The 242,816-nt window shown below is 41.9% G+C and overlaps 2 protein-coding genes and 1 pseudogene across 2 annotated transcripts; 2 read left to right on the top strand and 1 right to left on the bottom strand.

The window, feature by feature from the left end:
- The first annotated feature begins 34,726 nt into the window (after positions 1-34,726).
- Positions 34,727-232,357, top strand: Ccdc171 (coiled-coil domain containing 171). The gene is made up of 21 exons (XM_032902286.1): positions 34,727-34,923; positions 43,847-43,990; positions 48,688-48,823; positions 51,714-51,888; positions 56,274-56,464; positions 79,365-79,511; positions 91,017-91,109; positions 93,454-93,614; positions 118,858-118,996; positions 133,651-133,753; positions 144,664-144,770; positions 146,418-146,507; positions 147,380-147,580; positions 150,753-150,920; positions 152,445-152,633; positions 167,639-168,143; positions 168,950-169,066; positions 181,386-181,612; positions 181,885-182,067; positions 184,460-184,645; positions 232,305-232,357. The coding sequence occupies exons 2-21, from the start codon at positions 43,944-43,946 to the stop codon at positions 232,323-232,325; spliced, it is 3,186 nt and encodes a 1,061-aa protein (XP_032758177.1). The 5' UTR covers positions 34,727-34,923; positions 43,847-43,943; the 3' UTR covers positions 232,326-232,357.
- LOC116900581 lies at positions 89,397-89,862 on the top strand (annotated as a pseudogene).
- Positions 219,333-220,801, bottom strand: LOC116900569 (phosphatidylinositol 5-phosphate 4-kinase type-2 gamma-like). The gene is given in 3 exon segments (XM_032902295.1): positions 219,333-219,966; positions 219,969-220,591; positions 220,593-220,801. Coding segments are annotated over 3 exon segments (1,248 nt in total). The 3' UTR covers positions 219,333-219,550.
- Positions 232,358-242,816: the final 10,459 nt, after the last annotated feature.

The raw sequence follows: 242,816 nt of genomic DNA, 5'->3' as shown, positions 1-242,816 counted from the left end.
AATAAAAAATAAATCTGTTGTTTCATCTCTCATTGAATCTCTCCATAACCCTTTGTAGAATGGAGCACTGTTGAGTATATAGCCAGGAATAAGATTAGGTATTTCAAATATAAAACAAGCTAAAAACATTAAAGATACTAAGAATATTAAAATATGTAAGTATAAATATCTAATACTGCTTTTAAAGACAGCTGAGAAGCAGGAAGAGCTTTGTTTGAATAGGCAGACATTGAGGGTTTTATAAAAAGGGAATAGTGCATGCCTTTAAAAGGAAGTGTGGCACCCCCAATGTTAAATGCCCTGCAAGGGGGGTTCACAGTAGAGCTGCATTGTGCAGGAGGTTCCACGTGGAGCTAAAAGAAGTAAAGGGAATTATTAGTGATATGTCTTCAAGCTTCTCACTGTGAATTTGAGGTGGTATGCTTTGGGGGCTATCCAAGGTTGCATGGTAAAAAGGGGGGGGGAGGGTAAACCTGACTACTTAAAACTGGATTCTTGCTATTTCAATGCAGACATGAGCAGAAGGAGCCCTTTGTTTGTGTGATGTTGAGTTCTTAAGAAGAGAAGAAAACAGGTGGAGGAGCACAACTTAAGTAATTACAGAAACAGTGGTCAGCTACATCATGGACCCGAAAGAGCAGAAAAAGGTCAGAAAGGGAAGTTTTTAATCCCAAGTAAAAAATGTCAAAGCAGCACCCGGCTGTCATTGTGTGTGTGTGTGTGTGTGTGTCCCTCCCATTGTTCTCAACTCTGTTAAATAAGGCCTTGGAACTCCAGTCGTGGTCAGACACCATAGCATCGGCTTCACCTGAGGCCTTGTGAGCATCTCAGCCCCTCCCCCATCTACTAATCCGCATTTTTAAAAAGATACCCCAGGTTGACTTGCGGGGGGAGGGGGGGGACACACGGACTGCCTATGGAGATCAGGAGACAACACCTGGATCTCTTTCCACCATGTGGGCCCCACAATTAAACTCAGGTCACCAGTAAAACTCAGCCTAGAGGATAGAAAACTAGAGAGCAACCTGTAGTCAGAGCCTTCTTTGAAAGAGAGAGACAGGCATAGAGAGGGAGAGCTATCACACGAAGGTGTATATTACTATGAAAAGATACCTTGTGTTAGTGCTAAGTGGCCATGCCAACAACTGAAAGAGATGGGTACTGTGAGTGGGAATAATTGGGAAATCATTTTTCTTAAAAAGGAAAGTGGAAATGCACTTGATGTATTAGTGGTGAGGCAATGTGATATACTCACTAGCTCACAATTTCAATTAGAAATCATCAGAAACAACTGGCAACACCTTTTACATCAAGGCAAAACAGGTAGTGGTTTAAGCCTCCAGAGAACAAAGGGCCAGGGTCCCAGGGAACAACAATCCTGAATCTAAGTGGGAGGAGAGAAAGGGGGAGAGGGAGAAGGGGGTGGAAATGGCTGGGTGTGTTTAAGTCACTGGGAAAGCTTTGCTCCTCCCCCACAGAAGAAGGAATACACTTTCTAGAACTGTAACCAGCTAGCCAGAGAGGACAGGCAGGCTTCAATGTTTGCCCCAAGCTACACTCTTCCCATTCTACAGATGAGAAAGCAGGCTCAGAGGCGGTAAGCTCTGAGACACAGGCACTTGGAGTAAAGAGGCCCAGGCCAACTTCCAGCCCTCTGCACTACACCCTTGTGTGATTTTCACAAGCCCTAGGTTGCACAGGAAGGTTGGAGGCTGCAGAAGAATGAGAACGGCCCGTAATTAGAAAAAGATGCCGGAAGTAGATACTGCCTAGTTCTCTTATTCCAGCTTCAAATCCCTACCAATCTCCGTAGACCCACCCCACTCCCAACATGCTGGTCCTCTCCACCAGCCAGCCCTCTGTTTAACTCTTCATGGGCCTAAATGACCTGACCCAGAAAAGCACACCTAGTATTTACAATCTTCTAGTCTTTAAACTACTTAGAACAAACACTGTCTTCCTCACCAGTGCAGGTACTCAACAACTTTTTTTCCAAGATGGAGTTACTGAGTGAATAACAGAGTAGACAGGGACTGGAGAGATGGCTCAGTGATTAAGAGCACTGACTGCTCTTCTAGAGGTCCTCAGTTCAAATCCCAGAAACCACATGGTGACTCACAACCATCTGTAATGAGATCTGATGCCCTCTTCTGGTGTGTCTGAAGACAGCTACAGTGTACTCATATATAATAAATATATCTTTACCAAAAAAAAGAAAAATAGGCAGATGATGAACCCTGACAATGCTCTAATTCCTTACAAGTCAGGGGCTGGAGAGATAGTTCTGTAGTTAAGAGCACTGGTTGCTCTTCCAGAGTTCAATTTCCAGCAACCACATGTTGGCTTACAACCATTTATAATGGGATCTGATATTCTCTTCTGTCATGCAGGCATAAATGCAAATTAAGCACTCATACGTAAATAAATTTTAAAAAAGAAAAGGAAACAGGTTATAGGACACATGAGGCTGTGGTATGTGCTTCTCAAATAGGTTGAGGCCTCAGCAGTTCTCAACCTGTGGGTTTGGTGCATGTACAGGGATAGCATATCAGATATCCTGCATATAAGAAACAGCAGCCGGAAAATAATTTTATGATTGGGGATCATCACAAAATGAGGAACTGTATCAAAGGGTCCCAGCATTAGAAGGTGGAGAATTATTGGGCTGAAGGATCAGAAGTTAGAAGGCAGCCTTAGCAGGCAAGAGGCCTGGGATTCAACCCTCATGGCAGAAACAAGAAAACCAAATGAAGATGTTCATATTTGATTTTATATTTTCGTCATATACTTAAAAGTTGACCTTTAAAAACACTTTTTTGGGGGTTGGGGATTTAACTCAGTGGTAGAGCGTTTGCCTAGCAAGCACAAGGGCCCTGGGTTTGGTCCTCAGCTCCAGAAAAAACAAAACAAAACACTTTTTTTCCTCTACAAATCATTTAATAGAAATAGATATGGCACAGTGATTAAAAGTACTTGCTGCTCTCCCAGAGGACCTGAGTCCAGGCACCTACATGCACATGTACATGCACATGCACATAAGCACACACAGACATATACATACATACATACATACATACATACATACATACATACATACATACTATTCTAAAAATAAAGTAGGGCTGAAGAGATGGCTCAGCATTTAAGAGCACTGAGTTCCAGTGCTTAGGACTTCCAGAGGTCCTGAGTTCAATTCCCAGCAACCACATGTTGGCTCACAACCATCTGTAATGGGATCTGATGCCCTCTTCTGGTGTGTCTGAGAACAGCTACAGGGTACTCATATACATAAAATAAATAAATCTTTAAAAAATAAATAAATCTTAAAATGTATGTCAGGGTCACAGAAGCAGAACACAGTAAGGTAGTCATAACAATGCATGGTTATAATAACTTTTTGAAACAAAGGTAGGGTTGTAAGATGGTCATAACAATGTTTTAGGGCTGAAGAGATGGCTTAATGGTTAAGAGCACTGACTGCTCTTCCAGAGGTCCTGATTCAAATCCCAGCAACCACATGGTAGCTCACAACCATCTGTAATGAGATCTGATGCCCTCTTCTGGTGTGTCTGAAGACAACTACAGTGTACTTACATATAATAAATAAATAAATAAAAATGTTTTAAAACCACGGCTGCGGTTTCCTGGAGCAGGCAGTACAGAACCACTCGTAGTTGAGGTCACAGGTGGGACCTATCACAATCCTTGAGAAACAGGTTTAATCATAATCATACATCCTAAGGTTTAATCACGTTAGGAATGAACGTAAGCTGTCTCTCCTATAAGATGGCTTTAAAGTCTAAGACAGATGCAGGCTGGGTCATCATTATGCATGGTGTGTCGATCTCGTGTCAAGACTGTAATGGGAAGTTAGCAAATACAGTATTAGTTTAATGCCCTTTATTTTAAACAACCAGCTAAGTAGTTAGTCAGAGATGCCCTAGATGTAGGAGAGGCTTTTCTCCCTCTTAAGGACAAATTTGGAAGTTCACCCTTGGGTAGAGAAAAACTAAAATGGATTAGCTTGTAGGCAATGCCTACGACTGACACTGAGCTGATGGGCCAATAATGATCAGAAGACAGATGCCTGTAGATGGATGGCTAAGAGACGGTGGGAAGGGGTCTAGATGCTCAGTGATAGGGCTGAAAAGAAGCTAGACTGAACAGGCGTTACCAGGTCACCTGTGGGAGCTACTACGAAGGCCGTGTAAGCTCTGCAGCTGACCCAGTGGGGTTTTTTTTAATAACCTGGGCCAGGTATAAATGGCACTTGTCTTTTAATTCCAGCACTGTAGAGGCAAACGCAGGAGATCTTTGTGAGTTCAAGGTCAGCCTGGTCTACAAATGGAGTTTCAGGTCACCCCAGGTTGCATAGCGAGACCATACCTCAAAATTAATTAATCGGAACACTCTCGTCTCAGACTTTGGGTTTGTTCCCTTGCTTCTCCATGTCCAACTTCACTTAACGATTTCTTGCCCTCACCTCCACCCACAGCTGCAAGTAATGATTCCCTCTGGTCTTTTCCCCCCTTGGTTCCTGCAGCCTTTCTCCTGTCCTCACTGGCTTCCTAATGTTGATACTTGAGAATTCGCTTTAGAAGTAGAGTCTTTTTCCAGTCTGCTCCATAGTCTGCTAGCCCGATGACATCTCTCATTAAGTTCTTGTTCCAAAGTCTCCTAAGTCCGTGTGTTTTCCGATAACACAAATTAAAAATGTGTGAATTGAGTAAGGTGAATCTGAAAAATGGTGAGTTGAAGTTACACAACTATTTTAACCATAGGAAACCTTTAAAAAGCTATTAAGATAGTGTTTTTTTCAGGGAAGATTGTGGTCATCCATCCAGTGATTTTATATTTGTTTTAGAGACAAAGTCTGCATGTCCCAAGGTAGCCTTAGACTTACGATGCAGCTAGGGATAACTTGGTAGTTCTGATCTTCCTGCCTTCACCTCCTGAGTGCTAGCATGGCAGGCACGCACCACTGTGCCTGGTCTAGTTCTTAGTCCCTTAATAATAGACCTCTGCTGTTTTCCTGGGAACTTTCCTGTAGGACCACTGAGGGTAGAGCACATTGTCACCCCTCACTGCAGGAACAGCACATTGTCACCCTCACTGAGGGTAGAGGATATTGTAGTACATTTTGGTGATATGCCTTCTTAGCCTGGTGATACATAGGACACAGACCTCTGAGCTTCTGTAGCTGAACACAAAGAGCTTTACATAATTTTTAGATCTTTAATGTTTTTTCAGGGTGTGGTGGCACACGCCAGCACTCACAGCATTTAGGAGGCAGAGTCAGATGGATCTCTATGGGTTCAGGGCCAGCCTGGTTACAGAGTAAGTTCCAGGACAGCCAGCTAAGTAGAGAGACCCTGTTCCCTTTAGGTAAATTCATTAGGTGACCAGATTAATAAACTGTGTTGTGTCCACATGAGGGAATGCCGTTTAATGCTGAAAAGAAATGAGCTATTGATCTGTGAAAAGACAGAGAAAACCAACATCAGTTACGAAGTGAAAGAAGGCAGCATCTTTGACCCTTCTTTAATTAGAACAAAACCCAGGGACTAGGAATACTAGGCCAATGAACTCTATCATCATCCCAATAAACCTATCTTAAGGGCTGTATACCATGACTTCAGCTATGTGATGTTCTGGGGGGGGGGGTGTTAAAAAGAACAACCCTGGAGACAGTAAAGAAAGATCCATGATGGTCCACAGCTATAGAAATAAAGGATGAGCAGGGAATGCAGGATTTTTAGGGCAGTGACAGTTTTTGTGGTATTGCAATGGTGTCTAGGAGTCATTATAAATGTTCAGCACCCAGGGAGAGTCATAAGTAGTGTGTGAGCGTCGGGTCAGCAATCATAATTAGTAAACACTCTGGTGGGAATGTAGGTGGGAGGGTGCTTATGTGCATAGAAAATTTTGGTGAGAATGAAAATGTATTCGCAAAGAAGTGAAGTTGTAGGACCAGTGAGTGATATGGCTCCAGGTAAAGGCACTGCCCACTGAGCCCGATGAGTGACGAGGATCTGATGAGTCATTGTTTGGGGGGTAGTTTGGGGCAAAAGAAGAAAGGAAGGAAGGAGGGAGGGAAAGAAGGAAGGTTTTTTTTTTTTTTTTTGGTTCTTTTTTTTCGGAGCTGGGGACCGAACCCAGGGCCTTATGCGCTTCCTAGGCAAGCGCTCTACCACTGAGCTAAATCCCCAACCCCCCCCGCCCCCTGGAAGGTTTTATTTTTATTGTTATCGTTTGTTTTATGACAAGCTCTCAAATAAACCAGGCTAGCCTTATGCCCAGAGGCAAGATGAGCTTGAATTCCTGATTCTTCAGCCTCTACCTCCCAAAACCAGGATTATAGGCACGTTATCACCATACACAGCAACGGATTTTTAAGAGATTATCTGTTTTTATTTATTACTTTTAAATTGTCCTTGTGTGTGTGCACGCACGTGTGCTTTCAAATGAGTGGAGAAAAGAGGCCAACTTTCAGGAGTGGGTGGGGTCTCTCCTTCCATAAGGCGAGGCTAGGGATCAGATACTCATCCGTGGGCAGCGCCTTCACCTGGAGCCATATCACTGGTCCTACAACTTCACCTGGAGCCATATCACTGGTCCTACAACTTCACCTGGAGCCATATCACTGGTCCTACAACTTCACCTGGAGCCATATCACTGGTCCTACAACTTCACTTCTTTCTGAATGACATTTTCATTCTCGGGCTGGAGAGACGGCTCAGTGGTTTTTTGTTTTTTTTTTAATAAGAAGAATTTTTTTGTCTTTTTTTTTTTTTCCAAGGCAGGATTTCAACTGCCCTGGAACTCACTCTGTAGACCAAGCAGATCTTGAATTTGAAGAGATTGTTTACCTCTGCCTCCTGAGTGCTGGGATCAAAGGCATGTGCCAGCTTATAAAAAAAAATTTAAAATAAAAATATTAAGTGAAACTCATTTAGGTGCTCTATAATTTCTTACCTAATTTGGGTGTTTTGCAATTTATAATCAGACAGGTGGGCATTTCTGTTTTATTTAAATATTTATTTTCTAATGTGTATGAGTTTTGCTGCATGTATGTGTACTACATGTGTGCTTGGTCCATGGAGGTTAGAAAGGGTTTCAGGTGTCAGGAACTGGTGTTGTAGACGGTTGTAATCTACCATATGACCGCTAGGATCAAACTCCAGTTCTCTCTAAGAGTGGCACATGCTTATAACCACGGAGCTGTCTACATAGCCCAGTAGATGGGTTCTTAAACCTACATTTGTGTGTGTGTGTGTGTGTGTGTGTGTGTTTTAAAGTATCAGTGACAGGTTCTATCCTCCAGGACCACAATTAAATATAGTATTGGTACCTCTTGAGTGCCTGTGTAGTTTTGCATATTTTTGTTATTGTAACAATACATATTATATTGTGATAATAAAGCGTAGGTTTTCCTCGTTATTTTGAAATTAGCATGCTCTTCTCTGTACACAAAAGTGAATTTCACTGTGCCGTGTTCATGTGTCTATACACACTGGTCCCGTTTTATCCCATACCCCTTTCTCACCTTTCCCCTGCCTCTTCTAACTCCTCTACTTTCAGATGGGTTTTGTGTATGAGCATATGGGTACTATATGCAAATGTACATACATGTTCATGAGGGAGGGTTGGTACATGTGGCTTATGAAGGCCAGAGGTCAACTTCAGGTGTCTTTCTATATTGTTCTCCGTGTGTGTGTGTGTGTGTGTGTGTGTGTGTGTGTGTGTGTGTGTGTGTGTGTGTGTGTCTGCGTCTGCGAGCACCGGCATATTGCAGTCAGAAGACAACTGTGAAAGTCATTGGGTCCCAGGATTCAAACTCAGGCTGTCCGGCTTGGCAGCAAGTGCCTTTCCCACTGAGACAATGGAAGACTGTGCCTTCCACTGGAGTTTCTGAGACAGGATTTCTCACTGAATGTGGAGCTCATGAACTAGGCTAGCTAGCCGATAACCTGCAGGGCTTCTCTGGTTTGGTCTGCCCAGCACTGGGATTCCAGATGCACTTTACCCACCTTCGTTTTGTTTTGCATGTGTGTTAGGGGTCTGAGTTCAAATCCTTGTGTCTGTGTGGCAGGAATGTCACCCCACTGAGCCATTCCCCCAGTCCTTCAGGTGGGTCCTCAATAACACCTAGCCATATACGACTAATCAAGTAGTGTGGTATATACAACTCATCAAGTAGTGTGGTGTATACAACTCATCAAGTAGTGTGGTGTATACAACTCATCAAGTAGTGTGGTGGTTTGAATGAGTGGCCTCCATAGCCTCCTGTATTTGAATGTTTCAGGGATTGGAACTCTGGGCGGACTACAAGGTAGGAGGTGTGGCCTTGACAGAGGAAGTGTGTCACTGGAGGTGGTTTTCCAGGTTTCAAAAGCCCACGTCGGGCTCAGTTCTGTCTGTCTGCCTGTCTGTCTCTGTCTCTCCCGTCTGCTGTCTCTGTGTCTCTGTCTCTGTCTCTGTCTCTGTCTCTCTCTCTCTCTCTCTCTCTGTCTCTCTCTCTCTCTGTCTCTCTCTCTCTCTGCCTGCGGATCAGGATGTAGCTCTCAGTGACTCTGTAGTACATACAGCGTTCCCTGCCATGGTGATGATGGACTAACCCTCTGACACTGTAAGCAAGCCCTAAGTTCAATGCTTTTTTTTTTTTTTTTTTTTTTATAAGAGTTGCCATTGTCAGACTGAGGAGATGGTTCAGCGGTTTAGAGCCCCGACTGCTCTTCCAGAGGTCCTGAGTTCAATTCCCAGCAAACGCATGGTGGCTCACAACCATCTGTAATGAGATCTGATGCCCTCTTCTGGTTTGTCTGAAGACAGCTACAATGTACTTATATACATAAAATAAATAAAGATATATTTTTAAAAATTGCCATTGTCACGGTGTCTCTTCATAGCAATAGAACAGCGACTAAGAGAAATAACATATGTAATAGACTTTGATAAAGCCATTGAAACTGCTTCCGTTCAATAGCTGTGTTGGAACCAGTGAATAATATTAAGAAACTGAATCAAAATACAGTGTTTCATCTGTACCAGTCATTTGCTAAAGAGTGTGGGAAGCTGGAGCGATGGCTAAGCAGTTAAGAGCAGTTGCTCTTTTCCAGAGAACCCAGTTTAATTCACAGCATCAACGTTGGCAGCTTACAAGTGTCTATAACTCCAGCTCCAGAGAATCCGATACCTTCTGGCCTCTACAGGCACTGCACACATATGACAGACACATACATATGAAGACACATAGACACATACATAAACTTTAAACAAAAGTTCTAAAAATATAAATTTCATATTGTCCATATATTTAATTAAAGGCGAAGTGTGTGTGTGTGTGTTTCAGCCTAGCAGTTAGCATATATTTCAATTTTTTACCACATATTAGAAGTGTTTTAACATGTTGCAAGATAAAAGTAATCTAAAGGCTAGCTAGAATATGTTATAAGTTTGAAATATATTATTATTTTACAATACATTTCATCTGACAGAATCACATTTTTACCCTGATTTGAACGGACATATTTGGAAATAGTAATCCTGGAAACTTCCCAAATATATGTTAGAGTCACAGTTTGCTAAGTGAGAAATCAAAGCGCTGAGAACACGGAGGGCTGGTGAGCGCCCAAGTTCAGTTCCCAGCTCCCACGTGGCAGCCCACAGCTGTCTGCAGCTCCAGTTCCAGGGGTCTGATGCCGTCTTCTGACCCCTGAAGGCTCCAGGCATGCATGTGCAAAATGACCATAACACCTAAAATAGGATCATGAGAAGAATTCTTTGTTTAAAAGGAACGAGGAAACACTCTAATAGTCTGGATTTCTTGTCCGTGCCGTGTCTATTTTGCTCTACTCCTCTTACAGAATTTGAGAGATGGAAGAGACTACTGGGCCATGATCTGCTGTCCTGTCAGGCCGTAAGTGCTGATAAAGAGATAAAAATCACAAGTAAAAGTCCAATTCATACTGTCAGCCTAGATTTCACAAACTATTTTTTGAGACTAGGTCTCATGTAACCCAGGGTGACTTGTTCACACTTGATATGTCACCAGGGATGACCTTGAACATCTTCCGTCTTCTCTCCACTTCCCGAATGCTGGGATTACAGGCATAAGGCAACACAGGCATTTTTTTCATGCTGTGGTAGAAAAGGAACCCAGGGCTTCATTTGCCTTCCCTACAGGAACTCTACTGACCCAGCTACATTCCCAGTTCTACAAACTTTAATAACATAATGTCTGGAGCCAGATATGTTGTGGCCTCTGTCCACCATCCCAGCACTGAGGATGGTGGTAGGATCACGAACTGTAGGCCAGCCTGCGATATAAGGGAGAGACTGTATTTTAAAACAAATAGAGAATAAACCCACATAAAACAAGTTACTCTGACTCCAACAATACTGACTGCAGGAAATTCAGTCATACTGTGAGGTTCCCTTCTTCCTTCTAGAAGTTCATGAGAAGCCAGTAGGCTATGTGTGCACGAATACATGCAGAAGCCTTCTCACCTTCAGGTCAAAGTACAGGCAGTTGGGGGGGGGGATTTACCTCTAATCTCAGCACTCTGGAGGCAGAGGCAAACAGATCTCTGAGTTTGAGGCCAGCCTGGTCTACAGAGAGAATTCTAGGACAGCCAGGGCTACACACAAACACCCTGTCTCAAACAAACCAAACAAAGCAACAACAAAAGTATAGACAATTCAAACTCAATAAAACATCCTATTGCTTTCCCACTGAGCTCTGCTTATACTCAACGAACCATTCCTTCTTTTATTTTATTTAATTGTTTGTTTTTGTACATGTGTGTCTATGTGCACATGAAGGTAGGTGTCTGTTAAGGCCAGAGCTTGGAGCTGCAGTTATAGGCCATTGTGAGCTGCTTGATGTGGGGGCTGGGAACTGATTTTGAATCCTCTGCAGGAGCAGTACTCTTTCCTAACTCCTGAGCCATCTCTCCAGGCATCACTTTGATCTTAGTTTAATGACAAAAGGATGTTTTCCCAGAACCAAGACTTTCCCCATACCACTCCATCTGATGTCAGCTAAAAGATAACATTGGCAACTTTTTTTTCCTTAAGGCTCAATGTGCACTTTGTATACACACACACACCCCACGGGGCGGGGAGGAAGGGAGAGAGAGAGAGAGAGAGAGAGAGAGAGAGAGAGAGAGAGAGAGAGAAATGGAAAAATGAAAGAATAAAAAGGACTGTACTCCGGTTTGTGAGAAACCAAGTTGCTACTTTCTAGCTGAGAAGGATTCTTGATCAGCAACGAAATTCTGGAATAAAGTAGCAGTCTCCACTTTCAGGAAACAGCCCCTGTCCTCTGCAGGAACTTGTCAGTTGTGTCTTCATCCTCCGCTTCAACTGAGTGGGCGTGTCTGTTTCATTGATTGGCTGTCCATCAAACGGGAACCTGAGAGGCCGAGTTCACTAACCTTGTAGTTCTCAATAGGCTTTCATTGCTTTACTAAGTGGTTCAAGCTTCTTGGATCTTAAATTGCACCACAGAACCATCCTGTCCCACTACCTTCAAAATAATATGATCGTTGTTCTCAGTCTCCGCTCCTCCCATAGGGTTCTTGTACAGCTGAGAGTATCCTCAGCTGCGGCTTCACAAAAGAGGTTGGAGGTCCTCACTGAGGGAGCACCGCAGCACTGAGGGGGAAGGGGGAGCGGCGGCGGCGGCGGCGGCGGCGGGGGGTGGGGGGGCGGGCAGCGGAGCGTCAGGCAGAGGGAGCTGCGATTCCTCCCTCCGCCCTGCGCGCATGAGCATTCTTTCCATTTAAAAAATTTTTTTATACATTTTAAAATCTTATTAGGAAAAGCGATGAAAATAAGAAGCACCACACACTGACATTTGGAATTTTTTTAAGGGAATGATTTAATTAAGTGAAATATTCAACAATTACAATTTCTGGTTGATAGTATCAGATTCATGGGAAGGGGGTGCAGGGTTGTTTTGTTTTTGAGACAGTTCACACCCTAGCCCTGGCTGTCTTACCGTGTGTGTGTGTGTGTGTGTGTGTGTGTGTGTGTGTGTGTGTGTGTGCGCGCGCGCGCGCGCGCGTGTGCGCGTGTGCTTTGTCCTTATTGTTGTTGTGTTTCACTGTTGTTTTTCCCCTTTGAGACCTGCCTTGTCTAGTAATTTGGCTGTTTTGCTCACTGTATATGTTTGTGTGTGTGGTGCTTGGAAGTAAATCTAGTGCCTTGCGTGTGCTAATCAAGCATTCTACCACTGAGCTGCATCCTCAGCCCTTTTGTCTACGTTTTTATTTTGAGACAGTCTCAGTAAATTGCCCAGGCTGGTCTTGAACCTGCTCTTCCACCCCAGACAGGCCTGTGGTCCTTCTGCCTCAATCCACTGTGCGGCTTGGGTAGCAGGCTTTGGCACTGACTCCAGCTTTCTGATTACGTTTTTTGTTTTTTCCTTTGTTTGTTTGGGTGTTGTTGTTGTTGTTTTGAGAGGTAGCATTTCTCTGTGTAGTCCTGGCTGTCCTAGAATTACCTCTGTAGACTAGGCTGGCTTCAAGCTCAGAGGACTGCCTGCCTCTGCCTACAGAGTGCTGAGATTAAAGGCACATGCCATCGTGCCTGGCCTTCCTGCTTATTTCTGGTAAACACTTGCATGATAGGACTTTTCTAGTTGTTTATTTTTTAATTTGCTTAATGTGTGTGTATGTAGGGGTGTGTGTGTGTGTGTGTGTGTGTGTGTGTGTGTGTGTGTGTGTGTGTTTTAGAGAGAGAGAAAGAGAGAGAGCTTAACCATATTCCTTACCCCCACTATCCCTTATCCCTCTTATTAAATTAACTTGTTTATACATTTGAGGTGTCTCTTAGAACCACACTGTATAATTGGGTCATGTTTTTATGTACAATGCTCCCCTCTGTCCTTTAGTTCATGTATTTAAATGGATTATATCTAATGTCGTCATTGATGACTTAGGACTTTATTTTGGAATACTGCCTTTTCTTCTCTGTTCTTTCTCTTGTCTCCATTATTTGCTTTTGTCCTACCTTCCTGCATGTCATTTCTCTGTCAGTATTCCATTTCAGTCTGTCCTTGAGCTGTAAGTCTCTTTGTTTAGTTTGTGAGCCTGACCGCACTGCGGTACCAAAGGAGGCAGTAGAATGTGTTCCTTCCTCTCTACCCTACACTAGAGTTATGCTTCACACACGTTAGTCATGATAGCCTATTTGGTTGACGTTGACCGGTCCAAGTGAAGTACAGAATACTTGCCCATTGTAAGTCTCTTTACCATTCCCACTATGGCAGTCAGCTTTCAGTCACTCTGACAAAATGACTGAGACAATCAACTTATTTTTTTTTAAAGATTTATTTATTTATTTTATGCATATAAGTAACTGTAGCTGTCTTCAGACACACCAGAAGAGGACATCAGATCTCATTACAGATGGTTGTGAGCCACCATGTGTTTGCTGGGAATTGAACTCAGGTCCTCTGGAAGAACAGTCAGTGCTCTTAACCGCTGAGCCATCTCTCCAGCCCAACAATCAACTTACAAGGAGAAAAGGTTTATTTTGGCTCTTGATTTCAGAGATTCCAGCCCATGATCACTTGGTCATCTTGCTTTGGCCAGTGAAAACACAAAGTAGCACGACAGGAATGCATGTTGGAGTACTGATCACCTCATGGTGGCCAAGAAGCAAAACAAACAAACAAACAGAGATACAGAGCCAAGCAGCATGGCCACTCTCATCCCAGTACTTGGGATGCTAAGCAAAAGGATTTCTATGAGTTTGAGGCCAGATAAGTGGCTATATAATAAGACCGTATCTCAAAGCAGAGAAGAAGAAGAAGAAGAAGAAGAAGAAGAAGAAGAAGAAGAAGAAGAAGAAGAAGAAGAAGAAGAAGAAGAAGAAGAAGAAGAAAGAGAGAGAGGCAAGAGCTTTGGAGAGTCGTTCGGACCCACGGGAAGGTCAAGCTGCCCATCTGCTACATGTGTGGGGGGAGGCCTAGCTCCAGCCTCTGTATGTTCTTTGGTTGGTGGTTTAGACTCTGTGACCCTCAAAGGTCCAGGTGAGTTGATTCTGTTGGTCTTCCTGTGCGGTTCCTGTCCCCTCCGGGACCCACAACACTTCCTATTCTTCCATAAGAATCCCCAAGCACCGTCCTCTGTTTGGCTGTGGGTGTCTGCATCTGTCTGAGTCAGCTGCTAAGTGGAGCCTCTCAGAGGACAACTTCCTCCTGTCTGCAAGCATAGCAGAGCACCATTGATAGTGTTAGGGGTTGGTCCTTGCCCATGGGAAGGGTCTCAAGTTGGGCAGGTTATTGGGTGGCCATTCCCCCAGTTTCTGCTTCCTCTCCCTTGCCTGCATTTATCCTTGTAAACAGGGCTGAAAGTTTTGAGTGTGGGTTGGTGTCTCTATTGCTCCACTGGGGTTCTTGTCTGGATACAGGAGATGGCCTCTTCAGGTTCCATATTCCCAATGTAGTGAGTCACAGCTAAGGTCAAACCATTGATTCTTGGGAGCCTCCCTTGTCCCAGGTCATGTCTCATCCTGGAGATGCCCCTTACCTCCCCACCCTGTCAACTGCAGATTTCCATTTATTCTCAGGGCATCTGGCCATCTCTCCTTCCTTCCCTAAAACTGATCCTGCATCCTCTATTCCCCTCCCTGCCCCCTTCCTCCTTCTTCCCTCTCTCCATTTGCCTCTTATGACTATGCTATTCCCCCTTCTAAATGAGATTCAGTTGTGCCTTCCTGCTTGTTTAGCTTCTTTGGGTCCATGGAGTGTAGCATGGTGCCTGTATTTTATAGCTAATATCCCTTAGAAGGGCATACATACCATGCATGTCCTTTTGGGACTGGGTTACCTCACTCTGGACAATATTCTCAAGTTCCATCTATTTGCCTGCAAAATTCATCATATCTTGGTTTTTGACTGAATAGTACTCCATTGAGTAGATGTACCACATTTTCTGTTTCCATTCTTCATTGAGGGACATCTAGGTTGTTTCTAGCTTCTGGCTATTATAAATAAAACCAACCAGTCGAGCGAGTGTCTTTGTGAGATACTGGAGCATCTTTTGAGTATATGCCCAGGAGTAGTATAACTGGGTCTTGAGGTAGAACTATTCTGTTTCCTGAAAAAATGCCATATAGATTTCCAGAGTTGTTGTACTCCCACCAGCAATGGAGGAGTGGTCCCCTTGTTATCCACCAGCAATGGAGGAGTGGTCCCCTTGTTATCCACCAGCAATGGAGGAGTGGTTCCCTTGCTCCACATCCTTGCCAGCATCTGCTATGTTATCTCTTAAGTGTTTGATCTTAGCCATTCTGGGTGTAAGAAAGAACCTCAGAGGGCTGGAGAGATGGCTCAGCGGTTAAGAGCACCCGACTGCTCTTCCAGAGGTCATGAGTTCAATTCCCAGCAACCACATGGTGGCTCACAGCCATCTGTAAAGAAATCCGATGCCCTCTTCTGGTGTATCTGAAGACAGCTACAGTGTACTTAAATATAATAAATAAATTAAAAAAAAAAAAAAAAAGAAAGAACCTCAGAGTTGTTTTGATTTGCATTTCCCTGATGACTAAGGACTTTGAATATTTCATTAAGTGCTTCTTGGGGGGTGGGGGGCAATCTTATTTAAACCACCACATTCCACTCCTTTGCTCCCATAGTCTTATAGCCAGAACATAATGCAAAATGTGTCCAGTCCAACTTCAAAAATCTCATAGTCTGTAACAGTCTCAACAGTTTAAAAGTCCAAAGTCTCTTCTGAGACTCAGGGCAGTCTCTTAACTGTAAACTCTATGTAAAATAAAAATTAAAAAGCAGATCACTGTAAAAACCCAGTTGTGTTGTGTGACTATGTTTCTGTTTTAATCCCAGGTGTGGAATACAGGGCTGATTTAGAAGATCTATAACCTCTAACTATGATTGTTCATGCTCTAGAAGGGATGCGATGTTTGCCAGCTGCAGATAGTTTAGAATTCCGGGAACTCTTGAGAGGGTATAAACTGGAGAGCCTCAAGAGGGACTGTGGCAGCTACTGCTTCCCCTGCTGCTGGTGGTCCTGGCTTCTGCTGCTGGTGCTGCTGCTGCTTCGGGTCCCTGCCACTGCTGCTGGTCTCTGCTGCTGTTCCATATGACTGAATTGCTGGATTGCTTTGTTGGTTTGCTGGTCGGAGATATTCTGATGATGAAGATTGGACTTGCCCAAGGGAGCTTGATGCCCCTAGTCAGCAGGAAATAGTCTAAAAAGATCCATTCTGATCTAATCTTCTCTCTCTCCTACCTAGTGTTGGCGGTTTGGAAGGGATTAGGGTGGAATAAAGGTTGAAAGGGTGGTAGATATAAGAACCCAAATAAGGAGCCTGAAAAGTACGACTATGGTTCACATACTTCTAACATACAAATGGCACAGTATATACATTACCATTCTGAAAAGGAAGAAAGGAAGCATAGTGAGTGTCCCTGCCAGCGGGGACCCAGTTATTCAGGGTCCCGAAGAGGCTTTCTACCTGTGGGTCAAAATGGGGGTGAAGAGAAGAAGGAGACCAAGCAAAAGTTCTGTTGTCAAGGTCTCGTTTATTGGAGTGAACGTTACAGCTTTTAAGGCTTTCAGGTAGGGGGAGTGACCTTTGTGAAACATGAAGGAGGGGAAGATGAAGATATAGACAGTGATAGCTGGAGGCAAAGAGGTCAGGCGGTAGACAATGATGAGGTCAGGCGATGGAGACACCGGGTGTTGACTCAGGAGATAACTGGTATCTGCTCGAGCTGAGGCATCCCTTGAATGTTATCTTCCTGTGCCGTAAATTCATGGGAGAGGCTTTGTCCAACAATCTTAAGACTTATGGCAGTCATCTTAGGGGTGAATATCTGTGGCCAAACAGCCCAGAGTCACCTAGCCACTTTGAGCCATGCAGTCAAAAAGCGTCTAGGCCCAAAACCAATATGGCTCCGTACAAGTGAGGAAGGAAATATTGGACCAAAGCAAGACTGAAAACGAGCTGGGCAAACTCTGTGTTGCGCATCTCCACGGCTGATATTAAAGCGCTCTTCAGATCTCTAGCTCCTTTCAGCTTTGTTGACTGCAACACATGTCTCCCTCTTGAGCTGGTACCACACCCAGTCTGCAGCTTTACCGGACAGAATCCCGTGAATCTGGCATCTCCAATATCTTTGTGTCTCCAAGGCTTCGCCTTCACAGCTTTACATAATGGTCTCTCTGGGCCTTCGTGAAAGGACACATTTCTGGCCTCAGCGGCTTTCCTTCACCATAGAGGGAGATTTCTCAGCCCCTTTCTTGTATCCCTTGCATCTAAAGCCAGAACCACATGTAGTTGAAGTTGCCAGGTTCTCCTGCTTCCTGAGGCCGGAACTTGCCCCCTCCCTCCGCCCTCAGATAGGGCAAAACCCAGGATGGCATAGGAGAAGAGCTGCTGCTTGACAGATGGGTTCCTGGCATAGCCAATAATCAAGCTACCAAATACTGTGCCAGTGCCAGCCCCTGACAGCTACACCAACTGGGGCAGCCCCAGGACCAATAAACTCAGCTGCTATGTCGTTGTCCCAGGAAATAGCACAGGTCTGGAATTCCTGTCTGGCCACCTGGAGGGGGCTGAGGCAGGAAGAGCTTTTAGATAGGGGCCTCTGGTCTACCCAGGAGGGAGGCAAACACCGGGCTGATTAGACCCCTTGTACAGGACCGGATCAGAACTGGAGAACAGAGCAGTGCCTTGGCGGTCTGCATTTTTCAATGTTGCAGCTTTAGCCCTTGGTCTCTTGGCCCCTCTTTCAATGACATCTGCTCCAGCTGTCTGTGGCTGATGGTTCCCTCAATGCTTCCAGTTTCCCTTAATTCCTTTGTCCTAGTTGGAAGCTTAGCTGATGCGGTCTTGCCCTGAGGCCACCACTCCTTTTATTCCACTTAGCATCAGGCTTTTCTTATATTTTTGGTTGTGAGCCTAGCCTTCAACGGCTGAGCTATCTCTCCAGCCCGCATCAGGCTTCTCATTAACCTTCATCTCCACCACTGGTCTTGACTCCAGCACTAGTTTTCCCTGCACTCCTTTTCTCCTGAGCTCTACGTTCTGTATTTCTCCTGGCTCCATTTGCCCCTTTCCGTTGTAGATCTGCATAAGAGTGACTACCAATACCCAAGGAACACAGCCAATACTAGACTGTCTTGAAATCTCTGCTAATGCTATAAATTCAAAACTCTTCAATTCAATCTCAGACAAAATTTTAGGGTCAAAAAACAGCCATAGTCTTTGCCAAAATATCACACGAGTGATCTCTAGGCCATACAAAATTTCTAAAATACTAAATTTTAATTAGTGCTGGAATACTAAAAGTATTCCCTTCTGAAACCTTTTGAGCTGGGCCACATAAGCCTCAATACCACTGTCTTCCATACTCCTAGTAGGATGGCCAAGTAAGCCCCTCTTCAACTGTTCAACTGTTCTTCTGTCCAGAGTCCCAAAGTCTACATTCCTCCAAACAACAACATGATCCGGCCTATCACAGAGGACACCTGGTGAAGTTAAACGTATTTCGTGTGTATACACATATTTCATCTTTTGAGGACTAGTAGCCCATTTACTATCTAGGCTGTTTGAATCTTTCTTTGTTTTGGTTTTCCTACATAGTGTATCTCTATGTATTCTCAGTTGTCCTGGAACTCACCCCATACATCAGGCTGGTCTTGAACTCAGAGATCTGCCTGTCTCTACTGGGATTAAAGGCATGTGCCACCACCCCTGGTGATTGTTTGCTTCTTGGTTTTGTTTGTTTTGTTTTGTTTTTAAAGTATATTTAGCCAGGTAGTAGTGGTGTCCACCTTTAATCCCAGCATTCAGGAGGCAGAGGCAGGAGGATGTCTGAGTCTAGACTACAGAGAGAGCTCCAAGTGCAGCTTGAACTCCACAAAACCCTGTCTCAAAAAACCAGGCCAAAAGCCTGGTATGGCGGCATATGCCTTTTAGTCCCAGCTCTGTGGAAGCACTGGCAGAGGATCTCTGAGTTCAAGGCCATCCTGGTCTACAGAGTGAGTTCCAGGATGGCCAGGGCTACACAGAGAGACCTTGTCTCAAAGAAACAAAGCAAAACAACAAATGCTGTTTTTTCTCCAATATGTATATTTGGAATCTTCCCTCCCACCCCACCTCCAGCCATAGATACCGCTGAGATTCACCCTCAGACAAGACAAACTGCAAAAAATGACTCAAAAAAGCCAACCTGACAAGAACACTCTGAGATCAGCCCAGCCCGTGCTGCCTGGAAAAGGTTTAAGACCAGAGTTATTTCAAAAGCACACTGGCCGATGTGTTCAGTTGCCTCAGGCGTGCAGTGTGTTCCAGGCGCCCAGGTTTTGTGAACTGCCACCCGTACTGGGCTGGGTTTTTGTGATGCAGCTGTCTTTGAGTCATTTCTGCTTCAGTAAGTCAACCCTTACCCATATTCCTGTAAATAACCTTGATAAGACTCACTAAGTCACCAAGCTGGACTTGGGTGGTATCGTACTTCGATCCGTCATGGGCTCCCTACTATAGTGTGTGTGTGTGTGTGTGTGTGTGTGTGTGTGTGTGTGTGTGTGTGTAGCATCTCCTCAGGAAAAGTTTGGTCACATAATAGCTCCTGCAGAACTGGAGTTACAGGCAGTTGTGAGTACTGTGAGTGGAACTGAAAAGACTGCAAACATAGCAAGGGCTCTTGACCTCCCCAGCCCCAAGTTACAGACGTGGGGCAAAGAATACAAAAAGCCTTATGAAAAATAGATACTTATATAGAATAGATATGAATATCAGAATTAATTCAAAAGCCTTTCAAAGCAACCAATCAGAAAGGAAATATCTTGAAAAATAAAAAATAAAAGCATGCAGCCCAAATCATCAGGTCTCTGGGGCCAAGCACAGAGATCTGGTTTCACAAGTCTTGGATGAGGTCATCATCCAGACATCTTGATCTGACCAGTGTAAGTAGGACCTGTTTACTCCTTATTTTGTAGTTTCCGGTCAGTAAGATTTTCCAGTAATTTAAGGCTGACTACACCTCTAAACAGCAGGATTTGGAAACATTTCTGGAGCATTAGCGTTTAAAGTAGCTGGCATGGGCTTTCCCTCTGAGAGCCACACGCCATTTACCTAGGCCATCTCCTCTCTAACATGAAACACTTCAGAACGTTATCAGAATAGAAGACAGCGTTTCAGCACTTATTTTTAGATGTATTTATTTGCATGAGTGTTTTGCCTGCGTGCATATGTGCACCTGGTACTGTTCCCTGAAGCGAGAGTTCCATTACAGATGGTCTTAAGCCAGCACGTGGATGGATGCTGGGAACCAAATTTGGGCTCTGTGAGAACAACGGGCGCTCTTAACTACGAGCCATCCCTCCAGCCTTAGAATCTTGAAGTTAAAAATAAGTCGGTTGGTAAGGCTACACTCAGTAATTATCCTGGGAATGTCTATGAACAGAGAGGAGACTGAAGCTTTAATGACTGTACTAGGTGTATTACAATGGTCCTAGATGGAGAAAGGCATGGCAACTTAGCCAAGATATAACATTCTCCTAAAGAAAGCTCTGTTCTAGTCGTTTGTACATGGACAAAGGTATATTTCTACAGCATGACATTCAGGCATCACTTAGATTCTTTTTTTTCCCCTTTTGGACCATGTCTCACTATGCTGCTCAGAATGGCTCCTACACTCAAGCAAACCCTGTGCCTTAGCTTTCAGAAGTAGCTGGACCTATAGGAATAACACTGGGCTTGTCTTTCTCCACCCACCCACCCACACCCCTTTTTGAGACGTAGTCTCACTGTGTAGCTCTGGTTATTATGTAGACCAGGCTGGTCTGAAGCACACAAGAGATCCTCCAGCCTCACCCTCTCCCACGTGCTCGGCTGTACGTGTGCACTATCACGCCAGACGCACATCCCCTTCGGAACAGAGGAATTGTACTGTGAAGGATTCTTAGTTAAGTTAGAGGTAGATAAAAACTAATAGAGGTTTATGGGGATGCTGAATGACACAAGAGCAGCTAGTGTGGAAAAACAATGACTTCCTCTCAGGGATCAGGCAACTAAGGAAGAAGAAAGGAGCTATGGCATACCCTCAACTGAGATTGAGACTCCGTGAACGAGAACACGTCTACTCCTAACACAGCCGCACACCCAGCCAGTGGTAAGGAAACTCATTAGAGGCGACTGCAAAAGTGGGTCACCACAGCTGGAGAGAAGAAACAGGCAGAAGTAATCTGTAGAAATGTCGGTCATATGTAAATGAACGGATCTGACAGAAAGCAGCCTGGAGGAGTGGGAGGTCAGCCTAAGGGTACACGTGGGGCTCCTGAGTCAGTTTCCTGTGCTGAAGAATAAAAATAGGCCCAGGAGGAGTGTACATGCCTCCAATCCCTGTACCGGGCCTCAGAGAGAGGCCAGCCTGGTCTAAGCAGGACAGCCAGAGCTACATAGTGAGACCCTGTTCCAAAAAAAAAAAAAAAAAAAAAAAAAAAAGAATGGGGCTGGAGAGATGGCTAAGCAGTTAAGAGCATGCATTATGTATCCATAAGGATCCAGGTTCAATTCCTGCCACCCACACCAGGCCACTTACAACTGCTTGTAATTCCAGCCGCACAGACTTTCTTATTCTGATCCCTTTGGTCTTCGTGGGTAGCCACACATTGGTGGCATACACACATACATCTATTCACAATTAAAAATAAAATAAATAAAAATATATAGGTCTAAAAAGAGGTGGAGTACGTTAACAGATGACACTGACGTCAGCCTCCACCTTGGATGTGCACATGAGCCTGCATATACACTTGCACAAACAGGCACACACCTGGACCGCACATTCACTAAAGGAAAAGCTGAAGCCCATTCGGTTTTCCTGCTGTTGCGTCATGCAGTGTCACTCCAGTGCCCTCTGCTGATGAACAATAACATTTCGTCCAGGAGAGAAAAAGGATCCTCAGGTTCAGTGCTAGACTCACGAATCAAAAGGGGTAGATTTATAACAACAGTATTAAATTAGTTACTGGCATAGAAGTTCAGGATTACAGAAAGATGCACATGCTTTTATTTTTCTCCTAAATTTGTTCCCACCACAGTTCTAAGTTAATTAGAAGTTGGAGAGTGTAGAAAGGCCCTAATCGGGGGTTGGAGAGATGGCTCAGTGGTTAGGAACACTGCTTGCTCTTCCAGAGACCCTGGGTTCAATTCCCAGCACCCATGAGGCAGTTCACAACCGTCTGTAATTCAAGTTCCAGGGGATCCAACATTGTCACACACACATACATGCAAGAAAAAAAAACCAATCTACATAAAATAAAATGAATTATAAAAAAAGAAAGGACTTATCAAGTCTGGCTGAACTTGTGGCTATCTTAATAAATTCAAAGAAAGTTTTGATTTGTAAATAGTAATCTCAACCATCTGACTACTTAGACTTCGGTGCTCACATTTGGGAGATAACTGAGAAGAGCTCTCTGGAGGCTGTTTCTTTCAAAGGCAAGAGACACTCACAAAAGAGTCTGAAGTACATCCCAGATAGAATACCAGCTTAGCATGTGTGAGAGCCTTGGCTTAATCTCCAGTTCCCAGCCCCCCCCGGTTTTTCAACTCTTTAAAAAAAAATCTTGCCAAATGATTTAAAAGTCTACCAAAGGTCTAGAGAGTAACTCGTTTGGTTGCAGGAAGAGAACTACAAATTCCAGTTTTTCAAATGGCAAATTGGGGGCTGTAGAGATGACTCAGCAGTTAGAGACCCTGGGGTTCAATTTCCAGCACTCGTGCATGCACACACATGCACACGTGCACACACACGCACACACACACACACACACGCACACACAGAACAGCTCACAAACATTTGTAACTCCAGGTTCAGGGGATCTGACATCCTCTTCTGGCCTCCATGGGCACTACATAAGCATGGTGCACAGGCCTACATGTAGGAAAAACACCCATACACACGAAATGGAAACAAGGGAAACACATGGTAAATTACATGTGAGCTGAGCAAACATAAGAACTCAAAGCTAAACCAACCCATCGAGTCATTGAGAAGAGTACAGAACTCCTCGATACTAGATTATTTAAAAAGAGCGTGTTTCTGCACGTGGGTGTGTGTGTGCGTGTGCGAATGCCAGGCCCCACGTGTAGAGAACAGGAACACTTCGAGGAGGTGGTTCTTTGCTCCTATCTTATGTGTTCTGAGGATTGAACTCAGCCTGTCAGGCTCAGAGGCAAGAGTCTTTACTGGTTGAGCCATTTCACTGGCTCAGACCCTTCAAAGGCACCACAGCTCATGCCGACATCTCTGAGGAGAGCTGCTGTTCATTGTTTGAAGCGTTGTGTGTGTGCACGGGTGTGAGCAGAAGCATAAGCTACATGCGTGTGGACATCCCCACCCCCACCTCGTTTGCGAGTCTCTTGCCCACTGCAGCACACACTAAGCGCTCCGGCTTGCGCACCTCCAGAGACTCTTCTGTCTCCGGCTTCTGCTGCTGTTACAGATGCCCACTTTAATGTGGGTTCTGGGGAGCCGAACTTTGGTCTTCACACTTGTCCAGCAAATACTTTACCCACGGTATTAGTAATTGTTCAGTTGCCGTGAAGAGACACCATGACCATGGCAACTCTATGAACAAAAGCATTTAACTGGGGTGGGAGGGGGTGTTGTTTATAGTTTCCGAGGTTTAGTCCGTTATCATCATGGTGTGGAACATGGCAGCATGCAGGTGGGTGCTGGAGGAGCTGAGAACTATATTCTGATACATAGGCAGAGAGAGAGAGAGAGAGAGAGAGAGAGAGAGAGAGAGAGAGAGAGAGATTGATTTAAAGACTGGACTTGGCACAGGCTTTTGAAACATCAAAGCCCACCCCACACCTCCTAATCCTTGTAATCCTTTCAAAGAGTTGCATTTCCCGAAGACTAAGCATTCATATATTTGTGCCCATGGGGGCCTTTCTTATTGTAACTGTTATTTGTAAGACTGAAGGGAAAGGTTTTCCCACTGGAAGTGTTACAGCTCTGAATGGAAAGATACTCTGGCGTTCAGGAGCAATGGATTACCACAAAGTCCCACTATACAACAAGCCTCACACAGATTTTCTGGGAGAGACAATAAAGTGCCACCTGTTCTCTGGAAGAGAACTGCAGAGCCGTGCAGGAGGCAGTCTCTTGGGAGCAGGGTTTCCCAGGGTACAGATTGGTAGGATTTCAAGCCCTGATCTTGGGGTGAGCCCAGGGATAGGGTTTGGGTGGGATTCAAATCCCAAAGTGAGCTCGGGCCTTTTACGCTACATTATTAAAACTAACACACTCACTGAGCCATCTCTGTAGCATAGCTTTTCCTCTAGTTAACAAAACTACTCTCTAAACTGATTTCAATAGTGTCCCCAAATAAGAAAGTTAGGGAGAGCTCTTTCACACGGTGATCTTTAAGCTCAGTTCTGTTAGCAAGGGACTTGGGGTGGTTAATCGTTGGATATAGAATAGAATTTGGGATGGAGAGATGGCTCAGTTGTTAAAAGCACTTACTCCTCGTCTAGAGGTCCTGTGTTCAAATCCCATCAACCACATGGTGGCTCACAGCCATCTGTAATGGGATCCAATGCCCTCTTCTGGTATGTCTGAAGACAGCTACAGTGTAACTTATATATAATAAATAAATAAATCTTAAAAGAAAATAAAAAGGGGTTGGGGATTTAGCTCAGTGGTAAAAGCGCTTGCCTAGGAAGCGCAAAGGCCCTGGGTTGGTCCCCAGCTCGAAAAAAAAAAAGAAAAAAAAAAAAAAAAAAAAATAAAAGAATAGAGTAATTCTCAAGGCAAGTGTTTTTTGTTATATTTTTTGTTTGCTTGTGTTCTAGATAAGGTCTCACTATGTAGCCCTTTCTGTCCTGAAACTCACTATGTAGACCAGACTGATCTCAGACTCACAGACATCCCCCTGCCTTTGCCTCTTGAGTGCTGGGATTAAAATCATGAGCTGCTATGTCTGGCTTCGAGGCCAGTCTAAAGACTGTTAGAGCCAAGGGTGCAGCTGAGTAGGTAGAGTGCCTACCTAACACTGCATAGAGCATAGTAATAACCATGCCTGTAACCACAGCTCTGGGGAGGTAGAGTCAGGAGGATCAGAAATTCAAGGTCATCCTCTCCTTTATAGAAAGTTAGAAGGTCTGGAGAGATGGCTCAGCAGTTAAGAGCACCCGACTGCTCTTCCAGAGGTCCTGAGTTCAATTCCCAGCAACCACATGGTGACTCACAACCATCTGTAAAGAGATCCGATGTCCTCTTCTGGTGTGTCTGAAGACAGCTACACTGTACTTATATGTATAATAAATGAATAAATCTTTAAAAAAAAAAGGAAAAGAAAGTTAGAGGTCAGCTTTGGCTACATGAGACATTGTCTTAAAGAAAAGAAAACTTTAAAAAGGTGGTGTTACTTCATAAATGAGTTGCTAAGTCAGTTGTTTACAACCTTACCTCCAAGAATAGGTATCTCCTGGAGCGAACAGGGTATTGGTTTTGGTTGGTGTCAGTATTCTTTAGCATAAGGGTAAGAAAACAGTTGGTCTCCCAACTGGGTAATGTGCAGATGGGGGCTGTGTTGGTTTCGGCTCTCCCTGGAGACCGCCGCTAAAATGCTCCATAGAAGCAGAGATCTGTGTCTGGTGTTACTTTCCTATGCCCCAAACTTCCATAATCAAGCAAAAAATAGTTGTTTGATAAACTTTTTAAAAGAAAAAAATTTTTTGAGACAGGATCTCACTCTGTAGAACAGGCTGGCCTTGAACATAGCCTTCCTCTGCGTCCCGAGTGCTGGGATTAAAGTTGTGAGCCACTAAGTCTTGCTCAGTAAATACTTTATGACTTATATTCAATCATGCATTATCATAATATATATGTTATAATGTAATCATATATATCATAATGAATACATTATCAGACACAAGAGAAATTGAAGTGAGGAGATATTAGCAGTAAAGAATCACACTATAGCTTCTCTTCTCTTGCTCTCTTACCCTCTTCTCCCTCTGTCCCTTCTCCCCTCCCCCTCTCTCCATGTGCTCATGGCTGGCCTCTATTCCTCTATTCATTCTCTCTCTCTCTCTCTCTCTCTCTCTCTCTCCCTCTCTCTCTCTCTCTCTCTCTCTCTCTTCTAATAAAACACCACACCAGCTACTTCTTAGCAACAGTCTGTCAAAGATTAGTCTGATTGCTTCAGATGTCCTTTCAGACTGTGATTGCTCAGGGCTTTACTCCACAGTACCCACCTGACGGCTTGCAGCAGTCATACTATTAGATGCTTGCCAGACTGAAGCCCCTGGCCTGCTGGCCATTTCCTATAAGGGCTGGTCCGGCTGAGAGCTTGGAGCTTACCCTCCTGTTCTGCCGCATTAGAGACAGTGGTGCTGCCCAAGCTCGGGCTTGTGTAAAGCATTGAGTCAGCTCCTTGGTGGCCTCAATCAAAAAGAAGAGGCAGAAGAAAAAAAATAAAGGCATAACATAAAAAAAATCACAGTATAAAAGTGCAAAATGAAAGTGCCCTTAACCACTGAGCCAACTTTCTAGCCCCTCAATTATATTTTTAAAGAGAAATTTTTTTCCTCTTGGAGTTGTCTGTAAATTGACTACTGCTTTTCTGTTTCTGAACCCCTCAGTATTCTTCTCTCTTCTGGTAGTACTAGTAACAACCAAGAGGTACTGCATTCTCTAGTGGCAATGTTGATGTCTTCACAGTCTACAGAAGACCAAAAGGGGTCTTATACCATGGGCCTGGTATAAAGTTCACTGTCAACTTTAACTACAAAGCTGTTAGTTTCTCTAACAGGAGTTATGGTAGTTAAACCCATCTTAGTTACTTTTCTGTTATTGTTAGATACCATGACTAAGGCAACTTATAAAAGAAAGTGTTTAATTTGGGCTTATGGTTTCAGAGGGTTAGAGTCCATGATGGTGGAGTAAAGGCATGGTGGCGGGAACAGCTGGGAACTTACCTCTTGATCCACAAGTAGGATGCAAAGAGGGTGAGACACACTGGGAATGGCAGGGATCTTTGGAAACCTCAAACCCCACTCCCAATGATACACCCTTCTAACAAGGCCACATCTCCTAGTCCTTCCCAAACAGTTCCACCAACTGGGGACCAGGTATTCAAACATAGGGGCCATTCTCATTCAAACCACAAAGGACATACACTGAAATGTAACTTTTCCTAAGGTTGGAAACAAACATGGTTGAAAGTAGACTTACATGATTCCCAAGTTTCCCTCACTGCTGAGGACTATCTTGTTATGCACCATTGTTTCCTTTGTCCTTTGGGAAATCCTGCCTTCTGAGCACCAGAAAAGGTCTTTCCATGGCAGACAATTTTCCTTCCTGGAAGAATTTTTCTATACATTTGAGCCTTAACCAGAAAGACTGCAGTGAGTTTTGGTTGAGTAGGACCATATCTGCATATTTTCAGATCTTTATAGCAGAATAATCATTTGTTGGAGAAGCTGAAATGTCTAGATCTCTCTCTCTCTCTCTCTCTCTCTCTCTCTCTCTCTCTCTTCTCTCTCTCTCTTTCTCACACACACACACACACATACACACATACACACACACATTTGGTTTTTCAAGTCAGGGTTTCCCTTTGTCACCCTGGCTGTACTGGAACTTGCTCTGTAGACTAGACTGATCTCAAACTGAGAAATCCTCCTGCCTCTGTCTCCTAAGTGATGGGATTAAAGGCATGTGCCACCACTGCCTGGCTGACATATACATTTTTATATCACTTAGGAATATATGTGTAGAGCTAAGGATGTAGCTCACTTCTTGCCTGGCTTGTGTGTGTGTGTGTGTGTGTGTGTGTGTGTGTGTGTGTGTGTGTGTGTGTGTGTGAGAGAGAGAGAGAGAGAGAGAGAGAGAGAGAGAGAGAGAGAATCAAACAGAGATACACAGGGAGAATGCATATATTTAAACTTAGAGGAAGAAAGGCTAGACCTGTAGCTCACTAGTACAGAATTTATATAGTATGTACAAGGTCCTAGGTTCAATCCCCAGCTCTGGAACAAATAAAACAAAGTCATTACTACTCATACTGTACAAGAGTATCATCACTATGCACGCATCAATCTAATTTCTTTCTTTTCTCATTGCCTTCACTCTCACCCTTTCTCTCTCCCCCGTCTCTCTCCGTCTCTCTGTCTCTGTTTCTCTCTGTTTCTCTCTGTCTCTGTCTGTCTCTCTGTCTCTGTCTCTCTCTGTCTCTGTCTCTGTCTCTGTCTCTCTGTGTGTGTGTGTGTGTGTGTGTGTGTGTGTGTGTGTGCGCGCGCGCGGGCGCACGTGAACCAAGGATCAACCGCAGTATCATTCCTCAGGAGTCTTCCAGTTGGTTTTTCTGAGGCTAGGTCCCTGTGATCTGTCTGTGGCTTGCCGGCTGGCTAGGCTAGACTTGTCAGGGATACTCCTGACTCTGCTTCTTCAGGGCTGTGATGTAAGCATGTGCCACCACACCCAGATGTCAGAGACGAACTCAGGTCCTCGTGGTGTATATGGCAAGCAGTTTATTGATCAGTTTACTGAGCCTCTTCCTAAATGTCTACTTTTTTCTTTTGGTTTTAAATTTGTGCTTTCTATAGAATGCAAAGAATAATGATAAACGGGTCAAATAATTAACAAAACATTTATTTAAAGGACACCACTACCTTACCAAGAACATTTTATTATTCTCTCTCTCTCTCTCTCTCTCTTTCTTTCTTTCTTTCTTTCTTTCTTTCTTTCTTTCTTTCTTTCTTTCTTTCTTTCTTTCTGAGTCTATGTCTCTCAACTTAACCCTGGCTGCCCTGGAATTATGTAGACTAGCTTGTCATTGCACTCACAGAGATCCCCTTACCTCTGCTTCCGAAGTGATGAAATTAACAAATTGTAATTGTTAGTGTCATAAAATGTCTAGTGTTGTTTAAAGTAGCAGGAAATAGACATTTTCATACTATTGCATGCCAGTGCACTCTCCCTGGGAGGCAGTCTGGTCTGTGTAAGTAATTGCCATCAAATCCTTCTCAAGATTCTCAACATCTCATCCCAGAAATGGTTGATCAAATGTAAGTGCCTTACTTTTGCTGCTTTAACAAAGACTGTCACAGCGAGTGTCTCAAGTAGAAAATTAGAGCCACTGACTCTATGGTTTTAAAGTTTGAGGTGAGTAATGTTAGGGAAGGCCCTAAAAGCCAGAGAAGCAGCTAGGACTGGTAGGACATAGCAGCAGGTTTTTTGTGGTCACAGCAGGCAGTTTCCTGCAGGGTACAATTCCTCCATTTCTCTCTTCCCTCCATCTCTGAGATATGCTCTTGCCACATAGCCAAGGCTATACCGGGAACACACTTTGTAACCTAGAGTGGCCTTCAACTTGCTGTTCTGCTGCTGTGACCTCTGGAATGCTGGGGCATTAGGCCCAGGGCACCACGCCTTGCTCTTTCCTTGGTTGGAAAGCTCATTCCTTTTTTATTTGAATACCATCGGTTCACCTCTCCACTTCCCCAGGGAGGGTATCTTAGTTGCTTCCAAGTTTTGTGTCTTGAAGGGAGCTGCTAGGAACATTTGTGTGCTGTACTCTGTGTGGATATGTTTCCCAAAGCCCAGGATTGTTTGATTACATAATAAGGGTATGTCTAGTCTTATGAAGCAAATGAAGTAAAAGTAAAACTGAGTAAAGTGTCTTTCAAAGTAGCTGTAGCTTCCTGTTTCCTACCAGGCTACCATAATGTAGCCTCGGTTGTCTTGGAACTTGAGAGTCTGCTTGCCTCTGCCTCCCAAGCGCTGGGTTGGTAGTATTCCAGATTTTTGTCATCCCCATAGGTGTGTAGTGATTTCCTTCTCATCTGACACAGGATGTAGAATGCTTTTCATATAATTGTTTCTACATATCTTCTTAGGTGAGGTCTCCATTAAAATTTTTGTTACAAATATATTTTTTAATTTTATATTTTTATCAACTTTGTATATATTTATACCACATGCCTGTGGAGGCCAGAAGAGGGTGTGACATTCAGAGCTGGAGTTACGGATGTTTCTGAGCTGCCGTGTGGGTGCTGGGAACTGCTTCCCAGGTCCTCTGCAGCAGCACATGTGGCTGTCACCACTGAGCAGTACCTCCAGCTCCCTTAGCTCCATGCCTAATCATTTTCTTCAAACTTTATTATTTTTTTTTTAAAATTTTTGTTTCTTTTGAGGCAGGGTTTCTTTCTGTAGTTTTGGCTGGCCTTGAACTCACAGAGATCCACCTGCCTCTGTCTCCTGAGTGGTGGGATTGAAGGCACGTGACACCATTCCCCTGCCCAAACTTTCTTATTACTGAGTTGTTAAGTGTTCTTCTTATATTTTGGGATACTAGAGATTTGCTTGGTTTTCTATAGTTAGCCTCATTTTTAAAAAATCACTAGCTATTATCAAAACAAATGGTAAAGATGTATTTGCATTCGTAGGAGTTACTTATCAGTGGCTGTGAAAAAAATACATGTCCAAAGGAAGCTTATGGGAGAAAGAGTTTACTTTGGCAACATGTGGTAGGCACGGTGGAAGGAAGTCACATCATTCTCAAGGGCAAGCACAGCAAAGCTCTCAAGGGCAGAGAGCAAAGTGGAAGGTGGAAGGTGAGGCTTTAAGCCCGTAGCCTTCTCACAGTGGGGCACTCCCTCCAGCAACGCCTCACCACCTAAGCACCAAGTGTGTATGAAACTTTAGAGAGGACATGTCTCGTTTAAGATGCCACAGCACTGTTCAAAAAAGTGGAATAAGCCAGGCGTGGTGACACAGGCCTTTAATCTTAACCACAGCACTCAGGAGGCAGAGGCAGGTGCAGCTCTGTGAGTTCCAGTCCAGCCTGGTCTACATAGTGAGCTCCAGGAGAGCCAGGGCTCTGTAGAGAAAGCCTGTCTCAAAATAACAACAAAAACAAAAAGGAAAGAAAATCGGAATAAATGCGAAGTTACTTAGCACCCAAGTAGGCACACAGTGCTTGCTTTCTAATGTTACTTGCTTTTAAAGCCTTCCTACTGAACTGTGTATGTTAAGACTTCATCTAAGCCTATGCGGACATCTTTTGATAGCTATGTCCCCAGTTGTATGCTTTCCGTTCCCAGTATGAATGAGAAGGAAGGTTTACTGTGAACCCGGAGGAAGCATTGCTGGAAAGGTAACAAGAAGCTGATAAGTGGCCTTTGATTGTCACAGGAGAAGTTTGAGTTTTATCATGGTGCCGTTAGACTTAATCAAGACAGCTACATGGATGAGCTATGCTTCAGAAAGGAAGTTCTGTTACAGCATATGGAGGGAACAAAGGGCCAGAGCCACCCAGAGCAACAATTATGCCAAGGCTTTTGATTCTAAGACCTGATACCAAACACCCTCTAATGAAGCACCTGGCGCCTGAGCCTTCTGCGGAGGTTATGGAGGGGTCAAGGGGAGTGAATCAGGGCTTAGCCCTCGAGGCACAAGGAAATCTTCCTGACACTCTGCTGTGGCACACACACACACATGTGCCTCTAGGCCTCCTTTTGATTGCTTTATGTTTTTCCATCCTTTCACCTAGAGTTGTCATTTTAAAAATGCCCCCAGGTGTTCATTGCTAAGTGCCCAGGAGAAGGGAATGAGTGACCGACTACAAGTGTCTGGGTAGGAAGGAACAGGCACCAGACCCAGCGTTTGGCAGCAGGCACAGAGAGAAGATGGAAGGCAGAGAGGGAAGGCAGGATCTCGAGTGTAGGAACTGAAATCTTTTTTTTTTTTCTTTTTTTCGGAGCTGGGGACTGAACCCAGGGCCTTGCGCTTGCTAGGCAAGCACTCTACCACTGAGCTAAATCCCCAACCCCAGAGACTGAAATCTTAAAGGCAAAGAAAAAAAAAAAGATATTCTGTATGCTTTTTTTTTTCTCTGAGAGTTTAAGCTCTATGAACAGGCAGAAGAATAGTTTGGGCAACACATGATAAACTGAGAAAGTTAGGTATAAGATATTTTGATGTCAATACTACCAGCTAAGAGCAGCATCATGGCACAAACCTTAAGTTCAGCACTGGGAGGCTAAGGCACAATGATCACCAGGCCAACTTGGGCTGTGTAGCAAGACCCTATTACCAAAACACCACTATTACCAAAGCAAAATACTGCCTCGCATTAAAGCAGAATTGTTGAAATAAGAATTAAAAATTCAGGGGCTGGTGATATGGCTCAGTGGTTAAGAGCACTGACTGCTCTTCCAGAGGTCCTGAGTTCAATTCCCAGCAAACGCACGGTGGCTTACAACTTATCTGTAACAGGATCTGATGCCCTTTTCTGGTGTGTCTGAAGAAAGTGACAGTGTACTCATATAATAAATAATCTTGAGGGGGGGGATGAATCTAAGATTTCAAATTCAGATATAAATACTCAAAGTTCAGGACTTAGCATTCACTTCTGCAGGACAGAACAAGCTTACCAGGTACCAAGTGAAGGCTGAGGGCACGTTCACGGCAGTATGACAGTAAGAGGCAAGAAAGTGAGTTCTGTACACTTTCTTTCTTTCTTTCTTTTTTTTTCGGAGCTGGGGACCGAACCCAGGGCCTTGCACTCGCTAGGCAAGCGCTCTACCACTGAGCTAAATCCCCAACCCCAAGAAAGTGAGTTCTGATCCTCACACGTGTGGGAGAGAAATCCGAGGAAGGCTAGGAAAGCCAAGGGGTCTTGGACTTGGTACTGAGGTAATTACCAGGTCATAAGCTGCTTTGAGGGAGTGGTGAGGGTGGATCTAATTGTCTTTCGAAAGGGTGGGAGAAACAGAACTAGATGAAGTCGTAAGGCCTTTACCCAAACAGGAGACAACAGATAATGGACCTGTAACCACCAGGGAAATACAGAAACCCTCAAAATACTCCAAGGTGATCGGATTTATTGTGTAATTACTATAATTTTCGTTTTGTTGTTAATATGACATGAAAGGCCCTCTGTGATCCAAGTTGAGCATATTTCTCTAGTAGATATTTTATCTTTTTCTCCCCTGTACACAAGGTTACTATTTTTTCTGTCCCAATTTGCTGTTATTTGGTGAACCTATTACTCTACCTTTTACACTAGACTTTACATTCTCCCTAAACTACTTCCATGTACTCAAGGTTGACTTTAGCAGTTCCTCTCTCTGAAACCCATTTCACTTTATATCTTGTAGTTCTATTACCTCACGCCATGCACTGTATTCTATAAACGCTAAAGACCAAGTAAATGACGTTTGTAAGGATTCATGTCACCCAGGTTTTCTTTAAAAAGTGTACAATGTAACATTCTCTTCTGTGATGCTGCAAGACATGATGTGTGATGTGTGGCCCATGTTTTGTAACTGCTCAGGAGGATAAGGTAGGGGATAAGAATTTGGGGTCTGATTGGGCTACAAAAGGAATTAAAAATATCTATCCAAACCAAACCAAGAAAACAAAACAACAAAAATCATCCCCCAACAAAAACCTTTCAAATAACAAAATTAAACTACATATAATCTTTAAAAAGCTCTAATCTTCCAGGACCATCAGGACTTGGTGCTAGTGGTTGTAATCTTATTTATTGTAGTTCGTCGTCTGATTCCTAAGTAGAGAGGGCTATTTTTGTTTCCTTCAGATTGTTTTCTAAGCAGTTACCTTTTCTGGCTAAAGCCTTAAGAAGCAAGGAAGGTCTTTTAAAAACCAAACGACTGACCTCGAACCAATTAAAGTTTCTCAGCAGTGCAAAAATCAGAGTTTTAATCTATTTGCTTTTAGGACTGTTGGCTTCCAGAGGCAGAGCGGGCGAGAACCCTAACACCTGGTTCAGGCTGATTACAACTAACCCGGGACAAGTTTAGCATAAAAGGCTCATTTTGTATGAACATTGGTGGAAAGAAGGTAGTGGTGGTAAGGATAAAAACCTTTCATCAAAATCCCGCCATTTTGCATTGTTCTTTAGGGAATAGGCTTTCAAAAGCTAAGGAACAAAAGAGGATTTGCTTTTCCAATCCTCTGAAGCGGCTACAGGGAGAACCAAAGCGCTTTATAAATTGTGGGCGAGGAAGGGGGAGGGGCTGAAATCTAGCAGAGATGGAGCACAAGCGAAGGCTTCAAGGCCTTATTTGCCAATGAATCCGGTTCTGCAATATTTGTAATCAAAGACGCTCAGCTGTTACAAGATGACCGACCTACATTCTTCCCACCCAAGCCGAAATACAAAAGAAATCGATGGGAGGAGGAGACGTTGTGCAGGCGGAGGACGCTGAGAGTCTGCCACCTGTGCTGAAGCCCGGGCAGCCTCTCCCTGGGGTCCCTGGCCCTGGCCTGGGTCCTAGGAGGTTTCCCGTGCCCTGAGAGCCAGCTAGGAAGCCGATTTACAGAGCAGGAATGGTTGTCACCCTTTGTTAGCAGGGAAGGGTCCAAGGCTGGAAATTTGCACGTCAATCGGTTACGGTTGTTAGGAGACAAGGAGTAGGCAGAGAAAACAGGCTCTGGAGCGCGCACTGGGCAAAACCCTCACCCGAACACGCGCACCCCACCCCTGGCGCATGCGCACGCCTGGCGCGGGAGCGCGCACGCGATTTCGGGCCGGCCCTTCTAGCGCGAGCCCGCGTTCTCTGAGTACGCGGGTATCCTGGAGCTGGGGCTCGGGCGGCGGGCGGGAGGGGAGGCGGGACGCCGGGGACTGGAGGCGAGAGGCGGGCCTGTCGGGGCGGGGCCAGGGAGGCGGAGAAAGTCGCGGCCGACCGGAGTCCGGTCGCGTGTTCCCAGCCCCCGGAAGTGGCCGTTGTAAACTTCACCTTGTAGTCTTTCTCCATCCTGGCTCTAGAGTCCATCGGCTTTCCTCAGTTGTCACTCTTTCTCCCGAGGGTTGCCTGGCCTCCCACCCCGAGACCTGAAGCTGCGTGGGGGTCGTGGGGGTGCAGGCTGGACCACGCGAGTCCGAGGTAACCGCGGGCTGTGGGTGCCTGGAGACTAGCGCCCGGGACCGGGAGGTGCTGAGAGGAGACTGGGCTTTGCAGGGAGAACCGGGTTTAGGGCTGCTAACTGGTGCGGACCCGCCTCCAGCGCAGTCGCCTAGGCTCTCCGCCCACCTTGAGGAACACGAGCATCCTTGCTCTACTACCCTGAGGACCGGTGGGGACTAGAGTCCTCTGAGCTCTATGGGATCAGTACCCAAGGATCACGCCTTTTTTTCGTGTTTTACCTCCCTTTCATGAAAATGCTACCCACGCATTAGGCACCCTACAAACGTTTGATAAGCAAAACAACTTCTGCCTACCCACCTTGACGCTTAGGAAAGTCAGCTGTGAGTTTTTAAAGCTGAAATTTGCGTACAAGTACCCTTTTCTTTTTGACTGTTTAATTTTTTACGATATTCATCTTAGGCAAATACATAACTTATCAAAAGTCGATATCAAACAGCTTCTAAGACTTTATACGTTGATGTTTTATACTTCTCATGGTATTGGAGAAAAGAAACTACCGTTTTGTTATTTGTGTTTAACAGTGCTTAGTAACGACCAAACAGTGATAGAGCCAGAAATGAAATACCTTACAGTTAAAGGCAGGGGAATGAAGCCAGTGCAACGGGATACTAGGAAAAGTGAAGGCAGTTGTCTTAGCCTGGAGCTTTCTGTGTAAATCCCGGCTCAGCCGTTTATTAGCTGTGACAGGACCTTTGTTTGCTTCTTTATGTCGGATAAGCAGAATGGGTTTAGTCTTTCAGGTTCCTTTTACTTTTTGTTTGTTCGAGTTTCTTTGTCTTACTTAGTCTTGTTTTATGGAAAGAATCAGGTATCTCCTTCACACTCACTCTCTCTCTCTCTCTCTCTCTCTCTCTCTCTCTCTCTCTCTCTCTCTCTCTTCAGAGATGGGATGAAGGGTGGTTGAGGTTGAACAAGAATGATAGACACAAAAATGTTGTGCTATTGAGCTGCGCTCAGCTCTTAAGTGCCCCCTTGCCAAGTGAAACGTGTAACCGCAGACACTCCCACACAGGTGTCGCGACTAATGAACGCAAAACTGCGTAGAAAAAGAAAGGAGATGGATTTAGTATTAGGGATTCCAAGCCCTTTCCTCTCGGCTTGAGAGCAAGTAGATAGTTAAAGAAAACAATATTATTTGGTTAGACACCCAGACTAAGAAGGTAATGGAACAGTGTCATGAACACAGGTTGTAAGTTCCTTTCATCAAGAGAGAAAAGGGTGGAGGGGCTGACATAAATACTTGATAGAATGATGGAACCTGTTGCTTGTTGGTGAGTTGCTGTGTATCTGTCTAAAGGGGGAGGAAGGAGAGCTAGGCTGTGGGAGTCCAGGGAGGCATAGGCTTTTCCAGATGAACATAAGAAAGCTTGGAGGCTGCGGGGCTGTTTTCTTGGTATAGAATCATTAGAAGTCATCAAGATAGGAGTGTGACTTTTAATTCTTCCAGTGACTATTTTGGTACAAATCATTCAACCTCTGGGAAACCCAGTTTTCTCCTTTGTGAAATGGGCAAACAGTCTGTGGAGATTAAGGGGAGGATGAGAGCGAGCATGGTCAGCTGCGTGTATGGCTCACAGTAAGTGCTCCATCCGGGGCTCTGACGCTTCACCCACCCCCTTTCCCTCTGAGCCTGACTGAGGTGAGCATGCTGCGGAGGACAAGAGGGGGCCTTGAACAGGACGTAGGAAACCCTGTGCCAAGATGGCCAACGAGTCGGGAAAGGCTGTGTTGATGTTCTTAGGCACCCGCTTTGCTTTTGCAAAGTGTGGGGTAAATTTTTTTCTTCTTTAAGGAAAATTTTCTTGTAGTGCGGTTTAATTGTTTTGTTACCTTGCTTGAGGTTTTTTTTTTTTTTTTTTTTTTTTGTGGTGCTGAGAAAAGAACTTAGATTTCCCTATTCAGGGACTTGTATTATCCCTAACTGATCTATTTTTCATTCCTTTTCTTGTTTCTTTCACTTTATCCTTAATTGATTATTCTTTTCTTTCAGATTTATTTTTATTCTGTGTACATGAGTGTTTTGCCTACCTATATGTCTGTACACCAGGTGTATGCAGTGCAGGCCAGAAGAGGGCTTTGGATCTCCGGAACTGGATTTACAGATGATTGTAAGCTGCCATGTGGATGCTGGGAACTGAACAGGGTGCTCCTTAATGGCTGAACCATCTCTCCAGCCTCCTCTTAAAAAAAAAAATATATATATATATATATATTATACATGTATAATATATATATATGTATAATTTTACGTTTTATCAGGTGTGAGTGTATGCACATATACAGTGGGAGGAATGCTTCTGCTACTGAGTGCATGTGTAGATCAGAGGTCAGCTTTGTGGAGGTGGGGTCCTCCTCCTTCATGTGGGTTCCAGGGCTAGAACTCACATCAGTAGGCTTGTGTAGCAATCACCTTTATCGGATGAGCCGTCCTGTAAGCCCTCTACTTGGTTATTCTTAAAAAGAAAACCTGTTTCATCATCATTATTAATAATTTATTATTATTAAAATTATGTGTATATTTGTGTTTATTGTGTATATATCCATGCATATGAGTGCAGTCAGAAGAGAGTGTGGGGCCCTCTAAAACTGAAGTTACAGGCAGTTGTGAACTGCTGTGGGTGCTGGAAATCAAACTTGCATCCTAGATGAGAACTTCACGCTCTTTACTGAGCTATCTCTCTCTCCAGCCCTTGGTTAGTCTTTGCTTGTATTCGTTACATCCTTTTGAATCCTTTTGCTTGCTTCCTTCACCTTGAAGTTTAATGCTTTTTCAATAGTGTTTGCATGTATATTTGTGCGGGAGTATGTGCATGTGCTTGCATGTTCCCTCAGTGGTACCTCAGTGGAATGGCAGGTGGTTGTGAGCTGTGAGCTGCCTGATATGGTGTGGTTGCTGGAACCAACCCAGTCTTTTGTAAGAACAGTGTGTGCTCTTAACCACTGAACCATCCTTCCAGAACTCATTTCCCCTGTTTTTTATTTCTCTTTTGGGGCATTTTTTCCCCATTAGCTTTTATGTTCCCCTCAATTTAATTTTCATGACTTAAGTGATGTTTTCTTTTATTCCTAGTTCTTTCTGATTCTTGTCACTGTACCATTTAAAATATTTTTTCTTTGTCCTCAGAGACAGTGTGTCGCTATATAGCTCTGGGTGGCCTGGAACTTGCTGTGTAGACCAGGTTGGCCTAAAATTTATAGAGATCCACTTGTCTTTTCCTTTCAGGTACTGGGATTAAAGCCTGTGCCATGTCCGTCCGTCCATCTGTCCTTCCTTCCTTCCTTCTTTCCTTCCTTCCCTCCCTCCCTCCTTCCTTCCTTCCTTTCTTCCTTCCTTCCTTCCCTCACTCTCTCCCTCCCTTCTTTCCTTCTTTCCTCCCTTTCGTTTTCTGACAGGTTCTCACTGTGTATTTCTGGCTGCCTGGAACTTGCTAGGTAGACCAGGATGGTCTAGAACTCACAGAGATCCCTATACATCCACCTGTCTCTGCCTCCAGATTCTGGAACTAAAGGTATGTGCCACCTTATCTGGTACTTTTGTCAGTTTCTTTCTTCCTCTCCCTCCCTTTTTCCCCAAGGCAAGGTCCCCCTGTGTAGCCCTGGCTGTCTGGAACTCTCTGTAGACCTTGCTGGACTTGAACTTGGAGATCTGCTTGCTTCTGCCTGCCGTCTCCTCAGAGCTAGGACTAAAGGTATGCACCACCATAACCCTTGCCTCTTTTTTGTCTTTGCCTTTTCCTGACTTTTTTTTTAAAGTTATTTCGAAGTAGTTATACTTTCATCAGTCTTGTGGATATATCTTTCATATATACATAGGGTATAGTTTTGTTTTTTAACTCTGTGACCACACTCTATTTATTTTCGTTTTTTAAAGATAAGTTTCTCCCTGTAGCTGTTCTGGAACTCATTCTGTAGACAAGGCTAGCCTCGAACTCAGAGATCTGCCTGCCTCCGCCTCCCAAGTGCTAGGATGAAAGGCTATACCACCACTGCCTGGCTCTTTTGCTTGTTTTTATGGGAGATAGGTGGGCCTACAGCTTGAGAGTGAGGCAGTGCTCAGGTAAACTTCTCTAAGTTGATAGAACAACTCCACACAGCCACTTCTCTCTGTATAGTAATGCTACGGGGCCTTACCTTTGAGATCTTTCCTACTGTTTCCTCCTCAGTTTGGTTGGAAGATCCCTCCTCCCTCCCTCTCTCCCTCCCCCTCCCTCCCTCCTTCCCCTCCCTCCCTCCTTCCCTTAGATTCCAGACACAGAAGTTTCTCTTCAGTGCAGGAAGGATCTTACTTAGCAGGCCACTCTGAGAGTTCACCAGGCTGAGCCAGCTCTTTCATGGCTGTTTTACGATGTGCATTTCAAGGGCCCACTGTTAGAATGGGCACAGCTCTCCCACTTTGATCTACTGTTCTCAGATAGTCTGCAATAAATATTGGTTTCCTCCCCAGGGTTCTGTCAGATGCAACCTTGTTCCTTTGTTCTCTAAGGATTCCCACTGCTTCTCTGTGACTTTCTTGGCTGATGGTGTCTTGCTTAGTGTTATTCAAGGTTGATTGCATTCTCTAACTGGTTGCCTTCATTTTTCAGACTCCCTTCTTTACATTAATAAGGTAATTATGCTATAGAAAAAGAAGCCAAGCATGGGACTCACACCTGCAAACCAGCCCTCGGGAGGTAGGGGTAGGAAGATAGGAGTTAAGGCCAGTCTTGATTATATAACAGATTTGAGGGCAGTGAGCTTCATGAGACTTTATCTCAAACAAACAAACAAACACCGAGGAGTGGTGGCTTATGCTTTTAATCCTAGTGCACAGAGGCAGACAGATCTCTGAGTTCAAGGCCAGCATGGCCTACATATTGAGACTAGCTAGGGCTACTCAGTAAGGACCTGTCTCAAACAAAACAAAACAAGCAAAGCAAAATCAACCAACCAGCCAAATCTCCCCAAACTGAAACCAAAACCAAAAACAAAAACCAATGAAAAATAAACCAAGAGCCTTAAATCAAGATACATAGGTGGTTTGAGAACACATTCTTCTACTGTTCTCTTGTCTTAATGCTGTTCACCTTGAAACACTTCTACCCTTGTCTGAATATTTTCAGACTGTCAGTGTTAGCTTTATACTGTTGTATAACAAGTTTCCACAATGTCAGTGTTTTAAAACCATGCACACTTGCTCATGGGGGTGGGTGAAGATGTGCAGGCCTTCTGCTTACCACACTATCTGTGTGAATGATCTGATCTGGATACTGGGGTAACTCTCTGTGGGACTCTGTAGAAGCCTATGTCTAGAAGACTTTAGACTGGAAGATGTTTGGTGACTAAAGACACAGAAAAAATGAGTTCTTTCAATTTTCTTTTATTGAAACAAACTCAATAAATTTCATAAATTGTTTCTTTCCCCACTTTTCTTCCCAAGACAAAGAAGAATAAAAAAAATATTTTTAAGGTTGTTAGTTTCTAGAGTCTGGATAGATGGCTCAGGGGATAAGAGCATTGAATGGTCTTCCAAAGGATCTGAGTTCAATTCCCAGCCCCCAAATGATGGTTCACAACTCAGGTTCCAGGGGATTTGACTTCCTCTACTGACCTTGGAGGAAACCAGGCACACATGTGGTATACAGACATATATGCAAGCAAACACTTATAAAAATAAAAATTTTAAAAATTAAAGTCATTTTTGTTATTTGTGTGTGTGTGTGTGTGTGTGCGCGTGTGTTTATGAAGAAATTTAGGCCCCTGTACTTGTTAAGCAGGTGCCCTACCATTGTCTCGAATCCCTTGTTCCTCTCAAATTCCTTCCCCATAGGGTAAAACAGAGGTCTTTTTATGCTGTTGGACTACATAAGTACACCTGCACGTGTGGAGATTGTGTGTGTATGTATTGTGGTTTTTTTTTTTCCCACTCACAAAAATGAAAGCCCATGCTGGATTGGAGAGATGGCTTAGAGCACTTGTTGCTCTTGGAGAGAACCCAACTTAGAGTCCCAGTGTCTGCTTGATGACCACAACTGTCTGTAACTCCAGTCCTAAGAAATCTCACAGCCTCTTTTAATATCCACAGGATGTACACAGTGCACACACATAATAACTCTCAGACAAAACATTCATACACATACAGTAAGATTATTTTTAAATAGTCCTTTGATCCCTGGATGTTACTGAGTACAGAAGAGTCTGTTTACTAGATTCCAACTCCTCTCTTCAATGTTCTGAAGATGGCTTGTTTGGGAGTCTAATCGTTGGGAATATCCTGGTAGTGTGAAAAGGTTTTGGGGGGCTGGAGAGATAGCTCAGCAGTTGAGAGCACTGGTGGTTGTTCTGGAGGACCAAGGTTCAATTCCCAGCACCTACATGGCAACTCACAACTGTCTATGACTCCTGTCCCAGGGATCCAACACACCTCACACAGACATACATGCTGTCAAATCATCAATGTACAGAAAATAATAAATTATTAAAAAATTTTTGGACTTTTGGATCTGGGGTAGGGAGATACAAAAACAAAACAGAGTAAAAAGCCAGAATAAAAACAAACCAAAGCCCTAAAATGTGGCTAACTGCTGGTGTCTTTTTCTTACATTCCCTTATTGGGTGACTGGTCTTGGGCAAGCCGTTTAGCTTTTCTGCCCCAACTTAGGTTCTTTAATGGAAGCAAGGGATACAAAGGCAGGGTAAGGTCATGCGGTATGTCACTTTCTGAACCATCTGAACCTTGCAGGAAGTGCTGGGGCTTTGGAATCTGAGTTATGATTGGGGGTTTGTTCCTTTATCTCTGTTCCTTTCTTCAGGCTATTTCTATTCAACCGTGTGTCTTCATTTTGTCCTTGCAGTGCTGTAGGGAGCAGAGCTCTAGGTGCAATTGTGGATGTTTGAAGTGCAGTCCTGGATGCTGCCATGGGTGCTTGGTAGATGAATGACAACAACCCTTGTCACAGCTCTGCTCAAACTCACTTATTCCACATCTGGAGAGATTAGATTTGTCTTTTATGAACTTGGCTAAAATTCCATCCTGTTTTCCCAGAACTGAATTATTCCTTCAGCCGCATAAGTCACTGTTTGCTGGGTCAGTATTTCTCAGCACTAGGATTTTGCTTTGGTCTTCATCTACTTGAATAGCTTTCTTTCATGGTTTCTTCCGGGCCTTGGTTAGTGGGGGGAGAGGCAGAATGTGTTGACACCTTTCTTGTCTTGTTTTTCTCTCTTGGGTTCCTTTCTATACTCACATATCACTAAATGATTATTTTATTATATCCTTTCCCAAACCAAATGACTCAGCCATTCCCCTTTATTGGGGATCATTAAGCTTTTCAGAGTTCCATGACAGTAATAAAAAGGAGTAGTGGCTGAGCCTTGGATTTGTTGTTTTTCAGAAGGCAGAGCTTGCTGTAAACTCTTTTGGGCAGAGGAAGGATGTTCAAAGATTCAAGTGTTGCCTGAGGCCATATACTTAGGAGGTGCTGGTTGGATCTTGCTTCAGGCCTCCCAGTTTAAAGTTCAGTCTTTCTTAGTTAGGACACTGGGTTTTAGGTACTGTAAGGAGGTATTTGTGGGACATTGATAGTTGCCTATCAAATATTCAAAACATCAAGTATTCAGAGGGAATTAAGGGAACGTAGGGAAAGTGGCACCAATACTCGGCTGTGTTTACCCCCACTCCAATTTTTTGGTTTTTTTTTTTTTTTTTTTTCGAGTTGGGGACCGAACCCAGGGCCTTAAGCTTCCTAGGCAAGCGCTCTGCCACTGAGCTAAATCCCCAACCCCCCCCACTCCAATTTTTAAAAAATAATTTTCTGTACATTGTTGATTTGACTGTCTATCTGTGTGAGGGGTGTTGGATCCCCTCACACAGATATAAACAGTTATAACTGTCTATAACCGAAAAGTAACATGACTTACATGCTTGGAGCCGTATAATGTGGAATATCTCCTATAAGAGGTTTCAGAAATTTGCCCTGAGTTAAGGGATTCTTGCTCCCTCTTCGGAGGAAATGGGTTAAATTATTACATTAATTTATGAATGAAGTCCTTTTGTACAGATATGTAAGAAATGTTTTCATAGTGATGTTGATGTGGTTTGATCTCTGGCTTAATTTTTGTTCTGCTTATAGCACCACAGATTTGCTAGTGGTAACTTACTGCTCTGGTTGAAGAAAGCGGTGTAGTTTCTCTTTCCTAGGAAACACCAAAGCCATTTCTGAATCGTATGTTTGATTGGGTTATTACCTATTCTGTTTTACGTATTTTGAGTCTTTGACTAAAAATGTCTGGAATTAAGAAACAAATGATTACGGCAGCTTTTGTTGGGAGCACGTTCGCATGTTCAGTGACCACACTGCACTACAGTGAATATCCTCTTTATTTTACCTGAACTGTGTTCCAAGCATTGGTACTATATCTTCCTTTCCAAGTGCAAGAATATAATTTGTCAAAGGTTGCTGCTGTGACGCATGCCTTTAATCCCAACAGGGAGGCAGAGGCATGCAGATTCATGAGGTCTACAAGTGAGTAACAGGACAGCCAGGGCTACACTGAGAAATTCTGTCTTGAAAAAACAAAACACAAGCAAACAAAGGATAAAAAGCCCTATAGTTTTATTATCATTGCTAGTGTCTGAGACTGAGTGCCGCGTGTCCCAGGCTGGCCTCCACCTTACTAGTAGCTAGTAGAGAGTGATCTTGGGCTGGATCCCACCTCCCTCAGGAGCTGGGTTTATAGCTGTATGAACCACACCCAGATGTATACTATAGAGTTTTGGAATTATCTGTGTTCTAGTCTATATAATAATTACAAAATTAGCAAACAAGTTTATAGATCAACATAAAGCTCATCTCCAGATTCAAATATAAAACTGCTGTTGTATTGTTTATTATTATGTTCACAGACTTTAGTCCATCTAACCCGGAAGCCACAGACATCACCATAAGGAAGTATATTTTTAAGAAGCAGTGAGGTGTTTTGAAAAGGGTTGAAGACTTACCATGAGTTTAAGCACGTCAAGTAATGCCACTGCTGGGGACACCCAAAGGTAAGCTCCAGTATCTTCCTTTGCTTGGGCAATGTTCTGGATTGCAAGAACCAGGGAAAATTAAGTGGGTGATGAAGCTAATTGCAAGGATTCTCGATGGGATGGTTAGGGAAGTAGGTTTCTTGGACTGAAAGAGCAGCGGCACCTTCTAAGTATAGAATTGGCTCTCGGGACCCCTTGTGTTCCGTTGTTAACTTGGATCATAAAGATCGGTATGTCCAAACATTTCCTCTCGCCAGAGACTTGCTTAGTCTGCATAATTCCCATTTCCGCCCCCGTGTTTCCATGTTTCTATTTGTGCTGGCCATTACTCTCCTTGCCATAGCCTCTGTGCTCTGCCTCAGTGCAGCAGCTCTGACTTGACCGCCTGCACGCTCCGTTAGTGCCGACTGCTGCTCTCCGGAAGGCACCTCACTGGCACTGTTCCTCTTTTGTGTGTGTGCCGTGAGACCCGTCTGTCCTTGGGAAGATGCATTAGTACACTTACCTCTGACGCCGGAGTCCATAATACAAAGCAGACCATGCTGAAGGGTGCGATTTTTTTTCCTAAGTGTGTCTTTCAAGTAAATAAGTCCAGTAATTGAAGTAGGCTGGCCTGGTGTCTGGTGTGTGTGGTCTTAGCACTTGGGAAGCAGAGGTGAGAAGAATTGATGATTTCAGGCGGTCTACTAGAGCAAACTTCAGATTAGCCAAGGCGGCATGGTGGGACCCTGTCTCAAATAACCAAAGAACAAAATGGGAAACTAAATGTTTAGAACTTTTGTAGTCACAGAACAGAGTGACAGCTACAGAATGTAAAAATTGAACATTTGGCGTTGTCTGTCAGTTGCCTCCAGTAAACAATTTAAAATATTCTGCAACAGACTCACACAGGTTTGCTATGGATAATTTTTTTCTTTTTTTCGGAGCTGGGGACCGAACCCAGGGCCTTGCGGTTGCTAGGCAAGCGCTCTACCACTGAGCTAAATCCCCAACCCCTGGATAATTCTTATCTAATTTGTTATTTTTGTTTTTTTGAGACAGGGTTTCTCTGTGTAACCCTGGCTGTCTTGGAACTAGCTCTACAGTAGACCAGGCTGGCCTCAAATTCAGAGATCTCCCTTCTCTGCCTCCTTAGTTCTAAGATTACAGGTGTGTGCCACCTCCCACCAGCCAAAGCTACGGATAACTTCACAGTCTGAGCAGGATTGATAGAGATATGATAAGTAGAGGATATGATAGAGGATTGATATGTATGTATATGTAATCTTACCTCTTAGAGTTAACTATGGATAATTTTGTCCAGATGAAGTTGCAATATATTATATAAATATATACTTCAGAATTATAATAATACCCCACATTATTTATTATGCCTTTTCACTTATGGAGGAAATGTCAGTAGTCAGTAGACATCCATAATACATATGCTTAAACTTTTATTTATTACTTACACACCCCCGTGTGTGTGTGTGTGTGTGTGTGTGTGTGTGTGTGTGTGAGAGAGAGAGAGAGAGAGAGAGAGAGAGAGAGAGAGAGAGAGAGAAGAGGAGGAAGAGAAGAGAGAATGTGCGTGAGGGTAGCCAGGGAAGCCAGAAGAGGTCGTCACGCCATTGGACTGACATTATAGGCACTGAGTGCTACACAGTGTCAGTGCTGGGATTCAGACTCAGGTCTTCCAGAAGAGCAGCTTGTTCTCCCAACTGCTGAGCAGTCTCTTTGGGCTCCCTATATTTTTATTGGAGAAGTCTTTACTCAGAATTCTAGAATCTGAAGGAAGTTATTTACCTAACGTGCTCCCTATGTGTGTAGCTTTGTCCTTCTGGATTATTCATGTCAGTGGACTCATGCATCTTTTGTGTCTGGCTTCTTTGAGTTTATTCTTGAGATTTATTACATTGTAGCACATATGGCCTTTGTTTCTTTACAGATGACTAACATTCCATTCCTTTGGAAGGATTTACTACATTTACTTGCCCATCCACCCGTCAGTGGGAATTTGTGTTGGTTCTCTTCTTGGCTGTTATGAGGAATCCTGCTGTATGGAAGCATTACATTGTCATTGTTTCTGTTTCTCTTTGCTCAGGTTCTCAGGAGCAGCACTGTCCGATCATATAGCAAATTTATGCTAAAGTTTTTAAGAACTCTAAAAACTTGGTTTTGTTGGTTTCTTTTGTGGGGTGAGGGTGCTGGGAATGCAGTCCTGGGCCTTGCCTGTGAGGGGAGGTGCACTGCTCCTGGGGCGTGTGCCCCCCCTCATTCTCCTCAAGTGTGCTGGGAAGTTAAGAGCATTTGCACTTTATGAGGGTGGGACTGGAAAGAGAGGAGGGTTGTGATGGGGGTGTAAAGTGAATTAAAATAAAAACCAGACTTCCAGGGCTGGAGAGATGGCTCAGTGGTTTAGAGCACTGACTGCTCTTCCAGAGGTCATGAGTTCAATTCCCAGCAACCACATGGTGGCTCACAACCATCTGTAATGGGATCTGATGCCCTCTTCTGGTATATCTGAAGACAGCAACATTGTATGCATATACATAAAATAAATAAATCTTAAAAAAAAAAAAAAACCAGACTTCCAGTCCAATATGCATTTTTCCCCTCTCTTTTCCCCTCTCTTCCGTTCTTCCTCTTTTTACCATTTAAGACTTCCAAATAAAAGTTCTCATAGAGATAGACAGTGGTGGTACTTGCAGTCTTAGGGCCTCACATAGGCAAGGCAAGCACTCTACCACTAAGTACCACTAAGCTATAGCCAAAACTTCTTTTAACTTTTTGAGACCAGCCTCACCCTTACAAATCCCTCCACCCACCGCTCCCTTCCCTTCTCCTAAGAGAAAAGGACCCCCGCTTGGGCACACCCCACTCTTGAGGTATCTAGTCCCAGCAGGTCTAGGCACCTCCTCTCACACTGACGTCTAACCAGGAAGTCCAGGTAGGGGAAGGGGATCCATTGGTAGGGAACAGAGATGGAGATGTCATGTCAGAGCAGCTCTGGGGAGGCTGAGGCAAGTGGATCTCTGCGTTTGAGGCCAGCCTGGTCTACAGAGCAAGTTCCAGGACAGCCAGGGCTACAAAGAGAAACCCTGACTTAAACCCACCCCCACAAAAAAATCTTGAATAACATTGTGTTAATGGCCGTCATCTTTGCTCCATTCTCTTTGTTAGAGGAACCTTTCAGTCTTTGACTGTTATATATGCCAGGGGCATAGGCTGTCTGTAGATGTTCTTTATGAAGTGGATGCTTTGCTTGGTCTGGTGGTACAGGACTGTAATCTTAGCTGATGAGGAAGCTAAGGCAGGATGATCACATGATCAAGGCTTGCCTGGTCTACAGGGTGAAGTTAAGACTAGCCCGGGCAGCTTGGCGAGGCTTTTCTCAAAAAGTTAAAAGAAGGCTTGGCTCTAGCTTAATGGTAGAGTGCCTGCCTGGCCTGTGTGAGGCCCTGAGGTCAGTTCCTAATACTGCCGAGTTTCTTCTTCATTCTTCTTTGTTAATCTAGGAAAGGTCTATCAATCTCATCTTTTCAGAGAACTAACTATTGATTTCACTGGTTTCTATTTATTCTGTTTTAGTGATATTGAAAGAAATTAAAATTGTATATACATATTATTGAATCCACATCCCCCCCCCCCAGGTCTTATTGCTGTTGGAAAAACACTTAATTTCTTGGCGACCAGTCTCTCTCTTAATTCCTGGAAACCATCACGTTTAGCTCTCAGAGATAGTTTTCTTCTTTATTGGAGTGATTGGACATCTTTACAATGTTACTGTTTGGTTTCTCAGCTCCACCTCACATAGTCATAATCGAGTTTCCAGTCATGTCTGCTTCCTTCCTCTTTCCACCTGTGAAGACAGTCTTGCTTAAGTCTGTTACTCCACATTATATTGTTATAGTGAGGTCAAGCTTCAGCCGGGTCAGCAGCCGCAGGTGTAACAGGTCACCGTGCCGAGCAGCAGTGACCTGCAGTTCGTGCTCCGTATCAAGCTGGACAAGAAGATTACTTTTCCAGGACTGAGCTAAAACACCTTGCCAAGGCACCTCTGAGTAGAAAGGGTTTATTTCCACTTGCAGTCAGATCTCAAGTCCCACTCCATCACTGAGGGAAGTGAGGGTAGGAACTGAAGGCAGGAACTAAAGCAGTGCCCCTCTCCCCATAAATCATTAAGAAGCCATTTTCTCACAGACTTGCCTACAGGCAAATGTGACGGAGGGAGTTTCTTAATTGAGGTTCCTCTTCCAAGAGAACTCATACGTGTGTGAAGCTGACACACATTCAGCAGGGCAAAGGTAAACAACCGATACCCTCAGTGTTCTGTGCTTTAAACCTTCCCCACAGCCTGCTTTGAACTCTTAATCAGTTATCGGCCGCTTGCCACCTTCTGCTGTTCTAGCTGTGACTCCATCTTCACGTGCCCTGGTGCTCTACCTGGGAACATGTTCAACAGTAAGTCTCACTCTTCCAAAGCACCCAGCTATTGATAGGACTGACTGGTTTAAATACAAATCTTGAGCACTGTGATGTATTTTCAGTGGACAGTATTTTGTTTCTAGTAAAATATGATGGCGTTTCCCCCAAGTCTGGCGGTGGACACGTTTCTCTGGGTTGTGAATTTGTTATCCTAGGATCTTATATTCTGTTTTAACAATAAGCTATAAGAAGTATTAGAATTTTTTATTGCATTGAGAATTACATTTTATTATGAACTTACTTTGTAGGGTGAAAAGTGCCTCATTGGATGTAAAACAAATGCTTAAAAATGAAACAGAGTCAGATATCACTGCTGATCTCAGAAAGAAGCTCCACCGGGCTAAGAAGGAGAAGTTAGAGATGACAACAAAACACAATGCAGAGGTAGAATTTATTTTCCTCCCACAGAATATGAAAAGTTGAGTTTTCAGCTGTGTGTGTTGGCATGCACTCCGTCCCAGCTCTTGGGAGGCAGAGGCAGGGAATTTGTGAGTTCAAGGCTATCTTGATCTACAGAGCGAGTTCGAGGACAGCCAGGGATACATATGGAAACCCTGTCTTGAACCCTTCCCCTCCAAAAAAGTTGAATTTCAATTTTTGGTTTTTTTTTCATATTAAAAACCACATTTAATTTTGGTCACTATGTCGTTCTTGTGCTTCAAAGGAAATTGCAATAAAGAAAACACTTTTATACAGCAGAATTATATAGGGATATTAAAGTTGAACTTTAGCTAATTATGTTTATTTGTATGTTGTCTTAAATGTATTTTAATTAGTTAATTCAAACATTTTATTCTTTTTTTTTTGTATGTGGGAGTACATATGTCACAGCACTCATGCAGAGGTTAGAGGATAATTTGTGTGGTACCTTGTTTTGCTGAATAGTTTTATGTCAACTTGATACAAGCTAGAGTTATTTGACAGTTAGAAAATGCTTCCATAAGATTGGGCTGTAGGCAAGCTTGTGATTTTTTTAATTAGTGATTATGGGGGAGGCCCAGCCCATTGTGGGTGGGATTACCTCTGGGCTGGTGGTCCTGGGTTTCATAAGAAAGCAGGCTGAGTAAGCCATGGGGAACAAGCCAGTAAGCAGCATCCCTCCATGGCCTCTGCATCAGCTCCTGCCTCTAGGTTCTTGCCCTGTGTGAGTTCCTGTCCTGACTTCCTTCGATGATAAAGAGTGGTGTGGAAGTGTAAGCCAAATGAACCTTTCCTTCCCAACTTGCTTTTTGGGTATGGTGTTTCACTGCAGCAATAGAAACCCTGATTAAGACACTTGTGGTACCAGGGGCTGAAACGGAGATTGTCAGATATAGCAGCAGGCACTTTTACCAGTTGGAGCATCCTGACAGCGAGATGCATTTTATTTAACAAGCTCGACACGACCAGACACCTTATTTGATGGATGTGTTCAATGACAGAAGAATTTATACATTAGAAAAGTGTTTGTTAAGTAACCCAGACCTTCCTCAAACTCAATCCTGCCTCAGCTTCCCAAGTGCTGTGATCTTATGTGTTATTATTGTACATGGCTTGAACCAGTCACACTTTTTAAAATTATAATGTAGATTCCTTTAGGATGTGAGTTGTGGAACAGTCTTTTTCTTAAGTACATTTGTATATAAAGTTTTATTTAGTTTAATTCAGAAGTTATCTTTGTTTTTGTTCTGTTATAGCATATTAGTGTGTATGTATTTCATAGTATGTATATTTCATGTACAGTATGTTTATTCCCATTTTAAGAGAAGTCATAAATTATATGTGTATATCTCTGCTTTTTGTATACTTACTCTTCATTTCTATATTTAAATCTTAATATCCTTTTGTGTTTATATGCTAGTGAGCTACATTCTCAGGTCTTTTAAAAATTTTTTTTAAAGATTTATTTATTATATATAAGTACACTGTAACTGTCTTCAGACACACCAGAAGAGGGAATCAGATCTCATTACAGATGGTTGTGAGCCACCATGTGGTTGCTAGGAATTGAACTCAGGTCCTCTGGAAGAACAGTCATTGCTCTTAACCACTGAGCCATCTCTCCAGCCTAGCATTTTATTTTTTAATTGAAAAAAATTTCTACAATATATTTTGATCACTTTCCCCCCTCCCCAGCTTCTCCCAGCTCTTCCTGACCTTCCTTCCCACCCAGCTCCACTCCCTTTAAAAAAAAAATCACTTTAAAAACAAAACCAAACTCATAGTATTTCTACTCTTCTTCAAACTATCAGAAAATTTTATTTTTATTTCTTTTACAAAATTTGGTTCATATAGTTTTCTGTAGCATGTAGGCCCTTGACCCAAGAGCTCTATAACATTTATTTTTCTTATTCTACCTGCCACATCACAAATATTAGTTATTATTTAGTATACAAGTTATTTATAAATGATAAATTATATATTCATTGACAATATAATTTTTGAGTGAGAACATTATAGATCATTACATTCTAATTTCTTTTTTAAATATTTATTTATTATGTATACATCATACAGCTTTCTGCCTGCATGTATGCATGTATGCCAGAAGAGGGCATTGGATCTCAATACAGATGGTTGTCAGCCACCATGTGGTGGCTGGGAATTGAACCCAGGACCTCTGGAAGAGCAGTCTGGAAGAACTCTTAACAGCTGAGCCATCTCTCCAGCCCCTGTCATTGATATTTTAACTAAGAAAAATACCACATTATTCACTAACTTGTACTTTGTTGCCATTTGCTTCTTTTAAACATTTTTTATTTATATATATGTGTTCATATGTGTCATGTGTGTGTGGGTTACCCTGGGAAGCCGGAAGAGAGTGTTGGATCCCCTGTAATTGGAGTCCCAGGTGGTTGTGAACTGCCCCTCATGATGCTTGGAACTGAGCTGGGGTCCCCTGGAAGGGCAGCCAGCACTCTTCACTATGGGCACCCTCCTCAGGCCTACTTGCTTCTTGAGTACCTTTGGGAGAGGACTACATGAAATTTTAAGTGTTTGTCATGTGTCATGCCTTTTTGTTTTCTAGGAATGATTTTGTGATTCAAATGCACAATTTCTCCTTTGTTTATTTAAAAAGGCTTTTCTTCTAGTGGAGTCTCTGTAAGGCGCTTATGATTGTCACCTGGTAAAGCAGTGTTTCTTTCCTAGTGTTTCAGAAAATGTCAGACTATGAATTCTGGTAAACACAGAGCGAGGTTTCCCTAAGAAATGTAAATGCGAGTGTTATGCAGTCTCATCAACTTATAGACGTGTTGAGTGCCAGTTCATGAGCTCAGGAATCTGCTGTTTTTAGCTGTCCAGCCATGAGAGCCAGATTGCCAGGCTGCGGTCTGAGGTGGAAAAAGGAGAAGCGCTGCGGCAGCGTCTGGAGTACGACCTGGCTGTCGTTAGGAAGGAGGCTGGTCTGGGAAGACGGGCGGCGGAAGAGAGACTGGCCGAGGCTCAGCGGATTCAAGAAAAGCTCTGCGGTAAGGCAGCTTCTCCTCCCCCAGTTCAGGGCAGAGCTTTATCCCCTGCCCGTGCTTGCTGGTGTTCATCCATGCTGGATCTTGTGTGGAGTTTTTCACCCATGGGGCTAAATGTGTGTTTGTAAGATGTTTACATTCTTCTGTTTCCGTGTTGGGGGTTTAACCCACGGATTCGTGGGGAGCAGGCAAGCACTCTGTCACTGAGTTGGGCTTTTAGTTCTATATTAATTTATTTTGAGACGTGTGTGTGTGTGTGTGTGTGTGTGTGTGTGTGTGTGTGTGTGTGTGTGTGTGTGTGTGTATAAGGGTGTGATATATCCCAGGATGGCTCACACTTCTGTGTAGCTGAAGATGACCTTGAACTTGTGCTCTTCTTGCATTCAGATGTTTTCCACTGCTCCTGACTGATGTAGTGCAAGGGTTGACTAAACACAGTGCTTTGTGAATTACTAGTCTAGTAATCTACCAGCTGAACTATATCCTCAGCCCAGTTAATATTCCATATTCTTTCATGTATAGAAAAAGAATACAGAATTCTGCTAATCAGGGATTTAGGATTCTAATTCTTTAAGCAATATGCAAAATCATAAAGCAGGTATATGTGTGTGTTCTATATATACTCTAGACCCCTTTATAATATATAATTTGAGTCAAAATTTCTAGCCAGTCTGCATGTTCAAGAAACAGTGAAAGTGACTGTTGATTCTGTAGGTTTCTGTGTCACTGCATTAGATTGTATGCCTTGAAAAGAAAGATACTAAATTTAACCCTCTGAATCCTGTTATGTAGGATTTAGTTATAAATATGTAAAAATGCATGCAGATTCACTTAGATTGCCATATAGCTAAAGCAAGCACCAGATCTGTTATAAACAAGTACATAAATGTAAGGACTGTGTTCTGCTTATATAATGAAATATTACTCAGCCATAAAAAGGACCAATACTAATACATCAAGTTAATGCATCTTAGAATATATTAAGTGAAATTTTTTATACATGAGGACATCTCATGTGATTTTTTTTTTGTACATAAACTTCTATACCAGGAAAAGCTAATTGTTAGTGAATAAAGTCTGAACAGTAGTTTTCCATGAACTGAGTAGGCAGTAGGCAAAAATATGAGGGGGCTTGGGGCTGGGAAAAGACTCAAGAGGTTAAGAACACTGACGATCCTTCATGAGGACCTGGGTTCAATTCCCAGCACCCACAGAGTGGCTCAAAACAGTTTGTTTTTTTTTTTTTTTTTTTTTTGGTTCTTTTTTTTTTTTTCAGAGCTGGGGACCGAACCCAGGGCCTTGCGCTTCCTAGGCAAGCGCTCTACCACTGAGCCAAATCCCCAACCCCTCAAAACAGTTTGTTAACCCCAACCAACTCCTAGGAACCGAACACACTCTTCTAGCTTCCATAGGCACCAAGCATGCAAGTGGTAAACATATATGTATGTAGGTGAAATATGTTTCTATATAAATAGAAATTAAAGAAATACAAAGGGTTTTAGGTTAAAGTTTTTTTTTTTTTTTTTTTTTATATTTTGATAACGGTCTGGATCACGTCCCGGGTATGACATTTAGGTAAGCTAAGAGAAGTGTAACCTAAAAATCTTACTTGCTCATCTCAGTGTATGTGAATTTACTTACAATAGTAAGACCGTATTGTATCCAGTTAGCAGTCACATTAGCAGTTTTTCTACTGATGAATTATATGAGTGAGCTGTCCTTGTGGTTAGAAATGCATACACAATATGATAGAGTGCCCGGTATAAATGGGTGTGTGCATAGATGGATGAATGTCTGATAAAACAAATTTAGCAAAAATGTAACCATTCCCTAGGGCAGGCTGGATGGTTTTAAACATTTTCTGTGCATCCGTGTTTCACCTACAAGCTTGTCTGTGCACCACATTGGTGTCTGGTGTGCACATGGAGCCTGCAGCTGGCCCCTGATTCTTAGCTTTCTTTCAAAGGGCATATTGCTTGGGAACCACTCCCATTTCCTAGCAGAAGATAGAGTGCTTAAGCTCTGCACATGGTCGAATAGAGGGACCTGGCAAACCCAGGAAGATCACAGCTCTAGTATAAGTGTATAGGAACCATCTCCTTCAGTTCTCTTTCCTGCTGTCTTTCCAGAAGGTGCTACCTTGGTCATAGGAATTTGGAGGCCTTTTCTGTGAGTGACCTCATCAAGCCAAGAAGAAAAATCTAATGATACCGATGGTGCGGGTATCTCAATAAACGATACAGTTAGATTATCCGCCAGTGGGGCTGGAGAGATGACTCAGCAGTTAAGAGCACTGACTGCTCTTCCATAGGTCTTGAGTTCAATTCCCAGCAACCACATGGTGGCTCACAACCATCTGTAATGAGGGTATTTGACATCCCCTTCTGGTGTGTCTGAGGACAGCTATAGCATAGTCATATACATAAAATAAATAAATCTTTAAAGACAAGATTTTTATCTTCCAGGAAAGACCACAGTTCTGAGCTTGTCACTCACAAGGTCAGAATCCAGGCAATGGGGATATTGTCTGTAAAATACATGTGGAGTTTCTTTACTCTTCATCAGACATGCGAGGTGGATTCGGATGGCTCTGTGTCTGTCCTTGGGGCATTCAGACCCTGTTGTGAGCAGGAATGAGAGAAAGGAAAGGCTTGTCTGGGCTGGTGGCCTGGAAGGAACTCTGTTGTCTTGAGAGTGCTTGGGGTGTGAGGGGGGTGGAGGGACAGCCTACTCTGAGATGGTTTTCAGTGTTCCAGCTCTTTATTCGGGCAGGGTTAGAGGCTGTATAAACCTTGGGGAGTGGGTATGGGTTTGGGGGTGTACATTGTCGGCTGAGGCTGAGGTGCTGGGAATGAACGCTTCATTTGAATGGGGGGAATTCCAGGCACTTGCTGGACATGTCCTTATAGGGAGAGAGGAAGTTAAACCTTTAATTTTGTCTTGAGGCTACATCCAAGCAGGTAAAAGTGGAGGTTGAAAAGATACTTGTGGGGTTGGGGATTTAGCTCAGTGGTAGAGCGCTTGCCTAGCAAGCGCAAGGCCCTGGGTTCGGTCCCCAGCTCAGAAAAAAAAAAAAAAAAAGAAAAAAGAAAAAAAAAAAAAAAAAAGATACTTGTATGTGGCATGGAGGCCCAGAACAGGGAGAGCGATCCTTACTCTTGCTGGTCTCAAGATGAGATTTTTGGGGTTTGGACAGGTCTCTACCTCACTCTTGCTCCCTAGTTAAGAGCACTTGTTGCTCCTCTTTGGTTCCCAGGAAGCTCCCCATCATATGTATCCAGTTAGAGGGAGTCTAACAGCCTCTTCTAATCTCCGAGGGGGTCAGACACACATGTGATGTTCATATGTACATGCAGCAAAAGACATAAAAATCTTAAAAAACATAAAGTAGCTCTAGATGTCACCGACTTCTACAAGACAAACATGGAGCTGGAGTGATGGCTCAGAGTGTAAGAGTCTCAAGCATGAGGGCCTAAGTTCCAATACCCAGCACCGGCAAGCCAGCATGGCCAAGCATACACATGCACCTCCATGTTGTAAAGTCCACTCCAGTGTTGTCAGGCCACGGACAGGAGGCTCGTCTGGCCGTGCTGGCCAGCAGCAGAGCTCCAGATTTAGTGAGAAACCCTGTTTCAGAGGAATGTGGTGGACGATGACAGAGCAGGGCCGCTGACACCTTTCTGTGGCCTTTGCACATACCACACACTCATACACACGCAGCCTGTGTCTGTGTCTGTGTGTCTGTCTGTGCATGGGGGAGGTCAGAAAAATAACCTTTTCAAAGTTAGTTTTTCCATTGTGGAATCTGGGAATAGAGCTCAGGTTATCAGGCTTCTGGGGCTAGGCTAGTGATTTGACCCACGGGGCTAGCTAGTGATTCGCTATTGCAGGCCAGGATTTATTTACTTATGTACGTATAGGTGTCTCTCTTTGTTTTGGAAAATGGCCTTCTCTGTGTGTAGCTCTGGCTGTTCTGGAACTCTCTCTGAAGGCCATGCTGGCCTTGAACTCTGATCTGTCTTTGTCTGTCTTCAGAGTGCTGGGATTAAAGGTGTGTACAACCACACTGGTCCAGTTTTGTTTTCTTGAACAGAGGAAAAGCTAGCACTAGGTGCAGCTGGGGGTGGAAGTATATCTAAACACCCACACGCCTTCCAGAAGGTGCCATGGCTCATAGCAAAATCAAGTCCATTTGATGAAAGGGAGAGAATGAAAAGTAGTGCAGGCAGAGAGCTTTCCTAGAGTTTGCCGAAGAGAGAAAGTTCAATAGTTTGTCCTAAAGATCACGTTGTAAATAAAGTCAGCCCCATTGTTAGGTTCTTAGACTTTTGATGAATTAATCTGTGGTTATAAATAATATGTTAATTATTCTATTATATTTTTAATAGCTCATAATTCAGACCTTCAAGGAAAGGCAAATGAGATTGAGAAAACACTTCAGACTTCCCAAGAGAAATGGAAAGAAGAATGCAGGAGATTTGAGCATGATTTGGAGGAACGAGACAACATAATTCAAAATTGCAACCACGAATATGAGTTACTTATGCAGGAAAAAAACAGACTACAAAAGACTCTACAGGTAAATACTTGCATAGTGACCGTTTCTTCATATATTATCCACTGAGGTGGCTATTACATGACACTGCCCTTGGTGTCCCCTCCTCCTTCCTCCCACCCCTCCCTCTCCCCCTCCCTCTCCCCCTCCCTCCCTCATCCTTACACATCCCCATGCTGTACCTCAGCATTGTATTAATATTATGTACGCTCTTTATTTTGTGAAAAGTTTGAGATCTCTGATCTCTGCGGTAGAGTCCTTATCTTGACTGGCTGAGGCCTTGGGTTTATCCCCTGCACCACAAATAAGTGGAAGGAAACCAACAAAACCCAACCAAACAAAAAGCAAAAATGATATTCAAAAAGAAAGCAACAACCGCTTCTCTGGACATACTGTGAAATTAAGACACATATTCCGGGGTTGGGGATTTAGCTCAGTGGTAGAGCGCTTGCCTAGGAAGCGCAAGGCCCTGGGTTCGGTCCCCAGCTCTGAAAAAAAGAACCAAAAAAAAAAAAAAAAAAAAAGACACATATTCCTTTTGTTCTGGCAACATTAAAATGTGAAATTTAAAAGTGTGGGTTCTAGATTTAAGTTTGAATATGCAATAAATATAGAAAATTATGTGTTTTATAATGCCTTTTTATGTAGAGCACATTTTATGATGAATTGGGAAATACAAAACATCTTACTCCAGATATTTTGAGTTGTATATTTTCTTTTCTCATTTCATTTTTTTAAAGATTTATTTATTATGTGTACAGAATTCTGTTTGCATGTATGCCAGCAGGTTAAAAGAAGGCACCAGGTCTCATTATAGGTGGTTATGAGTCACCCTGTGGTTGTTGGGAATTGAACTCAGGTCCCCTGGAAGGGCAGCCAGTGCTGTTAACATCTGAACCATCTCTCCAGCCCTATTTAATTTTTTTTGAACAGGGTTTCTCTGTGTAGTCCTGGAATTCACTCTGCATACCAGGCTGGCCTTGAACTCAGAGATCTGTCTGCCTCTGCCTTCTGGATGTGGGATTAAAGGTGTATGTCACAACTACCCAGTTATAACAGTTTAATTTTTTTTTAAAAAAGAAAAATGTAAAAATGTTCCATATTTACCTTAATTATATATTACTTCCCTACATTGCTGCATCCTTTCATGGTCTGAGGGACTTGACCTGACTGAGGAGGCAAGGGAATGAAGAAAGGCAGACAAGGGACGTAGACCAGCTGGTGTTGCTCCATCTGGGCTCCCTGATGAAGAAGCCCCGTGTCCTAGAAGCTCAGCACGTTTCTTTTTATAGTTAAACAGTGGGGCAGCTTAACCACATACAGCTAGACAAGGAGGCAGGGATATGCTGTACAGGTGAACAAGGAGGCAGGGGCAGTCTCTGTAGGGAGCAGTCTTCAGGTCATAAACATCTAGGGAGGAAGCTGTGGTGGACATTTTCTGCACACACTGTCAACATTTGCACTTGGGCCCTTTCAGAAGGCTTTGCCATTCTTCTAAGCCTCAACCTGGGGCAGGCTTGTGCACTCCCATGGGACTGAGGCATTGGTCCTTGACATGGCTGTTCCCACATCAAACAACATTTGTTCATTCAGGGCTTTACTTGTACCCTATACTACATCTTCGCTAAATATGATATTACCAAAACATTCAGTGCATGTAAAAGTTTTGTCACAAGCGTCCCCAGATCTCTTTTATTTTCTCCCTGTCAATTATCCTGGCCTGTGTGTTGGTTACCACTGCACTGCTCAGCCCAGGTATTTGATGGTGGACGTGTACGTAGGTATGGTTAGTCTCTAAGTCCTTGAGTGAATGTGTGTTGCTCTGCCTGCATAAAGTGTGACACCAGGAGGAAAGAAGGGTGATGGTGGCAGTTCCTTACTGCAGCTAGCCCAACCTTCAGGTATGAAATCTTGATATGGTCTTGTCAACTGCTTCGGACATCTCTGCTTTGAGTTTAGGCTGTTGTCTTAGAGCATCCTGCACTGAGATCCTCCGAGGGGTCTGGGTTGAACCGCAGTCACTTTTTAGTCCTGGGGGGGAGGGGAAGGGGAAACCTCAGGCTCTAGAGACTTTGCTACGGAAAGTTATGAGGGTCATACCTATAAGACAGACCCATGTGGTCAGATCCCCTTCCCTCACGTGGACCATAAACCTTGTCTCATGTTAAAGAAGACTTGGTTTTAAACCTGTAGGCTAGAAAACTGATCTGCACAGGAAACCTGCATTAAGGTTTTGAACCTATATTAATTAGATCTTATAAATTTGGTGTACTTAGGAAAATTAAAAGGAAAAGCCTTTGAAACTATTCTTTATCTGTAGAACTCAAAATTTGTTGTAATCTGAACTGAATATTTGTATTTTCAAAGTTTTAACATTTAGGAATTTTCTTATTCTGATTTATTGAACAATAGTCTTTCTCTTCTTTTCACACTACCATTTTCCTTGGCCAGGTTTGCATATACATTTTAGGGATGGTACTGTTTACTCACAGGTAAAGATGTCTGTATTAACTAGAATTTATTTTTGTTTCTTTCATTTTATCCCAACCTCTGATGTTAAATTACTCAGATTTATATTCTGACAAAATAGTACTTTTATTAAGATTTTTAAATGTGACTTACTAATTTTTCTGAGACAGAGTTTCATGTGTTCTTGGCTGTCTTTGAACTCTCAGTGTAGATAAGGATGGCCATGAACTTCAGATTATTCTGCCTCTACCTCCCAAATCCTGAGCCTATAGGTGTGCACCACCATGCCTGGTGCTCCACACAGCTGGGCGTTGAGTCCAGGGCTTGACTACTCGTAAGACAGCCCCAGTCCCAGATTTTAACATGGATTAGGAGCTTCTGACGGTCTTCTGTGTCCCTTTGCACATTTAAAGTACGGTTAAAAGGTAAAAGGCAACCTTTGTCGATGAAATAGTAAAGCGAGATTTTATTCATGTGAAGGAGGCACTGGAAAAGTATCAGCAAGAGAAGAATGAGACGGAGGCTCATGTCAGGGAGACCGCATTGGACGAGTTTAGATTACAGGCAGAGCAATGGGACGCAGAACGAAGAGAGTTACAGCTGATAGTACAGGTATTTAAAATTCCGTTTCTAAAATATGTGTCTTGATGCTTATGACATTAAGGTTTTGTGAATAAGATAATGTATTAGCTCACTCAACGTGCAAAACAATCCCACATCTTTGATTTCTGGACGGCCATGTTCACTTGTAATGACATGACAGTAGTGTAGCTATTGTCTATAGATGCATTTAATATTGCAGTGGGTGGTTTCATTATATAGTGTATATAATTTTTTAAAGCTTTATTTATTTTTTGTAGGTGAGTTCACTACCATTGTCTTCAGACACACCAGAGGAGGGCATCAGATCCCATTACAGATGGTTGTGAGCCACCATGTGTTTGCTCAGGACCTCTGGGAGAGCAGGCAGTGCTCTTAACCATTGAGCCATCTCTCCAGCCCTGAATAGTGTATATGATTTATAGATTTTTCTTTACTAGTTTTTGAGACAGGGTCTCATGTAGACCAGACTTGACTCAAACTTGCTGCGTATCTCCTGCTGTCCCTGAACTACTCCTGATTCTCCTGCCTCTACCTTCTGAGAGCTGAGCCTGTAGGCGTGAGCCAGAGTGCTCATATGCCTAGAGTATGGGATTTTCATTAATGTTCATTGGGACACATAAAGTATGCGTAATGATGGACTGATACCATGACAGTCTTACCCGTGTACACAGTATGTCAGTCATAGTCACGTCATTACCTTTTCTTCTTCCCAGCAGCAGGCCTTCCTCTTCAAGTCTGTCTGGGGTGGCCTATTGTATGGCTGCCCACAGGAGCATGGATGGGGATTATTGCAGGAGCTTGGGCAGCTCAGCCGTGGCCATACCACAGAAGATAATGTCCCTTCTTCCCCTAGAACCATGAGCTGCCTGTAGATGCTGTAGAAGGTGGGGCTGCATGAGAGCTCCCTCCTAGCATCCATTAACTGCCTACAAATCCTCTGGGACGAATGTGGCCTCAAGAACTCCTTCCCCTCTCCATGACAGTGTGTTGACAGGTGGAATCTTATACGAGTAGGTGCTGAGAGCTGAGAATAAATAAGGCTGTGGCCTGCCTGGAAGACGGCTCCGTAGCACTCCTGAAATCCACTGCTTCTTCTGTCCGCTCCCTCTCATGGCCTGGACCACGGAGCGACTGATACAGATGCCCCACTTAGGGCTAAGCCATTACAGTCGCATGCTCTTTTTCTCTTGAAGTATTTATTTATTGATTGATTGATTGATTTACTATGTGTATGAATATTTTTGCCTGTTTGTATTGTGTGTGTACTGTGTATCTAGTGACTATGGACTGTAGATCTGGAATCTGGATCTGGTACTGGATCTCCTGGAACTGACAGTTGTAAGCCCCTGTGGGGATGCTAGGAAGTGAACCTGGGTTCTCTGGAAGAGCAGCCAATGCGCTTAATCAGGGCCATTTCTTTAGCTCCTATAGTCCAGTGCGCTTAATTAGGGCCATTTCTTTAGCTCCTATAGTCGGTTATTCTCAACACTTAACAGTAGTTATCATAATCTGTAGTAACTGTTAACCACTGCAAAAAGATGCTTTTCTGCCTAAAGCTCTTAGCACCATTAATCTGTGGGCATAAACGTAAATGTTTAGTTTTTCATTTTATTTTGTTTTGAGACCAGGTCTTGCTATGTAGCACTGGCTATCGTGGAATTCACTGTTTAGACCAGGCCTGCCTCTGTCTACTAAGTGCTGGGATCAAAGGTGTGAGTTATTACTGCACTCCGCTATACACATAAATACTTAGAAGGTAACATTTCTAATTACTAAAACTTCATTGTAAAGAAGTTGCAAATGAGAAAACAATCCCTCATTGAGATTAGCCAGATCCAAAGCTTGTACACCTCAATGAACTTAATATACAGTTAGAATAGTCATTCTGAAGCTGTGCAAACGCTCATATTAGATTCACTGTCAATTATGTTTTTACACACTTTTTTTTTTTTTGGTTCTTTTTTTTTTTTTTTTTTGAGCTGGGAACTGAACCCAGGGCCTAGCGCTTCCTAGGCAAGCGCTCTACCACTGAGCTAAATCCCCAACCCCCGTTTTTACATACTTTTACACACACATACACAGGAAGAAACACACACACACACACACACACACACACACACACACACACGCCCACACAATGCCTTGAAAAATTGATGACAGAGTTAAACTAGAAGATAATTAGCTTTGTATTCTCTTTCATGACTTCAGGGGTCCTTGGTTATTTGACAGGCACATCACGTGTGCGTTTAGCCATATAACAGCTCTGTCTTCCACACTAGTGCCTGTGTCCTTTCTAGCTTTTGTCTTTTAACAATTCTTCAATACCAGATATGAATTCTTTCCCATAGAACAGGCCTCAAATCCAATCAGAGAGTGGTTGGTAGCCCTCATCAAAGGTCATGCCGTCATTGCACCAATGGCCATGTTGTGCCTGGCAACTTGGTTGTATAGTATGCAAGGTCCATGTCTGAGTAAGACCAGTGTTGACACTTCTCCCCCAGCGTTTGAACTGGTACCTTTTGGTGCTGTGTACAATGGCCACCAGGGAGGAAGCTCCAGCTCGAATTCTCTGTAACCTGCAAAGTATGTGGCTTCTTCAGCAATAGTTGTCCTATCATGCTGTCTTAGGGCTTTTATTGCTGTGATGAAATGCCATGGCCAGAAAGCAAGCTAGGGAGGAAGGGGCTTATTTGCCTTATATACTACATTAGTCCATCACTGAAGGAAACCAGGACAGGAACTGAAACAGGGCAGGAACCTGGAGGCAGGACCCGGTGCAGAGGCCATGGAGAGTTGCCGCCTACTGGCTTGCTCTCAATGGCTCGAGAGCCTGCTTTTTTATAGAACCCAGAACTATGAGCCCAGGGATGGCACCCTCCATAATGGGCTGGGCCCTCCCATATCAGTCACTAATTAGGAAAATGCCCTATAGGCTTGCGTGCAGCCAGTCTTATGGAGGCATTTTCTCAGTCGAGGCTCCGCTCTCTCTGATGACAATAGCTCGTGTCAGGTTGACAGAAAACTGTCCAGCACACCTGTAGCTCTGGTGGGCAACCAGGAGTAGGAGAGCCAGTATTCTTTTGGGAACTTGAGAAGCCTCTCTGACCAACAGCTCATAGGGAGGTAGCCAACCCCTGGGTCTACAACACTCATTTAATAATGGTATGGCTTTGGGAATGAAACCTTCAGTCCACACCCCCTCCACTTAAAGACTTCTGCAATTAGTAAAAGTAACAGGTTCTTTTATACCTTTTCATCTGCGTGTAGCTTTGGCTGACTCTCCCCTCCCCCAGTGGCCTACAGCATTGCTTCCCACCCTGCCTCTCCTTCCCACCTTCACCTCACATGAGTTCTGCTAACCCTCCCCCTTAGTCAGAAGCTAAGATCTGCATGTGAGAGAACTTCGCTGTTTGTCTTTCTAAGCACAGGTTACCTGAGTTAATGTAGCATTCGATCCCATCCTTTTTCCTACAGGTTTTATCATCTCCTCTTTCCTAGCTGCCGAGTATAATTTGACTGTGTATATGTGCCACATTCTCATTATCCAATCATCGGCCAACGGATGCCTATGCTGTTCTGTGTCCTTGCTGTTGTGAATAGAATCGCAGTAAATATGGCTGTGCAAGTATCTCTGTGGTAGGAGAAGACTCCTTTGAGTGTTTGCTCAGGAGTGGTATAGGTGAGCATATGGTAACTTATTTTTAGTTTTTAGAGAAACTTCCATAGTGATTTCCATAGTGGCTACACAAGTTTACACTGCTACCGTTAGCTGTGAATTCAGGTTTCCCCTTTCCACAGACTGAAGGCCATGATTGTCATCTGTCATCTCTTGATGATGGCTGTTATGACTGGGGTGAGATGGTCTCTTCAAAGTATTTTAATTTGCATTTCCATGATTGCTAGGGATGTTAAACATTTCACAAATATTATTTATGGGCTAGAGAGATGGCTCAGAAGTTAGGAGCACTGTCTACTGTTCCAGAGGACCCAGGTTCAATTCCAGCAACCACATGGTGGTTCATAACCATCTATAACTCCAGTTCCAGGGCATCTACCCTTTCTGTGGGCACCAGACATGCATGTAGTGCATAGACAAAACACACACATATATATTTATATTTAATAAACACATAAATATATATATTTACTAAAAGTAAATAGATCTTAAAATAAGAAATATTTATTGTCCATTTGTGTTTCTTCTTTTGAGAATTCTGTTCAGTTCCTTAGCCCTATTGTTTGATCGGGTTGTGATCTTTGTTAGTGTTTGAGGCTTTTATTAATTCTAGATATTACTCCTCTGCCAGATATATAGATGGCCAAGATTCTCTCTCACGCTTTAGGTGACTTCTTCACACAGCTAACTGTCCCTTTGCTGCACAGTAGCACTTTACTTTCTGCAGGTCTGTCACCGTTGTCTTTATTTCACTAGTAACCAGAGTCCTGTCAGAGTTCTCACACGCCCATTTCCAGAATGGTTCCTGCTAGCAGTGTCAGGGTCAGGTTGTGTTAACGTCTTTGAACCTGTTGGAGTTGATTTTGTACAGATTGAGAGATGAGGATCTAGTTTGATTTTTCTGTGTGTAGATACCCAGTTTTCTCAGTAACTTTTGCTAATGAAGAGGTCTTTTCCAGTGAGTATTTGAGGCAACTTTGTCAAAATCAGGTGTCTGTAGTGGCGAAGATCTCCATTCTGTCCCTTGCAGCTCGTGCCTGTTTTTGTGTTTTACCATGCTGTCTTTGTTACCATCAATGTCACATATCTTCAAGTTCATTTTGGTGATATTTTCAGTCTTGTTTTTAACCTCACAATTGCTCGGGTTAACTAGGATCTTTTGTATTGTCAAATCAGTTGTAAAATTGTTTTTTTTTCTGTTTCTGTGATGAATGGTGTTGGGGTTCTGATAGGGATGAGTTGAATCTGTAGGTTTCTGTTGATAGTCAGTATTACAATATCTATTCTTTGAGAATGTGAGGATGGGACGTATTCTATTTTCCTTGCCTTTTTAAATTTCATATTTTATTTTTAAAAATAATTTAAATTTTACTTACATGGGTGTTCAGCCTCTATGTACGTCTGAGGGAGAGTGTCATATACCCTGGAACTGGAGTTATAGACCGTTGTGAACTGCCAAGTGGGTGCTGGGATTTGAACCTGGGTCCTTTGGAAGAACAGCCAGTGCTCTTAACCATTGAGCCATTTCTCTAGTCCTAAATTTCATATTTTAAAGTTTTCATTAGAGAAGTCTTTCACTTTCATTGGTAGGCTCATTCATTCATTCATTCATTCATTCATTCAGAAACAGGGTTTCTCTATAAAGCTTCGGCTGGCCTGGAATTTGCTCTGTTCAAGACCAGGCTGGTCTCAGACTCAGAGATCTGCCCGCCTCTGTCACATGCTGGGGTTAAAGGTATTCACCACCACTAGCTGGCATATTTCTAATTTTTATTTTGGTAATTGTGAATGTATTGTTTCCCTGATTTCTTTTCTTTTTTATTAAATTTATTATCTAATGTAATAAATTAATGTTATTTATTTAATCTGAGTGAATTTGTGCAGTTCAAAATACGATTTTTTACTTCTATTCTGTGGGTGCTAGGGATTAAACTTAGGTCATTAGGCTTGTCAGCAAGCCTCTCTCTCATGAGCCATCTTGCTGGTCCCTTCTCTTTAGCATGTTCTTTATTGATTAGCCATATAGAAAGGCTATTGAGGTTTTTTGTAATTTTTTTGTGTGTATTTGTGTTAATTTTGTAACCTGATACTTGGATAAATGTATTTATCAGTTCTAAGAGTTTTCAAGTAGAGTCTTTTTCATTTTGTTTTGTTTTGTTTTTTGGACAGGTCTCATTGTATAGCTCTTGCTGGCCTGGAATTTTATATGTGGGATCAGGTTGTTGTTGAACCCACAGAGATCTCTCAATCACTGCTTCCAGATTCTGGAATTAAAGGCATATGCCACCACACCCAGCCTCTGGTGCAGTCTTTATGATGGATAGAATCGTACAAACTACACTAAGGGCACTGACTTCTCCCTCCCCTAATTGTACCTCTTTATTTGCTTCTCCTCTATTTATGTAGCTAAATCTCTAGTAATGTATTAAATAAAATCATCGCAACTAGAACCTTTGTTTTTAGTTAGTAGAAATGCTGCAGGTTTTCCTTGATTTAGTATAATGTTAGCAATAGGTTTGTCCCATATAGCTTTTATTAAATTGAGATATATTCCTTTTATCCCCAGTTTCTTTAGATCTTGTTAAACAAAAGTTTTTAACATTGTGTGTGTGTGTGTGTGTGTGTGTGTGTGTGTGTGACACAACTTGCATGAACCAGACCTCTGTATTATACGGATTCTCAGATTACACTTGGATCACTACACTTGGTAGCAAGCTCTTGGGAGGCCATTTCACTGGCCCTCTTGGGTGCTTTTATCATAAAGAGATGCTGTTTTTTTGTCAATCACAATTTTTGCTTCCATTAAGATGATCATGTGATTTCTGTCTTTGAGCCCATTTATGTGATGTATTACATTCATTGATTTGTGTGTGGGATTTTATGAGTCCTGAGCTTCACAAGTCTTGTGTGTGCTATCATAACTACTGTGAGTTTCTATATCATATGTCCTGGGTCTGGGGAATGCTTTTTTCTTGCAGTCATCCATTGCCTCTGGCTTTTACAGTCTCTCCTTGTCTTCTTTCCCATGATCCTGAGCCGTCAGAGTTCCCTGCACATCCGTGTTCATCGCTGCTCTATTTACAGGATTCATGCAGTGGAAACACCTAGTGTTCAACTGATGCATGACTATGGGAATGTGGTATACCTACTCAACGGAATATTATTCAGCTATTAGGAAAAATGAAATTTGTGGGTAGTTGGATGGAGCTTGAAGCAGTCACCCTGAGTGAACAAGGCAAACGCCACGTTTTCTTTCATATATGGATGCTGTGACTTTTCATATGTGCATCTGGAAACACGCAGAGGTCAGGAAGGGAGGGAGGGAGGGGCCATGGAGGAGCAGGAGACAGAACGCAGTGGTGTACAGGGCTGAGGGAGATTAATGATGGGGATGGAGAGGGTTTACGAGCCCTGGCTGCTCTTACAGAGGACCTGGGTTCAGTTCCCAGCACCTACATGGTGACTCACAACTGTAACTCTAGTTACATGAAATGCAGTATTATTTTCTGGCTTCTGAGGGCACTGAACGCACATGGCGAACAGACAAAACACACACACACACACACACACACACACACACACACACACACACACACACACACACCAAAATCCCCAAAAAGTGTACAGGAGATGAACGGAGCATAGTTGGATCAGAGCTAGGGATGGGAGGGCAGGGTGAAGGAGGGAATGCACGGGAGAGTAACTACACCAAAAGCCTGTGTGTCTTTAAAAGCTATATGGAAAGCTACTTCTCTAGACGCTTCCTAGAATATGTATGTACATATAGGAAAAGTCAAATGGAGTTACAATGTAACAGGGTGATCCTGCTAGACAGCACACACAGTAGCAAATAAACCAGTACCTAAATGGGTTACCCTTTTTGGAGTTGTTGGCCTGTGATGTTCCCACAAACCCTGGTAGGTCCTCCAACATCACTGGCTGTAGCTGTTGCTGTTGGTTGCTCTCCAGAACTCGACAGTAAGGCCCTATTGCTGCAGAATCACACACCTGAGCCATAGAACATGGAGACATCACTCTGGTGCTTGCCTGGAAGCTTCATCCCCACTACCAGCTTTCATAGTTCTGGAAGGTACTCTACGTGTTACCAGAGGAGAACAATGCTACCAGCTATGAACCCTGTCAGCCACGTTAAGAACTGTCCTGGCCTGGAACTTGTGATCCTCCTCTCCTCAGCAAATCCTACCAGCATGAACTGATTTGTAGAGAGAGCTCCAGGACAGCCAGGACCCTGTCTCGTAAACAAAAAACCAAACCAAACAAAAAACCTGGCAAGACGTGAAGACATGCCTATTGGTATAATAGTGGCTGCAGACACCACGAGAGTAACCGTAACTTTTTGATTGGATTTAAGTCTCACTGCACAAGATGAAACCCATACTGTATCTCAAGAGCTACTGCTTTTATGCTGCTAAATGGCCGCAGTAGTAAACTGATACCTAATGACTTGTTATACTCATAGACTAAGACACTCATTGACCCTCATCATAGAAATGCCTATCTGTGATAGAGTGGTTAGCATAGGGACACACAGCTGGTCTAGGTGTAGAGGAAAGGGCTTTGAGATGATCAGCCTTAAATAGTGTCTGGGTTGATGCTAGTTATGACACAGTGTAGCGGTTATAGATTGGTTGGTTGATTGATTTTGATTTTTCTCCTTGACTCCTTATGACTTGTGTCGCATGTCTTGCCTTGTAGTTTTATTTTTTAGTTATGGGGGAGGACAGGCATCTGCAGTGGCTGGAAGTGTGGGATCTTCTGGAGCTGGAGTTACACGTGGTTGTTAATCTCTTGGTGTGGGTGCTGGAAATCGAACTTGAGTCCTTTAAAAGAGCAAGACATGGTGTTCACTGCTGAGCCGTTTCTTCAGTGCCTTCATGGCACAGTTCGCACTACAGGATAAACTGTTGGGTTTCGTCATCCTGGTTCTTTGAGGAGACAACCTTGGACTAGATTAGTGTTATAGATAGCGAAACCGATGTGTCTTCTAAGCTAGAAAGAGCACATTTGCTCGATACTTTTCTAAATATACTTCTGCCAGTATAATTAAAATTCCCCAGGGTTGGAACTATAGTTTGGATTCTGAGGAGTGTTGTTTACATAAGTACATATAAAGAATTATACTTTTCGGTTTGTGTTTGTAGAAGATGTGGAAAGAAAACAAGTTTATTTTCTAACAGCACAATGTGGTTTTCTGTGATGTTAAATGTCAGTTCAAAAACAAGCTGCTTTAAAAAACATTTTAAGTTCAACACTTCCCTCTAGTGGACAGAAGACAGAACTCCCTTTGTTTCTAGTGTCTGAATTTCATCCAGTACGTCAGTCTTATTTTTTCTATTGCAAGAACAGAGGCTGCTTTTTGTTTGGTTAGAAGATGAATTCTATGACAAAATTAAAGTTGAATATATTCTAGAGGTGGCAAATTAGTCTGTATCTTACAACACATCCCATACTTGGATTATGTTAGTAAAGCCATACTTGGATGGTTAACTAATACCTAAGATACTCAGCCAGTACCAGTGATAGAACTCATCTCAGTGTGTGGGATTCTCAGTTCGGATTAAAAGCACAGTACATTTTTATACCTTTGAAGACTGTTTTGAATCACTTCTCCAGTTCATCACTGTCTCATCCCACCACAGAGCCCCCGTTCTGAACCTGACATTGAATATTATCTATACACCTCACATATTTTTACTGTTCTGTTTTTAGCATTTTACTTCTTTACATGTGTAAGGAGAACATCACACAACATGCATATTTGTTGAGCTTGCCCTTTGGTGTTCACGTTTGAGATTTAGACAAGTTACTATAATGGCTTTGATTCACTCGGTTTGACGTTGTATAACTTTATTCTGTGTATATACTATAGTTCAGTTAATCTTCTTTGCCTTACTGAGAATTAAGGTCTTTTTCTCCAAGTTTAAGTCATCATGGGGATTCTATGTATGAAACGTTGTAGGCATGTGTTTAGAACATATAAAATTGTTAACACTTTTGTAGCTGTTTCCTCTGAATGAGGTGTGGGGCTCAAGGCTCAGGAAATGACAGGGCTCTTAAGAATCCTCTCACAGTCTTAGAGATAGTAAGCAGTTGCTGAGGAAGAGCAGCTGTCCTTGGAGGAGCTGCTCTTGTGAGCTGTTCCATGCTGTTGCCTGAAAGTCCTCATAGCTCTTCTGAGTAGCCCTGGAACTTGGTTCATCAAGCGAGGTGTGCATGGAATTTTTTTTTTTTTGGTCTGTTCAATGCCCTGTTAGCATACTCCCATTTCCCAGGAATAGACACGCAGTAGATGTGGGAAGTGGTTATTGGTTCAGTGAAATACCTGCTAAAATAGCGGTGGTGTAGCCTGCTGTAGTTCTCTATGGCTGTAATCCCAGCAGGGCCTCCTCACCATGGCAGGGTCAGGAGCCCAAGGCCCTGTCTGAAAAACCAAACCAAACGAAATAATATTAAAGACAATCTTCACAGAACAACAACAACCCTTAAAGTTTTGATGGGACCACTATAAAACCCTTTATAGTCAAAGCAAGCTAAAGAATAAAAGCAAATCAGGAAGGAATATTATGCTATTGACTTTCAAATAAACTATTAAGTTGTACTGGTCATGTAAGTGTGGAGCTGCATGAAACAGAGAAACCAAGGAAAGAGTCTATACCCAGCTGATTTGGACAAAGGTGCTAAGAACACATTTGGAAAAAGGACAGTCTTTTCAGTAGGTGGGAAATTGGAGGAAGGAGGAATTCTCCTACAGAGGAATGAGACTAGATCATCATAGTACCAGTTATAGCTCAAAATGGAATAAAGACTTTAAGAGTCAGACCTAAAGCTCTCAAGCTACTAGATCGGGGAAATGCTAAGGGATGGTAAAACAAGCAAAGATTTAAAAAAAAAAATCATTCCCTAAAAGCACAGAAAAACAAAGATAATCAAGTGGTATTGCATCATAATAAAACGTAGTACAGTCGTAGAAATGCCTTCTGACATTTGTTTAGTAATTTCTGGGAAACATATTTCTCTAATACTTAGAAAAGTCATCTTAATGTGATGACATTAATATTTTTCCTGTAGATAGCTTATTCATTCATTCATTCATTCATTCATTCATTCATTCATTCGTTCGTTCGTTTTGTTTGTTTGTTTGTTTTGAGTCAGGGTTTCTCTGTGCATATTGACTGTCCTGAAACTCATTCTATAGACAAGGCTGGCCTCAAACTTACAGAGATCCACCTGCCTCTGCCTCCCAAGTGCTGGGATTAAATTTGTGTACTACCCTCTACCCCTGGCTGCAGAGAACACTTGAAGAACAGTGAGAGGGTACTCATTGGAGCTGGGCTATTTGGGACAAAGGGTCTATATCTAATTTTTTTGAGGCAGGATTTCTCAGTGTTGGCCTAGCTCCCTGTGTAGACCAGGCTGTCCTGGAACTCAGAGATCCATCTGCCTCTGCCTCCTGAATGCTGGGATTAAAGGCCTGCACCCCCACCACCTGACTTTAAGTTTATTTTTATTTTAGGTGGGTGAGTGTTCTGCCTGCCTGCATGTCTGTTAATGCTTAGTGCCTGCCTGCATGCAATATGTTAATGCTTAGTGCCTGGTGCCCTCAGGGACCAGAAAAGGACATTGGGTCCCCTGTAACAGTTAGTTATGAACTGCTGTGTGGGTGCTGGGGACCAAACCCAAGTCCGTTGTGTGAACAGCCAGTACTTTTTTTTTTTTTTTTGATCTGAGGACCGAACCCAGAGTCTTGCGCTTTCTAGACAAGCGCTCTACCACTGAGCTAAATCCCCAACCCCCAGCCAGTATTCTTAACCACTGAGTCAGCTTTCCAAATGTCTGTTCTTGAAAGCTACAGAATTCTTACAATAAATCTGTCTTTAGTGCCAACTTTCTTAGTTTTTAAAGTTGTAAAATATATTGTTTGTAGTGGCAATTTAAAAAAAATCTCTAATGTTAGGTGAAGGTAAGAAAGACAGCTGTGGTGGTTTGAATGGCAGCATCCCCCATAATCTCAGAGTTTGAACACTTAGTCCCCAGGTGGTGGTATGTTCGGGTAGGTTGAGGAGTATGGCCTCGGTGGAGGAAGTTTGTCCCTGGAGGTGTGCTTTGACATTTCCAAAGCCGTGTGCCATTCCCAGCATGCTCTCTTGCCTTGTGCTCCCAGCCTAGGGTGTGAGCTGTTCATTTGCCTTACCTAACTATTGCCATGCGTTCCTGCCATGATGGTGATATACTCTGACCCTTTGGAACTGTAAGCCCAGATAAGCCCTTCCTTCCCTATGTTGCCTTGGTTACGATGATGTTTTAGCACAGCAGTAGAAAAGTAGCTAATGCAAAGAGCATTCCGATGCCAAGGAGGTGTGATTCCACTCAGATAGAGGAAAAATGATGGGGTTGACACAAGCATTTTAGACATTCAAACAATTCGATGGACTACTTTGATGTCGCCCAAAGGTTTGCTCTCCATATGAAATATTTGTTAATCATTAGTCATCTTTGTCTCTAAAAAAGTGAAGTATCATCATATTAAATATGGGTTTGGAGTCAGTACCTTTTAGCTGATAAATTTATAGCCAATATAAACATTATACTCTTTTACTGTGCATTTTAAAATTATTATTATTCCTGTTGTGTGCGGAGGCATGCATGTTTAGACTAGAGCATATCTTTGTGGTATGAGTTCTCTCCTTCCAGCTTTATGTGGGTTCTGGTGAGCTGTGGGCTTGTGTGACCAGTGCTCTTTACCCAGTGAGTCATCTTATTGGACCTTTTTGTGGTTTTACGTTAGCATACTAAATAATTTTGATGTGGAATTTTCATGTATAGTTTGTTTTTGTTAGCCTCTTTTTCCCTTGTATGTCTGTCTCTTGTACTCTGCCACCCCCAGTAGTCCCCTTTCCACTACCAGTAGTGCATTCTGAGCACAAAGGTCTCACATAGGCAGCTGACCTCATCAAGAATGGAGGAAGAGTTTAAGAATGGAGCTAGAGTATTTGGAGACAGTTGCTCCTAATTCGTAAAGATCACTTGATATATCTACATCTATCTGTTTATCTACATATCTAATCCATATAGGTATGATCTTACACAATTTATACACTATACATTATAGAATCACTTGTGTTATATCAACTGTATGGGAAAAGTAGACTAACGATAAACTAAAACTAGCAAGAACTGTATGAAGTACATTTCTCAAGTTAAAACATTGAAAAAGGAAATGTTCATACAGAAAAGTAAGCTATAGTAAAACTAGCAAATACATTGAAAACTGATCATGGTCAGATTCACATATAATGAGTATCATGTTTACTATGCATTTGCAGAAGTAGTCCAGTTCATAAATTCTGATTCAACTTGGTAAAAACAACCTCCAAGGGAAGTGTTAGTGAGGCAAACATGAAGCTCTGGGGAGTAGGCCACACGGAGATGATACTGTTGCCATGGAGATGATACTGTTGCAAAGTGAAAAGAGTATTTGGGAAGAGAAACTCAAGTCCTACACTTGATAGAAGCCAAGTGCGTATTTAAGGTAGCTGGAGCTTACCTAGGCTCGTTGCCTTGGTACAGAGGGCAGGCAGTGTCTGACTATAGTTCTCAGTATGTCTGCAGTGTGTTTGTAATGTTAGATACACACACAGTTCTTCCTTTTCTGTTCTCCTGGGAATTTCTCCTATGTTGGATTTCCTTTTAATTTTTTTCTGTGTCTTTTTTTCTTTTTCCCTGACTTTGGTGGAGTATATCCTCTGGTTTCAAAGTAAGTTGTAAAGTAAATTCTTTCTACCCATGGACAATTACTAAGCCTTTATCAGGTCTCATGCCTAATTGAAGTTTTTGCTGGTTATGTCCTATGATTTGTCTCCCTAGTCTAAGTAAAGTTTCTATTGCTGTGACAAAACACTGTGACCAAAGTAACTTCTATATGGAGACATTTACTGTGAGCCTAGGACCTAGAGGGGTGAGAGTCTATGAACATCATGGCTCAGAAGAAGGCAGCAGAAACAGATGAGAGCTCATGTCTTGGACTACAACAGGAAACAAAGAACACACTGGAAACAGCACGTGGTATGCTGTAATGAGAGAATGGCCCTCATAGGCTTGTCCGTTTGAATACTTGGTCTCAGTTGGAACTGTCTGAGAAGGATTCGGAAATGTGGCCGTGTGGGACACTGTGTGCCACTGAGGCTGTTTTGAGATTTCAAAAGACTTGCACCATTTCCAGTGCCTTCTCTACCACCTACCCGAGGGTCTAGGTGTGAGCGCTCAACTGTTCCCGCCACCAGGCCTTTGCTCTGTCATCATGGACTCTAACCCTCTGAAACTGTAAGCCCCGTTAAATGCCTTTGTTTATAAGTTGCCCTGGTCATGGTGTTTTGTCACGGCAACAGGAGAGTAATACACATAACTTTTGAAACCTCCTCCACCAAGGCCACACCTCCTACACTTACTCAAACAGTGTCATCAGATGGGGACCACGTGTTCAGATGCTTGGGAATATGGGGAACATCTTTTTCAACTACCACATTCTGTTCCCTGGCCATATCATAATGAAAAAATATGTTTAGTCCAACCATGACAGTTCCCAGAGTCTTTTACAGTCTCAACAGTTCTAAAGTCCAAATTCCAGCCTCTTCGGAGACTCCAGGCACTGTAGTTCTCTGTGAAATAAAAACGCAGGCTACACGCTCCCCAGACACAGTGGTACAGGACATATGTGGCTCCTCCGAAAAGGAGGGATGAGGACAGAGGCGAAGCTCTAGTTCCTTAGGTCCGTGTCTGAGGGCTTAGATGGCTCTGCCCGTCCACCTCTGCTGCCTGTAGCCTAGTTTTTCCTCTTTGGCTGGTCCTCCTCTCTGCATGCAGCTGTTCTTCAGATATCTCATGGTCTGTGCCTCTTATATGTTGATGTCTCCGGCGATGTTCACGTTCACAGCTTACACAATGGCTTTTCAGGGCGTCCTGCCTGCTTTGGGACCACATGGCACATTTTACCAGACCTCAGTGGCTTTGGAGGAGATCCCAGGTACCCTTAACTCCAAGTCCTCCATGGCTCTGAAGCCAGCACCCTGGTCACACTGTCAGGTTCAGCCATTAGCTTGGGATTGAGTGCCCCACTGAATCAGTTTTGTGGTTGCTTTTCTTGTTCCTAGTATCAGAAAATTATTTTGGCGTTTTTCTTTCATAAGTTGGAAACTTGCCTGGGTGGCATCTTTCCCCATGGACATGCTTCTGTTTATTCCAATGTAATTCTAATCCTCACAACCCAATGCCACCAATCTCCTTAATAATCGAATCTTTTCTTTTAGCAAAAGGCTTAGCTATAACATTAGCTTGCTAGTGTTCTTTTCCTCTCCAAACTACATTTGTATTTCCTTCTGCCTTTCTCATTGTAAATCTGCAAAGAGTGATTACTCATAACCATGGGCAGAGTCAATAGGATGTCCTGAAATTTCCAGCAAAAAAAAAAATCTTTCTATTAATTTGAAACTGAAACAACAGGTAAGTTCTCAGAGCAAAGGCAGGCAGTGGTTATTCCCTCTCTACCCCGCCCCTGACCAAACAAAAATCACAGGGACGGTCTATAGCCAGTTACTAGTGCTGCTCCCCTTTGAAACTGTCTGCGCTCAGCTCATAGTCCACATAGCTCAGCACTGTTTCAGCCCCCTACAAGACATCCTGTAAAGCCTGTCCTACAGCATTCAACTCCTTTTTCGTCCAGAGTCCCAAGATCCTCCACATTCTTCCCAAACCCCCACATAGTCAGGTTCTTTAGTCAGTACTACACTCCTGGGACTAACCACTGTCTTAACTTGGCCTCTTTTGTTGTGACAAGACACCATGTCCAAGGCAACTAACTTACAGCAGGAATTGCTGGGGTTCCAGTGAGATAGGAGAATATGTCATGACTGAGAAGTGTGGCAGCCTGCAGCAGGGTGGCAGGAACAGCTGAGGGCTGTCGTGAATGGGAAGCAGAAAACAGCACACAGGAGACATCACTTGGCTTTTGAAACCTTGGTGACATACTTTGTCCAGTGAGGCCACGCTTCCTAACCTACCCAAACAGCTCTCCCAACTGGAGAGCAGGTAGTCAAGCACCTGAGCCTATGAGAGACATTCTATGGAAATGTATGTTTAAATTGAATGCCACATGTTTATGGTACAACACGTGTGCAGAGTCAGATGATAATGTCAGGAGTCAGTTCTTCCATTCCACCTTGATTAGGATCCCTCTGTGTCTGCTGTGCTGTGTTCTCCAGCCCACCTGGCTCAGGCTAATGATTCTCCTGTCTCTGCCTCTCTTCTCACCTTAGGAATGGGGATTACAGATATCACCACATCCTGCTCTTTGCTTTTTAAACCTGGGTTCTGGGAATGGCGTCCAGGTCATCAAGTGTGCCGCATATCCTGTTTACATCCCAGCTCCTTTGTGTTCTGCCCTGACTGATGATTTAAGTAAAGCACCTAATTGAGTTTTCCTGCATCTAATATCTAGCTTAAATCATACTTTCTGTTACTACCATCAGATTTCTTTTCTCCAAATGGTAGTGAGGAGTTAAAGAGAAGACCTTGGGCACTAAACAGATAAAGACAGAACAAAGAAAACAAACATGATTGGGAAATCCATTTACAACCTATAATGTAGATGCACACACACAGACATACAGACACACACACACATACACACACAGAGACACAGACACACACACCACACATACACACACAGAGACACAGACTCACAGACACAGACACACAGACACAGACACACACAGACACACACACATAGAACACACAGACACATATAGACACAGATACACAGACATACATATAGATACACACAGACACATATACAGACACACATACAGACACACAGACACACAGACATACATACTGATACACAGACACACAGACATACACACAGATACATAGTCACACATAGACACATACAAAGACACACGGACACACAGACACACACAGATACATGCATAGACACACATAGACATATACACAGATACACACTCAGACACACACAGACACACACTTAGACACACACACAGGCACACACAAACACAGACACACATATGCACAGACAGACACACAGACACACGCACATAGACACAGACAGACACACAGACACAGACACAAACAGAGACAGACACACACAGACACACACACATACACAAACACACTTAAACAAACAAACAAACAAACAGACAAGAAAAAAAAAACCCTAGGTCATATGACCCCTCTGAAGCTCATAACACAATAACAGAAAAAGCAAAGCAAAACAAAACCAAACCACATAATGAAATCGTTGAGGTACTAAAGAAAGAATTCAAAATCCTGCTTGGAAAAAAAAAACAACCAAAGCCAGCTGTGGTGGGGCATGCCTTTAATCCCAGGTATCCTAGAGGCTCTGGAGTCTAGAGGCAGGTGGATTTCTGAGTTCAAAGTCAGAGTGAATTCCAGGACTGCTAGAGAGCTACACAGGGAAACATTGTCTTGAAAAACCACAAACAAAACAAAACAAAAAACAAAACAACAACAACAGCAACAATAAAATCCCAGTGACTTCAAAGAGGATTCAAGAAGCAGATGGTTGTGGTAAGAAAGTCACTTTGGGACCTTGATAAGAAAGCAACATGGATGAGAATACCACTGGAAAAGAATTTAGCAAAGTAATTGAGATTGTGAAAAGAAGTTAGAGATAAACAAAGACAACACAATTAAAGTATTATTTTTTTATTATTCATTGAGGTTTTTCATTTCCAATATTTCTGCATTTTTTCCCTCTCAAATCTCAAATTTTTAGATAAGGGTTATAGTTCATTTGGTAGAGTGCTTGTCTGGCATGCACAACACCCTGAGTTTGCCCTACTGGCTTTGAAACCACACAGAAGGGGGCATGGTGGTGTATACCAGTAATCTCAGCACTCAGGATTAGATCAGATAAAATAAAAGATAAAATATCAGGGCTAAACACAAGTTTGAGGGGATCCAACTCCCTCTTCAGGCCTCTATAGCCACTGCATGCACACAGTGCACAGGTATACATGTAGGCAAAATACCCACACACATACAATAAAAATAACGGTTAAAAGACTAAGAAAAGACCATGTATATTATATGGAAGTATGAAGGGGTCTTATCTGGGCGTGGGAGAGGGAACCAGTGGGAAGGGAATGGAGGACAAGAGAAGCCAGGGGTTGAATATGGTCAGATGAAATTGTGAGAAAACCATCACTTGGCACAATAAATATGTGCTAATAAAAAGTCACCTAAAAGCGGCTTTGAGTATTTGCAGTGACTGCTTGAAGGAGTGGGACTGATATAGATAATGTACTGATGTACTGTACACTTGTACAGTATTCGTGTTTTGAAAACTTTACTTTTCAGACAGTTCTGATAGCAAATTATGAACCTGGATTTCTGTGATTTTCTGAGTGGCTAGGAATTCTTGGAAGTGTGTATATATTTGTGTGGAAGGTGGTGTTACAGAGAGTAGCTTTGGAGGCCATTGGTGATGGCCTTGTCCCATGTGATCACTCACCTCCCATTTCCCTGGCAACCCTGGAAAGGGGAAGCTCACCTGTGCTTTCCCAGGGTTTAAAACAGCACATAAGAAGATGGAGATGGGGGGCTTTGTCAGCCTGGTAAGGGAAAGCACCTCTCCTGGTCAAAAGAATGGACCACCAGCCTGGCCCTGGGTCAGCACATGCCATTCTGGTCTGCTCCAAAGATCAGAACATTAGATACATTTTCTCCTTCCTTAAGACAAAATAAAGGTGGCGCTGTCGATCACCCGGCTGGGAGACCCCACCCAGGAAAGCTGAGTCCTTGATGCTGAGGAGATGGGAAGAGTAATTTGAGTTCTAACTGAAAAAGCAAAGTTGTTCTTCTTCCTTTTCTTTAGGATAATAGACAAAGCCTAAGCAGGCTTCCCCTGACCCTGTGAGGTTTGTCACTGGTTCTGTGAAGTCCCTCTTTCCTTTCATGCAGCTGCCTACCAGTCTGCACTGCTGGGCATGCTGGCTTTCTTGGGCCCTAACTCAAAAGGAATGGTTCCTCCTCCTCCTCCCCCCTCCCCTCCCTCCCCTCCCCTCCCCCCTCCTCCTCCTCCTCCATCATTCTCTCCTTCTTCATCATCTCTGTTTTCCCAGAGGCTGCTGAGATTTATAGCTTGCCTGCCATGTTGTTTCCTCAAACTCTAATAAAATGTCCTTCTGAGTTGCTTTTTTAAATGCTTTTATTAAGGAGAATTAAAAAACCCAAAAAGAAAACCTGTATTTGCCTAGTAACTGCTGTTACTTTTTGGTGAGAATTGTGATTGGAATCTACGTACCAGATTCTGTTTTAAGTGGCCAGAGACTCTTGGAAGCCCCACCCCCTCCCACCCTGGGCTTGTGTATGTGTCCATGTATGTTGGGGGAAGGTGGGAGAGAGGGACCTTTTAAAAGCTTGAGGTGAGAGAATGATGATCATAGATTATTTTAGATTAGTTAACTATGATTATCTATCTATCTATTTATCTATCTATCTATATCATCTAGCTATCTATCCATCTATCAAATTTGTTTTACATTCCAATAAAATCCAGACATGATTTTAAGTTTAATTGGAAAAAAATATAAAACTATTTAAATAGAGAAACTTCAGTTATTTTCTTTGAAAACCTTTTGAAAATTGAAGAGGGAATGAAACACAGCCACCTAGTGGTTTGAATGTTAAGAGCACTAGGCAATAGTTAAGTACTATGCGCTCACATTAATGTCTCTCAGAGGTCTATTAAGTGTTCATGCTAATCAGCTCTTATCGCACAAAGGGACATATTCTTCCTAAATACTAGCACATATTAATGACAGGAGAAAGTGCATGCGACAGTTGAACTATAACACTGTTGCACATACCCTCAGAGGTCATTTGAGCTAGTGTAATAATCTAATGTCCCATACATAGTTAGTTACAGTGTCTATTAATCACACTTACTAATTACAAAAGTCATATCCTGAGACACTGTGAAAAAGATGTAACTGTCTCCTACCTCTACAGGAAAACCCACTGTTATAACTGAAGCACAGATTTTACTCAGCACCTTCTGTACAGAAACTCTTAGTTATCAATAGCTTACAAACGACTGAATCGAAGTGATTTATTTTCTAGGAGCAAGATAGTGCTGTGCAAAATATGCAGAAAAAAGTGGAACAATTAGAAGCAGAACATATGGACTGCTCCGACCTCCTCCGGCGACAAACGAGCGAGCTTGAATTTAGCACTCAAAGGGAAGAACGCCTGAGGAAAGAGTTTGAGGTATGGCTTTCCAGTTTTTATAAAGCTATGTAGCTATGTGTTATTCACACTGTGACTTCAGATTAAAGGACACCGTGAGTCAGGAAAAATGGAGACTGCTTCAGTTGTGTATTTGGCTTCTTTGAAAAATTTTATATTCTAATAAATTTTTTCAGTTCCCTTTAAAAAATCTATTCATTAAATTTTTACACTTATTTGTGTGTGTGTGTGTGTGTGTGTGTGTGTGTGTGTGTGTGACAGGAAGGGACAGTTGTTTGTGGTAGGGGTGGATACACAGAGCTCTAAATTTTCATATTGTTGACTAAAAATTTTGAGATTTAATTTGCATATGACAGATTTACCCATTTGAAGTGCTCAAGTTACTGGCTATAGAGCATTCACAACACTGTACAATCATCACAGTCAACAGTGCAGTGTTTTCACCACCACAGGGAGAAACTTGATCTTCATCAGACATCACTGTTCTATTTCTCAGTCCTTGGGGCATAAGCAACTACTAATCTTCTTATCTCCTCTCGATACTTCATGCACATGCAGTTGCAAGTTTGGTCTTTTTTTTTTTAGAATTATTTATTCATTTTACATGTACGAGTACACTGTAGCTGTCTTCAGACACAGAAGAGGGCATCGGATCCCATGACAGATGGTTGTGAGCCACCATGTGGCTGCTGGGATTTGAACTCAGGATCTCTGGAAGAGCAGTCAGTGCTCTTAACCCCTGAGCCATCTCTCTAGCCAAGTTTGGTCTTTTGTGATTGACTTTTTCACCTAGCATAATGTGTGTAGTGTTTAGATCTGTTATACCATGTTTAATTATTCTGTTTCTTCTTATGACTGAATGGTATTTCTTCGTACATAGCTTTGTTGTATTTATTAGTTGTATTTATTGTTGTATTTATTAGTTGATGAATATTTGTGTTATTTTCACATTTTTTCCAATAGTAACAATGTTGAAATAAACATTTGTGTCTAAATTTTATGATGCTATATTATCAGTTATCTTGGGTCTTGTCTTAGTTTGTGTTTTATGGTTGTGAAGAGACACCATGACCACAACAACTTGTATAAAGAAAAACATTTAATTGGGGGCTGGCTAACAGTTTCAGAAGTTCAGTTCATGATCATCATGGTGAGAAGAATGGCAGTGCCCAGGCAGACATGGTGCTGGAGAAAGAGCTGAGAGTTCTATATCTTGGTCCACAGTGTGTGCCACCCTAGAGATATGGGACCTCAGAGCTCACCTCCACAGAACAAACTTCCTCCAACAAGGCCATACCTACTATAACAAGGCCACATCTTCTAACAGTGCTCCCCTTTCTATGGGACAAACATTCAAACACTTGAGTCTATGTGCGCCATTCCTACTCTAACTACCACAGGTATATACCGAAGGATGGCGTTTCTGGGTGTAGCATAGCTGTCCTTAGTCATTGACTTGACTGGGTTAAGGGGTACCTAGGGCAGTGAATTGCACTTGTGTATTTGTGGGAACATTTCAAGAGAGGATGGGCACATGGGTAGGGACTTGGGGGAAGGACCTGCTCTGAATGAATGACCTTAAAATGAATGGCTGATAAGGAAGAGAATTCCGAGAAAGACAGCACCTGGGACTTCAAGCTTCTTCCTTCTCTCAGTGTGTCTGTGTCTGTCACTTCTGTGGCCCACTGACCTGGCACTCCATTTTCATTAGCCTTTAAAGAGGGACTCGAATGAATGAATGAATGAATGAATGAATGAATGGTGATTCCTTTTGTCACTGAGTCTGGAGCGTTGAAGTTGCTGTTTTCTGCCTCCTCAGTGTGTAGATGGCCATTATTACCCAGCTCCTATGTTTAAACCAATAAAAAAAAAATCCCTTTGATGATATACATGCATTCTCTTGGTTCTCTTCCTCTAAAGAATCCTAGCTAATAATACCAGGTCACGTGTGTGGTGTTTTGAATGTGTTGGCCCATGGAAAGTGGCACTGTTAAGATATGTGGCCTTGTGGGAGTAGGTGTAGCCTTGGAGAAAGTGTGTCACTGTGGGTTGGGCTTTGAGATCTCAGTGCTCAAGCTACACCCAGTGGCTGCCCACAGAACACAGTCTCCTTCTGGCTCTCTGTGGATCAAGATGCAGAACCCTCAGCTCCTTCTCCAGCACCATACTTCCTGCATGCTGCCGTGCTTCCCGCTATGACGATAAGGGACTGAACCTCTGAACCTGTCAGCCATCACCAACTAAATGTTTTCCTTCAAAGAATTGTCCCTTAGGAAGTCATGGTGTCTCTTCACAGCAACGAAACCCTGAGACAGCATGGTAACTTCCTGCTGTGTATCGTTTCATGTTCCTAACAGCAGTGCAGCTGCTGGGTGCCCCACATTTTCACCAGTCTTTAAAATGATAAACACCACAGTCGGTGTGAAATGCTGTTTCATTTACTGTGGGATCAAATGTCATGCCATGTACTTATTGGTCATTTTATCTTTTTTTGGAGAAATATGTCTGTCCCATTTTTCAGTTTTAGAGTGAGTTATTTGTACCATACTAATAAAAAATGTGTTCTGTGGGGAAACTGGGTGTGGAATATCTGGGGATTCTCTGTGGTAATGTGAAGTATGAACTTTGCAAAGATGTAGTTACATGATTACCAAAAGTGGGGTAATGTTTATATGGTTAAAGCATGTGTTTAAAATCAGTATAGTGTGAGAGAAGACTGTACTTTCAGTAAAAGGAACCAGGTTCTATTCGAAGTAACTCTTTAAAGTTATTGTTTTTACTTGTGTTGAATATCGTTTCTGGCTAATAAATGTTACATAATGATATTTTTATCATTTAAAAACACTACGTGTTTTTTTTATATAGCTTGGTAAAGAGCGTGGTAATAAAGTTCCAGGAGAGCCAAGGCTACACAGAGAAACCCTGTCTTGAAAACACAAAAACAAAAATAAAAAACATTAACAACAACAAAAATCCTCAAGCTGGGTACAGTAGTCAGTGCTTCGAATATTAGTATAAAACCATTTTGATGCCACTTAGGAATCTATCAAAGCCTGTGATCATTTTAAAAACATTTCATTTACTTTATAGTTGTGAAGCAGCATTGGATAGTAGTGGGTTTCTTTTTGTTGTTCATTTAATTAATTAATTCTTAATTATTTTTTTATGTATGTCTATGACTGTGTACATCTATGTCTGTGCACCACACACTCGCCTGATACTCTTGGAGGTTAAAAGTGGGTCTTAGCTCCCTGCAGCTGGAGTTACTGATGCTTGTGAGCCACACATGGGTCTGGGTCCTCTGCAGGAGCCACAGAACTGCTGTAACCGCTGAGCCATCTCCAGACCTACCTTCGTTCCTGTCTGTACACGCATGTGCCATGGGGCATGCATAGAGGTCAGGTGCCAACTCGCCAGATTTGTTCTCTCTACCATGTGTGTCCTTGGGCTTAAACACAGGTCATTATTCTCGGCAGCCAGAGCCTTTACCTACCATGCTCTTACTAGCCCTGGTTTTTGTTTGGTTTTGGACAAGGTTTCTCTGTGTAGCCCTAACTGTCCTGGAATTCACTATGTAGACCAGGCTGGCCTCAAACTTAGACATTCACCTGCCTCGGGCTCCTTGAATGCTAGGATTAAAGGTGTATGCTACTACTGCCCTGGCTCTGTTGCTAACTTTAAGTATGCCGACCTTGACTTATTGGAGAAAAGTTTAATGTCTAAACTTTAAGACATGTCTATATGTAATTCTGTATTGACTTTTTTCCCTCTGTTAAGTATTTAAGTGCTCTGATACTCTGTAAACTATTTAACTGCTCTGGTATCTATTGATATAAGCTAAAGTTCTAAAATTATTTCAGGCAAATTTTATTTTTAATTAAAAATTTAAATTAATTTTATATATGTATGTATGTATGTATGTATGTCATGTATGTATGGGTGGATGTTTTGCTGTCATGTATATTTATGCAGCATACATGTGCCTGGTACTTGCAGAGGCCACAAGAGGGCCTTGGATTCCCAGGAACTGAAGTCACATATTGTGAGCTGTCATAAAGATACTAGGAATTGAACCCAGGTTCTCCAGAAGATGGGCCAGCCAACTTTAGACTGATATATGACTATTCTTGGTTATGTGGTATAGGTTTTTGTTCCTATAATAAAATACATAAATGAAGTCACTCTAGGGAGGGGCTATTTATTTGTGGTAGAGCTTGAGGTACAGTTCACCACAGCAGGGAAGGTGAGGAAGCAGAGGGAAGGGCTATGCTATACCGCATAGGACTTCCCAGAAACCCACTTCAAGAGGTTCTCTTGAACCTCCCCAGACTTGCAGGGCAGGGTGGCCATCTGGGAACAACTTCCTTCCTTTTTACATTTATTCCCGTCTGTGGTGTGCTGTGTGTGTACCTGAACTTGCCACGGCATGCAGATGAAGGTCAGAGAGCAGCCTGCAGGAGGCAGTTCTTCCCTTCTACTACGTGGGTTCCAGGGATTGAACTCGGATCATGTGGCTTGGGGCCAAGCGTCTTTCCCTGTGGACCTGTCTCACTTCCCCCACAGTTTTTATTTTTATTTTATCAGGTGTCACTGTTTATCTGTTATTTTTTGAATCTAGATACTTTTAAATTTTGTTTTATTTTGAAATGAATATATTTAGCTATATGCCTAGATGAATAAGAAGTTAAATTTCTAGAGAACATGGTTTGCTACTTTTATGTTCAATTTCGTAGACCATTACCAAGACTTCTAGTTTCTTAGATAATTATAAGTGGTATTTTAATAGAATTATAGCAAAATCTCTAATGATGAAGATATTTTCCAATATTTTAATTTAACAAAAATATTTTTAATATCAATAATATCTAGTTAAAGCATCTAATATAATGGATAGTTAGCCTAGTAAATGGTTTAGATTTTGGTGAATCTTTAAGTTAGATTAATTACTTTTTTGTGACTGTTTTCTAATAGTTATGTTGTATGAAAGTGGCTTCTTATGTACCTGGGCAAAAAAAGTGTTTATGTATACATTTATATACATAACATAACATAGTTATAAAATGTTTTACCATTGCATGGCTTTGTCATTGTAGAATGGATTGATGGTTTCTTAGATTAAAAAAACAAACTCCCTGTTCAATTTTACAAATGTGGTGCTAGATACTGTTGAACCAAGGGAACAGTGAACTGGAAAAAAGAATATCTGTGGCTTTTGTAAACCTCGTTGTAATAAGGAGAGTTTATTATCATGGGAAATAAATCTTAACTCAATAAAAAAGAGACAAGAGAAGATGCAAACCCAATTCAGAGAGGACGGAAGGGACTCTTGAAGATTGCAGAGAAGGGAGGCTGCCTGCAAATAAATGCCGAATTGCTTCTGTCAGTCACATTCTGTAGGAGCTCGGTGCAGGGGAGTAGCCTTAGTAACTAAATGCCGGCCCCTCTGGAGGGGAGAGGGAGGGAGAGTGTTCTCCACTTGTCCTAGCACCCATGAGGGTGGCTCGCAAGTCCATCTTTCTTCAGCGCTCAGGTGCTGATTGCCACGTATCAAGGAGGCAAACGGGAAAGGACTTGATACATGGTCGTATTTGTAGGTATACATTTAAACATGATGCGTTATATTCCTAATGGATTTTGAAGTTAGAAATACATTAAAATTTGTAAAATACTATATTTGCTGAAGAAAAGGTAAAGGCAGTTAAAGATTTTCATTATGCTTATTTATCTGTTCTATCTTTAATATGCCTGGATATGTTGACTCCTGGGAGTTCTTTTTTTATATAAAAATAATTTGGAGGTCTTTTACATTTTCTTTCATCTGTAAGTAATTTAAAAAAAATTTTTATTAGATATATTTCTTTACTTACATTTCAAACATTATTCCCCTTCCCGGTTTCCTGTCTATAAGCCCCCATTACCTCCCCTTCCCCTCCACCACGTAATTTTTGTATGCGCATACATGTATGCGTATACTGTAGTACATGTATGGAGGTCTGAGGACAACCTTTTGGAGTGAAGTCTCTCCTTCCAAAGTGATTCCCAGGGGTCTAACTCAGGGTATCATGTTTGGCAGCAAGCACGTTTACCTCCTGAGCCATCTCACTGACATGAGAACTTCAGTTTACTGGCTAAAAGTTTAGCTGCCTGTGGTGTTGCATGCTTTTAATAGCAACACTCAGGAGGCTGAGGCAGGCGGATCTCTGTGAGTGTAAGGGGTAGCCTGGTCTACAGAGTGAGTTGAAGGGCAACCAGAGCTATACAGTGAAACCTTACCTCAAAACCAAAACAAAAACAAAACAAATGGCTTAAAGTTTAGTGACTGTTTTCCTCCTCCAGGTGAGGAATAGCATTGTGGTTAAATATTGATAAATGTATAATAAACTAACCTTTAAAATATAACAAAACAAAGCGAACTATTGAATAGTCATTATAGAATTAATCACAAGCTCAGAATCAGCTTTACAAGATGGATTGTTACCGTATTGGTTACATACACAGTTGTCCAGTAATTGGAATTACCAGATGATGAAATCTGGAAAAACCACCATTACTTTCCGCTTACACGATTTGTTGATATTCTGCAGCAAGCTATAAATGTCTAGGACACGGTTCTATGTGGGCCACCAGGGAGCAGTGACTGAGTGAGAGGTATTAGGGCGAGAGTTCCGCCCCAGTCTTCTTGCTGATTACTTAGCAATATTCATATTATTTAGTACAGAGAGTTTTTCTCGACTAACTCCTTTTAGTTAGCCAATAGCCTCCTAAGCTACACGTACTGTATTTGAGTAGAAGAGAGTGTAATAGTCTCAGTCATCTCATACAGACTCTGAGCACCCACTGACATGTACGTTCATAACTAGAATGGAACTCTTGGAATAAGCCCATTCCAGCTGCAGGGACAGATGTGGTGTGGAGAACATCTGGGCGTGTTTGCTAGGGTCTGCTGCTGAATTGGATTGGCAGCTCAGGCCTGGTTTGTGATAAGAAATAGGATCCAAGGCTGGGTAAGAGACAGCCCTCCTGGACATTGTCTTATTTGAAGAGTGAAAACTCACCTCCTTAAGGGTAAAAGGTTATCTGCTTGTGCTTAGTATGATTTAGTGATATGCAAATAAGATAAAAAGAGCTATATTAACCTACAGTATTTTCTCAGCTAAAAGTCTCTCAACTAGTATATTATGATAAAGGACCTCTCAATCATCCAATAAAAAGCAAGGTATGTATTATATCAGGAATTACATACTGGAGCTGGCAAAATGGCTCCTCAAGTAAAGGCATCTACTATTAAGCCTGGTGACCTGAGTTAGATTCCTAGACCCCACATGGTGGACGGAGAGAACTGACCCTGCCAGTTGTCTCTTGAGCTCTACATATACAACCCACCCCAGTAATTAAATGTAAAACAACAGCCAAAAAAAACCAAACAAAGAACCACGTTGGGTTTTATGTGATTATAGAAGCCCATTGTTTTCACTGCTAGCAAACAGATATGTTACATTACAATATTTTATTACTGGCCAAGCTACATATAGATAACTAACTTATATGTAGTTAAATTTAAGACTTTGGATTGAATTTGAACTTTAATCAGAATTATGATATACTTTGTGCCGCTAAATATCAGTAACATATTTTATGACTTGTATTTAGCATTCTTTGGTATTATGGTGGTGTGTGTGTGTGTGTGTGTGTGTGTGAGAGAGAGAGAGAGAGAGAGAGAGAGAGAGAGAGAGAGAGAGAGAGAGACAGAAAGACTGTAGAGGTTTATAGACTGTAGGATTGTAGAGACAGAAAGACTGTAGAGACAGAAAGACTGCAGGTTGATGCTACTATAGCACCCTCTGCTGGATGTAAGAGTTATTTCTCCAGACCGGAAGATAAAAGAAATTATGAGTGCATTTATTTAATTATGCCTATCAACAAATCCCACTCTTGGGAGGTTATGAGCTGCCAGGTTGGTACTGGGAGTTAATCTCAGGACCTCTGGAGAAGCAGCCAGTGCTATTAACTGCTGAGTGCCTATATAATTCTTTTTATTAGTATGGGTCTTGCCAGATTGTTGTTCACTGTAGTCTGCATTATGAGTAAGTATTTTCTGCTATACTATGCACAGTGGTTTATATCCATAACTTATGGAGTCCCATGTTCTGAGAATATAAAGTCAAGAATGAAAGGAACTGTTTTTCAACAATGGGAAACAGAATTTAGGTCATTGCTACATCTTTTGCATTATTTATGTGTGTATGGGGTAGTTTGATTGAAAATGGCTCCAATATGAACTTGAGTTTTGGTTTGCAGTTGCTAGACTGTTTAGGAAAGATTGGGAGGTCAGACCTCGTTGGATAAGGTGTGTTACTTGGGGGTTGGCTTTCAGGTTTCAAAAGCTCAGGCCAGGCCCAGTCTCTTTCTTCCTTCATCCGGTGGGTCAGAGGTAAGCTCTTAGCCACAGTTCAAGCACAGTGCCTGCCTGCCTGCTGCCATGCTCCCTGCCATGATGATCATGGACTGACCCTCTGAATCTGGAAGCCATCCCCCCAATTAAATGCTTCTAGAGTACCAGCGCTCAATTCCTAGCACCCACGCTGTGGTTCACAACTGTCCGTAACTCCAGTTCCAGGGAATCTATATCCTCTCGACCTTCTCAGGCACTAGGCACACAAATGCTGTACATAACTTACAGGCAGATAAAATAATCATACACATAGAATCATACAGGTATGGTGGCAAGTGCCTTTGATCCTAAGCACTCGAGAAGCAGAGGCAGGTGGATCCCTGTGAGTTCAAGACCAGCCGGATCTATATAGGGAGTTCCAGGATCGCCAGGGGTACACACAGAAACCCTGTGTCAAAACAAAACAAAAACTAAAACAACACACACACAAAAAAAACCTAAAATAAGAAGTCAGCTGTTGTCTTGGGGCCGGAGTGAAAGCTGAGCAGTTAAGAGCACTTGTTCTTGCAGAGAACCAGTCATCTGTAACTCCATTTCCAAGAGATCCAAAGCCCTCTTCTGACTCCATGGGCACCAGGTACATGCATGCTTGTCAGACACTCAGACACATTAAATAAATCTAAATAGCCTTTAAAGGTGCTATATGGAAATTTGAAGCATTAGGTCTGAAAGCCCGTAATGACCATCCCTATGTGCCTGTCTTCAGTAGTTGTCTACAGTGGTCAGTATTCATGCCAGCGTGAATATATTTAAAGCCAATCCAAATATAATTTCATTCATGGATGCTCTAGTTTACATTTCAAAGAGACAGAAGGTTTAAACTATCAGCATTTGTCAATCGTTTAAAGTAATAATAAGGGCTGGGGAGAAAGCTCAGTGCTGAAGAGCATTTGCTGCTCTTGAGCAGGGTCTAGGGTTGCTTTCTAGGACCTGCATGGTGGTTCATGACTATCCCTAACTCCAGTTCCAGGGGATAAACACCCTCTGCTGACCTCTGAGGGCACCAGGCACACCCATGGCGAACTTAGAAACAAGCAGGCAAAATATTCATGCATATAAAGTAAATCATGAAAACATAATAATTCTTTAGTTTTATCAAGTATTCAAATTTAATCATCTCCCATTTTTGAATGTTTTGTTTGAATTTTCACATTAGACTATTAATATTTACTAGTTTCATTTTTGAATGGAATACTTGTTTTTCAAACTATTATTAGAGGATACAGATGTCAAAATTTTCCCTTTAAGAAGACTATGTTAGCTGGGCAGAGTGGCATACACTAATCAGCTGTAAGGGAGGGAGAGGCAGGCAGATCTCCGAGTTCGAGGCCAGCCTGGTCTACAAAGTGAGTTCCAGGACAGTCAGGGCTACACAGAGAAACCCTGTCTCAAAAATCCACATAGGCGGTTTCCGTGGCTGAGGTGGTCATGGTGGGCTTCCTACCTGGCTCTGCTACACCACGCAGAAGCGCCTTCCCTCAGGACATCAATGCAAACCTGAAGAAAAAGTAATCGCTTCCTTTTAAGCCATGGCATGTCAGTTATACAGAAATACAACTTTGGGGAGCAGTCTTCAAGAGAGCCTGATGAGCTCATACAGTCTCAACAGATCGCCCCCCAGCTTGCCCTTCAAGTTCTACTTCCGTTTGATAAAGCTATAAATTCAGCATTGGCTCAGAGAGTCAGGAACAGAGTCAATTTCAGGGGCTCTCTAAATACATACAGATTCTGCGATAATGTTTGGACCTTTGTATTGAATGATGTTGAATTCAGAGAGGTGACAGAACTTATTAAAGTGGATAAAGTAAAAATTGTAGCCTGCGATGGTAAAAATACCGGTTCCAATACGACAGAATGAGTAGAGAAATTGGGCTTTTTTATGCCACCTTCTATTATTTTCATCACTTTTTGAAGAGAAATAAAGAAGAGACTTTTTTTAAATTTATTTTCGCGGTGCAGAAATAACACTGTGCTATATATGCTACCCAAGGGTTCCACAGAGAGAAGCATGTGACTCTGTTCTCTTAAATGATCTTTAATACACAGCATAAAGAAATGTAACTTTTTAAAAATGACAAATCAAAAGCAGTTGCCTTCCTAAGAATATTCTTCAATTAAACTCGTTTTACAACTTAAAATAATCCATATAAAGGGGAAAGCTGATGTTACACAAAGCATTCTTGCCTTGGATTTTACCCATCAGTGGTTTTCACACTGGAATTACTGTTTTCCGCCTCTGGAGACTTATTTTTTGGTGTAATAAATTGTTAAGAAACATTGGTAAGGAGAGTTAGAGAGAGAACCCAGCAGTTGGAAACAGCTGCTGCTCAAGTTTGAATCCTCACACCAACATTGGGTAACAACAATTGCCGATCACTCACACTCTGAGGGGACCCAGGGTCTTTGCCACCACAGACACTGCACTCATTTGCACCTAGGTCCCCCCTATACATAAAACTAAATCTTAAATGAATATTGAAAGGACTGGGTGTGGTCGAAGTGCATTTAATCCCAGCCTTCGGGAGGCTGGGGCAGGCACATATTTGTGAGTTCCAGTCCAGCTAGGGCTACATGGGGAGACCGTCACAAGGAGAAAATAGTACTGATGTGGTTGTAAAACCTAAATAAAGCAAGTCGTATACAAAAACACCTTGCAATTGTGCGCTTTGAAACACAGAATGATGCAGAATGACTCCTCGGAATGCAGGCCTGAGTGTGTGTTTAGAGAGGACCGTGGGACAGAAGGGAACATGTCAGCCTATGTTCTGTACCATAGCAGCCGCCATGGAAGTGTGTGCCCAGAAGTAGACTTTCTTCCTAATTAATCACATGTAGACTGTACCCCAATAAGATTAAAAAGGAAGAGAGACAAGACTTTGGAGCATTCTTCTTGGGCATTGTTTTTACACTCCCTTCTGTAAAGTATGAGAGGTGGGGCAGGGGGATCGCAGGTTCTAGGTTGGCTCCACAGCTTAAGCTGTGTTATATAAAGTGTTAGTCATAATCCTGTGATTAGTGATCTCTATGTGCTCTTAGTGCCAGTGTTAATGAACTTGAACCTAACTTGTTTTTAGGCAACCACTCTGAGGGTGAGGAAGTTAGAAGAGAGTATTGAAGCAGAAAGAGCAGCACACTTGGAATCAAAATTTAATTCTGAAATTATTCAGGTAAGATGCAGTCGTGTTTTTGGCATAAGTTTTCTCAGGTTGCAGCAGTTAGGAAACTAAGGTCTGAGTTGGGAATGGTAGCATACTGCTATGACTCTCCCTGTGTTTAGGGTAAGGGTACCATTTTGGATCTCTGTTGGGAGAGATGTTGGCACGCTGTAGCCTCGGGCCCAGGGTGTCACCGCTGCCTGCTCTTAGGTCTTGTCTCATGTGTGACTGCGTTTGTTCTGAAGAACACATCGTTTGGGGGATCCCTGATGGCTTGTGTCAGGATCAGTTGGCTTTCTGTGACCTCAGTGGAACACAGGAGATGACTCTCCCTAAGAACCTTACCTCTAACGAGATCATGTTTGTTTGGCCCATGACGCACTTGTGTGGTTTCCAGTGAGGCACCACATCATGGAGGGAGTGCTTACCTCTCACTTGGTGAGCCAGGAAGCAAGGCAAGAGAGGATAAAGCAGGGTCCCATAGTCCACTCTTGTGGAAGCCAGGGCCTCCTCCATGAGCCCACCTTCCGAGGGTCTGCAGTACCATCTGATAGTGCAGTTCTGGGCATGAGACTTTGATACCTGGGCTCAACATACAACGGCAGCATCTTGAGAAACGTGAAATATTATCTTTTGTCACTTGTTAGTTCTCCCGTGTCTGCTTATTCTTGTTCTGTTCACCGGTTGTCCAGGTTTCCCCTTCTGTGTACACTGCTCTGCCTTTGCTTTCTTTGGGATGTAAGAGCGGTGCATTGTTCTTAAGGGGGTATACAGCTATGCAACAGCTGTCCGTCCTTGTTTTGAGAAAATGCACTTTGTGTATTTGTTCTGCTGTTGGTAGACACAGGCATCTAATTCTAAGATGTTGTATTCTGCAAAATTTCAGATACGTGAAAAATTGGCAGATTATTAAAATCCACTCCAGTGCAGCTACCGCCCAGCCTTAAACCCACCTCAGGCAGTCGCGATTTGTAACTATCCCCTGCACTGTCCTGCTGCCAGACTGTAGGAATGAAACCCAAGTTATCCAGTCACAGCACTGAGTATTTCCATCAGATAGGGCTGTTTGACTGTAGAGGTTCCTCTTCTACGGGAAAAGAATCTCTAGGGGTAGAAGTTGCATTTATTTGTGTCTGTGTGTGTGCATGTGTGTGTGCATACCACAATGCACACGTGAAGGTCAGAGAGGACAGCTGTGGAAGCTGATTCTATCCTCTGCTGCGTAGGTCCTGGTGACTGACCTCGGGTGACGAGGCTGGGTGGCCAGTGCCTTTACCCTCTGAGCCATCTCGCCAGCTCCATGTTTAAGCTTATAATGATATTCATGCCATAATGTTTCTTTTACTTTTCAAAACCACTTAAGATATTATGTGAAAGAAACATGACTGCATTAGAAGGCAAGGACACCTGGATAGCATGGCCCAGCTTCTGCTTTTCATATCTCAGTTCTTCATTCATTCTTCACTTCCTCCCATCAAATGCTTTAAAAAGGAGCCTACGCTCGGTCCCCAGCTCCGAAAAAAAGAAAAAGAAAATTCCACAAAAAGGAGCCTACGCTTTTGCTTATAAGTTTTCAGACTTTTCTGCATTAGTATTCTATTTTGGGATTGTAATTTAATTACTTTTCTTCCTTCCCTTTCCTCCCTGCAAACCTTGTCTTATACCCTCCCCACTGCCCTAATTCAACACCTCTATTTTCATTCATTGATGTTGCATGCGCCTATGTATTTGTATACACACACACACACACACACACACACACACACACACACACATACACACACACACTCCTGCATGAAACCTGTTGAATCCATATAATGTTGCTTGAACGCATGCTGGTGCAGCCTGGTAGGATTTGCTGAAGGAGGCAGAGGGAAAAGGACCTAGGGTTCGAAACCACCTTGTTTATTTTCTTTTAAAACAAAAGCAGAAAGAAATGTTTAGATAAATGATAAGATCTGTTTTTGATAAAATAGTCTATTCAATTTAAAATGGAAACAAACATGTCTTAACTTTTTAAAAATTCCTTCTCTGTCTTTCGTTTGGCTGTGGGTCTCTGTGCCCACCTATGTAGCAGATGTGCAGCTTGATCTTCATGTGGTTTCCCCCAACAACTGGAGTAGGGCTTACCCTGACTCTCTTGCCTATCTGTGGATCCTGCTCTCCTAACTGGGCTGTCTGGTCTGGTCTCCGTGGGGGTCATACTTAGTCCTGCACTGACTTGAGGTGCCAGGGTGGGTTGGTTCCCAGGAAGGGGTTTCTCTCTTCTCAGAGGTGAAGGGGAGGGTGGCTCTGATGGGGATGTAAAATGAATGAATGAATTAATGGAAAAATTTACTTCTCTGTCATCTGGTAGTTACGGATTCGAGACCTCGAAGGAGCTTTACAAGTAGAAAAAGCCAGCCAGGCAGAGGCTGTGGCTGACCTGGAAATGATCAAGAATGAATTCAAAGAGGTTGAAAGTGCGTATGAGCGAGAGAAGCATAATGCCCAGGAGAGTTGTGCAAAGCTGAACTTGTGAGTATCGTGTGGTAAAACCTAAGTCTGTGTGAGGTTCTTTGAGTGCCGAGTTCGAAGGGGCATCCTTTGGATACGATTAAGCTACTATTAATGTCTGGTAGACAGAGGAGCAAAGGTCTTCATAAGACACATGCAGAGACCCTTGACGACGGGAAATATGGAGGTGCTCTCTTGCTCTGAAGTGTTCTAAGAAGTCCCAGAAATGCATTTATACACTGAAAGCAAATATATTCATGTACATGCATTTTTAATTAATATACTGGTGTCTTAAACATCTTGATTTATAAGCTTCGTGGGGAGATAATGCTTAGGATTTCTTTAAACTGCAGAAATAACAGGAGTTGCAATAATGTTACAACTGGTGGGGAAGAAACATGCATTATAGTTCTTTGTACATGGCTACCAAATACTTTCATTTAACTAACCTGACCTGCTACAAAGTAGCTACTGTTTCTTTATCCTGTGTGTGTGTGTATGTGTGTGTGTGTGTGTGTGTGTGTGTGTGTGTGTGTGATACGAGTGCGCATATGTTTGTGTGTGTATGAGATACGAGTGTGCATGTGTCTGTGTGTTGCATCTGTGCATTTGCATCTGGAAACTGGAGGCGGATGTGGATGGTTTTTCTCATTTGTTCTCCATGTTTTCATCATGGACCTCCTGAACCAGGAGCTCACCCATTCAGCTAGGCTGGTTGGTCAGCGAGCTCCAGAGATCATTCCCCAAGAGCTGCAGTTACACATCTCGGCTCAGGTCCTCAGGCTTGTGAGGCATGCACACTACTGATTGAGTTTTCTCCTCTCCCCTTTAACACCAGCATTTCGGACAGGAAAATAGAATCTTGGTGAGGGTGAGGACTCTTAGTTCACAAGTGGGTGTCAGCATCTGAGTCCTGAGGATCATATTCTTTTCTAGCTCAAAAGTCTCCACCAAAAAAAAAAAAAAAGTGTCCACCAATACTATAAAAATGGAAGATTTTAGCATGTTTCAAAAAATTTCTTGATAGTAGCTATTTCAAACCATTGTCCTCAAAATAAGAGTCATCATTGGTAGCTTTACTCCCCCCTTTCTTTCTCTCTCTCTGTTTGTCTCTTCTGGCAGGATATATCCTGTGTATCTCTGGCCAGCCTAGAACTAGCCATGTTGACCAGGCTGGCCTCAAACAGAAATCTGTCCGCCTGTACCTCTCACTTGCTAAGATTAAAGATTCATGATATCACACCTAATTCTGTATTATATTTTTGTATTGAGTTAGAGTTCCACATCATTGCCCTGGCTGGTTGTGAACTTTTTAATGTAGTGTAGGTAGCCCTCAAACTTGGAAGCTCTGCTTCAGCCTTCCTAGTCACTGGGATTACAACCATGGGCCATAGTTATAGCTTAAAAGGTACTTCTTAACCCAAACTTCTTCTTTCCTTTTTTTTTTTTTTTTTTTTTTTTTTTCTGGAGCTGAGGACCCGAACCCAGGGCCTTGCTCTTTACTAGGGTAAGCGTGCCTACCACTGAACTAAATCCCAATCCCTTCTCTCCTTTTAAAATTTGTTTTATGTATTACTGTTTGTTGGGGCATGTTAGTAGACATCAAAAGAAAGCTTTGGGGAGTCAGTATTCTTTCATCTGTATGCGGGTTTTGAACTCAGGTCTCTGGGCTTGTGTGCAAGCGTTATACTTGCTGAGCCATCTCACTGGCCCTTAGTTGAATTTTCTTGCCTTCTCTAGGGTCATATTCTATATATGTTAGTCTCAGGATAGTTTCACTTGTTTTATTTTAATCCTTGCTTGGATCTGCACATTTAATATGTTTGAATACTTTTAAATATTCAAATGTATGTTTAAATATTAAGCAGCACAGAAATATATATGAGAGCCTTTATGAGAAGTCTAGTGTGTTTCTTTAGTTTTGCTTTGATGTAAGAAGTAAACCTGCCAAGAAGGCAGATTGGGCTCTCAGGGGTTAAAAGACTTAGAGTCATGAGATAATAAACATCTCTGGTGAACTAATAAGATCCTTGCCCTGGCAAAGTCAAAGCGGAAGGTAGATGAGTCTGTTCCGTGGATGTCAGGAGTCTCCACAGGTGGGACTGGGCCTTTCAAGATGTCTGCCCTGAGAACCTCTCACCTGCGTCTGTTGGTAGTTAGTTGGACTGCCAAGAAATTCTCTCCTGAAGTTTTGTTTTGCTATTATTTCTGTTTCGGAGGTTGGAAGTTTTGCTCAAATTTTGTATTCTAGCAAGTGTCAGCTGACAATTCTAAGTGCTCACGACCTCTAGTTCTTTTATATAATGGCCCTGTTGTGGTTTGGAGAGGAACTGTCTCCAAAAAGGCGAATGTGCTGAAGGCCCAGTCTGCGGCTGCTTCGTGAGGACTCTGACCCAGTTCAAGGGTTGCTCTGCTGGAGGGTTTATAGTTTCACGTCGTCATTGGGAGGGGGAGGAAGCAGGTGGCCGAGGGTGTGGCTTTGAAGGGTGTAATGTTCTCCAGTACTTTGCGGTTCCCTCTGCCCCCTGGCTGCTTATGATGCCTGGGGCTTCACCGCAGCACATCCTCTTTGCCATGACATTTCGTCTTACGCTGGGCCCATGAGCAAAGAAGCCAGGTTACCTTGGTCTGAAACTTACAAAACTGTGGACATCTTTCTCAGTTTTTAATTTAAAATTTTTAGACTTTTTTATTTAGTGCAAGTGTGCATACCCATGTACCTGGGTGTGTGAGCACCATGGCGTCCTTGTGGAGGTCTGAAAACGACCAACAGGAAGTTGGTTTTCTCTGACGTGTGGGTTCCAGGGATTGAATTCAGACTTGGCATCGAGTGTTTTTACCTACTCAGTCATCTTACTGGTTCCTTTTCTGCTTGGAAAGTCATTTTATCATTTGTGTCACAGTGAAAGCAAGTGACCAATCTAGCCCCTGGCTATCTGTCATTTCCATGTCACTGTGTTTTAATGATTCAAGTTAATAACAACTGTAGTACTGACAGCTAAATTAAAGCACACGGACCTGTCCTGCAGATCGCGTCCCCTGTGCCATTGTTTCTTTCCCTGTGTAATAGGAAATCACTTGTCTATATAGTATGAGAACCATGTTACTTGAGGGATCAGAGTGTGTAAGTGAATGAGTACTGACTGTGTACCTGACAAGAGCGTCCTTCCAGAAGGATAGATGACGATGAGGATGAGTATGAGTATGAGTATGAGTATGTTTTTGGTTTTCTTTTTTGAGACAAGGTTTCTTTATATAGCCCCGACTGTCTGGGGACTTACTATGTAGATCAGGCTGGTCTGGAACTCACAGACGTCTCCCTTTCTCTACATCCTGAGTGCTGGGTTTGAAGGCACGCACCACCACACCAGGCGAGAATGGTTGATTTTAGCTCACTGCTCAGGCTGGAAAGGGTGCTGTGGTGCCAGAACAACTCTCGTCGGTGTCGGAGGAACATGAGTTTGCTTCGTCATATCTTAGTGAGTCTGGAAGTGCAAGGCCCATTTCTTAGTGACCACTTCCTTTAGCTAGTCCTTATCTCTCAGAATTGTTAAAAATTAATTTTAATTTTAGCTAGCCTATAAAATAGAGATTTTTGTTTTTTTGTTTTTTGTTTTTTGTTTTTTTTTTGGTTCTTTTTTTCGGAGCTGAGGACCGAACCCAGGGCCTTGCGCTTCCTAGGCAAGCGCTCTGCCACTGAGCTAAATCCCCAACCCCTTTTGTTTTCTTTTTACTTTGGAATAATATTTATTTTTTTACTCGGCAAAAATCATGAAGTACATCTAAAACAATTTATCTATTCCTTGAAAGGTTCATACGTATGTTTGATGTGTGTTGATAATAGTCTCTCTTTACTCTTACTGGGTTATCTCCCAACTTTATTTTCTCCTTTGGCATCTATTTATTTATTTAAAAAGATTTATTTTAATATATATGAGTACACCGTCACTCTCTCAGTCATACCAGAAGAGGGCATCAGATCTCATTACAGATGGTTGTGAGCCACCATGTGGTTGCTGGGACTTGAACTCAGGACCTCTGGAAGAACACTCAGTGCTCTTAACCACTGAGCCATCTCTCCAGCCCTTACTTTTATTTTAACCCACTGGGGTCAGTAGGTAGGTGCTCGTATGTGTATGTGTGTGCCGTCACTAGGGCATGGGCAGCCTTCTAGTGGCCGCACTCCTAAGACACATGATTCTCCCTTCCCAAGCAGCCAGCACCCTCAGTAGCTCCTCAGGTAGGGTTGTGATCTGGGCCCTCACCCCTCCATGCTGGAAGTTTTAGCTGGCTCGATCCTGTGGAAGTGAGTTCCTGTGTGCAACAGCCATATCATGTCCAGAAGACGATATTCTGAGGCTTCATCCTCCAGCCTTACATCCCCCCCGACTCCTCTTGTTAAATGTGCCGAGCTGCGTACTCACCGTGACTTACTCTTAGCGCTTGGAGCAGTAATGTGTCTGTGCTTTAACTACTGCTCACTGCAGTCAGCCTTTTTGTGGCTGGAGAGATGGCTCCGCAGTTCAGAGCATTTGCTCATCTTGCAGAAGGCCTGGGGTCAGTTACCAGAACATACATGTCAGCTTGCAACCATCTACAACTCCAGTTCTTCTGGCAAATACATGGCACACAAACATACATGGAAGAAATCATTCATAAAGTATAAATAAATCTTAGATAATGACGCTTTTCTGACCAGCAGCACGGATGTGTGTGTGTGTGTGTGTGTGTGTGTGTGTGTGTGTGTGTGTGTGTAAATATTGAGAAGGCAGTTTGTTATAACCATGTAGAAAAACAACATCAATAGGTTCTTCTTCAGGGCCTATGACTTCTGTAGCCATGGGTTTTGACCATGTTTACAATACCAGGCATGGATTTCCTCTTGTGGAGCAGGCTGAAATTCCAGCCAGGAGATTGGATTGCTATGCTAGGATTACCTCCATAAGTGGTATAGCACTATTGTCCCAGTTGGCACACCTTGGTTGGCAGGTCAGTGTTGTAGCATGCAGGGTCCAGTGCTGGACAAGACCACTGATGTTTTTTCTCCACCGGCAGCCTGCATCGCACCTTCCAGTGCTAGGAGAGTTCCCCAGTCATTTCAGTCTCGGTTTTTCTGTGTCCTGCCACCCGTGTGTGGTGACTTCAGCAATAGGGTCTTATGTCTAGTTCTGTTAGAAGCCATAGCAATGGCAGTCACTGTGTTACTTTGGGTTCCTCTGGAGCTTCTTTGACCAGTAATTTGTTGGGAAGTTTCTGTTTTCTTTCTGATGCTGATATAAACACTCTGACCAAAGCAACTTGGGAAGGGCGAGTTGATTTGGCTCCCATGCATGCACCGTAGCCCAGAGTAGAGGGGAGCTAAGGCAGGAACTCTAGCTGAATAGAAACCTGGAGGCAGGGTCGGAAGTAGAGACGGCAGAGGAATGCTGCTTATTGGCTTGCTTTCCATACTTGGTCAGCTTGCTTTTTTATACAACTCAGGCCACTTACCAAAGGGTGACACCACCCACAGTGGTCTGGGACTTCCCACATCAATCATTAATAAAAAAAATGCCCCACAGTTTTTGCCTGTAGGTAAGTCAGTTGAGGATCCTTCTTCCACTCTAGCTCGTGAAGTTAACAAAGTGTCCAGCACAGAAGGTGACCTGTGTGTTGCACAGAGATGTCCATTTAATAACCCATGTCTGCTGAGAGCAGCATCTGGGTGTTCTTGGCCAAACTTCCTTTGAAGAAATAGTTTTAAAATTGGATTGTAAACAAGTCTGGTTTCATACGGCTTCTTCATGCACTCTTACTTCAGGCTAACCTACCGCTTCCCCTCTTCTCCATGCCAGCCCTCGTCAGTGTGGTTCGTCACCTTCCATGTTCTCCCTCAGTCTTTCATGTTACATATGTTCTCATATCCTCTTCTGTTACAGAATAGATTTTTACTGGGATTGCAAGATCTTAAGGTCCCAAGTAGCTTCTTCATTCACAGCTTATTTCAATTAAGTCTCCTCTGGCCCCCAGTTCTTGGTCCCTGTTGTCTGCTTGAACTCTTCTCCCTCTCTGTTTTCACTTCACACATATTTTATTGCATCCCCGTGTGTCCCTCAGTCTCTGCTCACGCTTCCTGTTAAACACACGAAACAGAACATTCAAAGCTAGGACTCTCATACGAGAGAGGGCATGCAGAGCCTGGGTGAACTCACCTTGTATAATTTTTCTACTTCCATTCATTTATATGCACATTTCATGATTCAATTATTTTCTCTACAGCTAAGTATTATTCTATTCTACAGACGTATCACCTTTTCAGTATCCATTTCTCATGTGACGGCCATTTTGTCAAGTCCTTCCTAGGCTGTGGCAAAGAGAGTAGTGATGAGCCTGGATGCATAAATATCTCTGTAGCAAGAGAGAAAGCCTTTTGGGCAGGAGCTGTTAGATGGATGGTATGGCGGCCAGAGGGCAGGGATTCATGAAAATGTTAAGCTGAAAAACAGAAAGAAAACCAGTAAAACTGATTGCTGGAACAAACAAACAAACAACAAAACCACTAAAATAAAAACAAACCCCAAATTCGGTTTCTGTATGGAGCTGCCTATTACTCCCTAAACCATGGGCTCACTCTGGCTTTCACTCATAGACAGACAACGTCCTTCTTCAACCGGAAAAATAGGGAGCAGAGAACAAACAAGGGCACTGAAGGTGGAAGCCAGGACAAAGCTGTGTTTTTGGGAGAGAGATGTCATTAAATCCAGAGCAGAGCGTACTTCCATAAGGCTCTGAAGGCCAAGAGCCTCCTGATAAGAAGATTTTAGTCCAGTTTAGACCAGTGGTGGCAGTGGATGTAAAGAACATTGTACCCCCACCCTCAAAAGCTTAGTCCCATAACAGTCTGAGAGCCTTCCTTTCAGAAATCTCTGGGCTGTGATACCAGGGAGTAGCAGGAAGCCCTACCCTGTGCCCATAGTCACATAGCGTGATGCGTTTGTAGAAGCTCACTGACCTGATTGCAGTGCCTCATCCTGGAACAGCAGATGGACTCTGTGTTGTCTGACAGCTGCCATGCATTGAAAAGAAGACATGAGCTTGAGAGCCCACTATTTATCCTATTTTCTACCGTGGGCCAGATACATTGTTATGATAGCATGATAGACAGGAGCTTGTGTAATGTATTTTTAGCCTTCTAGAGATGCATGTATCCATTCAAAGCTATTGATCCAAAATCCTTGTTCTTATTGTTGAAGACCAGGGCCAGTGTTTGTAGCTGTTAAGGTTTGTCGTCTCCTTGAGGATGGCCTTTAAATCCTTGTGAATGATACACGCATATACAAGGAGGAACGTGGGAAATGGAGGGTCTATCACTTTCCATCAGCATACCATCTTTGACTTTCCAGAGTCCCATAGACATATCCATGGCCCAGACATTTGCAATTGATCCTTGCAGTAGGAACAATCTAGCCTTGTCTCCATTGTTAACCACACCACCAGGATTAGAGATAGAAAGACTTTTTGGGTTGTCTTCCTCAGTATCTGGGAGGAACCTAGCTATTGTATGGGTACCCCAGTCTTTCAGGGTCATACCTTTGGTCTTGAAGAATGTGGATCTCGGGCCCTGGCTTATTGGACACGGTCTACAAAAAGCATCCTGCATATTGTGCTGCATATCACCTGCTATAATCTAGGCACTGAGAAACGACATCTTGATATGTGTCCCTAGGTAAAATCATCTCCATAAGGAAATGGGAAAGTTGTGCCAAATAACCATTCCATAGCCTGTTTCTCTAGGTAGAACACTAAGAATCTTTTCCTGGGGGTGAGGTAGTGAAAATTGGGGGAGGTCTTTCCTTTGGGAACTAAATGATCCAGGTGAACTACAAGCCTGGATCCTCTTTTTCAGCTCCAGACAAGGCAGGCGCTTTCCGGGCCACACTAGGCTGTCAGAGAGGGTCTTACACAAGACAGGGAAGTGGAGAGCAGCAGGCCACCCAGTCATCTGCTGGGCCTCGGGAGAGCATACTTTAGTATGACTGCTCTAGAAATTGGCCTGGACCCTGGTTTGCCGTAGGAGGTTGTTACCAGTGTTGTTAGGCTCAGAGCCCTGGCCCTGGCAGCCCTAACAAGTTAGGACTAGTCACTCACCTACAGTGGGCTACTTAACCAGACAAGCAATCCTAGTAAAAGCCAGAGAAAGGATATATTCTCTATGGCCTCATTGGGCAGAAAGAAAAAGGGGTCTAGTGACTCAGCCCATTTTGAGATCCTGACATGAGAGTTAGGTTTAAGTAAAGGATGAGGAGTATTTATAATTAAGTAGTCCTTCTCAGGGTATGGCCTGTCCACCACCATTGTTGTGGCTCCAGTCCTTCCTGTCAGCAGTCTGACAAGTTGTCAAAGCCATGTGAAATCACTTTCTGAGAGACTTGTTCCTTGTTGGCTGGCAGTGTGCTTCAGTCTTTCCTTCTAGGGTGAGATTCTTGGAGAAATTCTGAATCCTGTGGAATTCCTTGTCTCAGTAGTCTGTAGTCGAAGGAAGGTTCACGAGTGAACTGGCTCTTGAAACAAATGTTTTAGGTTTATCTTTTCTATTTTATGTTGTATGAGTACTTTATATGCAGGTGTGTGTGCAGCCCATGTGTGCTTTTATCCACAGAGGCCAGAGGAGGCCATTGGATCCCCAGGAGCTGGAGTTCAAGTGGTTGTGAGCTACCATATGGGTACTGGGAACTGAACCTGGTCCTGTACAGTAGCAATGACTGATCTGCCCACCTTCCTAAACTTGGAACTGTGTCATTCAAATGTCTCCATTTCTGCAAGGATGCTACATGGAGGATGAGTAGGCATGATCTGATGAAGGCAGTGGGAAGGCACGGCGGGGGCCAGGAACAAGCAGCTTCCTGACGAACCTGGTAGTGTTCTGGGTTTCCATACACGTGTCTCAGTGTACTTTCTTCATATCCATCCCCTTCTATAACTGCCCCTTGTCCTCTTTCATGATCCCTTCCTCCACGAAATAGTCTCTGTTTTCATGTTGCGTGGGTGTGCATGTGTGTATGTGCAGGCCCTATACATGTGCATTGATGTATACATTTCTTTCTGTGACCCATAGATGAGTGTCAATGTGGCATTTTTTTGTTCCTACTATTCTTTCTTATGAATGATACTTAAAAAAATTTTTTATTTTATTTTTGCCTAAATGTATGTATGTACATGCCTGGTATTCTCAGAGGCTGGAAGAGGGTATCAGATCTTTGGGGACTGGAGTTGTGGACAGTGGTGAGCTGCCATGAGGTGCTGGGAGTTGAACCTGGGTCTTCTAGAAGAGCAGCAGGTGCTCTTAAATGCTGAGCCATCTCTCAGCTGCTGAACTGCGTTTTTAGTTTATAGCTAGGAGAGCAAGGCATTTTAGGGTATATGTGAATCCCCCCCGATGTAGCAACAACCACTAACAGAACTATGGAGTAAGCAGGACCCTAACAGAGCTATGGAGTAAGCAGGACCAGAGAGAGGTCAGTGGTTAGGTTCTTTGTTTTTATTTAGGAAATAATTTGCACTTTCAGTAAGGGGAAGGAGGACTGGGATGAGGGAAGCCAAACCCTTGTTGGCTAAGTTGGCCTGGCCAGCTGGATCTGGTTTGCAGCTCCAGGCCAGTGTTCTCACAGCTGTGAGAAGTGACTGCGTGACAGGTCATAGGGACCAGGGCCTAGTGGCTGACACATCCGTAAGGAGACCGTGCAGCGGTTGGAGGGGCTCTGGGCAGGATAAGATCAGCTCCAGGCACGGAGCTCCCATGGTTCAGGCTGCCCAGATGGAGGCCAAAGTGCCAGGTCACTCTTCAGCGTAGAATGCATTTGCGTTTCAGAATCAGAATTCTAATTCTCACTCAGTTTCATAAGTGAATATATCTGTATGAAATTGGTTTAGGTGGAGTTTGTATTCCATAGCTCTATAACTACTTTTTTTTTTGGTATAAAAGATTCTTTTAGTCTAGAACTTGCAGGAGAAGCTTTTCCATGATTTTGAATTATGGAGTTTTCATTAGTTATGCTAATTGATTATTGGGCAATAGTAGGGAAAAGGTTGTTGTAAGCCTCAAATCCAGTCTACATTTAAATATAATTTAAAATGACTTAAAGGTAGGATATTGAATGGACTGCAGGTAAATTTTATTTCCTTGTGTTCCTCAATATTTAGGGACTAATTTATTTTTCTGAAGAAAACAAAGTATTATGCTTTAGTGGCACAGTTATTAGCATTCTTGCTGAAGTATAGCCTGAAGAGATGGTTATTTGTTTTAAAAAAGCAAACGTTAGCTGAACTTAAAAAAATTGGACCTGTAAGAAAGCATGCTAGCTCTAGGCTGCCCTGTCGTCTCCCCTTTCCCAGCCTTTGCTTCCTAACCTTCTCTGAGGATTCAGACTCAGGAGCTCCCTCCCCCAGAACATTCTTTCCTTGCACGTTTCTTCTTGGTTGTGCTGCTGGAAAGTCGGAGCCAGCTTCTCTATATCAGACTGCCAACAGAAGGGCGTCGCTCTTCATTTTAGTGATCGTAGGGTTTTAGGTATAAAAGACATTGATTTTATTTTATGCGTGTGGGTGTTCTTGCCTCTGTGCCTCGGGACCATGTGCACTTAGTGCCTCTGCAGGCCAGAAGAGGTGTCAGGTCTCCTGGACCTAGGCTTACTGGTGGTTGTCAACTATTGTGTTGGGCTGGGAACGGGGCCCAGGTCCTCTGCGGGAGCAACCAGTGCTCTTTGTTTCTTCCATAAATTTATTTATTTATTCACTTTACATCCTGATCACAGCCCCCCAGACTCCTCCCAGCACCCCGTCCCTCCCTCCCCTTCATTTCTGAGAAAGGTGAGGTTCCTCCTGGGTATCAACCCACCCTGACTCCTCAAGTGTCTGCAGGACTAGGCACATCCTCTCCCACTGAGGCCAGCCGAGACAGCCCAGTTAGGGGAACAGCATCACAGGCCGGCAGCAGAGTCAGGATAAATCCCTGCTTCAGTGCTTTTTTTTTTTTATTCCCTTTCCGGGCAAACATCCCCCTAATCCCTCCCCCTTCCCTTCTTTATGGGTGTTCCCCTCCCCCTCCTCCCCCCCTTACCCCCCTCTTCCCAACCATCCCACTCACTGGGGGGGTTCAGTCTTGGCTGGACCCAGGGCTTCCCTTCCACTGGTGCTCTTACTAGGATATTCATTGCTACCTATGAGGTCAGAGTCCAGGGTCAGTCCATGTATAGTCTTTAGGTAGTGGCTTAGTCCCCTGGAAGCTCTGGTTGCTTGGCATTGTTGTACATATGGGGTCTCTTTGAGCCCCTTCAAGCTCTTTCCAGTTCTTTCTCTGATTCCTTCAACGGGGTCCCGCTCTCAGATCAGTGGTTTGCTGTTGGCATTCGCCTATGTATTTGCCATATTCTGGCTGTGTCTCTCTGGAGAGGTCTACATCCGGTTCCTGTCGGCCTGCACTTCTTTGCTTCATCCATCTTATCTAGTTTGGTGGCTGTATATGTATGGGCCACATGTGGGGCAGGCTCTGAATGGGCGTGTAACAGTGCTCTTAACTGCTGAGTCATCCAAGGATTCACACCATTTGGTTTTGAGTTTTAAAAAAATCATGCAAGTGATGCATACATTTAATTTTGTATTGGTTAGATACTTTATTTTAAATTAAACTATTGATCTTTTAAATCAACTTAACATGTGTACACATTTTAAAGAGTAAAACAGCATTGCAAGATTGTGAGAACAGCAATCGATGCCTTTGTCCTGGACTCCCGGCTTCCTTTCATGTATGGTCATTGCTTGGTTTGTACTGCTGTTTGCTCTGGTGCTAACTTTATGTTTTATTTCTAAAAAGATTGTAACTTATTGTAAAAAGGTTTTATTTTTAAGTGTGTGTGTGTGTGTGTGTGTGTGTGTGTGTGTGTGTGTGTGTGTGTGAGAGAGAGAGAGAGAGAGAGAGAGAGAGAGAGAGAGAGAGAGAGGGGGGAGGGACAGAGGAAGTGTGCCTGAGGGTGGAAGCCAGAAGGTGATGTTGGGTCCCCAGGAGCTGTGGTTTTACGAAGGTAGGAGACACTCAGGGTGGGTGCTGGGAATGAAACTCATTTTCCTGCAAGCAAGTACTCTTAACTGCTGAACCATCTCTCCAACCCCCAACTTCAGATTTCAAAATAGCATGCATATTCTGCTATGATTTTGTTTCTTCCTTTAGATATTTTACAGTGGCCTCCACTGATTGGTCTCTCCTGTCTGCTTCTCTCACACATGTTCTTGTTCCTTCTGTCTTCTTCTCCCAGAGAGATTCTCTGGAGTTCAGAATACTTGACTTCCTACACCATATTTTTGTGGACCTGTCTTTATTTCTTTATAGCAATCTTTTTTTAAATGTCATATTTTTATTAAAAATGTTGTCTACTATCTCAGCAACCACTTCCATTTGTGTTGTCAAGCTGCATGCTATGAGTCACTTAACACAATTACCTCCCACACCTCAGAAAACAAATGAATTTTACATAATTGGTGTTAAAGCCAAATAAATATCCCAAAGGTCTTGTTAAATGTTTTCTTTCAAATATAATACTGGAATAGCTGATGCTCCCCATGTCATAGACAAGGAAAATTAAGTAAAAGATGAATATGAAAATTCTGTTTTCCCAAACTTCCCAGTGATCCCCAAATGTAAGGTACATGAGCAACTAAGGTTTAACTTTGGAACCTCAGATTCTTATTAGATGATTGTCGCTGACGCAATGCAGTGCTGCTGTGTACTAATCCGTGCACATACTGTCTTCAAAAGGCCTGCAGTGTTCCCATTTTTACAAGAACCACCTGCACGAAGAACTCTTGCTTACACTAATGGAACCGTAGGCTGGTATAATAAGGCCCTAATCTTTATAGCAATCTCATCATCTGTTTTGTTTTTTATTGTTGGCACATGCTCTGTTCATGTCCTCGGTTCATAAAGCAGCAGGGGAGAGCTGCTCAATGAACAGGTTAAAGCAGTTAGTTCATTACTAGCTCATGAACGGGATTGCTTGTGACTAAACAACTCAACACACAGTGAGTTTGTTTGACGAACCAATCACTGAAGTATTCTTTTTTTTTTTTTTTCATCTCTTTTTTTTTTTTATTAACTTGAGTATTTCTTATGTACATTTGGCAAACATCCCCTTCCCTCCCCCCTTCCTTATGGGTGTTCCTCCCCACCCTCCCCCATTGCCGCCTCCCCCGACAGTCTAGTTCACTGGGGGTTCAGTCTTAGGGACCCAGGGCTTCTCCTTCCACTGGTGCTCTTACTAGGATATTCATTGCTACCTATGAGGTCAGAGTCCAGGGTCAGTCCATGTATAGTCTTTAGGTAGTGGCTTAGTCCCTGGAAGCTCTGGTTGCTTGGCATTGTTGTACATATGGGAGTCTCAAGCCCTTCAAGCTCTTCCAGTTCATTCTCTGATTCCTTCAACGGGGGTCCCGTTCTCAGTTCAGTGGTTTGCTGCTGGCATTCGCCTCTGTATTTGCTGTATTCTGGCTGTGTCTCTCAGGTTCGATCTACATCCGGCTCCTGTCGGTCTGCACTTCTTTGCTTCATCCATCTTGTCTAATTGGGTGGCTCTATATGTATGGGCCACATGTGGGGCAGGCTCTGAATGGGTGTTCCTTCAGTCTCTGTTTTAATCTTTTGCCTCTCTCTTCCCTGCCAAGGGTATTCTTGTTCCCCTTTTAAAGAAGGAGTGAAGCATTCACATTTTGATCATCCGTCTTGAGTTTCATTTGTTCTAGGCCACTAGGGTAATTCAAGCATTTGGGCTAATAGCCACTTATCAGTGAGTGCATACCATGTATGTCTTTCTGTGATTGGGTTAGCTCACTCAGAATGATATTTTCCAGTTCCAACCATTTGCCTACGAATTTCATAAAGTCGTTGTTTTTGATAGCTGAGTAATATTCCATTGTGTAGATGTACCACATTTTCTGTATCCATTCCTCTGTTGAAGGGCATCTGGGTTCTTTCCAGCTTCTGGCTATTATAAATAAGGCTGCGATGAACATAGTGGAGCATGTGTCTTTTTTATATGTTGGGGCATCTTTTGGGTATATGCCCAAGAGAGGTATAGCTGGATCCTCAGGCAGTTCAATGTCCAATTTTCTGAGAAACCTCCAGACTGATTTCCAGAATGGTTGTACCAGTCTGCAACCCCACCAACAATGGAGGAGTGTTCCTCTTTCTCCACATCCTCGCCAGCATTTGCTGTCACCTGAGTTTTTGATCTTAGCCATTCTCACTGGTGTGAGGTGAAATCTCAGGGTTGTTTTGATTTGCATTTCCCTGATGACTAAAGATGTTGAACATTTCTTTAGGTGTTTCTCAGCCATTCGGCATTCCTCAGCTGTGAATTCTTTGTTTAGCTCTGAACCCCATTTTTTTTTAATAGGGTTATTTGTCTCCCTCTTGGTCTAACTTTTTGAGTTCTTTTGTATATTTTGGATATAAGGCCTCTATCTGTTGTAGGATTGGTAAAGATCTTTTCCCAATCTGTTGGTTGCCGTTTGTCCTGACCACAGTGTCCTTTGCCTTACAGAAGTTTTGTAGTTTTATGAGATCCCATTTGTCGATTCTTGATCTTAGAGCATAAGCCATTGGTGTTTTGTTCAGGAAATTTTTTCCAGTCCCCATGTGTTCCAGATGCTTCCCTAGTTTTTTTTCTTTTATTTTGAGTTTTACTGGTTGGAGTGGGAGGTCTTTGATCCACTTGGGCTTAAGCTTGGTACTGGTTGATAAGCATGGATGGATCTGCATTCTTCTACATGTTGACCTCCAGTTGAACCAGCACCATTTGCTGAAAATGCTATCTTTTTTCCATTGGATGGTTTTGGCTCCTTTTGTCAAAAAAAATCAAGTGACCATAGGTGTGTGGGTTCATTTCTGGGTCTTCAATTTATTCATTGGTCTATCTGTCTGTCTCTGTACCAATACCATGCAGTTTTTATCACAATTGCTATGTAATACTGCTTGAGTTCAGGGATAGCGATTCCCCCAGAAGTCCTTTTATTGTTGAGCATAGTTTTAGCTATCCTGGGTTTTTTGTTATTCCAGATGAATTTGCAAATTGTTCTGTCTAACTCTTTGAAGAATTGGATTGGTATTTTGATGGGGATTGCATTGAATCTGTAGATCGCTTTTGGCAGAATGGCCATTTTTACTATATTAATCCTGCCAATCCATGAGCATGGGAGATCTTTCCATCTTCTGAGGTCTTCTTCAATTTCTTTCTTCAGAGTCTTGAAGTTCTTGTTGTACAAATCTTTTACTTGCTTGGTTAAAAAGTCACACGAGGTACTTTTTATATTATTTGGGTCTATTATGAAGGGTGTCGTTTCCCCTAATTTCTTTCTCGGCTTGTTTCTCTTTTGTGTAGAGGAAGGCTACTGATTTATTTGAGTTAATTTTATACCCAGCCACTTTGCTGAAGTTGTTTATCAGCTTTAGTAGTTCTCTGGAACTTTTGGGATCACTTAAATATACTATCATATCATCTGCAAATAGTGATATTTTGACTTCTTCTTTTCCGATCTGTATCCCCTGACCTCCTTTTTGTTGTCTGATTGCTCTGGCTAGAACTTCAAGAACTATATTGAATAAGTAGGGAGAGAGTGGGCAGCCTTGTCTAGTCCCTGATTTTAGTGGGATTGTTCAAGTTTCTCTCCATTTAGTTTAATGTTAGCCACTGGTTTGCTGTATATGGCTTTTACTATGTTTAGGTATGGGCCTTGAATTCCTATTCTTTCCAGGACTTTTATCATGAAGGGGTGTTGAATTTTGTCAAATGCTTTCTCAGCATCTAATGAAATGATCATGTGGTTTTGTTCTTTCAGTTTGTTTATATAATGGATCACGTTGATGGTTTTCCTTATATTAAACCATCCCTGCATGCCTGGGATGAAGCCTACTTGATCATGGTGGATGATTGTTTTGATGTGCTCTTGGATTCGGTTTGCCAGAATTTTGTTGAGTATTTTTGCGTCGGTGTTCATAAGGGAAATTGGTCTGAAGTTCTCTTTCTTTGTAGGGTCTTTGTGTGGTTTAGGTATAAGAGTAATTGTGGCTTCATAGAAGGAGTTCGGTAGTGCTCCATCTGTTTCAATTTTGTGGAATAGTTTGGATAATATTGGTATGAGGTCTTCTATGAAGGTCTGATAGAATTCTGCACTAAACCCGTCTGGCCCTGGGCTCTTTTTGGTTGGGAGACCTTTAATGACTGCTTCTATTTCCTTAGGAGTTATGGGGTTGTTTAACTGGTTTATCTGTTCCTGATTTAACTTCGGTACCTGGTATCTGTCTAGGAAATTGTCCATTTCCTGCAGATTTTCAAGTTTTGTTGAGTATAGGCTTTTATAGTAAGATCTGATGATATTTTGAATTTCCTCTGAATCTGTAGTTATGTCTCCCTTTTCATTTCTGATTTTGTTAATTTGGACACACTCTCTGTGTCTTCTCGTTAGTCTGGCTAAGGGTTTATCTATCTTGTTGATTTTCTCAAAGAACCAACTTTTGGTTCTGTTGATTCTTTCTATGGTCCTTTTTGTTTCTACTTGGTTGATTTCGGCTCTGAGTTTGATTATTTCCTGCCTTCTACTCCTCCTGGGTGTATTTGCTTCTTTTTGTTCTAGAGCTTTTAGGTGTGCTGTCAAGCTGCTGACATATGCTCTTTCCTGTTTCTTTCTGCAGGCACTCAGCGCTATGAGTTTTCCTCTTAGCACAGCTTTCATCGTGTCCCATAAGTTTGGGTATGTTGTACCTTCATTTCATTAAATTCTAAAAAAAGTTTTTTTAATTTCTTTCTTTATTTCTTCCTTGACCAGGTTATCATTGAGTAGAGCATTGTTCAATTTCCACGTATATGTGGGCATTCTTCCCTTTATTGTTATTGAAGACCAGCTTTAGGGCCGTGGTGGTCCCGATAGCACGATGGGATTATTTCTATCTTTCTGTACCTGTTGAGGCCCGTTTTTGACCAATTATATGGTCAATTTTGGAGAAAGTACCATGAGGAGCTGAGAAGAAGGTATATCCTTTTGCATTAGGGTAGAACGTTCTATAAATATCCGTTAAGTCCATTTGGCTCATGACTTCTCTTAGTCTGTCTACGTCTCTGTTTAATTTCTGTTTCCATGATCTGTCCATTGATGAGAGGGGGTGTTGAAGTCTCCTACTATTATTGTGTGAGGTGCAATGTGTGTTTTGAGCTTTAGTAAGGTTTCTTTTTACGTATGTAGGTGCCCTTGTATTTGGGGCATAGATATTTAGGATTGAGAGTTCATCTTGGTGATTTTTCCTTTGATAAATATAAAGTGTCCTTCCTTATCTTTTTTGATGACTTTTAGTTGAAAATTGACTTTATTTGATATTAGAATGGCTACTCCAGCTTGCTTCTTCCGACCATTTGCCTGGAAAGTTGTTTTCCAGCCTTTCACTCTGAGGTAGTGTCTGTCTTTGTCTCTGAGGTGTGTTTCCTGTAGGCAGCAGAATGCAGGGTCCTCGTTGCGTATCCAGTTTGTTAATCTATGTCTTTTTATTGGGGAGTTGAGGCCATTGATGTTGAGAGATATTAAGGAATAGTGATTATTGCTTCCTGTTATATTCATACGTGGATGTATTATGTTTGTGTGCTTTTCTTCTCTTTGTTTTGTTGCCAAACGATTAGTTTTTTGCCTCTTCTTGGGTATAGCTTGCCTCCTTATGTTGGGCTTTACCATTTATTATCCTTTGTAGTGCTGGATTTGTAGAAAGATATTGTGTAAATTTGGTTTTGTCATGGAATATCTTGGTTTCTCCATCTATGTTAATTGAGAGTTTTGCAGGATACAGTAGCCTGGGCTGGCATTTGTGTTCTCTTAGGGTCTGTATGACATCAGTCCAGGATCTTCTGGCCTTCATAGTTTCTGGTGAAAAGTCTGGTGTGATTCTGATAGGTCTGCCTTTATATGTTACTTGACCTTTTTCCCTTACTGCTTTTAATATTCTTTCCTTATTTTGTGCATTTGGTGTTTTGACTATTATGTGACGGGAGGTGTTTCTTTTCTGGTCCAATCTATTTGGAGTTCTGTAGGCTTCTTGTATGCCTATGGGTATCTCTTTTTTTAGGTTAGGGAAGTTTTCTTCTATGATTTTGTTGAAGATATGTACTGGTCCTTTGAGCTGGGAGTCTTCACTCTCTTCTATACCTATTATCCTTAGGTTTGATCTTCTCATTGAGTCCTGGATTTCCTGTATGTTTTGGACCAGTAGCTTTTTCCGCTTTACATTATCTTTGACAGTTGAGTCAATGATTTCTATGGAATCTTCTGCTCCTGAGATTCTCTCTCCATCTCTTGTATTCTGTTGGTAAAGCTTGTATCTACAGCTCCTTGTCTCTTCTTTTGGTTTTCTATATCCAGGGTTGTTTCCATGTGTTCTTTCTTGATTGCTTCTATTTCCATTTTTAATTCCTTCCACTGTTTGATTGTGTTTTCCTTTAATTCTTTCAGGGATTTTTGTGTCTCCTCTCTATGGGCTTCTACTTGTTTATTTATGTTTTCCTGCAATTCTTTCAGGCATTTTTGTCGATTCCTCTCTGTAGGCTTCTACTTGTTCTCTAAGGGAGTTCATCATGTCTTTCTTGAAGTTCTCCAGCATCATGGTCAAATATGATTTTGAATCTAGATCTTGCTTTTCTGGTGTGTTTGGATATTCCATGTTTGTTTTGATGGGAGAATTGGGTCCGATGGTGCCATGTAGTCTTGGTTTCTGTTGCTTGGGTTCCTGCGCTTGCCTCACGCCATCAAATTATCTCTAGTGTTACTTTGTTCTGCTATTTCTGACAGTGGCTAAACTGTCCTATAGGCCTGTGTGTCAGGAGTGCTGTAGACCTGTTTTCTCTTTTCAGTCAGTTATGGGGACAGAGTGTTCTGCTTTTCGGGCGCAGTAGTTTTCCTTTCTACAGGTCTTCAGCTGTTCCTGTGGACCTGTGCCTTGAGTTCACCAGGCAGGTCACTTGCAGCAGAAAAGTTGGTCTTACCTGTGGCCCCGAGGCTCAAGTTCGCTCGCGGGGTTCTGCCCACGGGCTCTCCACGGTGGCAGCAACCAGGAAGATCTGCGCCGCCTCTTCCGGGAGCCTCCGTGCACCAGGGTTCCAGATGGCCTCTGGTGTTTTCCTCTGGAATCAGTAATGTGTGCAGAGAGCAGTCTCTTCTGGTTTCGCAGGGGTGTCTGCCTCTCTGAAGGTTTAGCTCTCCCTCCCACGGGATTTGGGTGCAGAGAACTGTTTATCCGGTCTGTTTCCTTCAGGTTCCGGCGGTGTCTCAGGCAGGGCTCCTGCTGCTCCTGGGCCCTCCCCCACAGGAACCCAGAGGCCTTGTACAGTTTCCTCTTGGGTCAGGGATGTGGGCAGGGGTGGGCAGTGTTGGTGGTCTCTACCGCTCTGCAGCCTCAGGAGTGCCCACCTGACCAGGCGGGTGAGGTATCTCTCCCACGGGTTCTGGGAGCAGAGAGCTGCCATGGGGCGGGATCCATGGGGTGGGACTTCCGTAAACACAGGACGTGCCCGATCCTAGAGGAATTCTGCCTCTGTTTGTCCCGATTCCACCAGGCAAGTCACTTGCAGCAGATAAGTTAGTCTTACCTGTGGCCCCGAGGCTCGAGTTCGCTCATGGGGTTCTGCCCACGGGCTCTCCATGTGGCAGGGACCAGGAAGATCTCGCCGCCTCTTCCGGAGCCTCCGTGCACCAGGGTTCCAGATGGCCTCCGGTGTTTTCCTCTGGAATCCTGAAGTATTCTTTTATTGCTGTTTTAGTTTATAATTTGAGACAAGGTCTCTTCTACATAGCTTTGGCTGGTCTGGAACCTGCTATGTAGATCAGCCTGGCCTCTAACTAACAGAGACACACCTGCCTTTGCCTCCTAAGTGCTGGGAATAAAAGGGCATGCACCATCTTGCCTGACTATTTTTAATTTAACTTCATTCTTGTTGTTTTTATTTGCAAGTGTCTGTGTCTGTGTGAGTGTATGCCATGTGAATGCGTGTTTTTTTTTTTTTTAAAACAAGATCCCAAACGTTTGATTTACCGAATGAAAACACAGGAACCAGACGCTGTGGTGAAAGCCTGGTAGCTCAGAGAGGCAGAGAAAGGAGCCAGCTGACCTTCCTACCCCACTAATGTCCCAGAAGGAAAAGCTCCTTCTCCTCTCTGCTGTCTTAGACTAAAGACCCTCCTTTCTTTCTTTGGTTTTGTTATGTTCACTCTGTCAGTTGGTTGCTTGTTCTGCTTCTTGACTTATTTTAGCTCTGGTTTCCAGAAAGATTTTGGGTTAAATGCGTGTGGTAGGGCTGAGCCACACCACAAGAAGAAACAGGTTTTTCCAGTTCACAGTCTCAGGGTTTACAATGTGACCAAATGTCCTGCAACAAAGGTGGATGCTTGTGGAGACTAGAAGAGGGTGTCAGAGAGTTACAGATGGTGAGGAGCTAGCTGGACTCAGGCCTTCTGGGAGGGCCGCAAGCACCTTCGCACCGAGTCATTTCTGCAGCCTCTGGGTACTCTTAACGTTTGACAGACCTGTGATTCTGTCGTAGTGTCATTTTCTACGGTGTCCCTCCATCTGGCTTTTCAGACCCCCTGTATGTGCTCATCCTAGCATCTGCCTTTAACACCCTCCTTGGAGTTCCTGAGCTTCTCCTCCTCTGTGAGCCCCTTGGTTTCTGATCGCTGCCCCTCATTCCATTTGCTGCACTTGGAGAACTTGCATGTCAGGGGCAGTTTGCAGGCGCACTCCGAGCACGGCCTTTTGTCTTTACCTCCTTTTCACAGGTTGGCTCCCTATTCAGTCGGTTCAGGTGTTGGGCAGTGTGTAGTCATTGATTCTTGATCTTTTGTTCATATTCTTTAGTTTCCTCTGGAAACTCACAGTGTCTGCATCTGAAATCAGAGGCAAATGGCCTTTTACTTTATAACATGCGCTTGTAGAGTCTGACTCTACAATACATGACGATTTAATGATATGTGTGACATGGGTACTCTGACACTCTTGATCCAGTATTCAGTAATCTCCAGATGCCAGGCCTGCTGTGAGTTGTTAATCTGGAACTTTGACTCTTCGATTGACTTTCTTATTTACGTATCTTTTCTTTTATGATTAATTTAAAAATTTTTAATATTTATTATTTTAATATTATTTTACACCATAGTTCCCCATCTCTCTTCTCTTTACAGTCTCTCTCCCCCTCCACCATCCCTCCATCCAGCCCTCCATTTCTTTTCAGAAAAGGGCTGGCCTCCATGGGTATCAGCCCGTCATGGCGTATCAAGCTGCAGTTATGACTAGGCACCTCCTCTTCTAGTAAGGTTAGAGAAGGCTACCCAGTAGTGGGGAAGGGTCCCAAAGGCGGGCACCAGAGTCAGAGACAGCTCCTGCTCCCCTGTTAGGAGTCCCTCTTGGAGGTCAAGCTATACAATGGTAACATGTGAAGAGGGCGTAGGCCAGTCCAATACAGGCTCCTTGGCTGGTGGTTCAGTCTCTCTGAACCCCTATGGCCCTAAGTTAGTTGATTCTGTGGTTTTCTCTTGGCGTCCTTGACCCCTCTGGCTCCTACAATCCTTCCTCTCTCTCTTCTGCAGGTTTCCCCAAGCAATGTGTAATGTCTGGCCGTGGGTCTCTGCATCTGTTTCCATCAGTTGCTGGGTGAAGCCTCTCTGATGACTGTTAGGCCAGGCACCAGTCTATGAGCATAGCAGAATCACTAGGAATCAGTTCATTGACTTTTTTTTTTGCCAGTTGTGTTTGGTTCTATCCTATATCTAGCTTCTGGCTCCTGGCCATTCAGACAGTGTCATGGGTGGACCCCCACTCATGACATCAGTCTCAAGCTTGACAGGCCATTTGTTGGCCATTACCACAATTCTGTGCCACTTTTACCCCTAAAAATCATAGGCAGGACAAATTATAGGGCAAAGGTTTTGTGACTGGGTTAGTGTCCCAATCCCTCCACTGGAAGTCCTGCCTGGGTACAGCAGATGGCCTGTTCCATGTTCCCCATTGCTTGGAGCCTTAGCTAGGGTCACCTCATGGATTCCTGGGAGTTTCCATTGCACTAGGTTTCTAACTTGTTCCAGAGAAGCCTACCCTCCCCCAATTCCAGTTGTCTCTCCCAGTCCTCCCTCTCCATTTTCCCCACATCTGATAACTCCCGTTTCCCCCCCACTCTCCAGCCCAGCCCAGTCCCTCCTCCTCATCCACCTGCAGTGTCTATTCTGTTCCCCTTCTCAGTGAGAGGCACATGCCCCCAATATCTTTTCTTTACTTTGATCCATTTTCATTGTTTCGTTCTACTTTCCAAGGTGTTATAAGTATAGCAAATACCTTTTCTATACATATTTATTAGATTTAGGTAATTTAGCTTGGACTATCTCTGGTTCAAAAGACAACATGCAACACTTGTTGCATTGCACCCTGGGGGAAAAAGGTTTATTCAGAGTATGGGCAAGTGTCATAAAAATTAGCTTCTTACTTTTCCTTTTGCCTGAATGCAGTGCTGATTTTGTCCCTCACGTTACCGCTTATCATGGAAGAGATGGCCCTCCTGGAGTTACGAGGAAGATCTCAGGCTAAAATCAGCGGCAGTAATGGAATTAACGCTATTCATATGCTTATGAGCTGCCTTCTATTACATGTGCACATGAGCAAGCACAGCTGAATGTGATCGTTCTTCCCCATACTCTCAGCACGTGGGGCACACAGAGGAGGGTCACTGTGAGATTGAGCCAGCACAGTACTTTACAAAACGTCTTCCAGGCTAGTATAAGCTACGTGTCAGACTCTTTCTAAAAAAGAAAACCAAGCCAAACCAATGTAAACACAGGTTAATACCAGCCTGGATATTTAAATAGCAAAGCAGATATTTTTGGAAGGAGATTTATGTGTACTGGTAACACAGTCCAAGAATGGAGGCATGTGATGCTTCTGATTGCTTGTGAGTAAGCTGCAGTGAGTCTTGTGATCTCAGTGTCTTCCAAGCACAGAGCTGGTCTGACTGTGTTTTCAGCTCCTCCCAGGTGTGGCAGGCAGGAGTGAGTTTTCTTCAGCTGTTGTTAGTCATGTCTCCATGGAAACATGTTTTACCATCTGTGGCTTGTCCCTGTGATTGAACACCTTATTCAGGTGACTCTTCTTTTTTTTTTAAATTTTTTTATTTTATTTTTTTTCTTTTATATTTTTCCATCTTTATTAACTTGAGTATTTCTTATTTACATTTCAGTTGTTATTCCCCTTCCTGGTTTCTGGGCCAACTTCCCCCTAACTCCTCCCCTCCCCTTCTATCTGGGTGTTCCCCTCTCCATTCTTCCCCCATTACCGCCCTCCCCCCAACAATCACGTTCACTGGGGGTTCAGTCTTGGCAGGACCAAGGGCTTCCCCCTCCACTGGTGCTCTTACTAGGCTATTGTTGTTACCTATGAGGTTGGAGCCAAGGGTCAGTGCATGTATAGTCTTTGGGTAGTGGCTTAGTCCCTGGAAGCTCTGGTTGTTGGCATTGTTGTTCATATGGGGTCTCGAGCCCCTTCAAGCTCTTCCAGTCCTTTCTCTGATTCCTTCAACGGGGGTCCTATTCTCAGTTCAGTGGTTTGCTGCTGGCATTCGACTCTGTATTTGCTGTATTCTGGCTGTGTCTCTCAGGAGAGATCTACATCCGGTTCCTGTCGGCCTGCACTTCTTTGCTTCATCCATCTTATCTAATTGGGTGGCTGTATATGTATGGGCCACCTGTGGGGCAGGCTCTGAATGGGTGTTCCTTCTGTGTCTGTTTTAATCTTTGCCTCTCTCTTCCCTGCCAAGGGTATTCTTGTTCCCCTTTTAAAGAAGGAGTGAAGCATTCACATTTTGGTCATCCTTCTTGAATTTCATGTGTTCTGTGCATCTAGGGTAATTTGAGCATTTGGGCTAATAGCCACTTAACAATGAGTGCATACCATGTGTGTTTTTCTGTGATTGGGTTACCTCACTCAGGATGATATTTTCCAGTTCCCTCCATTTGCCTATGAATTTCATGATGTCATTGTTTTTGATAGCTGAGTAATATTCCATTGTGTAGATGTACCACATTTTCTGTATCCATTCCTCTGTTGAAGGGCATCTGGGTTCTTTCCAGCTTCTGGCTATTATAAATAAGGCCGCTATGAACAGAGTGGAGCACATGTCTTTTTTATATGTTGGGGCATCTTGTTGGGTATATGCCCAAGAGAGGTATAGCTGGATCCTCAGGTAGTTCAATGTCCAATTTTCTGAGGAACCTCCAGACTGATTTCCAGAATGGTTGTACCAATTTGCAGTCCCACCAACAATGGAGGAGTGCTCCTCTTTCTCCATATCCTCTACAGCATTTGCTGTCAGGTGACTCTTCTTAACCCACAGAATGCAAATTGCCTGGTGCTCTGAATGAAGTTGGCGATTGCATGAGACTTGTGGTCAGACACTTTCTAGGCCCTACTCTCCCAGGTTCATGCTGACAGCTAGAGCAGCATGTCCTCAAAGGAAATGAATTTCATCTTGACTTTTTTCCTTTTTAAAGTTTCTGTGCACCAGATCTGTTCTATTTGGAGGGATAAAAGCATGCTTCACTTCCATTATATGTTAATAACCTTATTACTAATTTTAAGGTAATTTTCTTGGGGGCTGGAGAGATGGCTCAGTGATTCAGTCAACAAGAGCACGTGCTCTGTGAGTATGAGAGGCTGAGATTGTATCCTCCTCACCCCCGCAGGAGGTCAGGGATGCCTAGCCAGCCAAAGCAATGAGCTTCTGGGGTCAGTACTCACTGACTCTAGACTGTCTGTGGGAGGACATGATGTCCGGGTCTTGCCTCTTTGAGCTCACAGGTGTGTTCGCTTGCATCCCCATGAGCACACATGCACACAGACACACACCTTATCACTTTTGAGGCAGTTTCTGAGGTGACTGAATTGAGATGGGTGGATATTGTTCATCAAAAATAATATGGGGACCTCATCAATACTATCGCAGTCTCTTTGCTTATTACCTTGGACATAGTAGATACCTATTGCCAAAGGGGAAGTGCCAATCCCTTAAAGTCTTTTATTCAAGAGTCCATAAATCTTTTAATTTGAAAAAAGGAAATGTGGGTATTAAGCAGCCTTTGGCATGTAAACATGATACACGGAACGTCTCCAGCTTGCGAGAGAGAGAGAAGTACATTTGAAAAACCTGTTCTGCCATTTTTACCTTTTCAGATTAGAAAGAGAATTTTTCTCCCAAAACAAGAAACTAAATGAAGAGATCGAAGATCAGAAGAAAGTAATTATAGATCTTTCAAAGAGACTCCAGTATAATGAAAAAAGTTGCAGTGAGCTACAGGAGGAACTTGTGATGGTAAGGATAAAGATAAACCCCTATGGCAATGGCTTTATTGGGCCATATTTGATGTGAAGCAAGTTTATCCCCTTCCCCCGCCATGTATCATGAGATGCTAGTGCGAAAGTAATTTCAGTGACATTGTTAAAAATTTCAAACTGGAAGTACTGATTTCATCCAATATATACATAATAAAAAACTTGCTAACTTGGAACAGTTGGGAAAAGCCAACTGAATTAATAACTATTCTGAATTATAGGGTATTTTATAATATATTCAAGGGTTATTATTTTTCCTTTCTTATTGAAGTGCATAGAACAATATATCTAGGTGGAGGACAGGCAGGACTTATAATCAACAGATTTGATAATTTTAGTGACTTCATTTTCTAATCATTTTATACATTTATATCACATCATATAACATCTAATCAAATCTTTTAGTGTGTGTATGTTAGCTATCATATATATTTTTTTATTCTACAATATTGATATGCTCTTGTGAGCTACCCTTAGTTTGAAAAGCGCCAGTGTCTCCCTGTTGCATTAGAATAATCCAGCTTCTTGTCCTATACCCAGGACTCTTCATTTGAGGTTTCATGCTAACCTCTTTGGCTGCCTTTCATTTGTCAGAATTCTGCTGGCTCTTTAACATGTTTTCATAATTTTTACTTTTCAGATTATGTTTTTGTCCTCATGTCTATGTTGTCCATAACAGGTGCCTACATATCCTGTAAGGTTTGCTGGGAACCACAGTGGGGGAGAAGGCATGGTCGTAGCCACACTGTACTTCCTCAAGCCTTGTCTCAGCATACACACTTCCTCAGAGACTTGGCTTTCACTCAGTTATGTCCCACAGCTCTTAGAGGTTTTATACTGAGGAGAATGGATTTTATATTTCCTTTTCAAAAAGATAAAGAAATCAGACTGAGCTCAGGGACCCTGGTGGGGGAGCGGGTGGGAGGGCTGGAGGAGCAGAGGGGCATTGCAACCCCATAGGAAGAACAACATCAGCTGCAGGGACCAGACCACCAACCAAGGAGTGCACAGGGAGGATCCATGGCTCCAGACACATATGTAGCAGAGGATGGCCTTGCCTGAGAGCAACGGGGAGTGGGGCGGGGGCCTTGGTTCTGTGGAGGCTTGATGCCCCAGCGTAGGGGGATGCTGGAGGGGTGGGGTGGGAGAGGGTGAGTGTGTGGGGGGGCACCTTCATAGAGGCGAAGGGGAGGGAGGAAAGGGAGAATGTAGGATGGGGGCTGGAGGGGTAACTGGTAAGTGGGGTATCATCTGACATGCAAACGAATGGAATGATTAATAAAAAAATGAATTAGTGGCCAAATCAATGCTTCTAAGAAGAAGGGTAATTAATTAAAACTCTTTAATATTTTAAACATATTTTTGAGATTAAAAAATTGCGTGTTTGAGTTTTGGCCTGACTGTATGCTTATGTATTCATCCATGCACCATTGAAGGAGGACAGAAGAGGGTGTTGGATCCTCTGGAATTGGAACTAGAGACAGGTGGGAGCCATCATGTAGGTCCTGGAGTTGGATCGGGGCTCACTGGAGAGCAGCAGTGCTCCTAACCCCTGGGCCATCTCAGTGTTCAATGTTCCTACAGTGTGCGTCCTCCCTCCACCTTCATTATGAGATGGGCAGTATGCTCGGGTTCAGGGGCAACTTTGCTTGCCTTGTGAATCATTTGTCATCTGAATGTGGGATTTGAGAAGTTAAGACATTCAGTGATATGGGAAACACAGATACCATGGACTGTTCTATTTTACCCCATGATTTGTATTTAAACGCTTGCATTCTAGGCTAACACTTGCCAATGAGCTGTAGATTTTGTGCTATAGACCATGCCCTGGTCCTTCACTCTTAGTTCAGAAGGATGGCTAGGTGGAGAGGAATGTCCTAGGGCAGTTGAGCTGATTGCCGAGCTTGGTCTGCTTGCCTACTGAACATTGTTCTCGGTAGTTTGGAAAGTGGGTCAGAGGGTAGGAGTGCAGAGTTCAGAGGTCAGACGTTATCTCTGATCTAAGTTGCACAGTTTCTCCTAGTTCTGGCCTGGAGCTCTAATAAGTAGATTTTAATTTGACTTTTACATGTTGATGGATAGTCTAGGGCAAGTTGCAGCTTATTAGAAACCTTTGTTTGCTCGGCATTCTTCCTATTAAACACTATCGTTTTGGTAAGGGTGCTGAAAACTATTGTTTTCAATTGTTTCTTTAAAGCTTGCTAAGTCACTCTCAAGCACTAAAAGCAGTTGCAGAACTAATGAGATGCTAAAAAGTTCCTGGGTTGCCACCGAAGTGATGCACTGGTTCAAATTAACAATGTTTTCTTTTTCCCTCTCTCAAGTCCGTCGTATGTTATTTTTATTGTTATTTTAAGGTTAGCACACAGTGATGAGCTTCTGTCTGTTATTCTTTTCTATTGCTGTGTTGAAATCCTCTAATGAATGTGATGAGGGAATCGTGGCAGCAGGACTTGAGGGAGTTGGTCACATTTCATCTGCAGTTGGGAAGCAGAGCCATGACTGCCTGGGACAAGCAGGAGCCAGCCTGGGTCGTGGCAAATGCAGTGGGCAGGTCTTCCCGTCTCAGCTGAGCCCCGGTCTCAGTCAGGCCCAGAGGTCCACCTGGTCAAGCTGACAGCTGAGATTAACCACTGCAGCTTCACTTTGGCATCTTCATGTTTTCTTATGTCTTTGTCTTATGTCTTACTCTTTTCATCTTTTGCTTGTTTTCCTTCCCTGTCACCTTTCTCTTTCAACTTTAATTTTATGTTGTTGTTTTCTGCATCCTTAGGCTTGAACCCTTCAACCCTAATGTTAGGCAAGTGCTGTACCACTGAGTTTATATCCCTAGTCCTGAAGCTTCGTGTGTGTGTGTGTGTGTGTGTGTGTGTGTGTGTGTGTGTGTGTGTAGATCAGAGGACAGCTTTTGGATGTTGATTGTCTCCTTCTGTTGTGGGTTCTGGGGAGTCGAACTCCTGAGAGTCAGGCTGGGGCAGATGCTCTCTCCTGTTGAGCCATTGTGCTGACCCTGGTTAAAATCATTTTTCTGTGTTTCCTTACCTGACTGTATTAGAAAACATACATATTTACTGACAAACCAATTGAATGGAAATACTACTGCTAGTAAGTATATTTTTAATTCAACAAAGTTATTCATTTATTGATTTTCCTAAACTTTATTGCCATATTCTTTTGTCATTGCTGTCAGTAAGTCTTGGTACTCTGACAATAAAGAAAAAAGTCAGGAAGCTTTTTTGTATTATCTGTTTTTGTTAATACAGTTCATTTTCACAGTTGAGCACACACACACACACACACACACACACACACACACAGACACACACACAGACATACACACAGATGTATGTGGTGCATTCTGATGACCCTCACTCCCACCCTTGCATATTTCCCTCCCCATTGCTGTCAACCCCCCTCTCCCTATAAGGGCCCCTCCATGTCTTCTGTTTAGTCTTGTGACTCAGTTTAACCAGGCCTGTCCACGTGAGTGCCGGCGTGGAGCCATCCTTTGGAACACTGGGCTCAGCAGTAGCTACACAATTGAAAGACAGGTACTCTCTCTCTTCCAGCATTTGTAAGTAGCCAATCCATCCCCATGGAGGAGTAGGTCTCCAGGAGCCCCTCCTCCATCTGACTGACTGTTGACAGGCCTAGTCAAAATTCATCAGTCTAGGTGCACACAAGTGTACTTCCTGTGAGTTCATGGTTGCAATGGCCATGCCAATAGGATAGCCTTTTATAGCTCTCCTGTCTGTCACTGAGCTCTTTTTCCTTCTGCCCCCACTTCTACAGTGTACTCCCAGACAGAGACTTGGTGAGGTCAGTGTCCTAGGCTTGGACACTTAACAATCACTTATTATCATTTTGACCAGACTCTGTTTACAGCCATCCACTGCAAAAAGAAACTCTGATCATGGCCAAGGACAGCACACAATATTTCAAATATTTATTAAATAACAATATAATAAAATGAGAGTAGTAAGTTTCCCTCAGGACCTATGACTTTCCCAGATATGAATTTTTGACCAGGTTTATGGAAGCAGACATGAATACTCTCTGCTTGGACCTCAGATCCAGTCAGAAGGTAGTTGTTTCCTCTTTTCCAAGTTAGTTTTAGCTATTGACTTGATACAGGCTAGCTACACCCGAGAAGGGCGTGTGTCAGGAGAAGGAATGCCCAGTGTAGACTGGCCTGTGGGCCTATCCGTGGGGATTGTCTTTATTGTCAATTGATGTAGGAATTCCCAGTCCACTGTGAGTGACACTGTTCTCAGGGAAGGGGGTCCTGGGCTGTAAGAAAGCTACCTAGGGATGAGCAAGCTGGCAAGAAGCAGCCTCACTCCATGGTTTCCGCCTAAGTCCCTGCCCCAGCTTCCCTCAGAGATGTACAGTAGCCTGAAACAAACCCTTTCCTCTTCTATATTGTGTTTGGTCAGAGTGCTTTGCCACGGCAACAGAGACAGAAGTAGAACACTCCCTAGGTCACGCCACTGCCGTACCAGTGCGCACATCTTACCTGGCAAGCTGAGATTGTAGCACTCAAGATCTCAGCTGGGTAAAACTGTGGGCGAGCATTGTCCCCCTGTAGCCTGTGCTGTACCTTCAGGCACTATGTACAATAGCCAGCAGGGAGGGAGCTTCTAGTTTGGTTCCATATTAATTTTTCTATGTCCTGCAACCAGTGTGCATGGTGTCTTCAGCATCAGGGTATGCCTTTCTAATTCTGTGGGCAACCAAGAGCAACTGTAATAGTCTAGACAGCTTGGGGGCTTCTGAGGCCTTCATGACCAACGGCTAACAGGGAGGTATCCCACCTGCTGTTGGGGTTTTCATGTCCTTACTCATGGCTTCTGGGCACTGGTATTATCCATCCACATAGATGTTCTTTTGCTACTTCGTGGGTTCCGTTTTCTTCGACCATTGCTACTTTGTGGGTTCTTTTTTCTTCTATTGTTATCTACTCCCTCTTCCTCCACTCTTCCAACCCCTTTACACTGGAGAGGAGAGACAAAAGGACAGAGGAGAGGGGGCGATGCTATCCCCAGAGTGCTTCCTGCTGATTAGGGATGTCCAGTTCTTTGGGGCAAGTTTGATCTTCCCTGTCAGGTTATCTGATTTCTCCTTGTTTCTTCATTGTGTATGACTACTTAACAAACAACAACCGATAGCATCCAGGCACCAACCAGCTGCCAGCAACCTCTCAACTCTCAGGGCCCAAGCCTTTATATACCCTAGGAAGAGTCTGCTGTACCTCAAATGTCACACACTCGCAGAAACTGCAGCTGGTAAAATCACACCCCTGCTAGAGCATGAGGCAAATCATAGTCAGCAGCTGTGCTCAATCTGAAGCAGCCCCATATCCCACACCTGGGATTAAAACAAAAACAATATTTCTTGTTTTTAAAAGAAACCAAAATTGTTGCTACCCCTATGTTTTTGTTTTCTCTGTTTCTTACTATGGTAAAACATATGAGTATAAACTTTATATTATTAGCCTTTTGTAATGCAAAGTTATCTAAACATTTTTTACATACTCCTTTATTGATTTTGTTCTCGACAGACCAAGGCAAGGTGCTAGGTAACACTGGCCATGTTGGTGACTGGTTGGATTGACTGTCTTCAGTAAGGTGGAGGGCAGCCAAGGCTGATGCCTGACATCAACCTCAGGCTTCCACAAGGACAGACGCCCACACCCACACCCACACAGGTGTACACACACACATGATATCCCCCAAAGTAGAAGAAAGAAAACAAAAATGAAAATATCAAATTAAAAATTTAAAGCCACAAAACAGAAATTTTGTGTTGTTATATCTTAAAACCCTGGCTGATGCTTAGAATTTGCTTGCTGGATGCTTTTTCTTATGGAGAGAGTTTGACTCAGGAAGAAACGTTTACCTCTTGCTCTTTTGGCTTATTCATTTTAGGAACACAGTTGTTTCCATGGCGCTCTGAAATCCTTCTGAAGTTTATTTGAATCACCGGCCTTTTGATTTCATAGCATATAAAAGTGCAGCATAAACCTCTCATGACTAGTTTGTTCTTCATACCAACAGTGCATTCCTAGTTTAGGTCCTGTTCAGGACTATTATTCATATCTTTATCTTAATTTTCTCTGCTGCGTTGGAAGAGAAAGATTAAATCCATTTATTTTATTTAATTAGCTAATTTTCTCATTAGTTTTAGTGAAGTCATGGTGCTAGTCATAAAATACAAGGGCTTCAGGAAATCTTGAAGCAAAAAATAATACTGTGTAACCTGGCACAGCATAGACAGCATAGAACAGAAAGATAATTTAGAGATAACGTAACCCACGATACACCAAATGTTAGTAAGCCACCCACAAAGAATTTTCTCCTCTGTTTCAGGACATAGAACATAAATATAGAACATATTTTTTGGGAAATACAAGCTGGGTAATACCAGAGTTTTTTTCTGGACAGGGCCTCATTATGTAGTTCTGGTTGGCCTGGAGTCACTATGTAGACCAGGCTGGCTTTAAATGCACAATGACCTGCCTGCCTATCAAGTTCTAGGATCAAAGGTGTGTACACCATTCCCAGCCCCAACCCCCCACTCTTTTCAATTTTAAAAGCTTTATAAACTTAGGTGAATGTAATTACACTGAAATTCTTATTCATTGTCTGGGTAGTAAATTATTGGCTGCTGGTGACTCTTAATGTCACAGAATTGAGTTTCAACATAACACTTAAAGGGTGCAGAAAACTTGTTTTATATTCTCATGATCATGGGACATGAATCTTGAAGGAATTTGTCTCTAAAATATATTGATCAAAGGGACGGAGCAAGCCCTTAAGAGCATCTGCTGCTCTTCCGAGGTGAAGAGTTTAGTTCTCAGAACTCCATTGGTGGCTCTCAGCCTCCTGTGGCTCTGGCTCCTATGGTTCCTACGCCCTCTCCTGGGCTCACATGTGCACTACACATGCTCTTGCATAAGCTAAGAAAGAAAAAAGGAAACCCTTACATTTTAAAACTTAAAAAATATAGCTCTTGATTCCAAATCTGTGGCTTGAAGAATCAGCTAAACTATATTTCTAGACTAAGCAGCTTAGCAATTTTGCTTATTAAACCCAGCCCGAAGCCCAGCAGCTGCAGCCGGTCTGTCTGTCTGTTAGACAAAGCTGAATTCTGACACTCTGTGCTTTTGAAACAGGGGGCTTTCATTTTCAATTTGCTATTATTATGACTTGCCTGGTGCTTTCTTCAATGAAATTTCCCTAAGTCCATCATTTCTTGAGGTTTGTTTTCCTGCTGCTCAGTAATATTTAGTTAGCGCTCTAGGAGAGACCGTATATTGAAAAGGGAATTCTAGTTCTCGTGAGGTTTTACTGAAAAGAATGGTGTATTCTCTGAAGAACTTATGATTGAAAAGTCATGTGAGCATCTTCTATGCTTTGGGGACTTGACTTACTGCATAACAACAAAGATTGCTCTCACTAGATAGAATTTTGGAAGCGCTTTTTGATTGTTATGCTTTGTGGCAAAGTTAATGTTCTTTGATAATATTTTTTGCTTCAAATGTTCTATTGGATTTTGTTTAAAGCATTTTTCTGATTTTTGGGCATGTTCAAAACTAATGGATTAATGAATATTTTATAGTAAAATGTGATAAAATTATTGATTGCTATTGTTCACAGAGAAAAATAGTAATAATACTATGTGCACTGTTTTAGCTTATGTAAATATCACCATCTCTCTGATTGATACTGTTGAGTGGTGAGAGAGAGAGAGAGAGAGAGAAAGAGAGAGAAAGAGAGAGAAAGAGAGAGAGATAGAGAGATATTTTGATTTATATGAAGGCCCTGTAATGATTTGTATATGAAGTAACCCTGGAAAGGCTTGAAATATTAAAGTATTGGTCCCCAGGTAGTAGATCTGATCATTGAGAAGTAATAGAATCATGAAAGCTCTGATTTAATTAGCAGACCAATATGTTGATGGACTCATAATTTGATGACAATTTTGGGAGGTAGTAGGAACTTTTGAAGTGAGGTTCTGTTAGAGAAAGTAGGTCACTAAAGTATAACCTTTGGGGGTTCTGTTCCGGACCCCTCTCTCTATGTCCTGTGCTTGCCTGTGGCTACTAGATGAGCATCCTTTTTAACACGTGATGAACATAAAGTATTCAAGTGAATGAGCCTACAGGGACTATTCTCACTCCAACCAGTATACCACCCGACAGAGAGCAGGTAGTGTATGCATTTCTGAGTCTGTGTCACCTTGCTTAATAGAATAGTTTCCAGATCCATCTATTTCCTGGAAAGTTCATAACTTTTCTAGATTTGTTTTTACTATTTTTAAGCATGTGTGTATGTGTGCATGTGTGTGCGTGTGTATGTGTATATGTGTGCACACACACACACACACACACACACACACACACACACACACACAGATGGACCGTGTTCATAGAGGCCAGAGGCAACAGATTCCTGTGTGGAACTGAAAGTGTAGGCAGTTGTGAGCAGAGGGTGCCCAGAGTCTGACGTTAGGTCCTGTCGCAGAATACTTTTTTAACTGTAAAATTCTTTGAATATATTATTTTACTCATTTACATTCCAGTCATTACCCCACACTCAGTCTCCCCGACCCACAGTCCCTCATCCCATCCACTTTGCCAGACATTTTGCCCTCGTAGTTATGTGTGCGAATGCCTGCGTGCATGTATGCAAGTGTCTTGGGACTTGGAGTTAGAAAAGAGTGTAGGCTGTTCTGGAGTAAAGCTATAGCCAGCGGAGTTTTCACATGTGTGTGCTCAGAAATGAACTGAGACCACCTGCCAGTCCCACAGTCCCTCCTCAGCAGCGAGCTCTCTCCATTCTTACAGGATTTAAGTCATGTGGGGGAGTCGCTATCAGAGCACATAATTCTGAGTCCTGTGGTAGTGAATGATACTGTGTTTAGTATACATTTGAGGTGACTGTGCATTCAAGCCCACTTGATGGGGACCCACTATCCAGTCTAACTCTAGTTCTAGGAGCTCTTATGCCTTCTCCTTGCTTAAGAGGTCACAAATGCTCCTGGAGCACTCATACACATGCAGGACATGCAACCATGTAATAGAAAAGCAATAAATCTGATAAATAAATAGTATGAACCACCCCTCCACTGAACTATATCTCATATTTCTTATTTACAAAATAGTTTTACTTATCTCCAGAACTAATAGCTTGCTACATGTGAGTAAAGTCAGAGGACAATTGGTAGGAGTTACTTTTTCCCTTTCAATCTTGTTAGTCTCAAGCATGGCACACAAGTTCAGGCTTTGTAGCAGCGTCCTTAACCACAAGAGCTACCTACTGTGCCCTCTGCTCTTTTACTGTTTTCTTTGACACTGGGTCTCACTAACCTGCCAAGACGGCCCTGATTTGCCTTCTGGCTTCCTCAGCCCTGAGCAGCTGACATTACAGGTCCTCTAGAAGAATATTATGTGCTCTCTCCAGAGCCATCTGTCCAGCTCCAATTCCATTTTTCTCTACAGGTGAGAAAATCCTGTTGTTTGTGTGTTCTGTGTTTTCAGGAACCCCTCACCAGCTGATGGACGTCCAGGATGCTCCTAATTCTTTGCTGTTGTGAATAGTGCAGCACTAAACATAGATGTGCAAATCTCCCGTGGTAGTTATAGTCCTTTGAGTGTATACATAGGAGGGATATGGGATCATCTGATAGTTCTAGCTTTGGTTTTTCAAGGAATTTTTATGCTGTGCCAACATGCATACCTACCAGCAGTAGATAGGGTTTGACTTTGAGTTAGTATCTTTGTTATTAGTTTTCTTTTTTCTTAAAAAAAGATTTATTTATTATATATAAGAATACTGTAGCTGTCTTCAGACATACCATAAGAAGGCATCAGATCTCATTACAGATGGTTTCGAGCTACCATGTGGTTGCTGGGATTTGAACTTAGGACCTCTGGGAGAGCAGTCAGTGCTCTTAACCGCTGAGCCATCTTCCAGCCCTGTTATCAGTTTTCTTGATAATAGCTATTCTGACAAAATGAGATGAAATCTCAGTAGTTTTAAAAATTACTTACCTATGTTTATAAGTATTTTGCTTACACATGTGTCTGTGTACCACTTATTTGTGTGTCTGGTGTCCATGGAGGCCTGAAGAGGACATCTACTCCCCAGGGGGAAGAGTTATAGATGGCTGTATGCTGCCATTGGGCGCTTAAATCTAACCTGGGTCCTCTGGGAGAGCAGTCAGTGCTCTTAACTGCTGAGACATCGCTCCAGCCCTTTGAAGTAGTTTTTTAAAAGTATTTTTTTAAAAAATATTTCTTAGATTCAAGGTTCTTAAAGCTTAGGATAACTCCTGAGACAACCAACTGAAGCCACGTCAGTGCCCCTTACCAGCACTCCTGAGGATTTATGGTGAGATCCATCTACAGGCATTGCTGGTAAAGGAACATTACTAGATCTTATTAAGGGAGGTAACCCAGACCCAGAAAACAAACATCTCAGGTTATCGCCCACCTGAGCTTCCTAGCTCCAAATCGTCATATACAAGTGTAATCTTCAGATGGAAACTGTTAAAGAAAACACAACCAGTCAAGTGTAGAGCCGCGCAGCCCAGTCCCCACGGATACATCTACAACACGATTCCTGCACCTAAGCCTCAGGGATCAGAAGAGGAGGTGGGGAGATTGTCAGGGCCATCGGAACAGGGCATTTGCTGTTAGAGTGTGTTGCTGAGGAATGTCAGAGGCTACACTTATGAAGTCCTGTTAACATGGCTGCCTAAACATGAGCTGAACAAGGCTGACGTCAAAAGCCATGGTGATGTGGATGGGAAAGGTCGGGGGGACACAGCCCTACATAGAACTGCAGGCAACTAAGAACGCTGAGAGGAGGAGAAAGTCTTCTCCAGAGAAGAGCATACTGATTCGTTATCCAGTACCAAATGGTCAGTCCTGCAATTACACACACACACACACACACACACACACACACACACACACACACACACACACCCCACTATGTAACAGGTAAGAAAAAAGGAGGCTGTGAATTTGAAAGAGCAATGAGGCACATGAGAAGGTCTAGGAAGAGGAAAAAGATGTAATTATAATCTCAGTGGTAGAGCGTTTACCTAGGAAGCACAAGGTCCTGGGTTCGGTCCCCAGCCCCGGGGGAAAAAAATAAAAGCAATAGTTAAAAATTAATTTTTAATTTTTCGACAGAGATCATTACAGAAAACCAATCAAAATGCAGAGTTGTGAAACCCAGTCCCAGCAGATACGTCCATAGCACAGCTCCTGTACCTTAAAGTAGTTTCTGTATGCCCTTCCCTGAAGGCTAAGGGGATAAACACTTTAAATATATTTAGCCAAGCACTATACATCTCTAACCATCAGGAGTTCACTATTAGCTGTGCTTAATGGTTTTAGTTATCTGAGACTGACTATAGTCCTAAAATATTAAATGGGGGATTCTAGAAATGAGTCCCTAAGTTTGAATAAAGTCATCTGAATAGAATGATAATTTCTCATATCCTGCTGCCCGGGACACACGAGGCACCCATGCTGTATACACTAAAGCCTGGGACACACAAGACACCCATGCTGTATACACTAATTGCCTGTTAATCATTAGTATCCCCAGGGACCAGGAAGGGCCATCCTAATGTTACAGACTCTTCTGTTCAGGTAACCCTTATTTCATTTAATAATTTCCCAAGCACAAGAATAGTGATACTGACAATTCACATAGCCCCCCTCACATGGTACAATCCTTTAAGTAAAAAATGAAGGCATAATACAAGATTTTGAAAGAAAAATGGCCATATTGATATTTTAGAAGATACCTATGATTATAATTGTTCTATCGTAGCTATTATTATTAACCTCTTGCTGTACCTACTTTATCATGAAATAACTCATATCATAGTTGTATATGTACAGAAAATATCATATGCATTTGCTCAGTGCTGTCTGTGCTTCCTGCTATCCCCTGGAAGCCTGGAGCAGTTCCCAGTGGATAAGAGAGTTTCTGTGTTCTAAGGATGTAACTTTGTCCTATCAAATTTATCCTGTTTTGTATTTGTATGCATTCTTTCACTGCGAGTGAGTGATCTCATCAGCTTTTAAATAAGTTTATGTTTTCTCACATTAAAAACAACTCTTCTTTGGCCTCTTCTCCATTTCAACTTTTTCTTTTTCTCTCCTTCTCTTCTCACCGTGGAAGGGTTTTCTGAAGTTTCTGTTTTCATTTGATACTTGATTAGGAAAAACATAAAACAAAACAAGGCAAAAAACCAGGCTTACCTCTCATACAACCTATTTCAGTCTGGGTTACAGCTACACTGTAGCCAAAGACATTTCCTTAGAGTCAGGAATGCAGGCCATGTGCAGTTGAAACAGAAACTCTCCTTGCTACATTCTTTCCATGACCTTGTGCTTTCCAGTTTCCCCGGCTTCCTTTGAGTTGGCTAGAGATGCTAGCCTTCCAGAAGACTGTTGGGCCCCCTCCCTTCCTATCAAACACGCTAAAGGTGAGTTTTAGACAGTGCCTGTAAATGATTCCCAAATGCAGCCCTGGCTTTGCCGTAGTGTCTGTCAGACAGGTAACTGCCTGTCACAAAACTGCTCATTTCTACGTATTCACTTAAGACCTGTTACCAGGCGCTGATCTGGGGCCAGGGACAACTTCTGTCTCTTTCATGGAATTTGTGTGAACAGTGAATTCTTTACTTTCCCTGCCAGCTGTGAACAGGTACGCAAACAAACAAGCAAGAAAGCCAGAGAGCAGCAGCAGCCTCAGCGGCCTCTGTCATTCCCATCCAGGCAGAGCTCCACCCAGTTCCTTTAGTTTAAATCCTTAGGCTTAATCTCAGTTCCTCCTTTTTTGTTTTTTTGTTTGTCTGCCTAATTTTTTATTGGATATTTTTATCTACCTTTCAAATGTTATTCCCTTTCCCGGTTTCCTGTCCATAAGACCCTTATCCCATCCCCCTCCCTTTTCTATGAGGGTGTTCTCCCTCCCCATCCACCCCCCTTCCTACCCCCCAACATTCCCCTACACTGGAGAGTCCAGCCTTGGCAGGACCAAGGGCTTCTCCTCCCATGGGTGCCCAACAAGGACATCCTCTGCTACATATGCAGCTGGAGCCATGGGTCAGTCCATGTATAGTCTTTGGATGGTGGTTTAGTTCCTGGGAGCTCTGGTTGGTTGGCATTGTTGTTCTTATGGGGTTGTAAGCCCCTCCAGCTCCTTCAATCCTTTCTCTAATTCCTCCAACAGGGACTCCCTTCTCATTTCAATGGTTTGCTGCTAGCATTCACCTCTGTATTTGACATGCTCTGGCTGTGTCTCTCAGGAGACAGCTATATCCAGTTCCTGTCAGCATACACTTCTTAGCTTCATCCATCTTATCTAGTTTTGGTGGGTGTATATATATATGGGCCACATGTGGGGCAGGCTCTGAATGGCTGTTCCTTCAGTCTCTGCTCTAAACTTTGTCTCCATATCCCCTCCTATGAATATGTTTGTTCCCCCTTTTAAGAAGGACTAAAGTATCCACACTTTGGTCTTCCTTCTTGAGCTTCATGTGGTTTGTGGATTGTATCTTGGATAATTCAAGCTTTTGGGCTAATATATGTTTATGAGTGCATACCATGTGTGTTTTTTGTGATTGGGTTACCTCACTCAGGATGATATATTCTAGTTCTGTCCATTTGCCTATGAATTTCACGATGCCATTGTTTTGGATACCTGAGTAGTACTCCTTTTATTAGGGGAGTCCAGTCAGTGCCGTGTAGCCCAGTGTGATGTGGCTGGGTGTTCCACCTACGGTGGATCTTTCCTATGTTGTATCTGGTACTCCCCTTTCACTGACTACCCACCCATCACTTGACTTTTGCGCTACATTTATTGGTTCTGACTGCATTCAGTCTTGTCATCTGACAGTTGCCATGTGACTGCGAGCAGGGTTTTCAAAAGAGTATTGTGGAGTTTTCCCATCTCAGTTTAAAAACAGTATTTATTTGCTTTGACTATGCGGTGCGCGTATATATGCACATGCATTTATGTGTGCGTACTCACCCAAGTTCATGCAAGTGGAGGCCAAAGGCCAGCATCGTGTACATCCTTCATTCTCTCCAGCATGTCTTTTGAGCCAGGGCCCTTATCGAACCTGAAGCTTGTGGATTTGATCTTGAGTCCCTGGGATCTTCCTATCTCTGCTTCTGCAGTGGTGAGGCCATGGGTGTATGCCGTCATAAGGGTGCCACATGGGTTCTAGGGATCGATTCTCAGGTGCCCATGTGTGCAGCAAGCACTTTCCCATCAAGCCATCCTTCTAGTCCCCTGTTTCGGTTTTATTGTCATCCAATGCTTATCTTTTGTCATAGCATTATTTTGAGGATAGAGATGTTTGTATATACAAAGTACTTAGGATGTGTGAGGCAATACATTCTCAGCACACAAAATCTAAGACTTTGTATAGTTGCACATTTGACCAAGTAAAATGTGTAAGGCAGAGTTTATAAGTAATGGGTTGAATTGGGCAATTGATATTCATTGAGACTTAATTATGCTATATAATTCACAGTAAAATCTTCAGCTAATGCACTACGTAACCTTATTATGTATTCTTTTTCTCCTTAATTAAAAGGCTAAGAAGCACCAGGCCTTCCTAGTGGAGACTTGCGAGAATAACGTGAAAGAACTGGAATCCATCTTGGGCAGCTTTAGCGTGTCAGCGCAGTGGACATCAGGTTAGTTGAAGGTATAAAATGACAGATGCATCTGCCAGTGCTCCAAAGTCACTCCAGTCTGGGAATTCTGCAGATGCCTCTGACAGTCCCTCATCTCAACAGGCTTTGATTTGATGACACGATAAGAGCGGTTCTCACAGCAGTCAGTTGGCCTGGCTGGCTGGGAAAGGGTGACGGAGTGTGGGCCTGCTGCTGTCCTCTCAGACTTGATTTACAAGTGTTGAAGTCTGTGTGGTTGGACAGACAAGGGCTTTCTTGCTGTGTTCTGAATCCAACTGAGAGAAGAGTCCTTACAGTATACCTGCGAGGGGAACAGATGTTTCCATCAAACTGAGCCAAATTCCGAGGCAACCTTCAGCAACTTAAAGGTCATGCATTCGAAAGGTTATGCAGGACACAGGCTGTAGGAGTGTGCGTTCTATACTGTTGCTTTCAAAGCCTGTTTTCTCATGCGCATATATGTGCTCCGAGATAATAGTGCTCAGCTAAATTATTTTCGATTGAATATTAATCCACTTTAACATAATGAAGAACTTACAATATTGGGTAGATGCTTTGGGAACTAGCTAATAAGCCATGTTTACAATATCTCCTTTCTTAATTTTTGCGGGTTTGCATCATGTGTGCTGATAGTAGCTTTGCTTTGAAGCTTTTGTTCTTCTACCTGTTTTCTTTTGTCTCGATTTTTGAGTTGTTTTTATGATGTGATTATAACCTTAAGGACATAAAAGTAAATCCCCTTATACATATTTTTCAAGGTACCGAAAGGGGTTTGGGAAGGGATTTTTTTTTTTTTTTTTTTTTTGGAGGAACGGGGTGGGTTTTAAGACAGGTTTTCTCCGTGTTGCCCTGGCCGTCATGGAACTCACTCTGTAGACCAGGCTGGCCTTAAACGCAGAGATCCACCTGCCTCTGCGGCCTGAACACTGGAACTGAAGCATGGGCACCCCCACCTGGCGAGAAGGAGTTCTTTAGTAGGATTTTAGGAAAGTTCGCTGTCCTGGAGCCAGCGGAAGGAGGGATCTGATAATCTTACAGCTGCTGAACTGTTAGACAGGGGGTCCGCCCTGTTGAGTTCTCAGTCTGCTTTTAGAGTTCCTGCCTTTAGCTGTGCTTTTATTAAGTTCATATATAACTTTTCATTCCTATTTTTTAAATAATGATTTAAAATAAAAATTATGGGGGCTGGAGAGATGGTTCAGAGACTAAGAGCCTTGGCTGCTCTTGCAGAAGACCTAGGATCAGTTCCCCAGAACCACATGGTGACTAATAACTACCCTTGACTCTGGTTCCACTCACATACATGCAGGAAGATACAATAAGTAAATCTTAGAAGAATTAAAGTGTGCGTGTGTGCGTGTGCGTGTGCGTGTGCGTGTGTGTGTGAGTGTGCGTGTGTGCGTGTGCGTGTGCGTGTGTGTGTGCGTGTGCGTGTGCGTGTGTGTGCACACACCACAACATGTCAGTAGTGGAAGTCAGAGGACAGCTTGTGTAATTCGAGTTCTGTTTTTGCCATGTGAATCCCAGGGATAGGATCAGGTGATCAACCTTGGTGGCCGGTGCTTTTCCTTCTCAGCCATCTTGTTGGCACCAGTATCTGTATTCTTTACATGTGTACACACTACATGTTATGGGAGATGCGTTGCCAGGGGAGAACCGTGTCCTTGGCTAAGGATTCTTGGGTTGGTATAAAGACATCGTCATTCAGAAGTTGGTGACAGTCATTTGCTCTTGGTCGTCCATGGTGGATCCGTTCCCCTTGTGCGCATGCTCTGCCTTGTGCTCTGTGAAGATGATTTCCATCATTTGGGCTCCTTTGCCTTCTGACTTCTCATTAGGTTTGGACAGTGGGTTCCAGTAGGAGATTTAAGAGGGTGGGAGAAGAACGTCAGGACATTTTTTTCCTCTCACGCTCCTTCTGGTCCAGCCATGAAGTAGCTTCTCCTTCCAGCAGCTGCACCTTGTACCAGGTGGATCCTGTTTCAGGTGGCTCTTGACAGGCTGAGGTGACAGTGTACCTTCCTCTTGACTCCTGAGGCTGGGGTGTAGAGTTGACTTCGCACTGTCTGTGTCGGTCTGTCGTGATGCAGTGTGACTCTGTACCTGCCTTCCTTCCTGTCAGTAGTGTCTTTAATCGATTCTCGTCTGATGAACTGTTGTGAAGGAGCGATTCCCCCAGGCTCACGTACCTACCGAGGACCTGCTTCATCCTGGGTTGTTACTACAGTAGCTTCTGTTTCTACTTATCCCAGCTCGCCTTGGATTGCTGTTGTTTATTTTCTTCAATTTGCTTTCATCCTTGATATATTTTTAGCTGCAATTTTATTAGATCATTACATAGCCTTCTTTGTTTTTTATTTAAATATTCAACATTAAAATTAAATAGTAGTTACTTATTAAGTATTGAGCTGTTGTCAGTAATTACTGTCAAATATTGGATAACTCTGTTGTTTAATTAAAGTGAAATGATTGAAAATTATTACCATGAATTAATCTCGGTCCAGCTCTGACAGTGTTGCTCAGTGCTTGGGTGCTGTGGTTGTGTGTATGAGGAAGCTTTCTGGAGTGAGCGTTAGTGGTGAGTTTGCCTTCAGTCAGCAGACGACCAAAGTTTGAGTCAGTCCTGGAATGCTCAGACTGTATGTACACAGAGGATCGCCTTTATTTTCTCTTCAGCGTGGCACCTACACCTCGTTTCCTGAGGTCTCTGGCACTGCTCTGCCTGGGCACTGTTCTCCGTGTTTCCATCCGTGCTCCCTTCTTTCTTGACTGTCAGGGTGATGAGTGAACATGGAAGCTCTAAACTCTCAATTAAAGATGAGTCGCTTTCAGGGCTCCCAACCTGTAGCATAACAACTCTGGTTAATAATAGTCCACTGCATATTATATTAGAAAGTTGTGAAGAGATTAGACCGTAATGTGTCCTTGCTGCCCTCCCATGCCCACAAAGTAGTCATTATATACAATGATGGATGTGTTAATTAACTCAATTGTGAGAATCACTTCACAGTGGGAATATACAACAAATCACTGGATTGCCTGAACTCACAGTCAATTATTCTTCAATGAGGCCGGAAGAGAACAGCAGCAAAACTTGTGAGAGCATGGATTCCAGAGCACAAGCAGTGACCGGCTTCTATCTTTCTCATCTGCTGACCTCACTGGCTGCTAATCCCCCTGCCTGGGTTCTGGTCCTCTGGCTTCCTGTGTGCTCTTGTCTTAGGTCTTTATGGTGGACATTTCCTGCAGATGGAGGGCTGTTATTATTATTGTTGTTGCTGTTGTCGTTGCTGTTTCAGTTGTGTTTATCTGCATCGCTCCTTCCTACTGTCCTAGAGCCCATCTGTGTCCAAGTGTCCCCGAAAGTTACCCGCTGCACATTCTCACGTGTCCTGCCTCATCGCTTTTCTCCTTCCCCTGGTGGACTTTGTTTTGTGTGCCAGAGCACTTACTATTGTCGCACATTGGTGACACACTCTTCAGTGCATTCCTTACCATATCTAAGTTGTCTACACTCACTGTTGTATACTATAGTATGTGGTATAGTCACTTGGAAGCTAATGACTATGACTAAAAACAAATGAATGAAAAGAATGCTGAAGTCTGTTTAATTTCTTAATTTTTGACAAGGTCTTGCTACATAGCCCTGGGTGGTCTCAAACTTGCTATGTAGACCAGGTTGGCTTCAAACTCCCAGGGATCTGCCTGCCTCTGCCTTCTGTGTGCTGGGTTTAAAGGTACACAACAGCACGGCTAGCTTTGTTTTACATTTTAATTTCTGTAGCTATCAGTGTAGCCATGAAGTATCCGGAATTAAAGTAGTCTCTGGGAGCTTGTGGTAGTCACCAGGAAGATTGAGTGGAGAAGACGTACAGTTCTTTATGTAGTGTAGAAATTTCTCCATGATTTCTTACTGTGTCAGACAAGACCTCCTCCCTGTCTGTAGTCAGGGACGTTTATCTTCACTTTGTTCCCTACCTGCCATGGATAGTGAAGCAGCACTGCTCAAATCCCCTCTGTTCTCCACTCGTGGGATGGGGGTTGGGGAAGGGTCAGTTTCTGCTTAAAGACCATGCAGTCTTCTGCCTCAAATATATTATTTCTTCTAATACAGTGTCTGCTGTACTCTAAAGCTGGTAGACACCAGACTGTGACTGTTAACAGAATTTTCCTTGTTGTTCAGTCTTGAATCTTCACCATGGTGGACTTTCCTTTAGCCTTTCCTTCCTGGAATTTGTAACACTGTAGAAATACTATTTCCCTTCTACTTGGACAGACTAAAGAACCCGTGGGGAATGGAGACATGCTCAGCAGTTCAGAGCTCTGGCTGCTCTTCTGGAGAACAAGGGTTTGATTCCTAACACCCATGTGGCAGTGTGTAGCTGTATAGTCTGGAGTTAGTATAGTCTGTATAGTCAGTGTATAGTCTGGAGCTGCAGTTCCAGTGGGTCTGATGCCCTCTTGTGGCCCCCACTGGCACTGCATTCATGAGATACGCACGCACGCACGCACGCACGCACGCACGCACGCACGCACGCACGCACGCACGCACGCACGCACGCACGCACGCACGCACGCACGCACGCACGCACGCACGCTCCTACACCCGAGCATAGAGCTAGAGAAATGGAATGAAAAGGTCGGTCCACCTCCTGTGTGTGTTACCTGTCTCATGCACTGCCCAGTTTATGAGTTGGAGGATCTAACTGAAGGTCGAGTGAGGAAGGTGGCTGTCTCCTGAGTGGATGCTTGTGCTACTGAGTTATATAAGATAGCAAGTTGAGCAAGTCAACAAACAGAGTTCTTCCCTAGCCTCTGCTTTGCTTCTGTTTCTGCCTCCAAGCTCTCTGACTTCCTTCAGTAATGGAGCGTGATCTGGAAGTTGTAAGCTGAAATAATACTTTCCCTCAGATTGCTTTTGGTTATAGTGTTTACACAGCAACAGAGGAACAAACGAGGCCAGTGCTGCTTTTGGACTCAGTCCTCCATCTTTTCTTACTCTGTTCCCATTTATAATATGTTACAATTTCCTTCCCCCATCACTAACTCTTGTTTGTTTGTTTGTTTGTTTGCATTTTGAGCCTCAGTTTCACTGTTCAGTGCTGGCTGGCCTGACACTATGTAGATCAAATTAGACTTCCATTCAGAGATGTGCTTGCCTCTCCCAAATGATGGCGTTATAGCATGTGCTACCAAGCCTGGCCACACTATCATTATTAGGTTTTCTGTGGTGTTCTACTATTTCTCCTTTGATAATAAATACCAGTTTCCCCAGTACAGAAAGACTGTTTGTTCCTGTTTCCCTGCCGTGTGGCCCTGTGTGGAGACGAGGCAGCCGTCAGATCAGCGGTGTTAACTGCACCATTGCTGTAGTTCATTCTTGTAGCCATTCTTCCTTGAGAATTAAGAATTAAAGCAGCCGAGCCCATAGTCTGGGAAGGGAAACAGATCTTCACTCTTGTATCATGCAAAGCAATAGTGAGGTGAGCTGTGATTTCAACATTTGACGTCAGGAGCCATGGACAGTGAGAGGAGCAGCACCCCGTATGATGGCTGGTTCAGAGTGTATTGCTTCCTGGAGGGTCTTAACCTCATGCCGAAAATGCTGCCATCGGTCTGACACCGTGAGTTTTCAGACTGCCACTTGACTAATTTTTTTGTGTGTTTGCCAGATACTCCAGAGTGATGGCCACAGTATGAACAGTGACTTCTAGGCCAACCAACCATGTTATTTTTCATTTCTTACATTTTAAAATGAGTTCTCTGGTTTTGAAGTAATGGTGCTTGGGACACATGATAGGGGATAAGGTGTTTTGTAAATTTTCAGAGTGATTTCATCAGAAATATGGTCAGGGAAGGAAAGTTATACACACATACCTTGTAAGAACCAAACACTGTCCGTTTCATGGTGGAAACGCCTCAGCATAATTGTGTTGCTGCTTGGTAGTTGGCTGACTTACCCGATGCGTGATGGACCCTCTGTCTGTCTTTGCTGCTGACAACTTGGCACTCAGTAGGGGCTGTAATTCAGTGAGCCTAGGGGAATCCAATTACACGTTGTTGAGGTAGAGGAATACCTCCATTTCTGCTGACATGACTCCTTTGTTCAACTGAGCATGGGCACAGGTATTGGGGAAAGATGTCTTATATCAGTAGAGTGCTTTATTTTGTCTTTGTGATTGTTAAGGTTGTTTGCTCCTGAGGGTGAGCTGGGTTCGTGGCCTCTTTGGAGAAGGCCTCCACATACTCTTCCTTTACAGCTCTGTTACCAGCTTTTTACTTAGGCTCTTTGAGGTCTGACTGTCCAGCCAAGCACTTAGACACTGCTCATAAATGGGCACATATTTATATCTATGGCCCTTTTGCTGCAAGGATGACCATAGTGAAGCCTTCACTAGATGATCTGTCCAGACTGACTTCTTTCTTGTCTTTGAGAGCCGTTCTCAAGTGGGAATATAGCACCCTTGTGGCTGTCTAGTTTTGAGTGGTGTCATCGTAACATCAAAACACTTTGAGGTTCATTTTACCCCCGTTAGTCATCTGGTTAAGGGGAACATTCCAAGCATCCCAAGTATGGTTTAGGAGAGTAGACCTAGTAATAATAATAATAATAATAATAATAATAATAATAATAATAATAATAATAATAATAACAACAACAACAACAACAACAACAATAATAGTAGATCTATAGGGTCTGTATAACTTGTGCTTTCAGGATGAGACCAAGACCACTCTTGGGTGGTTTCTTTTTTTTTTTTCCTTTTTTTCGGAGCTGGGGATTGAACCCAGGGCCTTTCGGTTGCTAGGCAAGTGCTCTACCACTGAGCTAAATCCCCAACCCCGAGGCCAAGACCACTCTTGTGTGTACCACTTTACTTGATGACTGAGTGAAATTTATAGGTTGCGAATCAGTCACCATCTGTTTTGCGATGGTCCACACCAGGTCACATGGCACATTGCTGGCCATGTCTTTATTAGCTGACGACCAGTAGCAAGTCCAAAATCACCTCTGAAGAGGAGAATAGCTATCTTTAGAGAATGAACTACTTTGCTCCAAAATCCTAAAAGTTTCTTCTCTGCTTACCATACTAATCAGCATTATTGATTAGAAGACACTAAGAACATACATAAGGTACCTTCATGAATGGAGAGTCGGTTGGTGTTTTTATAGACTAGGTTATGATGTAGAGCTAGCAGTGATGCATTTCTAAAGCAGAGAAATGAAGATCTGTCACTGTCCTGCCAGATGAGGGACAGTATTTCAGTAGAGAGACACAGTGAGTTACTTAATTCCAGCTGCTGGGAAATGCTCGCTCTAGCACTAACAACAAAACCGTTCCTAATGGCAGCTGTAAAAGTGGTTGCACTCACTCGGTACAGTAATGTCTCCTCAGATCTGCTCCCTGCCGCACCCAGTTGGTGCCAGTTGGTGGTGATGTGGTAGAAACCACTACTTATTTTCCAGGTTTCTGGAGGCACCAATTTCGACATGCTTACTCCCCAAAACATGGTGTCATTTTTCGTTTATATTTTAGTAGATAAAAGTTGTAGTGACTCCCACCTGCCTTCTTCTACACTTGGTTGTCATTGGTAATGTCACCATCCACAGTCCAGACTGTACATGGCCCCTGATGTTGCATTTGTCTTCTCTAGCTTTGTGTTCCAAATGAAGGAAGTAACTGTGAAGTGGGGTCAGGAACCTGTAGATCCTAGAGAGACCATTGTCAAAGTCAACTTCATTTGACCTCTGTAAGCTCTGTTGATTCACAAAATAATGTCAGCTCCAATCTGGTGTCCAGTTTTCCCAGATATTGAAGTGTCCAAACGTTGCTCCAACTGGTGCTTCACCCCGCTGCTCCCCAGCCCTGCCAAGTGCACCCCAGTGAGCAGCACATCCCCATGTAGCTACCTGTAACTTTGGGAGGTCTTCTTTTCACACCATAAAACAAGACATGAAAGTCTGAGTGCAGAGACATGCAGTGGGAGAGAGAGAAACCAGCTTATTTTGAATTGAAATGAAAGTGTAGCCTGAGGTAGCCATTTATTCCTTTATTCACGTATTCTTTTACAGTGTATGTCTGTTGTTTGTTACTGTAAAAGCCGGTATTAAGTTACTCACAGTGATCTTAAGCTTATTTTCCTTATTTACAACACTGGTCATGAATATCAAGTCTGGATGGACAAATAACTTATTGGTAAGAAGTTTTCTCTGTTCATATGTATGTTATAATTTATTCAGTAATTTTGCTTGTTGCGGCTATTTTTTCTGAAAAAAGCCAATTATCAACCACTGTTCTGAATAGTTTCTTCATTGTTCCTGGTGGGATTTTTAAGCCTCTGATTGGGTGGTTCTCATTGCACATTAAGTTTCTGTTCATGGTGAGTGATTATTTGGTGAGATCAGCTTCCCTTGCTTCCCTGACCCCTCCCTCCTCTCGCCCACCTTCCCTCGCTGTCCTCCTCCTTTCTTATAAGGTTTTGTCGTGTTAAGGATAGTCATTCACTTTACAATAGGTGTTGGTAGGACAATAAAGTACAATTTACACTTCAAGGAAACTTTATTGTGTGAGCATTTTTAGGCAAAATTTAATTATATCTAATATAGAAATGTGTGCATCAGTCAGTAAGGAGAGTATATAATGACCCATAAATGTTCATATTCTGATGACTTTATTCCTCTGAATTTCTGAGAGTAAGTGTTCTCCCTAAAATATAGCAGGTTTTCTGGTTGTTTTTGAATTTTGTGCAATAGCAAAATTATGCCTATTTTAATTTTGTGTAAGAGATCAGTAAGGCTGTCAATCAGGGCCGCCACAGGAGACATCTGTGTTTGGTCCATGCTGCTGCAGTAGGCCATGCAGATGTTTGTGATGGGCTGCTAATGGAAACCATGTTGATGTGTTTGGTCCATGCTGCTGCTGGAGGCTGATGACCAGGGTCTTGCTGCTGCTGGTGGCTGTGTTGATGTTCATGGTCTGCATCACTGCCAGAGGCCATGCTAATGTCTGTGGTCCATGCTGCCCCTGGCTGCTACTGGCAGGGTGGCACCTTTCGCAGTGGTATCAATGGCTGCAGACTCGTAACTGAGAAGGAGAGACACTGAAGGCCGCTGCGCCAACCCTCCTAGACATGAAGCTATTGAAGAGAGGCATTGAAAGCTGTGGTAACGATACAGAAACGTAGCTCTTCATGTGAAGATGGCTTCTGGGAGGGGGAGGGGAAGGACTCAGTTTTCTGTAAGGGGCTGGGAGTCTGCCAGGCTTCAGTGCGTGGATGGGAAGCACAAAGCAGACTCGGTGTACTTTTCTTCTTCCTGGTGGGGAGGGCCCGAGAGTGGGAGGGTGGATGCACGTGTGATCAGGGTATGTTTTACGAGACTCCCTAATAACTAATGAAAGAAAATGCTGTGTTGGAGAAAAGGTGTAGTGAATCATCTTTCCAACTCAGAGCGAGTCCTAGCCGTGTCATCTGCTCTGGTCTTGTGTCTCAGGCCGTGTATTTTTTCTGTTTAGAGTAAGTATTATTTCACATTGCTTTTTAAGTTGAATATCTTAGCTTTACTTAAGAAAATCTAACTTGTATTTATACTGAAGACAGTATTTAAGCTAAATGTCTTAACTTTATTACATCTTCTCCAAATTAAAGCACTAAATAGCCATATTCCGAGGTGAATGAAGTTGGTGTATCGCTGACTGAGAACTTGCTCCCCATCCTCTCTTTACTCTGCCTTCTTTCCTGTCCCCCGAGTTCCAGCACGTGACTACTTGAGAAATGGATGAGTGATGTCAGTCATTGTGTAGCCACTCCCTCTTCCTCTGCTTGCACCGACCTTTCTCACTTCCGGACGTCTAATGCCCAGTGTTAATACACGGTGGAATTCAGTTAGCTATGTGGGCGAGTGGACCATAAGACACGCTTTTCGAACTCTTGTTTTATTTAGTTTTAGTCTTTAAAGACAAAGTCTCACTATTTAGTACACTGGGCTGGCCTCCAACTCACAGAAATCTGTCTGCCTATCTCCTTAGTGCTGGGATTAAAGACATGTTACCATGCCTACCTCACAAATGCTTCTTTAACACTTTTCTTTATTGAAAATGTTTCTAATATAGTGAAATAGTTGGATTATAAAATATAATGGAGAGAAAAATACTTTTGCCTAAATATTTCTAGACTAAATTTGATACATTTTTAATATTTATAGAATGGTAAGTGTCAGCTTACTGTAGTATTACCCTTTATTCTTTTGACATAATATTTGGAGTTACACTTGACCATGTAGTCTTGATTGCCCCATTAATTTGACTTATGTTCCAACTGCAGTACAGTAGTTTGAGGATATAATATGGAAAGATTAATATTTTTGTAATACATATAAGCTATGAGGATTTTATTCAAACCATGGTGTGAGCTATGTGTTTAGTAGCATTTTTATTATTTATTTAAAATTACAATTTGAAAATTGTAGGTATTAAAGAGTATTTCCAAGCATAGTAGGAAATGATATATTCTTGATTCAGAAGTTATTGCTTAAGCAAAATATTGTAAATGTAAAATTATTGTAAAATGTCTTATTGTAAAATGTCTGACTGACCATAAACAGACAGGAAATATGTGTAATTCCTCTAAACAGTGCAGGCAGAGATGCTTTAATTGTTGGGTGATAGGTACATACTCCTCTGCTGGTGCTTAGGCGGTATGAGGGTAAAGATGCATGGGGATTCACGATATTATGACTTCCAGTTTGGTCATTTATTTAGAAACAGCCCTGTGCCTAGAGAATATATTTCTGTTCAGTGTTTCACATCTTCTTGGCTCTCTTACTAATTGTAATGTCTCTGTTACTGTTTGCTTAGCTTTTGAGCCTATGTGACTGTAAGGGTGTGTTTTCATCCTATACTTTTCTCCAGGCGTCCACAAGGACAAAGATAAGCCCCCCAGCTTCTCTGTTGTCCTTGAGACTTTGAGGCGGACCTTGACAGATTACCAGAACAAGCTGGAAGATGCGTCTAATGAGGTAACACGTGGACTGTTTGGCTCCACACACGGCCTTCAGGCAGTACCAGTGTGCAGCCCTTGCTCGTTACAGAGGTCAAAAAGATTGGGGATGTTGAATTGACAGCTTCACAGATACAGAAATAATAAACCCTCGCCACTGTTCTTTCTTCAAGTGTGGCCTCAAGTAGTGTCTCGCTCCCATTTTGTAATTCTGCAGACACACAATGAAAGGATGCTGTCACTTGGCTTGAGTAACTTACCTGTGCAGGGGATTTAAGTGAAATGTTCTCCACTTAAATGTCAGCATGTTTATGATCTGCGGGTAGCTTGTAGACTTTAGGTTTCATTAAGAGTTTAGCGGTTTCTAAACCACAGAAATCTTAATAAAAAACGGAAATTTTCCTGCTCTAAAGGGAGCTAAGTGTTGTTACAAGTTTTTGAAAACAAATAATCTGTTTGATGTAGACTGAAAGCTGTTAATTTGCAGATTAAAAAGGCTCAGGCCTCTGTTTGTCATCTCATTTGTATTGTTTAATATGTGAGTTAATAATTTTCTTGGGTATTAAAATATTTTATGAATTCATGCTTTAAAAATTGAAGAGTTTGTCTAGATATTTCTTGTCAAATTAGCATATGTAGTAACTGCATTAGTTAGCAAAACAACAGATCTTTGTGTAGCCTCAGACAAGCCACATAGCTTGGAGTTAATCTCTTTGTTTTATGTAACTCGAACCCTGCAAATTCACTTTGTGTACTGGACTGGTAGGGGCTTATTTTATTTTAGTATGCAGGGTGGACCAAGAAGGATTGATCTGTTTTACAAACACCTTCTCTAATTGTTCACAAGAAAAAAGTGACCATTAAAATAATTAAATTCTTTGAAGAAGAGACATTGCTAAGTCTTTCCTAGAGAGACAAGACAACCTGGATCGTCAGTCGTTTTGAAGTTCTGAGGCCTGGGCCTGGAAGCCTCGGAGTAACTAGGAACATTACCCACGGCGAGCTGGTATTTGGGAGGATGAATGTCACATGATCCTCAGCGCAGTTGAAAAGCCGACTCAGCAGGCTTTGGCTTAGTAATGTGCTTTGTTGTGAACCAGTGCCAGAGACAGCAGTGGGGAGACCAAGGGGTGGCCGCAAAGAAAGCAAAAGAGCAACCTGACAGAAAGAAGAATGAACTGTCAAAGAAAATAAATCACAGGCGGAGCAGGACCACCTGATGGCCTGCCACAGCCTTCCCAGTAGGACTGCCTGGGACTGACCCCGAAGCTGTCATGCGGAGTGAGGGACCAGTGGATACCCTCTTGATGTGAAGCAACAGTCTCCTGCACTGTTCTCCCTTCTTCCCTCAGAGATGCCACTGCTTCTGGCATTCGGTCCAGTAGGATTTTAAGAATAAAGCTATGTTTACAGTAGGAACGAAATTCTCTTATCTAGGTAGCGGGCACAATAAGAACATCTCTGGCGTTTTAAGGCTGAATGCACTCTTTGCAGCAGGTGAGCATGTGACAGAAACTGCATAGCCTTTACCCAGAAGTGTTGCTCCTAAGACTCAGTCACTGTTGAAATATTTATGCCTAAGGAATTGCATAGCGAGCATTTGAGTGTTAGCTTTTGGGTCACTCTTTCATGAGGAAATGTCAAAAAGCTATTTTTCTTTCATCAGCTAAACAACATAAATGAGGCCAAGGAAAAGACATCCAATGAACTGGATTCTACCAAACAAATGATTGAGTCTCACATTAAAAATACAAAGGTATTGCAATTCAAGATAACCTTTTCCTTGTATTAGAGACAGATATATTATGAAGGGATTATTTTAGAGATACCTGAAAATAAAGCTTCCATTTTCTAAGTATTTTTGAATGCACATTTACATTCGTTGTTGATAAAACTGTTTTGGTTAAAGGAAAGCTTTATTTCCCTGATAGGATTATAAAATGAGTGTCCTGCTTTAGATAAGTATTGACCGCTTCTCACGTAGGCATATGTCGGTAGTGTCAGTGTCTGTCTTTTCTGCGTGGAGCCCTTGTTTGTAGTACACCATGTCTGGCTAATGGGCTGAGACCACAGTTGGCCAAGGCTCAGAAAAACAGTTGATTTTATTTTCTGTGTTAGTTTTGGCTACAGTGTTGCAAAATTTGAGTTTCTCAGTATTTGTTGAACCTAAGTTTCTAATGGACTATTTGATAGCATAGTTTAGTAGAAAATTAGGTCTCATTGTTCAGATTTTTTTTATTAGTATTAGTATTTGGAATGTCATTAGAGAGTACATGTCCTTGTATTAAAGGTTAAGAGATTTATGGTTTTCTGTATTATTTAAGTGTTATTACATTTTTTTTTAATTTTTAAATTTCCCTTTTAAAATAATGCATTAAAAGGAAAACTCATTTTAAATAACTTTTTGGAATAAGCAGTTTTAATAAACTGTAAGTAAGTGTTTAAGCAGTACAAACTTTCTAATTTTTGAATGAAAACGTTCTGCTTGGAAAATACCCTAGATGTTAGTGCCACCGACACACAGATTATTTTACACTAGTGTTTGAAGGTTTTCACCGTGTATTTGTTATCTGTGTGCCTCTCACCTTCCGCCATCCCTACGGTCTCTTTACTTGGTGTTCCTGACAGGAGCTGCAGGATAGGCTGACTGAGGTCCACAAGGAGCTAAGTCACTTGCGCGCTAAGTGTGCAGACCGCGAGGCCCTAATAACCACGCTGAAGGTGGAGCTGCAGAATGTGCTGCACTGCTGGGAGAAGGAGAAGACCTGCAGGGCACAGTGTGAGAGTGAGCTGCAGAAGCTGTCGCAGGCCTTCCAGAAGGACTCTGAGGTATCGCCCCAGACAGGGGGAGCTCGGTTGGCCTTGCCCGGGCCTCAGCTGTGGACATTACCTGCCCCAAGTGACCAGTGTTACCCATATTTACTTTCATTTAAAAATGTTCTGAGTGTCACACTTTGAAATAAATGTTCCTCAGAGCTACAAAGTCACTTCCTGCTCAGTAAGAAACAAAAGCTACCAGGTTCAGCCCTCGTGTCCCTGGGACATCAGCTTTCTTTCTTTCTTGGATCTGCCATATCTCATGATACCATATTCCTTATTGGCTCGCCAAGGTTGGCCTGTTTGCCAGTAACAACATTTTTTACTAGAGTCATCCCACAGCTTGGCTTGATGGAAGAGTTTTTGTGGAACCTGTTTTTCTGTTTACACCGAGCTTGGCTGTGGACAAGCCATGTAGGTTTGTTGCCCCACGTCTCAATTTCCATAACTGTAAAACAAGACTAATGTCTCCAGACAGCCCCCTTTTCCTTTATAATCACAAGATACTAGCAGAAATTTAGAAAAAGAAGAGTTTCACAAAGTTAAAATTACAGTTTGGATGCTCTGAAGTTACCTATCTATCCATTTTTATTTATTAGTAACTTATTAAAATTATTTTGAGATTTCTTTACTTTTATATTTAGGCCCTTTTATTTTTTGCCTATATGTGTGTCCATGTACTGTGTGGATGTCTGATGCCCAGAGAGGCCAGAAGAGGGTACTAGGTTCCCAGGAACTGGAGTTACAGACTTTTATGAGCTATCACGTAGGTGCTGGGATTTGAACCCAGGTCCTGTGCAAGAGCAGTCAGTGCTCTTAACTGCTCAGTCGTTTGCTCAGTCCTATCAGTGACTTCTTAAAATATGATAAACATTTCATGTTCTATATGAGCCCGTTCTGTCTATAGTTCTACTGTACTTCTGGGATAGTTGGTGGGTTTGTTTATCTAAATTCCTGCATATTGAATTCATTATTTCAAAAAATACAAACTCCAGTGCCAAGAGAGTAAGAAGGAAGCATAATTTCCAGCCTTCAAGTCTGGGCTTTCAGTTTTGTCCACATGAAGGGGTTGGAACTGTTCTGTACATCAGATAATGATTAAAATAAAGGAACTAGAAGCCCGACTGTTATGTAAAGTCAGTGTCTAGAGTGCTGTGCTTGGGTTCAGTGTGTGCGAAGTGATTTTGGATCTTACAATATTCTTTCCATGTCAGATGGATGAGTCCCATAGCTGGTTTATCACAGCCCAGGTGAAAAGCACTTTATGTGACACAGTGAGCTATTCTTAAGGAGGAGCTGCTTGGAGTAGAGCTGTGATCATTAGTAAAAGTGTGGGGGAGGATTTTAGTGCCTGGGAATTAGACTTGTGTAATTGTACTTAATCAGTTGTTTATACGTTTCAACCCACTTAAAAGTGTACTAGTCATCTTTAGCTGCTTAGAAAGGAACAGTTACATACTCTATTTGTAGCAGCAGTCCCCACCCACCCCCACCTCCTCCTCTTCCTGACAGGATCTCTCCACAGAGCTCAAACTATCCTGGAGCTCAATATGTGTAGACCAGGATGGCCTCAAAGTCAACAGAGATCTTCCTATCTCTGCCTTCTAAGTGTTGGGACTAAAGGCATGTACCATCATGCACAGCAATATTTTATTTCTTGATCCAGTGGGTTTTTTGTATTTATTTACTTAATTTTTAAATTACTATATCTGAAAAAAAGAGATAGTATACGAGTGAATTAATGTTCCTTATTTTGAAATGTTTAGGAAATGGTTGCTACAATTTCCAGTAACAAAATAAAACTTTTAATATGCTGTCTTAGATAGGGTTTTACTGATGTGAACAGTAACCATGATCAAGGCAAGTCTTATAAAGGACATTTAATTGCAGCTGGCTTACAGAGGTCCAGGCCATAATCATCAAGGCAGGAGCATGGCAGCATGCAGGCAGGCATGGTGCAGGAGGAGCTGAGAGTTCTACATCTTCATCTGAAGGCTGCTAGTGGAAGGCTGACTTTCAGGAAGCTAGGGTGAGGGTCTTAAGCCCACACCCGCAGTGACACACCTACTCCAACAGGGCCACACCTTCTAATAGTGCCACTCCCTAAGCCAAGCCATACAAAGTATACAAACCATCACATATACTATATTTAGCTTTTTAAAAATCTACACTTTAATTTCCATTTTCTCCTAGTCTTTCTTCTTTCAAGTTCTTTTCCTCCCGATGATATATTGAGACATTTTGAGGGAACTGATTTTATTCAAATAAGATGTTCATTTTACAGCTTCACAATTAGTTCATCTTTTGAGATGAAATATCTATAAAGATGTCATCTTAGTAACCAAAGCCTCTAAGTGTGTTCAAGATAAGTCAGGGTCACACTGGTTTCTAGAGCAGAGTAACTATCTTAAGGCCATTTCCCGTTTGGCAGTGGATAGTTAATGAAAGTAAGGACAGCATGCATTTAAAGGGGTTTTCAAACATGTTTCTAATTGGGCAGTTTTGAAAATGTGTCCATTTTAAATCGCTCTGTTACTTTGTAATACTTAAACACCCACAGTTGCCCAGTGTGCCGAATACAATATAAATCTCTAAGTGGGAGAAAACAAATGGGCCTTTGTTCTATATCTTTCATATCACTGCTGCTTTGCCTAAGGGGGTTGGGATAGATTTCCTATATGTGATAAGTAGAGTGGAATCTGTGGGGGAGGAAGGAAGCTGTGTGATTGCAGACACGTAAAGCACCTCGCCTTTCACTGGAGTGGAGTAACACTCTTATCTCCATGCCTTTTTATGACTTAACACCTGTGTTTTAGAATATAAGAAAGTATAGAATTACTATATTGGCTTCAAATGAAAGAGTCTTATAAAAAAATTAACCCAGACACCTTACGTTACAGATAATAAAGCTTAGACATAATCAGGTGCACACATCACCAGCAGTAGTAAGCTTGATCACAGATCTGGTATTCCAGCATCTAATTACCAGGCTAAGTAGTATCCAGTATTTTACCTAGTGCTTGTTTCTGCATGTGAGGGAAAAGGCCATCTGAATGATTATCGCTGAAACTTGAGTATTTTCCTTCAAGATTTAAAAAATAAATCATTTACTATTTGTATTATGTATTTTACCTCCTACGGTGTTTGTATTCAGGAGTTAATGAGTCCTTTTTTTTTCTTGCAGGAGAAACTAACCTTCCTTCACACCTTGTATCAGCACTTGGTAGCAGGCTGTGTGCTCATAAAACAACCAGAAGGCATGTTGGATAAATTCTCCTGGTCTGAGCTTTGTGCAGTCTTGCAGGAGAATGTTGATGCCCTCATTGCGGACCTTAACAGGGCTAATGAGAAGGTAACTGTCCTCAGGCACCAGACACCTCTATTAAATTCAGTGACATTTGTCCACATCACAGTATCATTAAGAGAGGCTGACATTCATCTTATTTCAAAAAGAATTTGGATGTTAATAATTCAGTACCATTAATTATGGCTTGTCTACAGCTCAGTTTGATGCCATTGCTGTGGGCATGTAAATGTGACTGAAGTCTGTATGAAGTCTCTAAGCTCCACTTTCTGTGGAGGACATGCTAATACTACTAGCCAGTGTTAGCCACAGGGACCTAATTAAGAGAAAATAAATTAATCTTACTGATGAAGCAATTCAAAGAACTTAGTCATTTACATTAATAAACCAACTCTTTATGTTAGCATAAAATAGAAACAGGATGTAGTTATTCAAAAACATAATTTTAAAAGTCTTTGCTTAGGAAATACGAAGGGTTGTTTTAAAAGTACTTAGAAAATTTTAAGGTACATTTTTGACTTGTTTCTTTGAATGCCACAAACTATGTGAGAAAATGACAACCCCATACTTTAGAAGGGGAAATGTATAATTTATCTCTGAAAACAGACTTTATGGTTACTTTGCCATTCTATGAGCCTAGGAATTCAGTCTTTCTGAAACAGAAAAAAAAAACTCCTGCCCTGCTACAGAAAGTTAAGAGGTGTATCAGGTCATGTCTGCTGCCATTTAAGATACTGTTACTTCCCCTGGGGCTGTTGAACTGATCAGAAGTGCGTTTGAGACGAATGCACTGTAGTGTAATGTCTGGATCTCAGCCACAGTGATAGTCGCTATTAATTAAGAGTTAAAAAATATATGTTGTATTAACAAAATGGTCCAACGTCAAGGTAAAATCTCGTATTATTGAGCATTTAATCTTTAGCACATTGAGAGTATAACCCAAGGCCTTGTGAAGTGGGCCTGAGAAATGGGGAAATACACTGCGAGGAGCAGAGCTGCTGCTGGGACTGAGTCTGTGTGCAGTGAGTTAACGCAGACTGATGGTTAAATTAAGTAAATTAAATATGTGCTTTGTGTCTCTGCAATGATGTTTGTAATTGTTGCTCATAGCTTCAGAGCGCTAATTGACATGCATGCTGTAAGAGAAGGTTTTTCTTTTTAGTGTTTGTTAATATGAAAACTGGGGGTAATGTTATGTATTATTATATATAAAATATATGTGTAAGTTTCATTTAAATTAATATTTCTTTCTCACTGAGGGACATCTGGAATAGCCTGAGCTTTGGTTCTAGAAAAAACAATGATTTTTTAAATTGTCTCTATAAAATTGATTACAGAAAAAGCTACCGTATTAGAAGGAAGAAAAATACAAATTCATTGTTTAGGTATAAAAATGATACGATTTTCTGCTAAACTGTCTAATTTACCCCCATAAGTTCTGGTTCCTATTTTATTTACATTTTAACTTCATATAGTTATATAATCATAGGGGTAAAATATAGTGGAGATTGTAGGTCTTCCCATCCACAGATGGGAAGCCATGTCTCAATCTGTATTTCATTCCATTGCTAGATAAGCCACCTGGAGTATATCTGTAAGAACAAGTCCGATACGATGAGAGAGCTCCAGCAGACTCAGGAAGACACCTTCAACAAGGTGGCCGAACAGATCAAGGCCCAGGAGGGCTGCTGGCAGAAGCAGAAGAAGGAGCTGGAGTTCCAGTACTCTGAACTTCTCTTGGAGGTGCAGAGGAGAGCACAGGTAGGCTGCGCTGAGGAGCTTGACAGGTGCTGGGAGCAGCCAGGGAAGCTCGCCCAACACTTCCAAAGAGTTAATAAGGGCTGCGCTGTTTAACCATTCCCATTTTTCTTCTCTTTCTGGACAAGGTCTCCCCTGTATTCCCGGCTGACTTGAACCTCACAGAGACCCTCTTACCTCTGCCTCTAAGTGCTGGGGTTCACACTTCAAATTTTTTTTTTTTTAAATCAACTCTAAGCCAGTTTAGATGTTTCTGAAGACCTCATAGAACTTGTTTAAGTTACGATCATGCAGATACACATCATTCGTTGTGTTACTTCTTATAGGCAGGCATGCTATAAGTATATGTAAATGGCAATAATTTGCCTAACTACTTAACTCTCCTGCTCCCAGTCAAGTCTAGCGTAGAAGATCAAACGCGGCTCTCAGCCATTTCACAGTAGGACCTCAGATAATGTTAGAAGTGTACCTAACGCTACCTGTTACACTGCCGCGACACAGTACCTGTGCCTGTCTCTCTGCCTGTGTTAAGGATTTTGTTTTTTACTTGAGTTTGAAGACAGGTTTTTTTTTTTTTTTTTTTTTATTAAAACCATAATATGGTTAAATGAAGAAATTATATATCTTTATTTATTTTAAAAATAAAGCATTGGGGGTCTAGGAAACATCAGTGTTGGCGTCTGTTTATGCAGCCCGTTCCATTCTGGGGGCTTCAGTTGAATCACTCACGCTCATTTGGGGTTGAATGAATATGAAGTTCTTCTGGGAGCTCATGAAGGGATCTGGGGAGCTGAGAGAGTTCTATACGTTGCAGCCTAGCAGATTATTAATGTTATATATGATGGCATTATTGCGAGGCGGCGACAAGCAGGAGGTGGAGCCCAGTTGGAGGAATAGGTTACTGGGGATGTCCTGGAAAGGTGCGTCTTGGCTCCTGCCCCTTCTCTCTTCCTGCTTCCTGGCCACCACGAGGCAAACTGCTTTGTTTCCCCATCTTTGCCACACATCCTTGTGTTGTTCAGTAGTGACAGCCAAAGGTTCATGGGCCAGAGTAAATCCTTCCTGCTTTATCTTCCTCAGAGATCTTGTCACAATGGTGAAAATCTCATACATCTCCCAATATGAGAGGTGGAAATTGTAGTTGTAAAGCAATTCTGAGGTGTTAGTTAGCTTTGCTTAATGGAGAGTATAGGCCCTAAGTGAACGTAGGCATTTCCCTGCAGATTTGAATTATTCAACAAATATATTTTCTGAAAACAGCCATTTTTGTTTATTATATGCAGGTACTATGATGCACTTTATATATTCAATCTGAAGGAAAAGATGTAATTCAGTGGCGGGTGCTGACCAGGGTACAGTTTGATCCCCCAACCCCGGAGGCAGGATGTCTTTATGAAGCACAGATTCACAGTCCTCCTGTGTCAGCCTCCATAGTGCTGGAGTTCTAAGCGTGTGCCCCCAAGCGTGGCCAGTTTGGATTTTGGTTTGTGTAAGGACTCATGTGATATCACTTTACCAGGGCTCCAGGCATTTCCGTTATAGCAGAGTTCTGTGCCCTCTGTCAGTCATTTCTAAAACTTATTTATTTATATTTCAGCTGTTGTCCCCACTTCTTGGTCCCTCCTCACAGTTCCTTATCCCATTCCTCCTCTCTCCCACCCCACTAGGCATCCTCCTTCCCCAGGCCCTCGAGTATCTCAAGGATTAGGTCCATCTTCCCCTACTGAGGCTGGACGAGGCACTCCTCTGCTGCATATGTGCCAGGGCCTCAGACCAGCCCATGTATGCTGGTATTTCAGTGGCTCAGTCTCTGGGAGCTCCCAGGGGCCCGGGTTGGTTGGAACTGCTGGTCTTCCTGCAGAGTTGCCCTCTCCTTCAGCTTCTTCAATCCTTCCCCTAATTCAACCATAGTGGTCCCTGTCCAATGGTTGGGTATAAGTATCTGCGTCTGTCTCAGTCAGCTACCGGTTAGGCCTCTCAGAGGACAGCCATGCCAGGCTCCTGTCTGTAGGCATACCATAGCGTCAGTAATAGTGTCATATAAGTCTGTATAACTGTCCACTATCATATACAGATGTCTATTACCCGAGATGACCTAACTTTTGGTTATTTGATTCCATATGTTATGAAAGTGGTATTCTTTAGTAGAAATTGTAACTTAAATGAAAACTTTAAATTTGCAATTTAAAAAAATTACAATATAATTATATAATTTTCCTTCTCGTTCTTCTCCTCCAGGTTCCCTCCCATGTATTTCCCCTCATATTCTTTTTCTTTTTCTTTAACTACTATTTTTTTTATCTTTATTAACTTGAGTATTTCTTATTTACGTTTCAATTGTTATTCCCCTTCCCGGTTTCTGGGCCAACATCCCCTAACCCCCCCCACCCTCCCCCATTGCCGCCCTCCCCCAACTGTCTAGTTCACTGGGGTTCAGTCTTAGCAGGACCAAGGGCTTCCCTTCCACTGGTGCTCTTACTAGGCTATTCATTGCTACCTATGAGGTCAGAGTCCAGGGTCAGTCCATGGATAGTCTTTGGGTAGGGGCTTAGTCCCTGAACTACTATTGTTTTACACACACAAACACACACACCTACACAAACACACACACACACACACACACACACACACACACACACACACACTCAGCTTGCTGAGTCCGTTTACTGTTGCCTATGTATATATCTTTTAGGGAGGACTCTTTGGTACAGGATAGTCAATTATGTGTTTATTCCTGGGGAAGACTAATTCTCCCTCTCTCAGCAATGCTTCTTCATTCAGGGGTCGGGCATCAGGAAATTTTTCTCATTCACACTGGCATGCCAACTGACAGGATCATTGTTCAAGCCATACTGTTAAGTGTAAAAGTAATTTGCCTGATTAATTATCATCTTGGAGGCTTCCTGCTGAATAAGCTCACCCTTTTCAGCCTTTTTGAACTCTGTTGGTTGGCTCAACTCAGCTGTCCTGGCTCAAACCCCTCTTGAAGATGACTGGTTCAATCTGGCTTCTCTTGTCTTCTTACTGACTTGCATTGCCTCAAACTAGCTGTGGCAATCTGTTGTAATCTGGCTCCTCCTTAGTCTCTGACTCATTCTGTGTCACCTACATTTCTGTAAAATTGTCCTGGCAAAACTGCCTCTGCTCTCCTTGCACTACTTTACCACACTGACTGCACCAAACGGAACTGACTCAGGTAAACTCAACTGCACTGCCATCCATTCCTGACTCACTCTGGGCTGCTCTTAAGTATCCTCTCCTTCCTGTCTGTCCTCATGAGGCAGAGCCTATCTCTGACTCATTCTGTTAAATCTTTCTCTGATGTTTACTTCCTTCTAGACTTTCATTGTTTGGGATTAAAGGTGTGTACTAAGGGCATGCCTGTAGTCCAGCCAGAGGGATTCAAGGTGTGTTATTCTAGTTGGATCACCTAGACCTATATAGTCTTTGGATGTGATCCCTTGCCAGAGCAGCCACATTGCTGGATTAAAATTCCCCTCCAGTTAAAATTTCTTGGGTGTAGCTACGTTGTTGCATGTAAAAGATACAATCTTGTGGCAGACATCCTGGTGTTCTGGTTCTTAGAGACCTTTCTCATCTCCTCTTCTTCACTGTTACCTAAATTTTTAAGGATAGAGTTGGATCATATTTGTATCAGTTGGGGCTGGGAATCTTGTAATTCACTGTTCTTTGCATTTGGACTATTGTGTCTTTCCATATGGTTCTCTATCTGCTGAAATGGTGGTGGGAGCTACACTTACCTCTGTGTCTAAGTGTTTAGACTGCAGATAGGAATTATACTGGTTTAGGATGGTGAGACACAGCGTGATATTTATTTATTTTTTGTCATCTGGGCAGTGGCAGCATAGTGTAGCTTTCAACCAGCCACACAGTCATATAATCATGGGGATTAAAAACTCCCATGTGCTGTGTTGCTAGGCCATGATGTTTAATAGGTTCCAAGTATTGAGTTTTAAACTTAGATTTTTAGTCCTCCTAGGTTTCTTGGCATATAAAGTGTACGGAATCTATATATACATCACATTTTTATTATAATAATCTTTCATTACCCTAAATCAATGAAAATAATGGACTCATTATTTTTTCTAAAAGTTTCATAGTTTTCATTTTTTTTTCCACATGGAAAGGTTTAATGAGAGAAGAAGAGTAAAAGAGGAGAGGAATAAAGGCTGGCCATGAGCACATGGAGGGAAGTGGGGGAGGGGAATGGGGAGAGAAGGGACAGGGACAAAGGAGAAGAGGGCAAGAGAGCAGAGAAGAGAAAAGGGTCATGGTTTTAGTTTTATATTTGTATGATCAGTCATAATTAAAACCTGCGTGATGATGCCTGGTAGAGACTCAGGTTAATTTTTCTTCCTACGTCTATTGTTCCCGTGTAATTAGCCTTGGGAGTTGGTCAGACTTGGCACACAGGAGGCACAGACTTGGTGGCCCTTAGTGTAGTCATGCCCTTGCCAGGATGCCATGTAACAGTGAAGCACACAGTCATCCAGGTCACGCCTTTCACTTGGAGAGTCACAGCTCAGATCACCCACGGTTCATGCGTACCAGCAGTTCCTTGCTTTTCATTCTGGGGGACAGTTCTAGTTTGTCACTGTACTTATCTTGTTTTCTTATCTCTGGACACTTGCTAATGGGGTTAAATATTCATGGAAATGTTTTTGTGCAATCATAAGGTTTAATTTCCCTTGTATAAATACTTAGAAGTCTGATGTCTGGGTTATATGCTAAGTGTAAATTTAGGAAAATATTAAATTGTTTTTCAAAGGGGCTATATCATCTTTCTAAAAATTCTTCTTAGCAACTTAACAGAGTTCTGTTTGATCTGAATCTGTACATGTAATTTCATTCTTTTCTCTTTCACTTAGTCATAGTGATAGGTATGTAGTTATATGACTTTTATTTCTAAATTAAAATAAAGTCAAGTTTAGTGTTCCCCAGTAGGTGAGAAAGTTGAGTACTTATTTAAATATTTATTTGTATTTATATATTTTCTTTGATGAACTATATGTTCATTTTTTTTTTTGTTACGTCAGGTTTGGTCTTGTTATGTATCTGTGATTGGCAATTTTCTTACTGTAGGATTGCAGGCACATGACACCATACCAAGCTGTTGAATAAGGACAAACAATTCCACCTGGTTTCCTCTCTTTCTTTCTTTCTTTCCTTCCTTTCTTTCCTTCCTTCCTTCCTTCCTTCCTTCCTTCCTTCCTTCCTTCCTTCCTTCTTCCTTTTATTTGTTTATTTATTTATTTTATTTTTTTGAGGCCAGTTCACTATGCAGCCCTAGCTGGCCTGGAATTTCCAATGAAGATCAGTCTTGCTTAAACTCACTGAGATCCTTTTGCTTCCCAAGTGCTACAAATTTATGGCAGGCCACCACACATTGCCAGTGAAGATAATGCTTTCTATATTAAATTGCTTATGTACTTTTGTAAGGTCTCAGATTACTATGTTTATATATTTTGTGCTTTATTTCTCTCACCTCCTCTTTTCAGTGCTACACTTAATTTTGATTGCAGACAGTGCCTTACACTCACCTGTTTATTCCATCCTGTGTGTAGGATGACACAGCAAATCGTTTAGCATATTTTAATGAGATATTTACTTGTTTCAAGCGTGTATGTGGTGACTTGAGTATGCTTGGCCCGGGAGTGGCACTATTAGGAGGTGTGGCCCTGTTGGAGGAAGTGTGTCTCTGTGGTGGTGGGCTTGGAGACCCCCCTTTCTAGCTGCTGGAAGGCGGTCTGCTCCTGACTGCCTTCAGATGAAGATGTGGACCTCTCAGCTCCACTAGCACCATGTCTGCCTGGAGGCTGCCATGCTTCCTGCCATGATGATAATGGACTGAACCTCCAAACTCGTAAGGCACCTCAATTAAATGTTGTCCTTATAAGAGTTGCTATGCCACATGTGCTCTCAATCTTCACCAAAACACACAAAATAAATAAAATGTTGACAAATAAGGTGGATTAAACAAGGAAAGAAACTGGGGTTTGTGGTTCTTCACTGCATTACCCCCCCCCACCACTATTAAGTCCATTTGAAAAACATAGTCACAAAGGGATGGTTAGATAATGAAACATTTTTCTATGTAATTTAAAAAGTATTCGGAAATGAAGCAGAACTTGTTGCTGTTGTTGGAGGTCATGCTCCTGAAGGTGTTTGGGATGGCATGATGCACGGTGTTCATACTGATGGCGTGGCTGAGTTCTGAGTGTGTGCCTCTCCTGGGCGTTTGAAAGCCTCTTTGACATGATGATCTTCACTAATGATCAGTTTGATTTGCATAATATCTGCTAGGCTTGTTCTTAGTGCTTTTACTTGCCTTTTGTAAGCTTCCTTCTCCTGAGAAACACAGCCATATGAGATAGGTAGGTCCTCTAAAACATCGTTTCTACCCCACAAATGAGGACACTATGGCTTGGATAGCTGTTAACACTTTATTTGTGTTGGAAGGAAGTTCAGGGAACAGGATTATAATGGAATTACAGTGTAAACCATTGAGGACACTGGCATTTGGAAATAAAGTATAAGGGGAAATGTATGGATATTTGAATGCAATGTTGTCATCCTTAGCTTCTAGTCCTTTTTACAATATTCTGTAGCACTGTTTCTTTTAGAAATATGTGGGGTTATTAAATTTAACACAGTGTCTGAAAAATCTGTCTAATGTAATCTTTACTCTCTAATTTACATCTCTATGCATTTTTTTAGTACCAAATAATTATGATAATATATGAAAAGGCTAAAGTAATTCACATTCTTACCACCCACAATATGGTAGTTCTTCTAATTCATATTTCTCTTAGTTTATTTTTCTGATAAATAGAAGTGTTACTATAATATTCTATATTTTAAAGTTACTGTTATAGGTAAAAAATCAACATACTTTTATATAATTTAGTTAAAATTAATCAGAAATACATTCTGCACAATATGGTGATGGGACACAGTTGTGGAAGTACTAACAGAAGATGCAATGTCCTTTTAAAAACTAATCAAAATTTAGTTGGAGAGGCATGAACAATTAACAGTGTAAGATTTGTTACAAGTATATATATATATATATATATATATATATATATATGAAAAATATATATTACTCACCAAAGGAATGCTGTAAATTTGTAAGAGGAGGACAGAAGGAGAGGAGATTAGATATAAAAGCATAAACTTAAGTGTATTTCTTTTGTGACATGTGTTTGAGATGCTAATGTATGTAATGATAATTTTTTAAAGTAAATAATCCCTATAGAATTTGAGGGTCCATGTATGTATATACACTCATATAGTATGCATATGGTACAGATACCATGACCACTATGGTGATTCTGTTTAGCTTGCTGAGGAACTGTCAAATTATTATTAAAAGTGGCTGTACCATTTCATCCACATGATCTCTGTGTGAGATCCAGCCTTCACAAAATACTATGTGTTAAAAGGCAAGCATTTACACCTCACGTTTGTGTTTGTCATTGTTTCAATGTTGTCTTGCATAAAGGGCAAGATAAGTGACTTTCACAAGATATTCCGACTGAAGCCAGTTGTAGTTTGCAGTGTCGTAATGATCAGCATAGTGTGATTAAGAACAACCAACCGCTTTCCTGGGTTTCCAGCCCAGCGTTTCAAAGACTGCGGGGTTCCACAAGCTAAGCAGTCAGCCCCAAAAGCCTGTGCTTCTTCAAGGAAGAAAGTGTCCTTTCTCTAAATTTTGGATGGACTTTGGAATTTTTCAGTGAGAAAAAGAAAAGTAGTCAAATTACACAATAATTTTGTCATGCTAAAGAAATTTGGGTAACAGATATACATCAGATATTTTGAGTTGTTAAAAGTTTAAGGCGAGAATGGTGTTCTGGAAGAATTTGAGACGGTTATTATTTTCAAATTAAGCAGCCTAAGGAAGGGAATGTTATTTCAGCATGAGGAGTGCTTTTGCCCCATATGAAATTGATGTGCCCTGTGTTTGTTTTTCAAACACTGGCCTTTAATATCCTTGGGTGGAGAACACTTTTTTTTGGTAGAGCAGATTTGCTCTACAGTGGTTCTAGCCTGACCATCAAACAGGCTTTGTTCTTCACAGTAAATAATGTATATCTTGGAGAGTCCCCGTGGAAAGTCAGAATCGATTTAAAACAGAATTTTGGCTTGTAAGTTCTAAAATATATGTGGAAATTACCTTGTCTTTATTAGATTTTCCTTCCCTGTTCTTTACATTGTAAAGCTTTTTTCATCAATTAGGTTTTTATTCAGTTGCTGTTCTGGACAAAACACTGCTAAGCCCAGGGATCCTTTTTATAAAAGGTTACTTATCCACTCTGTATTTGTCAGATACCTACAGGGTGCAGAGTAAGTAATACCTGACCTCTAGGAACAAGCAGTCCAAAGTATTCAGTCCTCACACACCTGTCACAGACACAAGACATCCGGAGGTGGCAGTGTGGCCATTAAATGCCTAAGTGGTCTTTACATTCGGACAGGTCTCGGTCACTGTGAATGGGAGGATGGCTGGTGCGAGGGGAGGTGGAGGGAGCCAGTGTAGCCGTGGCACGCAGCTGTCGGCTAAGGTAAGGGAGCAGACCGAGCTGTCCCCCTCCATCAGCCCCAGGACAGCTTCATGTGGGAAGGCTTATTGTGACTGGAGGGGAAGCCGAATTCTTGAGAAGGAAAGGCTGCGTGGTAAGAGGTGAACCCAGCCTGAGGACTTGGATTAGTTTTATTATTTATAAAACGGACGTGTCTCAGACGTGCAGTTGTGTGTGCAGGAGCTGGAGCTCTGTCATGTGCTAACGTTGACTGAGGTCAGTTTGGTTGTTTTGTTTTTCACTTTTTAGCTATTGTGTTAGCATACAAGTTTCACAATGGCATTTTCTTTTTCTTTATTACTTTTTTGTTTCTTCTCAAGATAGGGTTTCTCTGCGTTTCCCTGGCTGTCCTGGAACTAACTCTATAATCATGCTGGCCTTAAACTCAGGGGTCCACCTGCCTCTGCTTCTGGGATTAAAGGTGCGTGCTACCACACAGGCAGCATTTTCATGAGCACATGTATGCCATTATATTTTGTTCTTCTTCATCCCCCTGAATCTTTTCTTTAATGAACCTGTCTCACTTTTAGCTATCCAATGGTCTAGTTAATATATACCAGTGACAATTAATATCATTTTATATATTTGAAATATATAATAAAATTAGCAAGTAATATAATTTCATAGATTTTTTTTTGGCAGGGGGAGACACATTAAAAGGGCTCACTTTATTTGTGGCTGGCACTGGTCAGCCCCCTGTATCCTCACACACCTGTCACTGGTCAGCCCCCTGTATCCTCACACACCTGTGACTGGTCAGCCCCCTGTATCCTCACACACCTGTCCCTGGTCAGCCCCCTGTATCCTCACACACCTGTCACTGGTCAGCCCCCTGTATCCTCACACACCTGTCACTGGTCAGCCCCCTGTATCCTCACACACCTGTCACTGGTCAGCCCCCTGTATCCTCACACACCTGTCACTGGTCAGCCCCCTGTATCCTCACACACCTGTCACTGGTCAGCCCCTGTATCCTCCACACACCTGTCCCTGGTCAGCCCCCTGTCCTCACACACACCTGTCACTGGTCAGCCCCTGTATCCTCACACACATGTCACTGGTCAGCCCCTGTGTCCTCCACACCCTGTCACTGGTCAGCCCCCTGTATCCTCACACACCTGTCACTGGTCAGCCCCTGTATCCTCACACACCTGTCCCTGGTCAGCCCCTGTATCCTCACACACCCTGTCACTGGTCAGCCCCCTGTGTCCTCACACACCTGTCCCTGGTCAGCCCCCTGTATCCTCACACACCTGTCACTGGTCAGCCCCCTGTATCCTCACACACATGTCACTGGTCAGCCCCCTGTATCCTCACACACATGTCACTGGTCAGCCCCCTGTATCCTCACACACCTGTCACTGGTCAGCCCCCTGTATCCTCACACACCTGTCACTGGTCAGCCCCCTGTATCCTCACACACCTGTCCCTGGTCAGCCCCCTGTATCCTCACACCTGTCACTGGTCAGCCCCTGTATCCTCACACACATGTCACTGGTCAGCCCCCTGTATCCTCACACACCTGTGACTGGTCAGCCCCTGTATCCTCACACACCTGTGACTGGTCAGCCCCCTGTATCTTCACACACCTGTGACTGGTCAGCCCCCTGTATCCTCAGGACTTGCTTTTCTTTCCAACTACATTCTGTGCGACTCTATTGTGACGTAGCAGTTTTGATTACCGTTTCTAATTCTCATGTCCATGTATTAACTGTCTGTGTTCTGAGATTTTGTCTTCTTACAGTTTTACTGATGGAGTTTAATTCCTCAACTTCCCACACAGGTCTCTGAACAACATGCTGTGTGACTGCCTTCTCCCTAGGCATTTAGAATTATTTGTACTTCCACAGAGTACTGTGTCTCCCGTCTGGCTCTTGTTTTCCCAAATGCTCACGTTTCTGCTTCATCTACTGTACCCAGCGACTCTCTTCTTTTCTTAGAGGTTGCTTAGCGACTGCTGCACAGGGAAGCAGTCTGTAGGTGTTGCTGCTCAGATGCTCTTATGTGTGTGAAGCAGCCTCTCCTCCTGGGGCACTGCTTACTTTGCTAATAGTATTTGTGTGGAGCCATGGGACACCGTTCAGTTACACTGTGGGCTAATGCTGCCACAGATTGACCCTCAGTGGAGATGTAGGTGCAGGTAAGACATAATACTTTCATTTCTTCATTCCTTCATTTCTTATCATTTCTACCATAGATGTGACTAGACCAGGTCTTGGGAAAGGACAATTTGGAATAAATAAAATAACAATTAAAATGTACTAAAGAAGGAGGGAGAACTATTTCTCCTCTCCCTTCTGATATTGGTATACTTTTAATGTTTATTTATTTAACTCTTTGATAATTCCATACATGTTAATTACATGTTTGGTCATTTTTCTCTCCCTGGTGCCCTATTTCATTTCCCTCCCTCACTTGCTAAACTGCCCTCCTCCTCCCTCCTCCTCCCTCCTCCCTCCTCCTCCTCCATCCCTCCATCCCTCCATCCCTCCATCCCTCCCTTCCTTCTTATGAATTTATAAGTTTAAATTGATGCTGCTTGTTTAGCATGGGTAGGGAGGTTATCTACTGGAGCAACTTACCAGTAACTATAATACTAAAGAAAATGCTTCCCTTCCACCAGCAACCATCAACCTCCAGCAGCCTCTCAGGTCGCGGTGGGGCTTCCTGAGCCACTCCCGTGTTCACGGTGGAATATTGACCTTGTGCAGTTCCTGTGCAGGCGGTCACAGCCATGAGCCCGAGAGTGCAGTAGCCATGCTTGGTGGGCAGACAGTGCCTCACAGCATTCTTCTGCATCTCTGACTCTCCCATTTTTCCTACTCCCTCCTCTGTAATGTTCCTTGAGCTTGGGGGTGGGGTTGGTGATATAAATGTCTTGTTTGGGGATGAGCACCCAGCAATCACGGTTCCTCAACCGTTTCCATCAGTTAGGAGTTTTTGTATTGACTGCTGTCCACAGCAAACAACAGCCTTAGCTAAGACCGAGAGAAGTACTGTAGGCAGAAATGTAAGTATTTGGAAGGCAGTTTGACACCATGACTGTTTAGCAAAACAACACTAGTAGCTGTGACCCCTCCCCTCCCCCAATGCCCAGATTCCACATCCTCCTATCTGGGGCCTGTGACCTCCCAGCTAATGTGACTAGATTTGTAGTACCAGGCATGGATTCCCTTCAGGGGACTGGGCCTCAGACTTAAGCAGAAAGTGGTTGGTCTCCTGCACAAAGTCATGCACCCATTGCTCCTGTAGCTCTATCTTGCCCAAGCAGTTTGGTATTACAGTTTGCAGGGGTCACGGCTGAGTGAGACTAGTGTTGATTTTCCTCTCCCAGCAGCCTGCACAGCACCTTCTGGCTCTATGAAAACTGCCCAGCAGGGGGTGGGGACCGTCATTTCAGTCCCAGTATGATTGTTTTGATGTCCTGCAACCAAAGCGTGCACTGTCTTTAGTGGTAGGGTCACTAGTTGTGGTAGGCAATGATGAGCAAAGGTAATAGCCTGTGTTCTTTTTGAGTCTTTTGGGGTCATCCTCACTAACAGCTTATGGGGTGAGGAAGCCCATGTCTGGTACCCTGGCTTCTGGAAACAACATTGCCCATCTATGCAGGATACTTCCTTTTAAACTTTTAAAAAATTAGCTAATTAATTAATTATCCACTCTGCTCTGCTGTCCCTTAACTCCCATCCCTGCCCAAACCGTTCTGCCATAGCACATGCCTTCTGCCTTCTTTCCCCCTTTCCTATCCCTGCCTCTAGCTTCCTGGCTTCTCCAGTCACTACCAACTGAAACACTCAAATCTAAAAGTCCTAACTTAGATCTGCCATGCAGATCTTTCACTTGCTTAGTTAGAGTCACACCAAAATACTTTATATTGTTTGTAACTATTGGAAAGGGTATTTCCCTAACTTCTTTCTCAGCCTGTCTATCCCTTGAGTAGAGGAAGGCTACTGATTTGTTTGAGTTAATTTTATACCCAGCCACTCTGCTGAAGTTGTTTATCAGGCTTAGTAGTTCTGTTGGAACTTTTGGGATCACTTAAATATTATCATATCATCTGCAAATAGTGATATTTTCACTTCTTCTTTTCCGATCTGTATCCCCTTGATCTCCTTTTGTTGTCTGATTGCTCTGGCTAGAACTCCAAGTACTATATTGAATAAGTAGGGAGAGAGTGGGCAGCCTTGTCTAGTCCCTGATTTAGTGGGATTGCCTCAAGTTTCTCTCTATTAAGCTTGATGTTGGCCATTGGTTTGCTGTGTATTGCTTTTACTATGTTTAGGTATGGACCTTGAATCCCTGATCTCTCTAATACTTATAACATGAATGGGTGTTGGATTCTGTCAAAGGTTTTTTCAGCATCTAATGAGATGGTCACATGTGTTTTTCTTTGAGTTTGTTTATATGGATTATGTTGATGGATTTCTGGGGCCGTGAGAAAGGTTAGTGTAGTATTGGTCTTCTGGGCGCAGGTCACCTCCCTTGATAGTTCCATTCTTCAAGGTACCTCACATTTCCAGTCCCATTCATTAGAAAGTGCATTTCTAAAATTAAATTTTTCCTTTACTGAAAGGAGGGTATGAGATAAATTAAATTCTTTAAACAGTGAACATTTTTTTATGCCTTTTTTGTTTTGTTTTTTCTGCTTCACTGTGCCTCTGAGCGTCTTTACTGTCTTTTTGAGACTATCTCCTAGGATTTATTTTCCTCGGTTGTCATGTCTGCTAGCTTGTCGTTATCTTGCTGTTCCCACCAGCTCTACCCATGGTAGACTTTGCACACACACCTTGCACTGTGACTGAATGTTGGTATGACTTAGATGTGGGTAGCTTTTGAGGTGCTCCTGCCAATGTGAATTTTACAAGTGCCTTTTGTTCTTCTGGGTGTTCACTGGGCTACTCTTAAATAAGACATCATATACCTCTCCCAAAGATCAACTTTAAATTTTTCACACAGTACAGTTTAAACCAGTAGTACAAAGAGAAATAGTTCCTTTAATGTCCCTGAAGGATTCTTGTTATGAAGACTGAACTTGACTTTGCCATGCTGATACTGAGGATAATATGTCTGTCTCCAAATGACGATCATGCTAGAATTGAACCCTGTAGTTTGCTCAAAGACAAAGAGGTTCACAGCTATGTCATGATGGTTCACTTTGAAAATGAAAATGCAACCGTGGCTGTTAAGTCACGGCTGGTTGAAAGGTTAGATTAAATTATTAAAAGGTTGCTATTATCTAGCCACCTTTTTAATGGTGTAGGTTTAAGTTTTCACCTCTTGTCTGTCTCAGTCCCCCTTCTCCTTTAGCTGTCATTTGTCTCCAGAAGCTTGTCAGCATCATTTTGTCAAGTGCCCTTTGGTGCTCAGACTACTCGGCATGTATCTGCTGTAGCATTGCACCACAACAATGATTATCTGTTTTCACAGTGTATTAAACTTAGTGAGTGATCTTTAATATTTACTGAATGATAAAGGAATAGTAAAGTGGAACCTGTTAGTTTAAAACCCTTTCTCTCTTACCTCTGAAGCCAGACTGATTGCATAGAAGAGCCCATAGGTAGCTAATTTATTTGTAGTTATGGGAAGTGGTTCTTCCAGTTCATGTTTACTTTTTGCTTTAAGTTAGAATTTCAATTCTAAGAATGCTAATTATGGAAAGAGGGTTAGAGAGCTACAAAGGCTCAGCTCACCACTGTCCTCTCCTCCCTCGCTGGAGCTGCTGTGTGCTGCTCTGCCTGGGAGTTAGGAGCTGAAACAAAGGTTCTGCTGCTCCAGTTTGTCCTAGCAAGAAACGGCAGACAGCGATCCACCGCTGTCTCTCGCATCACCAATCTTATCTGTTTATTTTAGCAATGGTAATATCGTTTACTATAGAAAACCCCAGTTTTCAGTGTGTTTCTATTGAAGGGGAGATAATAATTATTAGAGGAATGGAAAGGAGAAATTAGACCCAGAAAGCTCATCTGTCTCTCTTTAAATAAATTATTGATTTTTATTTTATGGGCCTTGGTGCAGGCCTGCACATAAGCCTGTGTGAATGTGTCAGATCCTGGTGTTATAGATGGTTGTGATCTACCATGTGGGTGCTAGGAATGGATCCTAGGTCCTCTGGAAGAGCGGCCAGTGCTCTTAGCCATTTCTCCAGCCTCCACTTTTCCCTCTCTGCATATGTCTATTCACATGCAATGCACAAGAAATTCGTGAAATACTCTCAAATTTATGTGTTACAGTTTATGTAAAGCTTCTGGGTAAGATTTTCAAGGTCAACATGTCCATTCAAACCTGTCAGGCCTACTGTTGGATATTACATAACAGATCTTTTGAAGGGAAGTTGTAGTGTCATCAAAAGTATATTTCTTTCCGTGTTTCATGATTATATATATTATTTGACTTTTTTTATAGAAATTTCAAGAAATTGCAGAAAAAAACATGGAAAAATTGAACTCTATTGAGAACTCCCATGAAAAACTAGTTATCGAGAATTCACATTTCAAAACCACATTGTCCAGGACTCAGAGGGAGCAGACGTGCTTGCTGGCGGCCTGTGCACTGATGGCCGGTGCGCTGTATCCCCTCTACAGCAGGTCATGTGCCTTATCCACACAGAGGGACTTTCTCCAGGAGCAAGTCAACAGCTTGGAACTATTCAAACTGGAAATTAGAACCCTAGCCCAGGCATTGTCAGCGGTGGACGAAAAGAAGCACGAAGAAGCCAAAACGAAGAAAAAACCATTCAAAGGATTGATCCGTGTATTCCGGAAAGGCGTGATTGCAATCTTGGCAGCAAACAGACTCAAGCTTTTGGGCCAGTCGTGTGCCTTTCTTTTCACCTGGATGGAAAGTCGTAAAGAAGGCATAGGCATGCTAGTGTGTACCGGGGAGCCCAAAGACAAGCACAGATTTCCAAGTAAGAGCCGTGGTGCTTTAAAAAGTCTGAATTGTGTGTAAGTGGAGTACAGTGTGTGTGCAGTTGGCTATTACACAAAACCTGCAAAGAGTTATGTAACATGTCAAATCATATGATACAGTCCGGTATGTCTTCAGATATGTATATAAGTGTTTATTTTATATAAATTAGCTTTGATTTTTGTTGTAAATGATATTAAGAAGCAAATATGTATAATTTCAGTATTGTCTAGTTTTATTGCATTTGAATTTTTTTACAGTAGACTGGAGAGTTTATACATTAGTTTTTCAATTGCAAGAATCCAAAATAAGACACTTAAAAATTCTCAGAACAAGTTATGCATGCTTTGCATATAAAATAAGAATAAAATGATGGGAGTTAAAAATATCTCAAAGTGTTATTCAAAAATGGTGCAAATATGAATTTTCAGCAGACATTTTTTGGGAATGTCTTACTATTTTTGAGGAAACAGTAGATTTAGTTGTTAACTTTTAAAAATTCATGCCTGGGGATCAACTCTAAGGCTAATCTCACGCCAAGCAAGTGTTCTGCCACGGTGCCCTCAAACAATGCAACTGCTAAGAATCAGGCTACTGTAGTGAATGGAAAGCTAAAGGCAATGTCTGTCTTCTCTAGGTGCTTGTTATATAATGTTAGGTCACTTGATATAGCTAGATTTTCTGTACTAGAAAACATTAGGCATACAAAGTCATATTTACTGAACTAGCTGACCACTGCTATGAAATTTGAATGTAGATCTTTTAATAACTTGTAGCATTTCATAATGGGCACTTATGTCTCTGCAGAACATCAAAGGGAACAGTTCCGATGTTTACAGGCACTCACTTGGCTTACCAGCTCTGACCTTCTAGGTGCGATTATCAGTTCTATGACTGAGCTGCAAGAAGTCATTAGTAAAACAGGTATGGCCACTTTTTATGTCTTCACAAAATATACTTAAGAACAAATGCCCATATGGTACAAATTCTAATAATCTTGGAAGACAGTATATACGTTTTTTTACTTAGCCACAGAGAGATTGTTAAACATGTGTTTAATGATGTAAACATGTAAGTGAATAAATTTTTATGACAAACTTTGTATTTATTTATAAAGGAAATTACATGAATTGTTTCTGGCAAATGTATCTACTCCATTCTCCCCCTTTGTGATTTGTTTTTCCTATGAAAAGCACAGCATTCGTTTTAAAACTAACTCACTTTCTCTTATTAAAGTTTAACTTTTTAAATGTGTGTGGGTGTTTTGCCTCCATGTATGTGTCTATAGTACCTCATGTGTTCCTGGTGCCATCAGGGGCAGAACAGGGTGTTGCATCCTGGGGAACTGGAGTTACAGACTGTTGTGACTCACTTGTGAGTGCTGGGAATCGATCCAGGGTCCTCAGAAAGAGCAGCCAGTGCTCTTAACCCCTGAGCTACCTTGCCAGCCCAAAGTTTTTCTTTTTAAAGTGATGGAGACACGTGCCTTTGTTTTGTTTTCTGGCCATGAATTTCAGAAGCTTGAGCAGTACTAGCTGAACCATGGACAATGCCATGTCTCATTTGGTGATATATGCATTTTAAAATCTGTCTTGGATAGAGTTAACCTGAAGAGCTCGTTCTTTTCTATCATGTATGAAATTTACTATAAGCAGTGATTTCCCGAGATTTAAACTTTGCTTCTTTCCCATGACTCAGGTTGTGTGTATTTGTGTGCATATGTGTACTAGAAATGGGTAATGATAACTGGTTTTCCTAAGCTGGGATAAATGTTCACATACTCTGGGTGAGCTCCATAGTAGACTGGAAATAGTCATTATGTATCACCAGTAATGTTAGTGTAACCCTGCTAAGACTGTCCTGCTCAGTGAGGTCATTAAATGCACAGAGGAAAAGATAATGTGAGATGTCATTTAAAATTTAAAGGTAGGTCAATATAAATGAGAATCATTTCATTAAAATTTCAGGTATCTAAACCTAGGCTCCAGGAAGCTTATGATTCTCAGATTATTTTTAGGTGTTGCCATTGATGTTGGTAAGCCATGAGCATACTTAATGCATTAGCAGAACATTAGCATGCTGGGATTGAGGTAGAAACAAAATTAAAATTTTAATTATTAAAAATTTAAGATATAATAAATTAAATTTCACACACATATATAATATATAAGTTTAGATAAACATATAATATGATTTCTTCAGGTTGTCTCAAACAAAATTAAATTAAGAATTTGGTTTATTGGTTCAAAGCAAATAGGTTTTCTGAAAGAGCATAATGATAGGATTTGGATTTAGTATAATAGATAGGTATGCTAGCTAGCCATATTATCTTAAAATCAATTTTTAAAGGTTAGTCAATGGGTTTTACTATGGCAATTTCACGTGTATATGTAATGGTGCTCTGTCATTCTCCTCTCTCAGTCTTTCCTTCCCACACCCTTTCTTGCTGGCCCACCTCCTCCTCTCAAATCTGTTGGTGAGAGAATAAACTTCGTATTTGTCTGTCCATTTCCTCTAAATATCACAATTTCCCTTTTCTTTGCAGTTAAAATCATTCCATTTTGTATATGTTCCACATTTTCTTTCTGTATTCATCTGCCGATGGATGGCTTAGCTTTCTCTGTAGTGAATAGTGCAGCGATAGCAGATGTGTATCTCTGTGGGGCAGTCGGTCACACGGTAGTTCTGTTTGTAGCTTTTTGAGAACATCCACACTGAATTCCAAAGTGAGTGACTCAGTTTATTCCCGGCAGTACAAAAGGGCTTCTCTTTCCCCATGTCTTCTCCAGGGCTTGTTGTCATCTGCTTTCTAGTACTTACTAGCCATCTGTATTTCTGCTTCTGGAACTTATCTATTCAGATCATCAATGTACTTATTAGCTGGATTTTTTTCAGTGTCTAATTTTACAGTTCTTTATACATTCTAGATATTAACGCACTGTCTGTTTATAATTGATAAAGACTTTTTCCAATTCTGTGGGCTGTCTCCTCTGGCGATTATTGCTTTCTTTGCTAGCAGTAGCTTTTTATTTGCAAGTAATCCCATTTGTCAGTCCTTAAAATTTCTTTTGCTACTGGGATACTTTTCAGAAAACCCTTGTTTATATCTTGAAATATGTTTTTTTTTAAACCAGTATTCCCTCTGCTAGTTTCTAAGCTTCAGGTCTTACATTAAAGTCTTTGATCATTTAGAATTAATTTTTGTGCAAGGTACAAGGTATGCATCTAGTTTTATTTTTTGACATGTGGAAATTTACTTTCCCCAGCACTGTTTGTTGAAGGGGCCATGTTCCTGCCAGTGTGTGGTTTTGAAACATTATACAAGATCAGGGCCTGGGCCTATGTGGGTTTATATCTGGTCTTCAGTCCCATTGATCTGTCTGTTCTCAGGTCAGCACTGTGGTGCTTTGTTACTGGATCTCTGTAGCACAATCAAAATGTTTTCCTCCTTCCTGGTGCTCCCTCCATGAGTTCTTCACCCTTCTCCTCTCTCCTTTGCTTCTGAGAGGGTGCTCCCACACCTACCCACCCACTCCCACCTCAACAAGATTAAGCACATCCTTTCCCACTGAGGCCAGCTAAGGCAGTCCTTGACTACATATGTAGTGGAAAGCCACAGCCCAGCCCAGCCCATCTTTGGTTGGCAGCTTAGCCTCTGGGAGCTCTGAGGGGTCCAGGTTAGTTGAGACTGTTGTTCTTCCTATGGGGTTGCAATGTCCTTCAGCCCCTTCAGTCCTTCCCCTAACTCTCCCATAGGGGTGCCTGACCTCAGTCCAATTGTTGGGTTAAGTATCTGCATCTGTCTCAGTCAGCTTCTGATAGAGCCTCTCATAGGACTGCCATGCTAGACTCCTGTCTGCAAGAGGCACAACATGGCATCAGTAAGAGTGTCAGGGTGTCCCATGGGATGGATCCCAAGTTGGGCCAGTCACTGGACCGTGTTTTCTTCAGAGTCTGCTGTTTTTGTCCCTGCATTTCCTTTAGACAAGAACAATTCTGGGTCAAGAATTTTGAGATGGATGGGTAGCCCCATTTCTCAAATGGGAGCCAGGTCTGTCTACAAGAGATGGTTTCTTTAGGTTCCATCCCCCCACTGTTGGGCATTTTGGCTTAAGTCATCCTCATTGAATTCTGGGATCCTCTCACAACGCTGGTGTCTGAGCCTTTCTAGAGGTTCCCCCGCCACCCCAACCCCACACTGCTGCATATTTCTTTTCATTCTCCTGGCCCTCTGGGCTTCTCTCCTGTCTCACCCCATACCTGATCCTGCCCATCTTTTCTCCCCACCTCCCACCCAGGTCTCTCCCTCCCTCTGCCTCTCATGATTGTTTTGTTTCCCCTTTTAAGTAGGATTGAAATATCCACACACATGGGCCTTCTTTCATGTTAAGCTTCCTATGGTCTGTGAGTCGTATCATGGTTATTCTGAACTTTATGGCTAATATCCACTTATCAGTGAGCATATACCATGTATGTATGCCCTTTTGGGTCTGGTTACCTCACTCAGGATGATATTTTCTAGTTCCATCCATTTGTCTAAGGATTTCATAAAGTCATTGTTTTTGATAGCTGAGTAGTATTCCCATTGTGTAAATGTGTCACATTGTCTGTATCCATTCTTTGGTTGAGGAACATCTGGGTTGTTTCCAGCTTCTGGCTATTACAAATAAGACTGCTATGAACATAGTGGAGCACGTGTCCTTGTGATATGGTAGAGCATCTTTTGGGTATATGGCCAGTAGTGGTATAGCTGGGTCTTCAGGTAGAACTATTTTCAGTTTTCTGCAGAACCGTCAGATTGATTTCCAGAGTGGTTGTTCCATCTTGTTATCCCACCAGCAATGGATTGCAAGCTGGTACACACCCTCTTTCTCCGCATCCTCACCAGTACTTGAGTTTTTTTTTTTTTTTTTTAATCTTCGCCATTCTGATTGGTGTGAGGTGGAATCTCAGGGTTGTTTTGATTTTTATTTCCCTGATGACTAAGGATGTTGAACATTTCTTTAAGTGCTTCTCAGCCACTCAAGATCCTTCAGTTGAGAATTCTCTTTAGCTCTGTACTCCATTTTTAATTGGTTTATTTGGTTTTCTGGAGTCTATAACTTCTTGAGTTCTTTGCATATTTTGGATATTAGCCATCTCTCAGATATAGGGCTAGTGAAGATCTTTTCCCAATCTGTAGGTTGCCATTTCATTTTATTGATAGTGTCCTTTGCCTTACAGAAGCTTTGCAGTTTCCTGAGGTCCCATTTGAGCATGAGCCATTGGTGCACTGTTCAGGAAATTGTCCCCAGTGCCCATGCTTTTGAGGCTCTTCCCCACTTTCTCCTCTATTAGATTCAGTGGATCTGGTTTTATGTGGAGGTTCTTGATCCACTTGGACTTGAGCTTTGTACAAGGAAATAATAATGGATCGGTCTGCATTCTTCTACATGCTGGCCTCCAGTTGAACCAGCACCATTTGTTGAAGATAATATCTTTTTTCCACTGAATGGATTTGTCAAAGATCAAATGTCCATAAGTCTGTGGGTTCATTCATGGTTCTTCAATTCTATTCCATTGATCTATATGTCACTTCATCTTAAAAATAGTGCAAACAACCACTGAATTGAGAATAGGACCCCGTTGAAGGAATCAGAGAAAGAACTGGAAGAGCTTGAAGGGGCTCGAGACCCCATATGTACAACAATGCCAAGCAACCAGAGCTTCCAGGGACTAAGCCACTACCTAAAGACTATACATGGACTGACCCTGGACTCTGACCTCATAGGTAGCAATGAATATCCTAGTAAGAGCACCAGTGGAAGGGGAAGCCCTGGGTCCTGCTAAGACTGAACCCCCAGTGAACTAGACTGTCGGGGGGAGGGCGGCAATGGGGGAGGGTTGGGAGGGGGAACACCCATAAGGAAGGGGGGGGGGGGATGTTAGCCTGGAAACCGGAAAGGGAATAACACTCAAATGTATATAAGAAATACTCAAGTTAATAAAAAAAAAAAAGTGCAAACATTAATGGAAATACACTTATGTATCTTAGTATACTTAAGGTACAGGTTATTAATTTTATTCTAAAATTGGTGGAGGCAGCATTTTAGATGTAAACAAGAATTCTGATACCAGCTGCCTGGTGCTGGATAAACTATTTAAATTTATGTGGTCTGTGCCTGGTGCTCCAGGCCTGTAATCTCAGCTATGGGGAGATTAAGCCACATTGATCAATAATGCAAGGCTAACCTCGACTACAGAGTGAGTTCGAGGCCAGCCTGGTCCACTTAGTGAGAACCTTTCAAAATAAAAGTGTTGAAACATGATAGGTTTAAATCTAGCTATTCCTAACATACTTGGGTTTTAGGTTCGATCTCCAACACAACAAAAGACACAGCCAGAAAAAAAAGAAATCACAATAGTTTCTTTGTGTGTAAATCAGAGATGGTTGTATCACCTGTCTCACAGAGTAATGGATACAGAAAATGGAGTACTACTCAGCTATCAAAAACAATGACTTCATGAAATTCATAGGCAGATGGATGGAACTAGAAAATACCATCCTGAGTGAGGTAACCCAATCACAAAAAATCACGCATGGTATGCACTCACTGATAAGTGGATATTAGCCCAAAACTTGAAATACCCAAGATACAATCCACAGACCACAGGAAGCTCAAGAAGAAGGATGACCAAAGTGCAGATGCTTCAATCCTTAAAAGGGGGAACAAAAATATTCATAGGAGAAAATACGGAGATAAAGTTTGGAGCAAAGACGGAAGGAACAGCCATTCAGAGCCTGCCCTACATGTGGCCCATCTATATGCAGCCACCAAACTAGATAAGATTGATGAAGCTAAAAAGTGAATGCTTACAGGAACTGGATATAGCTGTCTCCTGAGAGGCACAGCCAGAGCATGTACAATACAGAGGTGAATGCTAGCAGCAAACCCTTGAAATGAGATCGGGGTCTCCGTTGGAGGAATTAGAGAAAGGATTGAAGATAGGAACAACAATGCCAACCAACCAGAGCTCCCAGGGACTAAGACTATACATGGACTGACCCATGACTCCAGCTGCATATGTAGCAGAGGATGGCCTTGTTGGACACCAATGGGAGGAGAAGCCCTTGGTCCTGCCAAGGCTGGACCACCCCTCCAAGTATAGGGGAATGTTGGGGGGTACAAAAGCGGGGGTGGTTGGGGAAGGGGAACACCCTTATTAGAAGGGGAAGGGGAAGGGGATGGGATGGGGAGGCTTATGTCCTGGAAACCAGGAAAGGGAATAACATTTGAAATGTAAATAAAAAAAATCCAGTTTTTTTTTTTTTAAAACCTTACAGAGTTTTGGGCTTCTTTCACTTAGTCATTGTTTTTGGTTAATTTTCTTACTCCAAGCCCTTGTCTCTTCCACCCTCTCCCACTCCCAGATCCCCCTCTGCTTTTTTAAAAATTATTAATTAATTAGTTATTTCATCTATTTACATCTTCTCTCCCAATCATCAGTAATTTCCAAAGTGTGTTGTAGAGTCTATTAGCATCATGTGGTATCATGAGAGAGCTCCAGTTTGTGCTGGTAGGTCCTGAATGTGGCAGCTACCATGTGTATAAGAAGGGAACATGCAACGTAGTTCCTAAACTTAATACAAGAAGTCAGGTATGAAGAATTTCTGATATTAAAAACCATCCTATGTTTATCAAAGAACATTTATGTTTTAATAAATGTTTAATAGTTGCAAATGATAAAAAAAAAAGATGTTTTGAGGCTGGGGGGGGTGGCTCAGTTTGTCAGGCATTGCCTTGCAAGCACATGGACTGGAGTTTGGATCCCCAACACCCTCATAAAGGCTGAGTGGGTGTGACAGGCTGCGTGCAATGCCAGAGCTTCCCCGGAGCATGATTGTTAGCTGGAGTAGCCGAGTTGGACATCAACCTCTGACCTCGACATATACACACACACACACACACACACATACACACACACACATACACATACACATGCAAGCATTTACACATAAATGGAAAGGAAAGGTGGGTTTGTTAATTACTATGTATAGTTAAAGAGAAGTTTTCTTTCTCTAATAAAATCATATTGTATATTTGGGGGGCTGCCAGAGTTCTTTGTACTCTGCAGAAAACCCCATTTAAAGTACCATAATAAAACTGGTTATTTTCTCTCTTCTTCGTAATAGAGAGTCTAGAGATCTATACAAGTCCAGAGTATAGTTCTTCTCTGCCATCCTTATCATCTTCATATTGGTGCCTGTCCACTCTGCAGGATTATGTTTCCCAGGAAGGGAAAGAAGAAAGGTAAAATGTGAAAGCGTTCACATACTGTTGGAAAGTGTAACTGTGCTGAGCTTCTTTGGAACAGTTTTGTGGTTTCTTAAAATGTTAGCATTGAGCTATTATAAGCTAGCAATTTCAGTATTTTTTCGATGACATGTATCTATATAAAAAATGTAAGCATAAATGCTCGTAGCACCAACAACAGTTTAAAACAAGGTGAAAACAGACCGAACTGTTCCTCAGCCGGTGAGCGGATGCACACACGTGAACTCATGAGGCCACAGGAGTGAAGCACTTGTGTGTGCTGTAACAAGGACGAACCCTACACCAGAGTCACAGCGCCACTCCTGTGAGCCATGCATCTTGCTATCTGTTCGTAAGAAGTGTGAAGAGTAGGGACATTGGAAGACAGAAGGGAGGATATTAAAACCACTCAAGAACATTTACTTCAGTGCTCATAGATCCCCTTGTGTGTCTTTCTGGACTCCCCAGCCTTCCTTTCCCCTCCTTTGGTTCCCCTAGTGCGGGGATCAAACCCAGGGCTTTGTGCACGTGAGGTCAGTGCTCCGCCTCTGAGCTACAGCTTCTTTCTGAAAACTCAAACCACCTTAACTGTCAGGATTGTGTACTGATAGCACCACTGTGGCTTCTTTCTGTCCAGCCTCAGGAAATCCGTGGTCATGTATGCCAGCATCAAGGAGTACCGTGTAGCATAAAGGTATTGCTTGCTGTATTTATTCTTGGGTTAAAGAAAATTCAGTAAGTGATTATTTTTTAAAAGTTAAGCGTTTAGAATATATTCTGAATCGTACACAAGCTGTCTTCTAGGAAAGAGAGTGTGCTCTTGACCATGCTTGAACAATGACGTTTAAAGGTGTGCTATTGTACACTATTTGTACATTTGTCCCTTTTCAGCCTTCACGTTCTCATGTTAACTCTGGCTGGGCTGGATAGTTTTATGTCCGCTTGATACAAGTTAAGGTCTCTAAGAGGAGGGAGCCTCAATTAAGGAAATGCCTCTATAAGATCAGGTACACACACACCTGTAGGGCATTTTCTTAGTGATTAATATAGAGGGCCCAGCCCACTGTGGGTAGCGCCATCCCTGGGATGATGGTTCTGGGTTCTATAAGACAGAGGGGCTTAACAAGCTGTGGGGAGCAAGCCAGTAAGCAGCATCCCTCCATGGCCTCTGCCTCAGCCCCTTCCTCCAGAGCCCTGCCCTGTGTGAGTTTCTGCCCTCACTGCTTTTGATGATGAACTGTGAGTCAAGTAAACCCATGCCTTCCTGAGTTGCTTTGGTTATGGTGCTTTATTATAGCAATAGTAACCCTAACTAAGACACTGGCTAATAGGAGTTCCTAGCTAATATGTCTGTTACAGAAAAAAGGAACTTGCTTTGAATATGTAAATGTCCTATAAAGGTTCATTGTTTTATCTCTTTCTTGAATACTGATGTCTTAATGGAACTAACACTACTTTTACCTTCTTATGAAACTGGAGGTTTGATAATGAGAACTTGAAGCCACTTTTTAGAAAGCACTTACAGTATCTGACCACTTTTATAAACTTTGATGATGTATTCAGAAGCAGTGGGCAGACTGCAGTTTTCACGTTGCCTCTATAAACACTAGACAGGTGGCAACCTTTTTGCTTTTGTGATAGTGTTTGCCCACTTGAGATAAATTACCTCTTCTAGATATCCAAATGGTGTGCCTGCAAGAGATCATTTACCTCAAACAGGGGAGGATGCTACATTCCCTGAAGGGCAGAAACATCAATCATTCTGAGAGTAGAATACAGGTAGCTGAACTTTTTGTTTCAAATGGTCTAAGCTAAAAGTGGAACAATAGAAATGTGCTAGTTTTGGTTTCTGAATACATCTCTGAATCTATCCAAGGGTAGGTAGAGTGCCAGTACATTTTATTGTACATCTTTCCTATAATTAAAGGAAGACATCTTGATTGTCTTGAAGACAGATGACCCCAACACACCCTTGCTAGTAGTTGCTACTAGTTTACTTCTTATTGTATATTTAGTAAACTTTGTAGATGTCACAGCTAAAAAGGACCAAACTCAGAAGCCTAATTGTGTTCAGGTCAAGACCGAAGTTTCATATTTAGGAGGGTCAAAGCAGTGAGAATTTATATTTTTGTTAATAAGAAGTTTTTGCTGTATTTTAAAGATCAAAGACCTTAGCCAGGCCAGGTTTTATATACCTATAGTACCAGCAGCCTTGAGGCAAAAGCAGGAAGATTCCAGGGCAAGCCTGATCTACATAGGGAATTGTCTAGGTCAGCCTGGGCTACATTGTGAGAACTTATTTAGAAGAAAATGTTAACTTACTAACGTTTCTGACATTATTAACATTATTCATCATTGATGCCTTTATATACTTTATTGTTAATTCACCATTACTCTTTGCTTAAAGGGGGTTTCTCACCCTGTCTGAGCAGAAAAGCTTTATTTTAATTAGAAAATACACTAATAACTAAATATGTTTAGTTTTCTATGTGGTGATTGTATTTTCAGTAGAAATAGATTTCTATAATGTTTTCTAACAACTTCTAGTTATTCTAGTTATTATATTATCATGCATATGCTATTCATGTCTGAATTTTATTATGGCAAATAAAGATCAAGCTGGGGACCCCTGTAGTAGCTCTCTGTCCCCTCGGGGGGTCCTGCCACCTCCAGGGTTAGAACTACTAGGCCAGACGGCAGCTTAGGCATTTCTCAGAAGATTTCATCTGTGTGGAAAGTACGCCTGTTCTGTTGGAGAAGGTACTTGTGTAACCTGTGGTCTGCTTCTTTATACCGTCACATCATGGAAGTTGGGAGAGTGACTAGCAAATGTATTTAACATAAAGAAAAAATTGCTTTTAACCAGGTGTAAATTTTAAAATGGTTGAGACAAGTGAACAAGAGGATTTTTAGTGACTTTTGTTCTCTGTCATGTAAATAAGTATGCAATCCTGGTGCTACAGCATCGTTCCCTCCTTTATGATACAGTTGTACTTCATATGGTAAAATGGGAGCTGTATTGCAAAAATGCCTCTTAGAACATAAATTATTTAGTGCTCTGACTGTAATTTATGATGTTCAGCACACACGCTTAGGATGTGTCTTTTCCTAACTTCTTAACAATTCAGAAGAAGGCCTCGTGGGATTGTATTGTCATTTAATTTTCTCCTTCATTAGAGGTTAGAGTCTACCAAACACATTTCAGTGATGTAGTAAAATAGAAATAGTAGATTTTAAAATTTAATTGTAGTTGAAATTTTATTTTAAGGCTGTTTTTATTGAAAATGTCCTTACCTTTCTACTAATTAAAAATTTAAAAACAGATCTTATATTTGCTTAAAAAGTAATTTCTGATATACCATGAAGATTAACATTGCTTTCTCTTGGTAATTTTGGATGCATTGTTGAGTTCAGTGTTGTTGCAGTCACTGTGAAAGTAAAACGGGATGTGGTTAATCCAACAAATACATAGGATATCCAGGTATGCCAGCCTGGCACGGTGAAGACAGACAGCCGGAATGACAGAGGCCAGACAGAAACATACGGTGCCGCTGAGGACACGGAGAATGTGTATTTGATATTGAAATATGTGTTATATTGAATATTAACAGAAGAATTTTACAATGAATTATTTAATATATTTGATAGTTACTTACTTAACTGCGCTCATGATGTGCTGAACGCCATCCCATTGTGCTAGTAAATTTTTGTCATTCGTTACTTTTTAAATGACTTGTTATTAACAAAGGCATAGCATATTTTAATTAATCTTGACTTTGTCCATGTCACTGATGTGTTTGTAATGATTATCATACAGCACAAAGACACATCACCTTATGTTCTCTGAAGTCAGTGCAGGGGAACTAATGAATAAAGTTTATATGTACAATATTCTCTCATCAAGCTGGCAACTTTTATTCTATGTCTTACTCTGAAGCAATGTGGTTTTCAAGTTTTGGCTGCTACATGGCGTAGAAGATGTCTCCTGTTTCTACGCTGGGGAGGAGAAGGGAATGCAGGTCAGGTCTCAGAGCACAGGCTGACTGAGGAGGGCTGCAGCGGTTGCTGAGGCAGCTCTCAATGCCGCAGGAAACCACTGGTTGCCCCTTGGCCAGTGTCGCCCTTTCATTTTGAACTGTAATTCTACAATTAATACAATACATCTTGATTTTGTAACATTGACTAAATTTTATTGTGCTTTTGATAGAAGATTTAAAGTAACTCCGGTAGTAGAGACTTTTGAAATGTAGAACTTACAGACTGGATTTGAATTTGAAGAATCTCTCAGAATAGCCCTTCCGTATGGATGGCATCCTAAGCTGAACAAGCTTCTTAGATGGGGAAATGAAATCACATAACTTTCCTGAAGGCATAAGTGAGCTGCTAGTGGTTAGGTTATCCGAAATATCAATTAGTAGGAAGAGTGGTGACAATTTCATTCATCAGCATTAAGTATAATTATTAATTACAGACCTAACTATCTGGTAGTAATCAGCTTGCGTTGCCTACACGGGGACCCTCAAGTCCATTAGATGCAGGATGATTACTGAAATCCCACGAGGAAATAAGTAATTGTAGTTGTAGAATTTCAACTGTCCTGGAACAAAGCAAATTGTGTTTTCTTGTCCAAGAATATAAGTATCATGGCACCAAGTTCAGAAGCAGTCATAATTATGTGTAGAAGCCAAAATCATAGGAAGTGTTAGAGAAAAAAGGGAAGGTGACTTACTAGTATGACAGTATTCCATGTGAAGGTCAGACTGTGAGGCCATGAGGGCTTCTATCAGAGCACGGTTCAACAGTGAGTCACTGCCCGTGCTCAGCTTTTCAGAAAGGTTACTACAACTGAACGAGAACTGTGTAACTGGAAATCATTGTATCGTGATCAGTAACATTGTGAAATCAACACAAGGCCACTCATAGTTTGTGCTCTTTTTTTTTCTTTGAAGATCCAAATTCCAGGATTTGTGGACATTTACTCATAGGTGCAGCCAAGAATTCTTTTGCAAAACTGATGGATAAAATTAGTTTGGCAATGGAAAGTATACCTCTGCGTAGCAGCCGGAGCATAACCTATGTGGACAAAGATTCCCTGGTTCAGAGGCTGGCCCGAGGACTTCACAAAGTGAACACGCTGGCCCTGAAGTATGGTTTGAGCAGCCACATGCCCATTATGGTATGTGCTGTTTCATTTCGTATTGACTTTAGGATTTGTGGGTTAGAGCGTGTTTCAAACGCATAGTTCAAATCAATTCTATGTGAATAATTTAGTTTCATGCAAACATAATAAAATAGAGCCCTTTGAATAAGTGTACTTACTTGGTTTAGAAATAGCTAGTGCCATTTTTTTTGTTTGAATTACATTTAATTTAGTAAAATGCTCATTGCTATTGACTTATTAGTAAATTAGTAACTGATGTTTCTAAATGTATTCTTCTTTAACAACAGAAAAGCACTGCCTCGTTACAAAAGCAAATATTTGGATTTACACAGAGGCTGCACGCAGCTGAGGTAGAGCGCCGCTCCCTGCGTCTGGAGGTGACAGAATACAAACGAACCATGCACGAGATGAAAAAGGAGCTGGACAAGTCACAGAGCCTGCAAACACAATTAAATGAATTCAAGCACTCTGTAAGCAAACGATGGCTGTGTGATACCTTTCTATCTCTTCTGTAACACTGATCGATTATTAGAAATGATTCAAAGTCTCTTCAAAAGGATTGCTTTGTTTTAAAATTTTCTGTCATTTTTTCCAATTTTATTGAAAATAGGTTTTCCAGACAGTATATTCTGATTAGTTTCCCCTCTCCCATCTCTTTCCAGATCTCCAGTTCCTTTTCTATCCAAATCCATACCCTTTCCTTTGCTTTTTCATTAGAAAACAGGCCATCTAAAAATAATAAAAATAAACTAATGAACAAGAATGGAGCAAAGCAAACAAACATATAGAAAAAAAGCCAAAGAAAAAGTACAAGAGAGACATGTAGACACAGAGATACATATGTTGATGCATACAGGACTCCTATAAACCACCATACTGGAAACTATATAGGCAAAGGACTTGGAAGGTTAAAAACAAAACTTCTAAAAATGCCATTGAGTTCTTTTTGTGTTGGCCATTTACTGCTGAGCACAGAGCCTGCCCTTAAGCCTGGGATTGTATACCCAGAATCTTACTAATTAATTAGTTAAGTAATTATCAGTGTGTGTGTGTGTGTGTGTGTGTGTGTGTGTGTGTGTGTGTGTGTGTGTGTGTGTGTGTGTGAAAAAAACTTAGGGTCTTTTGAAAACCATCATCAGTTTGGATGGTGTTTGCTGAAGCAAACTGGTGATGGAGTGTTTTCCTGAAGTGGACACAGATAAAAGACTAAGGCAGACTCACAAAGGGATGTTTAGCTAAAGCAGACACAGGAAAAAAGATGTTTTGCCAAAACAAACACGTAAAAATGACAGATAATGGAAGATTCTTTGCTAACAACACGCGTGTTGTCAGCCTTACATTGAGTAGTTGGGCTGCTTTTGTCAGGACTCCGTAGAGAGAAGCAGCGAGAAACTTGGTGGTGGTGTAGCAGTGGTCCGGCAGGAGTGCTTCCCCTCAGGAAACTTCGCTTTTGCATGCCCTCTGTTGAGGAGCCCACTGTTTGTGGAGGAGACAAAACTCTCCTCTCTTACGTTTTTCAGTAATTTTATTCTCATATTTTTTCTCTCTTATAATTTGAATATTTTGAGTAAATTAGATTACTTAGCCTCATCTATGTACTCGTGGTATAAATTTATCCTTAAATGTATATCAAGCAACGCTTTCTTTTTCTATGAGTTGCATAATTTCTGGGCCCCAAAGAAACGATTTTTATTCTATTTCTGAGAAAACTGAGTGATCATTAGGATGGTAGTAATTTATATTTTCTAGATAGATACAGTGAAGTATGATTTTTATTCTTCAATATCTAGATTTTTTAAAGGAACTCAAATCAGTGGCGTCATGTCTGTGATAAATGAGGTGACTCCACGTTAAATCCCCTTTCACAGCGGAGGCTCTGATTCTTGAACATGTGCAGTTGGTATGACGAAGAGATGGGTGTGCTTCCCTATTTCCACATGTGCATTGTAGACATGCCTCTTGTGAGACATTCTTCTCTTTTCACTTCAAGACCACAATGTCAGGTTTCTTGTTTTACCAACTCAAACACCTTGAAGAAGGGACGGATGAGTATGTCTGACCTAGATCCCATGCGCCTTTAAGGACTGGTGGCCCGTGGGAGCTGTTGTCAGCTTTCCAGAGTGCTCTCACAGAGAGCAGTCACCATACTGCAGTCACCTTATGTCATAGCATATAGAATATGCTTTAATTATTCTCTGTGTTGGATGAGAAAGCTAAATGAGTTCTCAGTTCAGTGCAGCTACCCTCGTGCAAGATGTATATAGGCAAGAAAGCAAGTAAGGCAGATTTTGCTAACTATAATGACTGTGAAAAATAAAACAAGGTAGCATGATAGTGTGAGCATGGCTGGGAACTGCCAGACGGAGGGTACTGGGCCAGAGAGATCCATCTGAGACAGTAGCCCAGTAAACACAGACATAGGGAATCATTTGAATCCTTACTGTCATTTGAGTATTGTTCTTAAAGGCTTTGAGTGATAGTTTAACTTGACTTTTTATTTTGAGGAAAACAAATTTTATGTTTTGTTTTATAATAAATTCATAGAAATGTTTGCATTATATTATTTTGCAAATTTCTGTTTATGTACGCTGTGTGGGTATATGTGTCCAGCTGCCTGTGGAGGCCAGAAAAGGACTTCAGGTCCCCTGGAGCTGGAGTCGTAGGTGGTGGCGCCCTTCCTCCACACTGCGGGTGCTGGGAACTGCCCTCTGATCTGCTAGAGGAGCAGTCAGTGCTCCTCAGCACGGAGCCATATCTCCAGCCCCGTATTGTATTCATTATGTTGGTAAATGCAACTCTGAAAGAACAAATAGCACGGCAATACAGTTGGCTTGCCGCTGATTTTTCCTCTTCTTTTTAAAGAAATTGATCACCCACGAGAAGTTTGAAAGCGCATGTGAAGAACTAAACAATGCGTTGCTGCGGGAGCAGCAGGCACAATTGCTGTTGAATGAACAGGCCCACCAACTGCAGGAGTTGAACTACAGACTTGAATTGCACTCCAGCGAGGAAGCTGACAAAAACCAGACTCTCGGGGAAGCTGTTAAGGTAGAGCATCTCTTGTATAAGAGTTATTTGCTCTTTGCGTGGATCCTGGTGTGTTCATGTGTGCCATGTATAGCTGCCGGACAGGGGATAGACCCATAGGTGCGAACTCTTTCCCTGTAAGTGGCTCATAAGGATGGTGTGGTGTCATTCCACCGTAAGGACTGACACTTACAGGCTGTAAGGACATACATGGAAACCGTAAAGGTGGGCTTTAATGACTGGCCGAATACAAAGGAAGTGTTTTTCTAGTAGTAATTTTTTCAAAAGTATTTTTTATTGAAAACAACTTTTAATATAATATATTCTGATCATGCTTCCTCTCTCCCATTTCCTCTCAAATCTTCCCCATCTGCCTAGCTACCAACTCCACACCCTTTATTCTCTCTCTTTAGAAAACATAGACCAACAAACAAAAACCCCAAACCAGAATAATAAAAAAGGAAACACACACACACACACACACACACACACACACACACACACACACACACACACACACAGTATAAAAACACAAATTCAGAAACTGTAACATAGGAGTGAAAACATCTACAAACCAGCATCGGGTTCATTTTGTGTTGACTGTGTACTCCCTATCCTTAGGTGTGGTTGATATGTGAGGTGAGATTCCATTGGAAAAGCTAAGTTTTCCTTTGCAAGTGGAGATCGGTTGAGGGATGCTTCTTGTTAGGGATAGGAGTCTATGTCTGCTTCTCCCACTCAGCATTGGGATCCTGTTTGACTTGAGCTGTGCACTCCCCGAGCCTACTGCCACAGTCTTTGTGAGTTCATATTTGCTTCAGTCCTGTTGTGTCTGAGGAGCCACTCTTTCCCTGATGTCATCATTTCCCTCTGACTTCTACAGTCTTTCTGTGTCTTCCTCCACATAGCTCCCTGGGTCCTGAGGGGAAGGGTTTGATGAAAACAATCTCATTGAGGACTGAATTTTTCAGTCTCTTACTGTCTGCACATGGGTCTCTGTATCAGTTTCTATCTACCGTAGGAAGACGCTTCTCTGCTGATGCCTCAGAGAGGCACTGATATAGCAGAATATCATTAGGAGTTAGGCTTTTGCTATGTTTGCTTTTCCCTATGCCCCTGGCCACCTAGGTAGTGCCAGGAATGGTTTCTATCTTGTAGAGTAGACCTTCAATCTAAGCAGAGAGTGTGTTGGTGACTCCTACAACATATGTGCCACTATTGCCACAGCATGTCATAAAGGCATGTCACTTTGGTGGATTTCGGGGTTGGTAGCTGGATTGGTAGTTACTTTTCTCTCTGGTAGTGTTTAGAGTACTATCTAGTATCATGAATACTAGTTAGTAGGTGTGAAGCCTCTACTTAGGCACCAACTCAGCTTCTCTGTGTTTCATGAGATGTGTGAGTGTTGTCCTCAGCATAGGGCTTTACCATCAGTTTGTGGTAAATAATTTGACCATATCCTATTCTGTGAAATCTTTCTCCAGTTTGTCATTTTGTCTCTCCCTCAGTTAGACTCCACTTTCAAACGTGGCTGTTTCCTTCTACTGACTAACCTTACTTTCATTGTTAGGGTTTAAAGGTGTGTACTAAGGGCATGTCTGTATCCAGCAATATCATACTGTAATCCAGAGTGTACCTACATTCTGGCTGGATCACACGGACTTAGAAGGTCTTTGGATGTGATCCCTTGCCAGAGAGGCCATGTTGCTGGGTTAAAATTCCTCTACAAGTTCCTTTTCCTTCCTATTTAAGCCTCCTGTTCTCTCCTCTGTCTTTCCATAACTACATGATGTATTTTTACTCTCTTGGGGTCCCCTAGCTCTTTACTGTACCTAACTTCAGTGGTCATAGGGATTGTTGCATGCCTATCAGAAGCTTGAGATCTAGCTAGCATTTACACATAGGAGAATGCATCAAATACTTATATGGGAGTCTAGATTACTTTCCTCAGGATGAATTCCTTTGATTTGTGCTTTTTCTCCTTCCTCTATTCCTGTTTTCTTAGATTTGATCTTTTTATAGTGTCCCAGATTTCCTGGATATTTTGTGACTGGATGTCTTTAGATTTAACATTTTCTTTGACTGAGGTATCCATTTCTTCTACTTGTCTCCAGTGCCTGAGAGTCTGTCTTCCCTGTTTTGTAGTCTGTTTATGAGGCTTACCTCTGAGGATCTTGCCTGACTTCTTAAATTTTCACTTCCAGTTTTATTTTTGTTTGGGTTTCTTTAATGACTATTTCTTTGCATTCTCCTTTTACACCATGAGCTGTGTTCACTATTTTATTCCAGTGTTTGTGTTTTCACAGACGTCTTTTATATCTTCTTCATTCATATCTGCCTCATGGTCCTTGAATGTATTCATAGTTGTTGTTTTGAAGTCTGTGTCTTGTGCTTCCGTCATATTACACTTATCAGGGCCTACTGTAGCAGGGTTACTGGTTCTAGTGGAGGCATATTGTTTTGGCTATTAAATTTTGTGCGTTTTGTGCTGGTGTCTAGCCTTTTGGAGTTAGGATGATCGAGGTGATTCTAGGTGCTCATGTCTGGTCTTGTGTTTGTTGGGTGGGTGCTGTGTTGATCAGTTTCTATTGCCTAGTCTAGATCTTAGGAAAATGTGGTAGATGTGGGTTGCATAATAGAGAATGCTTCTTCAGTTTGTGGGTGGCAGAGGGCGAGAGGTGGGCTAGGAGAAAGGCTGAGAGGGGCTTCAGGAAAGATCTTTGGGGATCCTGTCCATACCATCAGGACACAGTCACAGGTCCCCAGGGAGTTGGAGGTATGGTGGGAGAAGAGCCTTCTATAAGCACATTGCAGTAAGACAAAGAATGATCTGGAGAAACAGGGATGAAAGGGCTAAGGACTCTGGGTCTGTATCAGGTATCCAGTGAATGGCATTGAGGAGGGAGGAGGGCCACCTGCAAACAGGCTGTTACAGGGCTGAGGGTGAGAATAGAGCTGCTGTGATGCTGTGATGGACAGGAAGGAGAATGTGATTCACCTACTTGAGTCCCAGCCCATTATGACCACTGCTATCCCAGATAGATGTTTTCAGGCATTAGGCTGACATGAAGGAATGGGGATGTATAGAAGGGAGGGTTGAGAGGGTCCATAGGAAGGAGCAAAGCTGGGTGCATACTAAGGTCTAGCAGAGTTCCTAATAATGGTTTTTGAAATTGGATTCCTTAATATATGTAACATTTCACTTTCTTCTTTATTGATTGACACCATCTATATACTTGTACTTGGAAAGATTGTGTTGTGTACAGAACTTTTCCTGGGGAGATGCAGCACACATGTCTACTTGTCCTGGGTAGGGAGCCCACAATTGACCAAAGTACAGACACTATCAGAGTCCATTGTGGTGAACCAGTGAGTTTTAATTACAAGAGTATGGGTAAGGGGTGACTTACAGGAGCAGAAATGACTCAAAGACAGCAGCATCACCAAGGCACACCCCAGCACGGGTGACATTTCATAAATCTGTGAACCCAAAGCATACTGCACAACCTGTAGGCAGCTCAACAGGTTGAAGAGTGTTCTTTCTAAGTGACTCTGGTCTAAACGTCTTCTATGCAGCTAGTCTGGGTTCAGCATCTTCTTTGCAGCTTTTGCTCTTCTGAGAGTCTTCTTGGTAGCTGGGTTTAGCTAAGAGTCTTCTCTTCAGCTTGGCTTACCTGAGAGTGACTGTCATCACATTTGGGGCTTACTCTGGGAGGGAGGGGCCTAGTAAATCTGGTCAGTTTCAGGGACTTCCTGAAGCTAACTTGTTTATCTCTCTACTTGAAGAGCTTCCTGATAGAATTTTTGAATTTGGGAGGAAACTGTTATAGAGCAGATAGCTCAGTGGTAAACTGCTTGCCAAGTGAGAAGCTGAGCTTATCCCCAGCACCCAAGTTAAAAAACCAGGTGTGGTGGCGTGCCTGTAATGCTGTGCTGGTGAGGCAGAAATAGTTGGATTCCTGGTACTTGCTGGCCAGCCAGAATTGCCTAATCAGTGAACTTAGGCTAGTGAGCAATGCTATGTCAAGAAGCAAAGTGACAAGTCTGAGAAATGATACCAGTGCTCTGAACTCATACATACATACATACATACATACACACACACACACACACACATATATATACATGTGTGTATATATATGTATATATACATACATACATATATGTATATATGCATATATACAGTAGCATATCCTTATAGGGTACAGGATAGTATTTAAAAACCAAATGCATAATTGTAAAAGGGTCATTTCAACATAATTAATGTATCTGTTATTCATATATTTCTTTGTAAGACACATCCTTTAACATCTACTCTTTTTAAAGTGATTTTAAAATAATATTATTAACTATAGTCACTGAAGAATAGAGTACCAGGATTTATTCTTCATGTCTGACTGTAACCATCTAACCAGCATTCTCCCCTTTCTAGACTCTGTTAAAGATGGGATGTATCTGTACTTTAATAAGCAAAGTTATTACTAATAAATTCAGATTTATCCCATATTCTCCCTCATCTTTCATTTTTTCCTTTGGAGAAGTATAAGATATCTATATCTAAATCTCTCTCTCTCTCTCTCTCTCTCTCTCTCTATATATATATATATATATATATATATATATATATGATTTCTTAATCAAAATTAACTCCTAGATGAGGAATTACTTGGTCAAAGGCCGCAAACAATTTTATTGTTGAGATAGAGTCCATGACGTCCAGACTGACCTTGAAGTCCTGATCCCCATGTGCTAGCCTTCAGGCGCTGAGATTGCAGGCATATGCCACCACACCTGGTCTCCCACGGACATTTCTGAAGTGCATGTATTATCAGTTGCCTCACAGCAAGTTTTTAATGAATGACATTAGTTCTTAGATGTTTGAGAACTGTACGGTTGCCCAACCTGGCAGTTACTATTCCTATAATTTTTGCAAACTTAATACATATGTTTGTTATTTTACTTTATATTTCTTTGATTACTAATCAAATTCAGCATTTTTACAAGTATACTTGTCATTGAATATTTTTGGGCTTCGTATCCTATAAATAGGCAATATAATTGACAGCGTCATCCGGGAGTCCCTGTAAGCGTTGGCACTTACGTTTGCATTATCATATCTTCCAGCTGAGAGAGTCGCTTATATTAGTTTCTTTAAAATATGAGTCGCTTAAATATTGTTGTCAGGAGTGGAAAATTGTTTAATTACTATCTCTTAATTAGAACTAGCAGGTGGTAATGCAAAAATGTTCTCTTGTGGGAGGTAGCATGGTTCAGTGGAAAAGAACAACTGGCCTTGGAACAAGGATTCTCTAATTCAAATCCCAGGTCTGTCACTCGAGCAAACTACTTAACCTCTCTCAGCCTTATTTCTCCTGTAGAGATGGGGATAACGATACCCAAGTTACAGGGTTTTCCTGAGACTAAATTAAGATACCATTCGAAAGCAATTATAAACCTGATAGATGTTCTTCTACGGTTTTCATAAGATTTTAAAACAGTAAGATTTATATCTTTGTATTTATAAAATAAAACAATTCATGAGTAGAAGGCACAGAAAATACAGATGAATAAAAAGTTACTATGATATTATCTGACGATAGCTACATTTTTAAGGATTTTAGTTTCAGTTGTTTGTTTACAGGTATTCAGGGATTAACTTAGTGTGTGTGGGTGTCTCGTGTGGCAGAAGGGAAGAACAACCCCCACAGTTGTCCTCTGACCCGCATAGTCAAGCAGTGGTGTGTGTGTACCCACCACATGCATGGTGCACACACACAGTAAATAAATGTAAAAGGATGGACATTTTCTTTGGTTTTTAGTTGGATTTTGGAGAGTGTCAAGGGGATTTTATTCCGAGATTGTCCATATTTTAAAAATCATGAATTGGTGTTAGATATTGAAAAAGGTATTCTGCGAACCCATTGAGATAACTGTATGTTTTCTTTTTCTTACTATGTTAAGTTCTATCAGGCTATGGCCTGTGAGCTAAGGATTTCTGACATATTTGAATATTGCAAAACAAACAAACAAACATAAAACAAAAGAATAAGTTGTGCATGGCTCAGTCCTACATGGAGGGGTGTCTTAGTCCTTGGGTGCTGTAACAGAACACCACAGGCTTGGTAATTCATACAAACAGACATTTATTTTTCCTGGTTTAAGTCTACCAGGAAGATGAGGCATCTGGTGAAGGCCTTTCTGTATCACCCTGTGACTGAGAGCAGAGTCTGAGACAGCACGGGTACAGGAGAAAGGGAAGGTAGCCGAACATCGTTTTTACAGAGTCCATGTGCATGGCAACTAATCTAGTCCCTGAATAATGACATTGATCCTTGCACGAGGACAGAGTTTCAGACGATCTGATACCTTTAGAGACTTTGAGTTTTTCAACATAATAAGCACGTTGGAAATGATTTTCTAACACAGTTAAATGATGGTAAATGGAAGCCCTATACAGACAGCGTAACAAGTGACATTTGTGGTAAACAATGGGGACTGAAGAGAGCAGAGATTTCAGTACTGGAAGCAAGGGGCCAGGAATGGAAGTCTAAATAGCTCAGTGGAGCTTGCAGACAGGTTGGAGGCCAGAGTTGATAATCAAAACAGGAAGATTTGGGCCTTAGAACTCATGACTTAGAGAACATCTATTTTCATGGAGCTAGAAGCCAGGAGAGGCTCCTGTGAAATGGGCTCTAGAGAGCATGGGAACTTGGCAGCTGCTCTGGGGACTAGATAGGACGTGTGTCACTAAAGCACGGACCCCACAGTCTCCACCCAAATACAGAGTTTAGTGTATACTCCCATTATGATTCAAGGATGATTTAGATGAGAAATTATCTTGAAAGTGCTCTAGCTTTTATAGTCCTATAGAAAGAGCTTGGAAATCATTAAGCAAAGTTGCTACTGAAGGTAGAGAATACAGAATTTAGCATTACAAGTCACACGGTTGAACATCAAATAGGAAAATTTGTTTCTCAAGTGATATGAATATAAAATGTGCTAGTCAAATCTTTAAATATTATAAAATATGACAGTAATCTTATGTTAATTGTCAGATATTGAAAAACATAGGAAAATAAAGATCATTGACCTCCATAGATACTTGTTTATTTTGTTATTTTATTATTTTACTTTCATTTTGTTATTTTACTTGTTTATTTTATTCTCAATGAAATTCTTGCTAGTTGAATCTAAGAACACACCAAGTGATTATCACTGTGATCTAGTAGACTTCATCGTAGGGATGTAGGGATGGCTCAATATATGTAAAGTGATAAATGTATTACACTATATAAACAAACTGAAGGAAGAAAAACCCCACATGACCATTTCAATAGATTCAGAAAAGCCTGACAAAATACAACATCCCTCCATGATAAATGTCCTAGAGAGACTAGAGATACAAGGGGCACCTCGATATAACGCAGAGCAATTTTCAGCATTCCACAGCCAGTATTGACCTAAACAGTAAGAAACCCAAAGCATCTCTACTACGATCAGGACCGAGACAAGGCTGTCACTCCCTCCATATTTATTCAGTATAGTACTCAAAGTCTTAGAGCAGTAAGACAACTGAAGGACAGGAAGGGAACACATGGGAAAGAAAGAAGTCAAAAGTATCCTTTTCGTAGATGATATGATTGCATATATAAACGACCCTAAAAGCTCTACTCATGAAGCTGATAAACACTTTCAGCAAAGTAGCAGGATCCAGAATTAACCCCCAGATCAGTAGCCTTCCCGTATCAAAATGACGAATGAAAGAAGGAATCAGAGAAACAGTGCCTTTCACAAAAGCCTCAAATAATATCTTAGGACGATCCTGCCCAATCAAGTGAAAGACTAAACAGATGATATATGGGCAACAGCAACTGAACTCAGTGGTGTGTGTTACACACACACACATACACACACACACACACACACACACACACACACACACACACACACACACACACCCCAACTATACAAGAGGAGTAAATTTCAGAGTGGGTGTGGGTGGTATATTGGGGGAGTTGGAGAAGGGAGAGAGAAAGGTAGAAATGATGTTAATATAGTGTGTTCTTACATGAAATTCTCAAACAATTAAGAACACATGGTATATATCTGTAGTGAAGTTTGTTTCAGCTATAAAGAAAAGGCCATGTTCTTAGGACAATAGATGCAGCTGGAGAGAATCATTAAGTGAATCCAGCCAGTCTCACAAAGGCAAATCCATATTTTCTCTTTCTTGTGGTTCCTAGATTTCATACATACACACATATACTTATATGTGTAAATATATAGTGCAGATGTACAGATATACATAAATAACATGAAATTAGAAATAAAACTGTGTATGGAGACAGGAGCAATAGTAGGGAGGAGAAAAAAAGAGGGTAAAAGAGTGTGCACCCAAAACGAATTTGCATACTTGTGTGAAAATATCCTTATATAACTCAGTACTGTGAATATATGTTAATGAAAAGAAAAATATGTGAAGCAATTTAAGCATCTTTTAATGGACACACCCAGAGTTTAACAATAATTAATTCTATCATATAATTCACTTTCATGGAGCAGGATTATTAACATCATTACTTAATTTAAAATCTTATCTTTTTTTTACTTTAATCCCATATGTTTTTATCTTCCTAATGGGTTACACTACTGAGACCTATGGGGTAGTCAATTATATTTGAAGGTCGAGGAAGAAGAATTAAGAAAGCAACAGTGTTCATATCTCCTTATAAATAATAGCTTAACAGAAAATTCAATTTGGAAGCTAAAAGATTCATAAAATGACATTCTCATTTTCGTTAGGCTGAACAACAGAAAAGCACATACTAAAATTTAATACCCATCTTCTTAGTTTAAGCTTAGGACATAAAGTTGTTTTCAAAGGCATATTTTCATAGGTAACTAAGTATTCTTTTCATTCGTTCTCACTCAGTTATTTGAAATTCAAACCACCACTTCTCAATTGAGCACTTTGATTAGATTACATTTTAAAAATCATTTAAAGCATTTTATATTCTATAGTTCAACTTACTTTGCATAATTATTTTACAGGCATCTTAACCTGCCTTTTGTAACTAAGCATGCTTATTATAAAATTAATAATAAATCCTTTATGCAGTCTCACTTATCATTTGTATATAATGACTATTAAAAATTCCCAAATCAATCTAGAGAGATGCTGGACTTTTATTCAGTTTTTTAGGTAGCAGAGGTACTGTTTTCATCAGCACTGTCAAGCCTCATTCTGGCACACATTAGAGTATACAACAGCAGAAACAAAGAAATGAGGAGGTTCCAGGAGACTCCTGACTGAATGCGATGCTGGCTTACAGCAGGGCGGCAGGAGTCAGGGTGCCGAGGCTGTGCTTTGATTTGGAAGGTAGATGTGAGGGAGATGAGTTAAGGACCACCCTTCAGCAGCTGGGCTTATGGGTTTACAGGTTTGCCATTTTGGAACAGTTATTGGGATTACTTAAAACTTAGTGTTTTTTTTTTTTTTAGCAAAATAAAAATACTAAAAATCCTTCAAAGTGTATTTATGTGATATTTTGTCTCATGAATGGGATACAATGTATTTAATCATTTTCCTGGTGGTGACTATTCACTCAGGTTGTAGCATTTTTCACTATTAAAACTTGAGGGTACACTTTCTGATTATCCAGTACTAAACGGTCAGCTCTGAAAAGATACACACCACATACATACAAGAAGTGCTGCACAGACTAAGCAGGTTGTATGTCTGTATTTAGTCCCACCCACCCTGTTTCTGTCTATGTGGGTGTCGGTCTGTGTATAGAAGAAGCCATGAATTTGAAAGAGAATAGGAGGTCTGTGGAAGGATTTGGAGGGAAGAAAGGGAAGGGGGAAATGATCAAATTATTTTGTAATGTAAAAAATAAATAAAAAACCCATTTTGATGCAGTTAATTCAGTGCTCATGACTTTAATTCCAGCACTTGGAGGTAGAGACAGGCATCTCTCTGTGACTTCAAGTCCAGCCTGCTTTACTGTTTCAAGCAAAATAGACACTTCAGATGAACATCAGACTGATTGTATACTCAGAGAAGAGCTCTAAGCACAATCACTGAGTCAAAGATACTGGTATTTTTTTCCCTTTAAATCATTGGATAGGGGTTTTATTTTAGGTTCCACATTTTTTCACATGTGTAAGAACATCCCTCTAATTCCATACTTATTGGCATTAGGTATTAATATTACTATACAGGAAGCAGCCTATCAAAGTCAAGATCTTTCAAAGGACCAGAAAAGCATGTTGTCTCGTTTTGCGTTAATCATAAAAAGGAGCAGTGTGTTTCCCCACAGACAGTTTTTGTTCGTATATTTTTATGTAGTTAGTTTGTTACTTTAGAAAGGAGAACCAATGCCACTGAGCACGGATACTCAGATCAGCATGGTACAAAGGCTTGGCATTATTTTAGTTGGCAGTCACACGATGCTCAGATGAGTATTACGGCTGCCTAAGCAAAACAAAAATAATTTCAAAGAACTGGATGTTGTTCTTGCTGAAGTTGCCTTCTGTAGAAGGGAAGACTTTGGCTGTGTTGTTGGCAAGCTTGACTGTCTTTTCCCTCTTCTTACCTTTAAGGAGTCTTTATGCTGAAAAATTATAACTCTGATTTGTTATGCCTAGAGAACTTCCTATTCCACATTTGAGAAGAAGAAATAATTCCCACATATTTGAGGAGAAACTCGATAAACATAGCACATTTTGCATGGTATAGGAGAATTTGCCGGCTAGAATAAGGAGAATCCCTGTGTGGTGTGTCACTTCTCAGAGGTGGCTCACACACTGAAGTCCTCCCAGCAGTGAGCATGCCTTTCTAGATCAAGCCTCCTGATCACCTGATGTCGACCAGCGTGCCCAAGAGTGTGAGCCTCCCAGTCATGGCATAATTAACCAGCGTAAAGCACAGGAGCTATTTCTGAGCTTTATAGAAATCGTACAAGTCATAATTAAAAAATATCACTTTTTATGAAGAAAAGAAACACAGGAGATTGACCCATCCACCCCTTCTTGCTGTTGGGTTGTGGACCCCAGGCCTCATGCATGCCAGACAGGTGCTGTACTTCTGGGTATACAGCCAGCCGAAGCAACTGGCTTTTCAGTTTCCAAGCCATACTCAACATGCACGCACACGCGCGCGCGCGCGCGCGCACACACACACACACACACACACACACACACACACACACACAACACACCATTCTACAACTCATACATATGTAAATAGAGACATATATGCTATACAAGCTTACATTTTATAATGTATGTTTATATACTGTATATAACATCAAACATATAGAGTTTGCTCAATTATATATTGCACTTTGTATAAACTTTTAAATCAGTAGATTTGTATAATTTGTAAATATGAACGTATGTCTTAGTGTTTCTGTTGCTGCAGTGAAACACTTATGTTAAGTTGACACACAAAACTAGCCAGTGCATGTGTGTGCATATGTTTGTTGTTAGAAACATTCTGTGACGTGTTTAGTCTTCGTTATATTTTCATGTGTATCATTGCTTTGCCTGTATGAGGTTATTGATAGTGAGTCACCATGTGGGTTCTGGGTACTGGACCAATGTCTGCTGCAAGAGCACAAAGTGCTTTTAACCCTAACTCATCTCTCCATCCTGCACGTCCAGTGTTCTGCCTGTCACTTCCAACAGCTGATGTGCTGCCCCCAGGGGTGGCAGGTACCTTGATTCACATGGTCTCATCTAGATCTTTAGAGCTTATCTTAGTTAAGGTTTAGATAAAAATTGTCAATATTATAGGATTTTTCTTTTTTCTGTAATTAAGATATGCTTTTAGTACACAAAAGCAAATCTTAAGTAGAAAAACTGATTACTTCAAAAAAGTTTCTTAAGAAAACCCTTTGATAGTATGTATGTGCAACGTGGTACTCTTCCTGAGTCCTTTACTGTTTTCTGTACCTTCTGATCTTAGTTCTCTGATTAGAATAATTACTTCTATGGTCCTTGGGCTCCCCTCTCCCATGATGTTCCCTGAGTCTCATGTGAATGGGTTCTGTTGTAGTGTATCCGTTGGTGCTGATCTCCACATAACCCGCTGATCTGTGCATTATGCCTTGTGGTTTTCTGCAATAGTTTCTGCTTGCTGTTAAAGAGGTACTTTCTTGATGGGAATGAGAACCACATTTATTACTGTGTGTAAGGACCAATTTTAGAATGCAGCTAGGAATTTTGCTGGTTTAGTGAAATGATGGGATTGATTCTCTTCTAAGATCTATGACCTCACTAACCCTGGGTACTTGGTAGGTTTCTAGCACTAGAGACGATTTACCTCCTATTGAGCATGTCTCCTGTGCAATTAACTGTTGGCCATGATGAAGATATGAGTACCACTATGCACATTGGTATTTATTATTGGTCTTTCCCTTCTCATTGTCTTCTATGCTGTCCTCTCTATTCTTCTTTAGTGTCCCCCATGGTCACCTTTTACTTTTTGGTGGTTTTTAACCAGCCCAGGAGAGGTTTAAAGAAGGGAACATGGATATGGGAGGACTGAAAGGAGGACGGGAAAGGAGGAAATGATGTAATTATATCTTAATTAAACATTCAACAAAGAAAGGTTCCTTCTAATGTACTTTTCCTCTGATGCTATTTTCTCTGAGTGGTGAAATCATTGCCTGGATTCCAGCGTGGCCCAGAGTACCATTCAGAGAGTGTGCTGTGTACACGGCTTTGACACTCAAGCTGGCTAGCTATTAAAATTTTTCTTTTTTTCTGGGATACTCAGAGTTTAATGATAGTGATCTGTTTATTATTCTTAGAAAAACAATATTAATTGAATATATTTGATTTTTTTCACTGTTCTACTTACCTCTTTCAAAATTACCCTTTTGGTATGAAAACAGAAAAAGAATTAAATTGAAAGTTTCCTTCTCCTTCTCTGACTGGATCTCAGAGAATACTTTCCAGTTCATGCGATTAGAAATACAGTCTCCAATGTGAATTTCAGAATTCAGTTTACTAAAGCTCTTTCCCTTAAAAAACACCAATTATATGGTTGATAACTGAAAGTATAGAAGCGGATTAAAGAGATCTGGCAGAAGGCCAATCCTACCATGAATTCAGAGACTGTTTCTTTGATGATGTAAAGGCAAGGTGACTGTCATCCCTAGGGATTCTTAGGGAGACCTTGAATCTTGTCAGCAATGTAGCCACTGTCTTAGTCAGGGTTTCTATTCCTGCACAAACATCCTGACCAAGAAGCAAGCTGGGGAGGAAAGGCTTTATTCAGCTTACACTTCCACATTGCTGTTTATCACCAAAGGAAGTCAGGACAGGAACTCAAGTAGGTCAGGAAGCAGGAGCTGATGCAGAGGCCATGGAGGGATGTTCCTTACTGGCTTGCTTCCCCTGGCTTGATCAGCTTCTGTCTTATAGAACCCAAGACCACCAGCCCAGCGACAGCATTACCCATAATGGGCTGGGTCCTCCTGCCTTGATCACTAATTGAGAAAATGCCTTCCAGCTGGATCTCATGGAGACATTTCCTTAAGGGAGGCTCCTTTCTCTGTGATAACTGCAGCTTATGTCAAGTTGACACACAAAACCAGCCAGTACACCACTGTTATTAGGGCCTTACATTCTCTGTAGTTCTCAGAATTACCTCACATATAATACATATAAACTATAAATAGCATCATGGTGTAAGGATGAAATGTTCCGTAACGGTACCTATGTTTGAGCACTTGGTCTGCTGTGGCTCTCGTATGTCTTTATGTTTACGTTTTTCTCTTCTTTTGTTTTAGAATTGTAAAGTTTACATTTCTCTTTAGAATTTCTCCTGATACGTTTTATACTGGTTGCCATCTTTTAATCTATTGCTCTTTTCTACAGCATCTTTAGAAAAATACTGCGTTTCTTAAGTTATAGTCTGCTACTCTGTGTCTTCGGTGGTTGGAATAGCTATCCCCCACCCCCCAATAGATTCATGTGTTTGAATGCTCCAGAGGGAGCAACCATTTTAGGAGCTGTGGCCTTATTGGAGTAGGTGTGGCCTTGATGGAGGAAGTGTGTCCCTCTGGAAGCAGGCTTTGAGGTCTTCTATATGGTCAAGCCCTGCTCAGTGGGACAGTCTTCTGCTGCCTGCAGATGAAGATGTAGAACTCTCTGTCTCTAGCAGTCTGCCAGCCTGAATGCTGCCATGCTTCCCGTCACGATGATGGTGGACTGAACCTCTGAAACTGTAAGCCAGCTCCAATTAAATGTTGTCCTTTAAGAGTCGCCATGGTCATGGTGTCTCTTCACCGCAATGAAACCCTAACTAAAGCAGTGTTTAACAAATAATAAACTAACACTTATGTTTCCTTCAGTTTCTTGAATACTTTTCCTTTTGAATAATGCATATTTATATCATCTTTCCCACTTTAATCTTTTTCTTTAATGTATGGTATGGAAGATTATATTTAAAAAAAAAAACCACAGCTACAACAATATTTGTGGTCCCACAAGAGCTTCTAGAATTTTGCATCTTCCTTTATGACAGAGATCTATTTCCCTTTGAATTTGTGTGTGTTTTAATGAAATAACACAGCATGACTTTTTTTTTTCTTTTTTTTTTTTTTCGGAGCTGGGGACCGAACCCAGGGCCTTGCGCTTCCTAGGCAAGCGCTCTACCACTGAGCTAAATCCCCAACCCCCCACAGCATGACTTTTGAGAATTCGTCTTACACAGCTTGATTCATATTCTCACTATTTGACTTCCTTCTTTTTCATTCCTCTCTTTCTCTTCTCTTGTTTCTCTCTTTCTTGTTGGAACATAGCTATCAGTCTCTGAGAGTGCTTGAGTCACACAGTAAACTATGAACACATGTATCCAGCTAATGGCACAGCTAAGGCCTGGTGTAATAAACTACAAACAATAGCCAGATGTGTGAATGAACCTTGAGACGATTGTACACTGGCCTTCAGCCACGATGCACCTACCATGAAGAAGAATATAGCAGTCCCTGTGTGCTGTGTCCTGCGTTCTGATGGATAGGGAATGCACATGACCCTAGGAAACAGTAGTTTGGCACCAGTACATTTTGGAGTAATTTGTTCTGCAGTCCTAGTAACTGCAACAAAGGCTTTCATCAGATTCATAAGATGTGTTTGGGCACTCACATTGAAGAATGAAGGGAAAGGAGAGCCAGTTAGGGCTCCTCTGTAAGTGGGCAAGTCTTGGTGACTGATTGGTTTACTTTAGAGTGAATGGACTGTGAGTTTGCTTATTAGTGGCTGATGACCCCTGACGAGTGTGCAGGTTTCCTCCGTGGCACCAGCATTCAGAGCTAGTTGCTCTGTTTGTGGAGTAAAGCCACCACCTCTGCACAAGTTTATGTGTTGGCAGTAGGCTCACTGTGATTGGGGGAATGGACAAATATGTGGTTGGTCAAGCCTTCTTTTTCATTTTCCTTTCCTATGCCTTGATTTACTCCTGTCTTACACTTCTAAACATCAAAGTTTCTCTTTCTGTATAAATCTTCAACAAATTCTGCAGCTGAAGACAATTTCCCTGCTTTTGGCATGGAGCTTGCTACAAAGAGGAGCTGTCTCCTTGAACTGGAGTCTTCTTGAGTTAGCTTCCGAACTACAAATGTTTGCTTATTTAAGTGTGTGTGTGCGTGCGCGTGCATGCATATAACAGACAGAAGAGGGCATCTGGGTGAATGATTATGATTTGAATTTCATCTTATTTTGAGATCATAAATTGAGGAGATATTGTAGTTGGTGGTGTGGTAAAGTGAGAAACACATTTTAAGGGTGTGAAAGAAAGATCAGACACATTTGGAAGGCTCAAGGATAAAGAGGAAGGGAGGAAACAGGACTGAGAGAAATCTTTCCAACGTTAAGAATTCATGGGGACTTTTTAGGAATGTCTTATAACCAGAGATCCTAGACAGTGGCTTTAAATCTATTGGAAAGTTCTAAAAATGTTTCTGTTTTTTAATGTAGTCTTGTTTTATATCTAGAAACTCTAGAAGATTCATTTTCAAAAGAAAGACCTTAAAAACATAGCTATTCCTGAACTCAGAGAAGCAAACATTTGCATATGTAAATAGAATACAGAAGAGAGGGCCATAGAAGTGGAGAGAGCAGCAGAAGCCTAAATATTATTTGTAAAAAAAACCCTATAGGTTACTGGTGTTTAAATTTTAAAACAAAATTTTCTGAATGATGTTTTTCTTTTTCTAAAATTACAGAGCAGGAAAGGAATTAGCATTTTTTTTTTTGGCTGCACACTTACTGCAGTTTGTAACAGTGCTTCACAAGCAGTGGTCAGACTCTATGAGGCAGCCTCCCTGGAAGGCAGGTAGAAAGCTTTCTCATTGCATGAGTCACCAAGCATCAGCAGATAACTAATGTTCTTATAAGCAAACAGCTTTGTTGTTCTAAGGGGCTACACAGAAAGACTAGCTTACCTGCTGAGAGTTACTTTAGCCTTAAACACCCCAGATAAGCTGTAGCCAACAAGAGGTTCACTAAGTGTCTCAACCATATCACAATTCGTGTTATTTTGGTGAGAAAGCAAGCAGGGTATTTATTTTCTGGGTTTTATGTTACTGTTGCTTCTTATTAAAAGGAAGGCACACTGAAAAGATACTTTGTTCAAACAAACAAAAGCTCTACTCCCACTCCCCCCCCCCAAGCTGTCTGGACAGGTCAGTTGGTTCTAGTGGTTTAAAGATGTTAGTGAAGAAAAGTTCAGGTGCCTTGAGTTAGACCTTCTGGTCCACTGCCGTTCTCTGTCCCATGGGCACAGTGCACCCGGCTTTCATAGCATCTGCAACTTTTTCTTTGAAGTTTGGATTCTGTGCTCACACTAGTGATTAACACATGAAGCCACTGTGGGTGGCAGGCCAGCCAAACCTATTGCCATTGTACAAATTTACAGTTTAAACTCTGTTTAAGAATTGTATGGAATCTTGAGTACTTAGAAATTGAATAAAGATTCTGGTGAGAAAAGTCTTTTAACGTTTAGGATTTAGATTTAGTACATTAGTGAGTTCTTTTTAATTGTTTCACAATTTTGCTGTTTTTTTCTTTTGTCTCTGCTTTATGCCATATCTTAATATTTATAAATTTAACCTCATTTAAAATATACCTTATATATAGCAATGCAGTTTACATATTAAAGAATACCATAATAGAATGATTTAGTATAGTTTTAAACAGAAGGAAAAAGGGAAATATATTAATTTTTTAAATCACAAAATTATTTGACAAGTAATTTTAGTGACACGAAAGGCTAAATGTAAGCAAAGCTGAAAGATCCCGTAGAAGGAGAGTGCCCCTCTAGGAAAATGGTAGTGTCTGAGAATTAAAAGATACTTGGCATTTTTCTTAATCTTTTATTTCTATTAACTCACAAAACCTGTAACTGAAGGCTTAGTGGTATTATTTCTACATTGTAATTATACTAATAAACATCTTTGGCCATGACCTTGAAATCTATAGTGCAGAAGAAAAGATTTATTGACTTATTCTTTGGACAAAAATTGCAATTCTTACATAAATAGTTGCAGGTTTCAAACACATACCTGCATGCAAGTGTATCCTGGTTAGGTTTGAGCTTGGTCTTCTAATTTTCTCTCAGAACTAGAAAAGGTCCTTACAAAGTCCTGATCCCCAAGAGGTCTTTGTTATATTGCTGACTGAACTACAAAGTAACCACTTTACCTTAAAATGTGCAAAAATAATCAATAGGCAAGCAGACCACCACCTTTAGAAATGTTCGTCTCTTTGGGCAGTCTGGATAGCCGAGTCCAGCACTTCTCCGGCTGCTTGCTCTGCCCTCAGTGTTTGTTTCAGTATTAAAGTCCTGTCCAGTTAAAGGGAGGATATTAGAGTATTTGGACTTTGATTTCGTTTTTGTCCCCTGCCTGAGCCTCTCACGTTTACCCTGCTTTCTGTAAAGAAGTTCCACCCTCAAGAATGTTCCTTAGGGTACTTCTGAACAGCTTTCCCTGAGATCTAGAAGGATTTTCATTTTTTAAATGTTTGATTGTGGTAGAACTATTCCATTTTCTGAGAAATAGCCAAATGGATTTCCAAAGTGGTTATACAAGTTTGCAATCCCACCAACAATGGAGGAGTGTTCCTCTTTCTCCACATCCTCGCCAGCATCTGCTGTCACCTGAGTTTTTTATCTTAGCCATTCTGACTGGTGTGAGGTAGACTCTCAGGGCTGTTTTTATTTGCACTTCCCTGATGACTAAGGACTTTAAACATTTCTTTAAGTGCTTCTCAACCATTCACAATTCCTTTGTTGAGAATCTGTTTAGCTCTGTGCCCCATTGTTTTTAAATTGGGTTACTTGGGTTGTTGGTGTGTAACTTCTTGAGTTCTTTGTAAAGTTTGGATGTCAGATGTAGGGCTGGTGAAGATCTTTTCCCAACCTGTAGGTTGTGTTTTGTCCTATTGACAGTGTCCTTTGCCTTACAGAAGCTGCACAGTTTCATGAGGTCCTGTTTATCAGTTGTTAGTCTTAGAACCTGAGCCATGGGTTCTCTATTTTATTCTCCTGTCCCAATGCACTCAAGGTTCTTTCCCACCTCCTCTTCTATGACATTTGCTGTATCCTGTTTTACGTGGAGGTCCTTGATTCAGTTGGACTTGAGTTGTGGGCAGGGTGATTGATATGGATCTATTTTCACTCTTCTGTATGTAGACTTCCAGTTCAACCAGCATCATTTGTTAAAGACGTGTTCTTTTTTCCATTGTATGGTTTTGGCTTCTTTGTCAAAGATCAAGTGTCCATAGTTATGTGGGTTTATTTCTGGTTTTGATTTGATTCCATTGATCAACACATCTGTTTCTGTACCAATACCTTACAGTTGATATATATTGCTCTGTAGTACAACTGGAAGACATAATAAACCAAACGTGTCTATGCCGGGCTTCTCTGTGTTTTTGCCTTCTTCTCTGTTCCTTTCTTCAGTTTGACTGACTCAGCTGTGGCTGTTGCTTGACTTTTGAGAGCCAGCCATCTTTGAATGAAGTTACATTTTCATGGGAATTATACATTTCTGTCTGAGCACCAGAGTTCTCAAGTTTCTGCAAATGATATTAATATACTTTATTGCCACATATCATCTACGAACTTGACTTTTCTCTTTATTTCCTTAAAGAATTAACTTGCTAAAATGTTTTATGTATTATGAATATGTAATCTAGTAGCTCCCATGATCTTGTTTTCCTCAGTAGTTTGTTTTATTTTTCAATGATAGTAGAGGCTGCTTTTTAAAACTTTGAGGTCAAGGCTTCAGAGACCGTGTATATTCTGTTAGCATCTGTTCTTAACATTGCATACAAATAGCTAAGATATATTTTCTAAGATTTAATTATGCTAAGTAATTTTCAGGTAATGCATTTAATCTTCAAAATAATTTTGGGATAAATAATATCATCTATAGTTCAGGATGAAGAAACAAGAGACACAGACCATGTGACTTAGCTCAGGTTGTGGAGTGAGGAACTGAACACAGAGATGTTTATTGAGGAAGATAATGTTTTTCTTTGCCATAGATGATTTTTTGAATGAACTAAAAAGTGACTCAAATTATATGGTTTAATTTAAATAGTCTATAGCTGATTATAAAGATATTTTTATATTTTAAAATGTTATTATTTTGTGTGTGTCAGTGTTTTGACTGCATGCATTTTGGCGTGCTACATGTGTACCTGTTAGCCACAGAAGCCAGATGAGGGTGCTGGACTGTTGGGACGGTGTTATAGCTCTCAGCTACTATGTGTGCTTGGGGACTCAAACCTGAGTCCTCTGCAGAAGTCACACTCTTAATCACTGGGTCATCTTTGTATCCTTATTTTACTGCTTTGATGGGCCTAATTTTAATTTAGAAACCACTATATTTTAAGTTAACGGGTTAGAAAAAGATGCAATCACTATCTGAGTGTAACTGTCTTTGCTCTCATTAGTTTAAGACTCACCATTTTTGTTTTATCTATTTGCTATTTACTTTTGAGACAGTCTCTCTGTGAAGATCAGGCTGGCCTGGAACTTACTAATTAGCCAGTGCTGGCCTTGAATTTGAGGGGACCCTTCTGTTTCAGCCTCCAGAGTACTAGAATTCCAAGTCTTCACTACCATGCCCAGCTTGTGATAGTTTTGTCTCAGGAACACTTTGTTTAATTGTAGTCCATTATTGTGACTTTAGAACATTGCATTTTTTAATGGAATGGCTATGAATTTAAGTACTCAGACTCTTGGGTAATTATCCAATTATATGTTCATAATTCTAACATGATTAAATGACAATGTTTAATTCATCTCAGGGTAATTTTACCCCTATGTGAGCTACATATTCTAAATAATTATACTGCTCTGTTTCTAGGAAAAACTTAATTAACTCTTAAGTTTCATTTGGAAGTTTAGGAGCATTGCAGTGTGGTCTCACTCCTTGAGGAGCTGCTGATTAATCTTAGCAGACTGATACTGCGGCATTTTAAACACTAAGTAGTTGTACAGTAAATATGACTTCATCACTTTGAGCATTGAACACTATAAGAAGTTATTATTGCTTTATTTCCAGAAAATATACCATGAAAATATAGGGAATATTCCAAAAGATATATTAAAAGTATATAACAGGAAATATAAAAAGTAATGCAATTGTTTGCTAAATTACTGTGTAGTTGAAGACTCTAGAAGAAGTTTTCATTACTATTGTTATAATGGGCTATAGAGGAATGTAAAGTTTGTGGTGAAAGTTGAGCTTGGCGATAGGTATCATCTTCTTTCAGTTACATAAAGTTTACACTTATTATTTTGAAAATACTAGAAAAAAGAAGTGCTTCTATGATTTTGGTGTATACATCTTATTTTAAATATATTCATTTAATGCATTTACATATAATGTGTATATGATACATGTGTTTAAATATAGTCTGATTTATACTGTTACAATTTTTAAGAAGGCAAAGAAAAGGAAGAATTTCCTATATGTCTTCTATTTAGATCTTTATAGATAAAGAATTACTTTAAAATATTATTGCACTAATTTTAAATTATTAAATACGTTAGGGATTTGGAAAGCATGTTCTTTATGAATTGTAGCTGGGCAGTTAAGTTTATTTTGGCTAGTAGTGTGCATCGTTAATGTTGGTATGTAGATAGCCGTAGGATCATGTACATGTCTCTATACCACCTTCTCTCAAGTGACTTTCTACAATTTTTAGTATTAGATTAAAACTCAGTTATCTTCTAGGTGATTCATTATTAAATCAGCCTAGAAACTGATTTTCTAAATTATCTAGATTTTTTTGGAGACATAAATTTCAGAGTAAATTGCCAAATGTGGAAATATGTCAGGATGCCCTGTGTTATGTTGCCGTTACAAACCACTGCAATTCCCGTGGCCCTGCGACGACAAACATTCCGATGCACATCACAAACCAGCTGTGATCTCATTCCCTGAGCTGCCGGGCGCTCTTGGTCTGGGGCAGGCAGGTTTGTAGTTGTGTAGTCACATTGCTGTTTTGTGTCTTCTTGGAGTTAGTTTCTTTCACTTCTGGCCATATTTCAATGAACAAAACAATACCACACACACTTCCAATTTCAACAGGACAAACAGTGTACATACAGGCTTTATGTCCAGACAGGGCACTCCCAGTTTACGTGGCAAGGCTTGAGATCAGTAGGACCAAAGGATATATGTCCCTCTCAGAGAAGTGAGAGAATAATTTGACTAATAACAGAACATGTTAAAATAATCCTTTTTCCTCTTTCTAATGAATATAAAATGAATATATTTTCTAGTTAGCCATAATGACCACATTTGATCAACTTTGTTTTACCATCTGGGTTTTCTTCTTTACTTTTTATATACGGTTGAAAACAGTTACCTTAGGAATCCATATGTCTAGTGACAATTTCTCTATTTCTCTAAAGTCTTCATTAGTATTAAAAAAATCACTCGACATTGTGTTGTTTATGAGTTTGAGAGTATGTGTGCTTAAGGTTAGACACATTTCATTTAGCATTTTCTACGTTCTAGAAGCCATGTTGCTGACATTTCAAGGAACCACCACTAGATGGTGACCTCGCTCATTTAGAGGGATAGAATTATGTTTTGCTTCAGGTGAATGGGTTGATAATGGAGGGATCAGAAATGTGAAACATGCTGATTTTATTGTGAGATTTTGTGACTCAAATGGTACTGTTTACTGAGTGTGTAAATACGCATGCACACAAAAATCTAATCTGAAGCAATCTGTGTATTTTATTATATTACTACAGTCTTCCCTAGAATAAATGAAACATCCCCACCCCCACACCTTTATGCATGCATACACACATGCACACAAACCTGCATACATGTGCACATGTACATAATAAATACATATATGTAGGCACAGATGCACATAAACAGTCACATGCATACACATGCCTTCTCCCACATGTACATATGTGTATACACACATATACTCTTGTACACGCTCACGCGTGCGCACACACACGCACAGACACACTTTATTTTTCAAGCATTACTCTCTGAAAAAGTGCAGATTTTTTTCTGAAAAACATTTTTTACAGAAATTGCAACCAGGCTTATACCCATCCATAGCACATTGTATTCTTGGGGTACTGTGTGAATTTGCACACTGCTGTTGAAACTAGGGCTATTTCAGGTGTGGACCTCCACTCTACTTCCTTTATTCTTCTCCTCCCCTCCCTCTTTCCTGTTTGGTGTTGGGGATTGAACCCAGGGCCTATTACAGGCCAAGCTTGCACTGTGCTACTGATTATACCTGCAGCTCCCTTTCTATAATTAGCGGGAGTAGTGAGGGAAAGTGAAATTACACATTCCACTCAGGACTGTTAAAACAACTTTAATGATTTTTTTCACACAGTAGGAAACAGTATAGACCCCCCATCAGGGTGTCTCCTCTCAGAAAACAGTCCCTGGGTTAAACTGTCTGCGTGCACTTTTGGTTTCTGAAGTAACATATTTCTTTCATTGTATATTTCTGCTTTCACCCAAGCCTTAAGGCCTTCATATAATTTAAATAATTTGCAGGATTTCATATAATTATTAGAAACAAAGTGTAGGGCTGGAGAGATGGCTCAGCCATTAAAGGCTAGGCTCACAACCAAAAATATAAGAAACAAAGTGTGTAGCTGGTATGCTACATTTGTGGAAAGTTAATATTAAGTGCAGTCCATCAGATAATAAAAGTGAAATTTGATGAAATGCTCTTTAGCTTATTAAGGTATATTGTTTACTTCAAAATATGTATTTTATATATGAATTTAGTATATCTATGAGTCTTTTTCCTCAACAGAGAAATCATATTAAATGTTGCTTAGAGTTTTAGCAAAGAGTGAGATGATTTGTTGTGGCTTATCTAGCATGATCTCTGGTGTTTGTCGTAATTTTGCAGTTACAGTTTGCATGTGTGATCCCAAGACAGCACGGGGAATTCTGTCTTACATTTGGAACCCCTCAGCAGCTTTAATGCCCCCATTTGGGCACTGAACAAAATCTTACACAAAGCTCACAGAAAATGTTAAAATAAATCTGGCTGAAAGGACAAGGGTTGGGTGCCTACGAATCCAGAGCCCCATCAAAGCCCGCCCCACTCCCAAGTATCCTTACGCAGCCCCACAAAGTGCTGAGTACAAGTCATGTGCAAGGGAAAGGTCCAGTTTGCCGACCCCCCTTTCGTGATCCGACGCCATGTGGTGACCCTTGTACCGGTTTCACCCGTCCTTCTGCTACTTCAGCAGTGCCCTGTCTTCCTTTGTGCTCGTGGACATCTCCAAGGATGTCCTCCCCATCGCTGAGCACCTCACTCTAATGCCACCTGCTCTTTAGCCCTCTCACTTATTCCTGATAGCCATTTCTGGGAAGAATTTGTTATTTGCATATAAGTATGAATCCATCTACTTGATAGATGGCCTGGTTTTAGACCCTGCACATTCTGGTCGTTTGTGCTCAGTGGCTCAGTTTCCTCATTTTTAAAGTGAGATAGTAGCAGTCTCTTCATGGAGTTACTTTACCAACTGCATCAGTGTCCGGAACAAGGGATGCAGAAAGTGGTTCTGTTATGATTACTCTTCTTTATGCTTTGACAGGTAGAGAAACGCACTATCTATGTTAGAAGACTAAACCTATATTATAGTTATATCCAACACTTAGGTTAGGTTTTCAGATAAGTATTTAAAACAAAACACATCCAGGCAAAGGTGTCTCTGATAATTGCTTATGGACATTTTACAGGGGTACTCCCTTGTAAAATGAGACGGTTAGTAGAAAATCGATTAGGTTATTTCATTTGAGGGGGTTATCCCTTTCAGTGTGCACAAGCCAGCAAACTGTTTATATTTCATTTAATATTTGCAGAAGTCTCCTGTTTGAAAGGTTGAAATTCAAATGTAAGATGCACGTTTTCTTCAGCGTTGCAGTGTGTGGATATTTGGCTTGGTTCAGTCATCATGTTGGACGAAGTCTGTTTTGTGTATGGGAGCACCACAGTCTTCCACTTCCTCGGAAGAATGTGTGCAGCATCAGAACCACACGGGAAATGAGCAGGCAGAGGAAGCGGGCGTCTTGCCGCTCTCTGCCTGTATCACTTGAGTCATTCAGCTGCAGGGAAGTGTTTATGGCCAGGACGCTCTAGACTTCCGACTCACTGTTGGCGTCCCTTTGCATTCTTCCCTTCCCTCCACTTCCTCTACTTTTTCTGTGGAGGAGCGAGGAGAATACAGTTCTAGTCTTCTATATTGAATAGATTTTGTTATGAATTTCTTTATTGTTCCTATTACTGGCAAGCTAGGCAATTTGGCATAAGTCGTTTGAAGGTGATACTTTGAATTCACCAGGCAGAGTGTCTGTCAGTAGTAGCTAAGATTTCCTTAGCGGGGGAGGGAGCTACAGGTCCTGAGTGAGATATGGAACTTACTATATTGATTTATTGTTTCTAGTGCCAGGCCTGGTTTGCTTTTTGTTGACTTGGTCCAATTAGAGAGGTGTTGGTTACCACCAAGGTATGCGTGCCTCTACTGCATTCTTAGGGTTCTGTACCATGCTTCTTACGGTTGGGCTTCTCTGGTTGCCTCTCTCCTTTGGAAGCTTCCATGGTGCCTTCTGCTACAGTGAAAGCTAGTCCTTGGCCAAGAGATATTCAGGTCAGTTTCAGCTCAGGAGCCTCTGTGCCATGCATTTGAAGTGCATGATGTATTCGGTAATAGAGACTTACCTTCCACCTCTGGAGGGGTGGGGGCAATTAGCAAGACCCTATAAGGTTTTAGGAGTTTCTTGGATAGGGAGTTTGCGGAGATTATATCTCCTAGGAAAGAGGAAGCTATACCGACAAAGTTTCACTAACATGGCTACGTAACCTGAACTTAATAAGGATACCATCAATAGACATGCTTGTTGTATATGGGGGAAGCTCATAAGACTTCAAGCTTACATGAAGAACTCCAGGCAATTAAAGAATTCTGAGAGCAGGAGAAATAGTCTTCTCCAGGGACGAGCACAACAGTGGATTATCCAACACCAAATGGTAAGTGCTGAAAATATACACCCAAGTAATGTTATACCGACTGAGCTGTGTGGATTTATATATTTAGGAACATGCTCACGTGTACACACACACACACACACACACACACACACACACACACACACACACACACACACACACACACACAATTAATGAAAATAAAAGACAGCCATGAATTTGAAAGAGAAGAAGGAGGGATGCATGAGAGGGAGAGTTTGGGAAAAAAGGGGAGGGGGAGATGATGTAATTATAATCTCAAAAATAAAATAGTTTAAAGACATAGTCACAGTGGAGCTGTATTAACCAGCTTCCTATCATAATAACCTGATACCTGAGCTTAGAGGAGGAAAGCTTGTTTTCATGGATTAAGAGGCTTCTGCCCATGGTCAAGGCCCTGTTGCTTGAAGTCTGTGGCAGGATAGTGCACCATGACAGGAACGTGTAGGGAAGGAGTCCTTTTTGCCTCGTGGTGGCTGAGAAGCAGAGTGGAAGTGGGATCCAGGCTTCCAGCGTCCCATTTGGACACATCCCTCCAGGGATCTAACCCTTGTATTAAGTCTCACATCCTAAAGATTCCAACTACTGCTTGTATTACAACCTACTAACCAAGCCTTTTACATATGGGCCTTTCAGGAGCACTGATCCACACCAGACAGTGTTTTATGTGTTTGATTTCTAGATATTTATTTTTTTATCCTTGGTTTATTTACTAAATGATTATAGTCTTGTTTTCACAGAGGAATCTGTTGTTAAGGTATAAAGAGTTCATTATAAATTCATAGGTAGGAGCTTAACAGAGAGAGAGAGAGAGTGCTATGCCATTTGAATAAGACAAAGAGGTCATCCATAAGGCAGACAAGCAGCCACATGGTGGGCAAGTAGCCACATAATGGGGAGGAAAGCTTTACAGAAAGAGTAAAAGAGCCCAAGGTACCTATCCTATCCTTCCCCTTCCCCCCATCGAACTGATGCAAGCTAGTCATTTAGGAAGAGGAAACCTTTTTTTAAATTAATTTTGTTATTTGTTATTTTATTTATTTACATTTCAAATGCCCCCTTCCCAGTTTCCCCTTCACAACCCCCCCATCCCACCCCCTCCCCTTTGCTTCTATGAGGGTGCTCCCCATTCCTGTCTTAACACCCTTGCATTTCCTTACCCAAAAGATGCTCCAACATATAACAAGGACACCTGCCCCACTGTGTTCATAGAAGCCTTATTTATAATAGCCAAAAACTGGAAACAACCCAGATGTCTCTCAACGGAAGAATAGATACAGGAAGAGGAACCTTAATTGAGAAAATGCCTCTACCAGATTATCTGTAGGCATGTGTGTAGGGCATTTTCTTAATTGTTAAAGTAAGAGAGCCCAGACCTGGTAGATGGTCCAGGGATGTAAAGAAAGCATACTGAGCAAGCTATGAGGAGTGATCCAGTAAGAAGCATTCATTCATCGCCTCTGCTTCAGTTCCTCCCTTAAGTTCCTGCCTTGGCTTCCCCTCTGTGAACTGTGACCTGGGATAAGTAAGCCGGATAAACTTTTCTCCCCCAGTTGCTTTTGGTTATGTTCTTTATCACAGCAATAGAAACATAACTAAAATAATAATGCCTACAAAGGCATTTATTGTCCCTGGCCATCATCAAAGAAGAAGGAGATGGATAAGGGGGAGGGGGAGGAGGAGGAGGAGAGAAGAAAAATGAGTTATACTTTTTTTTTAAAAGATGCCTTAAGGTGAACTTCCCTACCCCCGCCCTTCTGAGGGGTATTCCTTTGACCAAGTGATCAGCCAGCCTGACTGAATTAATTCCTTTGTTTTTCTTCACTAATTTATTTATTTACTTTAATCCAGATCCCGGCTTCCCTTCCTATTTCTCTTCCCAGTCCTTTCCCCTCATTTCCCCTCCCCCTGCCCCATCCCTTTCTCTTCATAGAAGGGGAGGCCTGCCATGGATATCAATCCACCTTGGTGTGGCGGCTAGGCAAGGCAGCCCAGCTAGGAGAAAGAATACAAAGCAGGCAACAGAGTCAGAGGCAGCCCCTGCTTTTGCTGTTAGGGGACCCACATGAAGACTAAGCTGCACATCTGCTACATATTTGTAGGGGACCTAGATCCTTCCCATGCTCTCTGGTGAGTGGTTCAGTCTCTGTGAGCCCCTATGGGCCCAGGTTAATTGATCTGTAGTTTTTTCTTGTGGTATCCTTGACCTCTCTGGCTTCTTTAATTCTTCCTCCCCACCTTGTACAAGATTCCCCAAATGCTGCCTAATGTTTGGCTCTTGGTCTCTGCATCTGTTTCCATCAGCTCCTGGGTAAAGTCTCTCAAATGGCAGTCATGATAGATTCCTATCAGCAAATATAGCAGAATATCATTAATAGTGTCAAGGATGGGCTCTCTTACAACAAATAGGGTCAGTCATATGTTGGCTATTCCCTCAATTTCTGCTCCGTCTTTATTCCTGCACATTTTGTGCAGGACAAATTGTGGGCCAAAGGTTTTGTGGCTGGATAGGTATCCCCATCCTTCCTGGTTACAGAAGGTGGCTATTTCAGGTTCCATATCCATTATTACTAGGAGTCTTACCTAGGTCATCCTCATAGATTCCTGGGAGTTTCTGTTGTCCTCTCAAGCTTTTCCCAGAGATATGCCTCCCCCCACCCCTGATTCCTGTTCTCTCTCACTCCGTCTTCCCCAGAATTGAACCCTCCTGTTCTCTTACCACCCTTCTCGCACTGTTCTTCTCTCCATCTACCCCTGATTCTATCTTATTTACCCTTCTCAGTGAGATTCCCCTCCTCCCTTGGGCCCTCCTCGTTACTTAGTTTCTTTGGTTCTGGGGATTGTAGTATATCTTATACTTTATTGCTAATATCCACTCATAAGTGAGTATATACCATACGTGCCTTTCTGGGTCTGGGTTACCTCACTCAGGATGATCTTTTCAAGTTCCAATTGCCTGCAAATTTCATGATGTCATTGTTTTAATAGCTAAATAGTATTCCATTGTACAGATGACCACACTTTCTCCATTCAGTCTTCAGTTGAGGGGCATCTAGGTTGTTTTCAGTTTCTGGATATTATGAAAAAGGCTGCTGTGAACATTGTTGAGCAAGTGTCCTTGTGGTATAGTGAGCATCTCTTAGATATATGCCCAGGAGTGATATATCTGGGTCTTTGGGTAGAACTGTTTCTAGTTTCTTGAGAATTACCAACTTGATTTCCATAGTGGTTGTACAAGTTTGTAATCCCATCAGCAGTGAAGAAGTGCTACCCTTGCTTCACGTCCTCGCCAGCATGAGCTGTTGCTTGAGTTTTTGATCTTAGCCATTCTGACAGCTATAAGATGAAATCTCAGAGTCATTTTGATTTGCGTTTCCATGATGACTAAGGACCTTGAACATTTCTTTAAGTGCGTCTTGGTCATTAGAGATTTCTCTGTTGTGAATTCTCTGTTCCGCTCTGTACCTCATTTTTAAAATTGGGTTATTTGGTTTGTTGGTGTCTAGTTTCTTGAGTTCTTTATATATTTTGGATATTAGTCCTCTGTCCAATATAAGGTTGGTGAAGATCTTTTCCCATTCTGTAGGATAGCATTTTGTCCTGTTGATAGTGTCCTTAGCCTTGCAAAAGCTTTTCAGTTTCACGAGGTCCCATTTATTATTTGTGGTTCTTAGTAACTGAGATATTGGTTTTCTACTCAGGAATTTGTCTCCTGTGTCAATGAATTCAATGCAGTTTCCTACTGTTTTTTTTTTTTTATTAGATTTAGTATATCCAGTTTTATATCAAGGTCTTTGATCCACTTGGACGGAAGTTTTGGGCAGGTGATAGATGTGGGTCTATTTGCTTTTTCTACATGCAAACATTCAGTTTGTCCAGCACCATTTGTTGAAGATGCTTTCACTTTTCCACTGTATGGTTTTGGCTCCTTTGTCAAATACCAAGTTTCCATAGGTGTCTGAGTTTATTTCTAGGTATTCGATTCGATTCCATTGACCACCCTGTCTGTTTTTATGACAATACCACGTGGGTTTTATTGCTCTGCTGTGTAGTATGGCTTGAAATCAGGGATGGTAAGACCTCCAGAAGTTCTTTTATTTTATAGGACTGTTTTCATTATCCTGGGTTGTTTGTTTTTCCATCTGAAGTTCAGATTTGCTCTTTCCAGGTCTCAAAAGAGTTGTGTTGGGATTTTTATGGTAATTGCTTTGAATATGTAGATTGCTTTTGGTAAGATGGCCCTTTTTACTGTGTTAATACTACTGATCCATGAGCATGGGAGTTCTTTCCATCTTCTGACATCTTCCTCAATTTCTTTTCTTCAGAGACTTGACCTTCTTATCATACAGGTCTTTCACTATACCAAGATATTTTATAATATCTGTAGCTATTGTAAAGGGTGTTGTTTCACTGATTTCCTTTCTCAGCCCATTTACTGTTTGTATAGAGGGCTACTTTTTTTTAAAAATTAATTTCGTATCCAGCCATTTTACTGAAGGTGTCTACCAGTTGTAGGAGTTCTCTGGTAGAAGTTGATGCCACTTATGCATGCTATCATATCATCTGTGAATACCAGTACTTTGACTTTTTCCTTACAATTCGTATCCTATTGATCTCCTTTAGTTGTCTTACTGCTCTGTTCATAACTTTAAGTACTATGTTGAATAGATAAGGCATAGTATCTCAATCTGACTCGCCATGCTCCAACCTCCATCCCATGCTGCTACTGCCTACTCTCTGAGCCCAGCAGCAATCTCGCCATCCATCTAGTTTCCAAGGCTGGTCCATGCCAGTTCCATACAGAGACCACCTATCTCATGACTCTCTTGCTGTGGACTCTGCTCACGTTCCCAGAATCCACCCCTGTGGTTACTTCACAATTCCAGTATCTCAGTAAAATCAAAACTCAGTAAGCTTGTAATTTAACAATCAGATTTCTATCAGTAAATTCAAATTCCACAAAACATCTGCACAATAAACTCACAACCAATTGATAATGATATAAACTGCCCATATAGATAAAACAAATTGTCCTATAAAAATCCATTCCTTATGAAATGTTCATAACTACCTGTGGCCCTTTAAGGCCACACAGATCTGGGTCATCCTTTTCCTCCTCCATCTTGGTTCTTCATCCTCTTTCTCCTCTCTCTCTCCTCTCTTCAAAACTCTGTGCCCGCCTTACTTTTTCCACTGCCTAATCACAGGCCTTGCCTTATCTTGTGCCTGCCTTTACCTACATAAAGGCAACAATCTATATTCTACCCTTTCTCTCTAATTAAAAAAGGAACTTTCCTCTCAAATGTAAACTGAGCACAACTATTACCATTCTGTAATTATAAAATATAAAATACCTAACACCCAGTCCATCATGTTTGTTAATTAAATAGTACATTCTGTTATCTCTCTTAGCTTAAGAAAGGCTTAAAAATTTATGTGTTATGTCTTTGCCAGCTTGTATGCTATCTGAAAACTATCTAATTAAATATGTATTCTCAATGTTAAGTAGCCTGGGTGGGCTATCAGACTATTAGTCTTAAACCCCATCAGAAATCTGAGAATGACCAATACTATCTGAAAATATAGGAATCCTAGCACGGGTTCTAGAACTGAGACAAGTTGAAGAGATAACTGTGTACTGGTACAGTGTCCTGTTAGCAACATAAAACAGCATCAGCCTTCAGCCTTCTGACTCACTATCATCTGACAGACTTTTGTAATACAGAATTTTGAAGGACTGATTATTCTGACTTGGCAGATTGTCAGTCGACTGTTCTGTAAGTGTGTCCTTTTCTGGACAGTATTTTGTCTGTAGATGAAATAGGCAATTTCTGCCCAGTGGCTACCTAGCCACAGTGTATTACCTCAATTTCTTCTTTGCATCCACAAAAGGGAAGCTGTTAGGAGCAGATATGTTTCAACAACAAAAGAATACATAACATTAAATGTTATTTTGTGGATTTCTGATGTTTTTGAAAACCATCTATCTATGTAAAGTAATCTGGACTATTGTCTGTTAACCACTCTTAGGTATTTCTAATAAATTATCTTGAAAACACCCTAGCAGTAAACTCAGAGCCATGAATCTGCTATCTGGCCCTTAACTCATATGCTCATAGCTCAGATGCTCATAGTCGTCTCAGACCAGTTTGTAATGGCGTCTATAGGACTGGGACCGAGCCTCGCATTCTCAGATGTGCTGTGTAGGCACAACGCCTATGAGAGAGTCACAGTATCGATCCAGATTTTAAACCAATAAGAAACTTGTACCAATGAAAACTTTAAATTTGTGTCAAATAAATTCTGTACCAATGTAAGAGATTATAACTTCAACTTGGTAACAAATATAAAGATTTCTACCAAATCAGATTATGGCTGCACTATCAATTCTAGCTAATTTCTCCATTAAATTATGACCATTTCTAAATTTCCCAGAAAGACAACCTCAGAAACACCACATTCAGCCTCCTAAGTCCAGGACATAGGGTCGACGACTCTTCCTAACTTCTTCAGGCTGAATGTGGACGCTGAGATATCTTGAAGAAGGGAAGTATGGGGGAGTTGTTTGGCCTTAAGAAGGCCAGCCAACTATTGTTGTGGTCTCTGATGTCTGTCCTGACTGGATCTGGCTGAAAGTCCTTGAGATCAGGAGTTCAAGAAGGGCAGTTCAGCATGTCTGACAATGAGACTCACCAAAGCTGTACATTCTGTAATACATAAATCTCAAAACAAAATTTTAGCATCATCAAGATATCTGTATGGATTGTATCAGTCTGTGTAGGATGTATAGGTGCATTCTTTCAGACAGGAAGAATTATGGGTCAGAGCTTTGGCTGTGGAATAGCAACCCCATCCCTCTCTTGATGCCCTCTCTTTCTGCTGGAAGTGGATTCAATAAGTTCCCTTTCACCACTGTAAAGCCTTTCATCTAGGATCTCCCCTTCCCCATCCCCACTTTCAGTCCCAAGAGTCTCTCACTTCCCAGGTCTCTGGTAGATCCTGGAGGGTTCCCCCCAACCTTCTTCCTCCCGACCTGTTTCCATTCTTTCTGCTGGCTCTCAGGGCTTCAGTTTTTTTCCCCACTTAATACCAGATCATGTTTCCCTTTCTCCCCAACCCCATCCCCTTTCCCTCCCCTGTCCCTTCCCCCTCTCCCCTGTGATTGCTTTCTTCTCCCTCCCAAGTGGAATTGAGGCATCCTCATGTGGGCCCTTCAGCTTGTTGACCTTTATGAGTTCTGTGGACTCTATCTTGTATATTCTGTACTTTTTTTTTTTGGCTAATATCCACTTATCAGTGAGTACATACCATATGTGTCCTTTTGGGTCTGTGTTACCTCACTCAGGATGACATTTTCTAATTCCATCCATTTGCCTGCAAAACTCAGGATGTCCTCGTTCTTTTTTTTTTTTTTTAGATCAAATAATTTATTGTGATATTGGGAGTAAATAGATATTTTATTAACAAAACAAAAATGATGGATAACAGAAGCAATAAGTGAAGGTGGTAATACTGCCCATGACCATAACCTCATGGTCAGAAACCCAGTTCTAAAGAACAGCTGCTGGTGTCACTTTATTGCATTCAACCATGGAAAGGTTGGTTGTGGGATTGAAGTGACTCACCGGGACCCTCTCACCCCAACTGGGCACACCTCTTGCTGCCTCCTGTGGTGTAGAGGAAGACAGGTGGGCTTCTCCCTGAGGACCCTGAGGTCACACAGCAAAGCAGCTTCTTGCCCTCAATGCCCACCTCACCTCCAGAGCGCTGAGCTCCACAGGGGAGCAGAACAGCAAAGATGAGTGTCTTGCTTCCAAAGGCTTTAGGCAGAGACAAAGACAATCTATCTCATCTCAGAATTGTTTTCCTCAAGAAGTCTCATGTATCCTTGGATGGCCTCAACCCTGCCAAGTAACTGATGGTGACCTTGAATGCCTGATCCTCCTTACCACTTTTTCCCAAGGCTAGGAGTCCAGGTGTGCACCACACCTGGCTTATGTGGCGCTGGGGTGGAGCCCAGCTTTGAACATGCCAGGCAAGCACACTACCAACTCAACTATCGTCTCCAGTGCTCAAACCCAAGCCTAGTTTTGAGTTTTTCTGAGACCAGGTTTCACTCAGTAGCCCAGGCTGGCCTTGAACTCCCTTGAGTAACTCTGACTCAGCCTCCTGAGTGCTGGATTTAGAGGCAGGAGCTACCAGGCCTAGCAGTTCCTCTCTAGTCTGAGGATTTCGTACATCTTTGGAGGGGACTGGGTGACTGAGTTATGGCTCTGACTCCTCTCTGGGGGTGGATAGTGGAGATGACAAAGAAGGCCATCTGTCCCCTGGGAGACACATTAGCAGTAGGAGATGGGACAGAAGGGGACAGAATAACAACTCCAACTAGAAAAGATTTGAGAAGGAGGAGCAAGTGCTAGGCATACACGCCCTGGGGACAGGGAGGTTCCCACACTCAAGATCTCTATCCTCTCAAAATTATGGAGACAGACCAGATAGAGCTATTATTCCCTTCTGCTAGAATGAAGTCCTGGGAGTAACTAGACGGGAAGAAAGGGTGTCACATAGGGAATGAACCCTGCACTCCGACCTGTCCTCCCAGCCTCTATGCTCTCCCTGCACCTAAGCTTGGGCACCTCTAGCCTCTAGGCTCCGGCACCCTGGACTCATGGGAAGAGGTGAAAGTAGGGTGGGGAAGGAGAATGGGAACAGTCAGTGCTTGACAAGGACCTTCTCCATCCTCTGTATAGTCACAAAAGTCCACTTAGGTCCTGCCTTGTGAGGTAGGTACCAGCCTGCTGAGCATTCCCCTGACCTCCAGGCCAGACTGTCCCTACGTGAATGCCTGCACCCACACTGGAGTGGCCTGAAAGCCCTCCGTTCCAGGGCTTACCAGGAAGGAAGCATGCATGCCACAAAGTGCCCCATAAAGGTGTCAGCAAAACCCACACATTCAGTTTCTTCCATACTGCAAAGTGCACCAGGGCAGTTGCGTGCCCATATCCACCGTCCAGTCAGGTCCTGAAGATGGCAAACAGCCCCTGCCCCCAGCTCCTCCTAATTCACAGAAACAAGCTATTTTTCAAAGATCAAGGCACTTAGGAGAGTTGACAATAACACTCTAATGAAGCAGGCGGGCTTACTGGGAGCAAGGAGGGAGGGAAGAGAGATGGATGAGGGGAGAAAGGACAGTGTAGTTCTGGGACAGGAAAACATTATCCGCCAGAACAAAGGTATTTGGATGGAAGGAGCCTGTAGCCTGAATTTAGCAAAGAGAAGTAATGGCCAAATCCAGCTCCCCTAAGCCTCTCAGAACCTGCCACCCCCAACATAAAGCAGCGATCACCCCGGTCAGGCAGCCACTTAGGCAAAGATGTTGGAAATAAAATCCAGGAATCGCTTAGCGTACTGCTCAGGATGGACAGTGGAGATCTCTGCCCCTGCCCCATGCTTGACGGTTTTGGCTGCATGAGCTGCTTTCTTCTTGGCATCATACTGTGTTAGAATGTCAATGAGGCCCATGAAATACACCTCCTTCTGGGGGGCCCCCTCGGCACTCCGGATAGCATAGACATCGATGAAGGACTCAAACTCTCCTGGGCCCAGGGGCCGGTGGGAATGAATGTAGCCTCCAATGCCCTCAGGGGAGGTGCCATAGGAGCCTACCAGAGCAGGAGGTCCAGTCAGCTTACAGTCCCCATCCCACTCTGACTCCTCCTCCCTCACAGGCCCCTCTTCCTCCGGTTCAGAGCCCCGAATGATGTCGTGGATGCCCAGTGAAGGCTGTAGTCCATGATCTTCAGCTGCACTAGAAACTCCACATCTCGCTTCAGCTTTTCCAGGAACACTTTCTTCTCTTCTTCACCAATATACACTTTCTGGTTCTTGTCAAGAAAGTCCATATCCTTCAGTGTTGGCAGTTCTTTAACCTTTTCCTTATCGCTGGCTTCTCGGGATACCAGAGAGCCCTTGAGGTCATACTTCCTATGCACAGGAAGACGGTGACTAAACATATTGCGCATCACGAGCATATAGCTATCTTCATTTTCTACACTGACCCGGTACATGCCCAGGAACTGGGGCAGAAGGGTGTTGCCGTGACACTTCACTATGTACTGGTGGTAACTGGAGAGGTTGCTGTGCATGTCCGCGATGTCCTCACTGGATACTTCTTTGATGACCAGAGTGCGGTCATAGGAGATAAGGAAGCGGCCATCACTGCCTTCGGTTTCTCTTGGGGGGCTTTGAGTAAGGGACACCAAGTAATCATGATCATCAATGGCAAACCGATCTCGCAGGTTCCTGAAGACCTGGGGACAATACTCCTTGAACTTGAAATGACTGGGAAGATTTTCTCTATGGAAAAGGTGATTGTTGACCTTGATCTTGGAGCTGGCTTTAAAGTATCACTGGGGGCGGCACCTGACTGAGCTTGTTGATCGAGTGGGCGACGCCCCACAGGAACACGCCCACCAGTGGGTCGGCGGCCCGGAACACCTTCACTTTCTGCTGCACGAAATGCTTCTTCTTGATTTTGGAGGCGAAGCCGAATCCCGGGCCGGGGCCTCCAGCTGCCGCGGGTGCGGTGGCGGGAGGGACGGAGGAGGACACCATAATCTCCCGCGCATCCAAGCGAGTGGAAGCGGGAACTGGCCGTGACTCCGAAGCCCGACCCCCGTCCTCGTTCTTAATAGCGGAGTAGTATTTCATTGTGTAAATGAACCACATATTCTGTATCCATTCTTCTGTCGTGGGACATCTGATTGTTTCCAGCTTCTGGCTCTCACAAATAAAGCCACTATGAACAGAGTGAAACATGTGCCCTTTGGCATGGTGGGGCATCTTTGGTGTATATTCCCAACAGTGGTATTTTCCAATGAACCTCCAGACTGATTTCCAGAGTGGTTGTACCAGTTTGCAATCCCACCAGCAATGGAGGAGTGTTCCTCTTTCTCCACATCCTCACCGACATGTGTTGTCACCTGAGGTTTTGATCTTAGCCATTCTGACTGGTGTAAGGTGGAATCTCAGGGTCATTTGGATTTGCATTCCTCTGATCACTAAGGACTTTGAACATTTCTTTAGGTGTTTCTCAGCCATTCGATATTCCTCAGTTGTGAATTCTCGGTTTAGTTCTATACCCCATTTCTTATTGGGTTGTTTGGTTTCTTGGAGGTTAGCTTCTTGAGTTCTTATATATTTTGGTTATTAGCCCTCTATTGGGTGTGGGGCCAGTGAAGATTTTTTCCCAATCTGTAGGATGCCGATTTGTCTTATTGACTATGTCCTTTGCCTTACAGAAGCTTTCCAGCTCCATGAGGTCCCATTTATCAATTCTTGATCTTAGAACAGCATGAATCATTCGAGTTCTGTTTAGGAAATTTCCCCTTGTGCCAATGTTTCAAGGTTCTTTCCCACTTTCTCTTCTATTAGATCAGTGTATCTGGTTTTATGTTGAGGTCCTTGATCCACTTGGACTTGAGCTTTGTACATGGTGACAAATATGAGTCTATTTTCATTTTTCTATATACAGACAGCCAGTTAGACCAGCACCATTTATTGAAGATGCTTTCTTTTATCCATTGTCTATTTTGGGCTTCTTTGACAAAGATCGTGTGTTTGTGTGTGTGTGTGTGTGTGTGTGTGTGTGTGTGTGTGTGTGGTTTTATTTTTGGGTCTTCAATTCTATTCTGCTGATTAATCTGTCTGTCTCTATACCAATATCATTCAGTTTTTATCACTATTGTTCTGTAGTAGCGCTTGAGGTCAGGGATGGTGATTCCCCCAGCCATTCTTTTATTGTTAAGAATTGTTTTCACTATTCTGGGTCTTTTACCTTTCCAGATGAATTTGAGAATTGCTCTTTCCATGTCTTTGAAGAATTGTGTTGGGATTTTGATGGGGATTATATCGAATATGTAGATTGCCTTTGGGTAGGATGGCCATTTTTACTATGTTAATTCTGCCAATCCATAAGCATGGGAAATCTCTTCATTTTCTGAGATCTTCGATTTCTTCATTGAGAGACTTGAAGTTCTTACCATAAAGGTCTTTCACTTGTTTGGTTAGAGTTACCCCAAGATATTTTATATTACCTGTGGCTATTATGAAGGGAATTGTTTCCCTAATTTCTTTCTCAGCCTGTTTATCATTTGTATAAAGGAAGGATACTGATTTATTTGAGTTAATTTTATATCTGGCCACTTTGCTGAAGTTTTTTTTATCATTTGGAGAGGTTTTCTGGTAGAATTTTTTGGGGTCACTTATGTATACTATCATATCACCTGCAAATAGTGATAGGTTTAATTTTTCTTTGCCAATTTGTATCCCCTTGATCTCTTTTTTGTTGTCTTATTGTTCTAGTTAGCACTCCGAGTACTATATTGAATAGATATGGGAAGAGTGGGCATCCTGGTCTTGTCCCAGATTTTAGTGGGATAGCTTCAAGTATCTCTCTATTTAATTTGATAGTGGCTGTTGGTTTGCAGTAAATTACTTTATGAAAATGTTGACACATCATACCCAAACCTATGGGACACAATGAAAGCAGTGCTAAGAGGAAAATTTATAGCACTAAGTGCACAGGTAAAGACATTGGAGAGAGCATACACTAGCAACTTAACAGCACACCTGAGAGCTCTAGAACAAAAAGAAGCAAACTCACCAAGAGGAGTACAAAGCAGGAAATAGACAAACTCAGGGCTGAAATCAACCAAATAGAAACAGAGAGAACAATACAAAAAAAAAATCAGCAAGACCAAAAGCTGGTCCTTTGAGAGAATCAACAAGATAGACCCCTAGCCAAACTAAGTAAAGGGCTCAGAGGCAGTATCCAAATTAACAGAATCAGAAATGAAAAGGGAGACAGAACAACAGAAACAAAGGAAATAAAAAAAAATCATCAGATCCTACTACAAAAGCCTACACTCAACAAAACTGGAAAATCTAGATGAAATGGATGGTTTTCTTGACAGATAGCACATACTAAAGTTAAATCAAGAGCAGGTATTTTCTAAACAGGCTCATATACCATAAAGAAATAGAAGAAGACATTAAAATCTTTCCAACCTGCAGCATTGGAAGGGGAAGCCCTTGGTCCTGCCCAGGTTGGACCCCCAGTACAGGGGAATGTCGGGGGGTAGACAGTAAAGGGGATAGATGGGGGGGGAAACACCCTTATGGGGAGGAATAGGGGACTTATGGACAGGAAACCGGGAAAGGGAATAACATTTGAAATGTAAATAAAGAAATATAACAAAAAAGAATCCAGTAAAAACAAAACAAAAAACCTCCCAACCAAAAAAAAAAAATCCCAGGGGCTAGATGGATTTCATTCAGAATTCTACCAGACCTTCAATGAAGACCTGATACCAATATTCCTCAAACTATTCCATAGAATAGAAGGAACACTACCTACCCGATTCATTCTATGAAGGCACAATTACTCTGATACCTAAACCTACCAAAAAAGAGTTCAGATCACTCTTGCTTACGAATATTGATGCAAAAATACTCAATAAAATTCTCGCAAAGTGAATCCAAGAACATATCAAAACCATCATTTGCTACAATCAAGTAGGCTTCATCCTAGGGATGCAAGGTTGGTTCAATATATGAAAATTCATTAGTGTAATCTACCATATAAACAAACTCAAAGAAAAAAAATTACATGAGCATTTTCTTAGATGCAGAAAAAGCATTTGACAAAATACAATACCCTCCATGTTAAAAGTATTGGAGAGATCAGGAATTCAAGGCCCCTACCTAAACATAATACTATGAGCTTTTCTCTTAACATTTCTCTCATTGTGTCCCATACATTTGTGTATGTTGTGCCTTTATTTTTGTTGAGTTATAGAAAGTCTTTAATATCTCTATTTCTTCCCCGACCCAATGGTCATGGAGTAAAGAGTTCAGTTTCCATGTGTTTGTTTCTGCTGTTGTTGAAGTCCAGCTTTAATCCATAGTGGTCTAATAAGATCCATGAGGTTATTTCAATTTTCTTTTGTTATTGAGACTTGCTTTGGGAGCCAGTGTGTGGTTAGTTTTGTAAAAGGTCCTATGAGGTGCTGAGAGGAAGGTATATTCTTTTGTATTTGGGTGGAATGTTCTGTAGATATCTGTTAGGTCTGTTTGATTCATAATGTCTGTTAGTTTCATTGTTTCACTGTTTAGATTCTGTCTGGATGACCTGTCCATTGGTGAGAGTGGAGTGTTGAGGTTTATCACTATTAGTGTGTGGTTCAATGTGTGATTTAAACTTGCTAATGTTTCTTTTATGAATGTGGGTACCCTCGCATTTGAGGGATAGATATTCAGAATTGAGATGGCCTCTAGGCTACTAGACACGTGTGTTCTAGCAGGCATAGCCACGTACTCAGCACTGAAGATGGAGACATTGTCAATCTTTAGCTTCATTTCATAGTATATTGTTTACCTTCCATGTGAAGTTAATAGTAGAAAATGATAAAGAATGCCCTTAGGGAGGCTACCTTAAAATTGCATAACTGTTAAAATAAAGATGCAAAGAAAGAAAAACACATAAATTAATTATACTACACAATGCTGTCCCTTTCTGTTGTGTTTTGTTTTAAATTAACCAATTGCTCGGCTCACAGATTTTTGACTTGAATGTAGACTCTAGTGAGTTTTAGCTTTACCCCTGTTTATGTTGCAGTGAGCTTGATGGTTGAATCATTTAAACATTGTACCTTCTGTGAACTTGCAGTTTGATTTTCCAGTAGCCATTCAAATTAATTCTTTATTAAGATACTTTTTAGACTGGATGAAGATGGCATCATTTTCTTTTCTAGCTTTGAAATGTTTTGTCCTGACTGCTAGCCAGGAGGGTATATTCTGAAGTCACAGTCGGGTAGCAGTAAGTGTACTGTATTACCGTGATCGCTCTTGTTCTTACTGTTTGCAATATTGGGGATCAAAGCAGTAACCCCATTCAGAAAGGGCAGATGCTCTGATGTTGAGCTCTGTAACTTAGTTTTAAAAATTGTTACATTTTCCCTTGACCTCAGAAACACAATTTCTTTTCTTGCTTTTACTTCCAATGACTGACTTTTTATTTCATATTGAATAGTCATTAGCTTTTGGCCTGCAGGATCTAAAGATATTCCCCATTAGACACAAGAACATATATAAAAGCTGTATCTCCTTGGGCTAAGATTTCCTATTGGCCTAATGCTCTAAAACAAGACTGGCCCCTCGTGGGAAAAACCGTAGGTGAGCCACTGGCAGGCAGGACTGTTAGAGAGGTGTGTACCATACAGATAACCTCCACTTAGTCCTGTACAACTAGTAATCCAATACTCTGATTCAGGAAGTCCATTTTATGATTTTTTTGAGACAGGGTTTCTCTGTATAGTCATGGCTGTCATAGAATTTACTCTACAGACCAGGCTGACCTCAAACTCAGAGACCCGCCTCTGTCTCCCAGGTACTGGGGTTAAAGGTGTGCACCACCACCACCTGGCTGAACTTTTAAAATTTAAAACACTTACCAAGATTATAAGCTTTATATATTTTATGTAGCTTTAAATTAGAATTTGCTGAAATAATTAGACATACTATATTAAGTCACCATATCTTTGGAAAGTTTTTCTTAAAGGAAAGAATATAAAAACAACTTATAGTGATAGCTTCAAAACTCTATAAATTTTACAAAGGACTAATTGAGTAATATGTGAACTATATCTCAACATACCTTTTTTTATACACATAATGTGTTTTTAGGGCAAAGCAATGTAATTTCTATTTATAGTCATAATTAAATAGTTAGCCTTAATAAACAAATTTAGAACTACAAAATTATGGATGATTTAAAATAATTTATGTCCTTGTTTAGTAGTAACATGTTTATTACAGAAACTATAGGTTAAAAATATTTAAAAATATGTGGGGTGCTTAATATCTCAGCTACCGTGTATTTTCCCCAGGTCCTCTGTATCATCTGTCTTCTTGATGTCCATCCTGTGCTTTGCTGGCTTGTATTACTAGGAAATAACTTTTTGTGACCAATGAAGGGGAATAGTCAGGCATGAGTGGTGTCTTGTATTTCCTGGAAGCATTGGCTGTTTCCCTCTTGGATCATGAGAGGTGCCCACGAAGATGAGAATTAGCTGAGAAGAAATACCGTGAAGACGCAGTAGATGAGATAGAATTTCAGGACTTGCTTTCAAGCATGTTTGGATTTGAAATAAAAAGGAGAGTCTTTGATGAAAATACTGGCACATGAGTTCTTGGGTCAGCAGAATACTTTTTACCTTTTAAAAGACTCTTATTATAATACGTAACATTAACTTGCTAACAGCTCAAATTATTCACCACACCACTTAAGATAAGTTCAGTATCAGGCTTTGAGTTTTCTTTTCTTTTCTTCCCTTTTTTTTTGGTAAATATTAAGACCTGAGTACAAAATGAGGGCTGTATTGTGGATTAAGTGAAGTATCTCAAGGCTGTTCCGTTCTGATAACTGAACCCGGAGTGACCTTTCTCAGACACAATTACAGAGCTGTATGTTTTTCCTTTAATTTCATCAGGGGTTTAATTAGTATACAAATAAAACTTCCCTTATCTTCCTTTCTACCTAATTGGCTTGTCTTCGCTCCTATATGAAGCATGTGAGAGTGGGCTGTAATTAGGGTGACCGCGTTAACCTTTTCCCTCACATGTGCGGCTGCCGACAGGCCTCGGGCCTAACAGCAGGGCTTTGGATTATTGCTTTGCAATCACTATGGCTGTCCCACAGGTTTTCTCATGAGCAGAAGGGCTTTGGGTGCTGCAGGTTCCCACTGCTTAACAGGATCTTCATTCTTCTCCCCACTAAATGTTTATTGATTATCTCGCTGTTCCAGGCTCAGCCTCCAACAACTTAATATCAGGTGACAGTCAGGAGAGTTCTCCAAGTAATTAGAGTTGAGCATTGGGGGAACAATTAGGAGCAGAGTTATTAAACTTGATTTATCCTATTCTCTCCTGAACAGTTCCTCGGGTATCAGAACATCACACTTTCACAGTCTAGCCTGACCGAGAAATTAGTGGCCAACCTGCTGCCTATCATTGCTGCCTCGCTGCCCAGAGGCACACCCTCTTGGTTGCAGTCATTCAGCTGGAGATATTAGAGCCCATAAACTTTATCGTGGGTTTTAATTAGGTGAATCTGTGCAGGAGAGGAGAACGGCACAACTCAAAACTTTACAGGCCGGGCGTGTATCTTATACGTGAAATACACTCACGTGCATGTATATGTTAGACATAAAATTAGTTTTAACTGGAGCACAGAATTTTTAAAACGACTCCAATTTTTGATCAGAAAGGTTAGTATTAGGGTGAAGACATATTTTTGACCCACTTTTTATATTTTTGTGGTTTACACACATTCGCATGAACTGTAGGGCATATTGGTATTTATAGATTTCCTGGGTTAGCCCCCCTCCCCCAGCTCTTTAAAATGAGAATTCTAAGCAGAAACGTAAAATAACAGTTTCTAGTGAAAAAATAAAAGTTTTCTGTTTTAATTTTACATTCAAGGTCCTAGGTAAGTGTTCATGGCCCACAGCTCTGAGACGGGCCAAGCTTTAGTGGGGTCTGATGGCCCATCGTAGCTCTTGTGAGACAGACTTGAAATAATGGCCTTGACTCACTTTGGCTGTCTGAAAGTTATGTCGCTGGGTTATATCTTCTGTGACTGTTAGAGCATAGATTGTTGACAGGCCAGTGTGGTTTAAAAACGAAGCAAACGTATGGGCTCTTTCAGATTGGACTGGCAAGGCTGAACTGTATGTTAAAAACCCTGATGGCCCCTTCACAGGTACACGCTCCAGTCCTAGGGCTTACTGAGCACAGCAGTTTGAATGGCTTGGCATATGTTTATCATTCTTTTTGGAAGAAGAGTTAAAGCTTTATGCTAACTGAGGTAGGAACATAGCCCTTTTCAATTGCTTGGGATGTATCAGAAATACAAGTTTAAACCAAGCAGGTTCTGTTTTATAAACAAAGACTCCCTTGGTACTTCAGTGCCTTTAAGTATCTTAGCAAAATTACTAGAATTGGATTTTTTTTAAAATAAAAGAATCTGTTATTTGTTGTCTTTCAACATTGTTTGAATATTTCCTTGGTGAATATTCTTTTTCATATAAATGATATAAAGGCACAGCTTCTATAGTAATATGGGATGTCTCAGTACATGTATACATTAAGTAATGCTTAAATCAGATGGAATCCACCTGTCTTCCCAGTACTTACCATTTTTTGGTAGGAGAAATGCTCAATTCAGTTTTTAGCTTAAAAAGTGCAGTGTATTGCTGCTACTTATGTACAATAGACCCCTGGAATGTCTTCGATTTGATGATCGTGCAGTACCCATTGGTCAACTTTACAATTTTCTTAAGGATCTATTAAAGTTTGAAAATAAATTTAAGTATCTAATGAGTAGCCATTGTTGTCAGATTACTATTTTTTGATGTTTGTTTGTATGTATAGTAGTAACTTGAATGAAAATGAATTACTGAATTTAAGAGTTTGTAGTGTTTTGACCTGATTGCTTTCAATTTCCAATCATTTGGAATTATTGCTTTAGCTTGCCTGAGTGGCTTAGGTTTTACACTATCATTGTGACTATGTTAAGAGGAGAGTTTCAAGAATGAAATACTAGCACATTGCTTCTTCATCATGGGCTGTGAACCACATCTGTATATATTCGTGTGTGACTGAACTGGTACAAGACCAAAACAGAAGTATGTGTAGTCAGTTGTTTGATGACTCTTCAACAAATCCAATTGTAAAACCTGTTTGATAAGCTTATTTTAGAAATTTTATAGGACAAGGGACGAGCAGAGTTTTGGTGTTCAGATCGTCTGACTCCCATACTATTTGGCAATCTACTCTAGAAAATATTCCTTAAAATTCTTTCTCATTCTAATATTTTTTTCTTTTAACCCTTCAAAAAAGTTGTGCAGTTGCATGCTGGAATTTCTATTCTAAGCTGGTATTTGAGAACTGTGAGTCCACAGAGTGTGTGCTTCTGTGATTAGGAAAGCATTGATAAACCCTAACTCATCATGAATGCCAGTATTAACTGTCTCACTAGTTAAAACATGCTCATGAGAACATGCTGAGTGGACTTAGGTAGTTAGCCTTGATGTGACAGTTATTTGTTAGGAAGCAAGTGAGTCCCATCCGTCTACTGAAATGTGTATAACGGTCTTCCACAGAAACTCCGTTATAAGAACACATGAGCCTACCGTGTCACCTGGCATCCTGGTTTCCTTCCCTCAGCTGCACACTCCTGTGGCTTCTGATAGCACTTAGTCACGTCTAGGGTCAATAGATCCTAACCTTTATGTGCCTTTGTCCCACCCACTCTTTACTTTTTCATCATTAAAAAAGGACTTACAGATTCCTGTAATAAGAATTTTTTTAGTAATAACATGGTTTATTTGTTTTACTTAACACAATAAAATAGAATTATGTTTTGTAGCCAAATATTTCTCAAAACAGTATAGTTCTCATTTCTAATCAGCAAGTATGTAGAAATTTTGCAGGAAATTTGTTAAAGCTTGATGTGTAATGACCCAACTCTCCTTCTCAGCCAGGCTGCGTTCTCCTTTGTCTAATAGCCTATGGCATAAATTGAAGTTAATTATCAGGGCTGACAAGTGGCTCTGCTTTCTGTCTGCTCGCAGAGTCTCTCCGAGGCAAAGATGGAGCTCAGAAGGAAAGATCAATCTCTACGTCAGCTCAATAGACATCTCACCCAGCTGGAGCAGGACAAGCGTCGACTGGAGGAGAACATCCGTGATGCAGAGAGTGCTCTCCGCATGGCGGCCAAGTGAGCATTCGGGCCGTGGGGAGATCACTTAAAACGGACAAAAGATCAATTCTTACTTTCATGCTCCGGGTTTTAGCCCTGGATAATACAGTGCTAGAGAACAAAAGTGCGGCTGTCTCTCTTTGAAACTCTCTGATATACCCTCAAAAAAAAAAAAAAAAAAAACTCTTAACTCAACACGCTAAGTGTATATTTTATTGAGGAGCCTTGAAAGCACACGCTTCTCTATCACCTCAGATTATGCATCTCTGGTGCCAGCATCAGTCACAGGTTTGAAAGCACGTTTTCATTAATGCAGAGCTTAGAGCTGCTCATTTAAAGTTTCCCATAGTTGGGTTATTTGTTTCTATATGATTTATCCCTTATCACCTTCTGTTACACTGGCTCCCGGCCTGGCTTTGTAGGTTCTGCTGATATGACTAGTAATATTTCCGTAAGGAAATGTTGGTGTACAGTCAGTATGTGCATCCTGGGCTTAAAATGCAGCTAAAACATGCTGATCATGGAAATCCATTTAAGCTTGTGTAGGTACATGCTATAGTAAAATACCACTTCAACGCAAACAGCTATGTAAACGCAGAGGGCGCTTCCCTTTGGCCACGTAACAAGTGCACATGCGTACGTTCTGAAATGCAAATTGGACAGGTCTATTAAACTCTTGTCTTTCCCCACGACAAGGTTTATGGACATCTTTAAGGCAGGATTTTGTTGAGCAGCATAAAGGAAAGAATTGAAGAAACATATGATTCGGATTAATTCCCTGTTTGTTTTTAGAATTTTTAATTCACAAAAATGTGAAAATATCAATTAACGTTTTGAGACAGACCCCTGTTAGATACAAGTTTCATGTGTGACTGTGCTCTATAAGTCACAGGGCAAAGCCTGTAAATCTCACAGTAGTGCATCTTCTGTGACTTAGAGCAGCAGCACCTATTGCTTCTGGGCTGATGACATCACCTATGTAGGATGAGAAGGTGAATTCCAAAGTACAAATCTTGGCTTGCTTGAATAGCTACTAATAGTCTTTTTTTTTTTTTTGTAAACTGTACAGCTATGTAACATTGCATCTCCACATTAAATGTGTATATAATTTTTCCTTCTAGAAATGTAAGTTTGACTAACTCAGATTTGTTGTATTTTCTTGATCTTGCATCAAGTGAAGAGACAAAGTTGTTAGCCCTGAGTGTCACAGAACATGGTGTTCGTAGGTACGTGACCACAGGGTTATGTAGCCTCCAGGTTTATGTTGTTTTTATAGTGCGGCAGTTAACTTGGGACTCGGGTGTGCATGGCTCGTTTCCAAGGGCCTGATTACCATTATTAAAGTCTAGTCTTTGGCATTTTCACTTAGAGTTTGTATTTCATTGTGAAAGCTGAGTTACATACACAGGCCAGAAAGAGAACTCACAACTGCACCGGCCTTGTCAGGTCAGAGAGGGTTTTAATTATGGCACCATGGAAGGACCGCAAAGAAGGCGATGGTATTTTACCCAGCATCACTACCTACCACACTCTGCCACCAATTAAAGATGTGAAGAATGTCTTGTGTTTCCAGAACATCTGAAATTATGAATAATATTATCATGGTCTCCTTATCTGTTCCATTCTCTCAACTTACAGTCCTTCCCCCAGTTTAGGATAAGTGAGCATAGGAGTTAGTGTGACATATACCAGTGACTACGTTTAGATTTTATACCCTTTCCACACGTGTGTGTGTGTGTGTGTGTGTGTGTGTGTCTGTGCATGTGAGAGATGGGTGGGGGTAGGGAGAGGGAGGGCTGTATATGACAACCATAGGTTGATGCTGCGTCTCTTCTGGGTTGCTTCCCATCCGTTTGTTGAGACAAGGTCTTTCATTGAGCCTGGGGCTCACCAGGTCCCTCTGGCCATGCTTCCCAGCTTGACCAGGAGCCTGAGTCCACCTTGTGAGGACTGGAATTACAGGCTGCCATCAAGGCTTCTCACATGTGTGCTGGTGGATCCTGACACACGCACACACACACACACACACACACACACACACACACACACGCACACACACACACACACACACACACACACACACACACACACACACACACACACACACACACACACACACACACACACACAGAGAGAGAAAAGCACTCCATTCACCAGGCCACCTCCGTGGAATCAGATTTTGTGTTTTAAAAGGGAAACCAAAGAGCTAGTATTAGTGACTTAGACTAAAGTGTAAACAAATGTAAAAAGACTTGGGGTATGCTCACACTTAATCTTTTCTCTCTTTTTTTCTAGAGACAAAGAATGTGTTGCTAATCACATGAGAACAATAGAAAACATGCTTCATAAGGTAGTACATTCTAAAAATCATTCAACTTCTGTTTTGATTATTTGGTTAATTATTTTTATCTTATTTTTAAAGTTTTATTCTATTTTACTTTCTTTTTTTCTTTGTAAAAAATTCCTCTCTCATGCAATACACCCCAACTGCAGCCTCCTTTCCCTCCACTCTTCCCAGTCTTCCCCACTTCCCTGAGATCCACTCCTTGGTTTTCCTTCAGAAAAGAGCAGGCCTCCCAGATGCAATAAGACTGGGCATGGACTCTCATACCAGGGTTGGATGAGGCAGCCTGGTAGGAGGAAAGGGTTCCATGAGCGGGCCAAAAAGTCAGAGACACCCTGCTCCCACTGTTAGGAGTCCAAACAAAAACAGCAAGCTAACAGCCACGGCATGGACACAGAAGCTAATGACCGCAGCGTGGACATAGAAGACCTAGCACAGACCTTTGCCCCATTGCTGCTTCAGTCTCCGTGAACTCCTCAGTTGATTTTGTGGGCCATGTTCTCCTGCTGTCCTTGACCCCTCTGGCTCCTACAGTCCTCTCTGTCAGTCTTCTCCGGGGTTCTCCAAGCTCTGCCTAATGTTTGACTGTAGGCTTCTCCATCTGCTCCCATCGGTGCTGGAGGAAACCTCTCTTATGATGACAGGCAACGATCTGAGTGTAGTAGGATATCATTGACTTTTTATTTTCATTTATTTTCATTTTTTTTCTGAGCCATCCAGCTTCCTGATACTGGGCATCCAGACAGTGTGGGGCATGAGCTCTCTGTGGTGACTTTGGTCTCAAGTTAGGTCAGTCTATTGGTTGGTTGGTTGGGCAGTTGGTGGTTTCCACAAGCTCTGAGCCACCATTGGCCCTGCACATTTTGCAGGCAGGATAGGTTGGGGACCATATGTCATTGTTTTCATTAACTGCAAAGCAGTTTAATTATTTTTAATGATTTAAAAAAATTAGCAGAAGCATACTTTAGAAACAATGGTGAGCAACATTGTCATTACTTTCCTGGAACTCACTTTAGGCACTTGGTAAAACTGTGATAATTATGTTTTCTTCAAACTGGCCTAAGAGCACTGCAGTTATTTGTGGTCTTTGTTGAGTGGCCCATAGGTCACTACCATTCTCTTCATGTCCTGTGATGGCAAAATACTGTCTATATAAACACGTGGAAAGAGAAGATATATGTTTACCTTAGTGTGGTGATTTGAATACGCTTGGCCCAGAATGTGGTATTATTAGGAGGTGTGGCCTTGCTGCAGTAGGTGTGGTCTTTTGGAGGAAGTGTGTCACTGTGTGGGTGGCTTTGAGCCCCTCCTCCTAGCTGCCTAGCTCGTCTTCTCCTGGCTCCCTTCAGATCAAGATGTAGAACTCTCAGCTCCTTCTCTAGCACCATGCCTGCCTGGGTACTGCCATGCTCCTGCCTTGATGATAATGGACTGAACCTGTAAGCCAGCTCCAATTAAATGTTGTCCTTTATAAAAGTTACCTTGGTCATGGTGTCTGTTCACAGCAGTGGGAACCCGGACTAAGACACTTAGCTAGGCAATAAAATTATTCAAATGGAAATGTCTTACTTAATGAGTATGTTCTTAAAATGAAAAACTCATTCAACAATCTATTATTTTTAAAACGGATTGCTTTTGTATTATAAACTGTGACATGATATATAGTAATTAGCAGCATAAATTCGTTAACAGTAAAAAGTTGTTGGCAATACACTGTGTTAGCACCATCCCCTAGAGGAAGAGATGCGTTCATTATTATTTATTAATTCATGTATTGTGTATGTGCGAGCATATGTGCATGCATGCAAATGTGCATGTGTATGTGTTTGCAAGCACACTCACATGGTACACTATCCTTCTATCATGTGGGTTTTGAGGATTAAACCTGGGTCGTCTGGCTTATGTGCTTTTACCCACTGAGTCATCTTGGCAGCCTCCCATTATTTAAAATTAGTGTTATTTACACATTTGTGTTATTGTCTAATTGGCAGTTTTTAAAATGCAAATATCTAATACTTTTAAGATATATATAGAAGTAGTGAATAGCATTTAGAAGAACTTTAATACCCTAAAACTAATACTTTTAAAGAGATGAAGTAATAGTAAACTAATATTTAATACATCTTAATACTTAAAAAACACTTGGTCCCCCCTTTTCTGAAGAGAAAGAGAGGAGGAGTAGATGAGGAGGAGAGGGAGAAAGGACTGAGAGGAGAGGGGAAAGGGAAAACTGTAGTCAGGATGTAAAATAAATTAATTAATTAAAATTAAAACCCCACAGAAATAAAAAGTAAAGCATTGTGCTAAAAAAAGCAAAAACAAAAAACAAATAAAAACCCCACTAGGTTACTGTGCTCTTTGAAGTTTTGAAAATGACATTTTTTAAATCACTAAAAACATTTTAGAAAAGTCTAATAGTCTGAGTTCTACTTTCATTTAAGTTTCTTTAAAACCATAATTGTTGCCCCTGAAATTTTAGCCAGTAGTAAGTTCAGTACTGAAACCATATATGGGTTTGCTTCAGATCTGAAATTTAGATTTTCAGTGAAGTGCATCTTGTTTTTTATTTGTATCTGCTGTATGTTAGGATGGAAAGATACATACACTCACACACACACAAACACCCACACACACATGCACACAAGCACACACAGTATCCCGACATATATATATATATATATATATACATATACTAATAACACAGTTTTTAATTATAAATGAAAAGAGGGAGAAACTTGCACACAGGTGGCTCTTGATACCTACCTGTTTTGTACCTGTGGTTTTAACTAAACACAGATTGTGTGTGTGAGTGTGTGTATGTATATATGTATGTATGTATGTTGATGTATGTTTATTCATGTGTGTGTACAATAATGTCTTGTGGACAAGTGTGTATGCATGTATTTGGAGACCAGAGGTTAGTATCAGTGTTTTCCTCAGTCTCTGTCCACTTTGTTCTGGAACAGGCTCTCTCTCTCACTCTACCTGGAGCTCACTAATTAAGCAAGCTTGGCTGGCCAGTGAACTCCAGGGATCTGTCTGAATTATAGTCCCCACTGTTGAATTTTAGATGTGTACCACCGATCCTAGCCTTCCATGCGGGGTGTGTTGGTCTGAACTCTGGTCCCTGTGTTTGTATAGCAAACATGCTACTGACTGAACTAGCTCCTAAGCCATCACATCTCGGATCTTCTTGGTAAAGAAATAATATCTGTGCTAAATTAAACATGTAGACACTTTTTCTATCCTTCTCAAATTGCACAGATAACCAAAATACAGTTTGTATAGAATTGACATTGTTTTAGGTGTGTGTAATCTAGAGATGATTCAAAAGCTGTGGGAGAATGAGGAGTTGTTCAGTGGCAGAACGTGCAGTCAGCATGTGCGAAGCCTGAGTTCCTACCTAGCAGCAACAACAGAAATGACACAGAGCACATGGGAAGACAATGTAAGACACACGGCAACACTGCATCGCCATGACAGGGAATCAACATCCTTGGACTCTGTGTCTTGAGTAAGTCAGCATCTCATCCTGCAGCCAGGACCTGGAGGACAGGTATAGTTTTTTTTCCAAAGAATTATTTTGATTGTTTTAAATCATGCATTTATTGGATCAGAAAGAGGGCTCAGCAGTTAATGGTGCTCTTCAAGAACCTGAGTTCAATTCCCAGCACCCACATCAGGTGGGTCACAACCGCCTGTAACTCTAGCTCCTGGGGATTCTGATGCCTCTGGCCCCTGTAGGCATGGACACTCATGCGCACAGACCCACAAACAGACATATAATTAAAAAGTACAAAATTATAACCGTGTATTCATTGATGCCCCCATTTTGAAATAGGGTCTTGTCTTGTATTGCATGTTGGCCTCAAGATCACCATCCTCCTGCCTCAATCTCCCAATGCTAGGATTACAGGCATGTGTTTTTATACCTGGTGAAGTGAGTTTATGATGGAGGTCAGAAGTTAAATTTTTATTGATATTCTTAGGGGATCGATTTCAGGTTTAGGGGTTAAGAAAAAGAAACCCAAGGAAGAACTTTCAGTGCTTCATGCAGTATATTTAAGATATACTCATTTCTCTATTGAGTTGAATTCCCAGCTGGTTTTATATTTTGGGAAATCGATATCTATTGAGCTTTTCTTTTACAAAAAACGTTAATAATTTTAACCACTTAAAATGTACAGTGTGTAATTCAGGTCCTCGATGGCTCAGTGTTTGGGATCACTCGCTACTCTTGCAGAGAGAACCTGAATGTGGTTCTGAGCACGACATCAGGCAGCTCACAGACACCTGTAAGTTCAGCTCTCAGAATATAACACGGTGGGCACTTGCACATATGTGTGCATGTACCATAGTCACACACACATAAATCTTACAGTGCATAGGCCAGTGATTTCAATACATTCACATTTTCATACAGTGCTCATATTAGCTAATTGTATAATCGTTGAATCACCCTGAGATAAATTGTGTTCACTAAGCAATTATTTCTTGCATATTTTTCATCTACTTCTGACAGACACTCATCTATTTTCTATCTCCTTGGCTTTTTTAAAATTCTGGATAGTTGAAATAAATAGAACCATACAATATATGTCCTTTGTTTCTCGGCTCCTCTCATTCAGTATATTTTGCTCAATAATTTTTGTTTTGCTCAAATTTTTGGGCATGTGCTAATGGCTCATTCCTTTTTATGGGAGAATATTACTCCATTATATTGGTATGTCACATTTCCATAGTTCCTAGGCTAACTTAGATTTCTACCAGCAGTATAAATGGTTCCTTCCTCTCTATCACCTTCTTATTCTTTTTTATTGAATATTTATTTACACTTCAAATGTTATCCCCCTTCCTGGTTTCCCCTGTGCAAACTTCCTATCCCAGCCCCTCCCCCTGCTTCTGTGAGGGTGCTGCCCGTCCACCCACTCCCACCTCCCCACCCTGGCAGCTCCCTACACTGGGCATGGAGCCTCCACAGGTACTTTCTTATTCTTCCAAGCATGTGATGTTTGCCTCAATAACAGACATTCTAAATGGAATGAATTTCAACTTAATCTTGATTTCTGTTTCCTTTATTGCCAAAGATGTTGAACTTGTTTTCCCATGTATTTATCGGCCTTTTGTATTTCTGGGTACAACTGTCTATTCAACTTGCTTGCCTCCTTACCGATTAGATGGTTTGTTCTTTTGTTGTTTACGTTTTCGAATCGAGTTCTTTGTATATTCTACATATTAAAGTGTTGCCAGATGAGTAGCAGAGAGTTTATCCCATTCTGTAGGCTGGTTTCCACTCAGTTATTTCTCTTGCCATGCAGCTCATAAGCTTTTACAATTTCTCTGGTTTTATTTTTTTATTTTTTTGAATGTGGGAATTTCTTTTATTTATTTATTTTTTCCATCTTTATTAACTTGAGTATTTCTTATTTACATTTCGATTGTTATTCCCCTTCCCGGTTTCCGGGCCAACATCCCCCTAACCTCTCCCCCTCCCCTTCTGCATGGGTGTTCCCCTCCCCATCCTCCTCCCATTACCACCCTCCCCCCAACAATCACATTCACTAGGGGTTCAGTCTTGGCAGGACCAAGGGCTTCCCCTTCCACCGGTGCTCTTACTAGGCTATTCATTGCTACCTATGCAGTTGGAGTCCAGGGTCAGTTCATGTATAGTCTTTAGGTAGTGGCTTAGTCCCTGGAACTCTAGTTGGTTGGCATTGTTGTTCATATGGGGTCTCAGGCCCCTTCAAGCTCTTCCAGACCTTTCTCTGATTCCTTCAACGGGGGTCCCGATCTCAGTTCAATTTCTCTGGTTTTAAAAACAACATCATTTGATCATATTGTCTTCCTCCCCTAACTCTTCCTGGATCTTCCCCGTCCTACCATCCAGTATTATGTTTCTTCCCTCTCTCAAACCAAATCAAACCAAACCAACCCAACCCAAATCAAACCAAACCAAACCAACCCAACCCAAATCAAACCAAACCAAACCAACCCAAACCAAACTAAACCAACCCAAACTAACCCAACCCAACCCAACCCAAACCAGCCAAAAGGCATATAAAAATATAGAGCCAAGTTTGTGTTCATCAGTTTCTCCTGAGTATGTAGCCCACCCTAGAGTGTACTAAGTGTTACCTTATTGGAGAAAACTGACTTTGCCCTCCCTTCGGGATATAAATTGCAGATAGCTCCATGGCCAACTGTGAAACTTTGTGGCCACTGCCCTTTCTTCATGCTGAGATTTTGTCTGGCTTGAAGTTGTGCAGGCCCTGGGCATGTTGTCACAGTCTCTGTGAGTCCATATGTGTATCAGCCAGGCTATATGTGGAAAAAACAGCTTCCTCAGAGTTATCCTCCACCTCTGGCTCTTACAGTCATCCTTCCCCTTCTACACAGACCCTGAGCCTTGATAGGAGGGGTTTGATAAAAACAGCCCACTTAGAACCTAATATTCTGGTGTTTCTTATTCTCAGGTCTCAATGTTAACTAACATCTACCACAATAAAAACTTCTCTGATGAAGTTTGAGCAATGTTCTGATCTATGGGTGCAGGATTATGTCATTACAAGTTATTTTATTGCTAGGCTTCTTTTTCAGAGTAATAGTAGAAGGATTTCCCCTAGAAACAATGACCTATCTAATCACAGGTCTTGGCCACATTAATTGTGTCAGCTAAGGCTTCTGTTTCAGGACTTGATTATTCCCATAATCTTTATGTCACTATTGTACCACTCTATCTTGCAGACAGGTCATAATTGTAGGTCACAGGGTCTGTAGCTGTGTGAGACTGGTGATTGTCTCATGTGGTAACATGGGTAGTAACATCACTTTGAATGTTAGTCAGAACAAGTAAAGCTTTTGTTGGATATCGGCTTGATTTCTCCATGTTCAATGACATAAGTGTGTGGTGTCTTCAGCAATAGGATTGTGGTAACCAATAGCATTGGTATGCAAAGTTCTGGGGTGGCAGCTGTAGAAACCCTTTTGCCAATGACTCAAGAATATTGTCTTAGTGTGGGTGTTATTGCTGTGAAGAGACACCTTGACCAAGACAACTCTTATATGGACAACATTTAATTGGGGTGACTTACAGGTTCAGAGGTTCAATCCATTATCATCAAGGTGGGAAGCATGGCAGTGTCCAGGCAGGCATGGTGCTGGAGGAACTGAGAGCTCGACATCTTCATCTGAAGGCTGCTAGAAGACCGTCTCCAGGCAGCTAGGAAGAGGGTCTCAAAGCCCAACCCCAAAGTGACACACTTCCTCCAATAGGGTCACACGTCCTAATAATGTCATTCCCTGGGCTAAGCATATTCAAACCACCACAAATAGTAACCTATCCTAGTATTAGAGATTTTACTTGGTAGTATGATTTATAGTTGGAGCACTGTCTTATTCATCATATGGTAACTCCATTTAAATATATATTGCGATATAACATTTTATACATTAGGAAACTTCATCAGTAGTAGGTTTCCATGTGGCTTTCCTAGTTGTCCTTCTTATATTCCCTCCTCTACCCAGCCCTTCCTTTCTCCCTTAATTAATCCTCCTATTCTAGTTTCTACTTTATCTCTTTACTACCTTTTGTCTCTGCCTCCTTCAAAACTGCCCTACACCCCCCTGGTCCCTCAATCACCTACCTAGGTTGTATGGTTATTCAGCGCATATATCTTAGGCTTAAGGGTAGCACGCAGAGGAGAAAAGCATGTCGTGCTTGTTTGTTTGTTTGTTTTTAAAAGATTTATTTATTTCACATATGAGTACACTGTAGCTGTCTTCAGACACACCAGAAGAGGGCATCAGATCTCATTACAGATGGTTGTGAGCCACCATGTGGTTGCTGGGATTTGAACTCAGAACCTCTGGAAGAGCAGTCGGTGCTCTTAACCACTGAGCCATCTCTCCAGCCCAGCTGTGCTTGTTTTTGGGGTCTGGGTTACCTTATTTAGGATGATTATTTCTAGCTCCATCCATTTAAGTGCAAATTTCAGGTCTATTGTGTAAATGTATTGCAGTTTCATTGTCTGCTCATCATTTGATGGACATCTAGGTGGTTTCCAATTTCTGGCTAATATGAATAGAGCAGCAGTGGACTTGGATGAACAAGGATGTCTGTAGTAAGATGGAGAATCCTTTGTCTAAGCCTGGTATAGCTGTTTCTTGTAGGAGGTCTATTGCTACCTTTGAGGAACCTCCATATTTGTTTTCCACAGATGCTGTACCAGTTTGTACCCTCGCGTCAATGACTAAGGGTTCTTTCTTCTCTGTCTTTGCTCTCATGTGCAGCCGTCTGTTTTATTAAACTTAGATATTCTGACTGGGCTAAGATGAAATCTCTAAGTAGTTTTAATTTTCAATTTTTGGTGGCTAAGGATGTTGAATATTTAGAGTTTTTCCTCAGCCGTTTGTGTCACCTCTTGAGAAATCTGTTTATTTGTATCACCTATATTTTGAGTTGGGTTATTTGTTTCCTTGATGTTCACTTTTTATTTTTAAGTTTTTGATATTCTTGATATTTACTCTCTGTTAGATACATAATTGGTAAATATTTCCCCCTATTTTTAGGCTTCTGATTGCTCAAATGATGTCCTTTGATGTCCAGAAGCCTTTCAGTTTCATGAAGTCCTGTTAATTACTGGTCTTAGAGCCTGTGCTATCTTTGTTCTCTTCAGAAAGTCCTTTCCTGTGCCAGCGAGTTCCAGGCTATTTCCTCCTTTCTCTTCCACGAGGTTCAGGGTATCTGGTCTTCTGTAAGGTCCGTGTTCCATTTGGAGTTGAGTTTTGTGCAGAGTGACAGATATGGATCTACTTTCATTTTTCTAAATGCAATACGACTTTTAATGTCATGGCATCCCCTTTACCAACTCTTGCTCTTATTTTTCTGTGTATTTTCCACCAGTAGTTACAGATTTTAAAAGTTGTGTCTCATTTTGAGTTGGTTTTTGTACAAAGTGAGAGGTGGGGATTTAGTTTGTTCTTTAACGTGTAGTTTTCCTAATACAAGTTTTTTTTTTAACTTTTTGTTAATTATGAGTTTTACTTCATACACCACAGACCCACTCATATCCCTAAATATCTACCATTCATTCTTGCAACCCCCCAAATAAAACACACACACACACACACACACACACACACACACACTCTCTCTCTCTCTCTCTCTCTCTCTCTCTTTTCTCTCTCTCTCTCTCTCACACACACACACACACACACACACACACACACACACTTACACACAAGCAAATAAGTTAAAAGCAAAAAGGCATAGAATACATCTCATTATGGAAGCTGTAGTATGTCATGGTGTCTTCTATGGTACATCCCTCTGTCCATACATTTTTACTTGCAAATGTTCATTGCAAGGAGTCATTAGTCTGGTTCAAGATCAAGATCTCTGGCTTCTGTGACACCATCAATACTGGATCCTCACTGGGACTCCTCCCGGTTATTCTGTTGTTGTCCTGTGTCATGGAAATCCTGCAACTTTGGAGCAGCAGGTCTGGTCCTTTGACTCATCCCAGCTGTTCATAGATGATTTGGGGTGAGCCAACCCAGAGCCTTGGATCTGAGCATGGTGTTAGCTGAGCTCGTCAGCCCACCAGATCTCCAGCACTGTTCCGGCTTGGCCACCACATGCTGCCATCTGCAAGAGGCAGGGTCAGTGCTCCTTCTCTCATGCTCGCATGGCTAGCTCACCTGTGCCTCCAGAGCCAGCTCTACTCTGGTGCCTGGTCTAGATGCAGGGCCCATCTCCCAAGTTTTAGCATTTGAGAGATTCGTAGTGCCAAAGTATTTTTGGCACCAGTTGGTTGTGGCTGTATGACTTCTAGTCTTCTGTTTTTATCCTGTTGTTGTGTGGGTCTGTATTTGTCCCAATAATATACTAATATACTGTTTTTGCTACTATGGCCCTGTGGTATATTTAGAAATCAATTATTATGATGCCTCCACATTTAGCCTTTGGGCTCAAGATTACTTTGAATATTCCAGGTTATTTTTTATTTCCATATTAATTTTAGGCTTGCTTTTTTATATCTCTCTAAAAATTGTTTTTGGAATTTAGATGGAGATTATGTTGAATTTGTAGATCTCTTTTGGTAATAAGGCAGTTTTCATAATATTAGTTCTTCTCTATGACTATGGGATATTGTGCTGGATATAGTTTTATGTCAACTTGACACAAGCTAACATCTCAAAGGAGAGAAACTCATTTGAGAAAATACCTCCATAAGATTAGGCTGAAGGTAAAACGGTAGGGTATTTTCTTAATTAGAGATTGGGGGGGAGGGGCTATCCATTTGTGGATAGTAATCCCTGGGCTAAACAAGCCAGGGGGAGACAAGCCAGTATGTAGCACTCCTCCATGGCCTCTACATCAGCTCCTGCCTTCAAGTTCCTGCCCTGTTTGAGTTCCTGTCCTAATTTTCTTTGATGATGAACAGTGGTATGGAAGTGTAAGC

This window comes from Rattus rattus, chromosome 1 (assembly GCF_011064425.1).
Source record: "Rattus rattus isolate New Zealand chromosome 1, Rrattus_CSIRO_v1, whole genome shotgun sequence".
Lineage (NCBI taxonomy): Eukaryota > Metazoa > Chordata > Mammalia > Rodentia > Muridae > Rattus > Rattus rattus.
This window is presented reverse-complemented; position numbering and strand designations above follow the sequence as displayed.

What these genes read in the sequence shown, in the direction of transcription:
- Ccdc171 (XM_032902286.1), top strand. Translation starts at nt 43,944, where the DNA reads ATGAGTTTAAGCACGTCAAGTAATGCCACTGCTGGGGACACCCAAAG. An exon ending in CTCACATTAAAAATACAAAG is followed by an intron (nt 146,508 to 147,379) that starts GTATTGCAATTC and finishes TGTTCCTGACAG; the next exon opens with GAGCTGCAGGATAGGCTGAC. An exon ending in TAAATGAATTCAAGCACTCT is followed by an intron (nt 182,068 to 184,459) that starts GTAAGCAAACGA and finishes TTCTTTTTAAAG; the next exon opens with AAATTGATCACCCACGAGAA.